Source organism: Diceros bicornis, chromosome 12, assembly GCF_020826845.1.
Source record: "Diceros bicornis minor isolate mBicDic1 chromosome 12, mDicBic1.mat.cur, whole genome shotgun sequence".
NCBI classification, from domain to species: Eukaryota; Metazoa; Chordata; class Mammalia; order Perissodactyla; family Rhinocerotidae; genus Diceros; species Diceros bicornis.
The window spans coordinates 15297061-15585418 of NC_080751.1; the positions used below are offsets into that span (position 1 = coordinate 15297061).

Here is a 288358-nt window from a genome sequence, read left to right on the forward strand (position 1 = left end):
CTGCTTTAAGTGGAGTCATACACTATTTGTCCTTTTATGTCTGGCTTATTTCATTTAGCCAATGTTTTCACGGTTCATCCATGTTGTAGCAGGTGTCAGAATGTCATTAACTTGTGAAGGCTCAATAATATTCCATGGTATGTATACACTACATTTTGCTTACCCATTCATCTGTTGATGGACATTTGGGTTGTTTCTACCTTTTGACAAGAGTTAATTTGTTTTTAAAACCGTCCAGGAAAAAGCAACATTTAAGCTAAAGTGAGGAGGTAGTGAATTTTTAATTGGGTGTCATTATGGGGAGGAGGTCATGAATAAGTTTTTTGCATGTATTGTAAACCAGGCCTTCTGAAAAAAATCAGTGTGACAATGCCCAGATTTGTACACTGGGGATAACCTAATTTAGATTTTGCGAAATATGAGGTTTGTTATAAGAATTTTATTTTAGGAACAACTATTGAGGAAATACAGACTTGTGAGCAGGCGGCAGACTGGGGTTTTAAAACTAGCAGCTGACTGGACACAGTGATGAGACATCTACTTCGGGCACTAGAGGAAATTAAACAGGGGCCCTGCCACTGTGGGCCAAGCCACCTAAAGCTAAGGTTAGAGAAGGACCATAGAGGAGAGCACAACCTAAATGTTCCTCTCTCCAGCCAACATCTTCCCTCCGGGGGAATCTTAACTCAGTGGGGCGTGAACCAGGGGAGAAGGGCAGCTGTTGCTTGAATCAGCTGCCCAATGAGGAAGAGAAGTGCACATGGGGAAAAGTGAGCACCCTCATGGCTTGTGGGTCTAGGAAACAGGAGGCCAGGTACCCTGATGGGGTGCTGGGAGGGAGCCCTGACCCTACCAGAAGCCCAGGGGCTCAGGGGAGCGAGGTTTGGCAGGAAGGTTGGCTCCAGTGGAGCTGTCACCATGGGGCATTCTGAGAGGTGGGAGGAGAAGAGGAGGTGGTTTGTTGTCTGTTGGGTGCAACATGGGGGGGCTCCCTTTCTCCCAACCACTGAAGACATGAGAGGATTCTCCTTGGAAGCACCAAGAGGCAGCCTGGAGCCTTGATAAAGATGTTGGGTAACCTGGGGATCTTTGAACTTGAACTGCAGTTGGATATGAGGTACGCCAGAGTGGGAACAGGAAGCTGAAGCTGTAGCCCACACCTGCCTGATGAGACAGAGACAGAAGGCTGAGCAGGACGACAAACCCGCTGGGCGCTCTATGCTGCCCGCCTACCACACATACTCCTTTTGTCTGGGGAGGTGATATAAGCCACCCGGTCTCTCCGACTGCTCCCCATGCAGCCTGCCCTTCATTTTCTTTCTCATTGCACACTTTCAAACTGCTACCTTGTTTTTCTTTTTCAAGTGTATTTTGTCCTCACTGTTGACAGTATGTAGTTTGTCTTTTGAATTATTTTAGCTTAACTTATTTTCTCTTAAGATTCCCAACCTGGTATTTTGTGTGTGTGTGTGAGGAAGATTAGCCCTGAGCTAACATCCGTTGCCAATCCTTCTCTTTTTGCTGAGGAAGATTGGCCCTGGGCTAACACCTGTGCCCATCTCCCGCTACCTTATATGGGACGCCACCACAGCATGGCTTGACAAGTGGTGCATCAGTGTGCGCCCGGGATCCAAACCTGCGAACAACGGGCCGCCGAAATGGAGCGCGCACACTTAACCGCTACACCACTGGGCTGGCCCCTGACCTGGTATTTTTATCTTCCTCCTTTTAAAAAATTTATTATGTTTACTACCTTAATTTATAAATTCCTGGTTTCATCATCCATTTTAAAAATTATTTTATTTCTTCTTAAAAATCAGGACTTTATAATTTTTTTTTTTTTTGTGAGGAAGATCAGCCCTGAGCTAACATCCATGCTAATCCTCCTCTTTTTGCTGAGGAAGACTGGCTCTGAGCTAACATCTATTGCCAATCCTCCTCCTTTTTTTTTTTCCCCAAAGCCTCAGTAGATAGTTGTATGTCATAGTTGCACATCCTTCTAGTTGCTGTATGTGGGATGCGGCCTCAGCATGGCCGGACAAGCAGTGCGTCGGTGCGCGCCCGGGATCTGAACGCGGGCCGCCAGTAGCGGAGCGGCGCACTTAACTGCTAAGCCACGGGGCCGACCCAGGCCTTTATAATTTTTAAAGTTCTCTTCTTTTGACATTTTAAATGTTTTAATTTAGGCTTTTCAATTCCAAGCTATATATTTTACAAATTTCTTGACGTTTGTGATTTTTATTTCTTATAAGTTATAATTCCTTTCACTATATTTCATTTATATTTTACTGTGGAAAATATACATAAAATTTGGCATTTTAACCATTTTTAATTGTACAATTCAGTAGCATTAAGTACATTCACAGTGTTGTATAACCACCATACATCTCCAGGACATTTTCGTCATTCCAGACAGAAACTCTATACCCATCAAACACTAACTCCCTATCCTCCCCTCCTTCAGCCCCTAATAACCATCATCCTCCTTTGTCTCCATGAATTTGCCTGTTCTAGGTACCTCATATAAATGGAATCACACAATATTTGTCTGTTTATTTCTTTTTTGCCCTTAACTTTTAATTACTGTTCTTAAACTTTTGTCTTTTGTCTCTTTGGATTTTTATCTATTTTATTTGCACCCTTAATTTAATTAAAATTGTTTTTATAACGGTGTTTTTTGCTTTGTCGTGCTGGTGAGGTCACTCCATGGGGAAGCTTGGCCTTCTCCTGTCCCCCAGTTCTCTTGAAAGTTCTCTTGTCTCCTTGGTGTCCTTCAGTAGATCTTCTATCCCATTCAAGACTGGCTTTCCAAAGAAGTCTCCCTGGATGACTCAAGACATAGATTCAAAACCCTTCCCAGGCATTTAACACCTTTGGGTTGCCTGGATGCCACCTCCTGATTTAAGCTGAGGGTTCCCGGTCTCGTCCCTTCCCTTTCACCAGCAGTATTTCTCTAACGCACATGGTGAGCGGAAGGTTTCATCCTGCTGTTATTCCTCCATATGTTCTGTTGCTGCTGGCTTCTGCTTAGGCTGCCCTCTAGCACCTGTGGACTAGGGTAAAACACAGGCTACCCCAATAAATTTGATTTCACATACACAATGGATAATTTTTTAGTATAAGTATGTCTCAAATATAGCATGGGACAGATTTACACCAAAAAATCATTTGTTCACCTAAAATTCAAATTTAACTGAGAGTCCTACATTTTTATTTGCTAAATCTGGCAGCCCTACTGTGGACACTACCCAGAATTCCAAACTCAATTCCAGTCCCCAGGCTGCCATCCTTCCAGGAGGAGGAGGTAAGGACTAGTCTCTTTTCCCTTTGCCTTTTCCTCCAGGCTCTACATAAAAATACACCAGACTGGGTTAATCTATGATAATTTATTAACCACAGGGCAAGGGCCACATCAGAAGGGAATCACAATGTAGGTGTACACGATTCCAGATCTAGGCAGGCCTTCCCCGCTTGGACAGTTTGATATGCATTCTCTGCCGTCAGAGAGGTTCGGTGGACGCACACTGGAGAAATCTAGAGGGTAAGCGTGGGGCCAACCCCAGCTACGGCCTTGGGGTTGGCCTGCACTCCGAGTCCCCCAGGACAGAGGATGCATGAGTGTTTTCTGAGGACAGACTTGGGACACGCATTCACATGCAAGAGGCTGGCATGGGACTTGCTTCAATTCTGCCCAAGAAGACTGAGTCTTGGTGGAGTGACTACTAGAAACCAGTTTTGGGGAGGAGTGGACAGAGGAAAACCTATTGCCTACATCACAGGAACTATAGTCCAATATTCCAGGTGGGGCCCTCAGAAGAACCCATGAAAGCACCAAGAGAGAAAGGCAACTTGAGAAAATGGACTGCCAGGGCCAGAGAGCATGAAGCCATGTTGCAGCCTCCACCCCCACCACACAGACACACACAGACGCACATACAACAGACGTGTGCACACGCAGAGGTGGGTCAGAAACCTCCATGAGCTGCTCAGGGAGGAGAGATATGTCAGCTCCCCCACATGGTGCACAGCGGGACCCAGCTGGGGAAGAGAGATTTTAACTCTAAATCAAGGTGGGAGTTTTGATTTAGGGACTGGGCACTTTCACTTGAGTGGAGGCTGGGTTTTCAATGAAAAGTGAGCATCACCAAATGTATGATCATCTAAAAGTGATCAGAACAGTCAAGGGATTACCTGAGTTCTCATCCTTAGCATAAGGGAAGGAATGCCCCCAACAGAGCAGGCTTAAAAAGGGCAGTGAGAGACAAAGTTGGGTCCTGATATTTATAGCAGTGCTGTTCAGAAGAGCTAGAAATTATGTATAACTAGTTATGAATGTTTGTTCAACAAACTTCTTACTGTAGGATTAGAAAATATTTGATACATATAAAATAATCTTACATAAATTATAATGCACAATAAAATGAATACCTGTGAACTAAAGAACTAGAAACGTGTCACTATTTTTGACGTGAAACTGTCTCTTCCCCAATCCCATCCCCCTCAAGACATAACCACTATTTTGAGGTTTAAAAAAAATCCATCTTTCCCTCCATCTATCATCCTAAAACCCCATGTCCATATGTGTCCCTAAGCAATATGTTGACCTTGGCATGGTTTTGAACTTTATAATGATGGTGTCACACAATGCATCCTTCTGTAGTCTGTTTTTTTCTACTCAATATTGTTTCTAAGATTCCTCAAGGTTTATGTGTGTGGCTGTTGTTCATTAATTTTCTTTTCTGTCTAGAATTCCACTGCATAAATATACAACTTTTCATTTATCCACTCTCTTGTCAAAGGACATCTGGGTTGTTTCCAGTTCTTTGCTATTATGAGGAATATTGCTGTGACCCTTCCAGGGGCTGACTGGCTGGGGTGCCCTTGTGTTCAGGGCACACACACAGGGTCACAGGGGTGTGGAGTGAATGCACACTCCCTCAAGCAGCACGTGAATTCCACTTGATCCACAAGCTTTCCTACACTCACAGTGTCTGACAAAAATTTTTGCCAATCCAGTGAGTGTAAAAAGGTATTTCTATTCTGCTAATAGTAAAGTCAAGAGATTTTTCCTATTTTTACAGGCCAGTTGCGTTTGTTCTTCAGTAAAATTGCCTGCTTGTGTTTTTATTTAGCCCATCTTTCTATAAACTGTCTTTTTAAAAAAATGACTCACAAGAGTTCTTTATATACTTTGGATACAAATCCTTTGTTGGTTACATGTGCTGCAATTATCTTCTCCCATTGTGTGCCTTGTATTTTCACTGTCTTTATGGTGTACTTTGATAAAATTTTTACATTTTATCAATTGAATCTATCAATCTTTTTCTTTATGGTTTGCTTTTTTTTGTGCCTTAAGACATTTTTCCTTATGTTCTTAGAGATACTCTCATATATTTACTTCTAAAAGTTTTGTTTTGCCACTGACATTTAAATCTTTAATATTTTTTAGTTTAGATTTCAATCAAAATTATTTAAGTACCTACCTATTGTAAAGAGTCCGAGTTCTATGGCTTGGTGATGGGAATGAGCAGCCCTTACACTTCTCCATGCGCACTCACCTCCACCTCCCTTATGAGCTCTGTGTGGCTGCTCCCGATTGTTCAGTTTCAGGCTGGTCTGCTGACCGCTGACCAGGAGGTGGAGGCCATGCCTCCACCATGCATACGCACCCTTCCCATTCCCAGCTTCCCAAAGTGGTTAGATCCCCGTTGGGGTACATCAATATTCTGTGTTTATTTTAAGCTAAGTTATATTGTAAAACTATGATATTACTTATCTTTTCTTGCAGGTTTTTGTTTTGTATTCTTTTCCTTGGAATTGATAATTATCTTTTGTTGGTTGTTGTTTAGTATTTTATGTATTTATCATCTATTCAACTCCAAACTCTATCAGATGTTTAAATATATCCTCATGACGTTCAGGTGTCTCTGGTAACTGAATAATTAGATCTCCCTGAAGTTTTCCCAGAGCCTCTGGCCTGCAGTCTGGACTGATCACCCTCTGGGTGCCATTCAACAAATTCTTGTTGAGCCAATGATGCACTACAGTGTGCTCGGCCCTGGCAAAACAAAGTGAACAAGGACATTATGATTTTTGCCTGCGTGGAGCTTACTATCTAACGAGATTCAGGAAGCAACGAGTTTTCCATTCCTAGTTATTTTCTGGGATCTGGAGTTGACTGCTGCCTATCATAAGATGGCACCAGGTGTATCTCCTGGGTATGAGAGGGCTGCTCCCAGTTTCCTCCCTGAGAAGCTCTCAGCCTCTAAGTTAGGGACTGACAGTGGCAACTACATATATACTTTCCCACCTTTTCTCAATTGGTCCCTGTCTCATGAAATGAAGCTAGAGTAGGAATTTTTTTAGTCCAGCCCCCGGTGCCCAATGGTCAGTTGAGGTTCTGGACTTAGATTCTGATGTTAGGCTGTATGGGGAGCAACGGTGAGGCTGGACAAACACTGTGATGAGAATGGGTCAGGGATTGTAGGAATATGTGATACTGGCCACACCTCTCTGGGGACATGCTGGACGCCAAAACCCCATGCAGAAGTCTAGAAATCTGGGCTGACCTCTGAAGAGGCTCTATTTTCTCTAAGTCGAGAGCAGAGTCTCAGATCTCACCTGTGCAACAATAAGACCACCCAGAGTGAAGGCACCAGAATAGGAGGAAAACAGGTCCAGGGACAAGAGAGTGAGAAACACACACACACATACAGAGAGAGGGAGGGAAAGAGGGAGAATTTACCCCAATGTCTAAGGAGGAGTTGGCTTGGGCTAGTGGGTATTTTCCAGCCAACTACGGCTCTCTGAAAAACAGGAGAGAAGCAGATAGGGCTAGAGTCCTATCCACCATAGACCAAGAAAATGAAGAGCCCACATCTATGTACCTTGTGACTGTAACCCCCTGAAAATATAGCCCAGTCAGATTTGGAAAGTGACCCAGCCTTGGAGGGTTTGTAGTTTCCTTTGATCAGGATCTTCACCTTGGAGAGTTGCAAGAGGGTGAGAACTGTGGAGATGAGCCAAGAGTGCCCCCTAGAGGCCAATAATTTAGTCTTAATTTTTTTAATACTATTCTGCCCCGACCCTCACCCCTACCAGCATTCATGAGTATTTAGTGAGAAACTGGGAAAGGCCAGTAAAAATAAAAATAACACTGTAGGTTAAAATCACCTAGCTCCCAATCAGGTAAAGATGAAGACCATGTCAACAGTTCAGCTTGGCCTAACTTTCTAACGACTGGCCAGCAATCAATTGGGACACAAAATGCATTGTGATTTATAGTTAGAACACTCTGCCTTCTTTATACTCTCCCTCACGCCACACTGCATGTGCCCATGGTCACTGGAGGCCTTTGAGGGGTTGGGCAGAAACAGAAGCTGCCTTCAGGGAAGAGGAGTGGCTGCGGAGGCTGGAGCCTAACCTCCAGGAGAAAAGAGGGCAGTGGGTTCTCAGGTTAGGTGTGAACTGGATCTAGAAAGAAGCCATTCAGGAGTGAATCCCCACGACAGGTCAGAACCAGGGGCAATGGTTCAGCCTGGGCCTGGGCTTCTTGCACCTGTGCAAGAACAAAAACCAAAGCAAAACAAGCAGCTCAAGGTCCTGCCAGGCATGGGGAAAAAAGCACTTTCAGAGTAAGGTCCTGGGGGTGGGGGCGTTGGGGGGTGTGGCGAGGGTGGGAGCAGAGCAGCCTCATGCCTACAGAAGTGGCAGCATGAGGTGGGGACACTGTGGCTTCTGCCAGGTGTGCAGCCTGGAGCATCCTGAGCTCTCAGGGGCAGAACAGATTCTGGGAGAGGCCCTAGGATTACCTGTGAGGCCAACGCTTAGGTTCTGCAGGCAGCACTCAGCCAAGGAAAACTGCATTGTGAGAACTCTTGACACTCCTCCCCCACGCCGGGCGTTCATTTCACACACCCGGGTTGACCCTGCAGGGGCTGGTGGCCTGGGAAATACTGTAATAATGTGAAGCAAGCCTGCAGATTTCCTGTTCACACTAACCTAGTGGAGATACTAATGGCTTCTCCCCAGGCGCCTGCACTGGCATTCTCAAGGAGGTGTGTTCTGGCTGGGGCTAGGAGGAGCTAGCTGCCAGCTGCCACCTGTGGCTTCTCAGGCCCTGAACCTAAATGCTCTGGGAAGGCGCCTACATGACACAGCCCTGGGCCTAAAGAGAATCATGCTCATCATTCCTAGGCAGACTCCATCCTGTCCTGGTTTCCTTGCAGACCCAAGTTTCCAGACAATTATCACTTTCTGTTTGTTTTCTGAATAATATCTTCTCACAAGACATGTAAATAGTCACACAGCATTTGAAAGCTGAAAGGGGAGTTAGACATACTAACCTTCTCATTTTACAGGTAAACTGGCCCAAAGTGCTTAAGTGCCCAGCCAGAAAGAGAAGAACTAGGAGTAGACTTCATGTACCATGGGTTCTGTTCTCTGAGCCTTCTTCATAGCCTCCTTCTGGGGTAGGAAGGGAGCCTCGGTGGCACCATTTGAAAGCTCTTAGCCGTGCTTGGTGGCAGGGCCTGCTCTTTGATATAGCCTTTCAGGAAGCCTTCTGGGGAGGCAACTGGCCCCTACTGCCCTGCTGGGGCTTTGCTGACTTAGAATGAGGCTGCTTAGCACCTTCTCCTCCTCAACTTTGGGCCTTAGCTGTAATTCCAGGCCACAGGATTAAGTGCTTTATGTACATTATCACATTTATTAACTCATGCTTTTCAGAAGTGCTTTTCCAGGTTATACACATTGATTCCATGTGTGATGCTAAATGGTCTGAGGCTTCAATCTTGAAAACGAGAGAGTGGGTGGGGGAAAGTCCACCAGAGGCTACTGGCCTTTCTTCCCAGCCTACAGAGCCAGCCCCTGAACCCAAGGTGCCTGTGTCTGCCAGGAGGCTCTGGGCATGCCCAATGAGTACCCAACCAGACACCCTCTCCACAAAGCCCACGGCAGCGCTCTTGCCACGTCACGCTGTGTTTCTAAAGAAAGCCCACATTTCCTTCCCACAGCCTATTTCCGCTGTTGATACCTTTGCACTGAGGCTCCCCACACACCTCAGGGAAGATATCGCACAGCTCCCTGTACATCTCCAGATGGGAAAGAAATGATCATCTGTTGCTTGCTTTACTATAAGTCAATCAGAAGTTATTTATTTCTAAAAGTATAAAAACACATATAAAAAGGGACTTATTCTCGGCCAGAATTAAGAGATAATGTCATCATAACAAACATCCCGGAGGGCAAAGCCACTGTGGTGAAAGTATTGCTCCCAAACCATGAATAATCTTAATCACCACTTTGCCTCAGACTCTTTAGAAGGCTACCACTTCTAAATTACACATGGACAACGAATTAAATTTTATTAAACCAGACTCATAAAAGTAAGGATTGTGCTTCTCCAGGTTGATAAAATATAATTCCAAGGCTCTGAGGAAAATAATCTTATGTCAGTCCCAGGGAACTTTTCTCCCCAGGAGTTGATTGGTTACTTTCTGTGGAAGAAAAGAAAGGCAGGAAAGAAGTCAGATACTCTGGCCATCAGGGGCAGACAGCCACTCCTTACCCCCCATGTGCCACTTAAAAGACCAGTGTGGTCTTGTTTATCTTCCTCAGCTACAGAAACTATGGTCATTATACAAAAAATACTTCCTGAAGTGTTTAGGAAAGATGATCTATATCACTATCTATTATTTCTATACAGATACAGATAATCTATAATCCTGACAGACTAACTCATCTATCGGTTCACAAACACACAAGCACAGTGAGAGGCCTGGCCTTCTGACGCTGACACCCCAGACAGGCCATGCGGAGCCACGGGCCTCCCCACCTGAGGGAGCCTGGCCCAAGCTCTGGGGTGTGCTCCAGAAGCAGTTCTCCAGTCCCACATCAGTCTGTGTGAACTGTCTTTTGGCTTCTGACTTTCAGAGTCCTCTGGGGTGAAGTGGGGGTGGGAAGAAAATGAGAACAGTGAAGGATGTGGACCTTCAGGCACAGCAGCCTATTTGGTTTCTCAAGGAATTAACTGGCAGCAAGTCCCCTGGCCTGTGAGGTTCTGGGACTTGCGGCACCGCTGATTCCACTGGGGCCATGGGGAGGAAAGAGTGGTTGCTTTGAGGCTCTGACTCCCCAAGTTACCAACTCTCAGGCTACACTTGGACATTTTCTAGTTTATTTTAAAAGTTCCAGAGGTATATGATTTACCCATAAGAGGCATAAAACTACCATTTGGGACTCTGGAATGAAAACGCAACAAATTTGATAGACTTGGACATTTCCACCATGACATCTAAACTGACTCCTAAGTATGAAATTTGGCTTCATTCCAAATGTATGCCTGGAAGATGCCTTCTTTAGATTTGCCTTTTTAGATTTGAAATCTAGTCACAGGTGCCTTTATCTTCCAAATTTTAGCAGTGGTCCAGTGCATTACAAGCTTAAGTTCACTCCCTAAATGTCACTAATTCAAACAGGTCAGATGTGTTTCTCTCAATTTCTCTTTCCCCTGATAAACCTGATCAATCCCGCTCTAGGACTGACTGACCTTTTTATATAGCTGGGCTCGCAGCCGGTATGACTTATATTCCGATCTCCTCTTTTCCTCTTCTCTCTTTTTCTGTACTTCTGGGAGCTGCTCATAAATCCTTAGAAATGGCACCAATGGAAAGGGAGAAAACAATGAGGTTATCAGACTACTACAGCAATGAGGTTATCAGCAGAGGCACATGATCTCTTTTCACCACATCTCCCTGTGAGGGGACTAAATGCCCCTCACAGACAAGCCCTGGGCCCCTGTTGTGTGCTCAGCTCCCTGTTAGACACTTAAACACAAAGAACCCCAGCCTGGGGTGCTCATGTCTGGAAGAGGAGACGGATAAATAAAAACATAATAAAATCCTGCATATAGTGGTTACTTCCAGCAAAGGAGTGAGACAAAGGGGTGGAGATGAACTGCTTTTCACTTCACATGCAAAAATGTATAGTTTCAATATAAGATAATGAACATGTATTACTACTATATTTTTAAACACAAGGGAAATAATGGGAAAGAGAAGTATATTAGTGGTTATAACTACAAAATGCTACACACAGTTACAGGAAAAGAAGAAACTTATTCTGACTGAAGGAGGTCAGGGAAGACGAGGGAGGAGATGAAACTTGAGGTGGGTCTTGAAGAATAGATAGGAGCAGAAAGGGGACAGGAGGAGAAGGGAGTACTGGTAAGAATGGAGTCTAAGCCTCACGGAGAGAAGTCTAGGGGAGCAGGTGGGAAGCAGATGGGGTGAAGGTGAGGTGGGCTGTGGAAGGTCTCGTAGGCATGTGAAAACCGTGGGCTCTGTCCTGTCAGGGATTGGGTGCCACTGATTTTAAGCACGGAGGAACACGATCAAACATGCATTTGATAAATACACTTTAATTGGAAATAATCTAAATTTCCAATAAAAGAACAGATTATGAAATATAATGAAATTATTACAAAGCATAAAAAAAGATGTTTCAAAGAATTTTTAATGATATGGGAAAATGTTCACAATAGTTGAGCAAAATAAAGCAGGCTACAAACCTGTATATACAGTATGATCAACAACTTGGGGGCAAAAAGGTGTGTGTTAATACAGGTCTCTGCAAAACCCTCACTCCTGCCAGAAACAGGACTAGTGTTAGTTATGTTTAGATGGAAGGATTATGATATTTATTTTCTTACTTCCACTTCTCTCTATATTTGCCAAAGTTTTCTATAATCTGTAAAAAAAATATCATTGAAAATGATGTAGAGGCTCTGTGGAAAATAGATTAGAGAAGATGAAGAGTAGAAGCAGGGAGAAGAGCAGTTCTCCATGAGTAGAGGCCAGCCCTCATCAAGGCAGTGAGGAGAGTGGGTTCCAGAGCAATCAAGAAGCCGAGTCTCCAGGACAAGCCAGCTGGCTGCATGTGCAGTCATGGGTAACATGGCTGGAGGTGATCAACCCCCAGCTTTCTAGCCAGGTGAGTGGGTGGCCCCAGCAAGTATGGGAGTGGAGAATGGGGAGTTCCATTTTGGACACAGTGAAGATGACTGCTAACTGAAAACACAAAAGTGAAGGTCAGGAGAGAGACCAAAGAGAAACAAACATGCATTTTTAAAGTCACTGTTGATGAAAACCACACTGAGATATCATCTCACACCTGTTAGAATGGCTACTATCCAAAAAAAAAAAAAAAAAAGCAAGAGAGATAACCAATGGTGGCAAGGATATGTATGGAGAAAAGGGAACCCTTGTGCACTGCTGGTAGGAATGTAAATTGGTGCAGCCTCTACAGAAAACAGCATGGAGGTTCCTCAAAAATTAAAAATAGAATTACCAAATGATCTGGCAATTCTACTTCTGGGTATACATCTGAAGGAAATGAAATTACTGTCTTGAATTGATATATGCACCCTTGTGTTCACTGCAGCATTATTCACAACAGTGAAGACACGGAAAGAACCTAAGTGTCCATCAATGGATGAATGGATAAAGAAAATGTGATATATGTGTATAGATAGATAGATAGAAATAGATATATAGATAGATAGATATAGATAAAGAAAATGTAATACACATACACACAAACACACACAATGGAATATTATTCAGCCATTAAAAAAAAAAAGGATATCCTGGGGCTGGCCCTGTGGCCTAGTGGTTAAGTTCGGCGCACATCGCTTTGGCGGCCCGGGTTTGGTTCATGGGCGCAGAACTCACCACTTGTCGGTGGCCATGCTGTGGCGGTGACCCACATACAAAATAGAGGAAGACTGGCACAGATGTTAGCTCAGGGCAAAGCTTCTTCAGCAAAAAAAAGGATATCCTTCCATTTGCAACAACATGGATGGACCTTCAGGGCATTACGCTAAGTGAAATAAGTCAGACAGAGAAGGACAAAACTGAATGATCTCACTTATATGTGGACTCTAAAAACATCAAACTCCTAGAAACAGAGAATAGAATGGTGGTTGCCAGGGGCTAAGGGATGGGGGGAATGAGATGTTGGTCAAAGGGCACAAACTTCCAGTTACAAAATGAATAAGTTCTGGGGATCTAAGTATAGGATGGTGACTCTAGTTAACAATACTGTGCTGTATACTTGAAATTTGCTAGGATAGAACTTTAATGTTCTCACCATAACAACAACAACGACAACAAAATGATAATCATGTGAGGAAAGGTGTTAACTAACCTTATTGTAGTAAACATTTTGCAACATATATGTGTATCAAATCATCACGTTGTGCACCTTAAACTTACGCAATGTTATATGTCAATTATATCTCAGTAAAGCTTGAAAAAAAAAAAGTCACCATTAAAGAAGGGATAACAAAAGCCACTGGAAAACAAGAGTTATCCAAAGGAGAACATGTGGCATGAAGAGAACATCTGCTTGGACCAGAAAGAGTGTATTATAGGGCTCGAAAGCTGGGAGCCAGGCTAATCAGAATAACCAGAAACTACACTTTGTAAATGGCTCCTTGAAAGCAATTATGACATTGTATTGCAGACAAAGACACTACATATTATTGGAACTGTCTGTCCATTGGCTTGTGGTCTGGAGTCAATTATCTTTCATCTCTGGTACCTAGTCCAGTATCCAGCACATACTCAAATATTTGCATTAATAAGTTAGTGAAACAACTTCTCTTGAAGGACACATTGGAAGAAATGTTTCCAGTTAAATGAGTCAAGTTGTCTCTTCTCCAAATCCTTTCTTCTCACCAAAAATCTTTAAACACCTTTGGTAGAGGTAGGTGATGAGAAAAGAGATGAATAACACAGAGATCCAGAGATACGAATCCTTCATACGATACAGTTGAAGGAGTAATGGATGGTGAGCCCACTGCCAGGCTCTGACCCCTGTTCTGGCCCTGACTTGTTGGGCTACTTCCTCTCTTTGGGTTGCAGTTTCCTAAAAACTAAGGGTGGACTAGATGATCTTTAAGATCCCTCAGATAGAAGTGGATGGCTTCCTTGAAAAGAGGCCATATCAGAAATAAAATTGAATAGAAGCACTCTAATGAAAATGCATCAGTTTAAAACCTGAGTTTCTTCCCAGAAGATGGGTACTTCATCCACTCCTACAACTATATTTATGTTTTAAAGCACTGATACCTTACAGAAGATGCCCTGCCTATCTTCCTGTAGGCAAGCTTCATAGTCCCCTATAGCAAGGAATCCTCTTGCTGAGGTGATAGTGTAATTAGCTGCCACACAATAAACACTGTGTAATTTCCCCTAACTAAATTTTGTGACAGTTAGAGTGAAGCAATACTTCTCAAATCTTTTGGACTTAGGACCCCTTTATACTCCTAAATATCGAGGGTAATTTTGGTCAATGTGGATTTTATCTATTGATACTTACTGCATTAGAAATTAAAACTAAACATTTTAGAAATACTTATTTCTTAATTCATTTAAAAATAATAAGCCTGGGGGCCGGCCAGGTGGCGCAAGCGGTTAAGTGCGCGTGCTCCACTGCGGCGGCGCGGGGTTCGCCGGTTTGGATCCTGGGCGCGCACCAACGCGCTGCTTGGCGAGCCATGCTGTGGCGGCATCCCATATAAAGCTGAGGAAGATGGGCAGGGATGTTAGCCCAGGGCCAGTCTTCCTCGGCAAAAAAAGAGGAGGATGGGCAGATGTTGGCTCAGGGGTGATCTCCTCACACACACACACACACACACACACACACACACACAAATAATAATAATAATAATAAGCCTGTTACATGCTAACATATAAACTAAATATGTTTTCCAAAACAATATTTTATTTTATTTATTTATTTTTTTGTGAGGAAGATCAGCCCTGAGCTAACATCCATGCTAATCCTCCTCTTTTTGCTGAGGAAGACTGGCCCTGAGCTAGCATCTATTGCCAAGCCTCCTCCTTCCCCCCGCCCCGCCAAAGCCCCAGTAGATAGCTGTATGTCATAGTTGTACATCCTTCTAGTTGCTGTATGTGGGACGCGGCCTCAGCATGGCCGGAGAAGCAGTGTGTCGGTGCGTGCCCGGGATCCGAACCCGGGCCGCCAGTAGCGGAGCGCGTGCACTTAACCGCTAAGCCACAGGGCCAGCCCCCAAAACAATATTTTAGTAAGAGTGGGACTATTTTACATATTTTGCAAATCTCTTTAACATTTAGTTTAATAGAAGACAGCTGGATTCTTTTCTCTGCTTCTGTATTAAATCTGTGGTTATATGTTGTTCTGGTTAAAGTACACACTTAAAAAAATCCAGTTTACACACATAGCTAGTTGGAAAAGAGAGGAGTATTTCAAGATTCTTTTCAAATAATTATTGATTTTCTTGATACTACACCAAAACTTGACAACTGGTAGTTTTAAAAAAATTAGTTGCAGGGTGGAATCTGAAACCATATCAGTGACCTGTTTCTACTCCATTACATAAACAGAGTACATCAGTCTACCTTGCACTTTGAACGGATATTCTATCCATGCCTGATTTTGTAACACCATACAATAGTCATTTGGAAAATCCTGGTCCAGTGAGTTATGCAGTTCTTCCAAATGCTGACATATTTACTTATATAATATGAAAAACATCACAGTTGTTAACGTCACTGATGATCTCATCGGAAAACTCTAAGTACTGGGAGGCAGTCAAGCTCATAATGGTTGACACAAGTTTTCTAGAATTCTATTCCTTGCTTGAAAGCTCAAAATTTCTCTTTGGCAATAAATACTGTCAGCTGTTTTCCCTGAAGTGACAGATTCACTTCTTCATTTTCAAGAAAATGTCTGTCATACACCCAAGTTGGAATAATCAGTTTATCTGTCATTCTTTCAAGTAAAAGCTGTGTTCCATGAAAAAGGCAGCTAGTTCAATTCGCTACACAAACCACGGTGTCAGTGCTTTTCCTTGAACCAATCACCTCTTCTGGAATGCAGCAGGAGTGCTTTACGTGTACTTCCATTAACTGCTGGTGTGTGGCTGTGAAGAATACAACGCCTCCTAGACCAGCACAGTTTGGTGCCACTGTCTCAAATGGTGCTAAGGTACCAGCAGTTTTACTCCTCCCCCCTTTACTTTTGCATCATCAGTGCAAATGCCAACACAGTGAAAAAGGCGCATAACGTCCTAGTCTTATTTTGAAATTCGTTTTGACCTGGCAAATCCCCTGCAAGGGTTTCAGCAACTTCCAGAGGTCCACGAACCACACTTTGAGAACCACTTGATTAAAGCATCCCTTTGAATTACCCATAAGGAAAGGGTTTACTCAATGGAGAGCAAAAGCAAGATTTCAAGAGCAATGCTTTAATTACCTAAGATAAATTGCTTTCAAGCACCATGCCGACTATAAAACTGTTCTTATTAAAGGAGGTCTCTAATGAAACCCTAAAAGGTAACCCTTATCTTAGTTATTCCATGGCATTCTCATGATCAATATATGCATATCTCTAATTAATTAATGAATAGCTAACGCATGCAAAGGCTCAAAATTTAAAAAGTATAAAAAGGTGAAAAATTAGTCTTTCTCCTACCTCTGTATCCTAGTCACTCAGTTCTTCTTCCCAAAGGCAACCACTATTACCAATTTTTTGGGTATCCTTCCAGAGAAATTCTATGCATATAAAAGTATATGCATGTATACCAGCACAAATACTTCTTTTTAAAGACTACAAATGTAGCAATGTACACATGCTTCTGAAACTTGATTTCTTTTTTAAGCTTAGCTTAATGTGTCTTGAAGAATATTCCATTATTTCTCACTGTACTGGATAAACTCCTAGAAATGAGATTGCCTAGATAAAGGGTAAGACCCCAAATAAATACTTAATTTTATTTCAAAATATTCTTTATTTATATTTAGGTTTCTAATAAAGATGAGCCTGACTAAGTCATGCAAATTAGTGGAGATTCTTTGTGTCTTTTGTGTATGAGTCATCCCCACCATGATCTGCTATCTATTTTTCTTTTCTTTTTTAGTGCCATAAGTGAGAAACTACTTTCACGACTAATTTTCTCATAATGTTTTAACTTGAGCCTAATGCTTTTCTAGGGGCAAGCCAGAGCTTCTGACCACTTGGTGGCCTGATTTATACTTTTATAATTACTCTTATTCTTTTGGCCTTACCGTTTAGACCTCTGAATCATTTCCTTCTTTCCAATAGGCCTGTTCTTCTCAGCAGCCAAGAAGCCTAAGCAAAAGAAAGGGTTTTCAGTGGATAGTGACTTAATAAGGAAGGGTGTGTTGCTCAAGCGCTGTGAGAGGGAGCTGCTAGGACTTTGTGCCCCTACTCTGAGCTGGCAGTGCTGGGTGGTGAGCAGTGGCCAAGGCCAGGGTTAGACTATGGTGACTGTCACAGCAGCCTAAGGCTCCCGAGGACACAAAATGCCGTGGCACAGACTAGACAGTGTGAACTGAAACACTGACCAGTTTATAGTAAGGCTGTGATGAAAGTGTTAGGTAGCACTTGATAGTTTTCACAGCTTTCATAGATTTTATTGAGATCTTACACCTAGCATAATTGTTAAGAGCACAGACTCTGGAGCCAGACCACCTGGGTTCAAATCCCAGCTTATTAGGTATGTAATCTCGGGCAAGGTACTTAATCTCTCTTTGCCTCAGTTTTCTCATCTGTAAAATAGGGATATTAATAGTATCTACCTCAGAGAGGTGTTGTAAGCATTAAACAAGAACAGTGTCTGGGCAAAACGTAAGGGCTACATAAGTGTTTTTATTCTTATTATTGCCACCCTATGAGGTAGGCAAGCCCGGAATCAGCCCCATCTTTAAGGGAAAAAACATGATACTTTTGGAACTAACTTGCTCACGGACACAGAGCTGGTTTATAAAAACACCACTCTCAATGCACACTCTCGTCTTTAAGATGCAGTGACAGGGCAAGAGTAACTGGCCTTATTTGGATCACAAAAGTGCTGAGAGCTAAATGGGGCAGGTCTGCTATCTAAGGAGATTGAGTCTCAGCAAGCAAAAAGTCCCTTTCTGTCCACGTAACTGGCCTGGAGTTGAGCAGTGCTCCCTAGCATGAAGCAGACCTGGCCCTCTCTACCCAGGAACAGGAAAGTGAACAGGTGGAGTGTACCTCTCTTAGGGAGCGGACGCATGGGGTCCCGGTAGCCCTGCCATTCTCTCACAGCGTTGAACAGTGCCTCCCGCTCACTCTGTAACATGTTCTGCAGCTTCCTCTCCTGGACTATTAACTTTAGGCGCTTTATCCTCTCCCTAGAGCGGGAGATGAAGTCAGGTCTATGAAGCTGAAGTGATTCCTGAGGAGGAGAAAAAGCCCCCGACCTCACATTAATGATGCAGTCTGTTCTCCAAGGGCCCAGAAAAACAGTACCTGCCCAACAGATTTGGAGAGCCTGGTTCTAAAGCACAGAAAATATCTAGAGGTGAAGAATAATCTAACAAGTCTCTGGGGGGGAGAGCTCCAGTAGGGAAATCAGAGGAATCAAAGAAACTCTTTTGGAATAAGCCAAGAACTAAGATTGCGGAAATTACAATTCTCCCAAATGTCAATGGGATAGAGCTCGGCCCGTTGTGCTATTTTAAATTTCCCTTCAAACAAATACATCATTAAATAACATTTCCTTTAGCTCCCAAGGTACATATAAAACAGAGACTTGGTGCCTTTTAAAGCCTGCGTCAAACAGGAATAGGAGTTATGTAAACGGAGGAACAAATGTGAGGTTGACACAAACATCAGGCTGCCAGAGCACTCCACATGCAGGTATCCACAAACCCAATGAGCAGCGTTACAACATCCTCCCTTCTATTGCCTTGTCGCCAGATACTGACGGTGATGCGTGATTTAGAATGGTTAATAGTAAGGCAGCCTTTGATTAATGACGAGAATGAGGACAGATGAACTGTGGAGGTGCTAGAAACGAGGGTCACGTGACCGTCCTTCAGACGGCCAAGTCACAGATTTAACTTCTTTGCATCTTGCCCTTTCTTCCCCCTTAAACACATGGCTAAAATTAACTCAACGTCATTGCACCTGTAGGGTTGCTCTCACAAATGGCCTCAGTGGATCTCTGCCCGGGCCTGCTGGTGACCCGTGGCTGGCCATGTGTTGTCTCTGCCAGTTCTGTTCCCGTAGTGGCTCCCTCCAGGGTTTGGTGCTGGTTATTGGTGCAAACCAGGAGACACCAGGGCCACGAAGCTTGGGCAGGTTTTCCTTCTTAGGACCAGACTTCACATTTTCCACAGGAACAAACCATGTAACTCCTATAGGAAATATTTTTAAGAAAGATTTTTCATTTTTCTCACCAGAGATGTGTGTAACATAGGCTCTCAGGGGACTCGGCTGCCAGAGGCCACCAGAATGCCCTGGAGACTGCTTAACTGCAGGCATGACTCTGTAATTGTAATTCTAGATACTGTGAAAATTTGCCAACTGGCGCTGGGGGGAGATGGGGTCAACACAGAGTCATTTAGAAACAAAGAATTTTAGCACTGCAAGAGACACGAAATTCACTGGTTTTTCTGCTACAGAACCGGGAATTAGAAACCAACCTTCACGGCAACTCTGCTTGTTCTTCCATAACCTTTTGTCCCCAAGATAATTGGTAAGGAGCCTTTTCTCTTCTACTTTTCCTTCTGACCAGGAAGTCACATCACTGTCCTCTTCTCTAGCCTCACTAGAACTTGGAGTTGGAAAAGTCATCCCAACATCTCGAGTGTGTTTTCTGACACCATTCACAATCTCCAAGTTACCTGAGGGGAAAGATCACAGATGTTTCTGGGAGCAGCCTTGAGACTCAGTTGGCAGGTATATTCAAGACAGTAATTGAAAACTTTTAAGCCTTCAAAAATGCAGGCTACTGCCTCCTCTGGGTGGGGTGGGGGGCTGTGAGGGAGAGAGAGGAAGAAAGAGAAGGAGGGCGGAGAGAGAGAGAGTGAGAGAGAGAGAAGGAGGGAGAAGAGGGAGAAAGAAAGAGGGTTTTTATTCCTAAGTCGGTTTAGATATTAGAGGGAAAGAACTACTAATATAGATTCAATGGGTAAAGGACTTGAGCTCTGATCCCAAGTGAGGAAGACAGTAAATGCTTATAGTCCTACTGCCAGTCACCCAGGTAAGGAAGAGGTTGATAGAGGTAAAGACAAGACTTGAGGGGGGAAAAAATCAAGGGGGAAGTTTATTTTTATTTTATAAAATCAAAAGATATAGAAAGGCATAAAGCGAAAAGCCTCCTTCCCACTCCTCTTCTCCACTTAGTTTATAACCCCATGATTCCACAGAATTTTTTGTGCACATTCAAGCAATTCTCTTCCTTTCTCTATTTTTTAAATACATGTAGTTGCATGCTATACACTGTTCTGTACCTTGCTTTTTCTTTTTAATTATATATCTTGGAGATCTTGCCATATTAGTAGAGAGAGAGCACCCTTATCCTAAGTAGGATTTCATTATATGAATGTACAATATTTTATTTTACTACTTGGCTATTGAAGGACATCTAAGTTGATTTTAATTTTCTGCTATAATAAACAATACTTCAATGGTTAATTCTGTACACTTGTTATTTTGCACATATGCACAGTATGTCTATAGGCTAAATTCCAAAAGTAAAAGTGCTGGATCAAAGTAATTTTGATAGAAACTGCCAGATTGCCTGTCATAGGGGTTGTACTCCCAACTCACACTCCCACTAGAACGTATGAGAGTACCTATTTCCTTACACTCTTGCCCACAAACTTGCTATCAAACTTAGATTTTTGCCAATCTGATAGGTGAAAAATGGCATCTGAGTAGTTTTAATCTTCATTTCTTTTATTATGTGAGGTTGAGTATCTTACATTTAAGAGCTACCTGTATTTCAATGGAAATGTTTAAATTCAAGTAATTTACCTGCTTGTATACCCTTGTTTAACATATGCACATGTTGCTTGTTGCAAAGGGTAGAGCTCGAGCTCCAGAAACTACTGGTAGAAGATGAAATAGAGTCAGAAGAAATCATATGGTTTGCCACCTGGAAAAACAAAAGAGACTCTGTTATCATTACCTGCAGTCAATGGCACAGTTACCCACAGGATAAGAAAACATACAAGTCACCAAGATCCCTTTCTTATCCAATTCAAATTGTTGAGATGAAGTTGCCAGGGAGCTTGTGACAATGTGAACATGCTACCACATAATTTGTAATAGGGAGGAGAATGCTGTTATTGTTGGATAAGGGCCTGAGCTGTTTCAAGAAGGTAAGACAAAAAGACTGCGTATGCTCCCAGGACTTGAAAAAACTCTGAAAAGGATGCTAGCCAAAGATTAGCCTGGTGGGTCTTCAGAATGAAATTCTGACTTGGCACCTGCATAAAATTTTGACGAGAGATGAAGAGCGCTGGGGATAAATAAAGAGAGTGATGAGCTACAGTGAGTGCTTTCCAATAAGTTCAGACTCAGACACTTAGACAAGTTTAAATATACAGAGAGCTGAAAGGCCCCATGAGAAGTCCTGAAAAAGCAGAGAATTGCAAAAAGCATCCAAGAGCCCCAAAGGCCTTTTTTTTTTTTTTTTTTGTGAGGAAGATCAGCCTGAGCTAACATCCATGCCAATCCTCCTCTTTTTGCTGAGGAAGACTGGCCCTGGGCTAACATCCGTGCCCATCTTCCACTACTTTATATGGGATGCCGCCTCAGCATGTCCTGACAAGCAGTGCCTCGGTGCGCGCCCGGGATCTGAACCGGCGAACCCTGGGCTGCCAGCAGCGGAGCACGCGCACTTAACCGCTACGCCATGGGGCTGGCCCCCACAAAGGCCTTTTTCGTTATGTTCAGAGCAAGTAGAGCAATGAAGGGCAAGTTCATGGATTGAAGTTGATGGTGGAATGTTAGTGGATGACAAAAAGATTATCAAAATAGAGTTGAACAAATATAGTATAAAACTGTATTGTTTAAACTTCCTTATCATAAATCTCCTGGGGGAGGGGCCAAACCCAGAACAATGAATTGGAATCTCTAGGGGAGGGGTCTGAGCATCTATATTGAATAAATGCCAGGTGATTGTCTACTTAAGCAAGTTTGGTAGAGGTGAATTGAAGTCCAAGTCAGGAAATGAAACGGAGAGTATCTGCTCCCCTGAACTAGATAAACTTTATTCCAGGGGCTTTGCAACAGAATCCTGGAGAAGAGGAACTTTGTTAGATGTCTGGGGACAGAAAATGTTTTTTTTTTTTTTTTTTTTGTGAGGAAGATCAGCCCTGAGCTAACATCCAATGCTAATCCTCCTCTTTTTTGCTGAGGAAGATTGGCTCTGGGCTAACATCCGTGCCCATCTTCCTCTACTTTATATGGGATGCCGCCACAGCATGGCTTGACAAGTGGTGCGTCAGTGCACGCCCAGGATCCGAACCGGTGAACCCCAGGCCACTGAAGCTGAGCGTGCGCATTTAACTGCTGCACCACTGGGCCAGCCCCCAGAAAATGTTTTAATTTTCAAAATTAAGCATTGCAAACTGGAGGGTTTAACGCTGATGACCTGTAAAATTCTAGAATGGATCAGCAATCTGATAGTTTGCAAGCATTTGGAAGTCAAAGACAAGATTAGCAAATTTCAGCCAGGGCTCAGTAAGGCAGGCAGAATAAGCCCTGCCAGGGTAGCCTTGTTTTTCCTAGTACATATGGCACTAACTGGCAGAGCAAAAAAATGTGTAGAGTACAACTAGATGTGAGTGACAAAACTTCTCATGACATCTTTGAGGGCAAGATGGAGTTACATGGGTTGAATGATAATATAAGTTGCTAGAACCATAACTAGTTGAACCACTCTTACCCAAATATTGTTATCAACACAGAGAGAGGCCTTTATGAGTGGTATATCTTACATTCGACAACAAATATTTACCAAGCACCTACTATGTGCTGGTCACTTGGTTTGCTCTGGCTATTCCTTCTTGACATTTTATATATCAATGTCTCAGAGATATGAAAAGCAGATTTCCCATATGATACACATCTGAGAGGGCCTAAACAGCTGTCAGAATCCCAAGTAATAACAGGAATGATGGGCTAAATCAAACAAGGGGTAATTGTAAAGCCCTATACATTAGGCTGAAGGAATGGCAGCAACTTGGTAGCAGGAGAAAAAGTTCTGGGTCTGGAGTCACCTAAGCCAGTCTCAGATCTTCTCTTTAGTGACTATCTCTACTTGAGCAAGCCATAATCTCTCTGTGCCAGGTCCCCCATCTAGAAAAGGGCACAGTTGCATTTCTGAAATTACAGAAGTGTTATAAAAAACAAATGATTTACATTGTAAATTGTAAAAAACTAATATAAAACTATCAGACTATTATGATGTTAAAAAACCCAAAATGTCTAAGTGCAGAAAGGGTGGTGAGAAGATGTGACTGACTGGCCAACATACTACACCTGCAGCTGCTGAGAAAAAAAAAGAGGAGAAAGTACTTTAGGTACTGAAACAGATTTGCAAGATAGATTATTAAGTACAAAAAGCAAAGTATGCTGCCATTTTTGTGAAAAAGGGTAGAAAACATGCAGGTATTTGCTTTTTTATGTATCAAATACTTGTGAAAGAAAAGAACCCAGATTGCAAAGGAAGAAGTAAAACTGTTTTTATTTGCAGATGACATGATCCTGTCTGAGAAAATGCTAAGGAATCTATAAAGAAGTACTAGCACTAGTAAATAAGTTTAGCCAGATTGCAGAATATAAGATCAATAGGATAAAAAATCAATTGTGTTTCTATTCTAGCAATGAGCAATCTGAAAATAAAATTAAGGGAACAATTCTATTCACGATAGCATCAAAAAGAATGAAATATTTAGGAATAAATCTAACAACAAAAGTGCAAGGCTTGCACACTGAAAACGATAAAACATTGGAGGGAAAAATTAAAGATTTAAATAAACAGTGAGACATTCCACGTATGTAATTTAAAAATGGGCAAAAGATTTGAATAGACATTTCACCAAAGAAGACCGAGTGGCCCAATAAGCACATGAAAATATGTTCAACATCAGTCATTAGTGAAATGCAAATTAAAATCACAAGGAGATACCACTTCACATCCACTGGGATGACTATAATAAAAAAGATGAACAATACTAAGTGTTGACAAGGAAGCAGAGAAACTAGCACCTTTAAATATTGCTGGTGGGACTGTAAAATGGTACAGCCACTTTGGAAAACACTGGCATTTTCTTAAAAATTAAACATAAAACTTAACATATGACCCAGCAATTCCACTCCCAGGTATATACCCTAAAGAAAACACATGGCCACACAAAAACTTTTACACAAATGTTCATAGCAGCATTATTCATATTATCCAAAAAATGAAACAATCCAAATGTCCAACAACTGGTAATTGGATAAACAAAATGTGCTGTTATCCATACAATGGAATACTAATCAGCAAGAAAAAGGAACTACGATGCATACTACAACGTGGATGAACCTTGAAAACATCATGCTAAGCAAAAGAAGCCAGATGCAAAAGACTACATATTATGATTCTATTACATGAAATGTCCAGAAAAGGCAGAAGGCAGATTAGTGGTTGTCTGGGGCTGAGAATGCAGATTGATTGCAAACAGGTACAAGGGCCCTTTTTGGAGTGACCAATGTTCTAAAATGGATGGTAGTGATGTTTGCACAACTCTATAAATTTATTAAAAATAATTGAATTGCACACTTAAAATGGATGAATTTTATGGTATGTAAATTATACTTCAATAAAGCTGTTTTAAAAAATCTCTGTAAAGATATGCAAAACTAGTAACATTGAGTAACTCTGGTAAAGAGAGCTGGGTGCCTGGGGAACAGGAGTGAGAAGGACACTCCTTATCAAATTCTCTTTTACACATTTTAAATTTTGTACCATGTGATTGTATTACCAGTTTAAGAAGTGAGAATAAACAAAACACAAACTTACAGGGAAGAGTGTGGCAATAAAAGTGTAATGGCTCTGGTGAGTTCAATAGGAGTAAAACATACGTTAGGCCATAGAAACATTCTAGCCACAGAAAGGAAGTGATAGATCTGCTCCGTCAATGTGCTCTCATCACCTGAGTCACAACAGGCTTAGTTCAAAAGGACATGTTTAGGGCCGGCCCCGTGGTTTAGCGGTTAAATGCACGTGCTCCGCTACTGGCGGCCCGGGTTCGGATCCCGGGCGCGCACCGAGACACCGCTTTTCCGGCCATGCTGACGCCACGTCCCACATACAGCAACTAGAAGGATGTGCAACTATGACATACAACTATCTACCGGGGCTTTGGCGGAAAAAATAAAAAAGGAGGAGGATTGGCAATACATGTTAGCTCAGAGCCGGTCTTCCTCCGCAAAAAGAGGAGGATTAGCATGGATGTTAGCTCAGGCCTGATCTTCCTCACAAAAATAAAATAAAAAAGGACATGTTTAAAAATAGGATATTGACAAACTTAGACCCAGGAAACTGCCAACTTAGGAAAGGGGAGTAGAAAGCATGACCCAGGAAGAATGGTTCAGAGTGAAGACCTGAGAGAAGAAAACACTTTAGGGAAGGAAGTGGGGACCTGAAAGATAGAAGAGTAGGCCTATTTTCTGTGCCTTCAGGGAGCAGAACTGGGAACAGAGCCAGGAAATCCAATGCAGGCAGATTTCGGATCTTTGTAAGTTAAAACCTCTGATAATGGGGGCTTAGACAAATGAAACGAGCTGCGCATGAGCAGCAGCAAGTGGTGGAGCTGTTGAAGCAAAGGCTGGAGTGCCTTGTGGCACAGATGCAGCAGAAGTGTGGACAGTCTCTTCCAAGCCTGAGTCTGCCGACCTCCTGCACTTCCAAAGTACACAACCAGTCACGCTATGCACCACTAAATGTGAAAAAACACACGTTTAACATTTGACTAAATCAGGAGCTTCGGTGTGTGTGTTACTGTTTCTAGTTCAAATCTTTTCTGATTAATTTCTGCCTACAAAAAGGTAAACATTTAAAAATAGAAAACAGTCTAAAAATAAATTCCCTCTCAACAAAATATATTTAGTTAGCCCTTCTAGGAGGGTGAAAATCAAAAGGATAAAAACGAGTGTTTTCAAGAATGTGGAAAAACTGGAATCCTCATACATTGCTGGTGGGAATGCAAAATGGTGACAATATTTTGGATACCAGTCTGGTAGTTCCTCAGATGGCTAAATGTAGTGTTACCATATGGTCCAGCATATATCCACTCCTAGGCATATGCCCAAAACAAATAAAAATATATGTCTACACAAAAACTTGTACAGGAATGTTCACAGCAGCTTTGTTAATAACAGCCAAAAAGTGGAAGAAATCCAAATGTCCATTAACTGATGCACAGATAAATAAAATATGTACATTCATACAATGGAATATTTGGCCATAAAAAGGAATGAATAATGCTACAGTATAGATGAACCTTGAAAACATTATTAAGTGAAAGAAGTCAGTCACAAAAGATCACATATTGTATGACTCCATTTATATGAAATGTCCAGACTAAGCACATCTATAGAGACAGAAAGTAGATTAGTAATCACAGATGGGGGCTGGGGCAGGGGTGGGAGGTTGGGAAAAATGAAGAGTGACTGCTAATGTGTTCAGGGCGTTTTGGGAGGTGTTGAAAATGCTTTAAAATTATATTGGGGTGACGGTTGCACAACTCTGTGAATATACTAAGACCCATTAAACTGTATATTTTAAATAGGCAAATTTTAGGGTATGTGAAAGATCCCAAGAAAGCTGTAAAAAGTGTTTATTCATGTGTGCAAACTGAAATACATGTAGATTATGAAGTCTTCTTTGGAGAAAAAAGCTTCCAATGCTCTGTGGTCCTGCATCTCCTGTGTTACTGAATCAGGGATACAAGAACAATGGAAGGTGACCAACAGCGTCATTTACATATAACAAAGGAATCATGCAATCATGCCATGTTGACTTCCACAGATTCACAATAATTACAATGCACAGGCCTGCACTGTGTCTGACAATTCGTGCTGAGGACCCACCATGGGACAGAACATCATTTTTGATGAACTCATTTACAGATGCTGCAGGTAAATCACAACAGTCCACTTCCCTTAGTCCATGAGAGAGCTGCAGGCATCTCCTCTAATGATCTCATCATCCCTCAGAGCCTGGGTGTGGAGTGGCCCACCTAGTTCTCTGCAATGGGGCTTACACATCAAGATTTAAGTGACTACGAGTCAGGTGACATTATCTGCTACCATGGTTTAAGCTTTCTGTCAGAGTCTCAGAAGGAGATACACGCTGGCTGGCTGCTTCTGTTTTAATTTCTATTATTATGAGAGCAAGCTCACCTGCTCACCTTTTCACACCGGGAAAAGAAAGTAAATGCCACCATCCCAGAGACGTTTAAGGCTTTTTATAGTACTTTTTAGTTTAATTAAAATCTAAGTGAGACTCATTCATTCATTTATTTTCTTTTTGTGAGGAAGATTAGCCCTGAACTAACATCCATGCCAATCCTCCTCTTTTTGCTGAGGAAGACTGGCCCTGGGCTAACATCTGTACCCATCTTCCTCCACTTTATGTGGGACACCAACATAGGATGGCCTGACAAGCGGTGCATCGGTGCGCGCCTGGGATCCCAACCCGGGCCGCCAGCAGCAGAGCGCGCACACTACGCCACTGGGCCGGCCCCTCATTCCCATATTTATTCATCGGAGACACCATCAGATAGACCCAGAAAAAATAGGTTTTCCATTAAAAAACTACTTTTTAGGTGGAAATTGAGTTTAGGAAAACAGCCAATATAGGAAAAATACTATGTTTTCTTACATGACCCTTTATGGCTATTCCTCATGTAGGATGATTGTTATTGCTGATCTTTTGCCAGCTAGGTGCCTACTGGGAGATGCTTTTCTTTCAGAGGAATGGGTTTACGTTAATTCATTTATAACCACTCAAATTTAGGACCAGAGATACACATTGATAAGACAGAGCCAAAATTAGAGATACAGTCTATGGCATCAAAAGACAGTCTTTTCTCGTGAAAAGTTTTTAGATATGTGCAGATCAAACCGGCACCTTTAGTTTCAATAATAAAACTTACTAACCAGTAAAGGGTGAAACAATCACAAAGCGTCTGTCCAAAAAATAACATTTTGACATAGATCTAATTCCTAGAGACAGGATTAAAGCTTACAAAAGCAGGGACTCAGGTGATAACCGTCTATTATTCACCTTTAAAAAATTAGAATTGGTCATTTATTTCTGTAAGAATGCTAGATGATACGAAAAGTCCTCCCTGATAAATTAGAAATGAATTGTGCCTGCATAATAGGTCCTGAGAACATTTCTTTTGGTACATGAATAAGTAAAGGAGCTGGAACAATTCTGGATGATGCCAAAATTCCAAGTATGGCCCCGAGACTGCATGGTTAAAATGTAATGGAAGAGTGGTCATTAGAACTGAGGTCAAAAAACTCTTAACAGGATAGTAGAGTTTCCCAGATAATGGCAGGGCTTGGGGCAGAACGAAAGAAAATGATCCAAGAGCTAAAGTCCTCAATCAATATATGGGAAAAACCAGAAGGTTAACAAACGATTATGAAAATCTTGTAGGGGGTTGTAGAGCTAGATGACATGGGTCCCAAAGGATTTTCTATCAGGTTTGGAAAATTATGGTCTGGAAGTGGCCCTCTCCTTTTTTTCTTTCTCTGCATTCTCTCAAATATCTCTCGTCTTGGCTTTAATACTTGTGAGGATTATGATCTCCTTTACATGGACGACTCTAAAATCTTTATCCCATAGACTAATGAGGTCAGATGTATCCATGCTTGTTATTTTCACTTGGATGTTCTGATCTCACTTCAAGTTTAATAAATGAAACTCCATATTTTGGTCAAAATTAGTTTCCTCTTCAAATTTATTTTGATAAGATATTCACATATTATTTCAGTTGTTTTGGGAAGAAATTTCAAAAGAACTATTAATTACGGCTATTAATTACTAAGTCCAATTGATTAAAGTCCAGCTTAACAAAAGAATATTTGATTTTTCTAATAAATTAATTTATGAATATCACTTTCATATTTAAAAACCTCTAACATTAGCTAAATATTTGGAAATAAAATTATACCTACACAAACAAAATAAATTCCATGTGGATTAGGATTTAAAGGCATTGCCTCCTACCCTAAAAAAAGTATTAAAAGAAAAACAGGAGAATTTTTTTTATAATCTTGAGGTTGGGAAGATCTTTCTTAACGTGGAACAAAGAAATAAAGAAGTTGAGTACATAACAATACTATTATAATATTAATATAATATAATTAATGCTTAAGAATTAATAGGAAAAAATCTTCAGAGAAAAATGGACAAAGGATATAAAAAGGTAATTCTCAAAATAAGAAACGTCAATAGCAATCCCTGAAACCTAATATTAAAAAAATGCAATTTAAAGCAATGAGTTTTTCCACACATCAGATTAGCAAATATTAAAAAGACTGATACTACCCACAGTTGGCAAAGGAATGAAGAAACACATACTCTCATACTTTTTGGTGGGAACATATAGTTGTACCAAAGTTCTGGAGGGCACATAGTTAGGGGTGGGGGCTTGTTGATTATTAAGTCTTTCAACTTCTGTTGTTAGTGACCTACTCAGGATTTAAAACTTCTTGGTCAATTTTCTTAGTTTATATTTTCCTAAAAAATCATCCAATTTAGATTTTAACACATATCAGCCTAATGTTGCACACCTTTTTCAAGAAAATCACCTCTTTGTGGTTATACCTTTCCATATGATTAATGTTGATATTCTTTTTCCCATGGTCAGAAAAATCAGAGATTTTGTCTATTTTTTTTTAAAGAATCAGATCTTGGTTATATTGATCAATTTGGAGGACTGATTTAATAATTTATATATTTTACATTTTATTAATTACTTCTTGCTTTTTTTGCTTAGTTTGTTAGTCTTTTTCCAGATTAGAATGCTTATTTCAATTATTTCCTAATTGAGCTTGTTCAATTAAAATATAATTTAAGGCTATATGTTTTCCTCTAACTATAGATTTAGTCACATTCCATAAGTTTTGGATGTGTGCTTTTACTGGTTTTAATGAAAAAAAGTCTATAATTTCAATTTTTACTTCTTCTATAACTCAAAAGTTCAGAATAGGGCCGGCCCGGTGGCGCAAGCGGTTGGGTGCGCGCGCTCCGCTGCGGCGGCCCGGGGTTCGCTGGTTCGGATCCCGGGCGCACACCGACGCACTGCTTGGCAAGCCATGCTGTAGCGGCGTCCCATATAAAGTGGAGGAAGATGGGCACAGATGTTAGCCCAGGGCCGTCTTCCTCAGCAAAAAAAGAGGAGGATTGGCGGATGTTAGCACAGGGCTGATCTCCTCACAAAAAAAAAAAAAAAAAAAAAAAAAAGTTCACAATGATGTTTTTAAATTTTTATCTATTAAATGAAAAAAATTATAGTTGTTAAATTCCAACTTTACTGTATTGTGGTTAGAGAATATGAGTTTTGTTATAAATCTCTGACTTTTGGGGTTTATCAACATTTTGCCTAACTGTACAATTAATTTTTGTATATAGTCCATGAGCATTTGGAATAGGAATGCTGTGGATGCTGTGTTTGGGGAATAAAGTTTTATATAGATATTTTAAATCAAGCCTGTTAATATTGCTATTAAAATCTTCCATATCTTTTCTTATCTGTTATATGTCGAAATCTGAGAAAAGCAATTAGAGCATCCCACTCTTGTACTTTTGTCACATTCTGTATTACAATTACGTCTGCTTGAATGAACAAATAAATGTACTCTGGCTGAAAGCACAAGTGTAATTTTGGAAGTTTCTAAAAGATTCTCTTTCCTCCCCTGGAAATTACAGAATGGGGATAGGGTAAATTCTCAAGATAAGTACCATTTAATTAAAAAAAACAAAAACAAAAAAACCCCCCCTATGTTCCCATGGTATAGAAACTTGTATTTTGAATCTTCCATCAAAACTAGAAAATACTGGCAGAAAGGTGGAAATATAGGAATTTTCATGCATTGCAGGTAGGAATATAGACTGGAAAGCAATTTGGTATTAATGTAGGAAATTAAATATACATATAGCTTATGATCCAAGAATTCCACTTCTGGGTATATATGCCAAAGATAGTCTCACACAGGTCCAGAGGGGATATGGACAAGGACATGCATTCCCATTGTTTTGTGGTGCTGGGAGTCGACAGCAACCTGGGTGTCCATAACAGGGAAAGTGCACAGGTAAACTGGTAGATGCACTCAATGGAGTAACATGCAATGATTAGAAACCTATATTAGATGTACATATAGCAAAGTAGATGGATCTTAAAAATACAATGCTTAGTGAACATAAGAAAAATAATGATACACATTTTACATGAATTGAAAACATATGCACACATAGAGAATACACATTTTGTATGAACTTTTGTAAGCCAAAAGATATGTACATAACAAGATCAGTTGCCTTTGGGAGGATGAAAATGAGGATGAGATATGGGGATAACACTTTAAAAAGATGAGATATGGGGATAACACTTTAAAAAGAGAGGCCAGGGGCCGGCCTGGTGGCACAGGTGGTTGAGTGCGTGTGCTCCGCTGCAGCGGCCCGGGGTTCGCCGGTTCCGATCCCGGGTGCGCACCGACGCACTGCTCGTCAAGCTATGCTGTGGCGGTGTCCCATATAAAGTGGAAGAAGATGGGCATGGATGTTAGCCCAGGGCCAGTCTTCCTCAGCAAAAAAGAGGAGGATTGGCAGATGTTAGCTCAGGGCCTGTCTTCCTCACCAAAAAAAAAAAAAAAAAAAAAGAGAGGCCATGAATCTAGGCACTTGAAGCTAAAAGGAAATTTTATTTTATCTTGGCATAGAAATTGTGTATAATACTTTTCTAATCCTGTTCTTTCACTCTGCTTCTAGAAGGATTTATTATGACTAGATTGGAGATTCAAACAGGCATTTTAGGCAGAAACTAGAACACAATGAAAAGTTGAGAATTCTCCTTTCCAGCTCATAACTAACGTTTTGTGTTTGTTTGATCAGTCTGGTTTACCTCACATTTTTATTAATGTCAAACAAAAACAACATTTATGCTTTCTTATTAGAAAATACATGTTTTGTAAAAAAATATTAAAACACATAGAAAATTATAAAGGAAAATTTATAATCCCATAATTTTAAGATAATCTGTTAATATTTAGTTTTGTTCCAGTCATATATATATATGTAAAAAATATAGCTTTATATCTTGTTTTTTTTATCTTTTATAGTATATTCTCTGAATATACTAAAAACCATTGGATTGTATACTTAAAAGAGTGAATTGTATGGTAAATGAATTTTATTTCAATAAAAAAAAACAATAGAGATTGACCAACACTGAGACATACCCTGGGAAAGTAAGTAAACTTAAATTTTAAAAAAATTGACAAGAATCCAGGAATAAAAAAACAGAACCCCATAGAGAAAAAAATATTAGAATTGCCTGTGACACAGAAATATCAAATGCTTGTGCCCACAAGAGGGAAGCAAAATTGACCGAGTTTTGAATTGAGGATTATTATCCCAAAGTTTTATATCCATCCAAGTTGTTGTTCTTATATAAAGGTAATACAAAGATAGTCTCAAATTTGTAAGAACTGAAGAGATGCTCACTCCTGAACAACTGTTTAAAAATCTAGCCAAACAACAGAACTATTTAAATTAACAAACTCATAATTGTTATATGAAAAGACTAATGGTAAATATTGACCCTTTATTTAAAAACATAACTAATATAGGGGCCGGCCTGGTGGCACAGCGGTTAAGTGCACGCACTCTGCTGCTGGTGGCCCAGGTTCAGATCCCGGGCGCGCACCGAGGCACCACTTGTCAGGTCATGCTGTGGTGGGGTCCCATATAAAGTGGAGGAAGATGGGCACAGATGTTAGCCCAGGGCCAGTCTTCCTCAGCAAAAAGAGGAGGATTGGCATGGATGTTAGCTCAGGGCTGTTCTTCCTCACAAAAAAAAAAAAAAAAAAAAATTACTAATATAAAATGGTGACTTTGCTTATAATACGAAAGTAAGTGTTATAGTCTTGAAAATAAAACTAGTCAATGCAGTAGTAATACTACCATAATGACCTGAGACAAAATTGACAAAATATAACAAATATTGGTAGGTTGGGGGAAGTATGTGTGTGGGTGGGTAGGTGGGACAAAGTAGGACAAATGCAACCAGTTTCTTAATTTTTCATATGCTGGACTCAATAGATCTTGTTTTATATCTGATGGTGACAGACTGAAAAAGTGGTTTAAGCATATTAGTTAATTAGATTACACTTTGATTAATTATATTTCTAAGTTATCAGAAAAACAACTCAAAGAAAATCATATAGCAATGAACAAAAAGATCGGAAACAGTAAAAAATCACTAAAAATGATAAGAAACCCTGAAGAACCAAAACAATATTGAAAAAAAAAAGAAAGTTAGAGGACTCACACTTCCTGATTTCAAAATGTATTACAGCAATACAGTAATGTAACACTCTGGTACTGGTATAAAGATAGAAAAATAGATCAATGGATTAGAATAGAGCCCAGAAATAAACCCTTGTGTATATGGTCAAATGATCTATGGTCAAAGGATCTTTGACCCTTGACAAGGTGCCAAGATCACTCAATGGGGAAAAGGCAGTCTCCTCAACAAATGGTGTTAAGAAAACTGGATATCCACATGCAAAACAATGAAGTAGGAGCCTTATATTACAGCACATACAAAAATTAACTCAAAATGAAGAGTTAATTCTAGGTTATTGTGAGAAGAACCTAGAAGGGTAGAGGAAAATTTCTTCCTCCTCTACAGTACTCACACAAAGCTAGATGGTACAGCCTACTACACACCTGGGCTTTTTGGTACTAATCTTATGGGACCACTGTGGTATACGTAGTCTGTTGTTGACTGTAATGTTGTTATGCGGCACATGACTGTACACCAATATTAAAAACTTTTGTGCATCAAAGGACATAATCAACAGAGTGAAAAGGCAACCCACTGACTGGTAGAAAAAACTTACAAATCATATGTATGATAAGGGGTTAACATCCAGAATATATAGAGAACTCCCACAACTCAATGACAAAAAAATAAATAACCCGATTCAAGAATGGGCAAAGGACTTGAATAGACATTTCTCCAAAGATGATATACAAATGGCCAACAAGCATATGAAAAGATGCTCAACATCACTAATCATCAGAGAAATGCAAATCAAACCATAATGAGATATCACTTCACCCATTAGGATGACTACTATGAAAAAACAAAATAACAAGTGTTGGCAAGGATGTGGAGAAATTAGAACCCTTGTGCACTGTTGGTGAGACTGTAAAATGGTGCAGCTGCTGTGGAAAAGTATGGCGGTTCCTCGAAAAATTAAAAATAGAATTACCATATGATTTAGCCATTCCATTTCTGGACATATATCCAAAAGAAATGAAAGCAAGGTCTTGAAGGGATATTTGCACAGCCATGTTCATAGCAGCACTATCCACAATAGCCAAGAGGTGGAAGCAACCCAAATGTCCAGCAACGGATGAAGGGATAAACAAAATATGTATATACATACAATAGAATATTATTCAAACTTAAAAAGGAAGAAAATACTGTCACATACTACAACATGGATAAACCTTGAGGACACTACACTAAGTGAAATAAGCCTGCTACTAAAAGACCAATACTGTATGATTCCACTTACATGACATCATCTAAATCTAAAGTAGTCAAATTCATAGAAACAGAAAGTAGAATGCTGGGGCTCGAGGCAGAGGGAAAGGGGGAGTTGTTTAATGGGTATAGAGTTTTCAGTGTTACAAGATGAAATAGTTCTGGAGATCTGTGTCACCACAATGTGAATATACTTAACACTACCGAATTGTACACTTAAAAATGGTTAAGATGATAAATTCTATGTCATGTGTTTTTTTGCCACAATAAAAGGTCACTTCCCTCAGTTTGAAATGGAAATTGTATAATAAACATTTACTTAATAAACATATTTGAACAGGGAAAATCAACAAGATAAAATTTAAAGCAAACATATTTGTTATAACTTTGAAATTAAGTGGAACAAATTCACCTCAAAGAAAGTCCCTCAAATTGGGGGGGGTGGGGGAGGGGGGGAAGAAGTTAAATTCAACTAGATGCTACCTACTTGAGCAAAAGTGACTCAGAAAAGCTAAAAGTAAAAGAATGGGAAAGAGAAACTGTGCAAATGCAATGTAAAAAAAAAAAAAACCTGTATTGGATTGAGTAGTATAAAAATCAAAACATATTAAACATGGAAAAATGAAACTTACTTTGTATGATTTATGATACAAGTCAGTGAATAAAAAAGTAGCATGAATTTTTATGTGCCAGGTATAAAATAAATATTTACATAAACCTTCAATCACCACAAAGATAAATCAACCTTCAAATACACTCCTTAAAGTCCTTAACAGATCAAGGAAACCAGTATTTGGGAAGAATATAATTAATAAAGGTGATTTACTAGATATAATTGGAATGTCATACTCTCTATGGACACTCTACCTTCTTTATAATACCCTTGAAGTACTTATTCATACATTAAGCCACAAAGAAAATTTTCATATATCCTTAAACAGAAATAGAGAACTGAGTACAATCTCTGATCACTATACATTAAAATTATAAATTAATATGTAGTGACAATAAAGCCAACCTTACGGAAATACAAAAAAGATTAATTCTCCCCTAAACTCCTCTTGGGTCAAACAGGAAATCCAAAGGTACAATTATACATCTAGAAAGTACTTCTAATAAAAATACCACAGGTCAAAATCTATTGCATATATACCACTTGGGGATCTGGAGTTGGGTACAGCATTGTTCCCATCCTTATAATACCACCACCATCAACAGTAACAACAACAACAACAACAAAAGTGTACCAAACTGTTAAGTTCATGACTTTTTTTGAAGCTGTCAGAAAGTTGAGGTCAGAGGTCAACCCTGGCCCAAAATCTAAGGAGATATTGCTTCCTGCAGGGAGATATAAGACGTGAGCACCAGATTACTTAAAGAAGATAAAACTGGACACCATTAAGAAGGCTGGAGACTGGATTAAGTGATAGAGGCCAAGTGTGCACTCCCAAGAGTGTGAAGCCCTTGGGGGCTACAGAAACTGGGGGAATCTACACCCTTTTGCTGGCTATTTCTCCACAAACTCCACCAGGAAAAACATCGAAGAGTTTTACAAAGTGTCTGTCATGGTGCAGACCTGGGAAAGGGGAACAGTAGTTGTTGTGGGAAGGGCACAAAACTCTACCGAGGAGGGATGTCAGCAAAACTGGTAGAAGAGGGACCTCCAGGGGCCTGTCCCTCCCCTAGAAACACCAAAAAACCTGGCAAAAACTGTAAAAATCAACCTTATCAGAACTCTGGAAGACAGTCAAAGGTTTATCGCAAGGAATTAAAAACTTAAGGAAGAGCAAGGCCACCTAAACAAGGTAGAAGAGCTTTGTGGCTTTTAACTTAGCCTTGCCTGCCTCAGCCCCCTTTCCCCAGCATGGTACTGAAGACAGCAGCCTGCATTCCCAGTGTGGGTATCTGCTTCCAAAGGAAGCACCGAGTATCCTGTTCCCAAGGAATTGTCTCTTTTGACCTGCCTGAGTATTCCCTCAAGAACTGACACAAGGAGCCTGCCTTTGTTTCATCAAACTTAGAACTCTCTCAGGGTACTTTAGAGGACAGAATTTCCTTGAAAACACTGAAAACCAAATGAAAAAGACATTATTGCATGGGGCAAAAAAATAACATTTGGGGCAAATAATAGGCATACTGAAAACCAGGGAGAAAAGTAGTGAGAATTTTGGCAAAATAGGGTTTTGAAAATATCCCATATACCCTGGGGAAACTAGAAAGTACACAGACAGGGCAGGATGCATGTGCAGAAAAGACCTGAGAACACCATAAGTTTCCACAACTGGCTGATCTTTAGGGTCAGTGCAAGCAGGAAATTTGGCTAAGGCAGAGTTGTACGCGCCTAGCCAAGCACTGGAGTCCCCAGTACACAATCTACAAAAACCTGGGGAACTTTTTTCCTTTCCTTTCCTTCTCTCCTTTCTTTTTGCTTTTTCTTTCTTGGCTCCAGGTATTTAAGGAAATCTGTCAAACTAGCTGACTACTGAGCTAAAGGAACGGGGACGTCAGAGACCAACAAAAGATACAGTCTGTACAAAAGTAGTTTAGAAAAGTCATGAAACATACCAACAACTTCAATCCACAACAGGCAGTAACAACAAACCCTAGGGAGGGGGGAGGAGAATTTGATTTCCAGAATTATCACATTATGATATTCAAAATGTCTAGTTTTTAACAAAAAATTGTAAGGCATCCAAAGAAATAAGAAAGTATGGGGCATTCACAGGAAAAAAAATTAATAAAAACTGCCCCACAGGAAGCACAGATATTGGACTTACTATACAAAGACTTTAAATCAAAAGTCTTAAATATGCTTAAAGAGCTAAAGGAAACCATAAACAAAAAACAAGGAGAACGATGTCTCACCAAACAGAGAATACCAATAAAAAAAAAAATAAGGAAACAAACAGAAATTATTAAGATGAAAAGTAAAATAACTGAAATGAAAAATTCACCAGAGCAGTTCAACAGCAGATTTGGGCAGAGATGAAGTAGTGAACCTGAAGATAGGTTAAATGAAATTATCCAGTCTGAGGGACAGAAAGAAAACAGAATGACGAAAAATGAACAGAGCCTAAGAGACTTTTAGGATACCATCAAGCTTACCAATATAGGCATGGTGGGAGCCCCAGAAGGAGAGGAGAGAGAGAAAGGGTCAGAAAGAATATCTGAGGAAATAATGGTTGGAAACTTCCCAAATTTGACAAAAGACACAAATGTAAAATCTAAGAAAATCAATGAATTCCTAGTAGGATAATCCAAGTCCACATCAAGACACTTAGTAATCAAACTGTCAAAAGCCAAAGATAGAGAGAATCTTGAAAGCAGTAAAAGCAAAGAGACATAACACAGAAGGGATCCTCAGTAAGATTAACTGCCAATTTCTCATAAGAAACCATAGAGGTCAACAGGCGGTAAGATGACATATTTAAAGTGATGTGAAAAACTGTGAAGAGAGAAATCTATATCTGGCAAAACTATCTTTCAACAATGAAGGTGAAATTAAGACATTCCCAGATAAACAAAAGTTGAGGGAATTCATTTCTAGAAGACTTTCCCTATAAGAAATTTTAATGGGACGCCTTTGGGCTGAAATGAAAGAACACTAGACAATAACTTGAAGCCACGTGAAGAAATACAGAACACTGGTAAAGGCAATTATATAGGTAAATATAAAAGTCAGTAATACTGTATTTCTGGTTTGTAACTCCTCTTTCTTTGCCTATAAGATTTAAAAGACAAATGTATAAAATAATAATTATAAATCTATGTTAATGGGTACAGAAAGTATAAAGATGTAATCTGAAACTACAACAATATACAGGGTGACAGGCGGAGATGTATAGAGGCAGTTTTTGCAAACTAGTGAAGCTAAGTTGTTACCATTTCACATTAGGATGGTATAAGCTTAAGATGTTAACTGTAATCCCCATGGTAACTACTAAGAAAATAACTAAAAAATATAAAGTAAAGGAAAAGAGAAGGGAATCAAAATGGTACATTACAAAAAGTCATTTAAACAAAAAAGAAGGAAGTAATGGAGAAATTGGGAAAGAAAAAAGATGTAAGACATAAACAAATAGCAAAATGGCCAAAGTAAATCCATTCCTATTAGTAATTACTTTAAATGTAAATGGATTAAATTCTCTAATTAAAAGACAGAGATGGCAGACTGGATTTTAAAAAACATGATCCACCTATACATGTTCTAAAAAAGACTCACTTTAGATCCAAAGATACAGTGTTTGAAAGTAAAAGGATGGACAACGATACTCCATGCAAATAGAAATCAAAAGGGAGCAGGGGTGGCTATACTAACATCAGACCAAAGAGATTTTAAGTTAAAAATTGTTACAAGAGACAAAAATAACTTAGAAGGGGAAGAGGATAGGGATGGAATAGGCTTAGACTAAGGAAATAAGAGGCAATCAGAAAATGGACTATCTCATCTACAAGATTTTTTACACAAACCTCATGGTAACCACTAAATAAATAATCAGAACAGAGACAGCAATGATAAGAGAAAAGTGTCATAGAGAACTACCAAACTGAATTGGCGGTCTGAAATACATGGGACGGAAAATAAGGGAAATACAGAACAACCGGAAAATGAGTGATACACTGGCAGCAGTAAGCCCTCATATATCAATAATCACTCGAAAAGTAAATGGATTGAATTCTCCAATCAAAAGACACACAATGGCGGGATGGATCAAAAAACAAGACTCAACAATATGCTACCTCCAGGAAATACATCTCAGCTCTAAAGACAACAGGCTCAGAGTGAAGGGATGGAAGACAATACTCCAAGCTAAAGGCAAACAAAAGAAAGCAGCTGTTGCCATACTTATATCAGACAAAGTAGAATTCAAGATAAAACAGGCAATGAGAGACAAAGAGCGGCAGTATATAATGATAAAAGGGACACTCCACCAAGAAGACATAACACTTATAAATATATATGCACCCAACACAAGAGCACCAACGAACATAAAGCAACTGTTAACAAACGTAAAAGGAGATATTAAAAACAACACAATAATAGTAGGAGACCTTAACACCCCACTTACATCAAGGGATAGACCATCCAGACAGAATGTCAACAAGGAAATAGTGGAACTAAATGAAAAACTAGACCAGAGGCACCTAATAGATATATACAGCACACTCCATCCCAAAACAGCAGAATACACATTCTTCTCAAGTGCACATGGAACATTCTTAAGCATAGACCATATGCTGGGAAACAAGGCAAGCTTCAATAAATTTAAGAAGACTGAAATCATATCAAGCATCTTTTGCGACAACAATGCTATGAAACTAGAAATCAACTACAAGAAAGAAGCTAGGAAAGTGACAAATATATGAAGACTAAACAACATGCTACTAAACAACCAATGGATCATTGAAGAAATTAAAGGAGGAACCGGCCCCGTGGCTTAGCGGTTAAGTGCGCGCGCTCCGCTACTGGCGGCCCGAGTTTGGATCCCGGGCGCGCACTGACGCACCACTTCTCCGGCCATGCTGAGGCCGTGTCTCACATACAGCAACTAGAAGGATGTGCAGCTATGCCATACAACTATCTACTGGGGTTTTGGGGGAAAAAATAAAAAAAAAATAAAAAAAAAAAAAGAAATTAAAGGAGAAATCAAAAAACATCTAGAGACAAATGAAAATGAAAATACACCATACCAACTCATATGGGATGCAGCAAAAGCGGTCCTAAGAAGGAAATTCATAGCAATACAGGCTCACCTTAACAAACAAGAAAAATCTCAAATAAACAATCTTTTACTACCCTAACAGAATTAGAAAAAGAAGAACAAACAAAGCCCAAAGTCAGCAGAAGGAAGAAAATAATAAAAATTCGAGCAGAAATAAATGAAATTGAAACCAAAAAACAAACAAACAAACAGTAGAAAGGATCAATGAAACTAAGAGCCGGTTCTTTGAGAAGATAAACAAAATCAACAAACCTTTAGCCAGACTCACTAAAAAGGAGAGAGAAGGCTCAAATAAATAAACTTAGAAATGAAAGAGGAGGGCCGGCTCTGTGGCTTAGCGGTTAAGTGCACGCGCTCCACTGCTGGCGGCCCGGGTTCAGATCCCGGGCGCACACCGATGCACCGCTTCTCTGGCCATGCTGAGGCCGCGTCCCACATACAGCAACTAGAAGGATGTGCAGCTATGACATACAACTATCCGCTGGAGCTTTGGAGGGAAAAAAATAAATAAATAAAATTAAAAAAAAGAAATGAAAGAGGAGAAATTATAATGGATACCACAGAAATACGAAGGATTATAAGATAATACTATGAAAAACTATATGCCAGCAAATTGGACAATCTAGAAGAAATGGATAAATTCTTAAGACTCATACAACCTCCCAAAACTGAATCAAGAAGAAATAGAGAATCTGAATAGACCAATCACAAATAAAGAGATTGAAACAGTAATCAAAAACCTCCCAAAAAATAAAACTCCAGGACCAGATGGCTTCTCTGGAGAATTCTAACAAACATTCAAAGAAGATTTAACACCCATCCTTCTCAAAGTATTCCAAAAATTTGAAGAAGACGGAATACTTCCTAACACACTTCACAAGACCAACATCACCCTGATCCCAAAGCCAGACAAGCACAACACAAAGAAGGAAAATTATAGGCCAATATCGCTGATGAACATAGATGCAAAAATCCTCAACAAAATATTGGCAAACCAAATACGGCAATACATTAAAAGGATCATACACCATGATCAAGTGGGATTTATACCAGGGACACAGGAATGGTTCAACATCTGCAAACCAATCAACGTGATACACCACATTAAAAAAATGAGGAATAAAAACCACATGATGCAGAGAAAGCATCTGACAAGATTCAACATCCATTTATGATAAAAACTCTCAATAAAATGGGTATAGAAGGAAAGTACCTCAACAAAAGAAAGGCCATATATGACAAACCCACAGCCAAAATCATACTCAATGGGGAAAAACCGAAAGCCATCCCTCTGAGAATAGGAACGAGACAAGGGTGCCTGCTCTCACCACTCCTATTCAACATAGTACTGGAGGTTGTGGCCAGAGCAATTAGGCAAGAAAAAGAAATAAAAGGAATCCAAATAGGCAATGATAAGTGAAACTCTCACTGTTTGCAGACGACATGATTTTATATATAGAAAACCCTAAAGAATCCATTGGAAAACTCTTAGAAATAATTAACAACTACAACAAAGTTGCAGGGTACAAAATCAACTTACAAAAATCAGTTGCATTTCTATACTCTAATAACAAACTAACAGAAAGAGAACTCAAGAATACAATCCCATTTACAATCACAACAAAAAGAATAAAATATCTAGGAATAAATTTAACCAAGGAGGTGAAACACCTATACAATGAAAACTATAAGACATTATTAAAAGAAATCGATGATGACATAAAGAAATGGAAAGATATTCCATGCACATAGATTGGAAGAATATAGTTAAAATGTTCATACTACCTAAAGCAATCTACAGATTCAATGCAATCCCAATCAGAATTCCAACGACATTCTTCACAGAAATAGAACAAAGAATCCTAAAATTCATATGGGGCAACAAAAGACCCCAAATAGCTAAAGCAATCCTGAGAAAAAAGAACAAAGCTGGAGGCATCACAATCCCTGACTTCGAAATATACTACAAAGCTATAGTAATCAAAACAGCATGGTACTGGTGAAAAACAGACACACACACATCAGGAACAGAAGTGAAAGCCCAGAAATAAAACCACACATCCACAAAAAGCTAATCTTTGACAAAGGAGCTAAGAACACACGAAGGAGAAAGGAAAGTCTCTTCAATAAATGGTGCTGGGAAAACTGGACAGCCACATGTAAAAGAATGAAAGTGACCATTATCTTTTGCCATACACAAAAATTAATTCAAAATGGATCAAAGACCTGAAGGTAAGATGTGAAACCATAAAACTCCTAGAAGAAAATATAGGCAGTACACTCTTTGACATCGGTCTTAGATGGATCTTTTTGAATACCATGTCTACTTGGACAAGGGAAACAAAAGAAAAAACAAACAAGTGGGACTTCATCTGACTAAAGAGCTTCTGCAAGGCAAAGGAAACCAGGAACAAAATGAAAAGACAACCCACCAACTGGGAGAAAATATATGCAAATCATATATCCAAAAAGGGGTTAATCTCCAAATATATAAAGAACTCACACAAAACTGAACAACAACAAAAAAAACAACCCAATCAAAAAACAGGCAGAGGATCTAAACAGACATTTTTCCAAAGAAGATATACAGATGGCCAAAAGGCACATGAAAAGATGTTCAAAACCACTAACCATCAGGGAAATGCAAATCAAAACTACACTAAGATATCACCTTACACCTGTTAGAATAGCTATAATCACAAGACAAAAAATAACAAGTGTTGGAGAGGATGTGGAGAGAAGGGAACCCTCATACACTGTTGGTGGGATTGCAAACTGGTGCTGCCACTATGGAAAACAATATGGAGATTTCTCAAAAAATTAAAAATAGAAATTGCATATGACCCAGCTATCCCACTACTGTGTATCTATCCAAAGAACTTGAAATCAACAATTCAAAGAGACTTATGCACCCCTATGTTAATTGCAGCATTATTCACAATAGCCAAGATGTAGAAGCAACCCAAATTCCCACTGACCAATGACTGGATAAAGAAGATGCGGTATATATACATACACACAATGGAATACTACTGAGCCATAAAAAAGACAAAATCGTTCCATTTGCAACAACATGAATGGACCTTGAGGGTATTATGTTAAGTGAAATAAGCCAGAGAAAGACACACACCATATGATTTTACTCAAATGTGGAAGATATAACAATTATGATCATATACACATTTGACAATAGAGTCTCAAAATATATAAAGCAAAAATGGACAGAATTGAATGGAGAAATAGACAGTTCCACATTAACAAGTGTAAACTTCCATACATCACTTTCAGTATAGATAGAAAAAGTAGACAAAAGACCAATAAAATAGAGGACTTGAACAACACTATAAACCAACTAGACCTAATAGACACATACAGAACACTCCAACCAAGAAGAGCAGAATACACAATTCTTCTCAAGTGCACATGGAAATTCTCCAGATGAGACCATATGCTAGGCCATAAAACAAGTCACAACAAATTTAAGAGAACTGAAATAATAGAAAGTATATTCTTTGGCCATAAGAGAATGAAATTAGAAATCAATAACAGCAAGAAATTTGTAAAATAAACAAATATGTGGTAATTAAACAAGTCTTAAACTATTAATGGTCAAAGAAGAAATTAAAAGGGAGAGCAGAAAATACTTAGAGATGAATGAAAGTGAAAACAAAACATACCATAACTTACGGGATGTAGTGAAGGCAGAGTTTAAAAGGAAATTTGTATCTGCAAAAGCAGTGCTCAGAGGAAAACTTATAGCTGTAAATACCGATGTTAAAAACGAAACAATAATTTCAAACCAATAATGTACCTTTAAACTATAAGGAATTAGAGAAAGAAGAGCAAACTAAACCTGAAGCAAGCAGAAGTAAATAATGAAGATTAGAGTGAAGATAAATGAAATAGAGACTAGAAAAACAACTGAGATAGAAAAATTCTTAGAAACACACAAAGTATAAAAACGGACTCAAGAAGAAATAGAAAATCTGAATAGACCTGCAACAAGAAGATTGAAGCAGTGATAAGATTTCCCTGGGGGAATTCTACAAAATATTTAGAGAGGAATTAACATCAGTCATTAATATCAATTCTTCTCAAACTCATCCAAAAAATAGAATATGAGGGAAAATGTTATAACTCATTCTATGAGGCCAGTATTACTCTGATACCAAAAGCAAAGATATCACAAGAAAACTACAGATCAATATCCCTTACAAATAGAGATGCAAAAGTCCTCTTCAAAATTTTAGCAAACTGAACCCAACAGCATATGGAAAGGATTATATATGATGACCAAATGGGATTTATCCCAGGAATTCAAGGTTGGTTCAACACACAGTTACCAATATACACCATATTAATAGAATAAAAGGGGGAAAAAAAAACCCAGATGGTCATCTCAATAGACGCCAAATCACCTGGCAAAAAACAAAATCCTTTCATGGTAAAAACGCTCATCAAAATAGGAAAAAAGGGAGCTTATTCAACATGATAAAGGTCATATATGAAAACCCACAGACAACATCATTTTCAGTGGTGAAAGGCTGAATGCTTTCCTTCTAAGATCATGAACAAGACAATGATGCCTGCTTTTGCCACTTCTATTTGACACACTACTGGAAGTTCTAGCCAGACCAATTAGGCAAGAAAAATAAAGGGCATCCAAATTGGAAAGGAGAAACTAAGACTATCATTAGTCACAGACGACATGATCTTATATGTAGAAAATCCTAAAGAATCCACAAGAAAACTGTTAGAATTAATAAATGAATTCTGTGAGGTTACAGGATATGAGTCAAACATGTGAAAATCAGTTGTGTATCTATACACTAGCAATAAACAGTCTAAAAATGAAATTAAGAAAACAACTGCACTTAAAATAGCAACAAAAATATTTACTAAAATTCATATGGACTCTCAAGGGACCCCAAGTAGCCAAAACAGTCTTGAAAAAGAAGAACAAAGTTGGAGGTCTTACACTTCCTGATTTCAAAATTTACTACTAACATACAGTAAACCCAAACAGTGTGGTACTGGCATAAAGAAAGACATATAGACCAATGGAACAGAATAGCAAGCCCAGAAATAAACCCTCACATATATGGTCAAATTATTTTTGACAAGGGTGCCAAACCATTCAACGGGGAAAAGACAAGTCTTTTTTCAACAAATGGTGCTGGAACAACCAGACACCTAGATGCAAAAGAATGAAGTTCGAGCCTTACCTTGCACCATATACAAAAATTACCTCAAAATGGATTAAAGACCTAAACATAAGATCTAAAACCATAAAACTCTTAGAAGAAAAGAAGAGAAAATCCTAACGACATTGGATTTAGCAATGATTTCCTGGCTATGACACCAAAAGCAGAGGGAAAAAAAAAAGCAAAAACAGACAAATTGGACTTCATCTAAATTAAAAACATCAGTGAATCCAAGGACACAATCAACAGAGTAAAAAGGCAACCCATGGAATGAGAGAGAATATTTGCAAATTATATATCTGATAAGAGGTTACTATCCAGAAAATATAAACTCCTATAACTCAACAAAAAAACAACCCAGTTAAAAAACAGGCAAAGGACTTGAACAGATATTTCTCCAAAGATGATATACAAATAACTAATAAGCACATAAAGATGCTCAACATCACTAATCATCAGGGAACAACAAACTAAAACCACAGCGAGACACCATTTCACACCCGTTAGGAAGGCTACTCTAAGAAAAGAACAGAAAATAACAAGTGTTGGCAAGAATGTAAATAAATTAGAACCCTTGTGCACTGTTTGTGGGACTGTAAAATGGTGCAGCTGCTGTGGAAAACAGTAGGGTGTTTCCTCAAATAACTAAAAATAGAATTGCCATATGATCCAGCCATTCCACTTCTAGATATATACTCCCCAAAATTGAAAGCAGGGTCTTGAACAGATATTTGTACACCCATATTCACAGCAGCATTATTCACAATAGTGAAAAGGTGGAAGTAACCCAAGTGTCTATTGATGGATAAATGGATAAGCAAAATGTGGTATACATATACAATGGAATACCGTTTAGCTTTAAAAAGGAAGAAAATACTTTTACATGTTCCAACGTGGATGAACCTTGAGAACATCATGCTAAGTGAAATAAGCCTGTTACTAAAAGATAAATACTGTATGATTTCACTTATATAAGGTACCTAGAGTCGTCAAACTCATAGGGACAGAAAGTAGAATGGCGGTTGCCAGGGGCTGAGCATAAGGTAGAATGGGAAGCTGTTGTTTGAGTGGGTATAGAGTTTCGGTTTCACAAGATGAAAAGAGTTCTAGAGATGGATGATTGTGATGTTTGCACAATAATATGAATGCACTTAATACACTAAACTGCACACTTAAAAATAGTTAAGATAATAAATTTTGTTATACGTATTTTACCAAAATTAAAAATAATAAAAAAAGAAAGAAAACAACAGAAGCAAATACTGAGGGAAAAATTTAACCAAGAAGGTATAAGACTTGTACACAGAAAACTACAAAACATCGCTGGAAGAAATTAAAGACCTAAATAAATTGAAAGCCATCCTGTATTCATGGATTGGAAGATTTAATATTGTAATGGCAATAAACCCCAAAGCAACCTACAGATTTAATGCAATTAATATCAAAATCCCAACAACCTTTTTGGTAGAAATTGAAAAGCTGATCCTAAAATTCTTATGGAGACACAAGGGACCTGAATAGCCAAAACAATCTTAAAAAAGAACAAAGTTGGAAGACTCACATTTCTCAATTTTAAAACTTACTACAAAGCCACAGTAACCAAAACAGTGTAGTAATGGCATATGGATAGGCATGTAGATCAAAGGAATAGAACTGAGAGCCCAGAAATAAGGCCTCATATATATAGTCAACTGATTTTTGACAAGGGTGCCAAGACCATTCAATGGGAAAGCATATTCTCTTCAACAACTGGTGCTGAGAAAATTGGATATCCACGTGGGAAACAATGATGTTTGACTCTTATCTCATACCACATACAAAAATTAACTCAATATACGTCAAAGACGCAAATGAAAGAGCTAAAAGTATAAAATTATTACAAGAAAATATAGGGACAAATCTTTATAACTTTGGATTTAGTAATGGTTTTTTAGACAGGATACCAAAAGCACAAACAACAAAATAAAAAACAGGTACACTGAGACTTGATCAAAAGTAAACTGCTGTGCACCAAAGGACGGTAATTTGTGAGTGAAAAGACAACCCAGAGAGTGGGAGCGAATATTTGCCAATTATCCATGTGATAAGGGCCTACAATACAAAAGATATAAGAACACTTACAACTCAAAAGCAAAAAGACAACCTAATTAAAAAGTGGGAAAAGACTAGGATATACATTTCTCCATAGAAGATATACAAATGGCTGACAAGCACATGAAAAGATGCTTAACGTTATTAGGGAAAGGGAAAGGCAAATCAAAACCACAATCAAAATGACAACGAATATGAGATACCTTTTCATACCCACTAGGATGGCAAAAAAAAAAGATAAGTGTTGGTGAATGTAGAGAAACTGGAACTCTCAGATATTTGCTGGTGAGAACGTAAAATAGTATAGCCACTGTGGGAAACTGTTTGGCAGTTCCTCAATAAGCTAAACATAGAATTACCGACATAACCCAGTATTTCCACTCCTAAGTATATACCCGAAAGAACTGCATACAGGTGTTCAAACAAAAACTTCTACACAAATGTTCATATCAGCTCTATACATAAAAGCCAAAAGGTGGAAACACCCCAAATGTCCATGAATGGATGAATGGATAAATAAAATGTAGTATATACATACAATGAAATATTATTCAACCATAAAAAGCAATGAAATACTGATACATGCTAGAATATTAACCTTAAAAACATTATGTTCAAGTGAAAGAAGCCTGACATAAAGGTCACATATTGTATGATTCCATTTATATGAAATAACCAGAATAGGTAAGTTCATAGAGACAGAGAATAGATTAGTGGTTGTCAGGGGCTGGTTAGAAGGGGGAACAGAGAGTGACTGCTTATTAAGTATAAGGTTTCCACTGGGGTGATGAAAAAGTTCTCAAACTAGATAGTGGTGATGGCTGTAAAACACTGTAAATATACTCAGTGCTACTGAAGTGTACATGTTAAAATTGTAAACTTTATGTTATGTGTATGTATTTTACCACACATACAAAAAATCCTCTACCTGGATCCTTTCCCCCTATTTCCTCTATGGGACAAAAAGCCTTAGTTTGTGCCATTCCCAATTCTTCACTTTAAAAAAAAAGTTATATTGTACTATTTATATATGTAATCACTGTCATTTAATACCTACCAAAATCTCAATTATTATTTATGCATTATGATATTAATAATATATTATTAACATCACAGAATTATTAATATTAGAATTAATATTTATGGTAAATTGTATGAATGTCTTGTGCCTCCTTTCTAGACTAGTGGTCTCCAGATTTTTTGATCATGTGGTCCTACTGACAAAATATTTTTGAGCACAAATTACCAAAGTAGGTATTTACTTATAAACTATATATTACTACTGTACTGATATATTATAAAACATATACAAAAATATAAATTTTAAAAGGTTGAGAAAAATGAATATAAATCTAATATTTTTCTTTCTTCTATATTCTAAAGAACTATTTTGTAAGCATTCCTCTTTGGAGAACACTTTTCTAGATACCCCAAATTTTATTCTTAGTTTGAGGTATTGGTTTGCATTTGTTCACACCTCGAGATTTGCCTTTACTGAACTCCCTAAACTAAGGCCATATTAGCCTTATGGGTGTTGTTACTGAACCTATCGTAAGGATATTGCTGGGGGCTCTGTTACACTGCGGTGCCTTCTTTAGGAGGACAGATGAGAGAAATTTCTCTTAGGTCTTAGTACCAGAAATATCTGTAATGCTTTTGAAAATTTGTTTTTATATTATAGACTCATGTAATTGATCACAAAATTCTAGCAACACCAACTGCTAGAAAACATAAAGTGAAATTTGTGACTCACTTCTAGCAACCATATTCACAAGGTATATTTATCTCCCCTCTGGCTTCAATGTGTTTTCCCATCACTCACAATTCTTTGTTATTTATTTTTTAAAATCATGTTGTAGCTCACCCCTCCCTGGCTTCAATTTAATTTTCTGTCATTCCAATTCTTCATTTACTTAAAAAAGATCATATTGTATTACTTATATATGTATGTGTGTATGTGCTGTATGTGCTTAAAAGCACCTCAGAATTTCTTGAAAGACAAGAAGGAATAAACAAACAAAAACCAAACAAATTTAAAAAAAAACAGGCAATGATGTGCAGAATGGAGGTCATTCTAAACTCGAAGCTCCCCTATGCCAGGGTTATACTTTGCAGATTCTGAAGAATTTAGCAGCAAAGCCCTTTATCCAAAGGGTAATTCGTAATGGGTGGTGATGAAAAGAATGACAACTCACAATAGCACTGTACCACACTTTCTCACTCTTTTCCAGTTGGTAAGAAATGTTATAGTGAGGAAAGGGCAATTGGTTTTTTTTCACCTGTGTGCAAAGCTTAATGAAAAAGTCCATGAAAAAGGCAGTCACATTGCCAGATGGAATTTGTAGCCATGTACCTGGAGGTGTTTCCTTCTGGTGTGCTCAGAAGTCATTAGGGGATGACCTGTATTCAAAACTTTCTTGTTCTTCCTACTTCGTTTCTCAAGGTATCTCCTCTGATGGTCAGTGATGCTGCTGTATAATTTAATTCGCCTGGGTGACAAACAAACTCTTTCATGGCCAAAAGCTTGGATCAATCGAGCAGTGTCAATGGTAGAAATAGAGCTGCTCCTCTCATGCAAAGTCACCTCTTTATCTGTTTGGGTCAATGTATCTGATTCCGCAGGAGAAGTGGTGGTAGAGAGGATGTTGGTGGCAGATTCTGTGAGCAGCTCACTCTCCTCTGAGACTCTAGAATCTGAAGTGTTGTTTATATAGTGAAAACTTGGCTGTTTTCTCAGAATATATTTATCAAATTTAATCTGTTCAATTTTAATCTGATTGGACCTCCTACCTTGATGAGTAGAAAGCACCTTGGTTTTTTTAAGATCTCCTGTGTTTTTATTGCATTTCTCTAGGCTTTTACACCGCTTCTTTTGCTGAAGCTTGTTTTTCTGCTGTTGCTGTCTACCACTCCATTCCTTAACATCTCGTTCCCCTCTGCTATCATCCTGTGTACTTTCCGAGGGCCACAGAGAATGTGTGATGGGACTCTGAAGAAGTTTAGCCAAACGATCAAGTCGCTCCACCAAGGATAGTTCTTTCCTGCCAGTGAACTCAGGAGGTTTCTGTTGCCTCTGTCGCTCCTGATACTTGTTCCACAGCTCATTTAAACTCACAGTGTGCTGAGTTGTTAGCTCTGGGGTCACCTTATGACCCCTTTTTGGATCATTAATTTGTTTGTCACAATTTGGATAATCTCTGGCCTGATTTTTAGTAGTAGGCATCACTTCTTTGTTTTCCAAGTTTACATTGATACTGAGGCTCTCTATTTTGGTATAATCCATCTTTGTCTTTTCTACATTTTGATAAGGAGGAGGAAGACAAGTGTATTCTCTTTGTTTGTCTGCATGATGCTGAAAGAAATCTTTCCAAGAATGCTTCATGAAAACACTCCTTCCTAAGGAATCATGGCAAAATTCTTGATCACTTGGTAGGTGCACTGGATGATGAAAGTAAAACTTGGCTGACTTGAAGACAGAATGGGTAGTATTTTCAAATTCTGAATGACGTCTGGACTCTGAAAAGGAGGAAAAAAGATTTTGAAGGACTTTCAAAATATGTGCATTCCCTTCAGAAAGAGTATTCACACTTAACTCTTTAGCTATAGAACAAAGACCAAAGGAAAGAATAGTTTATATAGTTTCAGAAAATTCACTGCCTGCACAAAGGATTCATCCCTTGTGCCTAGCGGCCAGACTGGCAGAGTAAAGTTTAAGAGACTCAGGGTCAAAGACCTGGATTCCGGGCTGGACTCTGCCACAGACTGGCTGTGTGACCTCAAGGAAGGCACTTTAGTTTTCCGGATTATAATAGCAGCTGCTGTGTATTCACTGCCTGCTATGTGTGGGGTGTTATGATATGTGTTCTATATCTGTTTATTTTTTTCCTTTTAATTCAATCTTGTTGATAAAACTGAAAGACAGGTATTGGTAACCTCATTTTCAGCTAAGAAACTTGAGACTTCATTTTCATCATCAGTAATTAAATGGATGGAATAAAGAAAGAAACAACTCTGAATGTTTCAGAGCTGTTTAAAATTCCTTTCTGTGAACCATCTTCACATTCTTCCCCAAATTTTTTTTATTGTGGTAAAATACAGCTAACATAAAATTTACCCTCTTCCATCTTCACTTTTTGACAGTCATTATTCTGTATCAAAACAGATATTTTTACATGTAATAATATCTTACAATCATAAACCTTAAGTAAAAAACACTAATATGGGATCACTACACATTTCTGGAGTTACAAGTCATGGGCAGAAACAAAGACGTATACATGCAACGAAGTAACACTTGTAACTCTGGGATCTTTTTCACCCACACTATAGATTATTGGCAATCACAGTTTTCATTATATACCCTGGGAATTCCTAAGGCAATTTCCCCAGAATACAGTGGGATATGTGGGATCTGCTTTCATCTCTCAAGTATAAAAGTTAGACTCTCAAACCTCCCAAGGAAACAACACCCAGGACCAGATGGCTTCACTGGGGAATTTCACCAAACATTTAAACACGAATTAATATGAAATCTTCTCAAATTCTTCCAAAAAAAGAAAAAGAAGGAACACTTCCAAACTCAATTTATGAAGCCAGCATTACCCTGATACCCAGACAAGGACATTACAAGAAAAGAAAATTACAAGCCAGTATCCTTCAAGAACACAGATGCGAAAATCCTCAACAAAATATCAGCAAACCAAATTCGACAATATTTTAAGGGATCATACACTATGATCAAATGGGATTTATTCCAGGGATACAAGGATGGTTCAACATCTGTAAATCAATCAATGTGACAGACCACATTAACAAACTATTAAAAATCATATGATCATCTCAACAGATGCAGAAAAAGCATTTGACAAAATTCAACATCTATTTATGATAAAAACTCTCAACTATAGACGGAATGTATCCCAACATAATAAAGGCCATATGTGACAAGCCCACAGCTAACATCACACTCAATGGTGAAAAGCTGCAAGTTTTTCTTCTAAGATCAGGAACAAGACAAGGATGCCCAGCTACACCACTTTTATTCAACATAGTATGGGAAGTCCTAGCCAGAGTAATGGGGCAAGAAAAAGAAACAAAAGCCATCCAAATCAGAAGAAGCAAAACTATTTCTATTTGCAGATGACATGATATTATACATAGAAAACTCTAAAGGCTCCACAAAAAAACTGTTAGAACTAATAAAAAAATTCAGTAAAGTTGCAGGATACAAAATCAATATACAAAAATCAGTTGCATTTCTATCCACTAATAATGAACTAACAGAAAGAGAAATTAAGAAAATAATCCATTTACAATTGCATCAAAAAGAATAAAATATCTAGGAATAAATTTAAATCTAGGAATAAATTGTACACTGTAAGACCTGTACACTCAAAACTATAAGACATTGTTGAAAGAAGCTGAAGAAGACACAAATAAATGGAAAGATATTCTGTGCTCATGGATTGGAAGAATTAATATTGTTAAAATGTCCATAATACTCAGTGTAATCCCTATCAAAATTACAATGGCATTTTTCACAGGAATAGAACAAACAATCATAAAATTTGTATGGAACCACAAAAGACTTCAAATAACCAAAGCAATCTAGAGAAAGAAGAACAAAGTTGGAGGCATCATGCTCCCTGATTTCAAACTATATATCACAAGCTATAGTAATCAAATCATTATGGTTATTGGCATAAAAACAGACACATAGATCAATGGTACCGAATAAAGAGCTCAGAAATAAACTCACGCAGAAAAGGTCAATTAATTTACAACAAAGGAGCCAAGAATATACAATGGTAGAGGATAGTCTCTTCAATAAATGGTATTGGGAAAACTGGACAGCCACATGCAAAAGAATGTAACTGGACCACTATCTTACACTATACACGAAAATTAACTCAAAATGGATTAAAGATTTGAACATAAGACCTAAAAGCATAAACTCCTGGAAGAAAACAAAGGTGGGTAAGTGCCTTGACATTGGTCTTAGCTATGATTTTTTGGGTTTGACACCAAAAGCAAAGGCAACAAAAGCAAAAATAAACAAGTGGGACTACATCAAACTAAAAAGCATCTGCATAGCAAAGGAAACCATCAACAAAATGAAAAGGCAACCTACCAAAAGGGATAAAATATTTGCAAATCATATATCTGATAAGGGATTAATATCCAAAATAGATACAGAACTTATACAACTCAATAGCAAAAACATAATCTGACTTAAAAATGGGAGAAGATCTGAATAGACATTTTTCCAAAGACATACAGATGGCCAACAGGTATATGAAAAGGTGCTCAACATCACTAATCATCAGAGAAATGCAAATCAAATCCACAATGAGATATCATCTCACACCTGTCAGAATGGCTATTATCAAAAAGATAAGAGAGTGTTGGTGAGGATGGGGAGAAAAGGGAACCTCTGCGCACTGCTGGTGGGAATGTAAATTGCTGCAGCCACTATGGAAAACGGTATGGAGGTCCCTCAAAAAAATAAAAATAGAATACCGTATGATTCAGCAATTCTATTTCTGTGTATTTATCCAAAGAAAACAAAAACACTAACTCAAAAGATATATGCATCCCTATGTTCACTGTGGTATTATTTACAGTAGCCAAGATATGGAAACAACCTAAGTGTCCATCTATGGACGAATGGATAAAGAAAATGTGCTGTGTGTGTATATATATATATACACACACACACACACAGACACACACAAGAATATTATTCAGCCATAAAAAGAAGGAAATCTTGCCATTTACAACAACATGGATGGACCTTGGGGGCATTATGCCAAGTGAAATAAGTCAGACAGAGAAAGACAAATACTGCATGATCTCACTTACACGTGGAATCTAAAAGAAAAACAAAACTGAGCTCATATATACAGAGAACAGATTGGTGGTTACCAGAGGTGGGGATGAAGGGTAGGCAGGTGAAGGCTGTCAAAAGCTACAAACTTCCAGTTATAAGATGACTAAGTCCTGTGGATGTAATATACGGCATGGTGACTATAGTTAACAATACTGTATTGTATATTTGAAAGTTGCTAAGAGAGTAAATCTTAAAAGTTCTCACCACAAGAAAAAAAAATTGTAACTATGTATGGTGATGGATGTTAACTACACTTATTGTGGTAATCACTTCACAATGTACACATATCAAATCATTATGTTGTACACCTAAAACGAATACAATGTTATATGTCAATTTCATCTCAACTTAAAAAAAGCTCTCTATAATTTTAGAATTATCTAGCAACGCTTAAAAATTGGAAGGTTTTGCTTAGTTTCTATAGGTATTTGAGATTGCAGCTATATAATTACAAATTGTATTAAGGGCTATGAAGGATAAAAACAAAGTGATGTAAAAATAACTAAAATGGGAAATGGTTGTTAGAGAAGGCTTCTTTGAAGAGGCTGAAAAGTGAAGTATAAATGAAAACTAAACCAAAAAAGACAACAGGTGAAGAACATTTTGGGCAGAGAGATCATCATGTAGGTAACCCTAATGCCACCCTCTGCCAATCCACCTGTAGCTGTAGCCTTTTCACATGCAGTAGCAGAACCATCCCTCCTTCTTTTAAAGGTGATGGTGCTCAGGGCAAGCTGCCCCAGGAAGCACCACTCTGGTATGCGGATTATTTCGAGCTGAAGACAATAAGGACTCAGAGAGCTCAGGAAAAATATTTGAGTTTCCCCTCCCAAACTGCCTAAAGAATTTAAAACCAAAAAATCTGTTTTAGGAAGGGGTTATTATCATGACTGCTATAAAAGATAATTTAGGATAGAGGTTACAATAGAAAAGGCACCAACAAGCCCATCTTATCGGGAGTCCTGTCTCTCTGGCTACATTCTTTGGATGGCCCTGCGAGGAGTTGTCAGACAATCATTTACAAGGGAAGTCTCCATTTGTAAAAGTATCTCCCTCTCTGTATTGAGAAAAAGGGGGGGTGAGCTCATTTCTAGTAACTTATCAATGTGGAAGATGAGGCCTTGGGGCTGTATAATAAACCTTACTCTTGTTTACTGTGCTTTAGTGGTAATCTCCTGTAACTGACTCCCCCACCCCCAAAATCCTCCTTTGTCATTGGCTGAAAAGGATATTTAAGACGAGAATTTCTGCTATTGTGTTGAGAAACGCAGTGTCCCTGCTTTCTCCCATGTATACATGTTATTAAACTTGGTATTATTTTCTCCTGCTAACCTGTCTTGTTGATTATTTGGCCAGCCAGAAGAACCTTAAGGGAAAGGGCAGAGGGAGATTCTCCCTCTTCCCCCGACAAAGGCAAGTCCCTGGCAAGTCCCTCCACTGATGCTCTGGAGCCCAACTCACCTTCCTTTCAAGATCTTTGTTCCTTTCCCTATCATATCCCTCTTATATCTCCAGGCTCTCTCTCTTTACTGGATCATTTCCAACATCTTGAAAGCATCATTTATTATAGCATATCTTTAAAGAACTCTTACATCCTCCTTCAGGTACTGACCCATTTCTTTGCTCCTCTTTACAGTCAAGCTTCTAAAGTGGAAAATATAATTTTCTTTTTCTTTACCTCTTTCCCTATCCCAATTCACTTTTCCAATCAGAGTACAGCCATAATACCATTGGACTAAAGCTGCTCTTGCTAAGATGATCAATGACCTCCACGTGTGGCCAATTACAGGGCTGTTCTCATTCTATATTCTCTTTCTAGGTGATCTCATCTCTCCCTGTGGCTTTTAGTACCATCTTTATGCTGTTAACTACTCTCAAATTTACATTTCAAGCTATGACTTGTCTTCTCTCTTGAGCTCCAGATACATATTCAACTACATACTTGATATACCCACTTGGATCCCACAGCCATCTCAAATGTTAAATGTCCCTAAATGAACTCTATACTAGCCTTCTCCAAACCTGTACCTCTCCCAATCTTCTCCATCTCTGTAAATGGCACATCACTCAAACCCAAACCAAAATCTGGGAGTTATTCTTGACACTTCCATCTCCCACACCTTCTTGCTCCTGCCATTAATCCCTCACCAAACAATCATAAATTTGTCTACTTCTCTCCATTTCCTCTCACAATCCTGTATGTCTCTAATAGGTCTCCTGTGCATTCTTGTCCTCTTCCAATCTATTCTTCAAATAGTGGTCGGAGTAATCTTTTAAAAATGTAAACTGGACCAGTCATTTTCTATTTAACAACTTTCACTGGCTTTCTCTTACACTTAGAACAAAACCCAAACTCCTTAACAAGGTGTACGAATACTATATAACTTTTCTACCTCACCATGCATCACTGTCCTACTTGATAATTATACTGCAATCATGCTGGTCTTTCCCCCCCCGCATCATCAAGTAGCATGAAGCAAAGGCATAAAAGCGAGACAGCACTGAGTAAATAAACAAACATCCAGTTTATATGGCTTATACAATTTATAAAGTAGAGGGAGTAGAGGAAAATAGGAAAGGGAGTAGGAAAGGTTATTTGGGACCAACAGAACAGAATACTCAGGGCCAAGAAATAAATCCACGCATATACAGTCAACTGATCTTCCACAAGGGTGCTTAGAACACAGAGCGGGGCAAAAACAGGTTCTTCAATAAATGGTGTTGGAAAAGTGGATGTCCACATGCAAAAGAAAGAAACGTACCTTTATCTTACACCATATACAAAAATCAACTCAAAATGGATTACAGACTCAAATGTAAGACCTGAAACTATAAAACTCCTAGAAGAAAACAAAGGGGAAAAGCTTCATGACATTGACCTTGGGAATGATTTCATGGATAGGACACCAAAAGTACGGCAACAAAAACAAAAATAAACAAGTGGGACTACATCACACTAAAAAGCTTCTACACAGTAAAGGAAAAAATCAACAAAGTCAAAGGGCAATCTATTGAATCAGAGAAAATATTTGCAAACCATATATCTGATAAAGGGTTAATCTCCAAAATATGTAAGGAATTCCTACAACTAAATAGTAAAATAACTAATGACCTGATTTAAAAATGGCAAAAGACTTGAATAGACATTTCCCCAAAGAAGACATATAAATGGCCAATAAGAAGATGAAAAAATGCTCAACATCACTAATCTTCAGGTAAATGCAGATCAAAACCACAATGAGATATCATCTCACACTTGTCAGAATGGCTATTATAAAAAAAAAAAGATAAGTATTGGTGAGAATGCAAAATGGTGTAGCTGCTATGGAAAACAGTATGGAGATTCCTCAAAAAATTAAAAATAGAACTACCATATGATCCAGCAATCCCAGTTACGGGCTTTTATCCAAAAGAATTGAAATCAGGATCTCAAAGGGATATAGCATTCCCATGTTCATTGCAGCATTATTCACAATAGCCAAGATGTGGAAACAACCTAAATATCCATTGACAGATGAATGGATAAAGAAAATGTGGTGTATATATATAAAAAGAAGGAAATTCTGCAATATGTGACATAATAGATGAACTCTGAGGACATTATGTTAAGTCAAATAAGCCAGTCACAGATCAATATTACATGATTCTACTTATATGAGATATCTAAAATAGTCAAATTCATAGAACCAAACAGTGGAATGGTGGTTGCCAGGGACAAGGGGAAGGGGAAATAGGGAGTTACTAATTAACAGACATGAAGTTTCAAACAAATAAGTTCTGGAGATCTGTTGTACAACATTGTACCTACAGTCAACAATAATATATTGTACACTTAAAATTTTGTTAAGAGGGTAGATCTCATGTTCAGTGTTCTTTCCACAATAAAACTGTTAAAAAAAAAAAAAAAGAAAAGAAAGAAGGTATTTGGGGCCAAATTCTGCGGAGCCTAGAACACTAAGTTAAGGACTTTAAATTTTATTCTTAACGATAATGAAGAGCCAGTTTACCATTTTGAGCAGAGAAGTAACATGATTATGGCTGTATTTCAGGAAGGACATCATGGCAACAGGATAAAAGAAGCAAAATTTCAAAGCGCCATGTAGAATACATTAAAAAATAAAGCAAGTAAAAGAATAAGGAAATAGATAATATTACTGTAAAATATATTTCTTTTCCAACCTCCAGTATTTTCAATCAACACAGTCCCACTGACTTAGGACTGAAGTAAAATATATAGTGAAGAGTAGAAAATGAGTAAGCTGAATTCCTTGAGTATAAAGGACTCTACAGAACAATGGAATTAGATAATCACCATTTCATGGCACTTCCTTAAGAGTAAAGGTCAAATTAGTTGAGGTGGTTATCTACTTCTGATAATGAAATTAATTTTACACACAGCATTTGCAAAACTCCCCACAAATATATCAAAGTACATTGAAAATATGATTCACTGTTTTTTAAAAAATTCAAGTTTAACATGTCCACTGTAAAGGCAGAGAATTTAAGGAGAAAAGTAAAGGTCTCCCTGCTATCCCTGAACCGCCCCCACTCTCCCTCTAGTTTCCAGCAATAACAACTATTAAGCAGGTTTTTATATATCCATTTAGATAAAATGCTGCCAAGCAGTGCAAAAATATTTGTTCAATGAAAGAAATATTTTATGCATATACATTTTATATTAACTGATTTGATGTACCATAATTTTACTAGATGTTTAGGTTGTTTCCAATTATTTACTCTGCTAAAGAATGTTGCAGTGAATATCCTTGTGTGTGTGTGTGTGTGTGTGTGTGTGTAATTTTATTTGTTTGGTACAACTTTATATGTATACTTGTAACTCCTCAGTGGAGTTAAGCGGAAATGCTGAGTGAAAAGGGACATTTATTTCAATTTTAGTCAGCGTCGAGAGTTTAGATCAACTACTAATTCCATAATATTGCTGCCTCAGCATTCATTTTGTGTGGCCAAGCTGCCTGCAGGGGCTTGAACTGACACTAGCCCCGCCCTTGAGTGCATGCCCTAGATAACAGTCTGCAGACTCACAAGGAAATGTAAGTGCCTGATATGGCGTCCCTAAACCACCCTGGTGATAAACAGTCTCCCCCACCTCCCAGGGCCTTTCCCTCGTACACCCCTTAGATAAGACCCCTGCCAAGCTTACCCAAATTCTGCTCTTTTTGGTTTCAATTGACCAATCCAGCCTTAGCCTGGGAACCCCAAAGCACTCCACGTGCAAACCCTACTAAAACCATGTGCCCCAGGTTCTGCTGCTCTCTCTGCCTGCACCCTGCCCTGACCTCCCCCTGTGGCTCCTACAAGCATGCCACGGACCTCATCCAGAACTTGTGAGGAATAAACTCTATTTCAATTTTCCTCGTGGTCTTTTGTTGAACCATTGGATACTCCAGGGCTCTACTTAACAACTGTTAATTTAACAAAGTCACAACAGTTGGATATTGCCAAATTGCCCTACACCTCAAAAAATGTTGCAACATATTTGCACTTCTAACACTGAATGTGTTTCCCCCATACACCCAACAATACTGAGGATCATCAAATCTTTCATCTGTGCTATTCTAATAGGTTTAAAAAAACCCTGTGGTTTTAGTATATTTCTTTAATTATTAAAAAGGTTAAGTATTGTTTCATATCTTTAATGGCCATTTATTTCTTTTACTATAAAATTCCTGTTCATGTCCTTTGTTTTTCTATTAGATTGTCTTTGATTTATAAAAAGCTCTTTGCACATTAAGAAAATTAGCCCCCTTTGCTCAAGTTTATCCATTTAAAATTGTTTTCCCACTTTCCATTTATAAATTGAATTTGCATATGGTATTTTCTACCATGCAGAAATTTAAATTGTAATATGTAGGCAAATTTATCAAATCTCTGCCTTTACGACTTCTAGGTTTTGTCACTTCATAAGAAAAGTAATAATAATCCATGCCTTCATCCAGAACTTTTATGATCTCTCTCTTTCACACTTAGACCTTTGAAATATATGGATTTTGGTTACAGGAGTAAGGTAGGGCCACCATTGAAATCTGTATCCCCACCCCCAAATGGCTAGCTAAGCATCTTGGCATGACTTGTGGAATAATTCATCTTTTCCAAACTGATCTGAAATGCCACCTTTATCATAGAGTAAATCCTCATTGTATTTAAGTTTATTTCCATTGATGTATCACTCAGTCTCTTTTAACTATTATTGCTGTATAATTCATTTTAATACCCTATACAGCCAAACCCTGTACCATCCCCATCATCTTTTTCAGACTTTTTCTGGTAAATCTTATATATTCTTCAAACCTTTTAGTTTGTAAAAAAATTCTTATCCTACCAAAAAGTTGCAAAAACAGTATAATGAACTTCCATATATTCTCTTAGATTCACCAAGTGTTAACATTTTGCTACACTGGCTTTATCTCTTTCACAACCTATAAGTATCTAAATATTATTAATATTTTACCTGAGCTATTAGAGAATAAGTTGTGGACATCACGTCCTTTCATTCCTATATGCCATATTATAAATGTGACCAAGGAACCAGGCAAGGAAATGGTTACTGAGGATCTGGTTAATACCATGCATAATTTGTCAAGTGTTTTTCAGACAAAAAGAAACTATGTGTTCTGTTTTGCAGAGAAATTACACCTTTGCAGAAAGACTCCAGCAAATTGTTCCAGCACCAGATGTCCTAAAGTTACCTTAACTCACTAGCATCTTAAATTCTCCTCCTCTGGGAGGGTCCAAACAGCCATTTTTAGATCATGTGATGTTATGTAATAACATGTATACATGCTACGCATGCACCTTAAAGGAACACAGTTGTTACAGTTGTTATGCAAATTAACCTTGACATCCTGCTTTCTTTTATATAAAGTCTCTACCGGCATTGAGCTTGGGGAGACACTACTTTGGGAGTTATCCCCAGTGCTCTTCATTGCTTGTGTAAGCAATAAACCTTTCTTCACCTACTTTGGCCTTGGTTGTGCTTTTTGGCTCTGCACTCACTAAGAGACAAACTCACTCAGTACAGTTACATAAATACCCTAATAAGACAGATATTCCCTTATATACCATGGTATAATTACAAAATACATTTAATTTAACATTGATATGATACTAATGTGTAGTCTATGTTCAAATTTCAGCAATTTTTCCAAAACTCCTTCACAATTTTTCCCCCTGGGCTAGAATCTAATCTAGGATCATGAGTACATTTAGTTGCCATGTCTCTTTAGACTCCTTCAAGTTAGAATAGTTCTTCAGCTTTTGTCCTTCATGACACTAACATTTTTGAAGAGAACAGACCAGTTATTTGCAGAATGTCCTTTAATTTGGGTTTGTCTGAGTTTCATTCTGATTAAATTCAAGTTATGCATTTTGACAAAAATTCTAAATGAGTAATGTGTCTTTTTAAGTGCATCACACCTGGAAGTACTTAATTTCACCTTGGCTCATTATTGGTGATGTTAACTTTGATTACTTGGTTAAGATGATGCCTAGAGTTCTCCACTGTAAAGGTTTTAACTGTTCCTCCCTATGTAATTAATGAGTAATGTGGAAAGATACTTTAAGGCTGTATAAACATCCTGCTCACCAATAAATCTGCACTCAATGGTTTTATTATCCACTGATGATTCTTGCTTAAATCTATTATTACTATCATGGTTATAATATGGCAATTTTCTAACTCTATTTTTCCTTCTACATTTAGTTGGCATTAGAGTGTAAAGAAGAGCTTCCCGTTTGCTTATCTATCTAACCAATCTATCTTATCTGTTTTAATATCAGTATGGATACATGAATTATTTATTCATTTATTTAATTTTAATTTTTTTTTAGGAAGATTGGCCCTGTGCTAACATCTGTTGCCAATCTTCCTCTTTTTCTTTTTTCTTCCCAAAGCCCCAATACATAGTTGTGTATCATAGCTATAGAGTTGTAGCTCTTCTATGTGGGACGCCACCTCAGCATGGCTTGATGAGCAGTGAGTAGGTCCGCACCTGGGATCCGAACCGGTGAACCCTGGGCTGCCAAAGCAGAACACGTGCACTTAACCGCTATGCCACCGGGCTGGCCCCTTCAGTGGGGATACACGAATTTTTTAAAATAAACATTTAATTTTAGAATAGTTTAGATTCACAGAAAAACTGTGAAGATAGTACAAATAGTTTCCCTATACTCCATACTCAGTTTCCCGTATTATTAACACCTTACATTAATATGGTACATTTATTACATTTAGTGAAGCAATAAGGACACATTATTATTAACCAAAGTCCATACTTTATCAGATTTCCTTAGTTTATACCTAATGCCCTTTTTCTGTTCCAGAATCTCATCTAGAATACCACATTGTATTTAGTCATTACGTCTCCTTAGGTTATTCTGGTCTGTGACAGTTCCTCAGACTTTTCTTGTTTTTTATGGCCCTAAAAGTTTTGAAAAGTACTGGTCAGGTATTTTGTAGAATGTCATTCATTTGGGTTTGTCTGATGTTTTTCTCCTGATTAGAATGGGGCTGAAGGTTTTGGGGAGGAAGACTTTAAAGTACCATTCTCATCATATATTAAGAGTACCTACCATCAGCACGACTTATTACTGTTGATGTTGACCTTGACTACCTGGCTGAAGTAGTGCTTGTTCTTCACTGTAAAGTTACTCTTTTTTTCCTTCCTATATTATACTCTTTGGAAGGAAGTTACTATGCACAACCCACTCTTAAAGAGTGGGGAGTTATGTTCCACCTTCTTAAGGCAGAGTATCTCCATTTGGAATTCTGCACGGATGAGTTGTCTATTTGCTCCTATTTATTTATTTATTCAATCATTTATTTATATCAGTATGTACTCATGGATATTTATACTTTGGTTATAATTCAAGACTACTATATTGCTCAAATTGCTGCAACTTTGATCATTGGGAGCTCTTTTACTTGGCTCTTGTGTTCCTTTGACATACTCCCCGTTATTGTGAGGTTTTTTCTTTACTTTCTAGCACTACGAGATGCTCCAGGCTCATCTTCTATATTTTTCTCTGTTCCATACTAGAATCAGCCATTTTTCCAAGGAGCTCTGGATATTTGTCTTTGAGGGTCTCATTTCTGCTTTTTGTTTTTTTAATGCTTTTTTCACTCATGATGCTTTCACTCATGAACTTGGCATTTAAGGGAATATTTTGAGGTCTGGGTTGAAATTTCTTAGAGAGATGTGCATTTGCTTCAGCCTAGCATATGGCTGGCACTACCAAGCTAGTGCCATTTTAAATAAAATTCTGGGCTAGAGGTTTTTCACAACACACATGTAGTTTACTGCACCAATAAATTGTACCAGTGCAAAATTCATGCCTGTAAACCTGTGTGAGAGTTGGATTGTGGTTACAAATTCTCAGGATAAATTTGCCACTATCTTCTCTCCCCAAACTCATTACCAAGGTTGAGACAGGCAGTTTCCTTGCTTGTCTCTTCTGCATGGATGTGTTTATTTCTCTTTTATTCTTATACTAAGACTGCAGCCTACTGGAGGTCTAGCTTTAAGCAGGAGTATCTTTTAACATTTTCCACTATGGGTGAGGCTTAAGTTTTATATTTTGTCCCCAACTTCATGTAGACATTAAATATAAAGCCCAGATCTACAGAAATAAGCTGAAACCCTTAGGGTGACAGTCTGCTTTAGTGCTTAATTACCTCTCAGGTTCCTGCTTCCACTCTATTTTTGGAATCTGAAGATGCTTTATTGTCATGTCAACTCTGTGATGAGATTAAAAACACAGTTTTGATATTTTTATCCAGCATTCTAGATATTTTCTTCAAGGGAGTTTTTCAGGATATCTAATCTACCATATTCCCATGAGCAGATACATAGAAAACAAAAAGTAATATGGCAGATGTAAATTCAACCATATCAATAATAACATTAAACGTGAATGGATTAAACAATTCAATCAAAAGGCAGAGATAGCTAGACTGGTTTAAAAACACGTGATCCAACTATATGCTGTCTACAAGAGACACACTTTAGATTCAAAGATGCAAATAGATTGAAAATACAAGGATGGAAAAACATATAGCACGCAAACAGAAACCATGAGAAATCTGGAGCAGCTATACCAATATCAGAAAAAACAGTTTCTAAAATAAAAAATGTTATACAGATAAAGAGGGATATTTCATAATGATACAAGGGTCATCCATGAGGAAAATATAAGAATTATAAACATATATCTTCCTGATAAGAGAGTATCAAAATACACGAAGCAAAAACTGACAGAAGTGAAGGGAGAAATAGACAAATCAACAATAAAAGGTGGAGATTTCAATACTCCATTTTTAATAATGGATAGAACAACTAGACAGAACATTAAGAAAGAAATAGAAGACTTAAACAACACTATAAAACCTAATAGATATCTACAGAACATTCTACCCAAAAACAGTGAAATACACATTCTTCTAAAGTGCATATGTAACATTGCCAGGACAGACCATATAACAAATCTCAACAAACTTAAAAGGATAGAAACATATGAAGTATGTTCTTCAACCACACTAGAATGAAATTAGAAATCAAAAGCAGAATAAAATTTGGAAAATACAAATATGTGGAAATTAAACAAAAAACATTTCTAAATAACATATGGGTTAAAGGAGAAATCAGAAAATGCTTTGTAATGAATGACAACAAACTTATGGGATGCAGCTGAAGCTTAGAGGGAATTTTATAGTTGTAAATGCCTATATCAAGAAAGAAAGATCTCAAGTAAAAAAACCTAAACTTCCAACTTAAGACATTGGAAAAAGAGCAAACTAAAACTAAAGTAAGCAGAAGAAAGAAAATCATGTAGATTAGAGTGTAAATTAATGAAATAGAGAATTAAAAAAAGAGAAAAGTAATTAAAACCAAAAGCTGGTTCTCTGAAAATATCCACAAAATTAACAAACTTTTAGCTAGATTGACCAAGAAAAAAATGAGAAGACTCACATGAAAAAGGAAAGACGGAACATTAGTACCAATTTATTAATAATAAATGTTTTATTTATTTACAGAAACAAAAAGATTACATATAAAGGAACACCATGAACTATGTATGCCAACATACTAAATAACTTAGATGAAATGGACAAATGTCATTTCTATAAAGCCACAAACTACTGAAACTGACTCAAGAAGTAATAGACAGAAGATGGCGGCGTAGGCAGATTCTGAACTCACCTCCTCCTGCAGACACAGCCAATTTACAACTACTCGTGGAAAAATTACCCCTGAGACAGAACTGAAAACTGGATAAGAGGAACTCCTGCAACAACGGACAATCCTAATTGAGATAGAAGAGGCAGAAACTCCCTTCTGGAGAGGAAAAACACCGCCTTCACAAGCTGCAGTGCCTCACAGCCACCTGGGAGCAGCCCAAAGGTACGCAGCCCTCCCTGGAGGAGCAGGACCCTGAGCTGGGGAGCGCCCCCGCTGTGGGCATTTTGTGGACCCAGCACGATCCAGATGAGTGGCATAATATCTGACTTTGCCTGCTACTAAAACATTGGGGAGTACCCCCAGAAAAGCTGGTTTACAAAGAAATTTAAAAAATTACCTACAAAGTAAAGTCCAGGCCCAGATGGTTTCACCCCTGAATTCTGTGAAACATTTAAAGAATTAATATTAATTTTTCATAAATTCTTTGTGAAAATAAAGAATATGGAATACTTCTCAGTTCACTTTATGAAGCCCGTGTTACCCTAATAATAAAACCCAACAAAGACATTACAAGAAAACTACAGACTAATATCTCCTATGAATGTGGACACAAAAATCCTCAACAAAATGCTAGCAAACTAAATTCAGCAACATATAAAAAGAATTATACACCATGACCAAGTGGGATTTACCCCACAAACACAAGGTTGGTTCAACATCCAAAAATCAACCTATATTAGAATGACAAACAAAACTCACTTGATCATCTCAAAAGACACAGAAAAAGCATTTGACAAAATCCAATGCTTTTTGATAAAAACACGCAACACACTAGGAATAGACAGGAACTCTGTCAATCTGATAAAGGACATCTATGAAAAACTCACACCTAAAATCATACACAATGATGAAAGACAGGATGTCTGTCCCCTATACAGGAACATACAAGGATATTTGCTCTTGCAACTTCTATTCAACATTTTACTAGAGGTGCTAGCCAGGGCAATTAGGAGAAAAAAAAAAAAAAGGCATGCAGATTGCAAAGGAAGAAGTAAAACTACATTTCACAGGTGACAAGATCTTGTACTTAGAAAATCCTAAGGAATACATTAAAAATCTATTAGAACTAATAAACGAGTTCAGCATGGTTGCAGAATACAAGATAAACATAAAACATCAATTGTATTACTACACACTTGCAATTAAGAAACTGAAAACAAAATTAAGGAAACCATTCTATTCACAATAGCATCAAAAAAATTAAAATATTTAGGAATAAATTTAACAAAAGAAGTGCAAAACTTCTACTCTGAAAACTACAAAACATTGTGGAAAGAAATTAAAGATCTATATAAAGGAAGAACATCCCATGTTCATGGATTGGAAGATTTAACACTGTTAAGAAGGCAATATTCCCCAAACTGATCACAGATTCAACACAATCCCTATCAAAATCCCAGCCAATTTCTTTGTGGAAGCTGCCAACCTGATTCCAAAATTCATATGGAATTGTAAGGGACCCAGAATAGCCAACAGAATCCTGAAAAATAAGACAAAGTTGGAGGACTTACACTTCCCAATTTCTAAACTTACTACAAAGCAAGAGTAATCAAGACAGTATGGCACTAACACAAGGATAGACATATAGATCAATGGAATGGAATTGAGAGTCCAGAAATAAACCCATATAACTGTGGCCAAATGATTTTCAATAAGGGTGCCACGCCCAGTGAATAAGGAAAGAACATTCTTTTCAAGAAATGGTGCTGGGACAACTGGATATCCACATGGAAAAAAATAAAGTTAGACACTTACCTCATATCATATACAAAAATTAACTCAAAATGGATCAAAGACCTAAATGTAAAGCTAAAACTATAAAACTCTTAGAAGAAAACATAAAGGTAAATCTTCATGACCTTGGATTTGGCAAAGGATTGCTAGATAGGATACCAAGAGCATGAGCAACAAAAGAAAAACTAGATAAATTATTCTTCATCAAAGTTAAAAACCTTTGCGCTTTAAAGAACACCATCAAGAAAGCGGAAAGATAATCCACAGAATGGGAGAAAATATTTGCAAATCAAAATTTTCATAAGGAATATGCATCTAGAATACATAAAGAACTCTTACAACTCAATAAAAAGAGAAATAACCTAAATAAAAACCGGGCCAGAATCTGAACAGACATTTCTCCAAGGAAGACATACAATTGGCTAATAAGCACACAAAAAGATGTTCAACATCATTATCATGAGGGAAATGCAAATCAAAAGCAAAATGAGATAGCAGTTCACACCCACTAGGATGGCTAAAATAAAAAAGTCAGATGGTAAGAAGTGTTGGTGAAGTTCTAGAGAAACTGGAATTTCTGCTAGTGGGAATTTAAAATGGTGCAGCCACTTTGGCAAACGGTCTGACAGTTCCTCAAATAATTAAACATAAAGTTATCACATGACCCCACAATTCCACTCCCAGGTATATCCGAGAGAAATTAAAATATATGTCCATACAAAAACTTGTACATGAACGTTTATAGAAAGGTTATGCATAACAGCCAAAAGGTAGAAACAATCCAAATGTCCATCAATGAATAAGTGGATAAACAAAATGTGGTCTAGACATTCAATGGAATATTATTCAGCCTTTAAATGAATAAAGTATTGATTTATGTTATAACTTGGATGAACCTGAAAACATTCTTAGTTACAAGAAGCCAGTCACAAAAGTCTATATATTGTATGATTCAATTTCCCAGAACAGGGAAATCTATAGAGACAAAGTAGATCAGTGGTTGATTTAGGACTGAGAGCAGGGTGATGAGGGGGTAAGGGGTGACAGCTAAAGCGTATAGGGTTTCTTTTTGTGTTGAAATGTTCTAAAATCAACTGTGTTGATGGTTACACATATCTGTGAATAGGGTAAAAACCATTTGACTGTACACTTTAAATGGGTGAATTGTATGATATGTGCATTATATATCAATGAAGCTGTCTGTAAAAATGTTCTATGGGAATTTGGAAAGGTTTTTTTAAAAAATTTTTTTATTTATACCTATCTATTAGATCAACCTCATTATTTGCATCATTCCCAGATGTTTTTTTAACTTTTTGTTTTTGTTTTTTTAATTTCATTCATATGATCTAAGTTCCCTACTGCTATTCCATATTGTCCATTTCTCCTCAAAGGTCCCCTAGGGTTTTCTGTTAGTTTATGGTCTGTTCTGCATTTTTTTTCCCCACAAGCAAATTTCCCTCTCCACTCCTAAGCATCTTTTGTCTAACAATATATCATGAGTTGTTTTCATACAATTCTATATATTCTTTTTTAAGGCAATATAAACTTCCTTATTGATGGTGCTCCCAGTTTTCATTTTATCTATTTTTTATGTTATTTCATGTTTAAAGATTTATGTTATAGCCTCATTGTGGACTGAAAATCAGTATAAATATATTTCTCCTTAATTACTGCAACACTTTTGGTGTAGAATTTAATCTCATCTATATTAATATCATGTCTCCAAATTCTTTTTTTTTTTTTTATAATTTTATTTATTTATTTTTTTCCCCCAAAGCCCCAGTAGATAGTTGTATGTCATAGTTGCACACCCTTCTAGTTGCTGTATGTGGGACACGGCCTCAGCATGGCTGGAGAAGTGGTGCGTCGGTGCGCGCCCGGGATCAAAACCGGGCCGCCAGCAGCGGAGCGCGTGCACTTAATCGCTAAGCCATGGGGCCGGCCCTCCAAATTTCTTTTTGATATGTCTCTAGTTTTCCTTTTACTTTCAACCTTTCTAAGTTGTTTTTTTTTTCTTTTTTCTTTCTTTTTAAATGTTTTGTTTTTTTTTTCCTGTGAGGAAGATCAGCCCTCAGCTAACATCCATGCCAATCCTCCTCTTCTTGCTGAGGAAGACCGGCTCTGAGCTAACATCTATTGCCAATCCTCCTCCTTTTTTTTCCCCAAAGCCCCAGTAGATAGCTGTATGTCACAGTTGCAGATCCTTCCAGTTGCTGTATGTGGGACGCTGCCCCAGCACGGCCGGAGAAGCGGTGAGTCGGTGCATGCCTGGGATCCGAACCTAGGCCGCCAGCAGCAGAGCGTGCTCACTTAACCGCTAAACCACAGGGCCGGCCCTCTAAGTTGTTTTATTTTCAATGTGTCTGCTATATAGCATGCAACTGAGTTTGTTTTATAACCTAATCTGAGAATTTTTTTTAATAGGTAAACTTATCCCATATATGTTTATTTATATAGTCTTATGCTCTCCACTCTCTCATTTTATGGTATTTTTTCTTTTGTTACAAATTTACTTTGTGTTCTTTTTTCTTCCCTCTATCCCTCTCTGCTACTCCTACCATTTCTCTAAATATTTTGGATATTTTATGGTTTGATTTTAACTCTTTTAGAAGTAACTTTTATAATATTAGTATTCTATACTTATGTATGTATTGTTTGATTTATCAACTTTAAAGATGAAATTAGTTCACTTATACTTCCTTTAACCTCCCTTTCCTCTGCCTGTCCCCTTGCTGATTTTCTCTCTGCTTTTTCTGCATGGATGTTTATATGATTTGTTCTCTTTCTTTGAAATTCAGTACTATCACCAACATATGTCTGGGTGTTGATTATTATATATGAATTTTTCCTAGGACTTGGTATGTCCTTTTAAATTGCAGGTTGAATTTCCTTATACATTTTATTATTTTTTTAATCTTCTTTAGAGACACCAACAGACATTGTGTTGGATTTTCACTGTCAGTCCTCAAATTATTATTTTTTCCAATTGCTTTCATCTCCTTTTTCTCTTAATTGGTACAATTTTTTCTCTTCAATTTTTTTTCTCATCTCCTATATCTCTCTTTACATCTCATTATTATCTCAACTTTTATTTATTTCATGTCTTCTATAATTATTCAGAGTGTAAAATATTTAGAAAAAATTTTCTTCTGTCTTTTAGAACGTACTTTTACAGAACATAATTCCATCCTTCTTTTCCAAGCTCTCTCTCCTACATTACCCATTGCACAGTTGCAATGTTCTACCTTTTCATCCTATACATTCTTTTTTTCTTTATTATGGTAAAAAACACATTGGTGGTGTAGCAGTTAAGATTTGATGCTCTTACCAGGGTGGCCCAGGTTTATTTTCTGGTCTGGGAACCAAACCACCCATCTTTCAGTTGTCATACTGTGGCAGCTGCATGTTGCTGTGACGCTGAAAGCTATGGTACCGGTATTTCAAATACCAGCAGGATGACCCAGCTGGTGGACAAGTTTCCATGGAGCTTCCAGACTAGGAAGAAGGACCTGGCCACCCACTTTTGAAAAAATTGGCCATGAAAACCCTACGAATAGCAACAGACCACTGCAAAAAGACTGGGCAAGGCTCAGCTCCGCTGTATACCAAGCTAGGAGTCGGAATCGACTTGACAACACTAAAAACAACAAAAAAACACATAACATTAAATTTACCATTTAAAGATTTTTTTTTTTTGGGGGGATGAGGAAGATTAGCCCTGAGCTAACATCTGTTCCCAATCCTCTTCTCTTTGCTGAGGAAGACTGGCCCTGGGCTGACATGCATGCCCACCTTTCTCTATTTTATATGTGGGACGCCTGCCACAGCATGGCTTGACAAGTGGTGTGTTGGTGCATGCGGGGATCCGAACCTGTGAACCCCGGGCCGCCACAGCAGAGCGCGCACACTTAACCACTATGCCACCGGGCCGGTCCCATCATCTTAACCATTTTTAAGCATACAGTTCAGTAGTGTTAAGTATGTTCACATTGTTGTACAACAGATCTCTAGAAAATCTTCACCTTGTAACACTGAAACTGTATACCCACTAAACACTAATTCTCCTTCCCCTCTTTCTCCAGCCCTTGGCGACCACTTTTCTAATTTATGTTTCCATGATTTCGACCACTTTAGATACTTCATATAAGTGGAATATACATTATTTGTCCTTTTGTGACTGGCTTATTTCACTTAGCACAATGTCCTTGAGGTTCATCTATGTTGTAGTATGTGACAAGATTTTCTTCTTTTTAAGGCTGCATGATATTCTATTGTATGTATATAACACATTTTCTTTATCTATTCATCTGTTGATTGACATTTTGGTTGTTTCCATATCTTGATTATTGTGAATAATGCTGAGATGAACATGAGTATGCAGATATCTTCTGAGATCCTGCTTTGAATTCTTTTGGATATATACTCAGAAGTGGGATTGCTGGATCATATGGTAATTCTATTTTTAATTTTTTGAGGAACTTTTATACTATTTTCCATAATGGCTGCATCATTTTATATTCCTGCCAACAGTGCACAAGGGTTCCAATTTCTCTGTATACTTGCCAACAATTATTTTGTTTCTTTTTCTTTTTCTTTTTTGGTGAGGAAGATTGGCCCTGAGCTAACATCTGTACCCATCTTCCTCTACTTTTTGTACATGTGATGCCGCCACAGCATGGCTTGATGAGTGGTATATAGGTCCACGCCCAGGATCCAAACATATGAATCCTGGGCTGCCGAAGCAGAGCACATGAACTTAACCACTACACCACTGGGCCAGCCCCTATTTTCTGTTCTTTTGACAGTGGCCATCCTAATGGGTGTGAAGTGGTATCTCATTGTGGTTTTGATTGCCTTTCTCTGATGATTAGTGACATTGAGCATCTTTTCATAAGCTTGTTGGACATTCATATATCTTCTTAGGAGAATTGTCTATTTAAGTGCTTTGCCCCTTTTTAAACTGGGTTTCTTTGTTATCGTTGAGTAACAGAAGTTCTATATATAATCTGGATATTAACCACTTATCATGATTTGCAAATATTTTCTCCCATTCCATAGGTTGCCTTTCCACTCTGTTGATTGTATCCTTTGATGCAGTTTTTAATTTTGATGTAGTATAATTTACTTATTTTTGCTTTTGCTGCTTGTGCTTTTTGTGTCATATCCAGGAAATCATTGCCAAATCCAATGTCATAAAGCTTTTCCCCTGTTTTCTACTAAGAGTTTTATAAATTTAGCTCTTAGGTTTAGATCTTTGATCTAATATTTGAGTTAATATTTGTATATAGTAAAAGGTGTGGTCTAACTCCATTCTTTTGAAAGTGGATATACAGTTTTCCAACACCATTTGTTGAAGAGACTGTTCTTTTCCCACTGTGTAGTCTTGGTACCCTTGTGGAAATCATTTATCTTATACATCTTATCTTATCTTGATCTAAGCAGCAGTACCTGGACTATTTTCAAAATACAATATGGATAGATCAGCTCCTTGACTCCTCTCTTTCCTTATCTGGGTACTGTTCTATCTTCCTCTAAGAAGAGGTAAAGTTTGATAGCTAGGTAGTAATGGCTTATGTCCTATATGCTTTCTTTTTGTGTTAGAAAAAGGGGGCCATGGGTAAACATAAATAGATTTGATCTTGGCTCTTTCTTACTGTAATTTTTTAAGTTTGTATTAAGGCTCTTTCCTTTGTTACAGACAAATGCCTTTAAACATTTAGGTTTTAGTTTTTTTAAAAAACTTTAGTTTTTAGATTTTCCCCTGTTTCAGTAGTGAGACATGATACTTAACTTCTAATACTATCACCTTAGGTATTTATTTGTAATCCTATTTCTAAGTTGCCAATGTCTTTTCCCAGAAATAATGATTATTTTACAAATCAATATGTACATCCACACAGACAAAGTAGCACTGAAGTGATTTGCATAAGAAAGCAAAAAAAAAAAAAAAGAAAAAAATGGATCTCTGTTTAAATTGTGAGGCTATATTCTCATCAGAATGAAATGGAACCACAAGACACAGGCGTGCATTCTCTCCCTCTCTCTCTCACACACACACAGACCAATCCCATTACCTGCAATGTTTATCTGCAAAGATTCTTTATCTTCTGACCAGGCTTCTTTAGGAACTTCCCTCTTACTAGGGATCTCCTCTTTCTGTTTAATGGCTTTAGTGCCTGGTAGGCTTTCAACCTTTGTGTCTTGTAGTTGAGCTGAGTGTTCTGCAGCAGCAGCATCACTGGAACCTTAGAGAGGGAAATTAACACAGTATCCAGACAGAAAGGTGACAAAAAATATTTTAAAATACCTCTCAAGCACATACTATGTAAAAGGCATTGTTACTGGTGTTGAAGAAAAAATAAAAAGATCAATCAGAAATGTGTTTCGAAACTGCTGATCTAAACTGGAGTTAAAAAAACATGTACAAGATAGATGTCATACAAAGTCCAAGAATTACACCATAAGAGAAAGACAGATAAAAACATATAAATACTCAAAGGAGAGGAATTACTTCCAGCTAGGAGGATCATGGAAGAACTCTGGAGTAAAGTAGCAACTGATTTGGGTGTTAGCAGACAGTTAAGCTAGGATACACATTGAGATGGAAAGAGAAAGGCATTTTAGGTAAAGGTGACTACAGAAGAAAAGAATGGAGTCAGGAAAGCAACTGAACATCTAAGAAATAGAGCAAGTATATGGTTTATTTTATTATAGAATTTATAAGGAAAAGAGGTAAAAACTAGCATTTGAAAAGTTGTTTGGGAGCCAATTCTACTGTTCTGAAAGACTATGCTAAGAGAGTTTAGATTTTAATCTTAAGGGCAATGAAAACTTTTTGATCAGGAGATTAACATGATCAAAATTGTTTCTGGAACATTCATTTAGCAACAGAAAACAGGGAGGTAAAATTTTGAAATGTTGTCCAGATACAACATAACTTTTGAAAAAAGCATTACACAAAACAAGAGAAGTGGCTAATTATGCTCCCAGAGCCTACCTGCTGTCCTCTGAAATCCACTTTCCTTTTCCTCTAAAATAGAATCCTAACTTAGATGGGCATATAGTTACCAGAATAAAGATTATATTTCCCAGCCTCCCTGGCAACACAGCTTGGTGTGACCATGTGACTAAGTCTGGTCAATAGGATGGAAGGGGAATGTACATGTAGCTTTTGAGAAGTATTTAAAGGAAGGAATATGCTTTTTTCCTTCCCTTTTTTCTTTCTCCTAGCTGGAATATGGGCCTGATGGCTACAGCCTGAGAATGGAGGCTAAAAATGTTGGAGCAACAGGGCAGAAAGAGCTTTGCTCCCTGATACTCTGGAGTACATCAATCCTAGATATCTACCTCTGGATTTTTACAAGAGAAATAATTTCCTGTCTTCTTTAAGCCAATGGTATTTTGTTTTTGTTTTCATTTCTCAGCACAAAAACTAATCCTAACTTCAACACAGGCGTTTTTAATCAGCACAGTCCCACTGAAGTAAATTAGCTGGATAGGTAGTTAGGAAGTAAGAAAGCTGAATCCCTAAAGAACAAAGTCTCATTTATGTACAACAATGGTATTAGAGAGCCAGCAACTCATGGCACTGAATTTTTTTATCAGCAGAGTTTTAAAAAGTCCATTATGGGGCTGGCCCTGTGGCTTAGCGGTTAAGTGCGTGCGCTCCGCTACTGGCGGCCCGGGTTCGGATCCCGGGCGCACCAACGCATGGCTTCTCCGGCCATGCTGAGGCCGTGTCCCACATACAGCAACTAGAAGGATGTGCAACTATGACATACAGCTATCTACTGGGGCTTTGGGGGAAAAAAAAAAGGAGGAGGATTGGCAATAGATGTTAGCTCAGAGCTGGTCTTCCTCAGCAAAAAGAGGAAGATTAGCATGGATGTTAGCTCAGGGTTGACCTTCCTCACACACACACAAAAAAAGTCCATTATGTAAATTTCTGGCAATGAGTTTTAATTTGTGTACTGTATTCACAAAGTTCTCCAGAAATGTCTCAAAGAGCTTTAAAAATGTTAATTTTACCTGCCACTGTATACCAAAAATTGCAGCTAATATCCTCCTTCACATATGAGCAAGATAGATGACTGACTAGAGCAAAAAGAGAATAGAGAATACTCTTCTGTTTATACTCATTTTAGAAGGCCAGAAGAAAATAATATGCAAATAATCCAGTTCAGCTACCTGCAGTGTCTTTCTGCAAAGATTCTTTTTCTTCAGGTCGGGCAGCCTCAGTCACTGCTCTTTTACTGTAGATCTCTTTTTTCTGATTTTTGTCTGAGAGGTTGTCATCCCCAGTGATGGGAACTTGAACTTGGGCATCTGGAAAAATGACATCATTTGATCCCACAAAGAAGGGAAAGATAAACACAATAGGCAAGTAACCCCCCAGTGCCCCGCCAAAAACAAAAACAAAACCCCAAACTTCATATTAGGAAAAAAGCACCTCTTAGGCCCCATCATGTAAAAGCTGTGATAGTTATGGTGAGTTTATAACATGAATTGGAAAGCTTTCTGTATTTTTCTGTGGACAGCAACGGTTTAAATAAAATACCACTTTAGATAAAAATCTGTTCTTTGCTGGTTTGATGCAGCAGTAAAAAAAAATGTCTCATCAGGTATCTTTTTTAAAGTAAAAAAATAGATTTGAACAACTCTTTAAAGTTCTTTGGCCTATTCAAAGTTTTTATCACTTATGAAGCCAATTTTGATATTTCATATAATTCTAGAAAAGCATCTATATCATCTAGATTTTATATATAATACTCATATAATTTTTAAAAATCTGAAGTTATATCCATCCTTTTAAGCTTGTCTAATACTTTCTATTTCCTTTCTGTTTTTCTTGGTCATACTTGCTAGAGATTTATCTATCTTACTGGTATTTTTTAATCAGCTCTTTTCTTTTTTATCATATAAGAAAACTCAGGTGCAAAACGGTACATTAGTAAATACATTAAAAATTACCAATACAACAACTAGGATAATGGTCATCAAACAGTTAATAATGGTTATATATTTTGACAACGGGTAGACAAGAGATTCATTTCCTATCTCTAAGTATGAATATTTTTCAACAAAGAAATCAGAAAGGCAATAGAGATTACTAAAAACATAACATAATGAACACCAATGTGTCTATCACAGAGCTTAAGAAATAAAGCGTTATGGACATGATTCCCTGTGTAAAGCCTCCATGATGCCATTCTCTCTTTTCAGTAGCAACCTTTATACTGAACTTTGAGTTTATCAATCTCAAGGATGTTTTTGAATTTTTTACTATATTGCATGTATTAATTAACAACGCACAGAATTGTTTTGCATGTCTTTAAACTTTACATAAAAGGTATAAACTCTTGTACCTTTAAGCAACAAGCCTTTTTCACTCAGTATTATGATTTGGGGACTTACTCATATTAAAATATGTGGCTCTAATTAACTGATTCTCAAGGTTATGTAGTATTCTATTGAATTAATCTATCAGTTCACCTGTTGATCCAACTTTAAGCTATTTCCAATTTTTTAATATTAAAAAGCATTACAGTGAACATTACTGTAAAATTTCTTTGCAGGTTGTGTGAGTTGCAAGTATCTTCTCTCAGTCTGTCTTGTCTTTTAATTATTTAGGATGTCTTTTGATGCACAAATATTTTCATTTTAATAATATCACATTTATTTTCTTTTTCCTTTATGGGCTGTGCTTTGTGTGTCTTGTTTAAGAAATCCTTCATTATCTCATGGTCATAAGAATAGTCATCTAAATTCTAAAAGCTTCAAGTCTTCCATTTACATTAATATGGATTACATTTTTGTTTAGTATGCAGTAGGAATCTTTGATTTTATTTTTTCCTACATATATAATCAGTGGCCCCAACACTACTGAATAGTTCATCCGTTCTCCATGGATTATTAATGCCATCTCTGTCATATATTAATTTTTCACATTGATGGGTATGTTTCTGGGTCACCATTCTGTTCCATTCTGAACTGGATTATTTACATATTATTTTTCTTTGCTTATTCCTTTGCAAATGATGTCTTAAATAAGCTACATACAAAATAAGTCGTAATGTCTGGTATGGCAAGTTCCCTTACCTTATTCTTTAAATATACTTTTGATTTCCCATAAAAATTTTAGAATCAGCCCGTCAAGTTCCATGAAAAATTCTACTGGAATTTTGAGCAGCAATGCATTGAATTTAGAAATTAATTTGGTGAGAATTGACATCTTTAATATATTATTAGTATTGTATATCACTCTAATATTTAGGTCTTCTTTAATATATTTCAATGAAGCTTTATAATTTTCTCTACAATAGTCTTGCATGTCCTTGGTTAGATTCATTTCTAAGTATCTTATTTTTTGTTTTTAAAAAAAAATATTTTTTTACTACGTAGCAGAAAACATGTACAAAAAAATGCATAAACATAGAGCTCGGTGAGTTGTCAAAAAGTGAACACGTACCCAGGTCAAAAATAAAATCTAGCTAGAAGCCTATATGCTCCTTCCTTCTTTCTTCCAATCTCCACTAGGCTGAGGGTAACACTAACCTGATTTTAAATACAACAAATTAGTTACGAATATTTATGAACGTTATATAAATGGAATAATATAGCACATACTCTTTTATGTCTTGCTTTCTTCTCTCACATTATATTTGTAAGATTCATTAAGTGCTGTAACATATATTTATCCTTCATTCATTCTCATTCTTGTTAGTGTTCACTAATGTTAATATGCCCCAATTTATCCATTCTACTGGAAAAATAATGGGCATCTGAGTAGTTTCCAGTTTGGAGCTATTACAAATACTGCTGTAAAAAATATTTGTGTGTGTCTCTTGGTGCTCGTGTACATCCTTTTCCGTTGAGTAGATAGTTAGAAGCAGAACTGGTAGGTTATAGGTTATGCTTGTGTGTAACTTAGGAGATAACAGCAAACTGCTTTCCAAAGTCACTTTACCAATTTACACTCTCACCAGCAGTGAATGAGTACTGCTTGCTCTACATTCTTACCAACATAGTATTATCTTTTTCATTTCTGCCATTCCAGTGGGTATGTAGAGATATCTTATTGTGGTTTTAATTTACATTTCCCTACTAATTAATTAAGTTGAATATTTTGCATATGTTCACAGGCTACTGGATATTATCTTTTATAAAGTACCTATTCAAGTCTTTTGCTCATTTTTTAATTGGGCTGACTACCTTTTTCATATTGATTTTTAAGAGTTCTTTTTATATTCTGGACATAAGTCCTTTGTGAGATGTATGTACTGCAAATATCTTCCCCACTCTGTGGCTTGCCTTTTACTCTCTTTTTTGGTGTTCATAATTAATACAATTTCTTAATTTAATGTGCCATGTTTGTCAATATTTTCCTGTACGGCCACTGTGGAGTATTTTGGGGGGAGGGGATCCAATTTAATGAATCTTTCCTATTCTAAAATTATGAAGACATATTCCTCTGTAGTTTCTTATATAGAAGATCGATCTATCTATCTATGTATCTATGTATCTATGTATCTATCTATCTATGCCTTTCATATTTAGATCTACAATGCATATGGAATTGATTTTGGTGTATAGTATGAGGTAGGGGGTCAACACTTTTTTACTTCTAATATGAACATCCAATTTACGTAGCATCATTTTACTGAAAAGATCATCCTTTCCCCCACTCTATTGCAGTGGTGCTTTTTCCATAAATCAGGTGTCCATATATGTGTGAATCTGTTTCTAGAATATTCTCTTCTATAGTCAGTCTGTTATCACACCGTCTTAGTTACTATGGCTTTATAATAAGTCTTGATGTCTGATAGTGTAAATCCTCTAGAGTTGTTCTTTTTCAAGATTGCCTTGGCTATACTTGGCATTCTGTATTTCCCTATCAATTTTACAATAAGCTTGCTAACTTCTGGGAAAAAAACCTGCTGGAATTTTCATTGGATTTTTCTTACTTTTTATTGTTTATATTTAAGGGTATAACTTTACCACTAAATATCACTTTGGCTATCTACTATAAATTTTGACATAATAACTTTGTTATTATTTAGTTTTAAATATGTTATAACTTCCAATATGACTTTAACTTCTGTGTTACTTAAAATTATATTTTTGAATTTTTGAATATATGGATGGTATATTAGCTTCCTAGGGCTGCCATAACAAATTACTGCAAACTGGGCAGCTTAAAACAAAATAAATTTATTCTCTCACACATCTGGAGGCTAGAAATCTTAAACCAAGGTGTCAGCAGGGCCATGCTCCCTCAAAACGCTCTGGGGGAAAATCCTCCCTTGTCTCTTCCCTCTTCTAATGACCCCTGGTGTTTCCTGGCTTGGGGCAGCATAACTCCAATCTCTGCTTCTGTCTTCACATGGCCTCCTCTCCTGTTTTTATAAGTACACCAGTCACTGGATTTAAGGCCCACCCTAATCCAGGATGATTTAATTTGGAGATCCTCAACTAAGTACATCTGCAAAGACTCTATTTCCAAATAAGGTCACATTCTGAAGTTCCGAGTGGACGCGAATTTTGGGGGTGCACTATTCAACCCATTACACATGGATTTTTGTTTCATTTTGTTATTTTATATTCTTATTGTTGAGTTCTAATTTGGCTACACTGTGGTCAGAGAAGCTGATCAGTTTGAAAATCAATACTTTGAAACAAACAATTTTATCAATTTTTCTCAGTGTTCTGTGTGTTTAAAAATTGCAAAGTTCTCTACAAAAAGTCAAACTTTTATAATTTGTTGGTCAAATCTTCTCTAACATTATTTTTATTTCCTGGTCTCTCAGTTTCCGACAGATATGTGTGTTCAATTTACCTATATAGTCCTGTCATTTTTCCTGCATATAAGTTTGAGTATATGCGAATAAGCTCATAATTTTATCTTGGGGTGCATTTGATCCTTTTGTTACTGTGAGGTAAACTGTTTTATCTAATATTAATATTTTTTGGCTTTGAATTCTATTTTGTCAATATTAACATCACTCACTAGCTTTTCTTTGGTTAATATTTGCCAAATATATCTTTTTCCATCTTTTTACTTTTGGGAGAGGTGACAAATAAATTGTAATTTAATCAAAGTAACATACACACATGGTTTTTATTTATTTATTTATTTATATATTTTTTCCGAGTTAACATCTGTTGCCAGTCTTCCTTTTTTTGCTGAGGAAGATTGGCTGAGAGCTAACATCTGTGCCCATCTTCCTCTATTTTTCTGTATGTTGGATGCCGCCTCAGCACAGCCGGATTAGCAGTGTGTAGGTTCACACCCAGGATCCGAACCTGCAGAGCAGACGAACTTAACCACTACGCCACCAGGCCGGCCCCCTACACATGGTTTTTAAAGTCAAACAGTTTCATGAGACTTATAACAGAAATTAGCAATTCCCTGACCCATCTCACTCAAATCCTCAGTTTTTAAATGCCACCAATTCCTTTAGCTGTTTCTTCTGGTATCGATATCCTTATTTCCAAATAACATGCTTTACATTGCCGTATCCTTTTTAGTTCCAGAAATTATCTATTGATTTCCATCTTTGATCAATGGATTTATTTTTTACAAAAACTCTCCTGTCACACACATACCCCCTCATCCAATCTTCTGAAAAGTTTTAGCCCTATATTAATATTCAGTGTTTATATGTTATGTAAATAGTTGCCACAGTGATTAAATCAATAATCAGTTAAATCAATATTTAGTGTTTATAGATGATTGTGTCGTGTTTCTATTATTTACAGTTAAGCCAACCAGTATATTTTGATCACATTTATTTTGTTTTACAAACTTTTGCTTTTCCTGAAGAGTTACTAATTGCCTTATTTTTGCATTTGCAAAGTTTCTATGTACCAATCCCTACTTTATCCTTATAGATGTAAAAAGAAGTGAAAACCTCTTCTAAATATAGTCTACTACATAAAGTATTCTACTAATTGACTTTTTTCTTGCAGTCCTCAATCTGAATTTGTTCTAGATCTTCTGTACCACTGTTGCAATGGGAATTCCTTTCCCCTCTCCCCTATGTTGGCCCCATTTCCTCAATCCTATGTTTTCCTTTTTTTAAAAAAATGTAAATCTACTCTCTTGTTTCAGTGAAATAATTTTCCCTCAGAATTTCAAGGCATTACTCCTTTGGTTCTAGCACCATGTACTGCTTTTGAAAAGCTTGATGTCAGTCTGATTTCTATTTCTTTATATGGGACCTGTTTTCTTTTTGGAAGCTTTAAGAATCTCTTTTCTTCCCAGCGCTTTGAAATTTCAAGGTCATGTGCCTTGGTGTGGATTTTTTATGTACATGACAGTTCCTTTTAATATAGAAATTCATATCCTTCAGTTCTGGGATTTATTCCTATACTAGTCCTTTGATTCCTTCTTTTCTATCTTCTCTGTTGTCTCTATGGAACACCTGATTTTTGATATTGAACCTTTTGGGCCAGTCTTGAATTTTCTTTTTTTTTTTTTGTGAGGAAGATCGGCCCTGAGCTAACATCTTCCAATCCTCCTCTTTTTGCTGAGGAAGACTGGCCCTGGGCTAACATCCATGCCCATCTTCCTCCACTTTATACAGGATGCCGCCACAGCATGGCTTGACAAACGGTGCATCAGTGCCTGCTCAGGATCCGAACCGGCGAACCCCAGGCCACCGCAGTGGAGCGCGCGCACTTAACCGCTTTTGCCACCGGGCTGGCCCCTTGAATTTTCTTTCCTTTCCCTTCTTTTTATGTTCTATTTTCTAAGAGATTTTATATTCCAATCCTTCCACTGAGATTTTTATTTCACATACTTTATGGGCTCATTTAGCTATTATGTATTGGGTTATTATTCGGTTTCCCTAGGCAGGCATCCTCACCTCTATCCTTTTTAATACTTTAAGACAGATTCTGAGGCTGGGCTTCTCTCAGGGTGAAATGACCACGTAGGATTAAGCCAGAAAGAGGGCTTTTCCTTAGAAGTAAAATTTGGTAACAATTTTTACAATATTATTACAATTTTACAATATTACAACGTAACGACAGTAACAGTAACAGTAGACCCCCATAACAGATGGAAGGTTATGGGGGTCCTTCAGGTAACAGAGCCTGACTTTATTTCAAACACGTGATAATTACCAAATGCAGCCCAGGGGTGAGTTTTAGATGGTGAGTTCTTTGTGCAGACTTCTGATGGAGTTCCCTTAGTCTATCACTTTGTTCTCTGCCAATTTTTCCATATCAACCCTCTCTTCAAGTGTCTGACAGTGGGATCACAGGGTTACCTATGTCTACCAAATTGCCACTAGCATGTAGTTAGTGGCATGAAGGTAAGGGATTCCCTAGGGCATGAGGGTTTTCATTTGTGAACTACATTTTGCAAAAATATTTTCCTTTTTATTTACTTGGCAACCTCAATGTTAGCTGGCAGATGTGCTTCTTTTCTCTCATTTCAAAAGGCATTCATAAGCAGACTTCAAAATGTTTTTCAGTACAATAAAAAGTTATCTGGAAGAATAAATATGTGTACTTTAGCAAGCAGCCTTTCATTCATTTTCCTCATAAAGGCATTAATGCTATCACATGAAGTTATTAACCCTATGCCAAAACTGGAACACAGAGCCACCCTATGTTTGAAAACTGCCCTGGGTTCAGTAGCACCTACTTGACTAATAGCTATGCACAGGAATAAAAAACTGTAAACGCAACAAAATGACACAGGCAATTATACATGTAGAATATTCAGTGGCTACAGGTATTTTCATTTACTAAATACTATCACATATCAACTAAAGAAGTACAATGTCAGGGATGCAGAGGAAAAAAAATCAAATGGATCCCTAAATATTAAAAACTTTTATAAAACAGTAGGGCCTATACCTGAGGATAAAGCTGAAAACTTGAATACCCAGAGTGACCAGACAGATAAGGTGAATGAATGAAGCAGATTGGGTCTGAGATTTGTGGGACTGAAGCAAACAGAATGTATGTCCTCTCTGCAGGGGACAGTCATGCCTCAGGGGCAGCTGATTACTGCAATGGAGGAATGAAAGCTGACTGCAACTAGATATTCTGATTTCTCAAGGGAAGTGCAAAATCTTATTTTGGCAGCAAAATAAAAAAAGAATTTTAAAACACTATCTGAGCCATATACCTTCTTGCAGAATCCAACCTATGAGAAATTAGTTTGCACCATCTGACAGATAAATTCATGAGGCAATTTAATCAAGATTTTCTGTGGATTTTAGTCTCTAAAACGTACTTGACTGGATATTATTTCATTTCAAAAGTTGCAACATATTTTATTTCCCATAGTGAAAATAAAGTTTACAGTTTTCAAAATCTGTGAAGTATTTCAAAAGATTTTATAAATATTTTACCTTCTTGTATATATCCAACAAAATAGCTAGGAGAAAAGCTTGGGTAACAAAGCAGAAAAAAGATAAAGACTTGACAATATTCTCATTTTGGATGAACAGAAAAAAGCCGCAAAATACACAAAGCCAATTTAGTTACCTGCATTATCTTTCTGAAAGGGTTTCTTCCCCACTGACAAGGATGTCTTAGTCACTGCCCTCTTACTGTAGATCCCCTCTTTATGTTTAATGTTAACAGATGTCAGGTCATCATCCCTTGTGCCTAGGACTTGAGCAGGGAAGTCTGGAGCAACGGCATCATTGGATCCTACAGAAAAATGGGAAAGTAGTATAATTAACACAAATATAGGCATGAAGTTGAAGAAAGATAAAAAATTTACCTCTTAAACCACTTCTATAAAAAAGGCACTACACTGGGAGTGTTGTAGGGTAATCAGAAGGAGATGTCAGTCAAACTGAAGCTGTCAGATATGTACAATAAACTGCAACAATACAAGGCGGAGAAGCAAATGATATGAGAAGACATAAAGCAGAATATCAGTTCAGAAGGGAGACAATTTCCAGCTCAGGAAGGTTTTCAGAGGAAGGAAAAAATAAATTTATCTTGGAAAATAAGTAGGCTTTTTGAAATATGGAGAGGAAGGAAGAAGGGCATTTTAGGCAGAGGTTACAGCATTAGCAAAGATAAGGAGGCAGGAAAGCAAAGAGTATATAAGAACAGCAGACACTTCTGTGGTCAGGCTGGATTACAGAATACATTAAAGAGGGTGGTGGGAGAAATTAAAAAATAATTGTTTGGGACAAAATTCAGCAGGGCATGGAATCCACCAAGTGAAAAAGTGTAAATTTTATTTTACATGAAATGCAACATCATTAAAGATTTTTTAATAAAGGGAAAATATAATCAGCTATGTTTTAGGAAGATTAATCTGACAATAATACAAGAGACAAAACATTGAAAGGAAAGTCTTACGTAATAAAGAAACAGAAGATTTGCAAAATAATTTTCTTTTAAAATATGTTTCAATATTCCTATATCCACTGATAGGAGAAGTTTATTCAAGCCACATAGAAGAGGCAAAAGAACATCTTTGGACTTATAAGAGTTCGTAGAGAATTATCTTCTACAAAAATGTTTTTTCTTTCTTATCTGGGATTCTGTACTTCGTGCACATTCTGAGCACCTAAAACGTATATGGCAATAAGAGCTGGGTAAGTATCAGTCTCATCAGTACAGTACAAATATAAATAAGCCATGAAGGACTTTTCAGGACAGACTGCAAGGATCCTACTAAGCCTTCTGAGTCATACGTACAGATTATATTGGTCTCCTCTCAGATTCTGTGGCACCCCGTTCTCTTATTTGCTCACTACCTCTCTGACAAATCTTTAGTATCCTTTCTTCTACCAAATCTCTCAATGCTGGAGTTCCTCAAGGGGTCAGAACTGGGCTCTCTTCTCTTCCCGGGTGAACTCATTGATTCCCAATGTATGGAACACTATCTATATGCTGAGGACTAACAAACACGTATCTCTAGCTGAAACCTTTCTTCTGAGCTTCAGATTCTAGCATTCAGGACACAGGTTGCCCTTACAGCATTTTTTGAAGAAATTAGCAAATGATGTCCCTTTCTCAATTAAAAGTATTTAAGTTGGGCCAGCCCTGGTGGCCTAGTGGTTGAGTTTGGCACACTCTGCTTTGGCCTCCCAGGTTTGAATCCTGGGCGCAGACCCACACCACTCGTCTATTAGTGGCCATGCTGTGGTGGTGGCCCACACACAAAATGTGGCAACAGATGTTAGCTCAGAGCAAATCTTGCTCAGCAAAAAAAAAAAAAAGAAAGAAATTTATTATACATTATGATACAACACAAACAACTGTACATGGGGGTCATTCTCCTCACAAATACTTTCAGATACCAGAATACACACATCACCAGCAGCATGCACATGCACACTCTTCACCACCACCCTTCGTTCTCCAAAAGAGGTGACTATGTCAGGTTCAGAGTCAGGTGGGAAACTATAATTAAGTCTCTGAGAGCAGCGGGTGGATGAGCAAGAGAATCAACCTCATTGAAGCTGAGAGGCAGTTCAAAAAGAGTGTAGCTGCCCACATGTGCACATGCCAGTGAGCGTGTGTGTACATATTATCCTGCATCTGTGCACAGCTGTAGGACGTGTAAGTGTGGATTTATGTTTAGAGCAGGAAGAGAGTTCACATTATTGCTTCAGAACTCTAATTGGAGATCTGGAGCCTTCATGCCGACCTGTGTGTTTTCATAAAAAACAGGATATGTTTATGAGGTGAATAGTGTCACCTCTACGTGGTACCCTTGAGTATAACCTGAACATTTATAAACTGACTCTGTCTACATTCAGCTGCAGATTTAACATCTCTACATGGATGTGGAACAGGAATCTCATTTTTTTTTATTGATGCTTTAATAGTTTATAACATTGTGAAATTTTGGGTTGTACATCTTTGTCCATCACCATATATATGTCTCCCTTCACCCCTTGTGCCCACACCCTACCCCCATTCCCCCTGGTAACCACAGTACAGTTTTCTCTGTTCATGTGTTGGTTTATGTTCCACATATGAGTGAGATCATACAGTGTTTGTCTTTCTCTATCTGGCTTATTTTGCTTAACATAATACCCTCCAGGCCCATCCATGGTGTTCCAAATGGGACGATTTTGTCTTTTTTTATGGCTGAGTAGTAGTCCATTGTATATATATACTACATCTTCTCGATCGAATCATCAGTCGAGAACATTTAGGTTGCTTCCACTTCTTGGCTATAGTGAATAATGCTGCAATGAACATAGGGGTGCATAAGCCTCTTTGGATTGTTGATTTCGGGTGCGTTGGATAGATTCCCAGTAATGGGATAGCTGGATCATAGGGTACTTCTATTTTTAATACTTTGAGGAATCTCCATACCGTTTTCCATAGAGGCTGCACCAGTTTGCATTCCCACCAGCTGTGTATGAGGGTTCCTGTTTCTCCACATCCTCTCCAACACTTGTTGTTTTTTGTCTTGGTGATTATAGCCATTCTAATGGGCATGAGGTGGTATCTTAGTGTTGTTTTGATTTGCATTTCCCTGGTGATTAACGATGTTGAACATCTTTTCATGTGCCTATTGGCCATCTGTATATCTTCTTTGGAGAAGTGTCTGTTCATTTCCTCTGCCCATTTTTTGATCGGGTTGTTTGTTTTTCTGATGTTCAGTTGTGTGAGTTCTTTATATGTTATGAAGATTAACCACTTATCAGATATATGTTTTGGAAATATTTTCTCCCAGCTGGTGGGTTTTCTGTTCATCTTGATTCTGCTTTCATTTGTCTTGTAGAAGCTCTTTAATCTGATAAAGTCCCACTTGTTTATTTTTTCTTTAGTTTCCCTAGTCTGGGTAGGCACGTCATCTGAAAAGATTCCTTTATGACCAATGTCAAACAGTGTGTTGTCTATATTTTCTTCAATGAGTTTTATAGTTTCAGGTCTCACCTTCAGGTCTTTGATCCATTTTGAGTTAATTTTTGTGAATGGCAATAGCGGATGGTCCTCTTTCGTTCTTTTGCATGTGGCTGTCCAGTTTTCCCAACACCATTTATTGAAGAGACTTTCCTTTCTCCATTGTATGTTCTTAGCTCCTTTGTCGAAAATTAGCTGTCCGTGTATGTGTGGTTTTATTTCTGGGCTTTCAATTCTGTTCCATTGATCTGTGTGTCTGTTTTTGTACCAGTACCATGCTGTTTTGATTACTATTGCTTTGTAGTATGTTTTCAAGTCAGGGATTGTGACACCTCCAGCTTTGTTCTTTTTTCTCAGGATTGCTTTAGCTATTCGGGGCCTTTTGTTGCCCCATATGAATTTTAGTATTCTTTTTTCTATTTCCGTGAAGAATGTCATTGGGATTCTGATTGGGATTGCATTGAATATGTAGATTGCTTTAGGTAATATAGACATTTTAACTATGTTTATTCTTTCAATCCATGTGCATGGGATGTCTTTCCATTTCTTTATGTCATCATCAATTTCTTTCAATAATGTCTTTTAGTTTTCATTGTATAGGTCTTTCACCTCCTTGGTAAGATTTATTCCTAGATATTTTATTCTTTTTGATGCAATTGTGAACAGTTATTATCTTTTTGAGCTCTCTTTCTGTTAGTTCATTATTAGCATACAGAAATGCAACTGATTTTTGTAGATTCACTTTGTACCCTGTGACTTTGCTATAGTTGTTGACTATTTCTAATAGTTTTCCAATGGATTCTTTAGGGTTTTCTATATAGAAAATCATGTCATCTGCAAATAGTGAGAGTTTCACTTCTTCGTTGCCTATTTGGATTCCTTTTATTCCTTTTTCTTGCCTAATTGCTCTGGCCAAAACCTCCAGTACGATGTTGAATACGAGTGGTGAGAGTGGGCAGCCCTGCCTAGTTCCTGTTCTCAGAGGAATGTCTTTCAGTCTTTCCCCGTTGAGTATGATGTTGGCTGTGGGTTTGTCATAAAGAGCCTTTATTATGTTGAGGTACTTTCGTTCTATACCCATTTTGTTGAGAGTTTTTATCATAAATGGATGTTGTATCTTGTCAAATGCCTTCTCTACATCTATTGAGATGACCATGTGGTTTTTATTCTTTGTTTTGTTGATGTGATGTATCACGTTGATTGATTTGCAGATGTTGAACCATCCCTGCGTCCCTGGTATAAATCCCACTTGATCATGGTGTATGATCTTTTTAATGTATTGCTGTATTCGGTTTGCCAATATTTTGTTGAGGATTTTTGCATCTACGTTCATCAGTGATATTGGCCTGTAATTTTCCTTCTTTGTATTGTCTTTGTCTGGCTTTGGTGTCAGGGTGATGTTGGCCTCGTAGAATGATTTAGGAAGTGTTCCATCTTCCTCTATTTTTTGGAATAGTTTGAGAAGGATGGGTATTAAATCTTCTTTGAATGTTTGGTAAAATTCACCAGAGAAGCCATCTGGTCCTGGACTTTTATTTTTTGGGAGGTTTTGGATTACTATTTCAATCTCTTTACTTGTGATTGGTCTATTCAGATTCTCCATTTCTTCTTGGTTCAGTTTTGGGAGGTTGTATGAGTCTAGGAATTTATCCATTTCTTCTAGATTGTCCAATTTGTTGGCATATAATTTCTCACAGTATTCTCTTATAATCCTTTGTATTTCTGTGGTATTCATTGTAATTTCTCCTTTTTCATTTCTTTTTTTGTTTGTTTATTTTTTTCCCCCAAAGCCCCAGTGGATAGTTGTATGTCATAGCTGCACATCCTTCTAGTTGCTGTATCTGGCCTCAGCATGGCCAGAGAAGCGGTGCGTCGGTGCGCGCCCGGGATCTGAATCCAGGCCGCCAGTAGTGGAGCGCGCGCACTTAACCGCTCAGCCACGGGGCCAGCCCCCCGTTTCATTTCTAATTTTATTTATTTGAGCCTTTTCTCTTTTTTTCTTAGTAAGTCTGGCTAAGGGTTTGTCAATTTTGTTTATCTTCTCATAGAACCAACTCTTTGTTTCATTAATCCTTTCTACTGTTTTTTTGGTCTCAATTTCATTTATTTATGCTCTGATTTTTATTATTTCTCTCCTTCTTCTGGCTTTGGGCTTTGTTTGTTCTTCTTTTTCTAGTTCTGTTAGGTGTAATTTAAGGTTGCTTATTTGGGCTTTTTCTTGTTTGTTAAGGTGGGCTTGTATTGCTATGAGTTTCCCTCTCAGGACCGCTTTATCATACCATATGATTCGGTATGGCATATTTTCATTTTTGTTTGTTTCCAGATAGTTTTAGATTTCACCTTTAATTTCATCAATGATCCACTGGTTGTTCAGTAGCATGTTGTTTACTCTCCACATTTTTGTCACTTCCCCAGTTTTTTTTTCGTGGTTGATTTCCAGTTTCATAGCATTATGGTCTGAAAAGATGCTTGTTGTGATTTCAATCTTCTTAAATTTATTGAGGCTTGCTTTGTTTCCCAACATATGGTCTATCCTTGAGAATGTTCCATGTGCACTTGAGAAGAATGTGTAGTCAGATGTTTTTGGATGGAGTGCTCTGTATATGTCTACTAGGTCCATCTCGTCCAGTTTTTCATTTAAGTCCACTATTTCTTTATTGACTTTTTGTCTAGATGATCTATCCATTGATGTAAGTGGGGTATTAAGATCCCCTACTATTATTGTGTTGTTGTTAATGTCTCCTTTTAGGTTTGTTAATAGTTGCTTTATGTATGTTGGTGCTCCTATGTTGGGTGCATGTATATTTATAAGTGATAAGCCTTCTTAGTAGAGTTTCCCTTTTATCATTATATATTTCCCTTCTTTGTTCTCTTCACCTGTTTTATCTTGAAGTCTACTTTGTTTGATATGAGTATGACAACATCTGCTTTCTTTTGTTTGCCATTAGCTTGGAGTGTTGTTTTCCATCCTTTCACTCTGAGCCTGTGCTTGTCTTTAGAGCTGAGATGTGTTTCCTGGAGGCAGCATATTGTTGGGTCTTGCTTTTTAATCCATCCTGCCACTCTGTATCTTTTGATTGGAGAGTTCAATCCATTTACATTTAGGGTAATTATTGATATATGAGGGCTTACTGTTGTCACTTATTTTTGTCACTTATTTTCCAGTTCTTTTGCAATTCCTTTGTTTCTTGCCTCATTTGTTTCGGACTACCAATTCAGTTTGGTTGTTCTGTCTTATGACTCTTCTACTTTTCTCTTTGTTTATCATATCTGGTTTTGTTTTGATTATTTAGTGGTTAACTTGAGGTTTGTATAAAAAATCTTGTGTATGAGATAGTCCATTATCTGATGGCCTCTTATTTCCTTATACTAAGTCAATTCAATCACTTTCCTCTTCCCCTTATAAGTTGTTCTTGTTATACCTTATTCTGTCTTGTGTTGTGGGTGTGTGTTTACAGTGATGAGGTTATTTTTATTTTTGGTGAATAACTTCCTTTGATCTTTGATTTTGGTATTTAAGTGGTTGCTAACCTATTCTGGTAAAGATCTACTATTTTTCTGAGTTTATCTACCTATTTTTCTCCTTGCTCCAAGCTTTGTATTCCCTTTCTCTTCTTTTTTTCAGGCGTGAGGGCCTTCTTGAGTATTTCCTGTAGTGGGGGTCTTGTGGCTATGAACTCCCTTAGCTTTTGTTTATCTAGGAAAGTTACTATTTCTCCATCATATTTCAACGAAATTTTTGCTGGATAGAGTATTCTTGGCTGAAAGTTTTTGTCTTTCAGTATTTTGAATATATCATTCCAGTCTCTCCTCGCCTGTAAAGTTTCTGTTGAGAAATCCGCTGAGAGCCTGATGGAGTTCCTTTGTACATTATTTTTTGTTTTTGTCTAGCTGCCCTTAATATTGTTTCTTTGTCATTGACTTTGGCCAGCCTTACCACTACATAAGACATGGAGTGGGCCTTTGCCTGCTGACGTATTTAGATGACCTATTGGCTTCACTTACTGGTGTTTCCTGTTCCTTCCCCAGATTTGGGAAGTTCTCAGCTATTATTTCCTTGAATAGGCTCTCTGTTCCTCTTTCTCTCTCTTCTCCCTCAGGAATACCTATAATTCTTATGTTACATTTCCTAATAGAGTCAGATGTTTCTTGGAGACTTTCTTCATTTTTTTTTAGTCTTAGTTCTTTCTCCTCTTCCATCTGGAGCATATCTGTATTCCTGTCCTCTATACTGCTAATTCTTTCCTCCATATTGTTAGCTCTGTCCTTTAAAGATTCCAGATTCTCCTTTATCTCCTCCATTGTGTTCTTCATCTCCATCAGTACCGATTGGTTTTTCTTTATGATTTCAATCTCTTTTGTGAAGAAACTCCTAATATCATTGAATTGTTTGTCTGTGTTATCTCATATTTCATTGAGTTTTTTTATTATAGCTATTTTGAAATCTTTGTTGTTCAGGTTATGTATTTCTGTGTCTTCAGGGTTGGTTTCTGGGTGCTTGTCATTTTCTTTCTGGTCTGGTGATTTTATGTACCTTTGCACTGTGGTTCCTGTATTGGCTTTATTTTCCCTCATCCTGGAAACATCCGGTTGTAATTTCCACCCACCGCCACCGTGTGGTGGTGAACGGCTGTGTAATCTGAGCCCCCTGCGCTCTGCTGCGGCTGTTCGCTGCGATCCGCCGGCAGCTTGGTCTGGTCTGGTCAGCTGAGCTGTAGTGTGCGGCTTATGGGGAGGCGGGGGGCTCTCTCCTTTGCCCGCTGGGTCCCTGGCGTGGGGGGCTTCTTGGTCGCCCCTCATTATCCACTCTCCTGGGGTGCTCAGATGTTGATGGTAGCCCTGTAGTTGTTCTGAATCCTCTGTGTGGGAGTTTCCCACTGGCTGACAGAGCCCGAAGAGCTACGGTTTCCCCACAGAGGGCTGCCCCTCCCCCATCTCTGGGAGCCACGCAGACCGGGGTCACTGATTTGATGGGGAGGGAGAGGAGTTCTCCTTACCTCTCCCCACTTCCTCCAGGGGCCTAGCATGTTCCTCTCTCAGATGTGCAGCAGCGTGGATCTTTCCGTCTTGCCTTGCACTGTCTAGCAGTCTGTTCTTGGTTTGTGACTGTTCCTTTTGTTGTATCTTATCAGGGGAAGAGTTTATGGGAAAGTTCACTCCGCCATGACGCTGACGTCACTCAGGAATCTCATTTTTAACATGTCCAAAGCAGATATTTCGATCATCTTCCCCAAATCTGCGTCTTCCTCAGACTTCTCCATCTCAGTAAATGGTACCTCTGTTCACCCAGTTGCTTACTTTAGAAAACTAGAAATTATTTTTTTCACCTCCTTCTCCCTCACTCTCCATATTCTATCATCAAGTCCTGGAGGAAATATTTCCTAAAAATAAGTTGACTGTGTCCACTTGTCTCCATCTCTATCACCATCACTCTAATCCTACATGCTATCATCTCTGATACTGACTACCGCCAAGAGCCTTCTAACTAACTGGTGTCCTCAGTTCGACTTCTTGACCCTCCCCACCTTGGCTCCCTACCTTCTCATCTACAAGCCATTCTCCATATAGCAGCCAGAATAAATTTACAAACGTAAATCAAACCACAGTTGCCTTCTAACACAAAATTCAAATGCTTTAATATGATTTACAAGACCTTGCAAGATCTTGGACCTACCTATCTTTAACCATATCTAGCCACCACTCTGCTCTACCCACATTGCCTTCTTCTCATTTGTCAAATACATCCAACCCTTTCCTGCTTCAGGAGCTCTGCTCATACTGTTCCCTCTGGCCAGAAGACTTTCATTCTCCACTCTTTGCCTGCCTAACTCACCTTTGTCCTCTAGATCTCAGCTCAAAAGTTTCTTTCTTGGAAAGGCCTTCACGAGCTCCTAAAACTAAATGGGGTCCTCTTATTATTCTCTTAGAATTCTTCTTTATTTTCTTAGCACATCATTTGTAATTATGTACTTATTTGTGGTCTATTTGTTTAATATCTGCCTCCCCACTTGAATATACACTCCATGATTGTAGGGGCCAAGGTTACATTGCACACTCCTATAAATGTAGAACTTAGCACAGTATCTGCCAGGAACACATTAGGAGCTTGAATACTTTTTGGATGAAGAAACAAATGAACATGAGCTGAAAGCTTTCTGTCACCTTAAAAAAAAAAAAAACTTGGGCATTGTAGGAAATTCAGAGAAGAATGCAAAAACAATTAAAAAAAAACAACCAACCAAACTTTGGTTATATATCTTTCTAAATGAATGTATACTGGGATCACAACATATATAGTTTCATATCTTTTTTTTTCACTCAAGTAAGATACATTTTAAATGGAATATAGAGTTTAAAGTCAGTATATAAGGTGAAAAACCATGCAGGGTCAAAATCACCCTTGAAGGTTCCTTAGGAAGGCACCACGTTGAAACTGACATTCTGTCTGCTCAATATATCAACCAGAGTCCACTTTTTTTTCCCTCCTGGCTTACAACAAATCACTCTGCCTGCATCTGAGCACCTGATGAAGTACCTGGCTTGTGTTTAGACACCACGTTGCACCAATAAGACACTTTAAACTGTAGAATGACACTCAAGGAAGCAAAATAAGATGCTTAAACTACAAAAGGCAAATGAGGACAATGAACTTTGAGAATGGAGATGTTCCACCTCTCATTTCAAATGCCCTTGGTAATATGCTCAGAGTGCACAAAAACACTTGCATTTTTAAAATTCTCTCTCCTTCTTTTGTTAAATATATGTAATTGAACTTGCTTAAGTTAAATGCATGTATGAGACAATGCCAATGTATGCTAAAATTATGTATCATAGCTAAAGACATTTCATTGTAATCCATTCATCTGAATGGTTTATGCTATCTTAAAGTTTCTTGTTTTCTGTTCTTGTTCTATATTATTTTGCTAATTTTGTACACAATAGTAATTTGGAAGATAGATATCTAGTCTTAAAATTCTATTACAGATTTTTGGTAACTCTTTTTTAGTATTTTTTTTATCATAACATATACATAAAATTTACCATTTTAACTTTTTTTTTTTTTTTTTTTTGGTGAGGGAGATTGGCCATGAACTAACCATCCGTTGCCAATCTTCTTCTTTTTGCTGACAAAGATTGGCCCTGAGCTAACATCTATGCCCATCTTCCTCTATTTTGCATATGGGATGCCACCACAGCATGGCTTGATGAGCAGTGCGTAGGTCCACGGCTGGGATGTGAACCTGCGACCCTGCGATGCCAAAGCGGACCACGTGAACTTAACCACCACACCACCAGGCCAGCCCCTTAACCATTTTTAAGTGTACAGTTCAGTGGCATTAAGTATATTCACGTTGTTGTGCAACCATCACACCATCCATCTCCAGAATTTATTCGTTTTCCCAAACTGAAACTCTGTACCTATTAAACAATGACTCCCTTTTCCTCCTCCTCTCAACCCTTGGTAATCACCATTCTACTTCGTCTCTGTGAATTTGACTACTCTAGGTACCTCATATAAGTGAAATCTTACAATATTTGTCCTTTTGTAACTGGCTTATTTCACTTAGTGAAGTGTCTTCAGGGTTCATTCACAGTGTAGCATGTGTCAGAATTTCACTGCTTTTTAAGGCTGAATAATAGTCCATTGTACATATATATCACATTTTGTTTATCTATTCATTGGCTGATAGACATTTACATTGTATCCACCTGTTGGCTATTGTGAATAATGCTGCTATAAACATTGGTGTACAAATATCTGTTCAAATCCCTGCTTTCAATTCTTTTGGACATATACTCAGAAGTGGAATTGCTGGATTATACAGTAATTCTATGTTTAATTTTTTGAGGAACCACTATACTGTTTTCCATAGTGGCTGCACCATTTTACATTCCCACCAGCAATACACAAGGGATCCAAATTCTCCATATCCCTGCTAACTCTCTTTCTGTTTTATAATAGCCATCCTAATGGGTATGAAGTGGCATCTCACTGTGGTTTTAAATTGTATTTCCTTCATAACTAATGATGTAGGGCATTTTTCATGTTCTTTTTGGCCATTTGTATATCTTTCTTGGAGAAATGTCTATTCAGATCCTATGTCCTTTTTAAAATTAGATCGTTTTGTTGTTGTCGTTGAGTTGTAAGAGTTCTTCTTATATTCTGGATATTAATCCCTTATCAGACATATGGTTTGAAAATGTTTTCTGCAATTCTGTGAGTTACCTTTTGTAGAGCCGTAGCCTACGTGCCCTATAGCAACCATGTGTCCCTCTGGCCCTCTTCTGGGCAGGAAGTCAACCATTTGGGATTTGTAATGATCCAGGGCCTGGCCAACCCGCATCTTAATTACCTCATTCAAAGCACATCACATCTTGAAGGAACATAGAGCCCTTCCACATGAGTTGCTGTTCCTGGGAATGCTGGTTGTACCAAGGAGAGTCCCTCCTGATAAGCACATAGCCTTTGTCCCCTGCCTATATAAGCAACCCCCTCTCTGCTCACGGTAGTGGGTGCACAACTCCAGCCAGCCAGCCGCTCCTGGACACTCCCCGTACGTAAGTCCCAATAAACCTATGTGTCTCGTACACCGTCTCCAGGTCTTTTCTTCAGTCTCTCCACAACCTATCCCACACTGCTTACACAACTGGGCATGTAGCCAGACACCTTTTTACTCTATTGATAGTGTTTTTTGATGCACAAAAGTTTTGAATTTTGATGAAGTCCAATTTATTTTTTCTTTTGTTGCCTGTGCTTTTGGTATCATATTAGAGTTTTATCAAAACTTCTTTAACCTATCTGATCACCAAGCCGTGAATAAAATGAAACCCTTTAGTCTCTTCTATTAAAGACAAAAAATACATTAAATTGATATTTCTTTTCATGCCTTTCATTCCAAAATTAACTTCTGGAACTTTTTTTCACCTTGTAACTAAATATTCTATTTAGATGAGTTATGTTAAACTGGCTTCAAAGTTTACCACTGGTCATTTAACAGTACTTCATTTCTCTTTCTTGAACTCTTCATTTTGATCCATCTCTTTAGCTTGGTGTGTCTTCAAGTGAATTTTTCCAGAAGGTACAGAGGTAGAATATATTTTCTAGCTCCCATATACTTGTGAAAATGTCTTTTCATTACCGTACTGCTTAATGAACATGCACTTGGGTCCATAAATTCTTTTTTTTTTTTTTTAATAATTTTATTTATTTTTTTTTTCCCCCAAAGCCCCAGTAGATAGTTGTATGTCATAGCTGCACATCCTTCTAGTTGCTGTATGTGGGACACGGCCTCAGCATAGCCGGAGAAGCAGTGCATTGGTGCGCGCCCGGGATCCGAACCTGGGCCGCCAGCAGCAGAGCATGCGCACCTAATCGCTAAGCCATGGGGCCGGCCCTATAAATTCTTGAATTATATAATTTTCCCAATAAATAGAGATTTTTTTCCCTTTATTTCTTACAGTAGTATTTTAAATAAATTTGGTATCATACTAAATTTTGCCCCCTTAACTATATAAGCTTTAAAAAAAAAAAAACCTTTTTGTGTGTGAGGAAGACTGGCCCTGAGCTAACATCTGTGCCAATCTTCCTCTATTTTTCTATGTGGGACACTGCCACAGCATGGCTTGATGAGTAGTGTGTAGGTCCAGGCCCGGGATCCAAACCCGCAAGCCCTGGGCCACCAAAGCGGAGTGTGCAAATGTAACCACTACACCTCCGGGCCAGCCCCACGTATTTTTTTTGAATTTGATAAGTGAACAATACATCAAAAATCTCAACATCACTCTTTTTTGGGGGGGGATAGAATGCAAATTTTGTCTGAATTTTTTTTTAATTGAGGTAACATTGGTTTACAACACTATATAAATTTCAGGTGTACATCATTATATTTTGGCTTTTGTATAAACTACATCGTGTTCACCACCAAAAGTCTAGTTGCCATCTGTCACCATACAATGTGCCCCTTTACACCTTTTTTCCTCCCCCTACCTCCTTTCCCCTCTGGTAACCACCAATCTATTCTCTGTATCTATGTGTTGTTGTTTTATCTCCCACATATGAGTAAAATCATTTGGTATTTGGCTTTCTCCATCTGAATTATTTCGCTTAGCCTAATACCCTCAAGGTCCATCCATGTTGTCGCATATGGCAAAATTTCATCTTTTTTATGGCTGAGCAGTACTTCATTGTATATATGTGTGTGTATATATATATATATATATATATATATATATATACACACACCACATCTTCTTTACCTATTCATCCATCAATGGGCACTTTGGTTATTTCCAAGTCTTGGCTATTGTAAACAATTCTGCAATGAACACAGGGGTGCATATATCTTTTCGAATTAGTGCTTTCATGTTCTTTGGATAAATACTCAGAAGTGGAATAGCTGGATCAAATGGTAGTTCAATTTTTATTTTTTTGAAGAATCTCAATACTGTTTTCCATAGTGACTGCACCAGTTTACATTCCCACCAGTTTTTTTTTAAGCTGTACATTTATAGGTTTTTTTCTTTTATTTTAACTCAAAATCTTATTCTAATATGTATCTCATTCTCTTTCTATTGATTTTTGTCTGAATTGTATGATAATTTTCAATCTGCATACTGTGTTCCCTACTTCAGGAAAGGGAAGTTTTCCTTACTTTTGTTCACATTGTTCTGCTTTATTCCTCAGCTACAAGATATACTTCTTAGTTTGGTTCCTCACATCTCTCATCTTTTTTCTCATCATTTGCATTTTGTTTTTCTTTTTCCTCTGTATTTTTGGAGACTTTCTCAAGTTTGTTCTCATCACCAATTCAATTTCCTTCATGTTAATTTTACCCTTTCTTGCCTGCAAAATATATTTTAAATCTGCTACCAAATATTTACATTTTCAGGCAGTCTTTTCTTCATTTGTTCATTCCTGCCTCTCCTTTTTCTTTTTTTAAATTGAGATATAATTTACATAACATAAATTCACCAATTTAAATAAATGTACAATTCAGTGATTTTTAGTATATTCACAACCAACACTGCTAATTCCAGAACATTTGTGTCACCCCGAAAAGAAACCCTATACATGTTAGCAATTACTCCCCATTTCCCCCTCCCCCACAGCCCCTAGCAACCACTAATCTACTTTCTGTCTATGTGGATTTGCTTATTCTAAACATTTCATATATATATATATAGTATGCAACCTTTTGCTACTGGCTTGAATTCTTTATTTCTCCCTTTAATAGTGTTAGGGTTTTTTTTCTTTTTAATTCTGTTTTTCTTAATATATTTGGGACAATGTTGTTAGGTGCATATACATTTACAATTGTTATATCTTCTTAATGGATTGACCCTTTTATCATTATAAAATGACCTTCTTTGCCTTTAGTAATAATTTTTGTTTTAAAGTCGATTTTAGGGGCTGGCCCCATGTCTTAGTGGTTGAGTGCGCGCACTCCGCTGCTGGCGGCCCGGGTTCGGATCCCGGGCGCGCACCAACACACCGCTTCTCTGGCTATGCTGAGGCCGCGTCCCACATACAGCAACTAGAAGGATGTGCAGCTATGACATACAACTATCTACTGGGGCTTTGGGGAAAAAAATAAAGGAAGAGGACTGGCAATAGATGTTAGTTCAGAGCCGGTCTTGCTCAGCAAAAAATAAAAAAATAAAGTCGATTTTATCTAACAATAGACACTCTAGCCCTCTTTGGTTACTGGTTATATGGCATACCCTTTTCCATCCTTTTACTTTCAACCAATTTATCTTTGACTCTAAAATGAGTCTTTTGTAGACAGCATATAGTTGGATCATGTCTTTTTATCTACTCTCCTAATCTCTACCTTTTTTTTTTATGAGGAAGATCGACCCTAAGATAACATCTGTTGCCAATCCTCCTCTCTTTGCTGAGGAAGATTAGCCCTGAGCGAACATCTGTGCCCACCTTCCTCTACTTTGTATATGTGACACCGCCACACAAGGCTTGACGAGCGGTGCGTAGGTCCGTGCCCGGGATCCGAACCGGGGAACACCAGGCCACCGAAGCGGAGTGCACCAATTTAAGCGCTACACCACCGGGCCAGCCCCTTTGCCTTTTTATTGGAGTATAATCCATTTACATATAATGTAGTTACCAATAATGTAGAATTTAGGTCTGCTATTTTCTATATGTCTTTTTTGTTTCTTGATTTCTCTACTAGTGCCTCTTTTGTGTTAAATAGATATTGACTAGTGTAGCATTATAATTCCTATGGTAACTCTTTTATTATATATTTTTGAGTTATTTTCTTAGTGGTCCTGGGAATTACCATTCACATCTTAATATAAATTAACAATCTATTTGAATTAATACCAATTTTAACAGTAGACAAAAACTTTTCTCCTATATAACTCTGTCTCTCCCTTCTTTATGCTGTTATTTTCACAAGTTACATCTCTATACATTTTGTGTCCAATAACACAGATTTATAATTATTGCTTTATGCATTTGTCTTTTAAGTCATATAGGAGAGAAAATGGAATTACAAACCAAATACATTTAAACTGTCTTTTGTATTTACCCATGTAGTTACCTTTACCAGAGCTCTTTATTTTTTCACGTAGATTCGAATTACTCTCTAGTGTCCATTCATTCCATCCTGAAGAATCCCTTTAGTATTTCCTGTAGGTCAGTTTGCTAGCAATGAACTCTGTTTTTGTCTATCTGACAATGTCTTAATTTCTTGGTTGACAGTGTTTTTCTTCCACATATTTGAACATGTCATTTCAATGCCTTCCAGCTACCGTGGTTTTCTGATGCAAAATCATCTATTAATCTTATTGAGGGTCCCTTGTACATGATGAGTAGGTTCTCTCTTGCTGCTTTCAATATTCTTTTTGTTTTTGTCTTTGGACAGTTTGATTATGACGTGTCTGGACATGGATCTCTGAGTTTATCCTGCTTGGACTTCCTTAAGCTTCTCAGATGTGCAGATTAACAGTCATCAAATTTGGGAAGTTTTTGGCCATTATTTCTCCAAATATTCTTTGAGTCCCTCTTCGTCTTCTGGAACTCCCATTATGTGTATAATAGTATGCTTTATGGAGTCCCATAGGACTCTGAGATTCTGTTTATTTTTCTTCATTCTTTTTTCTTTCTGTTTCCCACACTGGATAATCTCAATTGACCTAACTACAAGTTCAATGATTCTTTCTTCTGCCTGCTCAAATCTGATATTGAGCTACTCTAGTGAATTTTTAATTTTAGTTACTATACTTTTCAACTTCAGAATTTCTATTTGGTTTCTTTTTGTAATTTCTATCTCTTTATTGATATTCTCTATTTGGTAAGACACTGTTCTCAGACTTTTCCTTTAGTTCTTTAGACATGGTTTCATTTAGTTTTTGAACATATTTTAAATAGCTAATTTAAAGTCTTTGTTTAGTAAGTCCAAGGTCTGAGATTCCTCAGGGACAGTTTCTAAACTGCTATTTTGCCTGTGTATGGACCATATTTTTTTGTTTGTAATTTTCATATCTTGTAAAGTTTTGTTGAAAACTGGACATCTTTTTTTTTTTTCCAAGGAAGATCAGCCCTGAGCTAACATCCATGCCAATCCTCCTCTTTTTGCTGAGGAAGACCGGCTCTGAGCTAACCTCTATTGCCAATCCTCCTCCTTTTTCTCCCCAAAGCCCCAGTAGATAGTTGTACGTCATAGTTGCACATCCTTCTAGTTGCTGTATGTGGGACGCAGCCTCAGCATGGCTGGAGAAGCAGTGTGTCAGTGCGCGCCCGGGATCTGAACCTGGGCTGCCAGTAGCAGAGCACGCACACTTAACTGCTAAGCCACGGGGCCGGCCCCAACATCTTAAATAATATAATGTGGCAACCCTGGAAATCAGATTCTACTCCCTCCCCAGGGTTTCCTGTTATTGTTTTATGTTGTTTTTTAAGTGACTTTTCTGAACTAATTCTGTAAAGTCTATTAATATTTCTACTCAACTAGCTTAGTGGTCAGCTAAGGCCTAGACAGAGACATCCTTAAACACCTAGAACCAATAAATCTCTCTGTCTTAGCCGAGGGGCTATGTGCACATGGCAGGGCATGCCTTCAACACTGAACCAGGCAGTTGTCAACTCTGCCTTAGCCTTCCCTTTCTTCTTGCACAGAGCCTCAAGGGCAGCCAGAGATAAAGGGGAAGGCCTTCTCAGGTCTTTCTTGAGCATGCACACAGGCCTATGCATGTGTGTGGTCCTTGAGAGTACAAGGAACATGTCATGCTTTGAAAAGCATCTGTGGACATCTCATCTTCAGTTTTTCCTTTTAAGCTTTTGGTTAGTCTCTTGTTTGCCCCAACTGCTATTCATCACTTCAGGCAGTGTGACATCAAAACACTTGCCTGAAAACGTTTTTGACAAACACCACCCACCACCCCCCGCACATACACAGGCTTTTAACACTGGATAGCTCTGAGTGAGGTCAAATAAAGACAAGCATTGAGTGGAGTCTTCCAGGGAACTACCAGACAGGTCAAATATTGACAATTCTTTGGGAATGAAGTTTTGAAAGAGCTCCAGCTCTCTTCCACTCCCTCCAGACCTGGGAATGCAGGCTGACATTTTTAAAGGTTATCACTGAGCTCAGTGTGGGGATGGGACTAGGGCAAGGTCAAGTGCCACAAAGCTTACTGTTCATAACAAGATTCAGCCATTTTTATTGAATAAATGCTCACTGGGTTGCTACAAGCCTTTGGTTAATTTCCAGAGTTTTGGAAACATTTTCTGAAAAGTTTTGCCTATTTTTTTGTCGCTTTTATCAAGGGGCAAATTCTTGGAGGTCTTTAGTCCACCATTTTTTCTACTATAACTCCCCAACCTCTTTAAAAAATCCCAGCCAGTTCTCTCCCCCCATGGCTTTTACTCCTATTGACAGTGATTAATATATAAATATTTGTATGTCTATAATGAGCATTGGTATGAGTTATAAAATGGCTTACCAAAAAAAACAGACATGGTACCTCTCTTCACAGAGCTTGTCACCCAATATAAACAAAGTGTTGTTACTACTTAAAAATGTTATTAGACCTAATAAGTAAATTTCTAACATTTATCTCTTTCTTTGAGAGATTGTTACCTTTGCCTTGTTTGTATTTTCTTTTTAAGGATTTTATGAGTTCAATTGTTAACTCATTCTCAATTGAGGGGAAATCTTTTTGACCAAAATATTTGCCAATAATGGTGTATGACTTGCCCTTGGTCCCAAACTCTAATTGTATCTTTCTCATATCTATAGATGCACAACATATTAATAGACAAGAGCTATTAGAACAATTCCTGGGCTTTCATCTAGAGTAGCTCTACAGGCCTAAGAAAGGATTGTTTTCTATTCTCAACTCCCTCACTCTCAGAATAGATGGAGAACATGAGAAACTACAATCTCAAGTATATACAGCTATTAGATCTGTCTTATTGATGCATTCAGTACTTTATTTACAGGGACACTATTTCTCAGGATACAATGGACCATCAGTGAGTCATTTTTTTCCTCCCATTACTGTCCAATTTTTCTAAACGTTAATGTCTCCAACTAGATGGAAGAGTTAGGGATGTGAATGGATAGCAGGACATCGGAGGCCTCAAGAAGTATCGGGACACCAGATCAGTTTTCTATTGGTACAGACATTCTTCTGAACTAGGGGACTGCAAGTAAGAAAGGGACCAAAGATTTTCCCACCTACAATCAAGTGAGCTTGTTTTATTTCTGGGGTAGCCATTAAGTATGTTTTTAAAATCATAGCCTTGCAGGTAGTGGAAATTTCTTCCAGTTTCTGGTTATGGGCTTAATAATCAATCCTAACATTTGGTAAGATAAGCATTTTTGTGGTTCTTTTTTTCAGTGGCATCATAGTGGGAAATCAGGAACAGTTATACCAGGGGCTTTAACTCAGTTACCATTAGATACTAGTTTGGTCCCCTTCAAATTAACAAAAAAAATCTGCCTAAGACAAAGGATAACTTCTCCTTTCTGTGTAATTTCTACACATTCAAAGATGTCCATTCACAAATCATGAAGAAAACAATTTATATCTAAAAGGAACCAAGTCATCTTCTGTGGACCACTCAAAATTTTATCCCATTAATCAAAAACCCCACACTACACCAACTCAGTATCCTTATATTAAAATCCCTACAGCAAATATTTACTGAGTTCCTCCATGCTATTCATTTTCTAAATCTGCAGCTCCTCTGTGGTGATCTCATGGGTGCCGCAGGATATTTTAAAATTCTAGGGGAACAACAGTGATACCTGATATCTGGTGTACACTATACAAACTACTAACTAAGGTGGTAGTTTAAAGTTTCAACATTAGATAATGCTACATTCCTTTCAATGCTATTGTATGTCTGCAAAGCTGGATTTTTGAGCGTCAGTAATAAATGCAGGAAATGTGGGTGATTGTGTCCAATTTCATCTCAAAGTTTGAGAAGTTGCACAGTGACCTTACAGCTGCACATATCTCATAGTAAGTAACTGGTTATTTATGAACAAAATAAAATATTTTCCTTCAAAAACCAAAACCAAAAAGAAATACCTAATATTTTTGTTAAGTTGTTAGATCAAAACAGTAAGTATTTATGTTCTAATAACTTAGTAGCTGTTTCAAAAAATACTTCTCATATTTATATTTGTTCCACAGATGAGAAAAAACAATTACTGAAACATTAAGGGCACTGTGAACAGAGAAAACTTGGAAAAGTTTGTCCTAAACGGAGTCCACTAACCCAAACAATCCATCAAATATTTGTAAAATGTTCAAATGTACATAACACACGACTGAATAACTCATCTATCTGAACCAGAGATTGAGGCATGAAAAGCTCCATATTTCACTGAAAGATTAAATAGCACTGAGCCTTCATATGTCATTCCAGAATCAACCAGCCAATCCACAAAAAAAATCCAAAAACTAAATTTTGAATAATTTCTGCATAATACCTGAGTGTGAGCTCTCAACGGTGGTGTCTGATTTGGAATCCAGAGATGAAGGAATCTGTCTTAATTGTGGAACATAGTACATCTTCATACTACCAGAAGGCTTATATGGCAACAGTGACGGCTGGGCTAAGGAGATAAAGATCAGAATAATTAATAAGAAAACATTTATTAATTCATTGAACAATACTGAGTGCCTTTAATGTGCCAAGCAGTGTTCAAGATTCTTGGGATATATCAGTGAACTAAACAGAAAAGTATCTCTGCCTTCAAGAGGAACTAGCATTCTAGAGGAGGGAGATATACAGTAAACAATTAACATACTAAATAAGTAAATTATCTAGTGTTTTAATAAATTACAAGTGATATGAAAAAAACAACTGGAAAATGCTGAGGGAGATCAGGAGTACCGGGGAAACTGGGGCAGGATGCAGTTTAAACAGGGTGGTAGGGGTAGGTTTCATAGACGAGTTTTTAGCAATCTTTTCCATATATAGATGGCTCTAACTAAAAACACTTTATCCATTATCTTATATTGAACCCAAACGTGGTCATTGTTAACACCTACTACTGGTCTTATGGTCTTTCTTATTCTGCCCCCAGAGTTACAGAAAATAAGTCTAATTCTCTTCTATGTGACAGATCTTCAAAATAAAGTTTCCATTATAAAAGTATAAATTCTCAATATTAAGAAAATACATAAAAGTAAAAAAGACAAAGTCCTACCACTCAAAGATAACAATTATTAATATTTTACTATATTTCCTACATGTCTTTTCTGTTTCCTATTTGTTTACATAGTTGTCTGCATATAGTATGTATAATTTGGAATTCAGCTTTTCTACTTCACACTTACAATAAAATATTCATTTTATTTCCTATCTTCACATTTTTTTGGCTATACTACAGATTACATGTATTTGACCCTTCTCCCAATGTTAATTTAGGTTGAGTTAAATTTTCAACTATAAAGAATTCTATGAATAAAGATTTTCCTGTTTATAACATACCCATTCTCCCCTGCTGCCCCGTCTCAGGCAAATTCTCTGTTTACAGTGTGAAAAAGTACACCATTTATAAAGTTTGTTTCTTTTAAACACTAACTGCTAAAACTGCTTTCTAAAATGTCTGTGCCAATGTAATAATTTGATTATTATAGAGGATGAAATCTTTTTTTATATACTTGTTTTTCTTTCATGATGTGGTAGAATCTCTCGCTTTCTTTATTAATAACAGCTTCCTGATATTTAGTGGGCACACACTGCCTGTCTGTACCCTATATTTTCCAGTCTCCCTTGCAGCCACAAATGAACGTATGACTAAGTTTGGGCCCATGGGATGAGCGTGAGAATACTGTGTGCAATTTTCAGTCATCCCATTAAAATACTCCACTTCCCAGGGACCGGAGATCACGACAGCCTTAGCAGCCACTTTGGAACCAGAGATGGAAGTAAGACTGTAGAGATGCTTTAGCATCAGACACAGAACAGAGCTACCTGCTCTAGACCACTTACCTGTAATTTTAGAGTTTCTGTGATAAAATAGCTTATCCTGTACCCCAAAACATACTCAGTAAGTAATCAGTCAATTAATTTTAAATCCACTGGAGATGCCACTTACTACCTTTGTGACCTTGAAAAAAATAACTCTTTGCCTCAGTTTCCTCTCCTACAAAATGGGCATGATAATAATACCTAAGTCTGAGGGTTATTGTGAAAATTTAAACAAATTTTAAAAATTTAAAATGCATCAAACAGTAATTTTGACATGTGTTTAGAGGTAAAGTGTTGAGTTCTTCCAATCCCCTTCTCTCTGAATAAGTAATCAACTTACTCTAATAGCACTTATTATATAATCTCTATTTTTTTCCGCCGTGATACCTCCTTTATCACACATTAAATTCAAGTAAAACAATTCACCTTTGTGCTTTATATTCTATTCCATCAATATGTTTATAGATGTTTAGGCTAGTACTACACTTTAAATTTGGCTGCTGCTAAAATTTGTCCTCCCCATTACTCTTTTTTTTCCAAATTTTGTTATTCTTCCTGATAAACTTTAAGATCAATTAAACAAGTTCAAAAGAACAATCCCATTAGAATTTTGAGCAGAATTATGTTAGAGTATAAATTTATTTGGGGAAAAAAATGACATCTGTACAATATTCAGCCTTCCCATCCAGAAACATTCCATCCTTTCTCTTAATTTAGTCAACTGTTCTTTTCTATCTCTATACAAAGGATTAGTATTTCTTTCACATAGGTCCTTTAAAATTCTTGTTTAGGTTATTCCTGAGTATTTTATGTGGTTGTATCACTCATATGAATAGAATTTTGTAGCTAGCTATCATTTCTCCCAACTAAACATCTCCAGCTCCTTCAGTTTATTCTTACAGACCATGGGGTTTTCTCTCGGATCCTGTCACCACCTCTAGATGAACTCCCAGTTGCCCAGGTCTAGTTTATAAAAATTAAAATACTCTAGACAGAGTCTGATATGCCCAGAGTAGAATGAGGTCTCCTTCATTCTGGACACAATAATAACCTATTTATTACTTAGAATTATTTTACCATCCTTGACCACTCATTCATTCACTCTGATGACTTATTTTGACACTAAATTCCTTATTTTCAGTACCCTGCTTCCAACCAAGGAACTCACTTCACGGTGAAGGAAATGAGATAAAAGGCTGATGCCCAAAGGGATTCACTGTTCTCATCACAAGTCTTATCACCCACAACTATGCTAAACTTAAAAAAAAAAGTGCATGAGCGATTTACTGATAACTGTTACGGCACACACTGGTGGGCATCACTTTCTGAGGCTGGAATGCTAGCTTACAGAATATGGCATATGCTCAGAACCATATATGGCACTTGCCTATCCCACAGACAGAACACATGCATTCAGGAACAAAGGTAGAAGCCTTTTAAAAATCTTTTGCTTTCCATCTCTGTGACTCTGAGCTTTGTTAGATGGAAGATCTTAGAAATAAGAGAGGGACACTTCCACCAGGAGACAGGAGCCATTTAGTTATTTTACATTCTTTACATCACTGAAACAATACATGGAATAGGATGCCACAGTGTTAAATAAACTAAGATTGACTTTAAGTATTGGGGAGAAATGAGGTTGTCTTAAAAAAAGAAAGTCAATAGGAGTATGGCTAACACCTAGGGGACAACTTCACCATGCCTGGTAATAGAAATTAACAAAAAATTACCTTAAACCTATATGTGCAGGGCTAGTAAAGTCTCAGACTACTCAGGAATACTTGTACCACTCCATCAGGCAAAAACCCAGAAACATGAACAATAACAACAAAAACAAAAAACCCAGCCAATGAGAATCTGGCTGAAGTTAAAGGGAACAAAAAAATGTATAGAGGAGGAAAGAATTTAAACAACAGAAAAAATAGGCTGTAGCCTACACTTCTACTTGGTCACCGATGTAGTCATTATTGTTAGAATATTGATTTATTAATTCCTTCCTCCACTAGTATATATAAAGTTTGACCCTTATGGTTAAATTTACCATTTAGTTCAAAGGTTGCAGAAAATGAATAATAATAATTGGGCAGAATTACAATGGACCCAGAGCAAGAATGGCTATCATATGGAGAAAAAGAATTCTGAGACAGAGAAGTGGCTCTTTGAAATTCTCAACAACTTTATGCTTGGATGCAGCAGTCATAAGGTTACTTTGGATTGCCTGCCTTGGGGGAAGAAGCGACTACACAGCAAATAGTGGTTACTTCTGGGAAAGAAAGAAAGGACTGGAAAGGGGTAAAGAAGAAAAGTTCAAAGATAATATTTATTTCTTCAAAAAAATCTGAAAATAGAACCAAAAAATAAACACATAGAGCATATTATTCTGAATTTGTTAATCCAGAGTAGTGGGCACATAGTCATGTGTTTAACGTACTATTCTTTGTACTTTAAAATATTTTCATACCAAAAACAAAAAATCACAAAATTTTACTTTTGAATCTACAGTAGTAAAAATAATATTTTATTAGTAAACCAAATAATATTAATCTTTTAAAGCAGTCCTTTCTCCCAGGTACCTCTATGTAAAGATAAAACCATAAATTGTGGCATCTATGTAGACTGATCCATTTGATGTAAGTAGAGTTTAAAATACACTTTCACAGTTGGTTTCCCCCTCCTGTGCTTCTGCCACCACCATGAGAACAACATACTCCAGGGTAGCTATTGTCCCATTAGCCTGGGTTTCAGAACAAGGCATATGGAACAGACTCAAACCATTTCTGCAGCCTGGAGCCAAACTCCAATTGACCCACAAGCCTGTGAGTGAGAAAAGCAAATGTTTATTGTTATAAAGCACTGAGATTTCTGATGTTGTTTGTTATATGGTATCACTGTGGCAATAGGTAACTGACACATGAAGGTGTTTTTTGTGATATTTATTAAATTATACCTTTTGGGGGTATACTTTTATTTCACAATAAAAATGTTTAAGAAGTATAGCCATCTTAACATATAAATGTACTTATTTAAATTAAATTCAATGCAATTTAAATGCTGAACCAAGCAATCTTCTTTATATTTAGTCATATCCCATCTATACCTACAGATAGATAAGCTTTTTGCATAAGTAGGAAAACTTAAAATATATTTTGAATAGATTTGTGCAAACTATTAAACACTTTAAAATCAGTTAAATTTTTTTTTAATTTTTTATTTATTTATTTTTCCCCCCAAAGCCCAGTAGATAGTTGTACGTCATAGCTGCATATCCTTCTAGTTGCTGTACGTGGGACACGACCTCAGCATGGCCGGAGAAGCAGTGCGTCGGTGCACACCAGGGATCCGAACCCGGGCCACCAGCAGCGGAGCGCATGCACTTAACCGCTAAGCCACGGGGCCGGCCCTAAAATCAGTAATTTAAAGTTCCCACCGTAGGCCGGCCCCTTGGCTTAGCGGTTGGGTGCGCACGCTCCGCTGCTGGCGACCCGGGTTCGGATCCTGGCCGCACACTGACGCGCCACTTCTCTGGCCATGCTGAGGCTGCGTCCCACGTACAGCAACTATGAGGATGTGCAACTATGACATACAACTGTCTACTGGGGCTTTGGGGGAAAAATAAATAAATAAAATTTAAAAAATAAAAAAAATAAAGTTCCCACCGTGATTTGGGAGAAGAATGGGAACTTAATTGTTAATTTTCCTGTTATTGGTCTGAAAAAGAAAATAAGTTATTCTAATTTTGAATGTTATATAATATAAGCACTATCAAAATATCACTGTTACCATAGCATATGAACACACGAAATGTAGACCTTATGGTAGAGATTGCTAGCTGTTCCCCAAAATGTATTTCTTCTTCATCCTGGAAAACACAGCTAAACTATTCCTAGCCAGTGGAAAGTGATTTGGGCCACTCCCAGGCCTAGCCCATAACCTCCCACATGTGCTCCTCCATGCTTTTTTGTCCCTTCTAATTGACTATGATGGTGAATTCAAGGTAATCATGGGTTTTGTGCTTTAAAGACCACAGGGCCACAGTCAACCTGGGGCTCTGGTCATTGTTTTATGAGCGAGAATAGACTGGTATTGTGTTTGCACTACTACATATTTTTGCATCTATTTATTATAGTATGTAACATTTACTATAATACGAAATGCCAATAATTCACGTGCCCTCCTAAAATCAGACCTCTATAGGTTTTAAGTATTTATGAACTACTTGCATTCTTATTACAAGCATCATGAGCAGCATGAGTTCCACATATGTTGTTAACTCCACTAGAAATTAAGGTAAAAACATAACAAATCATATTCTCTTCAAAGCTATCTAAATAAAAGATAGATATAATCATGTGGATCCTAAGCTTAAAATTAAAATCATGTTTTCTTTTCTTTTTTCTTGTGAGGAAGATCAACCCTGAGCTAACATCCATGCCAATCCTCCTCTTTTTGCTGAGGAAGACTGGCCCTGGGCTAACATCCGTGCCCATCTTCCTCTACTTTATATGGGACGCCGCTACAGCATGTCCTGACAAAGCGGTGCGTCAGTGCATGCCCGGGATCCGAACCCGGGCCGCCAGCAGCAGAGCGCGCGCACTTAACCGCTACGCCACAGGGCCAGCCCCTAAAATCATGTTTTCTGACTAGAAAGACACAATCACAAATTTATGAAATAATTACATATAAAAGTTCATAATATGACCTAAAATACAATCACATTCTCTTACCATCTGTGCCATGAGAAACAGTAATCTGTTGGACTGAAGATGATGAAGCAAACTTGACAGGAACTTTGCCCAGCTTCTGGGCACTGGGGTCTGGAATTTCATGTCCTTGATCTTCAGCACTAATAAAAATCTCAGATGAAAATACAGCTTTTTCTGGACTTTCTGTTGTTATCTGAGTAACTGCATCAGATGATAATTTTCCAGAGAAGGCAGAAAATGGGGTCTTAATCTCCTCTGATGGTCTGAACAAAAAAGAGAAAGGACACAGCAGGTCATATCTTTGGCTTATCAAATACCATAATCTCTTTCCAAAAGTGGTTTCAAGTAATATTTCATAGAGACACATCAACCTCAAATGGTTAAGGTATTTCTGCAGTGCCCTTTGCTTTCTTAGATACTTATTACAATGCATTCATGCATGAGTTTGCTTTTATTTATTTAAAAATCTACTTTTAATTTACATTTAGAATGCTACTATATAATTTAGCTGGAGAAAGGGTACTTTTCAGTTGAAGCAAAAATATGTTCATTCATTTTTCTTAAATTACTAGAAGTCCACTATAAAGTAAGAGACTATGCTAAATGCATAGAGTGTACAAAGCTAAACAAGAAACAAAGCCTTCCCTCAAGGAGTTTATATGTCAATGGGAGAACCAGACGTTTTCAAGGTTGTAATTATGTACCAATGTCATAGAGAATTCTTATTAAAACAGAATGGAGTAAATAAACAATTGAATAAATAAATAATAGGAGAGAGGAAACAAATCTTGCTTATAGAAGAATTCCAAATGATATAAGTAGACACTCTCCACCCCAACCAAGGAGAAAAAGCTTAATCCCTCCCTCTCCACTTGAGTATGGGCTGGTCTTAGTGACTTGATTCCAAAGAATAGAGCATAAAAAGAGAGAAATAGTAAACTTACAGTGGAGAAACTTAGCAAACACACGTTATCCAAGTGATGAAGATTCCCATCACCAGTGATGTCAGGTGGATGTCACATACTCTCTACTATGATGTGATGAGAAAGGTACTTCGCTTCTGTGGTATTCTTTGCCAAAACCCATAACTCTAGTCTAATCATGAGAAAAACATCAGCCAAATCTAGATTGAAGGACATTCTACAAAATATCTGACCAGTGTTCCTCAAGACTGTCAAAAACACGAAAAACGAGGAAGGAATGAGGAACTGTCAAAGACCAGAGGAGACTAAGAAAATAGGACAACTAACTAAATGGAATGTGATATACTAGATTGGGTGTGGGAACAAAAAAAGGTCATTAATGGAAAAACTGGTGAAATCCAAATAAAGTCTGGAGCTAGGTTAATAGTAATGTACAAATGTTGGCTTCTTAATTTTGACAAATATACTATGCTAATGTAAGATGTTAATGATAGGAAAAACTGGGAGGGGGTATAGGGAACTTTATTATGTTTGTATCTTTTCTGCAAATCTAAAATTATTTGAAAATAAAAAAAGTTTATTTTTTAAAAATGAAGTAATATTGTATTATAATGGAGTAGTATCTGTAATATACCACAAAAACAGAAAAACTTTTGAATCTCTACCCTCTGCCTCCTACTCACTAATTGAAAAGAATGATTAGGAAAAAATAACAGGCCAATCTCCCTTACGAATATAGAAGCAAAAATCCTAAACAAAATGTTAGAAAATCAAATGTAGTGTGTGCGTGTGTGTGTGTGTGTGAGAGAGAGAGAGAGAGAGAGAGAGAGAGAGAGAGAGAGAGAGAGAGAGAGAGAGAGAGAGGGAGAGAGAGGGAGAGAGAGAGAGAGAGAGACTTCCTGCCAAGATGGTTTACTCCAGGAATGCAAGGTAAGTTTACATTCAAGAATCAACCAATGTGATTCACCACATCAGTAAAATAAAGGAGAAAACACATAGGACCATATCAATATAGTTGGATAAAGCATTTGATAAATTCAGTAATTATGTATGATAAAAACTCGTAGCAAAGGGAAACTACAAAAAACTTGCGAGAAACCCTCCCATTTATAGTGAAACGTGGAGAATGTTCACTGTGAGATTAGGGACAAAATAAGGATGGTAACCCTTACCATTTCTATTTAAAATTTTACTAAAGGTCTTATGATATTAGCAGTAAAGCAAGAAAAAGAAATAAGAGATATAAGGATAACAAAGAAAGAAATAATACTGTCACTTTTCATATTTGATAATAATTGGGTACACAGAAAATCCAAAACAGTCTACGGATAACTTATTAGAATATAACTTTTTAGAAAAGTTATTATATATGAAATCAAATTTTTAAAAATTCACTACATTTTTCAGTATCAGAAAAGTTATAAAATTAAAAGTTAAAAAATATGCCATATACAATATCATCAAAAACATCAAATGCCTAATAATAAGTATAATAAAAGATGTAAGAACTCTAAGTAGAAAACTATTAAATATATCGTAGAGAGAAATTAAAGGTGATCGAAATAGGACTTCCACTTCCAGTTAGGATGTAGTAGGTAGCCACAGGCCCTCACTCCTGCTGCAACAAGCAAACAAAATCGAATAAATTATAAAAATTATAGTTCAAAAAAATCTTAGAGCTATGAAAGTAATCAGGAAACAATACCAACTAATATGCTAGAGAGGGGCATTTTGGAGATTGTGGGCAGCGGCTTGGTGTAAGGAAGAGAACTCCACTGGGAAAGAGAAATCACCAGAGCTTTTGATGAACCCATGGGCTGGCATTATGGAGTGAAATGTAGCAGAATGCCAAGTTGACCTCCCCTCAGGACATTTCCTTAGTGGTATGGGAGTATGGGGGACCGAGCCAGAAAAGCAGAGTGAAATTTGCATAGTCATGGCACTTATAACAAACCAACTCACACTAGACAGACGGGCCTGTGACAAACATCAAGTCTCCTCAAGACATTTGCCAGATTTTGAACCTGCATAAGGCAGGAAGCTAAACAACTAATGCCTGAGGGAGAGAACTTTCAAAGGTGAAGAATCAGACAACTACCAGACTCACAATAAAAAACCCAGAAGTGCCATCCCCAAAGAAGGGGGCAGAGTCAGAAAAACCGTGAAATCACTTGTAATCTTTGAGTGCTTATGAGACAAATTTCCACTGAGAAATTGTAACTACAACAAGTACGTGACTGGTAGCCCCTTAGATTTGCCGTACTCTAAAGCTGCAAGGGCTGAGAGTCTAAAGAGCTGAATTCAAACATCTGAAAGACTGAACTGAATATCTCACTGTATTTAATTATTGAAGAATCAAAGACCTGTCAGTTTAAAGAAAAATCCAGGGAGGCCACAAATCGGGAAAAAATCATAGGTAGAATGAGTCAACTAAAGCTCCAACCCAGCTCTGACCTAATAAAGTTCCTGAAATGACTGAAGTGACCAGCCACTCTATCTGATTAACAGAGAAAAGGGCAAATCCTCTCATCAGCCTCTATGATTTTTTTTATTCGCAATGTCCAGCACACAATCAAAAACTACACAATTTATGAAGCAAGAAAAAGTGACTAAAAATTCAAAGAAAAAAACAGACAAAAAAATTGATTTACAGGGGAGTCAGATACTTGAGTTAGCACAGACAGACTTCAAAATGATTATTATGAAGGGGCCAGCCTGGCAGCACAGTGGTTAAGTTTACGCGCTCCGCTTTGGTGGCCCGGGGCTCACAGGTTCAGATCCCGGGCACGGACCTACGCACTGCTTATTAAGCCATGCTGTGGCAGGCGTCTCACATAGAAAGTAGAGGAAGATGGGCATGGATGTTAGCCCAGAGCCAGTCTTCCTCAATAAAAAGAGGAGGATTGGCAACAGATGTTAGTGCAGGGCTAATCTTCCTCACCACCCCCTACCCCCCCCCCCAAATTATAAAAAGGGGCCTGCCCAGTGGTGTAGCAGTTAAGTTTGTGCGCTCCACTTCAGTGGCCTGGGGTTAGCAAGTTCAATCCCGGGTGCGGACTGATGCACCACCTGTCAAACCACCGCTGTGGCGGCGTCCCATATAAAATAGAGGAAGACGGGCACGGATGCAAAAAGAGGAGGATTGGCAACGGATGTTAGCTCAGGGCTAATCTTCCTCACAGAAAAAAAAATGATTATTAATATATTAAAAGAGCAAAACACGGGGGATAACATAAAAATACAGAGAATCTCATTAGAAAATTATAATGTATTTTAAAAAATCAAATACAGATAAATAAAAAATAACTGATCCTCTGCAGACCTCAGGAAATACTAAAAGAAATTTTTTTAGGCTAAAGTAAAATGATCCAACAGTACAGAACTGCAGAAAAGATTAAGCAGCACTTAAAGTGTCTGTGTGTGTGTGTACTACATATATGCACATATACACACATACATACAACACACCTTTTTATGTACATATATTTATATGTTGTCCTATATTTCATATACATACATATACATATACAAAATGGAATAAACAAGCAACAATAATAGTGTTTTGTAGAGATCTATAAATACGGAGAACAGAAAATTATGACAACAAAAGCACAAATAGCAGGAGTGGGAAAATGGAGTTAAACTGTTGTAAGATTCTTTATTGCTCATAAAGAGGTAAGAATATTAATTTAAGGTAAATTGTAAAGTAAAGGAAGTATAATGTCTAGAATAACCACTAAAAGAATGATAGAAAAAAAAGAACAAAAAAATCCAATAGGGGAGATAACAGGAAATAAAAATAACATTAAAATAATAAAGAACAGAGAAGACAAATAGAAAACAAATGGCAAAATGGCAAAACTTAAAATCAACCATCTCAATTACATTAACTATATATATGAACTAAATATCTCAATTAAAAGACAAAGATTGACAAAAAAGAATAAGACTCAACTATATGTTATTCACAAGAGATACATTTTAACAAAAGGTCACAGATACATTCAAAGTAAAAGAATGGAAAAAGATATACCAAGCCAACACTAATCAAAAATAAGCTTTCCCTTCTCTTTACCTCCTCCTGCCTTTTTATTCTCCCCTTTCTTTACCATTCCCTTCCTGAACAATTAAATCTTAAAACCATTACATGGACAGAATAAGGTGGGCATCCACACGAGGTGGGGCAACAGTGGGCCAGAGTAAGGCGTGAGGAAGGTGCCCATGTAAAAGAGTAGCCTAGCAGAGGTTATCAGAATCCAAGCAGGGCAAGGAATGAATCTCTGTGGAGGTGTGGCCTGGTATGCAATATCACAGCCTGATCAGGGTGAGGAAGGTTTCCATGGAGAGGCAGTTCCAGCTCAGCACGTGGACTTAGAGCCCAAGCAGAATGAGGAGGTGTCTCTATAGTGGGGCAGCCTGACATGCAGTGGCAGAGCTGGAGCAGAGTACAGAAAAATATCTTCATAGAGAGGCAGCCTGAGATGGGAAGTCAGATCTCCTATAGGATGAGAAGGGCGTCATCTACGGGTTAGAGGTGGCCAAGTTTGGTAAGTCAGAGCTCAAGCAGGGTGAAAGGGGCATCTACCACATAGGGTGAGGAGAGGCACCTCACCTGAGATGTCAGAGCCAGGGTGAGGAGGGTGTCCAGGTAGGGTAGCCTGGCATCTTGAGTCAGATCCTAAACAGGAAGAGGGCACCCAAAGCAGAGGGGAGGCCCAATGTGAGATATCAAAAGCCTAAGCAGGATGAGGAAGATGCAGGATGAGGAGGATGTGAGGTGGTAGTTCAGCGTGGGGAGTTAGAGCCTAACTGGGGTGGGGAGGGTATCCACATGAATGTGGTGAGCATTCTGATGGGGGGAAGTCAGATACCAAGTTGGGGGGAAATTATCCACGTTGAGGGGTAGTCTAGTACAGAGTGTCAAAGCCAAGCAGAGTGAGATGCACATCCACACAAAAAGGTACTCTGAACAGAGTCAAAATCCAAGTAGTGAATGAGGGCCATCCTAGCTGGGTGGAGGATGGCAAGAGAGATGGGAGATTAGTTACACAATAGGAGATTGATCAAATAAATAAACATATAAAGCAAATAGGAAGTGAGGGTTCTCACTACTGGATAAGAAAGTTACAAATACAGAAAGAGAAAAAAAGTAGAATGAGACTCAATTAGAATTGCATATACTGGTGTGAGCTTGAGGTTTTAATATATACAGAGAGATACAGAAATAAATGTAAGTGAATGTGTGTATGTATATATGTGCATATATCCACTGAGAGGGCTGGGAGCAGCCCAATAGCAATGTGTACACCTAGTGCTCAAATCTTGGCTTCTAAATATCACTTTCCACTAAAAGAAACCAGGCTCCTTCGAGAAATGGCCAATTCCAGAGCTGGGAAAGGAGAAAAGTACAAGATGAGTCTGAAATATCTTGTTGTGCCAGAAAGCAAAGACATGCTCAAAAGATGACACAGACATGTAAAAAGGATACAGAAGCCAGCTTGAAGGGGCTGTCACTGGTCACCAAATCAGTGACATTTTGAGCATGAAAGCAAATTACAATAGTAACACTGAATACAATAAGAAAATATGATTTTGTATGATGTAAAATATTTGCAAATCTTACGTCCAACAAAGGACCTGTATCCAGAATAGATACAGACTCTCTAAATCCAACAGTAAAAAAAACCCAAACAATGCAATTACAAAATAGCAAAACAAGTTGAACACACACTTCACCAAAGAAAATACACAGATGGCAAATAAGCACACGAAAAAAATGTTCATCATCATTAGCCATTTAGGAAAACGAAAATTAGAATGACACTGAGATACCCCTATATACTTATTAGGATGGCTAAAATAAAAAATACCAACAGTACCAAATGCTGGCATGGATGTGGAGAAACTGCATCTCTCATACATTGCTAGTAGAAATATAAATGGTACAACCTCTCTGGAAAACAGTTATTTTCTTACAAAATAAACATATCCTTACCATACAACCCAACAATCACACTTCTGGGCACTTATCCTAGAGCAGAGTTTCTCAACCTTGGCACTACTAACATTGTGAACCAAAAAATTCTTTGTTGTGGGGGACTGTACTGTGTATTCTAGGATGTTCAGCAGCATCCCTGATGTCAACAGCAAAATTCTTTGCTAGTTGTGACAATCAAAAATGTCTTCAGATATGACCAAATGTACCCTGGGAGCCAAAATCAACCCTGGTTGAGAATCACTGTGCTAGAGAAATAAAAATTTAGGTTCACGTAAAAATAAATATATGAACATTCACAGCAGCTTTCCTAGTAATAGTCAAAAACTGGAAAAAATCCAAACGTCATTCAACAGGGGAATGGTTAAATAAACTGTGATACATCCATAAACAGAACACTACTTAGCAATAAAAAGAAATCAATTATTGATACACACAACAACTTGGATGGATCTCCAGGTTATTATGCTGAGTAAAAAGAGCTAATCTCAAAGGTTACATGCTATATGACTCCATTTATGTAACATTCTTGTCAACTTAGAAAAAAGAGGCAACTGCAAAACTAAAGGAGAGTGTTTATTTAGGGTCTTAGAATGGCAATTTGGGGAACATGGGCTCCAGCAGCAGCCAGAAAAGCGTCTCCCTAAAGAGTAAAAGTCAGGAGTTTTTTTTGTTTTTTTAGTTTTTTTTGTGAGGAGATCAGCTCTGAGCTAACATCCGATGCCAATCCTCCTCTTTTTTGCCAAGGAAGATTGGCCCTGGGCTAACATCCATGCCCATCTTCCTCTACTTTATATGGGATGCCACCACAGCATGGCCTAACAAGCAGTGCGTCGGTGTGCGCCGGGGATCCGAACCTGCGAACGCTGGGCCATCACAGCAGAGCGCGTGCACTTAATCGCTGTGCCACTAATGGTGGCACATTAACCGCTATGCCCCTTTTATTAGCAACTGTGTGCTATTAATAAAAACTCCTGGGGACGGCCCAGGAGTTTTTATTAGCAACAAGGAGCCCAGAACAATCACCTCAGTTGTTTGTTAGGGAGGGTAAACTTAAGTTACAGTTCATTAGCTTACTCAAGGACATCTTGTTGTTACTAGAAAAAGTATATTTTTGCATGGTCCTTCAGCAAGTCCGTGCTCAGCAAATAATTCCCTTTTGGCAAGTCAGTGAGGTCAGGACAGCTTCATATTTTTAACAAGATGGAGTTCAGGGTACAAAATGGAGTCACTGCTGTCAACTTGTTTCACATTCTCAAAATGACAAAATCATACAGTAGGAAAATAGATCATTTGCTTTGAGGGGCTAAAGAAGGCAAGGGGCAGAGGGGAGGGAGTGTGACTATAAAGGGGGAGGCCCAAGAGAATTCCTTTGTGGTAACAGAACACATCTGTGTATCGATTATGGTGGTGGTTATGTGCATCTATAATGTGATTAAATTTCATAGAATTATACATATATGCATTCAAAAAATTGAGTGCATGCAAAAACTGATGAAATTTGATTCAGGTCTGTAGTCTAGTTAATTGAACTGTGTCAATGTCAATTTGCTGGTTTTGATAATGCACTATAGTTATGTAAGAAATATATTACCAATGGGGGAGCTGAGTGATGGATACCTGGGACTTTCTGGACTAAATAATCTCTTGTGAGTCTGGGTATTTTTAAATAAAAAGTAAAAAAAAAAAAAAGATAGCAACAGATCATAACCCACTGAATGAAACAAGAAAGCATGATTCTGTACAGATATTAATAAACTAAAATTTTGCTGAGGAATGAGATATTTACATAATTTCAAAGTACCTCCCCACAAAATACTTAATTACAAAGGAGAAAAGAGTAACTTTCTAGTAGAGGAACCCAGCAGCCACAACCTTATTAAGTAATTAAAGTGATAACTGTCAGCAGTGGGACAAATAAAAATTGTGCCACACCTAATAAGACGTAATGAGAAGAATTCAGTGTCACTCCTGTAACATCACTCCTGTAACTCCTGTAACATACCTAACCTAAACCTAATCAGAATGAAACATCACAGAAGCCCAAATTGAAGGACATTCTACAAAGTAACTGGCCTGTAATCTTCAAAAGTGTCACGATCATTAAAGTCAAGGAAAGACTGAAGAACTGTTTGAGACTAAAGGAAATTAAAGAGTCACGCCAACTAAATACAACGTGATTTTGAACTACTTCCTTTTGTTATAAGAAAACTTAGTGGGACAACTGGAAAAACCTGAATAGTGCCTGTAATGCACTGATATTAACTTCCTGATTTTCACGGCTTTATTGTGGTTTTGTAGGATAATGTTCTTTTTATAGGAAATGATAGAATGATGGGGCAGCCGGTCAACTTACTTCCAAACGGCTAAGGAAAATAAAAAAGGTATTAACATGCTGTTCTCAGATGTTGATTAAACAAGTACACAGAAATTCAGTAAAAATGAATATTTCAACATAACAGTTGACCAACCAGACCAAATTGACATATACAGAATATTGCATGCAGCAACTGCAGGATACACACTCCTTTCATTGTAGATAGATCAAAGTAAAAATATACCATATCATAAAGCAATTTGAAAAACTTTAAATATACTGAAATCAGTCAGAATATAATCTCAACGACCATGATAGAATTAACTAGAAATAAACAATAATTAGAAAGTTCTCATATAACTGGAAATTAAGAAACACTCCCTACATATACATAGCCCATGGAACAAAGAAGAAATTGGAACAGAAATGAGAAAATATTCTGAACAAAGATGATGATAAAATAACTATGTAAAAACCAGTGTACATTAGATAAGAAAGCTAAAAATTAATTAAAATTAATGAATATGTAAAAAAATTAATATCTATTCTCAGAAAGGTAGAAAAAGACCACCAAGTTAAAACCCAAAACAAAAGGAAAAATAATAAAGATAAAAGGGAGCCAGCCCATGGCCTAGTGATTAAGTTCAGCATGCTCTGCTTCAGTGGCCTGGGTTCAGTTCCTGGGCGTGGACCTACACTACTTGTCAGCGGCCATGCTGCGGCAGTGACCCACATACAAAATAGAGGAAGACTGGCACAGATGTTAGCTCCGGGGGAATCCTTCTCAGCCAAAATAAAAAAAGAGAGAGAGATAAAAGCAGAAATCAATGAAATAGAAAATACACACTAGAGAATCAACAAAATCCAAACTGTTAAACCCCTAGCAAGAGTGACCAAACAAAAAAAAAAGAAAAAACAAAAATTACCAATATCATAAGAAAAGCTAATTTCACTAGAGATTCAGAAATTGAGTAGATAATAGGATATTATGAAAATAACTCATGTCAATAAATTTGGACAACTTAGCACAAATAGACAAAATTTCTTGAAAAACACTTTCAAAACTGATGCTGGAAAAAAAAGAAAATCCGCATAGTCATATCTATTAAAAATTGAACCTGTAATAAAAACTCCAGGCCAAGATGGCTTCACTGGTGAATTCTGCCAAATATCTAAGAAAGAAATAATACCAATCTTACACAAACTCTTTCAGAGTGTCCCAATATAATTATGAGGTTCAGCCCAATGCTCATACCTAAATCAGACAAAAATATTACAAGAAAAGAAAATTACAGGTGCATATCCCCCATGAACATAGACGTAAAAATCCTAAACAAAATATTAGGTCAATTTTATCTAACAACGAAGGATAAGATATAAATTAAGGATGCATGTGGTAATCTCTACAGCAACCACTGTAATAAGAGTCTGACTTCATTTTTGAGGTTTGACTATACTAACTTCTTTTAACTTCATCTTTGGCCCCACATCTGGCCAGATTGATAAGAAAACCTGAGCATGAGCGTCTCCCTCTTTGGCACCAGCAGAAAATTTAAACCTCCCACACACAGAACATTTTTCTCAGTTCTACTTTCTAGCCACTATAAGCCCAACCTACTCCCTCAGCTTTGCCCAAGCCAGCCTGGACCTGCTTGTGCCCACCCAGCTCTCCCCAAGAGTCCCTTATATGAGTAATAGACTTCCCCTGAAATTCTCTTGGTGTGAGGAGTGTCATAAGCCTAAATATCTGAACCAAATTTTGGGTGGGGTGTCTATCCCACTAAAAAATAAACAAAAATGTATATAAAAAAGCCAATAAGGACAATAAAATAGAATAATGAAAGATACATGATTAATACAAAAGAAGGCAGGAAAGAAGGAACAAAAACCAGATGGTACAAATAGAAAGCAAAATGTAATATGCTGGATTTAAATCAAATAATACCAACATAACACAAACTCTTTTAGAAAATGGAGAGGGAACATTTCCCAATTTTTTTTCAAAGCCAACATAACTCTGATATCAAAACAGGTCAAGATTATAGACCAATATTAGCAAACTGAATTCAGAAATAAATATAAAAAAGGACAATATATCATAATCAAGTGGGGTTTATCCCAGTAATGCAAGATAAATTTAACATTCAAAATCTAATCAATGTAATTCACCACATCATTAGGAAAAAGGAGAAAACACATATAATCATCTCAATAGAGCAGGAAAAGCATTTAACAAAATTCAACCCCCACTCATGATAAAAACTTACAGCAAACTAAGAACAGAAGAGGATATCCTTAATCCGATAAAGGGAATCTATTAAAAATCTACAGGTAATGTCAAACTTGATGAAACACTAAATCCACTCCCCTACCCTCTAAAGATGGGGAATAAGGCAAGACATCTGCTCTTACTACTTTTATTTGATATTATATTGAATACCGTAGCCAGTACACTAAGCAAGCAAAAGAAATAAAGGCATGAAGATTGGAAAGGAAGGAGTAAAACTGCTCTGTTTATTCCCTGGCAACATGATTGTCTACAAAGAACAGACAGTATATCTGGGGATCTCACTAAATTTAAACAAGGCATTCCCTAAATCTTAGGGGAGTTAACTGAACATAAAATAGAGGACAAATAGGTATGCCTCAACTTAACCACTGGGACTAGTGCCTTGCCTAAATTCCCTATGGTCATAGCACCCATTGCCCTAAATTATCCCATAGAGAGCAAGGAAGCTCTGACCCAATGAGTAAGAAATTAAAATTAATTTGTTGGCATTTGCAAATTGGCTTGACAACAGTATTTCTATATACAAGCAACAAATAACAAGAAAACACAAATTTTAAAACACCATATACGAAAAACATAAAATACTTAGGAATAAATTTAATGAAAGATACACAAGGACTACACACTGAAAATTACAACATGTTACTTAGAGGCATTAAATAAGTAAAAAAAAAAACAAACCATGTTCATGCATGGGAAGACTCAAATATATTATTAAGATATCAATACCAACCATTCTCAAGGATCAATAGATTCAATGCAATACCAAATAAAATCCCAGGAGGATTTTTTGGAGAAATTGAGAACCTGATTCTAAAATTTATATGGAAATGTAAAGAATTTAAAATAGCAAAAATAACGTTGAAAATAAAAACAAGGTTGGAGGACATAAACTGATTTCAAGAGACTTACTATAAAACTACAGTAATTAAGACAGCATGTTATTGGTGTAAAGATAGATAAACAGATCAAAAGAACAGAGGAGAAACTCTAAAAATAAACCTACACATAAAACACCAATTGATTTTTGACAAAAGTGCCAACTAAATTCAATAAGGAAATAATCATCATTGCAAAAATGGTGCTGGAATATCCACATGGAAGAAAATGATCCTCAACTGCATAAATTATAGCATATACAAAAATTAATTTGAAATAGATCACAGACTTAAAACATAAAGCTAAAACTATATTTCCAGATGAAAACACAGAAGAAAATTTTCACAACACTGGGTTAGGCAACATTTCCTAGACAAGACACGAAAAACATTAACCATGAAAGAAAAATTAACAAAGGGGATTTCATAAAAATTCAAACTTTCTCTTCTTCAAAAGATAACAGCAAGAAAATTAAGATCAAATCACACACTGTGAGAAAATATTCACAATACACAGAGGATTTGTATCTGGAATATATAAAAAATTCTTACAATAATGAGACAATCCAATGGACAAAAGTGAACAGACATTTCATAAATAAAGATATACAAATGGCCAAGAAGCACAGAAAAGATGCTCAGCATCATGAGTCATCAGGGAAATACAAATGAAAGCCACAATAATATACTATTTCACATCTACATTTAGAATGCCTAAAATTAAAAATAACTGGAAATACCAAGTGTTGCCAAGGATGTGGAGTAATTGAAACTTGCATATGCTGTTGATGGGAACAAAAAATTGTACATTTGGTTCCAGTTCTGGGTCATCATAACCCACCCTATCTCTCCCACCTAATGCAGCTATAAAACCTAGACAGACTACACAGAGTAGCTATTGGAAGACTCTGAAAAATAACAGAAGCCATTAAACCAACCACCATTAAAATGGTGATGAGTTTACTATTTTTACTTCCTTTGGCATCCTCTGGCTTGAACTCAATACAGTCTGAAACTCGAAGTGGGTATTAGCACAGACAGAAAGACCTCCAGGAGAAGTCCTCTATTCAGGCTTGAGAGTGGAAATAGTGTGAAAATCCCCCTTTTGCTTTTCTCTCGTGTAGCAATCTCAAGCACTCAGGCAATCTCATGGTAGTAGTGGTACAGCAGTAAAGGGGCCCTGAGGAGCTTAAAATTTTGAGGGAGGGAAATCTTCCTCTTCTACCAGAGGAGATGTGGTCTCAACAGTGTGGGGCGAACCATTGTTGATTTTTTTCTCCCTCTGTACTGAACCACTTGGCACTGACACAAAGTAGTCACAGGGTACATGGAAGAGAGGGGTAAAATAAGCCCCTGCTTTCTGTCCTAAGGACCGGAAAAGGAGAGCTCAAAGGGAAATCATAGAAAGGAAAGCAACTCCTTAATATGGTTTATAAACTCCTGGACTTATCCCTGGGCTATGCATGTGTGGATCTGAAGTTCAACAGCATACAGTAGTCCCCCTTGATCTGCGGGGGATACATTCCAAGATCCCCAGTGGATGCCTGAAACTGCAGATAGTACCAAACCCTATATATACTATGTTTTTTCCTATACATACATACCTATGATAAAGTTTGATTTATAAATTAGGCACAGTTAAAGGCTAATAACTAATAATAAAATAGAACAATTATAACAATATGCTGTAATAAAAGTTACCATAGATCTTAGCAATCTCAGCAATTTTTTTCTTTCCTTTAAGTTGGGAACTTTCATCTTTTCACTTAAAGGAAGCACTTTAAGGCTTCTCTTTGACATATCCAAAAAGCCAACATCACTACTCTTATGCTATTATTACTTGAACACAAGCACTATGATAAGACGACAGTTGATCTGATAACCAAGATGGCTACTAAGTGACTAAGAGGTGGGTATAGTACACAGTGTGGATACGCTGGACAGAGGGTTGATTCACGTCGTGGGTAGGATGGAGCGGGACGGCATGAGATTTCATCACAAATCTCAGAATGGCACACAATTTAAAATTTATGAATTGTTAAGAATACAATCCCGTTTACAATCACAACAAAAAGAATAAAATATCTAGGAATAAATTTAATCAGGGAGGTGAAAGACCTATATAATGAAAACTATAAGACGTTATTGAAAGAAATTGATGATGACATAAAGAAATGGAAAGATATTCCATGCACGTGGATTGGAAGAACAAACATAGTTAAAATGTCCATACTACCTAAAGCAATCTACAGATTCAATGCAACCCCAATCAGAATCCCAATGACATTCTTCACGGAAATAGAACAAAGAATCCGAAAATTCATATGGGGCAACACAAGACCCCGAATAGCTAAAGCAATCCTGAGAAAAAACAACAAAGCTGGAGGCATCACAATCCCTGACTTCAAAATATACTACAAAGCTATAGTAATCAAAACAGCATGGTACTGGTACAAAAACAGACACATAGATCAATGGAACAGAACTGAAAGCCCAGAAATAAAACCACACATCTACAAACAGCTAATCTTCGACAAAGGAGCTAAGAATATACAATGGAAAAAGTCTCCTCAATAGACGGTGTTGGGAAAACTGGACAGCCACATGCGAAAGAATGAAAGTAGACCATTATCTTTTGCCACACACAAAAATTAACTCAAAATGGATCAAAGACTTGAAGCTAAGACGTGAAACCATAAAACTCCTAGAAGAAAATACAGTCAGTACACTCTGACATCAGTCTTAGAAGGATCTTTTCGAATACCATATCTACTCGGACAAGGGAAACAAAAGAAAAAATAAACAAGTGGGACTTCATCAGACTAAAGAGCTTCTGCAAGGCAAAGGAAATGAGGAACAAAATGAAAAGACAACCCATCAACTGGGAGAAAATATCTGCAAATCCTATACCCATAATATATAAAGAACTCCCACAACTGAAAAACAAACAAGCAACCTGATCAAAAAATGGGCAGAGGATATGAACATTTTTCCAAAGAAGATATACAGATGGCCAATAGGCACATGAAAAGATGTTCAACATCACTAATCACCAGGGAAATGCAAATCAAAAGTACACTAAGAAATCACCTTACATCCGTTAGAATGGCTATAATCACAAGACAAAAAGAACAAATGTTGGAGAGGTTGTGGAGAAAAGGGAACCCTCATATACTGCTGGTGGGAATGCAAACTGGTGCAGCCACTATGGAGATTTCTCAAAAAATTAAAAATACAAATACCATATGATCCAGCTATCTCACGACTGGGAATGTATCCAAAGAACTTGAAATCAACAACTAAAGAGACTTATGCACCCCTACGTTCGTTGTAGCATTATTCACTATGGCCAAGAAGTGGAAGCAACCCAACTGCCCATCAACTGATGATTGGATAAAGCCATAAAAAAGATAAAATCATCCCATTCGCAACAACACGGATGGACCTTGAGGGTATTATGTTAAGCGAAATAAGCCAGACAGAGAAAGAAAAACACTGTATGATTTCACTCACATGTGGAACATAAACTAACACATAGACAGAGAGAACAGTTTAGTGGTTACCAGGGGGAAGGAGGTTGGGGGGTGGGCACAAGGGGTGAAGGGGCGCATTTATACGGTGACTGACAAATAATAATGTACAAGTGAAATTTCACAATGTTATAAACTATTATGACTTCAATTAAAAAAAAAAGTATGCATTGTTTATTTCTGTAATTTTCCATTTAATATTTTCAGGCCACGGCTGACTGTAGGTAACTGAAACTGCAGAAAGCAAAACCACGGATGAGGGGGGGACTACTGTACCTACATCTTGAGAACTGAAGTATGGGATGCCTACTGCCCAAGTCTCAGACTGGCCACTGGATACACACCTACAGATCAGATCTGAATAGCACTGCAAAAGCTTTGAAAGCTGAACTGACCTGGAACTACAGCCCACTGAAGGCTGGCTGGAATCTGTAACCTGAACCCAAATGGGTTGACTGCCTGATAAAACAAGAACATCATAATTCTCTATAGGATTTAAATGAGACCAGGTATCTCAACACTCTGAAATACAATGCAAAATTATTCAGTACATGAAGAGCCAGAAAAATCTCAAATCACAAAGAACAGACGATCCACTGATATCAATGCCGGGATGAAAGAAATGTTAGAATTATCTGACAAAAACTTTAAAGAAGCTATTATAAAATCCTCCAGCAAGTAAGGGTGGATGTCCTTGAAACAAATGGAAAGCCAAAGTCTCAGCAAAGAAATAGAACATATAGAGAAGAAATTACAGAAATTTTAGAACTACAAAATGATATGACAAGTAAAACACACACTGGACGAGCTCATGTGCAGAAGGAAATGGCAAAGAAAAGACTTAGTGAACTCCAAGATAGAGCAATAGAAATTATTTCATTTGAACAACAGAGGAAAAAAAAAGACTGAAAAAAAAATCAACAGGGTTTCAGGGACCTGTAAGATAATACCAAAATGTTTAACATTTGTGCCATCAGAGATGTAAAAGGAGAGGAAAAAGAGTGTGGTACAGAAAAAATATTTGAAGAAATAAGGGCTGAAAACTCCCCAAATTTGATGAAAGATATAAAAACATTGTTTCTGACTTATGGGGCATAATGATTCAAATAACTGTAGATTTCTCATCAGAAATCATGGAATTCTGAAAGAAGTAGAACATTTTTAAAGTGCAGAAAGAAAAGGACTGTCAACTCAATTCTATGAGCCACAAAAACATCAACTGGACTTCATCAAAATCAAAAACACTTGTCTGCGAAAGACCCTATTAAGAGGATGAAAAGACAAGTCATGTACACTGAGAAAATATTTGCAAATAACATATCCAGCAAAGGCCCATATCCAAAACGTATTAAGAACTCTCAAAACTCAGTAAGAAAACAAACAACCCTATTAAAAAAATCACTTCATCAAAGAGGATGGTAAAAAACCACAAAAGAAGAGAAGCCATTAGTGAAACACAAATGAGAACCATACTGAAATACCACTGTACACCTATAAAAATGGCTATAATATACTGACAATACCACATGTTGGCAAGGATGTAGAGTAACTGGAACACTCCATAAATTGCTAGTGGAAAAACAGTTTAGCATAGTTTAGTCTAAACAGTTGTTACAAAGTTTAACATACACATATATAATTCAGCAATCCCACTCCTGAGTATTTACCCTATAGCATCAAAAATTGGTACACAAATGTTTACAGAAGCTCTAACTGTAATCACCCCAAACTGGAAACAACCAAATTATCTTTCAAAGAGTGAATGCATGGATAAACAAACTGTGGTTATCTGTATAATGGAATTGTAATATAAAGGAATAATAAAAGCAATAATATTGCTTTTAATAAAGCAAAGTAAAAGACTACTGACTCACAAAACATGATGAATGAATCTTAAATGTGTTTTGCAAAGCAAAAGAAGCTAAACCCAAAAGGCTGTCACATATTTTATGATTTCATTTATATGACACTCTGGAAAGGCAAAACTAGAGGGAAGAAAATAGACCAAGAACTGCCAGGGGTCAGGAGAGGGACTGTCTATAAAGGGAAGGCATGTGGGAATTTTTGGATTGATGGAAATGCTTTGTATGTGGTTCACAACAAAAAAGTGGATTTTACAGTATGTAAAGTAAAAAAAAATTAACCAAGATGTTGGGGGTGAATGGAATGCAGGATGTGACAAATGAATCTAACTATATTATAAATGAATCATACTCACACAGAAGGGTCTAGGGAAGAAAGAAGCTGACCTAAGAAACATCAGCAAACAGCGTTTTGACTGGATACTATAATGGCAAATTCAAAAGATACTACACATAAACACTGTACTCTAGTTGGAGAACTTGCTTCTCACCTGGGTATGGGTTAAGAATTCTAAAACTACTTTATTTATATATTAGGGAAAATATATTATAGAGAGGAGAGCCAGGTTTATCACCATTGGAGAAAGAAGTTACAAAGAATGAAAGAAAACAGGCTAGAATCAACCCTGTCGTTCTGGATTAGTTGGAGGTATCAATACTGACTTCTGGTTTAAAAAAAAATACACACACACACACACACACACACACTAATAGAGATGGAAATAAATGTAGATGTAGGTATATGCACAAGTTAATATACATACATATAATTCTTAGCTTTATTCATTGAGAGGGGCTATAAGCAGTGACATCCTAGAAGCAATGAGCAAACCTGGCACTTATATCTTCGTTTCTAAATACTATTCTCCATTGTTGAAAGTGGGGTATTGAAGTCCCCTACTATTAGAGTACTGTTGTCTATTTCTCCCTTCAGATACGTCAGTATTTGCTTAATATATTTAGGTGCTCCAATGTTGGGTGTGTATATATTTACGATTGTTATGCCTTCTTGATGAATTGACCCCTTTATTATAATATAATAACCTTCTTTGTCTCTTGTTACTGTTTTTGTCTACAAAGTCCATTTTGTCTGATGTAAGTATAGCTACCCCTGCTCTCTTTTGGTTTCCACTTGTATGGAATAACTTCTTCCGTCCCTTCACTTTGAGCCTATGTGTCCTTAAAGCTGAAGTAAGTCTGCTGCAGGCAGTATATAGTTGAGTCTTGATTTTTTTTACATCCAGTCACTCTATGCTTTTTGATTGGAGAATTCAATTCATTTACATTTAGAGTAATTATTGATAGGTAAGGACTTACTATTAATTGTTTTCTGGTTGTTCTGTAGTTTTCTTGTTCCTTTCTTCTCTTGCTGCCTTCCTTTGTGAATTGGTGATTTTCCACTGTGATATGTTCTGATTCCCTTCTCTGTATCTTTTGTGAATCTACTATACATCTTCGCTTTACAGTTACCATGATGCTTACATAAAACACTTTATAGATATAACAATCTATTATCCATGATAACAACTTAACTTCAATCACACACAAAAACACTGACCTTTTAGTCCCTCTACTTTTACGTTTTTAAATACTCCACTTCCAATAACAAATAGATCATCCAGACAGGAAAATTAACAAGGAAACATTGGACTTGAATCATACTTTAGACCAAATGGACCTGACAGACTTATACAGAACATTCCATCTAACAGCAGCAAAATACACATTCTTTTCAAGCATGCATAGAACATTCTCCAGCACAGATCATGTGATAGGTCATAAAACAAATCTTAGTAAATTTAAGAAAACTGAAATCATGCCAAGTATCTTTTCCAAGTACAATGATATGAAACTAGAAATCAATACCAGGAGGAAAGCAGGAAATTTTATAAATATATGGAAATTAAACACCACAATCCTGAACAAAAAATGTGTCAAATTAAAAATGAAAAGGGAAAGCAAAAAATATCTTGAAACAAACAAAAATGGAAACACAACCTATCAAAACCTATGGGATGTGGCAAAAGCAGTTCTAAGAGGGAAGTTCATAGTGATAAATGACTATATTAAGAAAAAAGAAAGGTCTCATAAAAATAACCTAACTTTACACCTCAAGGAACTAGAAAAAGAAGAATAAACCAGCCTAAAGTTAGCAGAGGGAGGAAATAACAAAGATCAGAGCAGAAATAAATGAAAAAGAGACCAGAAAAACAACAGAAAAGATCAATGAAACTAAGATCTAATATTTCCAAAAGATAAACAAAATTAACAAATCTTTACTAGACTAAGAAAGAAAAAGAGAAGACTCAAATAAATAAAATGGGAAATGAAAGAGAAGACATTACAACTGATACCACATAAATACACAGGATCGTAAGAGACTCTTACAAACAATTATATGCCAAAAAATTGGATAACCCAGAAGAAATGAATAAATTCCTAGAAACATACAACTTACCAATCGTGAAGAAGTAGAAAATATGAACAGACCAATAATGAGTAAGGAGATTGAATCAGTAATCAAAAACCTCTCAACAAAGAAAAGTCCAAGACCAGATGGTTTCACCAGTGAATTCTACTAAACATTTAAAGAAGAACTAACACCAATCCTTCTCAAACTTGTCCAAAAACTGAAGAGGAAGGAACACTCCCAAACTCATTTTACAAGGCCAGCATTACCCTGATACCAAGCCAGATGAGGACACTGTAAGAAAACTACAGACCAATATCCCTGATGAATGTAGACACAAAAATTCTCAACAAAATATTAGCATACCAAATTCAACAGCACATTAAAAGAATCACGCACCATGATCCATTGGGATTTATCCCTGGGATGCAAGGATGGTTCAACATTTGCAAATCACTATCTCATATACCACACTAATAGAATGAAAGATAAAAATCATATGATTATCTCAATAGAAGCAGAAAAAGCATTTGACAAAACACAACATTCTTTCATAATAAAAATTTTCAACAAATTGGTTATAGAACATACTTCAACATAATAAAGGTCACGTATGACAAATCCTTAGTTAATATCATCCTCAATGGTGAAAGGTTGAAAGCTTTTCCCCTAAGATCAGAAACTAGATAAGGGCGCTCACTCTCACCGCTCTTATTCAACACAGTACTGGAAGTCCTAGCCAGAGCAATCAGGTAAGAAAAAGAAATAAAAGGCATCCAAATAAGAAAGGAAGAATTAAAATTGTCTTTGTTTGCAGATGAAATGATCTTGTATACAGAAAACCGTAAAGAGTCCACCAAAAAACTGTTAGAACCAATCAATGAATTCAGTAAAGTTGCAGATACAAAATCAACATACAAAAATCAGTTGTGTTTCTATACACTAACAACAAAATATTTGAAAAAGAAATAAATAAAACAATCCTATTCACAATAGCATCAAAACCAATAAAATACCTAGGAATTAATTTAACCAAGGAAGTGAAAGATCTGTACACTGAAAACTACAAGACTTTGATGAAAGAAATTGAGGAAGACACAAACAAATGGAAAGATATCCCTTGTTTGTGGACCAGAAGAATTAATATTGTTAAAATGTCCATACTACCCAAAGCCATCTATAGATTCAATGCAATCCTTATCAAAATTTCAATGGCATTTTTCATAGAAAGAGAAAAAACAATCCTAAAATTTGTATGGTGTCACAAGAGCTCCTGAATAGCCAAAGCAATTCTGAGAAAGAAGAACAAAAGACTGGAGGCATCACACTTTCTGATTTCAAACTATACCACTAAGCTATGGTAATCAATAAACAGTATGGTACCGGCATAAAAATAGACACAGAGACCAACGGAACAGAACAGAGAGCCCAGAAGTAAATCCCCGCATATACAGTCAACTAATATTTGACAAGGGAGCCAAGAGTATACAATGGGGAAAGGATAGTCTCTTCAATAAATAGTGCTGGGAAAACTGGATAACCACATGCAGAAAAATGAAATTGGACTCCTATCTTACACCACTCACAAAAATTAACTCAAAATGGATTAAAGACTTAAACATAAGTCTTAAAACTGTAAAACTCCTAGAAGAAAACATAGGGAAAAAACTCCTTGACATTGGTCTTAGCAATGATTTTTTGGATGTGACACCAAAAGCACAAGCAACAAAAGCAAAAATCAGTAAGTGGGACTACATCAAATCAAAATTCTTCTGTACAGCAAAAGAAACAATCAACAAAATGAAAAGGTAACCTGCAGAATGGGAGAAAATATTTGCAGACTATATATCTGATAAAGGATTAGTATCAAAAATATATAAAGAACTCATACAACTGAATAACAAAAAAACAAACAATCCAATCCAGTTCAAAAATGGGCAGAGGAAATGAACAGACATCTTTCCAAAGAAGACATACAAATGGGCAAGAGGTACATGAAAAGGTGCTCAACATTGCTAATCATCAGGGCAATACAAATCAAATCCACAATGAGATATCACCTCACACCTATTAGAATGGCTATTATCAAAAAGACAAGAGATAACAACTGTTTGCAAGACTGTGAAGAAAAGGGAACCCTTGTGCACTGTTGGTGGGAATGTAAATTAGGTATAGCCACTATGGAAAACAGCATGGAGGTTCCTCAAAAAATTAAAAAACAGAACTCTCATATCTAGCAATCTCATTTCTAGGTATACATCCAAAAGAAATGAAAATGGGATATTGAAGGGATATCTGCACTCTCATGTTTACCACAGCATTATTCACAGTAGCCAAGACACAAAAACACTCTAAGTGTCCATCAACAGATGAATGGATAAAGAAGATGTGGTATAATATACAAAAGAATATTATTCAGCCAATAGAAAGAAGGAAATCCTGTCATTTGCAGCAACATAGGTGGGCATCATGCTAAGTGAAATAAGTCAGATAGAGAACTACAAATACTGTATGATATCACTTATATGTGGAATTTAAAAAAGATGAACTCGTACAAACAGAGTAGAGTGGTGGTTGCCTGGGGATGGGGGAAACGGGGAGATATTGGTCAAAGGGTACAAATTTCCAATTACAAGATGAATAAGTTCTGGGATCTATGCACAGCATTGTGATGATAGTTAATAATATTGTATTATACACTTGAAAGTTGTTACGAGAGTAGATTTTAAATGTTCTCACCACGAAAAAGTAACATCATTATGTGACATGATGGAGGTGTTAGCTAATGCTATGGTGGTAACTGTTTTGCAATACAGAAGTATATATCAAATCAACACATTGTAAACTTGTAAACTTACACAATGTTATATGCCATTTATACCTCAATAAAGCTGGAAAAAAAAGAAAAAAGAAAAAAATCCTATTTTCCAAAAGAAAAGAAACAAGTGTTCTTTGGAGAAATAGTTGATTTCAGGGCTGGGGCAGGGTAAAGGAGCCAATATGAAAGTGTTCTCAATAGCCAAAACTGAAACAATTTTTGAGTAGTACTGGATTTATAATCCAAAGAATGAAATAAATGCCCCTGAGTCCATACTGGTATACACGAATAAGTAAAGAAATAAATAAATGGGGGAGGAACAACAGCTCTTGCTTATAGAAAAATTCCAATTAATAAATGTGGAAGAAATGATAGAAATTTTAAAACTCCATTAGAATACCAGAGTAATAATTGCTACAGGCAAAATCCACTGATGGATGCTAAAATCAGTGATCAAAGTTTAAGCACAAACAGAATATTTGCATAGTCTGTCAGTATCTCCCTCAAATATTTAATATTTACAAAGGAAAAACAGTCACTTTACAGTGGAGAATCCTGGTAGACACCACTTTAACCAAGTGATCAAGGTTAACATCACCAGTTATGCATATCAACATATAATGTGCTCCCTGATGAGAGGCATAAAGAACGCATAACTTCAATCTAATCTTGAGGCAACATCAGACAAAGCCAAATCCAAAGACTTTCTCCAAAATAACTAATCGATTCTCTTCAAAGTGTCAAAGTCATGAAAAACAAAAAAAAATTGAGAAACTACCACAGATTGGACAAGACTAAGGAGACAAGACAACTAAAATGCAAGGAGGGATCTTGTGTTAGATGTGAAACAGAAAAGGTTCATTTATGGAAAAACCAGATGAAATCCAAATCAGTTTATACTTTAGCTATAACTTTATACGAAGGATAATTTCTTAGTTTTAGCAAATGTTTTACGGTTATGATGTCATGATAAGATGTTAACATAAGGTGAAGCTTTGGTAAAGGGCATATTGGCAACCTCTAAGACATCTCCCAATGATTTCTGCTTCCTGATATTCATGCCCTTGTGTAATCCTTAACCCTTGAGGGTAGACTGGAAATAGTGATTCATTTCTATCAAACAGAATGTGGCAGAGTGGTGAGATTCACTCCAATAGGTTACAACAAGACTGTGGCTTTTGTCTTAGGCACCCTCTCTTGCTCTCTCTCTCACTCACTCTGAGGGAAGCTAAGCTGTCATATTTGAGCTGCTTTATGGAAGGAAGGAACTGATAAATAAATGACAAGCAATAGGATATACTGGACCACATGAGGAAGCCATTTGGTGTAAAACTAATTCAGCCTGACCTTGTTTTTCCAAAAGGGCCTGTGGCCTTTGAACATGCATTGTATACCTGCTTTAAGCAATTAACACGTCCCAAAGACAAGAACAAATGCCCTTAAGATAAGGATGCAACTTCCCCCACATTGGCATTTCTTTAAGGATAAGCATTTCTCCCTAGGCTAGGATTTGATTGCTGCACTCATCCTGTGACCATCCAACTCAAGACAACAGACCTGCTACCTGCCGTGTCCATCAATTGCTCTGACAGGGCAATCTCGTGACTATTGTAAAAGAGACATTGCAATCATACGTGATATATGCTCTTTGACGGTATATAACCGCTCTGTACACTCCACTTCTTTGGTGCCCTTCCTTCCTTGGGGAAGGAAGGCCCCAGGCTATATAGTCTTCAAATTTGGCTCATAATAAACTCATCCCAATTTTGATTTATAGATTGATTATGGATTAGCTGCGTTGACAGAACTGACATCTGGCCCACAGCCATGTGGGCCAGGAAGCACATCCTTTCAGTCAAGCCTTGAGATAAGACCACAGTCGCAACCAATACCTTGTTTGCAACCTAGTAAGAGACCCTGAGCCAGAAGCACCCAGCTAAGCTACACCTGGATTTCTGACCCACAGAAACTTTAGGATAATATTTATTGTTTTTTTTTTTTAATTATTTATTTATTTATTTATTTTTCCCCCAAAGCCCCAGTAGATAGTTGTATGTCATAGCTGCACATCCTTCTAGTTGCTGTATGTGGGACGTGGCCTCAGCACGGCCGGAGAAGCGGTGCGTCGGTGAGCGCCCGGGATCCGAACCCGGGCCGCCAGCCGCGGAGCGCGTGCACTTAACCGCTAAGCCATGGGGCCGGCCCTATTTATTGTTTTAAGCTGCTACATTTCAGAGTAATATGTTACATAGCAAGAGATAATACAGGAACTCTTTCCACTGTTTGTGCAACTCCTCTCTGCAAGTCTAAAATTATCTCACAATAGACAAGTTTAAAAATACTTAATACATATATACTTAACACTTGTTTTATGAATAGATATATGAATATATACACATATACCCACAGAAAAGTGTGTATGTGTATATATAGCTTGAATTATTTATGGACTCTGGAGTCAGACAAACCTAGGTTCAAATGCCACCTCCAACACTTAATGACCATGTTATCTTGGGCAAAACACTTAATTTCTCTAAGTATTAGGTTTTTAAAATCTATAAATTGAGGTAATAATATCTATCCTTGATGATGAAACTAAGTATAAAATGATATAAGCATCCACTACAATGCCTGGCATTTTGTACGTTCTGAACAAATGACATTATTCTTAGTTCATATTTATAATCATCTATTATTTTCTTCTCATTCAAGGAATTCAGCTCCAATAACTTGGCATTTTATCACTTTGAAGAGTTTAAGCATTGTATATAAACTTGTCAATGTTTTAATTTCTAAACATTTTTCAAAATAACTAGTATCGGTAATGATCTCTATAGCACCCTACCATTTATAACACTGAAACCAGAGAAGGACTTTGTTTTTTTTGCTCCAATCCAATTCTCAATTAGCAACCTGTAGAGCTATAAGAGACCTTTCAGCTTTCCAACCCTCTCCTTCCACCATCATCCACATATGAGTGCCAAAGATATTAAATGACTTGTCCAAGAGGATAGATGGTAGTAGAGCTGAAGTAGGATTCAAGATTCAGGGAGACAGTACCATGTGGTGAACAAGCTCTTGATTTGATAAAACAGACTGTATTTGAATGCCCATTCTGAAGCTACAAATAGCATTACTTGAGGCAATGCTGTTTGCTGACAAAGTAGCAATGTCAGTGTCTCAGTTTCCTAGACGGTAAATTATGATACCACCACCTACCTCATATGGTTATCATGAATATTAAACAAGATAACATATGTAAGTCTCTCATTGCCATGACTACCACATATGGATGTTGAATGAACATTTTTTCCCTTCCTCTCTTCCAAGCCCAGTGCTCTCCACCATGATATACTGCCTTCTCAACTATAAAGTGGAAATACTAAATACACAGAGTAATTCTGTTTAGCCATACTGGGAGACTCATTAACGTAAAATTGAATTAATGACAGTCTTAAAATTAGGCTGAATAATTTAAATCTAATGGATTTATCCCTGAACTGGGTTTCTCTTCCTACAACACACTGTGAAGTGAGGCGTCACATCAGGGAGCACATTATGTTACTATGCATTACTGGTGATGTTAACCTTGATAACTTGGCTAAAGTGATGTCTGCTGGGATTCTCCACTAGAAAGCTATCGTTTTTTCATTGTAAATACTAAATATTTGAGGAGAATCATGAAACGAAAACAGAGAGCGAGCAAGTGCGCGCACAAGCCAGCAAGCAGGACACCAAGCGCATGCATGCAGTCCCTCCCAAAGCCTGGTCTTCAATGAATCTCCAACACAATATATAAGGAATTAGTAAATCGTACCAAGGGATGATCAAGGATTCTTCTCAAAGTAATCCAGTGTTTTAAATACTTGATGGCAAGTCTTGTCAAAAGCCCTTTCAAAGTATAAATATGTTACTTTCAGATGTTCTCTTACTTATGTATTTATCCTTTGAAAGACTTCCAGCAGATCACTCAGATACAACCTCCCCTGAGAGAAATCATACTGCCTTTCCCCCAAGAACTTACATTTGCTTAAGTATTTTAAACCCTTTATCACAAATTCCATCAGCTTGCTTGTGATCACAATGAGACTCACCGATCTGCAGATACCGGAGTCCCTTCTGGATTGGAATATCCTTCCAAATCTGAAATGTTCACTTGTGTTTGCCTTGAGGTTACTATCTGGCTATTCTGAAAAGGTATGGTTTTCAAGTCCTCAGTAATAATATTACCATCTAGAAGAGACTGTACAACTTGGAAGTCCAGTGAAGATTTAGGTCCTAGAAAACCTAAAGGTTCTTGATCCTGTGCTACAGGTTTACTGGTCAATAATTTGGAGGTTGGTTCCAATGATCTTGAAGATATGGTTTGTAGGTCAGAGTTAAACTCACTATTCATCCTTGTTTTAGAAGCAGGATCCAACAAATGAAATCTTTTATCTAAGGTTCCACTATCCAACTTGGAAGGAGTCTTGGGACCAAGAGTTATACGAACACAAGAAAGTGCTTTTCTATTTGAAGGTGGAGTAGATGCAGATGTTACTAACGTACACTGATTTGGGGCTGATTGGGAAACCACATTATTGAACTTGGCTTCAACATTCATATTAGAAATGTGTGATTTAGGCTTATGTTGATTATTCTTTTCTACTACACAATTCTGACCTTGAGGAAGGGGGGAATCGTGTTTTCTCATGGGATCTACATCTAGGACTTTGCTTTGTTCAAAGAGCTGACGTTGTTCAAGAAAAATAGAAGAAGGAAGGTCTGAAGCTATATAATCCTGACCTTGAGGAAGAGGAGAGTGGTTTTCTCTCATCGGATGATCTACATGTGGGGCTTTGCTTTGCTCAAAGAGTTGTTTTTCAAGAAAAATACGACACGGAAGGTTTGGAGCTACATAATCCTGATGTTGAAGAGAGGGAGAATGGTGTTTTCTCACATGGTGATCTGCATGTGGGACTCTGCTTTGATCAAAGAGCTCTCGTTGTTCAAGAAAAATGTGCAAAGGAAGATCTGGAGTTCTATTTACAGTCTTCTCTTTTACTCCTAGTGTGGAACTTGGTCTGCCCATGCTAATGAGGGGATGGTTATCAGAAAAATGAACTTCCTTGAAATTGCTACGATTTGCACTGGTACTGGGCTCAGAATGACTGCCTCTAAAATCTGATCTCTCTAAGAGTTTTTCTTCTTGGTGAGAATGTTCAACAGATAATTTTTGGCTTTGCCTACTACTTTCTGCTAAAATAGTCACAGCTTTATCTGGTGAATGACTAATGATTTTAAATGATGAAGGGGAAGAGGTTTTCTGTTTTAGATCTCTAGGAGGATTTTGCTCTTCAGTGAAATGAGAATTAAATACCCCCACAGATGCTCCAGTACACTGGCTACCTTCAGTAACACCAACCTTAAGAACAGAGGAATCTGAAAAGCATTTAGAATGTTGGTGAGATGAAAAAGTGATGGAGGTAGTAAAGTTTTTCATGGGTTCTGGGGACACCATTTGTGATGAATTACAATCAATTTCTTCAGGTGGCACACAAGCAGGTTCTAATTCCGACAGCCAAGGGTTCATCTTTTCACGGAATGGCATTCGAAGTCCCCTGCTAATTTTGAAGTCATCAGCTGTAAAGTTTTGAAATGGGGAATGACTTTGTAACTGCAAGGAGTTCCAAACCTCGAAATGGGGGCTGTTCTGATTTAGTGATTTGGAAAGGTTGATGTGCCTGGTTCTCCACAATGATTGGCTCTGATGTCCTCTGATCATTTCTGAGGGATCAGCAGATCTGAAAACACAAGGATGGCTGTCCAGCTGTGGTTGTTCAGCAGTTAGAGTCCTGAAGCATCCTTTTTCATGGCTCTCAATAATAATGTGACTACATACGGCTTCTGGCTCGCATCCTATTCCCCGTGGACTCTGGAAACTCTAGAAGATATAAACAAGTTCTTACTTGAAGTAGTCCAAACAGTTATATAAAATCAGTTTTATATCCAGGCTATGATTTGACCATGAAGGCCATTTTGATCTTTTACAATAAAACAGGTAAGAACAACAAGAAAGAGACAGTTAACTATAGAATAAAATGGCTCTTGATAACTAAGACCATGCAGTTAATTTCTTCTAAAAAATTTTCACTAAAGTAACAAAAGCAAAGACTACTGTTGTCCACCAGTATTCTCACAGTTTTTCTTTTAGCAACAGAAGTCTCTCACTCCAACTTTAGCTGGTCACATGGCCACGAAGCTGGAGACATTTCCAGTTTCTATTGCAGCTAGGTGTGACCATACAACTAGGTTTAGGCCTATAGGATATGCGCAAAAACAGTAAGTACAACTTCTGCTTCCTGTCCTTAAAAAAATCAGGTTCTCGACCTCCATGTTCCCCTACTATCACCATCACTACCATCACCGTTACTCCTGCCAGCTGAAAACGGTGATGTTAGAACAACCTTGGAAGCCACGTGTAAGGACAGCTTGGCTGCCCCGTCAGCTTGGGTCCTTGGATGACCTCAAGGCGCAGAGCTCCCTTTCCTATCCTGGACTATCACATGAGAGAAAAATAAAACTCTACCTTATTTGAGCCATTGTATTTTTGGGTTTCTTTGTTACAGAAGCTTGGCCTACACCCTAGTATTTTACCACAAACAATAGGAAAAACAACTAGTACCTCTTCCTGGGGTATAGGATCAGTGCCTAAAGCTACCATTAGGATAAAATTTCTTAGAGATTTCTGTGTTTTATCTATAAAGTCATAACTTGGCATTCTACTTGATGATATAGCCACATTTGATTTCATATAAAAACATTTTAAATTATGCTTCCACTTCCCACATAAGAGAGTAGATGTATTTTTCCCTATTCCTCCTGCTAGGTACAACTAAAAATGCTGGACATCACATATAAAACAAACTTAAGAAGAAACTGAAAGAGGGGCCAGCCCGGTGGCGCAGGCGGTTAAGTGTGCGCGCTCCGCTGCGGCGGCCCGGGGTTCGCTGGTTCGGATCCCGGGCGCGCACCGAAGTACTGCTTGGTAAGCCATGCTGTGGCGGCGTCCCATATAAAGTGGAGGAAGATAGGCACTGATGTTAGCCCAGGGCCGTCTTCCTCAGCAAAAAAAAGAGGAGGATTGGCGGATGTTAGCTCAGGGCTGATCTCCTCACAAAAAAAAAAAAAAAAAAACTGAAAGATGTAGAGAAGAAGGTAGACTGGCTAGGGACCTTGGGACCTGAGGAATGACATGGTAAGTGAGATCCCTGGGGTTTCTCTTTACTTCATATATCCCAGACTTGGAGCTGAAGAAGCCAGCAACACAGGAACAAAGGGCACAGACAAAAGCTCTAAAAAAAACACCTGCTCTCATTATCTAAAAAAACACTAAAGGTGAAGTCTAGCAGGACAGAAAACTTTTAGACAATAACTGCTCTATTTCAGCCAAACACCACAGAAAAAAATTCACACCCACACAAGCAAAGGCCAAGTGAGGAGCCTAGACTTCTACCCTTGCAAAACTATACTGAGGCACCTCAACATCCAGGCCAACATGGTACTAGAGATGGCCAAGTAGGAGCCCAGGACTTATTTTCACCCCTGCTGGCTAGTAATGAGCTAATTCTTACGTGGTGTCAGTGGTGTCAGTGGAGACCACACGGGAAACTGGACTTTCATTCCCACTCAGAAATAATGAGGTGCCCCATTCTCTCCCAGCTACAGACTGGAAGAAAATATTTGCAAATTCCATATCCAATAAAAGACTTGTATCTAACATATAAAGAACTCTCAAAACTCAACAGTAAAAAAAAAAGACAATCCAATCAGAAAAATGGGCAATAAACATAGACATTTCACTGAATAGGATAGAGATGGGAAATAAGGGCATGAAAAGATGTTCAACACCATTAATCATTAAGGAAATGCAAATTGAAACCACAATAAGATATCACTCCATACCTATCAGAATGGCTAAAATAAAAAATAGAGACAACACCAAATGCTAGTAAGGCTGTGGAGTAACAGGATCACTCACACATTACTGGTGTGAATGTAAATGGTTCAACTACTCTGGAAAATGGCATGGCAGTTCTCAAAAAACTAAGCATACAACTACCATATGACCCAGCGATAGCACTTCTGTTCCCACAGAAACAAAGACTTATGTTCACCAAAAACCTGCACATGAATGTTTATAGCAGCTTTACCTGTAATAGCCAAAAACTGGAAAACAATCAAGATGTCCTTCAATAGGTGAATATTTAAACAAACTGCAGTATATCCATACCATGGAATACTACACAGCAAAAAAAGGAACAGACTAGTGATACACACAACAACCTGGATATTCTCCAGAGAATTATGCTGAGTGACAAAAGCCAATATTAAATGCGGCATATCATATGATTTCATTTATATAACACACTTGAAATGATAAAATTATAGAAATGAGACCAGACTAATGTTTGCCTGGGGTTAAGAGAGCGGTGGGGGCAAGAGAGAAGCAGATGTAGCTATTACAGGGCAACATAAGGGACCCTTGTGGCAATGTAAATGTTAAGTATCCCGACTGTATCAGTGTCAATATCCCGGTTGTGATATATTATTACAGATTTGCAAGATGTTACCATTGGTAGAAATCGGGTAAAGGGTAAAAGCAATCTTTCTGTATTATTTACTACTGCATGTAAATCTACAATTATTTCAAAATAAAACGTTGAATTTTTTTTAAAGCCAATAAATTAATTAAACACCACTGGATAAAACTAAAACTTTAAAAAAGCCATTTTTATTCCATGGTTTTTTTTGTGTGTGAGGAAGATTAGCCCTGAGCTAACATCAGTTGCTGATCCTCCTCTTTTTGCTGAGGAAGATTAGACCTGGGCTAACATCCGTGCCCATCATCCTCTACTTTATATGGGATGCCGCCACAGCATGGCTTGACAAGCGGTGCGTCAGTGCACGCCCGGGATCCGAACCTGCGAACCCCTGAAGCGGCGCACACACACTTAACCACTATGCCACTGGGCCAGCCCCTCCATGGCTTCTTATTACCCTGACACTATTTGACATACCACTGGGAAATGAATACTCCAATTTGAGAAACATAAACTTAGCTAGCCTCTTAAAACTGGGTATAAATAGATTTATACTCATTCCAAAAGATATTTCTTCCTTCTTTCCAACAATCCATATCTTACCCTTTTTTTTTAACATCCCTCACCTCTTCCCAGCTTTATAATAATCATAAACATCTTTTATACTAAATTTTCCATTTTGAAAATTCTTGTAGCTTTAGTTTTTGGCAAATAAATTTTAGTATATTCATATAACCTTTTCCAGATAAGCTATAAAAACTTTTTTTTTTTTTTTGTGAGGAAGATCAGCCCTGAGCTAACATCCATGTCAATCCTCCTCTTTTTGCTGAGGAAGACTGGCACTAGGCTAACATCCGTGCCCATCTTCCTCCACTTTATACGGGACGCTGCCACAGCATGGCTTGACAAGCGGTGCCTTGGTGCGCACCCGGAATCGAACTCAGGTTGCCTGCAGCAGAGCGCGCACACTTAATCGCTAGGCCACGAGGCTGGCCCTATAAAAACTTTTATTACATCCCAACAATGATTAACTAGCTATGTAACAGGCTCTCAAAAGCTACTGTTTAGCTGAACAAAATCCAACACTCTTTCATGATAAAATCACTCAGCAAACTACAAATGAAAGGGACTTTCTCAACCAGATAAAGGGCATCTATAAAAGATGCATAGCTAACATTACACTAAATGGTGAAAGACTAAATGCTTTTCCCTTAGGACAAGAACAAGACAAATACGTCCATTCTTCCACTTACATTCAACATCATCCTGGAGGTTCTAGCCAAAGCAAGCCAGAAAGCAATTAAAGAAATCCAGATTGGGGGCCGGCCCCTTGGCTTAGCGGTTAAGAGCGCGTGCTCCGCTACTGGCAGCCCGGGTTCGGATCCTGGGCGCGCACCGACACACCGCTTCTCCAGCCATGCTGAGGCCACGTCCCACATACAGCAACTAGAAGGATGTGCAACTATGACATACAACTATCTACTGGGGCTTTGGGGAAAAAAAAAAGGAGGAGGATTGGCAATAGATGTTAGCTCAGAGCCAGTCTTCCTCAGCAAAAAGAGGATTAGCATGGATGTTAGCTCAGGGCTGATCTTCCTCACAAAAAAATAAAGAAAGAAATAAAGAAATCCAGATTGGAAAGGAAGAAATAAAACTATCTCTATTTACAGATGACATGATCTTCTATATAGAAAATCCCAAGGAAACGACACAAAACCAACTAGGACTAATAAACAAGTTCAGCAAAGTTGCAGGATGTGAGCTCAATACACAAAAATCAACTGTATTTCAATACACAATGAACAATCCAAAAATGAAATTAAGAAAACAATTCCATTTACAATAGCATAAAAAAGAATAAAATGCTTACGAATATATTTACCAAATAAGACTAGTATACTATAAAACATTGTTGAAAGAAATCGTAGAAGGTCAAAATAAATCGAAAACTGGCCCAATGGACTGGAAGACTTAAATATTGTTTAGATGGCAATACCTCTCATACTGATCTACAGATTCAAGGCAATTCCTATCAAAATTCCAGCTTGTATTTTTTGCAAAAATTGACAAGCAGATCCTAAAATTCAGGTAGAAATTCAAGGGACCCATAGTAGTCAAACCAATCTTGAAAATGATGAACAAAGTTGGAGGACTCACTTTCTGATTTCAAAACTTACTACACAGCTACAGTAATCAAAACAGGGAGGGTGGTACTGGTACAAGGATAGACATATAGATAAAGGGAATAGAACTAACAGTACAGAAATAAATACGAACATTTATGGTGAATTGATCTTCGACAAAGAGGCCAAGAAAATTCATGGGAAAGACTTGTTTTTTCAATAAACAGTGCTGGGACAACTGAATATCCATGTGTAAAAGAATGAATTTGCACTCCACACATAAAAATTGCCTCTAAGAGGACAGGCAACAAAAGCAAAAATATATAAATTGGACATCAAAATTTAAAACTTCTGTACACCAAAGCACACAATCAACAGAGTAAAAAGGCAACCCACAAAATGGGAGAAAACATTTGCAAATCATGTATCTGATAAGGAGTTAATATCTAGAATATATTCACAACTCAAAACGAAAAATAAACAACCCAATTCAAAAGTAGGCAAAGGTCTTAAATAGACATTTCTTCAAAGAAGATATACAACTGGCCAACAAGTACATGAAAAGAGGCTCAACATCACTAATCATCAGGGAAATGGAAATCAAAACCACAAGAAGACATCACTTCACATGTGTAGGATAGCCGTTATCAAAAAAAACAGAAAATAACAAGTATTGGTAAGAATATGAAGAAATTAGAATCCTTGTGCACTGCTATGGGAACGTAAAACGGTGCAGCTGTTATGGAAAACAGTATGGCAATTCCACAAAAACTTCAAAATAGAATGACCATATGACCCAGCAATTCCACTTCTGGGTCTATACCTAAAAGATTAAAAGCAGGGTCTTGAGAAGATAATTGTATGCTCATGTTCACAGCAGCACTATTCACAACAGCCAAAAGGTGGAAGCAATTCAAGTGTCCACTGATGGATGAATGGATAAACAAAATGTGGTATAGACAGACAATGGAATATTATTCAGCCTTTGAAAAAAATAAAACTCTGACACGTGCCAGAACATGGACAAACCTTGAGGACATTATGCTAAGTGAAATAAGCCAGTCACAAAAAGACAAATACTGTACAATCCTACTTTTATAAGATACCTACAGGAGTCAAATTCATAGAGACAGAAATTAGAATAGTGGTTGCCAGAGACTGGGGAGAAGGGAAAATGGGGAGTTGTGGTTTGATGGATATATAGTTTTGGTTTTACGAACAGAAGAGTTGTAGAGATGGGCTGTACAACAATGTGAATATAGTTAACACTATTGAATTGCATACTTAAAAATGGCTGACGGTAAATTTTATGTCATGTATATTTTACCACAATTTTAAAAAATAAAAACAAAATTTTAATTGGCTCAAACGGGATCATAGACCTAAACATAATAACTAAAACTAAATCTGTTTGAAGAAAACCATAAATCTTTGTGACTCTGGTATATGCCATGATTTTTTTTTTTCTTTTTTTGAGGAAGATGAGCCCTGAGCTAACATCTGTTGCCAATCCTCCTCTTTTTGATAAGGGAGACTGGCCCTGGGCTAACATCCGTGCCCAACTTCCTCTACTTTATAAGTGGAACACCTGCCACAGCATGGCTTGATAAGCGGTGCATAGGTCCATGCCCGGGATCTGAACTCGGAAACCCCAGGCCATTGAAGTAGAGCGCATGAACTTAACCACTACGCCACCAGGCCGGCCCTGCCATGATCTCTTAATATGACACCAAAAGCACAAGCAATAAAGACGTATAAACTGGACTTCCTCAAAATTAAAAACTTGTGCTTCAAAGGTCACCATTAAGAAAGTGAAATGACAGCACACAGGAGAAAATATGTACAAATAAATATCTAATGCGAGTCTAATATTCAGAATAGGCAAAGAACTCCTACAATTCAACAGTAAAAAGATAATTTAAAAATGGGCAAAGGATTTGAATAGAGACATTTCTACAAAGAAGATAAACAAATGACAAGCATATGAAAAGACATTCAACGTCATTAATCATTAGGAAAATAAATCAAAACACAAGGAGATACTACTTCACACCCATCATAATAGCTATAATCAAAAAGAAAATAGCAAACATTGGAAAGGAGGTAGAGAAACTGGAACCCTCATACACTGCTGGTGGGAATGTAAAGTGATGCAGTTACTTTGGAAAATAGTTTAGCCGTTCCTGAAAATGTTAAACAAAGAGTTACCATATGTCCCAGCAATTCTACTCCCAGGTATATATCCAAGAAATATGAAAACATGTTCACTCAAAAACATTTACACTTACGTTCATAGCAGCACTATTCACAATAGCCAAAAAGTGGGGGAAAAAACAAATGTCTATCAACTGGTGAATGGATAAACAAAATATGATATATTCATACAATGGAATATTATTTGGCAACAAAAAGTAATAAAGTACTGATTCATGCTACTACACAACATGGATGAATCTTGAAAACATTATGCTAAGTAAAAGAAAGCAATTACAGGGGCCGGCCCGGTGGCGCAAGCGGTTAAGTGTGCGCGCTCCGCTGTGGTGGCCTGGGGTTTGCCAGTTCGGATCCCAGGCACACACCGACGCACCGCTTGGCAAGCCATGCTGTGGTGGTGTCCCATATAAAGTGGAGGAAGATGGGCACCGATGTTAGCCCCGGGCCAGTGTTCCTCAGCAAAAAAAGAGGAGGACTGGCAGATGTTAGCACAGGGCTGATCTTTCTCACAAAAAAAAAAAAAAAAAAAAAGCAATCACAAAAGATCACATATTAAATGACTCCCTTTATATGAAATGTCCAGAAAAGGAAAATCCATATGGAGAGAAAGTGGATTAGTGGTTGCCTAGAGCTAAGGGAACTGGGCAGGGGGCGGGGGCGGGCAGTGGAAATGTTCTAAAATTAGATTATTGTACAATTCTGTAAATAAAGTAAAAACCATTGAATTATGTACTTTAAATGGGTGAACTTTATAGTACAGTATGTAAATGGTATTGCAATAAAGCTGTTACAAAAGTACTGTTTAGCTGATATGTCCTTTACAAATTTCCAGAGACTATTTCTCAATTAAAATTTTCACTTAGAGCTATTTGATTTTTTTTTTTTAAAGATTTTATTTATTTTTATTTTTTCCCCCAAAGCCCCAGTAGATAGTTGTATGTCATAGCTGCACATCCTTCTAGTTGCTGTATGTGGGACATGGCCTCAGCATGGCCAGAGAAGCGGCGCGTCAGTGCAGGCCTGGGATCCGAACCCGGGCCGCCAGCAGCAGAGTGCGCACACTTAACCGCTAAGCCACGGGGCCGGCCCGATCTATTTGATTTTTATCAGATTCTATTATTCTCTCATTGCTCAGCTTAATATCACAAGTCACAGGCTTCGTATAACAAGCCAGAAAAGATATAAGAAATAGTTCTTCCCTGTCACATAAAACAAAACGCACACATATGCATGTGCGTGCAAACACAAAGCCACACACACAGTCCTCTAGCACTAAAAGCAAAAATTTACCCTCCACAAAGAAATGAAACACGGGCTACTATTTCACGCAAAACTTGCTTGAAAATCAATAAAGTTATGGAAACGAATGTTTTTAAAAATAAATAAGGGTTACTATAAGCTTGACTGTAAAATTCTAGAAAAATTTATAAATTACCACAGAATTACCTGGCAGGAATAATTCTGTAAGTTGTTCATAGTTTTATATTTTAGGACTTCAAAACAAACAAACAAACAAAAAAAACAGTTAAAGCAATTTCTACTTGTATTAGAACCAACAAGTGTTCTTTTTAAATGTTTTCTGGAATAACCTGAAAATCTGGCTATACATTTAAAATCAACCCCAACCCTACTAAGATGAGCAGAACTTCATTATTTATATTCAAAACAACTTAAATATACAACAGTAAGCCTAAGCAATACCATGTGTGTATATGTGTGTATAACAGAGCTTTAAAATATATTCTTTTGCAAGAATGTCTAATGGAGAAATGAACACAACATAAGCAAAAGACAGGACAGAGAATATAAAATATATTAATTAACTTATAAACAAATGTTTTATTGAAGCAAAATTCACAAAACATGAAATTAACCATTTTAATGTGTATAATTCAGTAGCATTTAGAATACCTCTGTCTAGTGTGTAATCATCACCTTTATCTAGTTCCAAAATATTTTTATCAACCCAAAAGGAAACCCATATCCATTACGCAGTCTCTACCCCTTTCCCTCTTTCCCTCAGCATTTGGCAACTACTACTTAGCTTTCTGTCTCTATGAATTTACCTATTCTGGATATTTTATATAAATGAAATGATATGTGACTTTTCATGTCTGGATTCTTTCACTTAGCATAATATTTTCAACATTCACCTATATTGTAGCATGTATCAGAAATTCATTCCTATTTTATTGCTGAATAATACTCAATTGTATTGGATATACCATACTTTATCTATTCATCAGTTGATGGACATTTAGCTGTTTCCACTTTTCAGCTTTTGTGAACAGCGCTGCTATGAAAACTTAGGTATAATTTTTTGTTGTAACATCTGTTTTTCAATTCTTTTAGGTATACACCTAGTACTGGAATTGCTGGGTCATACTATTATTTATTATTCCACATTATTATTATTGTTGTTATCCTATCCTTAACTATTTGAGGAACTACAGATCTGTCTTCCACAGCAGCTGTACTATTTTACATTCCCACCAAGGGTTGGAACCCCAAAACAAGGGTTCCAATTTCTCCATATCCTTGCCAAGACTTTTTATTTTCCATGTTTTAAATAAAGCTATCCTAGTAGGTTTGAAGTGGTTACTGTCTAGTTGCCTTTCATTTCACCTGAATGACTTCCTATAGCATTTCTTGCCTGAAAAACTCCAAGGTAATGTTTATCTGGTCTCAACTCCTATACATTTTGAAAGATAGTTTTGCCAGATATAGACTTCTTGGTTGGCAGTTTTCTCCTTCAGCACTTTAAATGCATTATCCCACTCCCTCTAGCCCTCCATGGTTTCTAAAGAGCACTTGACTGTTAGTCTTATTGAAGATCCCTTGTAAGTGATGAGTTGCTTCTCTATCGCTGCTTTTAAGATTTCCTGTCTTTGGTTTTCAACAATTCGACTATAATGTGTCTTGGTGTGGAACTCTTTCAGTTTATCCCGCTTGGAGTTCATTCAGCTTCTTCCATGTGTAGACGCACGTTTTCCATCAAATTTGGGAAGTTTTCAACAATTACTTCACCAAATATTATTTTTGTCCTTTTCTCTCTTTTCTGTCCCCCAGGACTTCCATTATACGTGTTGGTATGTTTGGTGGTATGTCATGGCTCTGTTAATTTTTCTTTATACTTTTCTCTTTCTGGACCTCGGACTTAGTAATTTCAATTGACATATCTTCAAGTTCACTGATTCCTTATTCTGCCTCCTCAAATCTGCTATTGAAACCTTTCAGTGGATTTTTCATTTCAGTTATTGTACTTTCATCTCCAGAATTTCATTCGGATCCTTTTTGTAATTTCTATCCCTTTTTTGATATCTCTGTTTGGTGAGACATCCTTTTCTTTGTTTTGTTTAATTCTCTGTCATAGGCTTTCTTTAGCTCTTTGAGAATATTTAAGTCAGTTGATTTAAAATCTTTTTCTAATAAGTATAATTCCTGGGCTTCCTCAGGGACAGTTTTTATTGATTACTTTTTCTTCCTGAGAATGGCCATACTTTGTTTCTTTAAGTGCTTCCTAATTTGTTGAAAATCGGACATATCAAATATTATAGTGTGGCAACTCTGGGTATCAGATTCTCTCCCCTATGTGGGGTTTGTTTTTGCTGCTTGTTGTGGGTTGTTGTTTGTCTGATACTTTTCTAAATTACTTTTGTAAAAAGTTTGTATTTTTTGTTGTGTGTGGCACTGAAGTCTGTGTTCTCTTCGCTTAATGGTCAGCTATTGTTTTGAAACACTTGCAGGCAAAAAAAAAAACAAGAAAAAAAACCTCTCTTAGCCTTTTCTGATTTTCTCTGTGTTGGGGTACTTCTTCAACACTAACGTCATTTACAACACTGCTTTAGCCTTCACTTCCACCTTGCGCAATGCAAAGCCTGAAAGGTCAGCCAGAGGTGAAAGCTTAGAGTCTTCTTCTCAGACCTTTTCTGAGAGTGAGTCCAGCTCTGGGCATGCACATGGCCTTCTCAATTCCCCAGTTTAAGCAAGATCTCTTAAAAGTCCTTATTCCCCTAAGTACCTCATAAGGTTTATATCGTGCCCTCTGTAACTACTAACCTGCAACAGGAGTGTGGTCTGTCATCTTCAAAGCTACTGTAGATTGGCGGATGGTAGGTGGGCATTTTAAGATGCTACAGCACTCTCTTACTGAAGTGTAACAACTCTTTACTTCAGTAATTGTTCCCCCTCTTTTTTTTTTTAAGTTCCGACTGGATTCCAGAGTTCTGAAAAAGTTGATTCTGACACATTTTGCTAGCCTATTAGGTGTTTATTGCAGGAACAGAGCCCTAGAGTTCCCTACTTCACCATTTCTGGTAACATCACTCACAAATGTTTTCTATGAATAAAAAGAGTATGACTGTTGATTATGCTGATTGCTAATTTCAAATACATATTCCTTATCATATTGAGGCATTGTTCTTCTAAAGAAATACTTTTGATTGGAAACATTATTATTTTATTTTTATTCCCACAATACCTTCTTGGAGTCTATCAAAACAACCGTGGTTTTCCTACTAATGTAAAACCATATGTTTATAAATGTCCTAATAATGAACTATCTGCTTTGCTAGATTAAGCCCTACCTGCTCATGATATGTTATTAAAAATATAATACTGAATATCAATTAGTAATATTTATTTTAAACATTTTTGCATCTGTATTTTCCACATAAGAGTCTTTCTTTTTTAATATATATTTTTTTATTGTGGTAAGAAGACTTAATATGAGCTCCGCCCTCTTGATAAAGGGTACATACAGTTTTTAATGTATAAGTTTTTAAGTGCGTAGTGGAGTATTACTAACTATAGGCACCATGTTGTGGGGTAGATCTCTAGATCTTGCATAACTGACACTATAAGCTGTTGAACCGCATTTCCCCATTTTTCCCTCCCCATAGCCCTAGCAACCACCATCTACTCGGTTTCTACGAGTTCAACTATTTTAGAAACCTCATGTAAGTAGAATCATGCAGTTGTACTTGTGTGACTGGCTTATTTCACTTAGCATAATGTCCTTCACATTCATCCATGTTGTCATATATGGCAGGATTTCCTTTATTTTTTAAGGTTGAATAATATTCCACTGCATGTATATACCACATTTTCTGTATCCACTCATCCATCAATAAACATAGCAACTACTGTGAATAACGCTCCAATGAACATAGGAATGCAGATATCAATGATCCTCATTTTAATTCTTTTGGATGTATACCCAGAAGAAGAATTGGTGGAGCATACAGTAATTCCATTTTTAGCTTTTTTTTTTTTTTTGTGAGGAAGATCAGCCCTGAGCTAACATCTGATGCCAATCCTCCTCTTTTGTCTGAGGAAGATTGGCCCTGAACTAACACCCATGCCTGTCTTCCTCTACTTTATGTGGGACGCCACCACAGCATGGCTTGACAAGCAGTGCGTTGGTGCACGCCCGGGATCCGAACCGGCGAACCCCGGGCTGCCACAGAACACGCACTTAACCGCTTGCGCCACTGGGCGGGCCCACCATTTTTAACTTTTTGAAGAACCTCCATACTGTTTTCTATAGCAGCTACACCATTTTACATTCCCTACAACAATGTATAAGGGTTCCAATTTCTCCACATCCTCTCCAATCCTTGTTATCTTTTGGTTTTTTGATAGTAGCCATCTTGATGAGTGTGAGATGACATCTCATTGTGGTTTTCATTTACATTTGACGATTAGTGATGGTGAGCATGTTTTCATGTACTTGTTGGACAGTTGCATATCTTCTTTAAAGAAATGTCTATTCAAGTCCTTTGCTCATTTTTTAAAGCAGGTTGGTGGGTTTGGGGGGATCTGTTTCTTTTGCTATTGTGGTGTAGGAGTTCCTTATGAATTTGTTTTTTTGTTTTTGTGAGGAAGATCAGCCCTGAGCTAACATCCGTGCTAATCTTCCTCTTTTTTTGCTGAGGAAGACCGGCTCTGAGCTAACATCTATTGCCAATCCTCCTCCGTTTTTTTCCCCAAAGCCCCAGTACAGAGTTGTATGTCATAGGTGCACATCCTTCTAGTTGCTGTATGTGGGACGAGGCCTCAGCGTGGCCGGAGAATCAGTGTGTCGGTGCACGCCCGGGATCCGAACCCCAGGACGCCAGCAGCGGAGCACACTCACTTAACCACTAAGCCATGGGGCCGGCCCCTCCTTATGTATTTTGGATATTAACCCAAGATATACGGTTTGCAAATACTTTCTTCCATTCCATAGTTTGCCTTTTCATTCTGTTGACTGTTTTCTTTGCTGTGCAGAAGCTTTTTAATTTGATGTAGTCCCAGTTGTCTATTTTTATTTTTGTTGTCTATGCTATAACTATAAGATGTTTTATGTAAGCCTCACGGGAGCCACAAACAAAATACCTACAGAAGATAGAGAAGAGGAAAAAAAGAAAGCAATCAAAACATATCCCTATAAAAAACTCAACAAATCACAAAGGAAGACAGCTAGAGAGGAAAAGAGGGACAAAAGAACTACAAAACAGACAGAAAACAATTAACAAAATGTCAGTAGTAAGACCTTCCCTATCAATAATTACTTAAAATGTAAATGGATTAAACTCCTCAATCAAACAACAGAGAGTGGCTAAATGAATGAATAAGCAAGATTCAACTGCATGCTGTCTACAACAGATTCACTTTAGATTTAAGGACACACCGAGGCTGAAAGTAAAGGGATGCAAAAAGATATTCCATGCAAATGGTAACCAAAAGAGCACAGGAGTGGCTATACTAATATCAGACAAAATAGAGTTTAAGTCAAAATTGTCACAAGAGACAAAGAAGGTCATTATACAATAATAAAAAGGTCAATTCATCGGGAAGAAATAACAATTATGAATATATATGCACCCAACATCCAAGCACCTAAATATATAAAGCAAATATTAAAAGAACTGAAGGGAGAAACAGCAATACAATAATAGTCAAAACTTCAATACCCCACTTTCAATAATGGATAGAACATCCAGACAGAAAATTCAATAAGGAATCAGTGGACTTGAACAACACTAGGTCCTAACAGACATATAAAGACAACTAAACCCAATGGGAACAATGTACACTTTCTTCTCAAGTGCACATGGAATATTCTCTAGGATAGATCACATGTGTGGTCAAATAACAAGTCTTAACAAATTCAAAAAAACTGATATCACACCAAGTATCTTTTCTGACCATGACGGAATGAAACTAGAACTCAATAACAGTAGGAAAACCACAAAATTCACAAATATGTGGAAATTAAACAACACACTCTTGAACAACCAATGAGTCAGGAAGAAAGCGAAAGGGAAATTAGAAAATATCTTGAGACAAACGATAATGAAAACACAACACACCAAAACTTATGGGATGCAGCAAAAGCAGTTCTAAGCGGGAAGTTTATAGTGATAATTGCCTATATTAAAAGAAAATAAAGATATCAAAAAAAAAAGGCTAACTTTATAACTCAAGGAACTAGAACAAGAACAAACTAAGCTCAAGTTAGCAGAAGGAAAGAACTAATAAAGTGTGAAGTATTCACCCCCATTATGTTGGGTAGGTTTACTACCAGCCCTCATAGGAACTGGATTAGGCACCACTGCAATAGGCACACAACAACAAATTATTAAAGCAAATACCAACCTGACAGCCACCCTGGCTGAACACATCGGGCTGTTACACCAACGCCTAGCCTTAATACAACAACATGATTCTGTAGCACAGATGGTTTTGGATAATCATTTAGCTTTAGATTACTTCTTGGCCAAGGAAGGAGGTGTATGCACTGTAAAGGGCACTACCTGCTGCATGTATATTAATAATTCTGGACAAATTTACAAAAGATGACCCAAAAGGTACAAGTATTTCATAAGGTAACCCAACTTTTTAATCAAATACCTACCTTAACCTTATCCATGGCCTTTATTTTCTTGGCTGGACCCGAACAAACGGGGGGGATGGTTACAGAAACGATTTTAAACTATCATTTGTCTATTGACATTGTGTATTGGTATTTTTGCTTTGCTCAAATGTTTCATGTGCCTGATGACCAAAACCCTGCCAGTGGCTTTTAATATCTCCACCATCCAGACAGTGCCCATGGTTTTCCCTAAAGACTACTGCCTAGGCATCACAGGGTCAATTGTGATGAGAAAACAGCTATTTTGAGGTGCTGCCTAGGCACTTTACAGTATGACAACCCTGTTCACACCCAGAGTCTGGACAGTTAGATAAGGACCTGAGCTTAGGATTCCCTCCACAAGCTCCCACTTCGCTTTTCCCAGGGCACCTTTTAAAATAACCGGAATTGAGCACTCGAAAAGTTAGTGATCTCCACCCCACCACCTTATAATAAGCGCTTGCCACCCTGCTCTCTATCTCCTGCTTGCTTGTGACCCTGGATGGAGGACTGCCCTTCCCCCAGCTCACTGCATCCCCCACCTCTGCTTCTGGAATCTTAAAGTAATAAATCTTGTGACTTTACTTCCTTTGTGTGAGTGCATTAAAACTGTACCTTCAATCTAAACAACCCTGGGGTTTTCACTTCCCCAAAGTGGGAGCTCAGATGCTGAGGGAGCTACCAGCTGACCCTGTGTGGGTAGCCTGTGCCTCCTCATTCAGAGGGTCACACACAGCATATTCTTAATTTAATACATACGGGCCCCACAACACAGCATACTAAAAAGCAAAAAAAACTATTTGAAGGACAGAGCAAGCATCAAAACTAGACATGGCAGGGATGTTGAAATTATCAGATGAGGAATTTAAAACAACTATGATTAATATGCTAAGGGTTCTAATGTATAAAGTGGACAGCATGCAAGAACATAAGGACAATGTAAACAGAGAGATGGAAATCCTGAGAAAGAACGAAAAAGAAATGCCAGAGATCAAAAACACTATAACAGAAATTAAGAATGCCTTTGATGGGCTTATTAGTAGATTGGATATGGCTGAGGCAAGAATCTTGAGCTTAGGGATATCTTAATAGAAACCTCCAAAACTTAAAAGCAAAGAGAACAAAGACCGAAAAAAAAACCAGAACACAACATCAAAAGACTACAAAAGGTGTAACATATGAGCAATGGGAATATCAGGAGAAGAAGGGAACAGAAGAAATATTTGAAACAACCAATGACTAAGAATTTCCCCCAAATTAACATCAGACACCAAACTACAGATCCAGGAAGTTTAGAGACCATCAAGCAGGACAAAGGCCGAAAAAACTACACCTAGGCATAACATTTGCAAATTACACAAAATCAAAGATAAAGAAAAAATCCTGAAAGAAGCCAAAGGTAAAAAACCTCCTTATCTATAGAGGAACAAAGAATTTCATCTGACTTCTCTTCAGAAGCCATGCATGCAAGAAGAGAATAGAGTGAAATATTTAAAGTGTTGAAAGAAAACCCCACCAACTCAGAATCCTATACCCTTTGAAATTATCCTGCAAACTGAAGGAGAAATAAAGACTTTCTCAGACAAATCTGATGGAATGTGTTGTCAGTAGACCTATCATGCAACAAATGTTAACAGAAGTACTTCAGAGAGGAGAACCATATAGGTCAGAAACTTGGATCTACATAAAGAAAAGAAGAGCATCAAAGAAGGAATAGTGAGGTTAAAAAAACCACTTTTTTTCTTATTCTTAACTGATCTAACAGATAATAGTTTGTTCAAAATATTGCTTATGCATGCATGTATGTATATATATAGTGTATATATATATGAAATGAATGACAGCAATGATACAAGGGACAGGAGGGAGGAATTAGGACTATTTCATTATTAGAAGGTACTCACACCACCTGTGAAGTGGTATAGTGTTATTACAAAGTAGACTTGAATTAATTGTAAATGTATGTTACAAACTCTAGGGAAACCACTAAAAAAAGTAAAAAAAAAAAAAAATACATATATATATATATATATATAACTGATATGCTAAGAAATGAGAGAAAATGTAATCAAATAAAATGCTCAATTAAAACCACAAAAGGCAGAAAAAGAGTGGAAGACAAAAAACAAGGGCAACGAATAGAAAACAGTAACGAAGATGGTAGATATTAACGCAACTATATCGGTAATCACTTTGAAAGCCAATGGCCTAAGCGCACTAATAAAAAGACAGATTGTCAGATTGGATAAAAAACAAGACCCAACTATATGTTATCTACAAGAAAGCCACTTTAAATATAAAGACACATATAGATTAAAAGTAAATACACAGAGAAAAATAGACCATGCTAATACTAATCAAATGAAAGCGGGAGTACTATATTATAATTTCAGACAGAACAGAGCTCAAAACATGGCAAGTTATCAGGGATAAAGAAGGGCAGTACATAATAAATGATAAAGGGGTCAACTGTAGGACATAATAATCCTAAATGTATATGTGCCTAGCGACAGAGTGTCAAATGACGTGAGGCAAAAACTCATAGAACTGCGAAGAGAAACAGGTGAATCTGCTATTATAGTTGGAGACTTCAACACTCTTCTATCAGAAATGAACAGATCCATCAGAGAGCAAAATCAGTAAGGACATAGTTGAGTTCAATGACACCATCAATTAACTGGATATAATGGACACAGAGACTACTTCAACCAAAACCAGCAGAATACACACCTTCTTCTCAAGGTCACATGGAACATTCACCCAGAGAGACCACATTCTGGGTGGTAAAACACACCTTAACAAATTTAAAGCCAGCTCTGGTGGTCTAGTGGTTAAAATTCAGCACTCTCACCACTGTGGCCCGGGGTTTATTTCCTGGTCAGAAAAACAAAGCACTCATCTGTCAATTGTCATACTGTGGCAGTTGCATGTTGCTGTGATGCTGAAAGCTATGCCACCAGGATTTCAAAATACCAGCAGGGTCGCTCATGGTGGACAGGTTACAGCGGAGGTTCTAGACTAAGACAGACTAGGAAGAAGGACCTAGCCACCCACTTCTGAACAAATTGGCCACGAAAACCCTATAAACAGCAGCAGAGCGTATGTCTGAATAGTGCTGAAAGGTGCGAGAACAGCGAAAAATGGAGGCAGGGTTCCCCTCTGCTGTACACAGGGTCATTAGGAGTCGAAATCAACTCGACAACACAAAAAACAAATTTAAAAGAATAGAAATCATACAATGGCCACTCTTAGACCATAATGAAATTAAACCAGGAATCGAACAAAGAAAAGTAACTGAAAAATACCAAAATATGTGGAAATTAAACAACACATCTCTAAATAAAACAAAGGAGAAATCTCAAGAGAAATTTAACAATATATTAATCTAGGGGCCGGCCTGGTGGCATAGTGGTTAAGTTTGCACACTCCGCTTTGGCGGCCTAGGATTCGTGGGTTCAGATCCTAGGTGCGGACCTACGCACTGCTCATCAAGACATGCTGCGGTGGCATCCCATATATAAATAGAGGAAGACTGGCACAGATGTTAGCTCAGCAACAATCTTCCTCAAGCAAATAAGAGGAGGACTGGCAACAAATGTTAGCTCAAGGACAATCTTCCTCACCAAAAAAAAAAAAAAAAAAAACCATATGTGTGTGTGGGTATGTATATATATATATCAATTTAAATGAAAACACAACTTATGAAAATTTGTGGGATGCAGTAAAAGCATACATAGAAGGAAATTATAGCATTGAATGCATATATTAGAAAAGAAGGTCTAAAATCAGTAACCCAAATTTCTACCTTAAGACACTAGGAAAAGAAGAGTAAATTAAGCAAAGTAAGCAGAAAAAGAAATAATAAGAATTAGAGCATAAATCAATGAAATTGAAAATAGGAAATCAATAGAGAAAATGAACAAAACCAAAAGCTGTTTCTTCAAAAAGATCAATAAAAGTGATTAGCCTCTGGTCAAGCAAACTAAGAAAAAAAAGAGGACACAAATTGCTAATATCATAAATGAAAGGGGACATCACTACAGATCCCACTGACATTAAAAGGATAATACAGGAATACTATCAACAACAATGTGCCCAAAATTTGATGATAATCTAGATGGAATGGTCCAATTCCTTAAAAGATACAATGTGCCAAAACTCACACAAGAAGAAAAAGACATTCCAAATAGGTATCTATCTATTAAAGAAACTGAATAGAAAATTAATAGCCTTCCAAAACAGAAAGCACTAGGCCCAGCCGGGTTCACTGGTAAATTCTACCAAACATTTAAGGAAGAAATTAACCAATTCCCTACAATCTCTTTCAGAGGATAGAAGCAGAAGGAATACTTTCTAATTCGTTCTATGAAACCAGAATTACCCAATACCACAAAGACATTACAAGAAAAAAAAAAAAAAAAAGACCAATATATAGACGCAAAAATCCTCAATAAAATATTAACAAATCAAAATCAACAAAGTATAAAAAGAATTATACACCACAACCAAATGAGATTTATCCCAGGTAAGCAAGGCTGGTTCATCATTCAAAAATCAATTAATGTAATCCATCATATCAACAGGCTATAAAAGAAAAATCACATGATTATATCAATAGATGCAGAAAAGGAATTTGACAAAATCCAACAGCCATTCATGATAAAAACCATGAGTAAACTAAGAATAGAGGAAAACGTCCTCAACTTGATAAAGCATATCTACAAAAAAACCTGCAACTAACATCATATTTCATGGTAAAAAACTAGATGCTTTCCCACAAAGATCAGGAACAAGTTAAGGATGTCCCGTCTCATCCATCCTTTTCAACATGATACTGGAATTCCTAGCTAATGCAATAAGACAAGTAAAGGAAATAACAAGTATACAGATTGGGAAGGAAGAAATAAAACTGTCATTGTTTGCAGATGACATGATTGTTTCCTCTATGTAGAAAATCTGAAAGAATCAAGAAAAAAACTGGAACTAATAAGCAATTATAGCAAGTTGCAGGACACAAGTTAATATACAAAAGTCAATTACTTTCCTATACACCAGCAATGAACAAGTGGAATTTGAAATTAAAAATACAATGTCATGTTTGTTAGCACCCCAAAAAATGAAATGCTTATGTATAATCTAACAAAATATGTACAAGATCTATATGAAGAAACCTACAAAATCCTGATGAAAGAAATCAAAGAAGAATTAAATAAATAGATATTCCATGTTCATGGACAGGAAGACTCAATAGTCAAGCCCTTGAGTTTCTCCCAACTTGACCTATAGATTCAAAGCAATTCCAATTACAACCTCAGCAAGTTATTTTGTGGATATTGACAAACTGATTCTAACATATGGAGAGGCAAAAGATCCAGAATAGTCAACACAATATGGAAGGAGAACAAAGTTGGAGACTGATACTACCCTACTTTGAGACCTACCATAAAGCTACAGTAATCAAGACGGTGCGGTATTGGCAAAAGAACAAATAGATGACTGTAACAGAACAGAGCCCAGAAATAGATCCACATAAACATAGTCAACTCATCTTTGACAAAGGAACAAAGGCAATATAATGGAGCAGAGACAGTCTTTTCAACAAGTGGTGCTGGAACAACTGGACATCAACATGAAGAAAATAAATCTAAACACAGACCTTAAACCCTTCACAAAAATCAACTCAAAACGGATCATAGACCTAAATGTAAAATGCAAAACTATAAAACTCCTAGAAGATAACAGTAGACAACCGAGATGACCTTGGATATGGTGAGGACCATATCTTTTTTAGATACAACACCAAAAGCACAATCCTTGAAATAAATAATTGATAAGCTGGACTCATTAAAATTAAAAACTTGTGTTCTGTGAAAGATAATGTCAAGAGAATGAGAAGACAAGCCACAGACTGGGAGAAAATATTGGCATAACATACATCTGATAAAGGACTATTATCTAAAATTACAAAGAACTCTTAAAAATCAACAATAAAAAAAAACAACCCAACTAAAAAAATGGGCCAAAGACATTAACAGATACCTCACCAAAGATACACAGCTGAAAAATAAGCATATGAAAAGATCCTCCCTATCACACATCATCAGGGAAATGCAAATTAAAACAAGACACCACTACACACCTTAGAATGGTCAAAATGCAGAACACTGACAATATCAAATGCTGATGAGGATGTGGAGGAACAGGAATTCTGACTCATTGGGAATGTGAAATGGTACAGCTACTTTGTAAGACAGGTTGGCAGTATCTTACAAAACTAAACTTACTCTTACCACACGATATAGCATTTGTGCTCCTTGATATTTACCCAAAGGAGCTGAAAACTTATGTCCACACAAAAACCTGCATCAGGATGTTTATAGCAACTTATTCATAATTGCCAAAACTTGGAAGCAACCAAGATGTCCTTCAGTAGGTAAACGGATAAACTGTGATATATCCAGACAATGGACTATTATTCAGTGCTAAAAATAAATGAACAATCAAGCCACGAAAATACATGGAGGAACCTTAAATGCATATTACTAATTGAGAGAAGCCAATTTGAAAAGGCCACATGCTGTATGATTCCAACTATATGCACTGTTGAAAAAGCCAAAGTATGGAGACAATAAAAAGATTAGCAGTTGCAGTCAGGGTGTGTGAGTAGTAGAACTGAAAAGATACAGTAGAGAGGAAATTTAGGGTGGTGAAAATATTCTGTATGATAGTATAATGATGGATATATGGCATTGTATGCTGTCCAAATCCAAAGAATTTATAACACCAGGAGTGAACCCTAATGTAAACTTTGGACTTTGGCTGATTATGATGTGTCAATGTAGGTTCATTAATTGTACAAATGTACCACTCTGGTAGAGGACGTTCATAATGGTGGAGGAAATGCAAGTGTTGGGCCAGGGGGCATTGGGGAAATCTCTTTATCTTCCTTGCAATTTTGCTGTGAATCTAAAACAACTCTAAAAACCAGTCTTAAAAAAAAAAGTTGATAGAATGTTAAAATAAACATTTGAATTTCTTCTACCATGATTCAAGAATTGTTGGTATAACATTTCCCCGTCAGCTTTATCTCTTTACACAGACATTGGGATATGACACTTCAATCCTAAATAATTCACCACTGCATCTCCTAAGAATAGTGTCATTCACCTATCATATAACTACAACATCAATATCACTCCCAGAAAATATTCTCTAATATTAACGAATAGGTCAGGTACCCTATCTTTGAAGTTAAATCTTTGATCAACAAGGATTTTCTGTCTTGTACATGTCCAATCTATTTAAGATTTGTTTATGTTTTCAGAAAATCAGCCATTTCATGAAAATTTTAAACCTAATGAGAAGAGGTGCACATTATATTCTCTTATGATTTCAAAATTTGTCAATGGTATGTTTATCACACTCTGTTTCATCTATAACATTGTATTTTTTTCCCTTGTAATCATCTAGTTAGCTAGAAGTTGCCTATTGATTTAGAATTTTTCCAAGATTCAAATCTAAGTTTTAATGTCTGAGTCTACTATTTTTCTGTTTTCTAGTTCATTAACTGATAATTTGATTTCATCATTTTCTTCTTACTACTTTCTTAGTTTGGCTTGTTTTATTTTTACTTTTAAGTTTGTTTTATGGTTTTCTTTATAAACTTAGAGCTATTGGTCCATATACCATGATGATTTAAATTATTGACTTCAATCTTTTCCTGTCTTCAGAGGTTACCAAACAGGGAAAGAGAGTAGGACCAGCCCGGTGGTGTAGTGGTTAAGTTTGTGCGTTCCACTTTGGTGGCCCGGGGTTCACAGGTTCGGATCCCAGGCACAGACTTACACATCGTTCATCAGGCCATGCTGTGGCGGCATCCCACATACAAAATAGAGGAAGATTGGCACAGATGTTAGCTCAGCAACAATCTTCCTCACCAAAAAAAAAAAGAAAGAAAAGTGATGATCTATTGTCTACTTGGCTTAAGTTGTACTTAAACATAAACATAAAAAAACATTTCTTTGACACAGAAAAACAAATAGCAAAACGACAAAAATAGGTCTCTCCTTATTGGTAATTACATTAAATGTAAATGGATTAAACTCTCCCATCAAAACACAGAGACTGGCAGAACGGGAAAGAAAAAAAAGACATGATCCAACTATATGCTGTCTCCAAGAGACTCAGTTTAAGGAACTATAAGGGGTTTTTCACCCACATGAATATTCAGAGGGACATTCAAAAGTTGTATGTGACAAGGGACAACTCTTCATTGTGTGAAACCGTAGTGTGTACATCTAATATCTCTGACATCTATCTACCACACCCCAGAAGCAACCCTCAATTACTGTGATGACCAAAACAACCCACAATAAATTTCCAAAATGTGCCTTTAGGAGGCATTTACTGTCCCTGATAAGAACTACTGCCCTCCACAATCTGGTTTTCTCTCTTTCAGTCTCTCTCCAACCACACTGGCCTCCTTACTACCCTTTAACACACCAGCACACTCTGACCTCAGGGACTTTGCACATGCTATTTCTGTCTGGAATGTTCTTTCCACTGATACCCAAATGGCTTACTCTCATATCTTCTTTAGATATTTGATCCAATATTTCCTTCTCAGGTCCTTCCTTGACCATTCTGCTTTATTTGTCTCCCAGCCATACCATCAATTGACATATTATATATTTTACTTACTTATTTAGTTGCTCTCTGTAACCTCTCACTTGAATGTAAGCTTCAAGAGGGAGGAATTTTTGTCTATTGTTTTCAGTGATATGTCCTCAGCAAATAGACCAGTGACTGGAACATATTAGGCATCATAAGCATTTGTGGATGAATGAATGAATAAATTTCCAACAGTAGGAGAATGATTAAATTGTTATATTCATATAATGGAACATTATATACCTATGTAAAATTGTGCTTTTAGAGAAGTTTTAAGGGGAAATGATCATATTTAAGTTAAAAAGAAGAATCCAAAAATATACACATAATCGTGGGCAATATGAGTTCACTAAGAACAAGTCATACTAGACCAACTATAGCTCATAATCACTCAGATAACAGATTGAACAAAGTCAAATATAAGTATAAAATTGTGGATTGAATGATAGCATGGTGAAGTACTTACCCCAGTTGTAAGGAAAATCTTATTCAAAAAGTTTTAGACTCTTTCCCCATAACCCTGTCTTAATAAAGATTTTTATCAATAATTTGGACACAAATTATTACTAAATATATAAATAGCACAAAGCTGGAAGGGATATTTAATATAACAGATGACCTAATTGAGATTCAAAATCATTCCAACAGGCTTGAACATTCATATGAAACCAATAAGAAGAAATACAGCAGAGTTAAAAAGAATTATACAGGCACAAGAAATGAGAATAGAAACCTGGACAGCAGTTAATGCTTTTTTTAAAAAATGGCATAGTATGATGTGACCACTAGAAATCACAGAATACATTAGCAAAAAGAGAATCACCAAATATACTTTACGCTGGTCAAATCACATGTGAAATTTTGTGCTTAATCAAATTCAGGACACCATATTTTCAGAAGAATACAAACTAGAGTCTATCCAAAGGAAGGCAATTTGATTGCTAGAGGGTCTGAAAACATCAATACATGAAGATTAAAGAAATAAGGAAATGCAGATTACTGGGGAAAATATGTACTTTTAAATAAAGGGTGCTAGCACAACTAAGTATCCATTTTATTATCTGTTAATTTTGTTTTTCACAAGCATATACATAAACCTAAAATCCAATCTAATTTATACTTTTAAAAAACTTTTCCAAAATTGAGATAAGCCAATGGAGATAAGCCAATTGAGATAAGGTGACACACAGGACTTCAATAATACTTGGTAACATTCTATTTCTCAGGCTGGATGGCTGATATACAGGAATAATTTTTACTTTTCTTTATTCTTTATATATATGCTTCACCTATATTCTTTTCTATGCAAGAAATAATTCACAATAGAAGGGAAATAAGTACTATTAAGAAGAAAGTCCTTTATACATAAGCTATTTTGGCTCTGTATTCTTAAGCAGAGAATATACATCTGAAAATAGCTGGACTTCATCTGCATCTCAAGATATCACCTTCAAGAGAAAATAAGAGTGACAACAATATACTGATAAAATGAGTGAACCCATTCTTATTTTTGTAAGGAGGTAATTTGTTTCAATAGATGGATTTGGAATTAATCAAATCCTACAGAATCTAATCCTTAAATCTTAACTTTGGAAGAATTAAGATGCCTAACACCTTAGCCAAAGACTATCAGTGACTCCACTGGAGTCATCAATGCCCAGGTAAGAGACAAATTCCACCACCCTTTCTTTCACATTTTCTCTCTTCACTTCTAGATTTTTTTTATACCGTGGACAAGTCAGCTGTTCTCCCATGACCAAACAACTTTGCTTTGATCTCTTCTACTTTTCTCCTGTCATCTTCATTTAATTCTGAAATGGAGTAGCCACACTCATGAGCCAAATTAAACTTCAGATTCCAGGCTGGAGAGAAAGCATAAAAACACTTGAGATAACACAATGCAAAAGTAATCATTTGTTGGTGATTATAAGAGCACAGAGATCATCAACATAAACAATTTTATGCCTACCACAAAGCTTAGCAAAAGGTGTGTGCTCTCAATTTTATGACAAACTATTAGTTCTTGAGATAGATCATTTCACTGAAAAGTCTGACTTTTAAAAACCATATTCTACACATATTTCTCCAATGAGGCTACTTTAATATGGTACTCAACCATTTTTATCTTAATCTTCCTTCCAATCAAGACAGTCCCTTTGCCTTTCCTATCAGCTCCTCCTACAGCTCCTGCTACAGTTACTGCCACTTCCACGAGAGCTGATGTTTAAAAATAATAAACAAAACTTGGAGTGTTTTTGAGACTCAAATATGCATGATAGAAGTAATGGTGTAGGCCATTAATTTCAAGGGAAGATTCCCAGGTAGGCCTGAATTGCTTACAAGTTGCTCTCCAAAATATATTCCCCATATGGCCTTAGTTTTTTTTTTATAATGGAATTCTATTAGACAATAATAGGATTAATAAATATTCTCTTTTAAACCCAAGTTTATTCTCTAACCCAACATTCTCTAACCAAAGTTTCAGTGTGAAATACCTTGATTAGTTTCGTCTCATGTCTAAGATCTTCTCCAAGAATTTTATTAGAAGTGGGGATAAGAAAGAAAATGTAGTTTTATGATACAGAATGATTTAGAGCAGAGCAAACTGGGGTTTTTTTTCTGTCTCCAAAACAAGGACACTATAATGGGAAGAAGGGAAACATGAGAACTTTAGGAGTTTGGAAACCCAAGCTATCTCCTTACTCTCCTTCAGACATCAGAACCTACTTTTCCTAAGACCCCAAACTCAGACTAGCACAACTAACACTGTGACTTCGCTATATTATTGGTTAAACGGGCTTATTCTGGATTGCCAGTGGAAAATGTAATCATTCTAACAATTCTACAAGAAAATAAATTTAGAACTCCAAAAAACTTAACTTTAACAAATTGTTAAACTATAATGTCTACAAGTTTGACCTGCATTTATAACAAATTATCTGTTCCTACCTCGTGCTCGTACCCGACATTCCTCTTCCTCTGCATTTCTGAGTATCTGTTTAGCATGATTCAAAGAGGATTCACACTTCAGAAGGTTTTTCACATGTGCAGCCAGTGAATCTACACTGCTACTACCCCCATCATCGCTCTCTGACACACCCTCTTCCTCTCTGCTATCTGTCATACTTGTCTTGGATGAAGCATATGGAAAGAAGTTTAGAAGAACATCAGAAACTGACTCCATGGAATTACTGTCCCATGAGCAGGAACTGGCATCACTACTTGAATCACTTCTAATAATAGTCATCATAGGGATAACAATTTTATTTCCAATGGTCCCACTACACCCTTCAGATTCAGATCTCATCACAGATTTGGCTGTTTTATACTGCCTAAGGGTTTTGTCTAATGCCACCTTGGCTTTGCTTTCTGCTTCCTGTAGAGGACTTCTAACTGTAGCTGAACTAATAAACTCCCGATTTTCAATGCTTCTCTGGCATTTCACATTCGTCTGTGTGCTAATATCCTTCTGTATGCACTTGTTGCTTGGGATTTCCTCTGCGAATGGCTGTCTCTGAGGTAAATCATCATTAGATTCATCAGTTGTGGGGGGTTCTTTGAAGCAAACCACCTTCTTAGATTGTATAAAGGAAATATCACTAACATCTCTGAAAGGGAGAAGGGGAGCAGGAAAATTGCATCGTTTCAGTGCTATATTTTCTGCCTCCATTAAAAGTGTCCGAATCTCTTTAAGACTTTTGGAACCATTGTCTGTGTCCCGGATTTCCTCAGAGCCAACATCTTCAAAACCCGAAGATTCTGGCTTACTTATTACAACTCTACCATCAGCCTGAGAATTTAAAGGCATACTGTTTGAGATAATACTGGAGTTAGAAGAATCCAAATTATCTATGAGCCTTTGAACATGGTCTGAAACAAGTTTGTGCTTCTCACTATGTGAATAAGTACCAGGAGAAACTGTTGATAACCCAGTAATCAGATCAGCTTGCCCAAGACCACTTGAGAACTTTAGGGCATCTTCAGTTAGATGTGTATCTGGCAAATCCTGATGAGAGAATATATCTGGTTTTTCTCTGTGTGAAAAGGAACTAGGAGGAGCTGTTGATGACACAGTTTTCTGGTCAGCTGGTCCAGGAATTGTTGAAACCTTCAGTGTATCTTCAGTTAGATGCTTGTCCAGCAATTCCTGCGGGTAGAAAATATTAGTTGTCTTTCTGTGTGAATAGGAACTAGAAAGAGGTATTGGTATTCCAGAATTCACATCAGTTTGTTCAGGGACAGTTGAAATCTTCAGAATATCTCCACTTTGATGTCTATCTGGCAACTTCTGTTTAAAGAAAATACTGGGCTTTACTCTCTGAGAATAAAAATTACGAAAAACTGTCAGTAAGGGAGTCTTCTGGTCGTCTGATCCAGTCACCGTTGAATTCTTGGGCTTCTCTATATGTGAGTAGGAACTCGGAGAAGCTGTTGGTAACTCAGTCTTCTGGTCATCCGGTAAAATCACAGATGAAATCGTGAGTTTCTCCTTATGTGAGTAAGAACTAGAAGGTCCTGTTGGTATCTCAGTCTTCTGGGCAGCTGGGCCAGGAAGAGCAAAAACTTTTAAAGCTTCTTCAGTAAGATGTGGCAATTCCTGCTGGTCAAAAATATTGGCCTTGTCGCTATGTGAGTAGGAACTAGAAGGGATTATTCGCGTCCCAGCCTTCTGGTCAGCTGGTCCAGAAACAGCTGAAACTTTCAAAGTTTCTTCAGTAATATCTGGTAACTCTTGCTGGTAAGAAATGACGAGCTTCTCTCCATGTGAGGAAGAAGTAGAGGTAACTGCTGATATCCCAGTCTTCTCCTCCACAGGTCCAGGAACCCCTAAAACTTTTAAAGCCTCTTGAGTAAGATCTGGCAACCTTTGCTGGTAAAAAATGATAGGCTTCTCTCCATATGAATAGGAGCTAGATAGTACTGTAGGTATCCCAGTCTTCTGGTCAGCTGGTCCAGGAACACCTGAAACTTTCAGAGCCTCTTCAGTTAGATGACTACCCGGCAGCTCCTGTTGGTAAGAAATACTAGGCTTCTCTCTGTGTGAGTAAGAAATAGAAGTTACTGCTGGTTTTCTGGTCTTCTGGTCACCTGGTCCAGGAACAGCTGAAACTTTCAGAGCCTCTTCAGTTAGATGACTATCTGGCAAGTCTTGTTGGTAGAAAATACTGGACTTCTCCCTATGTGAATAGGAACTAGAAGGTTCTGATGGTAACCCAGTCTTCTGGTCAGCTGGTCCAGGAACAGCTGAAACTTTCAGAGCCTCTTCAGCTATACAACTGTCTGTCAAGCCCTGTGGGTAGAAAATAATGGGCTTCTCTCTATGTGAGTAGGAACTAGAAGGCTCTGATGGCAACCCAGTCTTCTGGTCAGCTGGTCCAGAAACAGCTGAAACTTTCAGAGCCTCTTCAGCTATACAACTGTCTGTCAAGCCCTGTGGGTAGAAAATAATGGGCTTCTCTCTATGTGAGTAGGAACTAGAAGGCTCTGATGGCAACCCAGTCTTCTGGTCAGCTGGTCCAGGAACAGCTGAAACTTTCAGAGCCTTTTCAGCTATACGACTGTCTGTCAAGCCCTGTGGGTAGAAAATAATGGGCTTCTCTCTATGTGAGTAGGAACTAGAAGGCTCTGATGGCAACCCAGTCTTCTGGTCAGCTGGTCCAGCAACAGCAGAAATTTTCAGAGCCTCTTCAGGTGGATGACTGTCTGGCAATCCCTGTGGGTAAAAAATAAAGGGGTTCTCTCTATGTGAGTAAGAAGTAGAGGTTACTGTAGGTATCCTAGTCTTCTGGTCAGCTGGTCCAGAAACAGCTGAAACTTTCTGAGCCTCTTCAGTTAGATGACTGTCTGGCAATTCCTGTTGGTAGAAAACACTGGACTTCTCTCTCTCTGAGTAGAAACTAGAGGCTTCTGATGGTGACCCACTCTTTTTTTCAGCTGCTCCAGGAGCAACAACTGAAACTTTCAGAACCTCTTCAGGTACATTACTGCCTGGCAACGCCTGTTGGTAGAAAATACTGGGCTTCTCTCTAGGTGAGTAGGAACTAGAAGGTACCGTTACTACACCAGTCTTCTGGTCACCTGGTTTAGAAGCAGATGAAACTTTGAGAGCCTCTTCACTTAGATGACTATCTGGTAAGGCCTGCTGGGAGAAAATACTGGGCTTCTCTCCAAATGAGTAGGACCTAGAGGACCCTGTTGGTAATCCAGTGTTGGGGTCAGCTGGTCCAGGAACAGCTGAAACTTTTAGAGCCTCTTTAGTTAGATGACTATCTGGTAACTCCTGCTGGTAAAAAATAATGGGCTTCTCTGTGTGTGAGTAGGAACTAAAGGGTACTGTTTGTATCCCAGTGTTCTGGTCAATTTGTCCGGGAATAGCTGCAATTTTCTGAGCCTGCTCAGTTAGACAACTGTCTGGCAACTCCTGCTGATAGAAAATACTGGTCTTCCCTCTACAGGAGTAGGAAGTAGGGGGTGCTATTGGTATCCCAGTCTTCTGGTGAGCTGATCCAGGAACAGCTGGAACATTCTGAGCCGGTTCAGTTAGATGACTGCCTGGCAACTCCTGTTGGTATATACTGGGCTTTTCTCTATGTGAATAAGAAGTAGAGGTTACTGTTGGTGTCCCAGTCTTCTGCTCACCAAACCCAGGAACAGCTGAAACTTTCTGACCCTGTTCAGTTAGGTGACTGTCTGGCAACTCTTGTTGGTAAAAAATATGAGGCTTCTCTCCAGGTGAGTAAGAAGTAGAGGTTACTATTGGTGCCTCAGTCTTCTGCTCAGCAAATCCAGAAACAGCTGAAACTTTCTGAGCCCGTTCAGTTAGATGACTGTCTGGCAATGTCTGTTGATAGAAAATTCGGGGCTTCTCTCCAGGTGAGTAAGAAGTAGAGGTTACTGCTGGTGCCCCAGTCTTCTGCTCAGCAAATTCAGGAACAGTTGAAACTTTCTGAGCCTGTTCAGTTAGATGACTGTCAGGCAACTCCTGTTGATATATACTGGGCTTCTCTCTATGTGAATAAGAAGCAGAGGTTACTGTTCGTATCCCAGTCTTCTGCTCGGCAAATCCAGGAACAGTTGAAACTTTCTGAGCCTGTTCAGTTAGATGACTGTCTGGCAATGTCTGTTGATAGAAAATATGGGGCTTCTCTCCACGTAAATAAGAAGTAGAGGTTACTATTGGTGCCCCAGTCTTCTTCTGCTCAGCAAATCCAGAAACAGCTGAAACTTTCTGAGCCTGTTCAGTTAGATGACTGTCTGGCAACTCTTGTTGATAGAAAATACTGGGCTTCTCTCTATGTGAGTAAGAAGTAGAGGTTACTGCTGGTATCCCAGTCTTCTGGTCATCTGGTTCAGGAGAAGCTGAAACTTTCAGGGCTTCTTCAGTTAGATGACTGTCTGGCAAAGCTTGCTGGTAGAAAATACCAGGCTTCTCTCCAAGGGAGTAGAAACTTGAAGGTACTATTAGTATCCTACTCTTTTGATCAACTGGTCCAGGAACAACTGAAACTTTCAGAGCCTCTTCAGTTAGAGAACTGTCTGGCAACTGTTGCTGGGAGAAAATAACATGTTTCTCTACTGTTGTTTTCTTAGTCTTCTGGTCAGCAGATCCAGGAACAGCTGAAACTTTTAGAGCCTCTTCAGTTAGGTGACTGTCTGACAATGCCTGTTGGTAGAAAATACTGGGCTTCTCTCCCAGTGAGTAGGAACTGGGAGGGACTGTCGGTATGCCAGTCTTCTGGTCAGCAGGTCCAGCAACAACTGAAACTTTCAGAGCCTCTTCAGTTAGATGACTGTTTGGTAAGCCCTGTGGGTAGAAAATATTAGACTTCCCTCTTTCTGAGTAGGAACTAGAGGGTACTGTTGATATCGCAGTCTTCTGGTCAGCTAGTTCAGGAACAGTTAAAACTTTCAGAGTCTCTTCAGTTAGATGACTATCTGCCAATGCCTGTCGGTTGAGAGAATCAATATGTTGACCAACAGTATTCTCCTGAAAAGACCTTACAGCCAACTGAGGAAAGTCCTCAGGGGACAAGGATAAATGAGATCCAATGTCTGAATCTCCAGGAGTGGCAGCAATGCCTGGTGTCAAGCTGGATTGAGTAATTTCAGCTATGCCTCCTTTAGAAGTATCTCCTAAGAAAAAGAGATTTGTTCATATTGTTAGTATATATATACATAGATTTTGAATTAAAAAAAATATTCCTTTTATGCACTAAAAAAATAAAGCAAGCTTTCCTTCCTTGGGCCTTTATGCTTCTAGAAAGGAATCCTAAGGAAATAGTCATCAAAGGAGATAAATATTTACACACAACCATATTAATACAAAGCCATTTATAACAGCAAACTAATGTGGAAATAATTTAAATATTCAACAATAGAGTAATGGTTTAAAATAGCAGTATATCCATTTGATGGAATATTATGTGAATCTTAAAATTTGGATTTTTAAAGACTTTTCAATGTGATGGGAAAATGCTGTCTACTCTGAGATTTGATTTCACCCTACTTATAAGCTAATAAGTTAGCCTGTTATTGTGTCATGTATGCTAGCAGAAGACATGCGACTCCTCAATCAGAGACAAAATTCTTTATTGCATGGCAAAGCAAAGAATCATCACCTAATTTTCATAGGTTTCCCTTTCCCCCAAGTCCTACAAAGACAATGAAATATGGCCCAAATGAATGCTATGCATGCAGCGGGTTTAACTGACTCTCCTAATAAATGTACCCTGAATAAGATATATATTTTTAATTATATGAAACTGTGAAGACACTAAAGCTTACACTAAGGAGTTTGAACTTAATCTATATGGCAGGGAGGGTTGTTGACAGATTTGATAAGAACTGTACTGCAGAAATACAGATTCAAGACAGCTGGGAAGGGAATGCAAAAGTGTAAGCAACACTATCTAACAGAACTTTCTGCAACAATGGAAATGTTCTATATTTGTACCATCTAATACAGAAATTCTAATGAAAGTAGTGCTAAATGGCAGTGAAAAGTAAATGACTGTAATAGCAAGGAAAAGATTTGACAAGTAATGCATTCATTTGTTCATTCAAAAAATGAATGTTTACTATATGCCAGTCACTGTTCTAGATATAGGAAACAGAGCAATAAACAAAAAGACAAAGCTTACATTCTAATTCTGCCTCACAAAGCCTACATTCTAATAGGAGTAGGCAGACAATAAATAAATTGGTAAAACATAGGGTATGTCAGATGGTGGTAAGACGGTTGATATATACAACAAATATTACCTATATTTTACATATAGGGAAATTAAGTTTCAAAGATGACAACATAACAGTGCTTCTCAATGTGAAAATCTTGTTACCTTGCAGATTCTGATTGAGTAGGTCTGGGGTGGGATCTGAAATTCTGCATTTCTAATAAGTTCCCTGGTGATACGCAACACTATGAGTCCTGAGACCACATTTTGAGGAGTAAAGATATACAATTTTTCTAGAGTTGTACAGTGAGTAAGTGACAAAAATGAGCACTTTAACCTTTTAATTCTAACTCCAAATTCTGAACTCTTTTCACTACAAATGACTGGCATTCTAAACCCACTGGTGAGCTTCCAAAAAGTAGCTGAATATAGAATGAAATGGGTTCAGGAGTGAATTGTAAGGCAAAGAAGTAGAAGTATCAAGTATTAACTGTGGAAGAAAACTAAAAGAGAAAAAGAAGGATGTAACCTGCATAGTAACTTGAGAAGGAATATGGGTTATGAAAATTGTTCTGAGGAAAAAACAGGTTCAAGAAAATAATAAAACAAAGCAGATTAACAAACTGAACAACCAATGGATCAAAGAAGAAATCAAAAAAGAAATCAAAAAATTCCTTGAGACAAATGAAAATGGAAACACAAAGTACCAAAACTTATAAGATGCACCAAAAGCAGTTCTAAAAGGGAAGTTCACAGTGATAAATGCCTATATCAAGAAACAAGAAACATCTCAAATAAGCAATCTTAAACTACACCTAACAGAACCAGAAAAAGAAGAACAAAGCCCAAAGTCAGCAGAAGGAGGAAAATAATAAAAATTAGAGCAGAAATAAATGATATTGAAACTAAAAAAACAGTAGAAAGGATCAATGAAACTAAGAGCTGGTTCTCTGAGAAGATAAACAGAATTGACAAACCTTTAGCTAGACTCACTAAGAAAAAAAGATAGGAGGCTCAAATAAATAAAATTAGAAATGAAAGAGGAGAAATTACAACAAATACCACAGAAATACAAAGGATTATAAAAGACTACTATGAAAAACTATATATGCCAACAAATTGGACAATCTTGAAGATTGATTCCAAAAAGGAATCAAGAAGAAATAGAGAATCTGAACAGACCAATCACAAGTAAAGAGGTTGAAACAGTAATCAAAAACCTCCCCAAAAATAAAACTCCAGGACCAGATGGCTTCTCTGGAGAGCTCTACCATTCAAAGAAGATTTAATACGTATCCTTCTCAAACTATTCCAAACAACTGAAGAAGACAGAAAACTTCCTAACTCATTCTACTAGGCCAACATCACCCTGATCCCAAAGTCAGACAAGCACAACACAAAGAGGGAAAATTACAGGCCAATATTGCTGATGAACATAGATGCAAAAATCCACAACAAAATATTGGCAAATCGAATACAGCAATACATTAAAAGGATCATACACCATGATCAAATGGGATTTATAACAGGGACGCAGGGATGGTTCGACATCTGCAAATCAATCAGTGTGATCCACCACATTAAGAAAATTAGGAATAAAAACCACGTGATCACCTCAATAGGTGCAGAGAAAGCATCTGACAAGATCCAACATCCACTTATGATAAAAATTCTCAATAAAATGGGTATAGAAGGAAAGTACCTCGACATAACAAAGGCCATATATGACAAACCCATAGGCAACATCATACTCCATGGTGATAAACTAAAAGCCATCCCTCTGAGAACAGGAACAAGACAAGGGTGCCCACTCTCTGCCACTCCTATTCAACATAGTACTTGAGGGTTTGGCCAGAGCAATTAAGCAAGAAAAAGAAATAAAATGTATCCAAATTGGCAAGACAGAAGTGAAACTCTCACTGTTTGCCAACAACATGATTCTATAGTGAAAACTCTGAAGAATGCATCAGAAAACTATTAGAAATAATCAACAACTACAGCAAAGTTGCAGGGTACAAAATCAACTTACAAAAGTCAGTTGCATTTCTATACTCTAACAACAAACTAACAGAAAAAGAACTCGAGAATACAATCCCATTTACAATCGCAACAAAAAGAATAAAATATCTAGGAATAAATTTAACCAAGGAGGTGAAAGACCTATACAACGAAAACTACAAGACATTATTGAAAGAAATCAATGATGACACAAAGAAATGGAAAGATATTCCATGCTCATGGATCAGAAAAAGAAACATGGTTAAAATGACCATATTACCTAAAGCAATCTACAGATTCCACGCAATCCCAATCAGAATCCCAATGACATTCTTCACTGAAATAAAACAAAGAATCCTAAAATTCATATGGGGCAACAAGAGACCCTGAATAGCTAAAGCAATTCTGAGAAAAAGAACAAAGCTGGAGGCATCAGAATCCCTGACTTCAAAATATACTACAAAGATACAGTAATCAAAACAGCATGGTACTGGTACAAAAACAGACACGTAGATCAATAGAACAGAATTAAAAGCCCAGAAATAAAACCGCACCTCTATGCACAGCTAATCTTCAACAAAGGAGCCAAGAACATACAATGGAGAAAGGAAAGTCCCTTCAATAAATGGTGTTGGGGAAACTGGACAGCCACATGCAAAAGAATGGAAGTAGACCATTATCTTTTACCATATACAAATATTAACTCAAAATGGATTAAAGACTTGAAGGTAAGACACGAAGCCATAAAACTCCTAGAAGAAAATATAGGCAGTACATTCTTTGCCATTGACCTTAGAAGGATCTTTTCGAATACCATGTCTACTCAGACAAGGAAAACAAACAAACAAAATAAACAAATGGGACTACATCAGACGAAAGAGCTTCTGCAAGGCAAAGGAAAAGAGGAATAAAACAAAAAGACAACCCACCAACTGGGAGAAAATATTTGAAAATCATATATCTGACAAGGAGTTAACCTTGAAAATATATAAAGAACTCACAACTCAACAACAAAAAATCAAACAATCTGATCAAAAAATGGGCAGAGGATATGAAGAGACATTTTTCTATAGAAGATAGACAGATGGCCAATAGGCACATGAAAAAATGTTCAACATCACCAATCATCAGGGAAATGTAAATCAAAACTACAATGAGATATCACCTTACACCCATTAGAATGGCTATAATCACCAAGACAAAAAATAACAAATGTTGGAGAGGATGTGGAGAAAAGGGAACCCTCATACACTGCTGGTGGGAATGCAAACTGGTGCAGCCACTATGGAAAACAGTATGGAGACTTCTCAAAAAATTAAAAATAGAAATAACATACAACTCAGCTATCCCACTACTGGGTATCTATCCAAAGAACTTGAAATCAACAATTCAAAGAGACTTATGCACCCCTATGTTCACTGCAGCATTATTCACAATAGCCAAGACATGGAAGCAACCAAGTGCCCACCAACTGATGAATGGATAAAGAAGATGTGGTATATACATACAATGGAATACTACTCAGCCATAAAAAAGACAAAATCGTTCCATTTACAACATGGAAGGACTTTGAGGGTACTATGTTAAGCTAAATAAGCCAGACAGAGGGAGAAAAACACCACATGATTTCACTCATATGTGGAAGACAAACTAACACACGGACAAAGAGAACAGATTAGTGGATACCAGAGGGGAAAGGGGTTGGGGGTGGACATAAGGGGTAAGGGGCACATATATATGGTGACTAATAAATAATAATGTACAACTGAAACTTCACAATGTTATTAAACTATTATAACCTCAAAAGAAAAATGGGAAGGGTAAAAGGAACCAATTATACTTCACTCTCAATGGTAAAACTTGATACCAGTAGACAATTATAAATTATGTATGTATATTGTAATATCTAGAGCAACCACTAAGCAAACCATACAAACCAATATAGTCAAAATACTATCGATACATCAAAATGTTCACATAACCCATAGTAAGGCCAGAAAAGAGAAACAGGAACGAAGAGAGAACAAATAAAATGGCAGACTTTAAGGTCTAGTATATCAATAATTACTTTAAGTGTAAATTGTCTAAGTGCACAAACTAAAATACAGATATTAACAGAGTATTTTTAAAAAACACAATTATATGCTGTCTACAAGAAATTCACTTCAAACACAATGACATAAAAAAAGTAAAGCAAAAAGAAGGAAAAAGAAATGTACAAATAATTTATTTTAAAGTAGGAGAAGCTATAATATCAGATAAAGTGAACTTTGGAATGAAAAAAATTACTCAGGACAAAGAGTGTTATTACATAATGATAAAAGGATCAATCCACCAAGAAGACATAGCAATTCTATACGTGAATGCAACAAAATCCACCGTGACATGCTGAAGGCAGAAATGGAAATGGAACCTGAAAGGATAACTAAATCTAAATAACAATTTAAACAAAAGATCTGTTCCTTTTCTGTATTCTCTATTAGCTCCCCTTTCTCCTACTGTATTCTATAAGAGTCTGTCCTTGGCATTTTGCTTTTCTCTATACTCATAGTCCCTCAGAAAGCTTAACTATTCCTGTAGCACAATTTAATCATCAATTGTTGAGATCCTCCAAATTTACATTTCCCAGTTCCCACTTTTTCAACTGGAAGACAGTTGAAATGACAGTTGGAGGACACTCCAAACTGAAGGATCTCCTGAAAATCAAACTCAGTATGTCCAAAACCAAATTCAGTTCCCTACTTGCTAATGATGTCACCAATTCTCAATAATCCAGACTCAAATTTGTCATTGTATGTCCAATCTCTCCTGTACTCTGAACTTACATTTTGTTAAGTGTACTTATTTTACCCCACTTGTAAAGTAAGTTGACTCACACTTTGGACTCAATTTGAACCACAGCTCAGCAGTTGCTTTCTGCCCATTATGACACAGGACCCAGGGGGTTTGTCAATAAAAAATAAGGAATCAGGGCAGTTGATATCAAGGGCCCATTTCAATACAATATTTATTGAACACGGACATAAACAATTCTTTTATTCCCCTCCACTTCATCCCATTGGTGGAGGGATTCCTGCCTCACGGTTACAAAGATGGCCAAACACATGACACCTGACACTGGACAGATGAGACTGACAGAAGTTTATTAGTCATATTCCAGGGGAGGAGGACACTGGACCATACCTCCAGTGCAGTTTGCACTTGCAAACAGAATAAATAAGCAGGAAGGGTGGGAGGCAGGCTTTATAGTTGGAAGAGGATAAGGTGATCCTAGGTTCCCAGAGGTAGATATAATTGGCTTGTTTGAATAATTTCACAGGCTGGCAGGAAAGTGAAACCCATTAGGTTGAGGACCAGGCAGAGTGCAGCTGGTCTAGTTAATACGGGAACTAGCCAGGTGGGGACCCTTTCCCAGTAGGCCGAGAGCCTATCTGGTGAGAGGAAGAAAACTTGTGGTTAGGCCTTTTGAGGCCCAGCTGGTTTCATATGTCAAGGCAGAACATAATACTGAAACTTAATTCCAGGCCTTACACCACAATACTATCACTCAGGAGCTCAGGGTCTTATTGGGAAGAGTGAGATGTAACCAAATAATTAAAACGGTACAACTGGGTGTATCAATAAAAATAAAGCATACAGTAAAGAGGCAGAACAGAGAGGATGTTTTGGGAGAGGGGTTGTAAAAGAAGAACATAAGAACTGCCCTATCTCTACCAGGTCCCCACTTGTAGAGAAGATTTACCTCAGGCATAGCAGGCTGAGAATACTGGACTATAATCAACCCCACCCCAGCTCACTCATAGGGCAGAGGTTCCACTCCAGAAGAGGCAATCCACGAAGACCAGAGAATATCATCCTATCCAGTACCATTTTTGTAGAGAAGAGGTGTGTTACTTCAAGAGAAGTGGGCCACTGTCCCAGTCCCCAGCTCCACAGCAGTGTCACAAAGATTCTGCCCAGGAGGAGACGCAAGCTGTAAGAAAAGGTAGCTCCACACATCTCCATAAGTAGACTGACTTTATTTGGAATAGAGCATGGAAAGTTTCAAGCCTAAGGACACTGGAAAAAACAATGGCGATCTCGGTGGTGAGCAATTAAAAAGAAGCTGGTAGCTACATGATACCAATAAGCTAGACAAAGACAAGCTGGAAGTTGAAAAGAGACAACCAAGAAAAGAGACAACTAAGAGTTCTCCTGAGGTGAAAGGAGGCCTCAAAGACTGACCTAAAAAACTACCTCTAAAAAAGGGCCTGACATTAATTGGATCAGACTGTGGAGCAAATTATGCCTCAAGGCATTGTTGAAAACATACAGCAATCAGCTAGCCAGCATTAGTTGAGGCTAATAGGGGAAGTCAAGCAAGAAGCTTAATGGGGAAAGAAAAAAAAAGAGAACTGAGCTAAAACCATAGTCATGGAAGGGGCGAATGAAGGGGAAGCACAGGTCAGGGAGACTGACACATGCCAAAGGCTGTGCCTTCTTGTGAGGAAATTCAGAAGCTGCATATGGCAGGGGAAATAGAGTTTACTGAACTAGTTCAACCCAGTTACTAAATAACTAGACAAGCAAAATAACAGCAAACATTCCCAGCCTGGGGAGATGATCAGTATCCAGAGTTGCAACAATATATCATCTAAAATGTCCAGATAACAACAAAAAATTGTGAGACAGGCAAAGAGAAAGAAAAGTGTAACCCATTCACAGGGAAAAAAAGTAGGCAATAGAAACTGCCTTTAAGGGAGCCCACCTGTTGGACTTAGCCAACAAAACAGTCAAAGCAGTTGTTATAAATATGTTCAAAGAAGAAAAGGAAATCACACTTAAAAAAATTAAAGAAAGGTAATGGCAATGTCTCATCAAATAGAGAATAAATAGAACTTACAAAATAACCAAATGGAGGGGGCCAGCCTGGTGGCATAGTGGTTAAGTTCACGTGCTCCACTTTGGCAGCCCAGGGTTCACAATTTTGGATCCCAGGCTTGGACCTACGCACCGTTTATCAAGCCATGCTGTGGCAGACATCCCACATATAAAGTAGAGGAAGATGGGCATGGACGTTAGCCCAGAGCCAATCTTTCTCAGCAAAATGAGGAGGACTGACAGTGGATGTTAGCTCAGGGCTAATCTTCCTCACCAAAAAAAAAATATATATATATATAACCAAATGGAAATTCTAGAGTTGAAAAGGACAACTGAAATGAAAAATTTCCTAGAGGCTCAACAGGAAATAGGGGCAGATAGGAGAAAGAATCAGTGAACATGATGATAAATTGTTAGAGATTATGCAGTCTGAAGGACAGAGAAAAAAGAATAAAGAAAAATGAACAAAGCCTCAAAGAGCTGCAAGACAAGACCAAATGCACCAACATATGTATAATGGGGAATACCTGAGGCAGAAAACAGAAAGGAGTAGAAAACATACCCAAAGAAATAATGGCTGAAAATGTCCCAAATTTGATGAAAAACTAATCTACACGTTTGAGAAGCTTAACGAACTCAATGTAGGATAAACAAAGAGATCCACATCAACACATCCTCATCAAAATGTTGAAAGAGAAAAAGAATATATTGAAAGCAGGAAGAGAAAACAAATTACATACAAGGGAATGCTAAAAGATTAATAGCTGACTTCTTAGAAATAATAAAGGCCAGGGCCAGCCCAGTGACACAGTGGTTAAGTTCGCACGTTCCGCTTTGGCAGCCCAGGCCTCACAGGTTCAGATCTCGGGCACGGATCTACGCACCGCTCATCAAGCCATGCTGTGGTGGCATCCCATATGTAAAGTAGAGGAAGACTGGCACAGATGTTAGCTCGGGGCCAATCTCCCTCAAGCAAAAAGAGGAGGACTGGCAACAGATGTTAGCTCAGGGCCAATCTTCCTCACCAAAAAAGAAAAAAGAAAGAAAGAAAGAATAAAGGCCAGAAGACAGTGGGAAGGCATATTCAAAGTGCTGAAAGAAAGACTGTCAACCAAGAATTCTAAACCCAGCAAAGCTATTTCAAAAAGACAAAATAAAAATATTCCCAGATATACAAAAACTGAGAATTTGTTGGTAGCAGACCCACCTTACACGAAATACTAAAGGAAGTTCTTCAGGCTAAAAGCAAGTAATATCAGATAGTAATTTGAATTTACATAACAAAACAAATAGTGCTAGCAAAGATAATTATATAGGTTAATTATAGCATGTAGGTTACATATTAATTACATTATGTAGGTTAAAAGACAGCATACTTGCATACTTCTTTTCCTTTCTTCTCAACTTTAAAATTTAAATGCAATTATGATTTTAAAAGCAATTATACATAAAGTAGTATGTATATAACTATTATTGGGGCTATAACATACAGAAATGTAACATATTTGACAATAACATCAAAAGGAGGCAGGTGGGAGCAAAGCTGGAGTGGAGTAAGGAAATGACACTGGATGGTAACAAATCCACAGGAACAAATAAAGAGAACAAGAAATGGTAAATCAGAAGATTAATATAACAAGCTCTATAAATAAATACTTGCTTTCCTTACTTCTCTCAGCTTCTTTAAAATACATAAAATTATATAAATAATTATAACAAGGTAACAATATATTCTTGGGTTTGTAACACATATAGGTGTAATACTAATATGTAAAACAATAATAGCACACAAAAAAGAAGAAGGGATAGAGCTATACAGGAGTAACCTCTCTATCACACTAGAATTACATCAGTGTAAATCAGGAGTATATTCTAAGATAAATTTTGTAAGCCCTAGAGAAACCACTAAGAATATAACTTAAAAAATTAGCTAAAAAATCATTAAAGAAATTAAAATGTCACACTAGAAAATATTTACTTAATTAAGCAATAAGAAGCAGTAAAGGAGGACCATAAGCACAAACAACACATGAGACATATGGAAAACAAAAAATAAACCAGCAAATGTAAATCTATTCTTATTAATAATGACATCAAATGTGAATGGATTAAACAATCACATCAAAAGGCAAAGATTATCAGTGTGAATTAAAAGAAAAAAGATCCAACTATAAGCTGGTTATAAGAGATAAACACTTTAGATTTAAAAATATAAATAGGTTGAAAGTAAAGGAAGGAAAAAAGATATGCCACACAAGCAGCAACCATAAGCACTGAAGTGAGTGACCATACTGATATAAGACAAAATAACTTTAAAACAACAAAAGTTACTAGAAGTAAAAACAGGGACAATTTATAACAACAAAAAGGTCAATTCATCAGGAATATATAACAAGTATAAACATAAATGCACTTAATATCATAGTCTCAAAATATACAAAGCAAATCTGACAGAAAAGAAGGGAGAAACAGACAATTAAACAATAATAGTTGGAGACTTCAATACCCTACTTTCAAAAATGGAGAAAACAACTAGGCAGAAGATCAACAAGGATACAGAAGACTTCAACACTATAAGCCCACTAGAACTAAGACATGTATAGAACACACAACCTAACAACAGCAGAATGCGCATTCTTCTCAAATGCAAGCTGTACATTCTACAGGATAAACTATATACTAGGATATAAAACAAGCCTCAATAAAACTTAAAAGAACCGAAATCATTCAACGTATACATTCTCCAACAAAAATGAAATCAAATGAGATATCAATAACAGAAGAAAATTCTTGAATATGTGGAAATTAAACAACAAATTCGCAAATAACCAAGGGGTCAATGAAAAAAATTACAACGGAAATTAGGAAATATTTTAGGGGAATTAAAACAAAAACACAACAAACCAAAACTTAGAGCATGCAGCTAAAGTAGTGCTTAGAAATTTATCACTGTAAACACCTATATTAAAAAGAAAGATTTCAAATCAATAACCTAACCTTTCACCATAAGAAACAGTAAAAAATACAAATTAAAACTGAAGCATGTGGAAGAAAGGAAACAATAAAGACTATGGAAATAAATGACACAGAGATTTAAAAAGTAGAGAAAAACAGAATTTAGAAAAAGTAGAGAAACCAAAGTTTATTTCTTTGAAAAGATCAACAAATTGACAAAATTTAGCTAGACTCACCAAAAAAAAAACAGAGAGAGAAAGAAAATTCAAATTACTAAAATCAGGAATGAAAGAGGGGGCATTACTACCAATCTTACAAAATAAAAAGGAATATATGAGAATACCATGAACAGCTATATGACAACAAATTAGATAACCTAGCTGGAAAGGACAAATTGCATGAAAGACACAAATTATGAAAACTGGTTCATGAAAAATATAAAATCTAAATAGACTTACTTTTAGCAAGTAAAGAGACAAAATTAGTAATTTTAAAACTACAAAAAATAGGGGGCCGGCCCTATGGCGTAGCAGTTAAGTGCGCACGCTCTGCTGCTGGTGGCCCAGGTTCAGATCCCCGGCGCGCACTGATGCACTGCTTGTCAGGCCATGCTGTGGCAGCATCCCGTATAAAGTGGAGGAAGATGGGCTCAGATGCTAGCCCAAGGCCAGTCTTCCTCAGCCAAAAAAAAAAGAAGAGGAGGATTGGCATGGATGTTAGCTCAGGGCTGATCTTCCTCACACACACACACACAAAAAAAACATCTACAAAAAGTAGATCAGGCAGCTTCACAGTGAGTTCTATCCAAGAAAAACTAATACCAATCCTTTACAAACTCTTCCAAAAAGAAGAGGAGAGAATGCTTCCCAACTCATTACACTAGTTATTACCTTTGTACCAAAATCCAACAACAACAACAAAATCACAAGAAATCTACACACCAATATCTATTACAAACATAAACACAAAATTCCTCAAAAAATTACCAGCAAAAGGAATCCAACAACATACAAAAAGGACTATACACCATAACTGAGTGGCATATATATAACCAAGAATGCAAGGTTGGTTCAACATATGAAAATTAATTAATATGCAACATATTATTAGAATAAAGAATAAAACCCATAAGATCATCATTAAAGATGCAGAAAAAACATCTGATAAAATCTAACACTCTTACACAATAAATACGCTCTAAAAAGTACAAATAAAAGGGAATTTCCTCAACCTGATAAAAAACATCTACAAAAATCCCACATCTAATATCATACTTAATGATAAAAGACTTGATACATTCCCACAAGAACCAGGAAAAGACAAGAATGTCTGCTCTTTCCACTTCTATGCAACACTGTATTGGAGGTTTTCTAGTCAGGGCAGTTGGGAAAATGAAATATATCAAAGGCATCCATATTAAAAAGGAAGAAGTAAGACTATCTATAGGCATACCTCAGAGATATAGCAGGTTTGGTTCCAGACCACCAGAATAAAGGGAATATCGCAATAAAGCGAGTCACACAAATTTTTTGGGTTCCCAGTGCATATAAAAGTTATGTTTACATTATACTGTAGTCTATTAAGTGTGCAATAGCATATGTCTAAAAGAACAATGTACATACCTTAATTTAAAAATATTTTATTGCAAAAAAATGCTAACCATCATCTGGGCCTTTAGCGAGTCATAATCTTTTTGCTGGTGGAGGGTCTTGTAAAAAACACAATATCCATGAAATGCAATAAAGTGAAGCACAATAAAACAAGATATGCCTGTATTTGCAGATGACATGGTCTTGTATATTAAAATTATAAGAAATCCTCACCAAATTTATCAGAAATAATAAAGTTAAGCAAGGTTGTGGGCTACAAGATTAACATATAAAATTCAACTGTATTTCTGTACACTAGCAATGAATATTCCAAAAGTGAAATTAAGAAAACAATTTTTTACAATAACATGAAAAAGATTAAAATACTTAGAATTCATTTAACAAAGTGCAACACTTATACACTGAAAACTACAAAATATTGTTGAAAGAAATAAAGAAGACCTAAATAAATAGAAAGACATCCCATGTTTATAGATCAAAATGTTTAATATTATTAAGATGGCAATACTCCCAAAACGAATCTACAGATTCTACAGATTCAAGGCAATCTGATAGATGTTACAACATGGATTTTTGAAGACATTGTTCTAAGTGAAATAAGCCAGTCACAAAAAGACAAATACCGTATGATTCCACTTATATGAGGTACCTAGATTAGTCAAATTCAGAGACAAAAAGTAGACCTGTAGTTGAATAGAGGTAGCAGGGAATGGGGAGTTACTATTTAATAGGTACAGAGTTTCAGTTTTACAAGATGAAAGAGTTTTGTGGATAGATGGTGGCAATGTTTTGCACAACAATGTGAAATGTACTTAATGCTACTGAACTATATACTTAAAAATGGGTAAGATAGTAAGTTTTATATTATGTGTATTTTACCACTATTTAAAATATTAAATTTTTAAAAAGAAGAAAAGCATCTAAAGTGGATGTCATCAAAATTAAAAACTCTGTGCTGCAATCAATATCATCAAGTAAGTGAACAGACAACTTACAGAGTGGGAGAAAATTCTTGCAAATAATGTATCTGATAAGGGACTTGTATCCAAAATACATAAAGAACACTTGCAATTCAATAATAAAAAGATAAATAACCCAATGAAAAAGTGAGTGAGAATCTGAATAGACATTTCTTCAAAGAAGATATACAAATGGCTATAAACAAAAAAAAAGATGCTCAACATCATTAGCCAGTAGGGAAATGTAAATTAAAACCACAAGATACCACTTCACACCCACCAGAATGGCTACAATCAAAAAGACAGAAAATAACAAGTGTTGTTGAGGATGTGGAGAAATTGGAACCCTCATAATGCTGGTGGGTATTGTAATATGGTACACATTCTTTGGAAAACAGTTTAGCAGCTCTTCAAAATGTTAAACATTGTTACCATGAACCAGTAATTCTACTCCTAGATATACACCAAAGAGAAATGAAAATATATGTATTTACAAAAACATGTACATGAATGTTCATAGCAATATTATTCATAACAGCCAAAAAGTGGAAACAACCCAAACGTCCATCAACTGATGAATGGGTAAACAAAATGTGACATATCTACACAATCTACTATTATTTGGCAATAAAACGGAACGAGTACTGACTCATGTTATAACATATAAATCTTGAAAACATACTCAGTGAAAGAACCTAGTCACAAAAGATCACATATTGTATGATTTCATTTATACGAAAATGTCCAAAATAGGCAACTTTATAGACACAGTGGATTACGTGTGGGAGTGCTGAGGGAGGTGTGGAGAGGGGAGTGACCGCTAACAGTTACAGGGTTTCCTTGGGGGTATGAAAATGTTGTAAAATTAGAGTATAGTGATGTTTGCACAACTCAGTGAACTATACACTTTAAATAGATGAAGTGTATGGTATGCAAATTACATCTCAATAAAGCTATTTAAAAAAAAAGCTAATGACAGATGGTTTCAATTTTCATTCTAAATGTATCATACAGGGGCCGGCCTGGTGGCACAAGCAGTTAAGTGCGCACGCTCTGCTGTGGCAGCCCGGGGTTCGCCGGTTCGGATCCCGGGCACGCACTGACGCACCACTTGTTAAGCAATGCTGTGGTGGCATCCCATATAAAGTAGAGGAAGATGGGCATGGATGTTAGCCCAGGGCCAGTCCTCCTCAGCGAAAAAAAGAGGAGGATTGGCATCGGATATTAGCTCAGGGCTGGTCTTCCTCACAAAATAAATAAATAAATACATCATACAGACAGTTTCAATTTTCGTTCTAAATATATCATTTTTCCTTCCAAAGCTCTATCTTAGTTGGTTTTATGATATATCTGAACACTTTAAAACAAGGGATTTTTCTTGTCCAACACGTAAAAAGCTTAGAAGTCACTCCCATTCACACAAGAAAAGAGCTGAACAAACTGAAAATCAACAACTCTTCTTAGATCCATCAGAGAACTGAGTTCACAGGGTAAACCACCACCTGGAAAACTGGAGGGAGGCGAATACAGAGAATCAGAGACTATGCAGAGCAGAAGCCCCTGAAGCCAGGAACTGGTAGGAAAAATTAAACTGTAATTGACAAACTGCTAGAGGCTAAGCATGGACTCACTTCAGAGATAAAAACTCCTGGGACCCAGCCTTAGGGGAGATCCCACATTTTCATGAGCTTTACTTCCAGGAGCCCCACAAAGCTCTCAAGATGAAGATGGGACAAAAACACCCTCATATTTCTAGCAGGAGGAGGGGAAAAGTAGCTATTTTAGAAGAAGCCCAGAGCCCTCTGTTCTCCATAACAATAGACTGACCTCAAGGGAAACTACATTACCAGAGCCTGAGCTGGTTTTACCAGAGCCTAACCAACCTGGGAGAAGGAAAATACCCAGCTCCAGCCCCCTCTAGCCTTCCTGTTTCACCTAAGAAAGGGAAACATGCTGAGAAGCACTTGTATATATAAGAGTCCAGGGACACAAGCTCACTAGAAGATTGAGACCTAATCACAGGATTATAATGCAACCTCTCCTCTCCACACATTACCACTACATCAACAGGGCTCCTGTATAATAAGAGATTACAAACGAAAGAATACAAGCAAGGTTCAGACTCTATTTAAGAATGAGTCTCAAGGGAAACCACAAGACAACAGGAGAGATAAAAACAAGGACACAAGAGGAAATTTTAGTGTCTGACACCACAGTTACAGCAAACAGTCTAACTCCCAGCCACATAAACTTAAAACCTCACAACAAAGGCCTATTTACCTCAGTTATCTTTACCTAATACATCACGTCCAATGTTCAACAAAAAATTACAAGGCATGTTAAAAGGCAAAAAACAATCTGAAGAGACAAAGCAAGAAACAGAACCTGACTCAGATATGGCAAAGAGTTGAAATTACCAGACTAGGAATTTAAAATAACTATGATTAATAAGCTGAGAGCTCTAATGGAAAAAGTGGACAAAATGTAAGAACAGACGAGTAATGTAAGCCAAAAGATGAAAACTCTTAAGAAAGAATCAAAATGAAACAACAGAAATCAAATATACTATATATAACAAAAATGAAGGATGCCTTTGATGGGCTCATCAATAGGCTAAACATGCCAAGGAATGAATCAGAGAGCTTTAAGGTAGGTCAATAGAAACTTCCCAAACTGAAATGCAAAGAGAAAAAAACAGAACAGAATATCCAAGAACTTCAGGACAATTTCAAAGGATGTAATGGCAGGGGTGGGAGGTGGGAGAACAACACACTGCAATCTGAAAATTCTTTACCAAGCCATGCTATAACTTGTACAAGAGAGCCATAAAAAGACATTTTCAGATACAACGCCTTTCTCAAATCCTAGGGCAGTCCTCATCTCATCTCTGAGACCAGACCAGATGTGAGCTGGGACCCTCAGACAGTTCTGACATCGAAATTACTTCTGATAAAATTAGGATATTTGAGGCCAGTCATTTCAACCACGCTCATCACTGAAATCCCTGGTACAGACAAAAGGCAAATATTACCAGTCTCCTGTTGCCACATGTTATTCCTGCTCTGTTTTCTTACCTGAGTTCCTCTCTATTTATTCCCCCTTTCCCTTCTTTCCTCTGTGCTCTTTGAAACCATTCTATTTAATAAACAACCTTTCTCAAATTTTTCACTGAATACTTTCCAACTTTTTGCCTTAAAAGAAACTTGATTTTCGGGCGGGCCCCGTGGCGTAGCGGTTAAGTGTGCGCACTCCGCTACTGGCGGCCTGGGTTCCGATCTCGGGCGCGCACCAACACACCGCTTGTCCAGCCATGCTGGGGCGGCATCCCACATACAGCAACTAGAAGGATTTGCAACTATGACATACAACTATCTACTGGGGCTTTGGGGAGAAAAGGGGGAAAAAAAGGAGGAGGATTGGCAATAGATGTTAGCTCAGGGCTGGTCTTCCTCAGCAAAAAGAGGAGGATTAGCATGGATGTTAGCTCAGGGCTGATCTTCCTCACACACAAAAGAAAAATATTAAAAAAAAAAAAAAAAAAGAAACTTGATTTTCCCCTTGACAATACTACTGCCCTTGCAGCCCTCTCCCACATACCATGACTTTGGAAACAGGGAGAGATGGAAGTTGGCATTTAACTACTTTCCATCTTCCTCAAATAAACAAACAAACATACAAATAAAATGTCCTTTTGAGGCTTAGGCCACACACAGCTTCCATTTATCACTCCATTTATCACTCCATCCTCCATTTATCACTTTCTCCTTGCAACTCCCAGTTGCTCCCATTCATTTTTTGAAGACTTTAAGGTCTGGTTCACAGGCTTTCCCTAAACCCCAAATCCCACATTAATCAGAAAATATTTAAACATAGGTAACCAATCCAAGAAGCAAGCCTCAAAATCTCAACTTACTTTACCCCAGTGATCTTTATTCAACTCTCCTGTCCAATCCCAGGGCCATGCAATGGATCTAATCACCCTTCAATATGATCCCCATTTAAATGTACTAACTCAATCTGAGCAAAATCACGCATTCTTCTAGCTCTCTCAGTAACTTATACCCACCTCATCTATTCAACTTTATATAGAAACCTCTGTTCCCTCTGTTTTCTCCCAGACTAACAAGTCTTCTGGCTTCTCTTTTTTCCTATGCAGGCCGAAACCAAGAGCTGATCAACTCCTCTCACTGATTCCCTTCCACTGCTATCTTGCCACCACACTCACCCACTCAACAAATCCCTCAACCAAGGATCAATCCTGTAATTCATCTTCTCTATTCCTAAGTTTTAGTAGAGAAAAATTAGACATTCTATACAGCCTGACAACGTTATAAAATCATCTCCAACCTCAGCTGCCTTCTCAGAACTACCTGCCAATTCTTTTGCTAGTCTTTGGTCAGCTCCATCTCCTATTCACTCCAACATAAACTATGAACCTCCACCAAGCCACTCTCCTCAAACCCCCTAACCCACCTCTACCACTCCCCATCTCCCTCAGCAGATAATCTTGCTTTCTACCTCAAATTCCTCTCTACAAACTTATTTGCATCCACTCTTGTCCTCTTGTGCTCAATTAATTCCTTTCTCCCTTCAAGTCACAGAAAGGAATATAGAAACAAACTGACTCTAATATTAGATTCTTCCACGTAATTCAGTTCTAAACATTGTCATTAAAAATGCAATGAAAAATCAAACGGTTCATCTAATGAAAGATCTGAGGATTTATAAATATGCCTAATCTAAAGTTAACATTATTGCAGGAGTTCAAAAATAAAAAATTAGTTAGCCATAGCAAGATATTTTTAACAAGCTAGCCATAAGGACACTTACTATCTCCTTTTCTACATACCTGCTAAATGTTTGACAGTCTTTGGCACAGTGTCGGGAGATACCCTCAACATTCTGAGATCTGAAGAGCGATACTCCGACTCTCTGGTTGGCTCATGAGGAACAAATGGCAGCAATACAGATGAAAAAGACTGATTAATGGCCACATTAGAATGACCTACCTATGAAAAGAGATTAAAAAAATTAAGAAAATAACTCTAATTTTAGACTTCATCTGCTAAAAAACAAATCTCATTTTTATGAAAATGAATACTAAGCAGTTATACCAGTTACTTAAGATCATATTCTCAACCTTCCTAAATTCATATACAGGTCATATCTTGTTTGGTCAATTCCAAGAAGGCTCTACAAATTATTCTGAGGGTATGGAAGTCAGCCTGTATAGAATATTACAGACAGGAGGCCTAGAAGTGTTCTATTACTGAGAAGTTTGCTCCTTGTAATAGTATGATCATTGCAGGATTTGTTTTTTTTTTTGAGGAAGATTGGCCTTATGCTAACATCTGTTGCCAATCTTCCTCTTTTTTCTTTTTTTCCCTCCCCAAAGCCCCACTACATAGTTGTGTATCATAGTTGTAGAGTTGTAGCTCCTCTATGTGGGATGCTGCCTCATCATGGCTTGATGAGCAGTGAGTAGGTCCATGCCCAGGCTCCAAACCAGAGAACCCTGGGCCGCCGAAGCGGAACGCGCAAACTTAACCCCTATGCCACCAGGCCAGCTCCCCTGCAGGATTTGAACTATGATATTATTATTGACAAGCTCAAGGATTTCTTTTTAAGAAGGAGAGGTGTGTTGTGGAAAGGAAAGAGGAAAGGAGGGAAAAGAGAACAGGAATATTTTCCAAAAATCCACAATGTTTAGAAGAAAAATAAAAACATCAAAGAACTGTATTGGTGATCAGTTACCAAAAACCACAAGCCCTCAAATTTCTTGAAACAAAAGTATTGGGAAATATAAACTGTAGTGAAGTAAAATGCTTCACTAAAAGCAAAAGTTAAACGCTGAAAAAGAAGTTCCTCAAGTTTCATCAGATCCCAACAAGTCCTTGCAAACACAAAAAAATGAGAAACCATTATTGGTGATGTTAGTACATAAACACACACAACTTATCACCAAATTCACAGTGTATTCTCATATAAAAACATACTACTTTTTAGGTTTCTTTATTTTCCTAAAAAGATGATTCCAGTGATACCCTTGCACAAGGGAGTCTAAAAATGTACATAAGCGTGAATTTTTCTATCCTTTTTCATCAAAGTTTTTTCATCGTGTAGTAATGAACATTCTTAGGAAGCTGGCAGGGTGTGGAAATGAATATTCTACTTCTACTACCCATATAGGTTTCTCTAGACCAGGGGTTCTCAATTGGAGGAGATGTTGCACCCACCCATCTCTCCCACGAAGGAACATTTGGCCCCGCCTGGAAACATTTTTCACTGTCATAACTTTGTGGGGGGGATGCTGCTGGCATCTAGTGAGTAAAGGCCAAGGATATTGCTAAACATCCTAAAATGCACAGAACAGCTCCCACAACAAAGAATTATTAAACTGAAAATGACAATAGAGCAGAAAAACCCTGCTCTAAACATAGCACAAAATTCTCAGTTTTCAATTAACCCACTCCTAAAGGAGACTTTTTTGAAGTGCAGCTCATTAACATATATATCATATATATGATTGATAGATACTTGCGTGTGTTTAACAGCAGTTTTTCCCTAGAGCTTCCAAATGTAAGAAGAAAAATTTTCTATTCCAACCTTGACTTCAATAAAATTTCATTATATCAAAGATTAAAAATATACAGATATTAGAGTAGGTAATACACAAGAAAATGTACAATGTAAAAGATGAGAAGTATTTAAGAGATGAGCAGATTTTCATTACTAATTGAAAATGGGAGGAATCAGGAGGGAAAAAATCAAGATTGGTTTATCTCCCAGTTTTTAATCAATAATGAAGGAAGAATCAAAGACACCAAGAAACCAAGAAATGCTAACACCTCTATAAGAACTGAGAAAATCTACAATTTGTTTAGGAAAAAAATGAGTTATTTTGATACAGGCAAATTGAATTTGAGCTGATGGGAATGTTCACAAGAAAATGTCATGCAAGATAGCATATGGATCTACCTCAGGAGAAATGTTAGGGTCTAACAATAGAGGTGATAACCATACACACAGAGAAAATCATTTAAACCTTAAGAGGAAACTAGGTCTTTAGGGGGATGGAGGACCAACAAAACAAAAGAAAAGAGGGACCAGCCTGGTGGTGTAGTAGTTAAGTTCGTGCGCTCCGCTTTGGCAGCCCGGAGTGCGCGGGTTCAGGTCCCAGGCACGGACCTACACACTGCTTATCAAGCCATGCTGTGACGGCATCCTATATACAAAATAGAGGAAGATGGACACAGATGTTAGCTCAGGGCCAATCTTCCTCAGCAAAAAGAGGAGGATTGGCAACAGATGTTAGCTCAGGGCTAATCTTCCTCAGCAAAAACAAAAACAAAAACGAAATCTAAAGAGTGAACCTTAAATCATATTTAGAGTTACATGATCAAAATAAGGGATACTAAAACAGTATTTTATCACAGAGGCTAAAAGATGTAATATGCTGCGACCAGGGACAAGGAAAAAGAAAAAACAAAATAACAATGGAGAACAAGAGACCACTGGTGAGAGTCTAGTAAGTCTAGTTTCGGTAAAGTGAAGAGGACTAACAGCCAGGCACTATATAAGTGACATACCTTACTCCATTTAACATAATGTATGAGGTTGATTAGTACTACTCCTATTTCTTTGTGTAGATGAGGAAAATGATCCTCCAAAGTCATTTATTTGCCCAAGGCACGAGGCTAACAAATAACTGAACAGAGTTTTGACTCCAAATCTCCACAGTCTTTTCATAGTCCCAAGCTACATCATACATCAGTGGATACCCAAATAATCATTTAGAGAATGATAGGTAGGTATCAAAGTGAGACAAACAAGTATGAATGACTCTTCTGAGATACAGATGAGAATAAGGAAGAAACCAAGGAGTTTCAAACCCCCTGAGAGCAAGCTGAGCCACCCAGGAAGATTACTGCCATATCTGGCTCCTTGTTTCCCTAATACTGGCATTATGTAACTCCCAGATCATAGAATAGAGCTCAAAGTGAAGGACAATACAGGGAACAGCACCCTCCCTTGCCTGAAAAAATATGCTTAATGCTACAGTTAAGAGCAAATAAAATTTGGAGTAGTGGTCAGAGTTAATCTCAGCACATCACCATTAACTAAATATATATCTTCATTTCTTTAAATAAATTTTATCTATAAGAAAAGTTGATGCAAGTTATAAAAGTAGTACAATCAAAAAAATTAGAAACTTCTAAGTTTAAAATCGATCATATTTTGTTTCTCAATCTTATTGAAATTGACCTTGACAAATCTCCTTCAAAACCTTCACTCTTGCCAAAACAACGCAAAAATCTTGGCTTTGGTTTCAATGAAGAATAGTTAAACAAAGAAGCGATTTATGGTATAGTGGTTAAGTACACATAAGCTTAGTTTCAAATACTAGTTCCTCTACTTGCTAAATGATTGAGCAACTTCCTAAACTCTCTAAGTGTCAACTGCAAAATGGGGATAATAATAATCCCCAACAATCCTACCTGATAGGATTAACCAAAGGACTAAACAAATTGATGTACATAAGTAAAACTCTTAGCATAGTATTTAAGCACAGAGTATTAGCTATAATTTTCATCCCCATTATTATGAGATTGAAAATTAGAATTAAACAATGCTTACTTTAGAATGCTGAAGAAAATAAAACTAACCTAATGAAACCAGCAAACAGCCATTGATGATTAAGCAACTAGTAACTATGGGGGATTGGAATTTGCCAACTCAAAATATGTCTCTGCCTGAATGACATTTTGGCCCCCACTCCTACTAACTAACCAAAGGAGTTTGGGATGGGAGGCCTGCCCCCAGAATAGGCCATCACCATAGACATCTCGGGTATCTGGGTGGGTTCGTGCTAAGCCCATTCTTAGTTTTGGTTACCCTTTATGAGATACATTTAAATTTGAAAAGAAAATCTCCATCTGTAAAGGTATCTTCCTTCCTGTACCAGGAAGAAGGGGGGGATGGCCTTACCTAGAAACTTATCAGAATAGAAGATGAGGACTTAAATCTGCATGATAAACTTACCCATTGTTAACTGTGCTGTTTAGGTAATATGCTATCTGACTCACACGTTCCTATAGGTAACATTCCCCTGGAGTCAGGGTCACCATGGTAATGGATGTTTGAGCTATTTTTTCAGGAACTGAACCCCTTGTCCACTTCAGGCCAGATTGAGACCACCAACCGATCAACTGGGCCCTTCTGACAGCAAGAGGTTGGAACTCCACCCTCAGGGCATGCTAATGCTGCCATTCTGTGAACATCTGTCCTACACAGAGGCATGAAGGCAGACTACGCTTGCGCAGATCATCAATTACCTCATCTCTCCTCACCTCCAATCATTTCAGACCACCTTGCCCCATTCCCCATACATACCCCTGAGTCTCTATTTTCAGGAAGGTGAATTTGAGATTTGTTCTCTCGTTTTCCTCACTTGGCTGCCTTGTGATTAAACCCTCTCGCTCCGCAATCTTGTCGTCTTGGTGATTGGCTTTCTGGGCAGTGGGCAAAAACGGACCTGGTGCGGTAACACTAACAGTTCTCTATATCAAAAATTTCTATAAATTCACTAAATTATAAATAAGGAGGAAAAGTTCAATACCATATCTTTGTTCATTTTCTCTTCTTAATTGTCTGGAACTAAAGGTCTAAATATGGTTGCAACCTAAACTAATAGCTTTCCAATGAAATACTAACCTTACACATCAGAAAATAGGAAAAAGAAAGTAACATGAAGTACATGAACATATATTATCTAACTGTATTTAATGACTAACAGGCTATAAGGATATATTATAAAGAAGTGGGACCCAGGCTGGAGCTGACAGTATCAGATAAAAGAGGATGGGCAATGGGACCAGAGGAACATTAAAGCCAAGGGGTCCAAAGATCCAGGAAACTGAAGGCTTGTAATAAAGAAAGGGTGACACAGAATTTTATAACACCCCAACGTTACCATTTTCTAGTACACACACAGACTCAATGATAGTAACGATATAAAGAGAGAGAGGGAAGGAATGTATATATACATGGTATGTCGCTCATTTGGGAAGAGGGTAGTTAGTTCCCTTTGGGGACACTGACTAGTTTGGACATTAAGCACCTCAGTATCCTTCCTGGGAAAACACTGGTTCTTGTAACTTTCAAGATACCTCTGAAGTCAAATCTTTCAGGAGCCTCTAAACAGAAATACTTGAATACTTCCAGGGCCTATTCCAAGGCTTGTACATTGTAGGCCAGAAGGAAAAAAAAGCACAATTGAACGTCTCCATGAATGAGTCTAATCTTCACACTGTCCCAAAGGTTCTTGCTGGTACAACTTGGAGGAGTTAGGATGCCTCAAGATGAAAGGTCCGGGGGGCCGGCCCCGTGGCTTAGTGGTTAAGTGTGCGCGCTCCGCTGCCGGCGGCCTGGGTTCGGATCCCGGGTGCGCACTGACGCACCGCTCCTCCAGCCATGCTGAGGCTGCGTCCCACATACAGCAACTAGAAGGATGTGCAGCTATGACACACAACTATCTACTGGGGCTTTGGGGGAAAAATAAATAAATAAAATCTTTAAAAAAAAAAAAAAAAAAAAAAGAAAGGTCCGGGAGCTCCAAAGGATGGCGTTTTCCAAGACACTACAGAACTCACTAAGTCTTACAGTCTACGAAACACAAACATTTCTTTTATGCCAACCTCTAACAAATCAATGGAGCATATTTCTGGATATCAGATGACGACCAGATGACAAGTCACAAGTTGGTATTAGGAGGGATAAATGGCCCCTTTACTTTGTGGGAGATCAAGATTTGGCCACTCTGAAATCTCTCTCTTTACCTTGGTTGTTTTCTCTGAGGACATTTGACCTCCCCCACTAACTGCCTAAAGAATTTGACATGGTAGCTCCTTCCTGGAACAGATCTATCATGATGGCTGTAAAGATAACGTAGGGTAAATGTTACAATAGGAAAGGCACCAACAAGCCCCTCTTATCAGAAGTTCTGTCTCTCTGGCCACATTCTCTGGATGACCCTGCCAGGAGTTGCCAGACAATCATTTACATTTATAAGGGAAATCTCCATTTGTAAAGGTATCTCCCTCTCTGTTTGGAGAAGAGAGGGGGATGAGCTCATTTCTAGTGACTTATCAATGTGGAAGGTGAGGCCCTGAGCTACATAATAAACCTTACTCTTGTTTACTATGCTTTAGTGGTAATCTCCTGTAACTGACTCCCCCCACCGCCAAAATCCTCCTTTGTCATTGGCTGAAAAAGATATTTAAGACGAGAATTTCTGCTATTGTGTTGAGAAACGCAGTGTCCCTGCTTTCTCCCATGTATACATGTTATTAAACTTGGTATTATTTTCTCCTGCTAACCTGTCTTGTTGATTATTTGGCCAGCCAGAAGAACCTTAAGGGAAAGGGCAGAGGGAGATTCTCCCTCTTCCCCTGACAGTTTTGGCGAGCCAGCCAGGAGCCACACTGGCTGGCAAGTTGCCTTCTCTGGCTGGAAGACCTGCCTTCTCCCTGGACTACTGCAGATGATGAGATATGGGAACGCCTGACGAAAGCCGGCAAAAAGGTAAGACTTCTTACCATGTCAGCCTCCCGGAATCTCTATCTGCGGAGTCCGGCGGAAGGAAATGGTGAGAATTTTTTCTCTTTCTAAATTTAGATTGGCAGGAGAAAATATTTGGGAAACTAGTTTCTTGGGCTTTTAGTGACTCTTGGTTTAAATTTGGTAGAGTACTCTTGGTTATGATCTTGATCCCTTTTCCTCCCAGAGGTAGTCTCTGTTTTTCTCTTTTGTCTGTGTCTTTTGTCATAAGAAAGAAATACCATAGGGTAGGAAGCAGGCATAGGCCCTATAAGCCTGCTGTCCGGGCCAGCCCCACAGACTGGTGAGTTTGCGGGTCTCACCAGACCGGCGTCTACAAACTTTGCTGTGGGTTATTATGCACATGAAGTGAAGGCCATTGCCGAGGGCATCTTGGAAGCCAAAAAGGCCACAAATTTGGTGGGCGCGGGTCGAGCAGTTAAGAGCCATTAGGGCGCTCGCCACTTTCAGAAGACTCCCATGTCAGGATAAGTTGGGTCACGGAACGGGGTAGATGACACAGGTCCCCCGCCAACTGCAAGAAAATGTCCGTGCAACGACGAGGTACTCTGTAAAGCACACAGTCCCCAACCCCGCGGCACCTCCCCCTCTAGGTATTATTCTGGCTCCAAGAGACCTAAGGCGTGGCTAAAGCTGTCATTGTGCACAGAAAAAAAAAAAAAAAAAAAAACCGGATGAGGTTTTTCCTTCTGTCTTGTTCTGTGTCCTGAGAAAACTTGGCTTTGTGACCAGTGAGAATATTTTCCTTGGTCTCCACCATACGGAAGGTGCATTTACCGGGGTGCACGTTGGTGGCCAGTCGAGTAGACTGGGGTTCCGAACTGTCTCTTTGTCCGGCTGTGCCAAGCTCTCAGGGGAGTTTGTCATAAAAGGCCCAGTCCATAAGGGCTTTTGTCGTCTTTACCTTCGTTGCTTGTTAGTGCTGGAAAAATCCCATTCCAGTATCGCCTGCCCGGTGTCACAGATTAGCGGGTCTGTGACTGGAGGCGTCCCACACTATTGTGGGAGACCGGAGACACCGTTTTCACTACACCATCCTTACCGCCTGTGCAACGAAGGTCTTTACTTTCTCTGAATATCTTTGGGAGTAAATTCTGTGGATCACGGGGGCCACATCATCTGCGCCCTCACCAGGGACGCCTCTTGCGTCCATGGTAGATTTATTCTAAGCGTGGAAAGTTACCTCCGGGTCTTTCCTTAAAAAGGCTTATTGGTTCGAGTCACTATTGGAATAAATATACAAATGAAGATCCTACTCGTCAATGGCCAGACGACGGATCCTTTGAATTGGAAAAACTTCTAAATTGGGGGAAAAAAAAATGTTTTGAGAGCTCTCACATAATTATTTATTTGGTACCTAAAAAAAGGCCAAAAAAAAAGAAGGAAAAAAATTTGACTAGCCTTAAGACCTTGACTCAGGTTACAATTGAATTGAAAACATGTAAAAGTGTAAGTGTTGATAAGATTATAAAGGTTGGAATGTTTGAGCTAATTTTATATAAAGAGGTTACATCAACCTTGCCTGAGTATGTTTTAAAATGTTTGACTGGGAATGCTCCCCTGGTCCAAAATTATAAGACCAAGACCTATTGATAAAAATCTTAATGATAACTATGTTTAAAGGTATAAGAAGTGATGAAAATTGCATGAAATTTTCTAGGAAAAAACTGATGTTATTTCTATTACAGAACTGGTTAACAAAAATAGTAATTTAAATGATGGCTAATTTTATCTGAAGTCTTATGAAGTCTTATAGGCAATCTAAATAATTATTGGGAACAAGTAAATAGTTGTAAAAAAGATAAATGTTAGATGAACTTTAAACAATAATTATGTGTTATAGTAGTTACTGCTTCCAAACTCTTTTTGGTGACTTAAAGCTTTAGAGTTTTGCTAAATTTTATAAAAAAAAATTCACTGAGTATCATCATTTCCAAATAACATAAGATATTAGACATTGATTGCTAAATATACGTTTGTCTACTTTTGGCTTTTCATTACAAGAAAACTAAAAGATGTTTTGGGTCTATTGGTAAACATGTGTTTTATTAAAAGATTATACTATAAAGTAACATGTTTCTAAAAGTTATAGTGTTTATAAATTTTCCAAGCCACAAGATACTAATGTAAAAAAAAGTTTATAATTGTTTAGTTTTTACTTACAAATTGAGGTTTCTAAAGGTTAAAATTTCTAATTAATATATGTGATTAAAAATTAAGAAAAATTAAAAAAAATATGTCTGTACAAGGAAAATAAGATATATAAAGAAGGAACAAAGAACGGAAATATTTTGTTTGGTTGATTAAGAAAGATAAATTTGTCCTCAAGTACTAGAAGAGAAAAGAAAGACATGGGACAAATTCTAAATGTAAAAAGAAAGTTAGAAAAGGTTTGTAGAAGAGAAATTCTGGAAAAGGAGTTTTTACATGGTCAAGTTGGCTAAGATTGAAATGAATTTAATTAAATAAATGAGTTTTAATAGTAGAAGTAAGCTGGTGCAAAATTGAAATTTCTCATAAAAAGATAATTTGCTTAAACTTGATAAAGAGGTTAATAAAAGATTTTTCTTTACCTTTGAGTAAGTCTACCAAAAAAAAAAAAAAAACCTGTTAAAATAATTTCCTGTGTTCAAAAGACTGAGGTCTCTCTATTAAGGCTTTTTGGACTGTTAATGCTATGTTTGCTTTGACTTTTTATATTTTTGACAAGCTCCCCAAAATTCATATCTTAAATAAAGTCTTTTTTTTTCTTTGAGAATTTTCAAAGGGCCCTGGAACTTCTCAAAGAAATTTGCTCTCTTCCTATAAAAGAGAAGATACTAAACTTAGTAGGCTGATTCAGTATGTTAAATTACATAGAAAACATTGTCAGACAAGTGATGATAAGCCTGCTTAGGTGATATTATGTGGACAAATGTTATTGACATAGGTGTTTTAAAATTGTATAACATTACTGAAATTCTGATCTGTCCTGATTATCAGTCATAATTCTGGTTATCATTTTAAAATGTTGTACGTCACAAAATTAACCAAATTTCTCTGTCAGTTGCCATTTTGAGGTCTTGTTGTTTACAGACTCATTTCTTCGCTCTAATGCTTTTGCAAAATATGTTTCAACTTCAGAAAAATTCTTGGAAAGGACTCTGATATTTACACTAGAATACAGGTTTCTGACAAACTTTCTGATCATAAAACTGAACTTGGTAAGAAATTACAGAAATCTGATGGAGAAACTGACTTCATGAAACTGCTAACAAAGACTGGGATCGAGAATGGATTACACAGGACTGAATGAACTGATAAGGATGATTACAATTTTTATGATTTTTCATTTAAAGTATTGCTGAATTTTTAATGTTTTGTTTTTTCAAATTTAAGAAAAACTTTTTCTCTTTTCTCCTGAGCTAGCTATGACTTATAACAATTTAGTAAATGATATTTTTATAAGTAAAATTGAAATATTTATCTTTTTCTCTCTATCTGATCCCTCGAATTTAGAAACTCTTAGTAAGTGAGTATTGTTGTTTTCATGGCAATATAGTTATTTGCATAAGTTCAATAAGAATCTGTTCTCCTTATAACAGGACACAATTGGAAACACTGGTTATATTACCAAGGCTGTGACTAGAACATCATATTTGCGATATAACCATACAACTTTTGAAAAATGAAGATTAGACTTTATGGAATAAAGCCACGTGGAAATATTGGCCTGGTACCTTATGTTCCAAACAACACTTACCAGGATAAATAAAGAATGTCACTTATCTGGCAGGTACAAAGAACCTCGAAATATTTGGGGGGAACCTCAGAAGAGAAAAGTTCACCCAAATCTGTAGGTATTGCAGGCAAAGTCTGATGACAAAATCCTTGGCTTGGCTTTCCTAGCCTCAAGAGGCCTTTGAAGTTCAATCTGAGATTCCTTATAAAAAGTTTCAGCAAAGCAGATTTAAAAGAGCTTATATGATTAATTGCTATTCTTGCTATACTTACGTAAATAATTGGGCCAACTCTATTGGAACTAGACTTATTTTACAAACTAGTTAGTTTTAATTTGGCTATCTTAATAAAAATGAGGGTGATTTTAGAGAGAAAAATTATTTCAGTAAAAACTATAGTATACATTTGTGGATATTAGATCCTAGTTTTGTTGTCTTTTGAGGTTTTTGTTTTATATCTGTTGACTGGACTGGATCCTGATTTCTTCTAGTCTCCTGAAATATCTGGCTACAGATATCCAAACTAACGTTTTTGATTTTTACCATCATTTTCATTTGAAATCACTGAGAACTGAACCTGCCCTTTTTCCTGAAGCCTTACAAACTGAAGCTGATGGACTTGATATAAATTTGAGATGACCTGACGACACCATCTGAGACATTTTAAACTACAAAAGATGCTTTGACCCTGACATCTAAAATTCTTCTTCACTGGCTGTCCTCTAAACTCAAAAACTGCTTTACAACTTGCTCCAACCATTAACCTTGTTTTTCTTTTATAGAAATGCTTCTATTAAATACTTGATTGCTTGCTTCCACAATATAGGCGTAACCTTGAGAGCCCACCTGCATCACCACCTTCCAAAAGGAACTTAATTGAACTGATCTATTATCAGGACTAAGAAATGGGTTCAGTGAGATGAAACAATCTACCAACTCAGCTTCTGGACTATGAAACTTCTTTAAGTTTCAAAAGGACTGTGAAACTTTTAGTTTCAAAGGCGGGACTGTGGGAGATCAAGATTTGGCCACCCTGAAATCTCTCTCTTTACCTTGGTTGTTTTCTCTGAGGACATTTGACCTCCCCCACTAACTGCCTAAAGAATTTGACATGGTAGCTCCTTCCTGGAACAGATCTATCATGATGGCTGTAAAGATAACGTAGGGTAAATGTTACAATAGGAAAGGCACCAACAAGCCCCTCTTATCAGAAGTTCTGTCTCTCTGGCCACATTCTCTGGATGACCCTGCCAGGAGTTGCCAGACAATCATTTACATTTATAAGGGAAATCTCCATTTGTAAAGGTATCTCCCTCTCTGTTTGGAGAAGAGAGGGGGATGAGCTCATTTCTAGTGACTTATCAATGTGGAAGGTGAGGCCCTGAGCTACATAATAAACCTTACTCTTGTTTACTATGCTTTAGTGGTAATCTCCTGTAACTGACTCCCCCCACCGCCAAAATCCTCCTTTGTCATTGGCTGAAAAAGATATTTAAGACGAGAATTTCTGCTATTGTGTTGAGAAACGCAGTGTCCCTGCTTTCTCCCATGTATACATGTTATTAAACTTGGTATTATTTTCTCCTGCTAACCTGTCTTGTTGATTATTTGGCCAGCCAGAAGAACCTTAAGGGAAAGGGCAGAGGGAGATTCTCCCTCTTCCCCCGACAACTTTCATCCCCATTTTTCAACTAAAATACTTGTTTCCCTACCCCCTAAGAAATGTCAAATAGAAAAACTTACGGGCTCTTCAAAATTGCTCTCTTCCTTAGATGGTAGTTGTAAAGTAGATTGCCAGTGCAGGGAGCTGTCACAAATCTCAAGATCATCAAGCAAATTTTCTAAACCTGCCAGCTCAATGCACTCACCAGTCAAGTCACCTTGGTCATATATCTGGGAAGTAGTAAAAAGTAAAATAACAGCAAACAACAATACCATTTCCTGAAACAATACTAGAAAAGACCATGTTTCCCCCAACTATCATTTTATGATGTCTCACCTCTCTTTGTAGTTCAGCATCTCTTTTACTGCATACAAGAGCATTTTCATCTAGGCTACAGCATTCAGTATCATCATCCAGAGTACAGATGTCAGATTCAGCCTTCCCCTGCAGGCCCTCTACAAAATAGGAGTCATTTTGCATAATTGTATGTATAGTGAAACTGGGCTTGGCTCCTATAGGCCAAGGAATTTCACCTAGGCCTATATCAGCTTTCAGCAATGTTTCTTGGCTGACTGCAATTAATGATGCATCATTGGTCATTGGTAAAGCACCTATGACTTTGCATCACATGCCACCAAGTTTGCTGAAAAGCTGTTTCCTACAGTTGCAGATGGACCTACAATGACATTACTAAAGTTTACAATCTTACCCAAAATATAGTTTGAGGAATCTGCAACTTCTTCAAAGATTTGCTGCTTTAAATCTTGCAAAACCAACGAATCTGAAGTCGATATTTTCACTGGATAAATAATGTTTGAAGATCCTACCTTCTCTTCAAGGTCAAGAGCAGAAACAGACTTTATCTTCCCAAGGGGAAGAAATGGTTTATTGTCTATATTACACTGAAATAAAGCTGACTGTGTTTTGCAAAGACCAACAGCCTGGCTGTGAGATTTTTCATTTAAAGAAGCAGATGACTTAAGCTCTGGAATAAGAGAAAGTGGCTTAATGATCATTTCCTGAGGAACACTGGGGAGTGATTTTAAATTAGCATGCTGGTACAGGGAGCTATCATCATCATCTTTTTTATACAACAATGGTTTTGAAGCTGCTGGTTCAAACACTCCAGGAGTAGACTGATAGCGTGGATGACTAAGTTTATCAAAGAAAGACTCTTCATCATTATAACTTAATAGGGAAAGATGTGGATTTTTTGGTTCACTTTCTTGGCTGTCATTTGTTGAAGATTTATTGATGTCAGTTTGGATTTCATTCGCTGTACTCTCTTTCTTGGAAGGCTCAATAGAGGCAATAACTGCCTCAAAGGCTACATTTTCAGTAGCATCAACATTTTTCCCACCAAAAGCAGAAGCTGCCTTTTGGTTTCTTTCCTCTTGAAAATACAGTTGCTCTGACGTCTCATCCAAGTTGGATTTAGTAATCTGAAGAGGACCACCAGAAGCCTCCATCTTAGAGGTATCATGTCCCCTAGAGAGTATATGTGTTTCTGAAACTGTTACAGAATTTTCTGGAACTACAACATTCTCATTACACTGTATTTCTGAAGATCTGGGATGTCCCTCTGAAAATACTAAAGTATTTCTATCTTCCTTTAGTTCAAAACATTGAGATAATTCTTTCCCCAGACCTTTTTCATTTCTTTCACAACCCACTAAAGAATCCATCTTTTGTTTCACCTCATTCTCAGCTGGAGCCCTTAAACAAACACTCTCAAAATAATGACTATCAGACATCAAAGGAACCCCTTTTCTTCTTCTTTCCAACGAACAACGAAAGAAAGAATATGACATTTTATTATTAAAATGAGGAGCAACCTCCTGTGGAAAAGAAACACAGTCCTTAATGATTAGGCATGTTTCTGGATGGTGTGACGCTCCCTGTTCGCTCCATAGCATACCTGAAAAAGGGGCACCAAAACTGTCACTTTCCTTGGGGATTTTATTTTTATCAGTTGTGTCAGATGAATCTGAATAAGAATCATGGTCCTCACTGGCTAAATATTTTTCTGACTGCTGTAATACAGCTTCCTGTTTCCCATACTGCACATATGAACAAGAAGCTTCAAAACTGTCACTTCCTTTAGGAGTTATATATTCATCACTTGTATCAGACGAAGTTGAAAAAGAAACTTGATCTTTATCAGCTAAATTGGTTTCTGGCTCCTGTATAACTTCTTGTGTCTTCCATGACATATTTGAACAAAGAGCATCATAACCATCAGAGTCTTTGGGGGTTTTCAGTTCATCGACTGTATCAGATGAAATAGTCTCTTCTTCAGGCCCTTGTTCAGGAGGTAAAAAAGAGCGCTGAGATTCAACTGTACTACCTACAAGCGGGTGCTGAGATACACTAAAGCAACTGCTAACTAAGTCTGAAGCAACTTCTGAGGCTGCCTGGAATAAAGCTTCACTAACTTCCGACGGTCGAGAAAACCATTCAGTGTCTTCAGACTTACCAGGAATTCCCCTGAAAATATACAGTTAAAAATAAATAAATAAATAACACATTAAAAACATTTATTTCTTTAAATAGTAACATGAAAAAATACAAAACTGATATGTTACTGAAATTGAGGTTATTTGAAAAGTGTGTTGAAAAACAAAGTTCTAATTTCAAATTCTTTTAAGGTGACTAATGACTGAACAAAGCCAATTTTTTGTACATAGAAGGTGAACTACTATCCCATGACCTGATATTTTCCTAGGCTTCTCCTAAAACAATAGTGCCAAAAAAATACGAATATTTTCATATTGTCCAAAAACATGATTCTTTAAATGAAAAATTCAAACTTTATTTAAAATGTTTATTACCTACCATAATTTAATACTCATTTAATCTGCATTAATTCTTTTACTAGTCAATTATTATGCTCTTGAAAGCCACTTAAGAAGTGATCTACCCCTAAAACACAACAATAACCTAACCATTGGTTGACTATGTGTACAGAACACTTTTCATAGAAGTAATACATAACAGAAGGGCAGAGGTTTTTACTCTGTAAATATCTATAGTTTTTAATTTAAGGTGTCTTTTTTTTAGTACCAAAAGAGGAAAACTTATATTCTTGGATAATTCCAAATAAGTTTTGGAGAATTCCAGACTTGTCTCCCATTATGACTATTTTAAAGGGCATTAATTTGGAATAACTGTTAATTTGGATATGTCTGCTAGAAAAATCTCGTTACTTTATTTCATATTCACACCTCCTATAAGCCAGGGAGAGATAACTAGGCTCAGTCAATATCAACTGACTAAAATCAGAGTGCCAAACAAGTGAGTAACCATGAAATGAATGCTTTTTACAGAGTGGGGATGGGCTGTTGGGCAGCAAAAGGGGAGATTTATTAGGAGGAAAATCCAGTACGTCTTCTAAATTAAAATATGCCTGAAATGCTTGAATATATTAGAAATTATTTTTAAATAAGCTACAATCACCTGGCTCATTTTTACACATATAGTTACTATGCCAAATTACTATGCATCATGTCTCAACTTAGGGCCTTGTAACCTTCAGAGTGCATACTGAGAGTATCTAATTCCCACCCCAAAGTCTCACCTTGCCTAAAGTCATTAATATTAATAACAATTTAGAACAAGAAAAGAAAGAGGAGAAAGGTCATATGCAAATAAAAAAATAAATCATCCTACCTCAGAGGTGCAAAATCTAGTTCACTTTGGTGAAATAAGGAATCAGGGGTAAACTCTTGATCTTGTGTCAAACATGTCAGCAAAGGCAAATCAGGAGAACCAAAGCTGTCTTGTATGACTGCAAAGTTTCAAATATAAAAATGTTGGGAATGCTGAAAATTAATTGTTTAGCTTACCTAATACTTCAAAGGACCCAAATATGCTGCCATCTGAAAGTTTCTACAAGCATTAGAATGATAATATAACAACAGCAGCAGCAACTACCATTTACTGATAGCCTGACAAGGTCCAGGTACTGAACATACAATATTTCACCTAATCCTCATGACAACCTTGAAGGACAGGTAATATTATACCCATCTTATGGGTGAAGAAACATGATTACGAAACTTAAGTAATATTAAGTAATTTGTCCACATTCAAATAGCTTAACTGCCAGAGTAAGATCTGAACCTAAACATTCTAACAAGTGTTCTTAACCATTATGACTGGTTCTTTCCATCTTATATCAAAGTGCGGTCCACAGGCCCCTGGGCATCCCTAAAACACTCTCCGGAGATGCCTAGGGTCAAAATTAGATTCAAAATAATATTAAGATATCATTTGCCTTATTGCCTCTCAATCTCTCACAAGGGTACAGTGGAATTTTCCAGAAGCTACATCATGTATGATACAGCAACATATTGAATGCAGAAGCAGATATCGGAATCTACCTGTCTTCTATTATGTCAGGCATTACAGGGATTTTTTCTTTTTTTAAGTAAAACAATGCTACTCTTCTAAATATATTTGTGTTGGAAAATAGTTACTTTTCTAAAAAACTATGTAATTTATATTAACATGCAATTAATTTATTTTTAAGGAGTTAATAAATATTTTTTAAATTTCTAGTTCTAATTTCTAACATGCAAAAATACCAATAACCCACATAAACAAAAGCTCTTTGGAGTCCTCAGTAATTTTAAAGTGTGTAAAGAAATCCTGCGACCAAAAAGTTTGAGAATGTAAAGGAAAGAAAATTGCTGATGTAAAGAAAAGAAAATTCTTGTGGATTCCTAAATGCCAACTTAAATAATTCTTATTATGATGTGTTTAAATACTTACAAACTAGTTATAAACTCCTTATTCCTTATAGCATTTATACAACTACAAAACAAAAAATTAAATATCAATAGAAGCAAAACACTAAAATCAACAGCCAATTCTCCTACCCAATTCTATTTAATATTAACTGGATGCGTAATGTTTTGCTAAAACTAAATTTTCTTTCAACATGAACGTAACACTGTTGCTACAGTATACTTCCTTGATTTCAGAATGCCTATAATACTGCACACCTTCCCTATCATAACTGTCACGCTCTTGTTTTAATCTTTGGTCTATCTGCTTTCCACCCAGACTGTCAACTCCATATCTGCTTTATTCATAGCTGTCTCCTCAGTACCTAGTAAAGTACCTGCTACACTTAGTAGACACTCAAAACAGAATTATTTATTTACTGCATGAATTAATTAAAAATGAGAAACTGAAAGCTAACAATAACCTTTACCGCCAAGGACTAATTGGTATGGTTCCTCTTTGGCCTTGGCTTAGAGACTCAGTTTTAAACCTTCATAACAGAAGTCTTTCACCCGTCTAAGAATCATGAAGGTTTTTCAACAAAAACTCCACATTTCCTCACATTTGTACAACTGTTGATGGCTTGGATCACTCTTTTTTGAGATATCTAATAGTTCTGGCACCAGTCATCATCACCACATTTGCCACTGGTGAGACCAATACACGCCACAGTGACTGTATTCACACATAACAAAACAGCAATAATGAAATTTCCTCTGACCATCAGATCCAGGGATCTGCTCTAATAATTACAAGTGTTCTACTTTATCTATAGTAAATCTTCTATTAGAGAATTTTGCCTGACAATTTGCAGTGACATAAAGCTCATTTCTTTTTTTGTTGTTGTTATATAGCCTTTCCACTATTAAATGGCTTAATTAGAAAGTTCTTTCTTACATCAAGTTGAAAACAGCATCCCTATAAGTTATACAAGTTGAAAACAGCCTCCCTATAAGTTATACATTCTCATTTTAACGTCTAGACTAGGAATTGAGCAAACATTTTTCATAGAAGACCAGCTAGTAAATATTTTAAGCTTTGTTGGTCAACCATGGTCTCTGTCATATATACTTCTTTTTTTGTTTGTTCGTTTTTACAATCCTTTAAAAGTGCAAAAATCATTCTTAGCTCATGAACAGTACAAAACCAGGCCTTGGCCTGTGGCCTATAGTTTGCAGACCCCTGCTCTAGACCATTATAATACTCATCCCACGGTACTGTTATTTTCTGTTTACTGGACTGTCTTCCCAAAAGACAAGGTAGCTTTCATCCATATACAATACGCACTTAGATGGTTGTTAAATAAATGAATGAATGAAAAATAAGTTGCAGGGCTGGCCCAGTGGCGTAGCAGTTAAATTCACACGTTCCACTTCGGCGGCCGGGGTTCGCCAGTTCGGATCCTGGGCGCAGACCTACTCGCTGCTCATCAAGCCATGCTGAGGGGCATCCCACATAGAAGAGCTACAAATCTACAATTATGATACACAACTATGTCCCAGGGCTTTGGGGAGAAAAAAGAAAAAGAGGAAAATTGGCAATAGATATTAGCACAGGGCCAAGCTTTCTCAAAAAAAAAAAAAAAGAAAGAAAGAAAGAAAGAAAGAAAGAAAAAGAGGGGACCAGCCCGGTGGCGCAAGCGGTTAAGTGCGCGCACTCTGCTGTGGCGGTCCAGGGTTCGCCGGTTCGGATTCCAGGTACGCACCGATGCACTGCTTGGCGAGCCATGCTGTGGCAGCGTCCCATATAAAGAAGAGGAAGATGGGCATGGATGTTAGCCCAGGGACAGTCTTCCTCAGCAAAAAAAATAGGAGGATTGGCAGATGTTAGCACAGGGCTGATCTCCTCACAAAAAACAAAAAACAAAAGAAAGAAAAAGAAGTCACTTCCTCTTTAGCACAACAGCTCTTCAAATACTATAGCAAAGTTTTCTTTCATCTATTATAATCATTTCCTCCCACAAAGGAATTCTAATGTTATCAACATCTTCCTTAAAATTTGAAACCAAAATTTACTTTGATGATCCACATCATAGAATACATTGGCACTAATATCTTGATTTGGATAGCTTTAGCTTATGTTTGAAAAGAATTTGTTGAATTAACTCCTATTCATGCTCCTTTACAAAACTGACAAGACAACTTCATGACTGAATCTCATTCCCCTGACAAAGGCTAATTCTTTTTTTTTTTTTTGTGAGGAAGATCAGCACTGAGCTAACATCCATGCTAATCCTCCTCCTTTTTTGTTGAGGAAGACCAGCTCTGAGCTAACATCTATTGCCAATCTTCCTCCTTTTTTTTCCCCAAAGCCCGAGTAGATAGTTGTATGTCATAGTTGCACAACCTTCTAGTTGCTGTATGTGGGACATGGCCTCAGCATGGCCAGAGAAGCAGTGCATCGGTGCGCGCCCGGGATCTGAACCCGGGGCCGCCAATAGCGGAGCGTGAGCACTTAACCGCTAAGCCACGGGGCCAGCCCACAAAGGCTAATTCTAAAAAAGGTGGTTGTTGCATTTTTTCCAATTTTTGGGGAAAAAAAAATCTGAAGAAAACAGGACAAACAAAATAATATTGGTCTGAATTATGATTTAGGCATGAGAAAAAAATGAAACTACCACATTGGTTAAGCATTCTTCTATATTTGCAATGATCCAAAGTAGTAGTAACAGCACAATTCTATCTATGTGAAAGGTACTTAAAGTTTACCATTGGTAAAGAGCTAATAAATCAGTTCCATATGAAACAGAGAAAACCAGTAAGATCTACCTCAGACAAGTCATTTAACCTCTTTATCTCAATTTTTGGATCTGAAAACTGAGCATAATAACATATGCCTTAACTAATTCTCAGACACTAGTGAGGTAAGCATGGATATTTGTTTTTTGTTTGTTTTTTAAGGATCACGCAGTCTCTACTGCTGAGAGAAGTAGATGAAGGATAATATATGGTTTACCCCAAGAAAAACTCCACAAATTCAGGACTGAGGAGGCACACCCACTAGAGGAAGCTATCACCTTTCTGCCTTCAGTGAGCAATAGGGCATGAGAAAATGAGAGGCAACTGTACATTTAACATAACTAGACTAGCTAGCCAGCATGGAAAATGAATATTAAGCTAATACCTTTGAATACGGCTCTACAGAGCTCCTCAACTCAAGAAACGGTTTTTTCTGGGGTTTTTTTTTTTTTTTTTTTTGGTGAGGAAGATTGGCCCTGAGCTAACATCTGTTGCCAATCTTTCTCTTTTTTCCTTGAGGAAGATTGTCACTGACCTAACATCCATAACAATCTTCCTCTATTTTGCATGTGGGACGCTGCCACAGCATGGCTTGATGAGCAGTGTGTAGGGCCATGCCTGGGATCCAAACCTGTGAACTCCGGCCCGCCAAAGCAGAGCACACAAACTTAACCACTACGCCACCAGGCTGACCCTCAAGAAAGGATTTAGATGCAGGACTTGCAGTTCCTAAAAGTATTTTACAAATGTGAGGTATTACTACTAGTTAAAAATAAAGAGGCACTACCTAGCAATGGAGAACATAGATCTCTGTTGGGTTCCTTTACTTGACTTTCTGATTGGGTCAATATACCTTCCTCCAGAGAGGAGAAGTCTGTCACTTCAGTCCCTTCCTCCTTCACATTAAACCTGGTCTGGGTTGTATCCAAGATGTGAGAAGAGTCCATTTCTTGAGGAAGACAATGCCAAGATTCTGTTCCCTAAAACAATAATTTTGAAGGAAAACATGTTAAGTCATGAACTGAGTTACCATACATATTAACATTTAGATTAACACGTCCACTCACACAGCATACAGCTTCCTATTTGATGACATTCTCATCAAAGTCTGGAAAAAGGAAAGCTTTCTATGTTTTTCACAATATTAACTACATTTTGGATCTCTTCTCATTACTACCCATCTTTTAATGTATTGAATCACTGGCATTTCTACTCTTCCTTAACAGTTAGTTCAATAAATTTGGTCCTAAATGATGAAATCTTACAATTTGATTTTAAAAAACAAAAAAATTTTCCAAACCTAAAGCTACAATATCCTCTACATGTGACCACTTTACTAAATTCTTAAAGTTATACTAGTTTCTAGTGGACTCTTGGCTCCTCTCTTTTATATATTACCATATCATCCATGGACTAGTGATACATTTGTCTCTTTCAAATGTTTACTCTTACTTCAGTGGCATGACTCAGAGCAAAGCTTCTCAAAATATCTCTGGGAAGGGTGAGTTTTCCTACTTTCAATTCATCACAGACTGATATTTTATTAAAATACTAATAAAAATTAATAAGTAAATAAAAACAATAAACTAGTAAAAATAACTAGAAAAATGAAATTTAAAATATATAAAACATAAGCCCAAATATCTGATTCCTAGTTCTAAAATAACATAAAATTACTGCCAAATTACTATAAAAGTTTTTAAACACTTCCTCTCAATTCTTGTACTTCTCTCTTGACAGACCAGTAATAAGCAATTCATGGACTGGCACCAATCCACAGACCACACTAAGAAGCAAAGTTGAATTAAATACTAATGATAACCAGTTTTATAGGCATTTCCCTTTTAAATTTAGTATTGGTTAATAATTAAGAATATTCTTCCTATCATGTTATGAAAGTATTCTTTTATTTTCATATTTAATTAATTTATTAGGAATGAGCACTAAATCTGATCAAACTACATTACAGCATCTTTTTTTCCCAATTAAATCTGATAAAGTATAGCAATAAATTTCTTTATATTGCAACATCTTCACATTTCTTACTTGATAGCTATAGATCACACTTTTAATCATATTTGCTAACGTAGTCTTTAACATCTTCACTCATATACAGTCATAATAAGATTAATCAGTATTTCTTTGTGTGTGTCTAAGGAAGATCAGCCCTGTGCTAACAACATCTGCCAATCGTCCTCTTTTTTTTTGCTGAGGAAGACTGGCCCCGGGCTAACAACCGTGCCCATCTTCCTCCACTTTATATGGGATGCCGCCACAGCATGGCTTGCCAAGCGGTGCGTCGGTGCGCACTTGGCATCCTAACCAGCGAACCCCGGGCCGCCGCAGCAGAGCGCACACTTAACCGCTTGCGCCACCAGGCCAGCCCCAATTAATCAGTATTTTAGAATGGCTTGCTTTGTTTTTTAACCTTGTTCAAAGTTGTTCTATATTTATTTTATACAAGGAAATTCAATTTTCCTTAAAAATATAAAAGATTTCACCAGTGAATGCATTATGTCTAGAAACCTTTTTGATAGCTCGTACTTTGTAACATTCTCAATTTCCTTAGTAGTACCAATCCACCCCTATAAGCTTTGATAGGTTTATATTAAGGCTATTTCATTAAGGTTTTTTTTCTTGACTGGATTTGCTAGGAATGTATCCATTTTTTCTGCCTCGAACTTAACAATTTTATTATATTTTCTAACTTAATTACGTCTGTTTTTCTCTTTACCATGCTTCCTCTACTTGTAGTTTTTCATTCTTTATCTAAAATCTTTGGTTAAATAACGAATCAATTTCATTTTACATTTATCTATTTATTTAAATAAAAAGATGACGGGCCGGCCCCGTGGCTTAGCGGTTGAGTGCGCGCGCTCCACTGCCGGCGGCCTGGGTTCGGATCCCGGGCGCACACCGACGCACCGCTTGTTGGGCCACGCTGAGGCCGCGTCCCACATACAGCAACTAGAAGGATGTGCAGCTGTGATATACAACTATCTACTGGGGCTTTGGGGGGAAAATAAATAAATAAAATTAAAAAAAAAATAAAAAGATGAGATGACATTGCATTGATTGCAACCTACATGCTTAAATACATAATGTATTGATTTTCATTATCTGTAAATAGTCTATTACTGGACTCTTATTTCTTGACAAACTCAAATGTTTTTTAAGAGAATACAGATTTTTATTTCATTTCCAAATGACCCAGAATCCATAAAAAGATATATTACAATTCAGAAAGATTTTCACAAACATTTTCAAACAAGACTTCTGTCTTTGAAGAGTCATTTCCAGTGTTTAAAATTCATTAACCAAGTGCTGTCTCATAAGTCAAAAAAAGAAAGATACACAACTATCTACTACCTAATTACCAGTTATATAAATATACACAGAGAAAAAAAATTTGAGAGAAGTTAATACTATTCATCTATGGCTTGTGGGGTTATGGAACAGTAGACCTTCACCATTCCAAAATATCTCAGTCCCTTCTATGCTGGATAAATTAGTCAAATCCATAGCATCAAATTGCTATTGAAAACATGCTTTTTACATTTTTAATACTTGAAAATAAAAGGAATATGAGAATGATTAATTTTAAATTTTTTCTTTTGAGAGCACTCCATTCTGTAGGGGATAGTGGGCCATGAAGGGTCTTAAAGCAGGGGAATTCCAGTCATTTTGTAACTCTCAGTACAGCAAAATCTCTAGGCCCTGACTCATTTCTCAGCCCCCTTGACCATGGTTTGAGCTGGTCTCATGGTTTATTCCTCACTACTGATGAAAGACGTATCCTTTTGCTCTCCTACCTATCCTCTGACCTCCACAGATCACTTACTCTACTCTAGCTCCTCAACTGCAATAATTCTTTAACCTCATGAAGACAACTATCCTATCACATATACGCTTTTCACAATTCCTTTCTTATCTGTATATCCCTCTCTATCATTCTGAGAGTTCATCGTCATCCTTATAATCACTGCCTTGCAAACATTTTTAACTTTCTTGCCCTTTTCTCCCATTACCCTATTTGCCCAGCAAAAGCTCAGTTCTTGTTGAAACTTCTCGTCTGAATCCAAGCAGCAGCACACTGCTAAAGAAAACACACACCCAGATGGGTTTTCCTTTAAAATGATGATATTAAACCTCAAGAGCACTCAGCATTGCCTGGAAATCCTACTATATTTTCCTGGTGAGTTGACTCACTAAAATGACTACTTTATATCTTCTCTCCTCAGAACTACTGAACTCTCCTTCCTTCTTTTCAACTGATGACCTCATCTCCTACTTCAATAAGAGAATAGCAGGAGAGGAACTTTTTATCTTCCTACCACCAGATCTACAATCCCATTATCTACCCAGATTTTCATCTTGTGACTTAAAAAAAAAAAAAAAGTCTGTCTACTTATCAAAGAACTTCCCATCTCATTCCATTTTTTTTAATGATTTCCTTCTTATATGTGATTCTCCCACTTTCCTTCACCCATTTTCCCTCTCTACTGGATCAATCCTCTCCCCATGCAAACATACTCTTATAATTTCCCATTATAAAATATAATTTTTAAAAATCTCTGTTCAACATTCTTTTCTTTCTGCATATTTTGTTGCTATGTTTCTATCACACGATTCTTTGCGTTACATTTTTTTCTTTTGAGGAAGATTGGCCCTGTGCTAACATCTATTGCCAATCTTCCTCTTTTTCTTTTTTCTCCCCAGTACATAGTTGTATATCATAGTTGTAGAGTTATAGCTCTTCTATGTGGAATGCCGCCTCAGCACGGCTTGACGAGTGGTGAGTAGCTACGCGCCCAGGATCCAAACCAGCGAACCCTGGGCTACCGAAGCAGAACGCACGAACTTAACTGCTACACCACCAGGCCAGGCCGCATTACACTTTTTTAATCAATATAAAAAGACTCTCAAATCTCTAAATATTTTGACAGATGTGAGAGGGGATGACAAATAAGCAGCTGAATAAATATAAACAAATTTTGAGGGAGAAGTAAAGTAAAAAAATTTTAAGGGAGATATAAATTTGCGATTTTTAAGTATACAGATACCATTAAAGCCCTGAATCTAGACAAGAACCAAAACATTCCAACATTTCAAGCAGAAGTCAAAAACTCAAATGTATATAGGGGCAAGGAGGTAACAGAAATGAGTAAATCTGCCTGGAATTAGAGAGTATTGGGACCTGTGGCCAACTAAGCACTGCATGCACACTTTAAAGTGTTCTAATTTTATTTTATTTTTTTCCCCCAAAGCCCCCGTAGATAGTTGTATGTCATAGCTGCACATCCCTCTAGTTGCTGTATGTGAGATGCGGCCTCAGCATGGCGGGAGAAGCGGTGCGTTGGTGCGCACCCGGGATCCGAACCCGGGCCGCCAGCAGCAGAGCGCAGGCACTTAACCGCTAAGCCATGGGGCTGGCCCTAAAGTGCTTCTATTTCAAAATTTTTAAAACATTGTGCCAAAATTTTCTTTTTCTGCAAACCACATTTGGGCCACATTCAGGTCCACAGCTTATGATCTTTGATTTTGAGGTTTAACAGGGGAAAATAAAGCAGCAAAGGAAACTGAGAGAGAATAGCCAGAGGAGAAAGAAAACCAGAAGAAGCCAAGAAAGAAAATAATTTTAAGAAGTTATGCAATGGTTAGTGGTGTCAAACACTATTTATTGCTCCTAAAATGAGGACAGAAAAGTGTTCACTGTATTCAGCTACATAAACGTTGTTGGTGACACTTGTTTTCAGAGTTGAGGTCAGAACACAAAGTAGATCAAGTAGAAGAATAAGTAGATCCTAGCCAGTGATATAACGCATATATATTTAAAAAAAATACAGTTGATATGACTGTCTACATGGAAAGTCCTATAGAATCTACAAAAGAGCTAGTACTAGAACTAGTAAATGAGACTAGCAAGGTCATAGGACACAAGGTCAATACAAAAAGTCAGTTGTATTTCTCTATACTTATGATGAACAATAGGAAATTGAAATTTTTAAAAATACCAGTAAGTCTAACACAAACATTGTCGTGTTTGGTACACCAAAGACAACAAAACATTGATGAAGAAATTAAAGACCTAAATAAAAGTGAAAAAACTGTTGTGTCTGTGGATTAGAGAACTCAACATTGTTTAGATGTCAATTCTCTCCAAATTGATTTATAGACTCAAGGCAATCTTAACCAAAATTGCAGCAAGGTTTTTAAACAGAAATTGAAAAGATGATTCTAAAATTTATATAGAAATTCAAAGAATCTAGCATAAATATAACCATTTTTAAAAAGAGGAACAAAGTGGGAGAACTCACCCTACCTGATTTCAAGGCAGTACAGTAATTATGAGTTGTAGTATTGGCGTGAGGAGAGAGACATAAATCAATGAAATGAATAGTCCAGAAATAGATCCACACACATATGGTCAATCTATTTTTGATAAAGAAGCCAAGAAATTCACTGGAGAAAAAGATAGTATTTTCAGCAAATGGTTTTGGAATAACAATTAGATATTTATTTATATGTAAGAAAATGGAGCTAGACCCTTACTTCACACCATATACCAAAACTAACTCAAAATGGATCATATATAAACATGAAACCTAAAACTATAAAACTTCAGACACAGTGGTTCTCACTGGGAAAGATTTTAACACCCCCACTTCCCTCAACCATGAGACATTTGGCAATGTTTAGAGACGTTTTTGATGGTTACAACATGGTGAAATATTACTGGTATCTAGTGGGCAGAGGCCAAGGATGCCACTAAACATGTTACGATACACAGGACAGCCCCACACAATAAAGAATTATCTGGCCCAATATGTCAAAAGCATCAAGCTTGAGAAATCCTGTTCAAGAAAAAAACATAGGAGAAAATCGTTGTAACCTAGGGTTAGGCCAAAATTTCTCCCATGGGACACAAGAAGTTCAAGCCACAAAAAAACAAAATCAATAAAACAACTTCATCAAAATTACAACTTCTGCTCTTCAAAAGACAGATAAGAGAATTCCAAGAAATAGCATAGACTGGGAGAAAATATTTGCAAAACACATATTTGATAAAGTACTTGCATCCAGAATAAAGAACTCTCAACACTCAACAAATGGAACAAATCAGCCATAAAAAATGGAGGAGAGATTTAAACAGATCCTTCACTAAAGAAGAAACATGGATGATATATTGTACAAAAAGATGTACATCATCATTAGTCATTAGGAAAATGCATATTAAAACCATAATGAAACACCATAATACACCTATATGGCTAAAATTAAAAAAGAAAACTGACAATATCAAGAGCTGACAGGGATGCAAAGCAACTAGAACTCTCATACATGTGGGGAATGCAAAATGGTACAGGCACTTTGGAAAACACTTTGGCACTTTCTTATAATGTTAACCATACAATTAACCGTTATCAACCAACAACCCCATTCCTAGGTATTTACCCAAGAGAAATGAAATCATTTGTCCACCTAAAAACCTGTACATGAGTGGAATACTACTCAGCAATAAAAAAATTTAGAAAAAACAAATCACTGATTCATGCAACAACATGAATGAATCTCAAAAGCATGTACTAAGCGAAAGAAGCCAGATTCAAAAGTCTACACACTACACTTCTGAAAGGCTATAGGGACAGAAATCAGATCAGTTGTTGCCAGGGACTAAGGATGGGGGAGATGACTGACTACAAAGAGGCACAAGTAAATTTTTGGGGGATGATGGCAATCTCGTATATCTCAAATGTGGTAGTGGTTATATGACTGTATATATTTGTCAAAGTTGACCAAACTGTACACCTAAAAGAGTGAATTTTGCTGTATTTAAATTATATCTAAATAAACCTGACTCTAAAAAAATGAGGGTACACTATCAGGAAATGGAGACAGAAAATGTAGACGACTCTTGAAAATTTTACTTGACAGGGAGTAGAATATTAAATGGGGCAGTAGCTGGAGGGGAACAAAGGATGAGACATTTGTACTCAAGTTGCTGGAGATGACAAGGTCTACACTGTGACCATGGATGAGTAATCAAGTATGGGTAGGAGAAGGCTGGGAGGAGGAGTGGAGGAAAAGATCTCTGCAGGTTAGATTAAATATCTGAGAGTTTCAGGCATTGGATGGGTAATGCAAACTGAAGTGCAAGAAACTAAAAGAGGACAGTGTAGCAAGTGCTATAGTTTGCAATGACTAAAGAGAGGTAACTCAGACGACAGCAACAAGGATGAATGAGCAGAGCAACTAGAAGGAGAAAAGAGGAGAGAGAATTAGAACGTGGCATAATGTTCCAGCTATTCTGAGGAACATAGGCATAAAGGCAGAAATAAAGAGCTACAGAAATAAAGAGCTATGGTTTATACTTTATAAGACAGGGATAAAAGGAAGACATCTATTTTTGGACTGTGCTCTAGCATAAACATGACCTCAGAGAATATTAAATTATTTAGGGATATATCCTTGTATTTGCTTGCTAGGGCTGCCATAACAAATTACACAAACTGGGGGCTTAAAACAACAGAAATTTATTTTCTCACAACAATTCTGGAGGCTAGAAGTCTGAAATCAAGGTGTTGCCAGGGCCATGCTCCATCTAAAGCCTCTAGCGGAGGATCCTTCCTAACCTCTTCTACCTTCTAGTAGCCCTAGGCATTCCTTGGCTTGTGGCAGCATACGTCCAATCCCTGCCTCTGACTTCACATGCTGACTTCTTCACGTGTGTTTCTCTCTTCACATGGTGCTCTCCTCTCACAAAAATACCAGTCATATTGGGTTAAGGATCCACCCTACTCCAGTATGATCTCATCTTAACCCAAATAATTATATCTGCACTCACTCTATTTCCAAATAAGGTCACATTCTGAGGTACTGGGGATTAGGACTTCACATCATTTTGGGGGACACAATTAAACCCATAACAAAATCCCCTTTCCATTTAATGACTCCAAAGTACTGTGCGTTTTCTCATCAGGGTTTCTCTTGACCCCTTTTCCTTAGTGACTGCAAATCTCCTTCCTCCATATCTTGCACCTAATGGATAATGACTGCAATTTAGAGGAAATTAAAGATACTAGTTCAGAGGGAGAAGGTCAAATACCGTATGATTTCCTTCATTAAGTAGTAGATAATAACAACAATAAACAAACACATGGGGACAGAGAGTGGATTGGTGGTTACCAGAGGGGAAGAGGGGAGGGAGGAGGGTGAAAGGGATAATTCGGCACATGTGTGTGGTGATGGGTTGTAATTAGTATTTTGGTGGTGAACATGATGTAGTCCATGCAGAAATAGAAGTACAATGATGTACACCTGAAATTTTTACAATGTTATAAACCAATGTTACTGCAATAAACAAAAAATTTAAAAAAAAATAAAATAAAATAAAGATACTAGAAGAAATCTTATATGAAAACAATATATCCCAATGGATTAAATGCAGAAGCAGACAGGAGAATTCAGTTGTGATGGTTAATTTTATGCATCAACTTGGCTGGGCCACGGGTTGCCCACATATTTGGTTAAACATTATTCTGGGTGTGTCTGTGAATGTGTGTCTGGATGAGATTAACATCTGATCCACAGACTGAGTAAAGCACACTGCCCTTCCCAATGTGGGCAGGTCTCATCCAATCCATTAAAGGCCTGAACAGAACAAAAAGCTGAACAGGAGAGAATTCTCTCTTTCTGCCTGATGGTCTTCTCCTGCCTTTGGACTTAGACCCATAGTAAAATTTACACCATCAGCTGACCTGGTCCCTGGGCATTGAGACTTGACTAGAACTTACATCATCAGTTCTTCTGGCTCTCAAGCCTTTGGATTCAGACTGGAACTACACTAACAGCTCTCCTGGGGGTCCACGTTGAAGATCTTGGGAATTCTCAGCCTCCATAATCACATGAGCCAATTCTCTAATATATATATGTAGTCATGTGTTGCTTAACAACAGGGATACGTTCTGAGAAAAATGTCATGAAGCAATTTCATCATTGTGCAAACATCATAGAGTGTACTTACACAAACTAGATGGTATAACCTACTACACATCTAGGCTATATGGTACTGATCTTATGGGACCACCGTCGTATATGCAGTCTGTCGTTGACCAAAACATTGTTATGCAGCACATGACTGTATATTTGTTTGTATGTATGTATGTATGTATATGTCTCCTACTGGTTCTATTTTTCTGGAGAACCCTATCTAATACACCAACTGTCTTCTATCAAGCCTGACATTAAAGAGATATGCAAAAATGTAAAACAATGGCACTCTTCCAACTAATATTTTTGTTTTGAAAAATAGTAATTTTTCATTTTAAAACATTATTTACAGTGACGTCAGCATCATGGCGGAGTGAGCTTTCCCATGAACTCTTCTCCCATAAGATACAACAAAAGCAACAGTTACAGACCAACAACGGAATCCCAGACAGTGAAAAGCTAGATCGGAAAGATCCACACTGCCGCACATCTGAGAGGGGAAGGTGCTGGGCCCTGGAGGAAGCGGGAAGACGTAAGGAGAACTCCTCTCCCTCCCTGTCAGATCAGCAATTCCAGTATGCGCGGCTCCCAGAGAGGGGGGAGGGGTGGCCCTCGGCAGGGAAACCATAGCTCTTCCGGCTCTCTCAGCTGGTGGGAAACGTACACACAGAGGACTCAGAAGAGCCACAGGGCTACCATCAACATCTGAGCACCCCAGAGAGCAGATAACCAGGGGCAAACGAGAAGCCCCCAACGCCAGGGACCCAGAGGGCAAAAGAGAGAGCCCTCACCATCCCGGCAAACCGGACCCTGCAGCTCAGCCGACCAGACCAGACCAAGCGATCGGACCCGTGGATCTCAGAAGAAAAACCACGGCAGAGCACAGGGGGCTTAGATTACACAGCTCTTTACCACCACACAGTGGCGGTGGGTGGAAATTGCAACCAGAGATTTCCAGGATGAGGAAAAACAAAGCCAACACAGGAACCACAATGCAAAGATACATGAAATCACCAGACCAGAAGGAAAATGACAAGCACCCAGAAACCAACCCTGAAGACACAGAAACCCATAATCTAAACAACAGAGATTTCAAAATAGCTATCATAAAAACAATCAACGAAATACGAGACAACACAGACAAACAATTCAATGAGATTAGGAGTTTCTTCACAAAAGAGATTGAAATCATAAAGAAAAACCAATCAGTGCTGATGGAGATGAAGAACACAATGGAGAAGACAAAGGAGAATCTGGAATCTTTAAAGAACAGAGCTGACAATATGGAGAAAAGAATTAGCATTTTAGAGGATAGGAATACAGATATGCTCCAGATGAAAAAGGAGAGAGAACTAAGACTAAAAGGAAATGAAGAAAGTCTCCGAGAAATATCTGACTTATTAGGAAATGTAACATAAGAATTATAGGTATTCCTGAGGGAGAAGAGAGGGAAAGGGGAACAGACGGCCTATTCAAGGAAATAATAGCTAAGAATTTCCCAAGTCTGGGGAAGGAGCAGGAAATACCAGTAAGCGAAGCCAACAGGTCACCTATATATATCAACAGGCAAAGGCCCTCTCCATGACACCTAGTGGTAAGGATAGCCAGAGACAATGACAAAGAAACAATATTAAGGGCAGCTAGACAAAAACAAAAAATAACGTACAAAGGAACTCCCATCAGGCTCTCAGCGGATTTCTCAACAGAAACTTTACAGGAGAGACTGGAATGATATATTCAAAATACTTAAAGACAAAAACTTTCAGCCAAGAATACTCTATCCAGCAAAAATATCCTTCAAATATGATGGAGAAATAGTAACTCTCCCAGATGAACAAAAGCTAAGGGAGTTCATGGCCACGAGACCCCCACTACAAGAAATAATCAAGAAGGCCCTCAGCCCTGAAAAAAAGAAGAGAAAGGGAATACAAAGCTTGGAGCAAGGAGAAAAATAGGTAGATAAACTCAGAAAAATAGTAGATCTATACTGGAATAGGTTAGTAACCACTTAAATAAGAAAATCAAAGATCAAAGGAAGGAATTCACCAAAAATAAATTTAACCTCATCACTATAAACACACAGCCACAACACAAGATAGAATAAAGTATAACAAGAACGACTTAGAAGGGGAAGAGGAAAGTGATTGAATTGACTTAGTATAAGGAAAAAGGAGACCATCAGATAATGGAATATCTCATACACAAGATTTTTTACACAAACCTCAAGGTAACCACTAAACAAATAATCAAAACAAAACCACATATGATAAACAAAGAGAAAACTAGAAGAGTCATAAGACAGAACAACCAAACTGAATTGGCAGTCCGAAACAAATGGGAAAAGAAACAAAGGAAACGCAAAAGAACCAGAAAATAAGTGACAAAACAGCAACATTAAGCCCTCATATATCAATAATTACCCTAAATGTAAATGGATTGAACTCTCCAATCAAAAGATACAGAGTAGCAGGATGGATTAAAAAGCGAGACCCAACAATATGCTGCCTCCAGGAAACACATCTCAGCACTAAAGACAAGCACAGGCTCAGAATGAAAGGATGGAAGACAATACTCCAAGCTAATGGCAAACAAAAGAAAGCAGGTGTTGCCATACTCATATCAGACAAAGTACGCTTCAAGATAAAACAGGTTAAGAAAGACAAAGAAGGGAAATACATAATGATAAAAGGGACACTCCACCAAGAAGACATATCACTTATAAATATATATGCACCCAACATAGGAGCACCAATGTACATAAAACAACTATTAACAAACCTAAAAGGAGAAATCAACAACAACACAATAATAGTAGGGGATCTTAACACCCCACTTACAGCAATGGATAGATCATCCAGACAAAAAGTTAATAAAGAAATATTAGACTTAAATGAAAAACTGGACGAGATGGACCTAGTAGACATATACAGAGCACTCCATCCAAAAACAGCTGACTACACATTCTTCTCAAGCGCGCATGGAACATTCTCTAGGATAGACCATATGTTGGGAAACAAAGCAAGCCTCAATAAATTTAAGAAGATTGAAATCATAACAAGCATCTTTTCAGACCATAAGGCTATGAAACTGGAAATGAACCAGGAAAAAAAACTGGGAAACTGACAAAAATGTGGAGATTAAACAACATGCTACTGAACAACCAATGGATCATTGATGAAATTAAAGGAGAAATCAAAAACTATCCGGAAACAAATGAAAATGATAACATGCCATATCAAACCATATGGGATGCAGCAAAAGCGGTCCTGAGAGGGAAACTCATAGTGATACAAGCCCACCTTAACAAACAAGAAAAAGCCCTAATAGGCAACCTTAAATTACACCTAACAGAACTAGAAAAAGAAGAACAAACAAAGCCCAAAGCCAGCAGAAGGAGAAAAATAATAAAAATCAGAGCAGAAATAAATGATATTGAGACCAAAAAAACAGTAGAAAGGATTAATGAAACAAAGAGTTGGTTCTTCGAGAAGATAAAGAAAATCGACAAACCCTTAGCCAGGCTTACTAAGAAAAAAAGAGAAAAGGTTCAAGTAAATAAAATTAGAAATGAAAGAGGAAAAATTACAACAGATACCACAGACATACAGAGGATTATAAGAGAATACTATGAGAAATTATATGCCAACAAATTGGACAATCTAGAAGAAATGGATAAATTCTTAGACTCATACAACCTCCCAAAACTGAACCAAGAAGAAATGGAGAATCTGAATAGACCAATCACAAGTAAAGAGATTGAAATAGTAATCAAAAACCTCCCAAAAAATAAAAGTCCAGGACCAGATGGCTTCTCTGGTGAATTTTACCAAACATTCAAAGAAGATTTAATACCCATCCTTCTCAAACTATTCCAAAAAATAGAGGAAGATGGAACACTTCCTAAATCATTCTACGAGGTCAACATCACCCTGACACCAAAGCCAGACAAAGACAGTACAAAGAAGGAAAATTACAGGCCAATATCACTGATGAACGTAGATGCAAAAATCCTCAACAAAATATTGGCAAACCGAATACAGCAATACATTAAAAAGATCATACACTATGATCAAGTGGGATTTATACCAGGAACGCAGGGATGGTTCAACATCCGCAAATCAATCAACGTGATACATCACATCAACAAAACAAAGAATAAAAACCACATGGTCATCTCAATAGATGCAGAGAAGGCATTTGACAAGATACAACATCCATTTATGATAAAAACTCTCAAGGAAATGGGAATAGAAGGAAAGTACCTCAACATAATAAAGGCTATTTATGACAAACCCACAGCCAACATCATACTCAACGGGGAAAGACTGAAAGACATTCCTCTGAGAACAGGAACGAGGCAGGGCTGCCCACTCTCAGCACTCCTGTTCAACACAGTACTGGAGGTTTTGGCCAGAGCAATTAGGCAAGAAAAAGGAATAAAAGGAATCCAAATAGGTAACAAAGAAGTGAAACTCTCACTATTTGCAGATGACATGATTTCATATATAGAAAACCCTAAAGAATCCGTTGGAAAACTATTAGAAATAATCAACAACTACATCAAAGTCACAGGGTACAAAATCAATCTACAAAAATCAGTTGCATTTCTGTATGTTAATAATGAACCAACAGAAAGAGAGCTCAAAAAGATAATACCATTTACAATTGCATCAAAAAGAATAAAATACCTAGGAATAAATCTTACCAAGGAAGTGAATGACCTATACAATGAGAACTACAAGACATTATTGAAAGAAATCGATGATGACATAAAGAAATGGAAAGATATCTCATGCACATGGATTGGAAGAATAAACATAGTTAAAATGTCTATACTACCTAAAGCAATCTACAGATTCAATGCAATCCCAATCAGAATCCCAAAGACATTCTTCACAGAAATAGAAAAAAGAATACTAAAATTTATATGGGGCAACAAAAGAACCCAAATAGCTAAAGCAATCCTAAGAAAAAAGAACAAAGCAGGAGGCGTCACAATCCCTGACTTCAAAACATACTACAAAGCAATAGTAATCAAAACAGCATGGTACTGGTACAAAAACAGACACACAGATCAATGGAACAGAACTGAAAGCCCAGAAATAAAACCACACATATACAGACAGCTAATTTTCAACAAAGGTGCTAAGAACATACAATGGAGAAAGGAAAGTCTCTTCAATAAATGGTGTTGGGAAAACTGGACAGCCACATGCAAAAGAATAAAAGTGGACCATCTGCTATCGCCATTCACAAAAATTAACTCAAAATGGATCAAAGACCTGAAGGTGAGACCTGAAACTATAAAACTCATAGAAGAAAATATAGGCAACACACTGTTTGACATTGGTCATAAAGGAATCTTTTCGGATGACGTGCCTACCCAGACTAGGGAAACTAAAGAAAAAATAAACAAGTGGGACTTTATCAGATTAAAGAGCTTGTATAAGACAAACGAAACCGGAATCAAGATGAACAGACAACCCCCCAGCTGGGAGAGAATATTTGCAAAACATACATCTGACAAGGGGTTGATCTCCATAATATATAAAGAACTCACACAACTGAACAACAAAAAAACAAACAACCCGATCAAAAAATGGGCAGAGGAAATGAACAGACACTTCTCCAAAGAAGATACACAGATGGGCAATAGGCACATGAAAAGATGTTCAACATCACTAATCATCAGGGAAATGCTAATCAAAACAACACTAAGATATCACCTCATGCCTGTTAGAATGGCTATAATCACCAAGACAAAAAACAACAAGTGTTGGAGAGGATGTGGAGAAACAGGAACCCTCATACACAGCTGGTGGGAATGCAAACTGGTGCAGCCTCTATGGAAAACAGTATGGAGATTCCTCAAAGAATTAAAAATAGAGATGCCCTATGACCCAGCCATCCCACTACTGGAATCTATCCAACAAACCTGAAATCAACAATCCAAAGAGGCTTATGCACCCCTATGTTCATTGCAGCATTATTCACCATAGCCAAGAAGTGGAAGCAACCTAAGTGTCCCTCGACTGATGACTGGATTAAGAAAATGTAGTATATACATATAATGGAATACTACTTAGCCATAAGAAAAGACAAAATCGTCCCATTTGCAACAACATGTATGGGCCTGGAGGGTATTATGTTAAGTGAAGTAAGCCAGAAGGAGAAAGACAAACACTGTATGATCTCACTCATATGTGGAATATAAACAAACACATGGACAGAGAAAACTGTATTGTGGTTACCAGGGGCAATGGGAGTGGGGGGTGGGCAAAAGGGGTGAAGGGAGTCATATATATGGTGATGGACAAACAAAAATGTACAATCCAAAATTTCACAATGCTAAAAAAACTATTAAAACATCAATAAAAAAAATACATTATTTATGTTAATATGTAATGGGTTTGTTATTTTAAAATAAATATTTTGTAAATGTTTTAATTACTAGTAAGCCAAATATCAATATAGATAACCCATATAAGTAAAAGCTCTTTAAAATACTTTTGAAAAATGTAAAGGAGTCCTGAGACAGAAAAAAAAAGTGAACTGCTGTTCTATATAATGAAGGTTGCCAAAGATCTATTAGAAAAAACGAATATTAAAGTAATTCTCCTCTTTCCATTCTTCACAGCTAAATCAGAATTTCTCATGCTGCTTATGAAAAGAAAGTTTGCCAGTAACACAAGTCATAACTGACCATCCTCAGAACCAAAAGAGACCACATTAGTATCAGAAATCTGTGTTCTACTATTGTCTTGATATAATGGCTGTTGCCAAACATGAGAGGTCAATGGAACAACCTGAAAATCAAAAGCAGATTTAAATAAAGTAGTAACACAATCACTATGATTAAACAATGATAAACAAAATCAAACATTTAGATTATATTCTCAGTTTATAAAGCACTTTCACATACATAATAACATTTCAACTTCACAACCACTGTCCAAATTATTGTCCACTTAAAAATAAGGAAACAGAGACTTAAGGTTACCCATTTAGGACTCAACACACTTTCCAATAAACCACAGCAGTTCCTTAATCTCCTATACCCCCTAAAAGTAAAAGAAGCAAGCAGAAACAAGCAAGTTATCTGTTTTAAAATCTTACTGCTTGAGGCACCTAAGAAATTAACCCTAATAATAAGAACTAAAATCATCACATAGCATGGACAATGGGAACAAAAGTAGGCTCATTTTGTGAAATCAGGGATTGAAGCAGGGTTCTCCCACCTGTGAAAGAAGGCAATAAAAGCTGTGACTGCTGCCCAAGGCTGAAGCAATGCAAATGGAAAAGATTAGAGGCATCAAACAAAAATGACCTACGTCAAGTCACAGGCTGCTTCAGGGACTGGTTCTTGAGATTTTTCCCCAATATCCCTGGAAAATAAGGACCCAAAGCTTCCAATATAAGACCTCCTTCTAAAGAAGCAGCCACACGGGGCAAGACAGAGACAACCACAAAAACAGGAGCTAGGGAAAGGTACACCAAAACACAAAACAAAACAACACTCCTGATGAAAATGAGATTACAAACTGTACTTTCAAAAGATTTTAAAATAAGAATATGTCAGATCCTCAAAGAGATAAAGACACAATATTCATAAAAAAAGAAGAGGTAAAAGTAAGACAGGTAGTAATGAGTAAAGAAAAGATGAATGCTAACAAAATATTAATAACCACAAATGTTGAAAGAGCCTCTGAAGAAAACCCAAAGTCATTAGACTTTTTCCAGAATTAAAACACTGTTACTACACTAACAAAACATTTTTACATAGCACTTACAACAATGTGCTTTTGGTCACAGAAAGGCCAGCTTAATTTGAAGTCTATTCAATAACTAAAAGACTTCTAAGGTATCAACTCTTCCAAAAGGTTTTTCAAAAGGTAGAGCACCAAGAAGCACACCCACCTTGCTTCAATGGCAATTTTTAAGGGATAAAGAATAAAAAGCAAAGAAAGCAGTTTTGTAAATTCATTTTGGCAATCTGAAATACCCAAATATATAAGAATACAGCCAATGTTTTGGCACAGTTTGTCTTCTTTGAGCCCTCCAGGAAAGAAGAATGCCAAATAAATGTTCAAAATGGCTATTCATTGCAGCTAAATAATGCTGGATGTGGAGCATGGGGTCTTGCCTTTGAAAATAGCTAATTCACAACAGCTTACAAAAACGAATTCAATTCATTAGAATATTTGTAGAAAACTAATGATACAATATTAAGAAACTAGCACTTTGACAACTAACGCAATGTGTGAGAAAAAGAACACTCTCCCTCACTTTTATCAGTTCAAAGAAAACCCAAAGGTTAAAATTAAATGTTAAAAGAAAAGTTCTTATTAAAAAACCCATTTCCCAGAACTTATTTTTTTTTCAGAACTTCTTATTTTTATTACCTACCTGACTGTTTAGACTTCGTCAAAGAAACTAATTTCTAATACAGTCCCATATGTTTGATCAGCTTTCCCACAGTTGCTTCTGGATAGTGGTATAAACCAAATACATGAAGCAGGATTCTTAAGATGAATGCTTCAAAACTAAGCAGTTGTCATCAGCAACTCTCTGATCTGAGATTAAATGTCTTATCATATAAATTAACAGTTTTAAAGAGTCCTTCTCTGAGTCAGTCTTTAATATTCAAAGTTAGTGGTCTTCCAACTATATGCTGTCTGTGAGAAAAACACTTTAGATCTAAGGACAAGGGGGCTGAAAATGAAAGGCTGGAAAAAGATATTTCATGCAAATGGTAACCAAAAGAGCACAGGAGTGGCTATATTAACATCAGACAAAATAGATTTTAAATCAAAAACTGTTATAAGAGACAAAGAAGGACATTTTATAATGAAAAAAAGGTCAATTCACCAAGAAGATATAGCAATTATAAGTATTTATGCACCCAATCTCAAAGCCCCTAAATTAAGGAGACAACTTTGAAAGAATTGAAGGGAAAAATACATAGCAACACAATAATATTAAGAGACTTCAATACCCCACTTTCAATAATGGATAGAACTATCAGACAAAAGAACAATAAGGAAATAGAGGAACTGAACAACACTACAGACCAATTGGACCTAACACACATATACAGAACATTCCACTCAACAACAGCAGAATACACATTCTCAAGTACACATGGACATTGGGCCACAAAACAAGCCTTAACAAATTCAAGAAGATTAAAATCATACTCAGAATCTTTTCCAATCACAACGGAATGAAACTAAAAAACAATAGCATAAGAATAACTGGAAATTCCACAAACATGTGGAAATTAAACACTACACTATTAGAAAACCCATGGGTCAAACAAGAAGTCACAAAGGAAATTAGAAAATACTTTGACACAAATGAAATTGAAAGCACAAAATACCAAAACTTATGAGATGCAGTGAAAGCAGTGCTAAGAGGAAAGTTTAAAGCTGTAAATGCGTACATTAAAAAAAAGCAAGATCTCAAATCAACAACCTAACTGATACCTCAAGGAACTAGAAGAACAAACTAAACCTAAAGCAGGCAGATGGAAAAAAATAATAAAGATTAGAGTACTGATAAACAAAATAGTGAACAGGAATAAAAAAATTAATGAAACTAAAAGTTGTTTTAAGAGATCAACAAAATTGAAAACCACTTAGCTAGACTGATTAAGAAAAAAAAGAAGATTCAAAAATAAAATTAGTAATGAAAGAGGGAATATTACAACCAATGCCACAGAAAAAAGAAGAGAATACTATGAACAACTGTACACCAATAAATTGGATAGCCAAGAAGAAACACAAAAATTCCTAGAAACACACAACTTACCAAGACTGAATCATGAAGAAACAGAAAATCTGAACAAACCAATAACTAGCAAGGAGATTGAATCAGTAATCAAAAACCTCCCAATAGAGAAAAGCCAGGGACCAGAGGGCTTCACTGCAGAATTATACCAAACATTTAAAGAATTAACACCAATCTTCCTGAAACTCTTCCCAAAAACTGGAGAGGAGAGAACACTTCTAACTCATTCTATGAGGTCTGCATTACTCTGATACAAAATAGCTAGATGAAAACACTAAAAGAAAAGATAACTACAGACCAATATCCCTGATGAATACTGATGCAAAAATTCTCAACAAAATACTAGCACACAGAATTCACAGCACATTAAAAGGATTATACACCACGATCAAGTGGGATTTATCCCTGGAATGCAAGGATGGTTCAACATATAAACTCAATCAGTGTAATACCTTGCATTAACAGAATGAAGGACAAAACCACATGATCATCTCAATTGATACAGAAAAAGCATTTGACAATATTCAACACTCTTTCATTATAAAAACACTCAACAAACTAGGAATAGAAGGAAACTATATCAACATAATAAAGGCCATTTATGAAAGCGCACAACTAACAACATACTCAATGGTAAACAACTGAAAGTTTTTCCTCTAAGATCAGGAACAAGGCAAGAATGCCCACTCTTGCCACTTCTATTCAACACAGTACTGGAAGTCCTAGCCAGAGCAATTAGGCAAGAAAAATAAAAAGCATCCAAATTAGAAAGGAAGGAAGAAGTAAAATTATCTCTATTCACAGATGACATGATCTCATGTGTAGAAAACTCTAAATATTCCACATGCATATGAGTTGTGTTAGAACTTGAATTCAGCAAAGTTGCAAGATACAAAATCAACATGCAAAAATCAGTTGCATTTCCATACACTAACAATAAACAACTCAAAAAGGAAATTACAAAAACACCTCTATTTGCAATAGCATTAGAAAGGATAAAATACTTAGGAATAAACTTGACTAAGAAGGCAAAAGACTTGTACACTGTAAGCTACAAAATATTACTAAAAAAATTTTTTTAAAAAGCAAATAAATGGAAAGGCATGCCATGTTCAGGGACTGGCAGACGTAATATTAAGATGTCCATACTATCCAAATAATCTAAAGATCCAATGTAATCTCTATCAAAATCCCAGTGGCATTTTTTTGTAGAAATAGAAAAAACTATCCTAAAATTCATATGGAATCTCAAGGGACCCCAAATAGCCAAGACAATTTCGAAAAAGAATAGTCAGAGGACTCACACTACCTGATTTTTAAGTATATTAAAAAGCTACAGTAATTACATGAGTGTAGTACAGACATAAAGACAGACAAATAGACCAATGAAGTAGAATAGAGAGCCCAGAAATAAACTCTCACATATATGGACAAATGATTTAGGACAAGGGTGCCAAAACCACTCAATGGGAAAAGGTCAGTCTTTTCAACAAATGGTGCTGGGAAAACTGGATATCCACATGCAAAAGAATGAAATTAGACCCTTACCTAACACCATATACAAAAATTAACTCAAAATGGATCAAAGATCTAAATAGAAGACCTAAAACTATAAAACTCTTACAAAACTGATAATTAGATAAACAAAATGTGGTATATACATACAATGGAATATTATTCAGCTTTAAAAAGGAAGGTAATCTGGTCACAGGCTACAACACGGATGAACCCTGAGGACATTAAACTAAGCGAAATAAGCCAGTCACAAATAACAAATACTGTATGATTCCACTTAAATGAGGTACCAGAAAAGCAAATTCATAGAAACACAAAGTAGAATGGTGGTTGCCAGGGGCTGGGGTGAGGTGGAATGGAGAGTTGTTGTTTAATGGGTATAGAGTTTCAGTTTTGTGAGATGAAAAGAGTTCTGGAGATTGTTTGCACAACAATGTTAATGTATTTAACATTATTAAGGTGTACACCTAAAAATGGTTAAGATGGTAAATTTTATGTTATACTATGTTACCACAATTAAAATTTTAAAAAAATTTTTAGGGGCCGGCCTGGTGGCATAGCAGTTAAGTTCGCGCACTCCACTTCAGCGGCCCAGGATTCAGACCGCGGGCACAGACTGACGTACTGCTTGTCAAGCCATGCTGTGGTGGCGTCCCATATAAAGTAGAGGAAGATGGACACGGATGTTAGCCCAGGGCCAATCTTCCTCAGCAAAAAGAGGAGGATTGGCAACGGATGTTAGCTCAGGGCTAATCTCCCTCACATAAAAAAAAAATTTTTAATCTGCAGATAAACCAATATGAAAATTTGTTGATAATGAATCTGTCTTACAAGAAATACTAAAGGAAGTTCTTTAGGATAAAAGCAAGTGACACCACAGAGTAATTCAAATTTATGCAAAATAACAGAGTGCCAATCAAAGCAATTTTGCAGGTAATTGCAAAAGAGAGTATAACTGCATATTTCTTCTGCTTTCTTCACTGATTTAAAAAGCAACTGTATGAACCACATGATCATCTCAATAGACGCAGAGAAGGCATTTGACAAGATACAACATCCATTTATGATAAAAACTCTCAATAAAATGGGAATAGAAGGAAAGTACCTCAACATAATAAAGGCCATATACGACAAACCCACAGCTAACATCATACTCAACGGGGAAAGACTGAAAGCCATTCCTCTGAGAACAGGAACGAGGCAGGGCTGCCCACTCTCAGCACTCCTGTTCAACATAGTACTGGAGGTTTTGGCCAGAGCAATTAGGCAAGAAAAAGGAATAAAAGGAATCCAAAAAGGTAACGAAGAAGTGAAACTCTCACTATTTGCAGATGACATGATTGTATATATAGAAAACCCTAAAGAATCTGTTGGAAAACTGTTAGAAACAATCAACAACTACAGCAAAGTTGCAGGGTACAAAATCAATCTACAAAAATCAGTTGCATTTCTATATGCTAATAATGAACTAACAGAAAGAGAGCTCAAAAAGATAATACCATTTACAATTGCATCAAAAAGAATAAAATACCTAGGAATAAATCTTACCAAGGAGGTGAAGGACCTATACAATGAGAACTACAAGACATTATTGAGGGAAATCAACGATGACATAAAGAAATGGAAAGATATCCCATGCACGTGGATTGGAAGAATAAACATAGTTAAAATGTCTATATTACCTAAAGCAATCTACAGATTCAATGCAATCCCAATCAGAATCCCAATGACATTCTTCACAGAAATAGAAAAAAGAATACTAAAATTTATATGGGGCAACAAAAGACCCCGAATAGCTAAAGAAATCCTAAAGAAAAAGAACAAAGCAGGAGGCATCACAATTCCTGACTTCAAAACATACTACAAAGCAATAGTAATCAAAACAGCATGGTACTGGTACAAAAACAGGCACACAGATCAATGGAACAGAATTGAAAGCCCAGAAATAAAACCACACATATACGGACAGCTAATTTTCGACAAAGGTGCTAAGGACATGCAATGGAGAAAGGAAAGTCTCTTCAATAAATGGTGTTGGGAAAACTGGACATCCACATGCAAAAGAATGAAAGTGGACCATGTGCTATCGCCATTCACAAAAATTAACTCAAAATGGATCAAAGACCTGAAGGTGAGACCTGAAACTATAAAACTCATAGAAGAAAATATAGGCAACACACTATTTGACATTGGGTTTAAAGGAATCTTTTCGGATGACATGCCTACCCAGACTAGGGAAACTAAAGAAAAAATAAACAAGTGGGACTTTATCAGACTAAAGAGCTTTTATAAGACAAATGAAATCAGAATCAAGATGAACAAACAACCAACCAGCTGGGAGAGAATATTTGCAAAACATACATCTGACAAGGGGTTGATCTCCATAATATATAAAGAACTCACACAATTGAACAACAAAAAAACAAACAACCCGATCAAAAAATGGGCAGAGGAAATGAACAGACACTTCTCCAAGGAAGATATACAGATGGCCAATAGGCACATGAAAAGATGCTCAACATCACTAATCATCAGGGAAATGCAAATCAAAACGACACTAAGATACCACCTCACGCCCGTTAGAATGGCTATAATCACCAAGACAAAAAACAACAAATGTTGGAGAGGATGTGGAGAAACAGGAACCCTCATACACAGCTGGTGGGAATGCAAATTGGTGCAGCCTCTATGGAAAACGGTATGGAGATTCCTCAAAGAATTAAAAATAGAGATGCCCTATGATCCAGCCATCCCACTACTGGGAATCTATCCAACGCACCTGAAATCAACAATCCAAAGAGGCTTATGCACCCCTATGTTCATTGCAGCATTATTCACCATAGCCAAGAAGTGGAAGCAACCTAAGTGTCCCTCGACTGACGATTGGATTAAGAAAATGTGGTATATATATACAATGGAATTCTACTCAGCCATAAAAAAAGACAAAATCGTCCCATTTGCAACAACATGGATGGGCCTGGAGCGTATTATGTTAAGTGAAATAAGCCAGAAAGAGAAAGACAAACACTGTATGATCTCACTCATATGTGGAATATAAACAAACACATGGACAGAGAAAACTGGACTGTGGTTACCCGGGAAGTGGGGGTGGGGGGTGGGGGGTGGGCACAAGGGGTGAAGGGAGTCATATATGGGGTGAAGGACAAACAAAAATGTACAACCCAAAATCTCACAATGTTAGAAACCATTAAAATATCAATAAAAATGTAAAAAAAAAAAAAAAAAAAAAAAAAAAAAAAAAGAAATCACAAAGAGACTTTTCAAATATTTTGAAATGATAACAAAAACACTACATACCAAAACTAATGGAATGCAGCTAAAGCAGTGCTCAGACGGAAATTTATAGCCATAAATGTATATATTACAAATACAATCAGAGCTGCATAATAACATTTCAGTCAATGATGGACTGCATTTATAATGACGGTCCCATAACATTAGTACCACATAGGGCCGGCCCCGTGGCTTAGCAGTTAAGTGCGCGCGCTCCGCTACTGGTGGCCCGGGTTCGGATCCCAGGCACGCACGGACGCACTGCTTCTCCGGTCACGCTGAGGCCACGTCCCACATACAGCAACTAGAAGGATGTGCAACTATGACATACAACTATCTACTGGGGCTTTGGGGAAAAAAAGGAGGAGGATTGGCAATAGACATTAGCTCAGAGCCGGTCTTCCTCAGCGAAAGGAGGAGGATTAGCATGGATGTTAGCTCAAGGCTGATCTTCCTCACAAAAAAAAAAAGAAAAAATTAAAAAAAAATAAGATTAGTACCATGTAGCCTAGGTGTATAGTAGGCTATACCATCTAGGTTTGTGTACGTATACTCTATGATGTTTGCACAACGAGATCACCTAACGATGCATTCCTCAGAACATACCCCCGTTATTAAGCGATGCATAACTGTAGAATAAAGATCTCGACCAACAGCCTACCCCTGCACCTTAAACTAGAAAAGAAAAAACTAAACCCAAAAAAAGCAGAAGGAAGGAAATAAGACTAAAATGGAAATCAATGAAATAGAGAATAGTGGAAATCAATGAAAACAAAAGTTGGGTCTGAAAATATCACCCAAATTGAAAAACTTTTAGCTAGACTCACCAAGAAAAAAAGAGAGTACTCATATTACTAAAATCATAAATTAAAGAGAGGACTTCACTACCAATCTTACAGAAATACAAAGAACTAGAAGAGAATACTATGAAAACTGTGTCAAGAAATCTGATAACTTAGAGGAAATGGACAAATACCTAGAAAACACAAACTAATAGAACTGACTCAAGAAGGAATAGAAAATCTGAATAGACCTATAGCAAGAAAAGAGAGGAAATTAGTAATTAAAATACTTCCCAAAAGAAAAGCTGAGACCCATATGGTGTAATCTAACAGCCAAAGAATTATTAATGCCAATCCTTCATAAACTTCCAAAAACAGAAGGAACACTTTCAACTCATTTTATGATGCCAATCTTACCCTGATACTAAACCAAACAAAAACAACAAAAGAAAACTATAGATCAATACCTTGGGAATATACATGCAAAAATTCTAAAAAAAAACTAGCAAATTAGTATATATATATGTTCCTACATCCAGCAACATAAGAAATATTTATACACCATGATGAAGTAAATTATCCCCAGAATGCGCACTTGACTTAACAACGTAATATGAATTAACGTAATACACCAATTAATAGAAAAATTTGACAAAACCCAATACCCCTTTCATGATTAAAAACACTCAACAAACTAGGAATAGAAGGAAACTTCATCAATCTGATAAGGACATCTATGAAAAACCCACAACTAACATACTTTTAGTGAAAGGCTCGATGCTTTCCCCCTAAAAATAGGAATAAAACAAGGATATCCACTCTCACCGCTTCTATTCAGCATTACACTGGGGGTTCTAGCCAAGGAAATTAGGCAAGAAAAAATAAATAAAGGGCATCCAGATAGCAAAAGAAGAATGAAACTATATGTATTCACATTTGACATGGTCTTACATATAGAAAATCCTAGGGAGTACACCAAAAATCTATTAGAACTAATAAACAAGTTCAGCAAAGTTACTGGATTCAAGATTAAGATACAAAAATCAATTGTCTTTTTATACACTTACAATGAACAATCCAAAAATGAAATTAAAAAAAAATTCCACTTACATAGCACCAAAAAGAATAAAATATGTAGAATAATTTAAGAAAAGAAGTGCAAAACTTATACTCTGAAAACTACAAAACATTCTTAAACAAATTTACAGGAGATCTAAATAAATGGAAAGATATCCCATGTTCATTTATGTAACCAATTGCATTTTGTCTGCCTTCCTCTCTAGACTGTGAACACTAGAAAGGCAGAGATAAAAATTGTTTAGGTTCACCAAGGTTCCTTAGCATCCAGCACAATGTGTGGCCCATAGTGAATGCTCAACATATGCTCAATGAATTAAGCACTGGACTATTTACCAGGCAAAACAACTATTGCTCTTCAATAATCAATAGTCTACAGCATCAATGTCCAATAGAATTTTCTGCGATGATGGAACTATTCTATATCTGCACTGTTCAATAGAGCAGCCACTAGTCAAGTGTGGCTACTGAGCACTTGAAACGTGGTTAGTACAACAGAGACACTAAGTTTTGAATTTTATTTAATTTTAACTAATTAAGATGTAAAGAGCCACACATGGCTAGTTACTACTATACTGAACAGCACAGGTCTATATAGCCTTTTCTCTGTCTTTTCAACTGCTGTACTTTGCACAGTTTACATCTTGTCTAAGGAGCATTCCTAGACAATAAACCCTAGGCTTTTTTTTTGTCCCCACAATGTACCTTGCACAGATTAAAAACTTAATAAATGTCTGAAGACTTGATATACGAATTGGATAGGAAACCTTTTTTTCTCCCTGAAAAGCAATCAATTAAATGCAGTTATTTTCAAAACGATTTTCAGGAGCCAACCATAAAATCAGCTCTTTCTCAACTGTGTATTACCCTGTGCTTTCTCATTTTCCAGACTGTCTGGAACTGCAGCATAAACGTCCTGCATATCTAAGCCCCTCCTACCGGCTGGGGACCCCTTTATTGCTACAAACAAGGGTCCGGAGAAGCACAGCCGGCGAGGAGCCTCTTGAGACTGACTAATCATGCGGTGTACACAATCCACACTACTCCCTCAGGGGGAGCCCTGCAAACTAATCTCCTAATTGTCTCCCCAACAAGATAGTTCCTGGGCAACCACTCTCTCCACTCCGACACCGCCCTTTTCCCCTCCTTCAGGGCACGACAAGCCCCACCTCCTCCCTAAAAGAGTTTCTTAACGACACACACTGGGAATACTGGCTCCTCTGAACATCTGGTGTCATTCAAAAGGCCCGGGACCCACCGAGGCGAGGAAACAAGAGAAGTCTTTGTGAGAAAGAACGGGATACTTGGAGTAGTCAGAACCTGGGCAAGCATCGGGGCCCAGGAGGCGAGATGGCTCCTACAAGCCTTTAAAAGCGCGCTTATTATTCGTCAGGCGCCGTGACAGGCAGCGAACAGGAGGCAGCCGCGGCAGAGAGCAGGCAGAGCGCCCGGGACGACACGTCACCCTGCCCCGACCGCGGTCCACACCTCTCCCCGGCCCAGCTCACCTCCTCCGAGCCGGTCCGCTCTCCCTCCAGGTAGCAGTGCCTCGGAAGCGACGGCGGAGGCAAAGTCCTGCGGGGGCGCGCCTGCAGCCAGGCCTTGGCCTCCTCGTCGTCCTCGTCGTCAGTACTCTCCCGAGGCTGACGCTCGTAGTTCAAGTCCGCGTCCAGCTCCCGTCCCTCCTCTTCCTCCATCTCCTCCACTACGTCCGCTTCGTCCTGGTCCAAAGTCTCCGCCTGCTCCGCCTCCTCCTCCACCTCCTCCTCCAGCTCGCTGGGCCAGGGCAGGTCCTCAGGCTCCATATTGGTGTCCGGCTCGGGGAAGCTGAGGAGGAGGGGCAGAAGGGAGGGCGGAGGGCGGGGAGGAGAAGTGAGCCGACTGGCGGTTACGGCCGCGCGCAGGCGCAAAGACCGCTTCGCGCCCCGCGCCTCGCCGCGCCGACGGGGCGGGGCCGGCAGTGAGCGCGCGCGTTGCTAGGGACGCCCCGCCGAGGGCGGGCGGGAAGGCGGAGTAGGGGGCTGGCGACGGGAGAAGCCACCGCGTCGACCCCGTCACCAGGTGGGATTCTGCTCACAGTACTGTAAGGTCACAATAAACTCGGACTGGACTGGGCTCCTCTCAGAGAAGGGGATAATTTGGTCCTCGGCCAGACCGGGCCATAACTAAATTTTGCCCGTGCACCGAGGGGAGATGAGACGCTAGGACTAAACCCATGATAACCAAACTTGCAAATTATAAATTTTAAAGGTTGAGAGGCCTACTGTGTGACACACTGTATGGTGGGCGCTTGAACCAGTGGAAAAGTGTCACACTGGTATCAGAAAGATGGGAGTTTGAATCTTGGCATCTTCACTTAGAGGGGTGTAACTGAGCCTCCGTAAAATGAGGATAATAGGCCATCGCATAGGACAGTTGTGATAATTAAAGGAGATAACCAATGTGAAGGACTTAGCGGTAGGTATTATTCGTTAATTATTGTATGGTAACTCATTAAATGCTTACAGTTCTGTGAAACAAGTATTCTTACCATTTCATTTTTGAAGACTCTTAAGGCTCAGAAAAATAACTTGCCCCAAGTCTCTTACCTAGTAAGTGGCTGGCTGAGTCAATGCCATCCCAGGTCTTCTGTAAGTCCAATAATTGCCCTGGCCCAGACCTATCGGCTAATAAAAGATAAAAGAACAAATATTTATACTTATAGTACATGTTTTTGGGTTAGTCAATGACTTGAAATGTTTTAGAAACAGATTTCCTGACCACTTCAGGAACCCCTATGAAATGAATGGCAAATTAAAGAATCTTGAGATGCTTTACTATTACCTAAGGAGATAGCCATAATTAAAGTGGAGTCCAGCAAAAATTCTTCATGGTATTACCCCACAATAGCAGAGATAAATTGGCAATGATGTTGAACCAACATTGGTGGGGTAATTTTAGGGGTATTGCCTAGGATGACTACATTCTCCAGCATGTGGGAACTGGTCTGACACTAATAACTAAGCTTCAGTGTTCTTATGAGCTGGCCTGGCATTCACAGCTATGCCATGATATTTTCCTATTGAGCATAAGCAATCTCACAGAACACCGACATCACACAAGGTCACTCTGTGACTGTGATGAAGGGAGACAAAAAATAAGACCACCTCTGGGGCTGGCCTGGTGGCGTAGTGGTTAAGTTCGCTAGCTCCACTTCGGTGGCCTGGGGTTCACAGGTTCAGATCCTGGGCATGGACCTATGCACCAGTCATCAAGCCATGCTGTGGTGGCATCCCATGTATGAAAAAGTAGAGGACGATTGGCACAGATGTTACCTCAGCAACAGTCTTCCTCAAGCAAAAAGAGGATTGGCAATAGATGTTGGCTCAGGGCCGATCTTCATCACCAAAAAAAAATAAAATAAAAAACAAGACCACCTTATAATCTTGTCTAAACACAAACAAAAACAGTGTTACTGTGCCAAACATAAACATACTAAACATCTCCCTCTTCCAACTAATTTGAGCAACTGCTGCTTCTTTGCCAATTATAGGTCTATCATCACTCTATTCTTCCCTTCTTCTAGATAAGATTCGTTAAGATACTCAGTCATAGAATTACCCCCTCGTCCTGACATCATTTAGTTCAGAGTAAAGCCTTGCCTCTTTGAACCTTCCCCAAAATCACTAACACAAGCCCAAATCCTGTAAGTTCTAACAACATCCTCTTATTGAGATACTTATTGAGATACATGATTCCCCACGTGTGTTCTCCCTTGTTGCAAGGGGTGGATAATAAGTCCAACTTTGTTGAACTATAGGTGTATTCCCAGTGATCATTGGCTGGAGAGCACTGACATAATTAAGCTAAAGGAATTATGTAAGTTCTATGCCAGTTTTAAACTTACTGTGTATGGGTGCATTCCCAATTACTAGAATTCTGGTTTGTGCTCTGAGGCACAATACCTCCTGATCAAAGATTTATTGAGTGCTTTCTAGGTTCAAGGCACTGTGCTAGGAAACAGAAATGCCGCCCCCAGCACCTGTCTCTCTATGGCCAAGAGAACGCCCCTGTTGATGCTTCCTTCTAGTAATAGTAGTAGCAGCAGGTGTTGAAGATGGTGCTGCAACAAGAAGACAGGACAGGAGCTGGGGGTTCTTATTCCCTGAGAGCACAGAAAAATCTGGCCACCCACTGTAGTAAGATTAAACCCCTTATCATTCAGACTCTTCCTGTTCCGTGTATTCTCCATATTGTTTCCCTGCTGTTACCCCTTTGGGGAGTTCAGCTTTCACCCAAAATGGAATTCAGACATTCCTGTTTCTCTGGGAAGGAAGAAGCTAGGCAAGATGCACTCAACGCAGGAACAGAGAGCTTTACTCCTCAGAAGAGAGTGGTGATTCTGAGCACGCTGTGCCTCCTTAGCCCTCAGCTCCATCTTCCATTATAGCCACCTTAGACTCAGTTTTAAGGTCTTGTAGGGGAGATATATATAAGAGCGAAGTTTTGGAGTTATCAGAAACCCCACACACACACACTTCTACCACCCATAACACATTGTAATGACTCCGGCACTGGCTAAGAGTGCTGTGCAAATGTTGTTTATAGACAAATACATAGATACATAGATGTATAATAAGTTTACGTTGCATACTGCCTGAGATTCTGACAAAGGGTCCTAGCTAAAAATGTTAAACATAAATTAGGGACTGATATTGCCCTCAGAAGAAAAAATTACCATTCTCTGTAATAGCTGTCTGTCAAGGCAGGAGCCCAAAGGATGGGAAAAGGTGGGTGGAGACCTCTGGGGAGGATGGCACCCACCCATACACCTTGAACAGAGGGTCCTACAGCTGAGACTTATGGTTCAGGTTCCTGGCTATCACTTCCTATAGCAGGACTACAGCTGAATGAGTTCATAAAAAATTGGGCTCAGGCAACTCAAAATGGTACAGATTCCCACACCACAAGTCTGATGTGCCCATAGGCCTGAGGGGCTGCTCAGACTAGACCTTCCCACTCGTGGGGGCATGCCTACTCCTTCCTTCATCTAGGAAGGATGTGAAAGAGGGAGCAAGGGCATCATGTCCTCCTTTCCCCCACTATATCCATTGTTTTTGCCTCATCATCCTCCTCCTCCTTTCTTCTTCTCCCTCTTCTTTTCTGGATAAACAGAGGTGAGCGGAGCAAAAAGCTTTCTATTATAGAGGAAAGAAATCTTAATTGGGTTTTGGAGGTTCAATAGTAAGGCAAAGGCCAGAAGGATTCAGTAAAAAGTGAAGAAACTGATTCACTATAACCATAAATCACTGGAATACATGCAAACTACTACAAAATCTTTGCATTTGCTAACCCCCCAGATACCCCCATTGCTCACTCTTTTACTTTATTAAGGTTTCTGATCAAATGTCAGAGGTCTTCTCTGATCACCTAGTCTAAGATAGCATCCCTACCCTTAGCACCTCCGTCCTTCTCCAACCCATCACTCTTCTTTAGTTTTCTTTATACATCTAACATTAGCTAACATTATGTATGTTTGTCTATTTTCTGTCTGTACTCACTGGAATATAAGCTTCATGAAAGCAAGGACCTTTTTTCACAACTTTAACACCTGGAATTATGCCTGCCATATAGTTGCCCTCAATATTTATCCAATGAATGATTAAATGGATGCTATTTTTGGTACTCCTCTTGCAAAAAAGAATTTAAATGGAAAAAGAGGCATTCTCTCCCATTTTACCATAGATGTCCAGAAAATCAGGGCACCATGAGGGCTTTAAGACTTTGGTGATAGTACCCCGAGAAGCCCAAGGTAGCTTGGATGCCCACTGAAGACCATAGGGCCTATCAGGCAAGAGCAGAAGCAATTTTAGAGTCTACTGGAAGAATTAGTGTTCCAGAGATGAAACAACCCAGGAGAAACTGCAGCCATGATCAGATGAGGCCAGTGTGACTGGGAGAGACTGTCCACTCATGGAGTGGCAACAGTGCCCAGCACCCATCACATGACAGCTAGCTGGGCTTCTTGGGGAAGGTATGTACAACAGACTGAAAACTCCCAGAAATACCTGGAGGCAGGGCTGACATTCATCTGGTGTGGACAGGTACAGCTATACACGTTGTTAAAATATTGAGATACTTCTATATTCATTGGTAATCAGCCAGTGCCCCAAGTACACTTTCCCTCTCCACCCCCATTACCTTCTGCTGCCCCAGACTTACCTCCCTGAGATCCAAAAACTAAAAGGTTAATGCCTGTTACAGCTTGAGCCTCTGGTTTGATTGGTCTATGCCCTTGCCATTCCAGTTGTTAAATATTTTTAATATCACCACTACCTGGAGGCAAAGGGGGAGATGAGGCACTATTTGAAGAAGGAACAGAACCAATGAATTGGGAAATTACTATTACCTTGGACTTCCTTGAAGCCAGAGGCTGGTGAAGTTTTTAGTTTGTAAAAATATTATGAATTTTCAGCTTGCCAGAGCTGTGCTAAGGGAAACCCAGGGAAAGAGTCTCTGATGACCCTTGAGCTAGAACATTCGAAACAAGTGGACCAGCATGGCAATGACAGGAGTCGTCAAACTGAGCCCACTGCCTGTGAAAGAGGAAATTCAGGGGGCTACTTGGAACTGCAGGGTCAGCTGGCTTTCTCCCACCAAAAGACTCTCTTCTCAAACCCAAGCCTGTGAAGGTTCAGGCTTTTCTTTTAAAATGGGAAAAGAGTATGCATAGGCAGATTACCCCAGATCATCAGTTTACAGCACAGCCAATCAAGTTACATCCCTCTTTAGCTACCTTTCAGCCCTAAGGCTATACCTTGTCACATTGGCAGCTCTGGATCAGCCCCAAGTCTCCAATGGCATTTACTCAACAAATATTTATTTTTTATTTTTTTATTTTATTATTTTTTTGTGAGGAAGATCAGCCCTGAGCTAACATCCATGCCAATCCTCTTTTTTTTTTGCTGAGGGAGACCGGCCCTAAGCTAACATCTATTGCCAATCCTCCTCCTTTTTTTCTCCCCTTTTTCTCCCCAAAGCCCCAGTAGATAGTTGTATGTTCAGTTGCACATCCTTCTAGTTGCTGTATGTGGGACGCGGCCTCAGCATGGCCGGACAAGTGGTGCGTTGGTGCGCACCCGGGGTCCGAACCCGGGCCACCAGTAGCGGTGCGCATGCTTAACCACTAAGCCACGGGGCCGGCCCCCTCAACAAATATTTATTGACCAGCTACTAAATGCCAGTCACTTTGCCAGATGCTAAAGCAACAGAGATTGAATGACACTTTCCCTGCCTTCGGAGGATTTACAATCTATGGAGAGACATAGACAGACTTGCCCCTTAGAAATCAATGTCCAGTCTTGCTTGCATTTGATTTCCAAAACATCACCCTGGAGGCAACCATGGGGATACTTTTCATGAAGCCAGTAATACAATTATGAATTAAGGAACTTCGGTAATCCTTGTAATAGAGTTAACTGTACTGTACACTTAAAAATTTGCTAGGAGGGTAGATTTCATGTTATGTATTTTTTACCACAATTTTTTTCAAAGGTCACTTTAATAGCTATTGCTCTCTATGGTGTATGAACCAAAGCTGGGACTGGTCCATATGGCTGAGCCATTACTCTCATTGCATCCTCCTGCTACGATTCCATACAATGACTTTCTTCAAAGATGACTCTTAATGAAGGTATAAAGTTAGGTGTAAGCGAGGAAGTAATTAGATCTTCTATCAGCTGGTGGCAAGCTATCCCAGTGTCTACAACTGAAATATTTAAGCCTGTTCAGCAGCTTCCACATTCCAAGTGGACAGTTTGAAAGACAAACTGATGTCACTTGAGTCAGCCTCCCAGACAACAAACTGGAATCATCCTTCAAACACATCATCCTTTAAAGAAATGGTTGTATCCCTAAGTTACACCAATGTTTCCCTATATTTTTTCACCCATTCTTCTTAGAAACAAAACCACATGGTAATGTGGAGGAGGGCCCTGGTAGAGAAAAGGAGATCAGTAAGGAAGTTACAACAGTACTTCAGATGACGACTGACAGAACACAGATAGTGGCCTAGAGACAGAGAGGAGAGAACGGACGCAAAAGCTACAGAGGGGGTGATATCAGTAGGACCTGGTGACTGGATGTTGGGAAGAAAGATGGAAAGGAAAGAATGTGATAAATCCCTGGTTTTGGTTTGGGCAACCAAGCTGATGATGGAACTATAGAAGTAGGAACATGTAGGTCTGAAGTGAAAGGTCATGAGTTCAATTTGGAGTATATTGAGTTTTAGATGCCTGAGAGATATCCAGGTAAGGATGTTCAGTTAACAGTTGTATATACAAATCTGGGCCTCAGGGAAGAGGAAGGTGTGGGTTGCTGACCATGAGCATATAGATATTAGAGGAAGTCATAACTCAGTGTAAAACAGATGTGTGCCAAGGATGGAACCCTAAATAATACACACATGCCAAAAGAGGAAGGGGGGAACACAGACTGGAGAAGGGACTGCCAGAGCGATAGGAAAAGAACACAAAAACAGTGGTGTTATAGAATAGGGGAAATCAAATAGTTTCAAGGTGGGAGAGGTCAACAGCATCGAATGCAGCAGAAAGATAAAATAAGGAATCAAAAGTGTCTACTGAATTTGGCATTAAGAAATTATTGCACAAGAATTGCACAAGAATTATTTTGATGGAATATTGAGAGCAAACTCCAGATGCAGCAGTTGAGAAGAGACTGGGGGTGAGGAAAACAAGACATTGAGTATAGAAAGGAGGAGTTTGGCCATGAAAGAAAAGGAAAGTGATAAGGTTGTATAGCTAGAGCAGGGAAGGAACCATGGAAGTTTTTTTTTTTTTTTTTAATATGGAAGACACTTGAGTATATCAGTGTGCTGAGAAGATTGTCCCAAAGGAAGGAAAGACATTGAAGCTAGAAACTAAAAAAGGAGAAAATTGATGAAAGCAAAGAAGATGATGGGTGATTCAGGTGGAGAGATTACCTTCAGACAGGAGAAGTTTGTGGCTTTTTCATAGAGGAGAGAAAAGATAGGTGCCAATAAAGATCCTTTGCTCAGGCGAGTGGGGCAAGAAGTTGGTTGAATTCATGTTTCCTGGGTTTTATTCATGTTAAAGTGTTGCCCACAGACCACCTTCACCGGTATTACCTGAGGTATATATTTTTTGAAGAATCCCAGCTCCCATTACCCAGATAATAAGATTCAGGAAGTCTGGGTTGGTGCCCAGGAATCTGATCTTTAAACCACCCCCAAGTAATGCTGACGCACAGTAATGGTTGAGAACTACTCCTTTCTTTTCCCTGTAAAATATCAAGGACAATACAGTGCTTTCCCACCCATTACAGAAAGTCATCCCTCTCCCTGCCACCTAGCAGCTAGGGCATGGATGTGTAACCTAGATTCACACGTTTGGATGCTGCCACCTGTGACTTTGACTCTTATGGGGTACAGCAGAACAATTCAGAACTTTACTACTCAAAGCATAGTCTGGAGACCAGTAGCATCACCTGAGAGCTTGTTAGAAACGCAGAATCTCAGGCCCCACACAGACCTACTAAATCTGCATTTTAACAATATCCCCAGCTGATCCATAGGCACATTAAAGTTTGAAAAGCACTGGCTTAGAACATATTCATAGCGGCAGAGATGAGAGTTCAACAGTAGCAACAGCCAATGGAAGAAGCAGAGATATCCTTGCCAGCTGGTGCTTTTGGCATGACCTTAGTCATGAGTCTTGCTCCCCAGCCTTCCTTGGTTCTTGCCTTTCTTGGTCAGCTATTCCTACTAAATGCTGTGTAACAAACAAATCACAAAATCTCAGTGACCTATAATAAAAAGCACCGTTTCTTGCTTATGCACCAGCTGGTTGCCCGGGGATATCTGTTTCAGGCTGCAGTATTTGAGTTGATTGGGGTGACTTTACTCTATGAGACTTTCATTATTCTGGGACCAGCAGGTTACCCAAAGAATTCTCCTTGCATGTTGGAGGTAGGAAGCTCTGAGAGGTGAGTGGAAACACAAATGCCTCTCAAGGCCACAAACACACTGTCATTTCCTTCCACATTTCATTGGCCAAAGCAAATCACATGGGCCAATCTAACATCATATTTTTCCCATGGAGGTTGATGGAGGAGAGGGAATAAATATTTACTGGATGATAAGTCTAACATACAATACCATCCCTTTTCCAAACCTGGTTTCCAGCTTTCCCACTGGTTCTAGGAGCCCTACAATATCCTTCTAATAGGTTCCTTTTCTGCTGAAGCTAGCCAGGGTCAGCTTCTGTTACCTAAAGCCAAAAGCCCTCATTGATCCACAGGAGGAAGTCTAAGCCAAATGGGGGAGAAGGTGAAGCTCCGAGATGCAGCTGTCAGACTTGGACAACAAGCACTCAGAGACTAAGTACACAAAATACTAGAGTTTAAAAGGTCCAAGTTGTAGCTACAGGAGTGAGTTCCTGAAACAGGTCTCCCCATGTGGTCAATAAAAACGGCGAGGATAGAGAGAGAAGCTGAATTAGAAGGTGGGTCAGATGCCACATTCTCCCTGCACACTATTCAGATAAGGGACAAGGAAGGCCATATGGACATGAAAGGGACAGGAGGGAAGGGAAGACTAAGGTTTTTTGAGTGCCAGGCACTATGATGAGTATTTTATAGTAATTGCCTCCTCTAATCTTCACAACAATTCACCAAAGCATTTTAGAGGTGAGGAAATCAAGGCTCAGATAAGTTAATTTGCCCAATATGACCCAGCCAGTAAGAGGGGGTGCAATGTGGCTTCAAATCCAGTCTGACTACACAGTCTGTGCTCCTTCCTGTTGAACCATACAGAGTAGAAGCTTCCAGTGGGGCAGTAGGAGCAGGTACAGCCCAAGTCCTAGCCCTGTTGTAAGCGGAACATGGGAAACTGTCAACCTGCCCTGCAGAGGCTGCAACGACAGCTGCGTCCTCAGGAGCAAGCTGGTGCCAGTGAAGGGCGGGATGAGGTGAGAGGCTGTGGGGGTAGAGAAGGTTGTCTGCAGTTGCAGGACAGTTTTGGAGGCAGGAGGTCAGCAGTGGGGGAGAAGACTTGCAGAAATATGCAGATGAAATCTCTGCAGCAAGAGGAAATGGAAGGAGTTTACATTTTTGGATGTGGCTGAAAATGAAGAAACTTAGAGGCATGGAACTAGTTTCCATCATAGACCATTCTCTACAGGGGAACAAGAGTGATCTAGTTAAATTATTAATCTGAGCATTTTATGTTTCTATTTAAAACCTCACAAGGGCTTTCACCCTCACTCAGAATGAAATCCAAAGTCCTAACCATGGCCTGCAAGAGCCTACATGATCTGGCTCCTACCCAGATACTTCCAGATCTAAACTCCTACCCATCCCTCTTGCTCTCCCCACTCCAGCCACATTGCCCTCCTCACTGTTCCACAATACGCAAAGCCTACTGCCACCTCAGAGCCCTTGCCCCTGCTGTTCCCACTGCCGGGAACACACATCCACAGAGTCTTTGCTCACTTTATCAGCGAGGCTTTCTCTAATAACCCAATACACCCACGCCTTACCCATGCTTTATTTTTCTTCTTAGCGCTTATCACCATCCAACATTTGTTTTTTTATTGTCTGTCTCCCCCTACTAGGATGCAAGCCCCATGAGAGAGAGATTTTGTCTGTTTTGCATGCCTGTGCGTAAAACAATGTTGGCATATAAGGAGGTGCTTGGTAAACATTGTCTAATGAAATGAATGCAGATTGAATTGAATTGGCTGGTCAAAAGATTCTGAATAGAACTTCAGAATAAATTTGGTTCCACTGGAGCTGATAAACATGTCTGCCTACTAGGGAACCTTTAATTTCCTTTCCCAGCTGGCTCCTGGGGCATTAGGTGGGCAGAAAGTGAAGTATATCTCCAGGTGCTTGAGTGGGTGGAGGAGAAGCTGATTATAACCTGCAGTTGACTCCTGGGGGCAAACTCTCCCTTAGCATGAGTCATATCCACTGACGTCTAAGTTAATCCATTAATAGCTTCATTTTTATAATGCCTTTATAATTAGAAAAAAAAATTATAAAATATGTGACATGTAGAGAGAAATTTTGTTTTATATATGTATATGTGTATGTGTGTCTCTCTGTGCATGTATATATATAATAAATTTCGTATATGATAAACCAGTAAGGACAACATAAAATATGCAGTAAGTTTCTATTCCTCTGAGTACAAAATTACTGTCTCAACTCACTGATCCCCTTGAGGATTGCTACCATATTACTGGTTCACAGTTGGATGCTGTTGTCAGCAATTGGGTCCTCAACAGCAGTGGTAGCCAGATCAGATTTAGTCAAGGGAAGTCCATTTTGTTGAGTTCATATATAGTATCCATCTCTGCCTCTAGGACCGCTTTGTTAAGGTACCCCTGTGAGCATGCTCTGGAGTATATTCCACACATCTGCTACCCAGTTCCATAGAACTTTGCTGTTTCTCCACTGGGTTCCATGAGCTATTAGTTTCCTCTCCTCCAATATTAATTGGAGTTTCACTGCCTTTTGCCTTATCTTGGCCTGATGATCAATTCCAAATATCCCATATTTCTTCAAGGGCCTTTTGCTTAGGATACACTCTCAGCTACCAATTTCTGTTCCAATTGGTATTTTAAGGTTATAAGCAATAGAAATGACTCTGGTCAACTTAATTAAAAAGGAAATTTATTGGAAAGATGCAGTCTAGCTCACATACTGTGTGAATCAGAACTACCCAGTCAATTCACAGAATTATGAAAGGTAATAAATTGTTGTTTTAAACCCTTCAATTTTGAGGTGGTTTGTTACATAGCATGAGATAACCAAACCATCCACCCTATATAAAATAGAACATGCAAGGAAAATTAAAAGGTATAGCTCTAAATAGGTATTTAACCACATATATATAATTACATATGCATATGCATAATGTGAGGAAAAATAAGATGGCTCCTAGAGTCCTCATTTCTGCAACTGGGCACAAGTTACAGAACACTACTGTAATATTATAATGTCTATTTCATGTTCAGCCTGCATCTCAGCCAGCGGGCTTTTTTACCCTTGGGGTGGCCCAAACCACCATTTCTGAGGAGTCCTACCCATATAGGGTTACTGTCATCTTCTATTAACTTTTATTACGGGATATGTCATTCTTAGGAAGTGTTCCAGAGGATCGCTTTGTTCCAGACATATTCTTCTCTCACTCAATTTTGGAGCAGCGTTCCTATTTCACTTTGATAATAGTATTTCCCTTTGATAATCCGCAGCCAAACAGTAATCTCCTTTTTGTCCTGTTAATCCAGGTGCATAAGGAGCATAAAATGGCCAGGTGACAGTTTCAGCTTTCAGTTTAGTGGAACCTGTGTTTTGTCCAATGGTGGAAACATTAATTCCTTGGGTACTAAGACCTCTAAACCAATAGAGCCAAAAATTGAAGGAACAAGAAGCAAACATTTTTCAAGTAGGTCATTGGATGTAATGTTGAAAAGTAACATTACCACTTTCACCCCTTTGGTTCTTAGATCCATGTATTCTAAGCATAGGAGAAAGAGCACTGTATATTAGTTACTTGTTCAGAGCCTGTAGAGTACCCACCCCCCTCCGCTGGCTTTCCCAGTTGTCTCTCAGCTGGTTCAGTAACTGTGTCTTAATTGACCACTTAATCATTCTATCAGCTCAGCTGTTTCTGGGTGATGAGGTACATGACAAGACCACCAATTTCTGTATGTACCAGCCCATGGCCTTACTTCTGTCTTAGCCAGAAACTATGTTGTGCAGAATACCATAGGAATAAAGTATTATTCCAGGAATAAAGTGTCCAGTAATTTCAAGGATGGTTTTCATAGCAGAAGCATGATGAGTAAGAAAGAAAAATCCATATTTAGAATAAATGTCTGTTCTAGTATGGGCAATACACTGGCAGGGATCCAATAAAATAAATCTGCCATAAGGTGGCTGGCTGGTCTGCTCAGGTTATGTTACCATATTAGGTGCTCACCACTGGTTTTTTTTCTTTCTTTCCCAAGCTTTATTGAGATATAATTGACATATAACATTGTGTGAGTTTAAGGTATATGACATGATGATTTGATACATGTATATATTGTAAAATGATTACCACAATAAGGTTAGTTAACACAACTATCGCCTCACATAATTACCATTTTTGTGTAGATAGATAGATAGATAGATAGATAGAGATATAGAAATATAACATTTTCTTTATCCACTCATCCATCAATGGACACTTAGGTTGTTTCCATGTCTTGGCTATTGTGAATAATGCTGCAATAAAAATGGGGGTGCAGATATCTCTTCAAGATACAGTCATGTGTAACTTAACAACGGAGATGCCTTCTATGTGTCGTTAGGAGATTTCATTGTGTGAAGATCATAGAGTGTACTTACACAAACCTCGTTGGTATAACCTACTACACACCTAGGCTATAGAGTACTAATCTTTTTTTATTAATTTATTTTTATTGAGGTAACATAGATTTACAACATTGTATAGGTTTTGGGTATACAACATTATGATTTGACATCTATATATACCACAACATGCTCACCACCAAACGTGTAGTTTCTATCTGTCACTACAGAATTGACCCCCTTTACTCATTTCGCCCTCTCCCAACTCTCCTTCCCTTCTGGTAATGACCAATCTGCTGTCTGCTTCTTTGAGTTTGTTTTTGTTTTGTTTGTTCCTTGTTTTGTTTTTTATCTTCCACATATGAGTGAAATCTTATGGTATTTTTCTTTCTCCTTCTGACTTATTTCACTTAGCATAATACTCTCAAGTTCCACCCATGTTGTCACAAATGGCAAGATTTCATCTTTTTTATTGAATAGTATTCCATTGTGTATATATACCACATCTTCTTTATCCAATCATCTGTTGATGGGCACTTGAGTTGTTTCCCAGTTTTGGCTATTGTTAATAATGCTGCAACAAATGTAGGGGTGCATATATCTTTTTGAATTAGTGTTTTCATATTCTTCAGCTATATACCCAGAAGTGCAATAGCTGGATCATATGGTAGTTCTATTCTTTTTTTTTTTTTTTTGCTGTGGAAGATTTGTCCTGAGCTAACATCTGTTGCCAATCTTTCTCTTTTTGCATGAGGAAGATTCGCACTTAGCTAATATCTGGGCCAGTATTCCTCTATTTTGTATGTGGGTCGCTGCCACAGCATGGCTGGCGATGAGTGGTGTAGGTCCACACCTGGGAACTGAATCCAGGTCACCGAAGCAGAGCACGCTGAACTTAACTACTAGGCAGGGGGCCGGCCCCCTGGTAGTTCTATTCTTAATTTTTTGAGAAATCTCCACACCATTTTCCATAATGGCTGCCAATTTACATTCCCACCAACAGTGTATGAGGGCTCCCTTTTCTCCACATCCTCTCCAACACATAACTTGTTATTTCTTGTCTTTTTGATAATAGCCATGTATGAGTTCTTTACATATTTTGGATATTAACCCCTTATTGGATATATGATTTGCAAATATATTCTCCAATTTGGTCAGTTGTCTTTTCATTTTGTTGATGGTTTCCTGCTATGCAGAAGCTTTTTAGTTTGATGTAGTCCCATTTGCTTATTTTTTATTTTGCTTCCGGGGCCTGAGGAGACATATCCAAAAAGACACTGCTAAGACTGACGTCAAAGATCATACTGCCTATGTTTCCTTTTAGGAGTTTTATGGTTTCAGGTCTTATATTCAAGTCTTTAATCCATTTGGAGTTAATTTTTGGAAATGGTGTAAGACAGTGGTCCAGTTTCGTTTTTTTCTTGTGGCTGTCCAGTTTTCCCAGCACCATTTATTGAAGAGACTTTTGTTTTTCCATTATATGTTCTTGGCTTCTTTGTAGAAAATTAGCTGTCCATAAATGTGTGGGTTTATTTCTGGGCTCTCAGTTCTGTTCTGTTGATCTGTGTCTGTTTTTCTGCCGATACCATACTGTTTTGGCTACTACAGCTTTGTAGTATAGTTTAAAATCAGGGAGTGTGATACCTCTGGCTTTGTCCTTTTTTCTCAGGATTGTTTTGGCTATTAAAGGTCTTTTTAACATATAAATTTTAGGATCTTTTATTCTATATCTGTGAAAAATGCCATTGGGATTTTGATGGGGATGGCATTGAACCTTTAGATTGCTTTAGGTAATATGGACATTTTAATAATGTTAATTCTTCCAATCTATGTACATGGAATATCTTTCCATTTCTTTGTGTCTTCTTCAGTTTCTTTCAGTAATGTCTTATAGTCTTCAGTGTACAGTTCTTTTACCTCCTTGGTTAAATTTATTCCTAAGTATTTTATTCTTTTTGTTTCAATTGTAAATGGGATTTCTTTAACATTTTTCTTTCTGATAGTTCATTGTTAGTGTATAGAAATGCAATAGATTTTTGTATATTGATTTTGTACGCTGCAACTTTACTATATTCATTTATTATTTCTAATAGTTTTTTGGTGGAGTCTTTAGGTTTTTCTATATATAAAATGATGTCATCTGCAACTAGTGACGGCTTTACTTCTTCGTTTCTAATTTGGATGCTTGTTATTTTTCTTGCCTAATTTCTCTGGTTAGAACTTCCAATACTATGTTCAATAAAAGTGGCAAGAGTGGGCATCCTTGTCTGTTTGCTGTTCTTAGAGGAAAAGCTTTCAGTTTTTCACTGTTGAGTATGATGTTAGCTGTGGGTTTGTCATATATCTCCTTTGTTATGTTGAGGTACTTTCCTTATACACCCATTTTATTGAGAGTTTTTGTCATGAATAGATGTCGAATCTTGTCAAATGCTTTTTCTGCATCTATTGAGAGGATCATATGATTTGTATCCTTTAATGTGTTAATGTGGTGTATCACATTGATTTGTGGATGTCAAACCATCCTTACATCTCTGGAATAAATCCCGTTTGATCATGGTGCATGATCCTTTTAATGTTTTGTTGTATTTGCTTTGCTAATATTTTGCTGGGAATTTTTGCATCTATGTTCATCAGAGATATTGGCCTGTAATTTTCTTTTTTTGTGTTGTCCTTGTCTGGTTTTGGTATCAGAGTAATGTGGACCTCATAAAATGAGTTAGGAAGCTTCCCCTCCTCTTCAATGTTTTGGAAGAGTTTGAGAAGGATGGGTATTAAATATTCTTTGAATGTTTGGTAGAATTAACCAGTGAAGCCATCTGGTCCTGGACTTTGTTTTGGGGGAGGTTTGTGATTACTGTTTCAATCTCCTTACTAGTGATTGTTCTATTCAGATTTTCTATTTCTTCATGGTTCATTTGGAAGGTTGTATGATTCTAAGAATTTATCCATGTCTTCTAGATTTTCTAATTTGCTGGTGTATAGCTGTTGTAGTAGTCTCTTATGATCCTTTGTATTTCTGTGGTATCCTTTGTAACTTCTCTTTTGTTTCTGATTTTATTTATTTGAGCCTTTTCTCTTTTTTTCTTAGTGAGTCTAGCTAAAGGTTTGTCAGTTTTGTTTATTTTTTCAAAGAACCAGCTCTTACTTTCATTGATCTTTTCTATTGTCTTTTTAGTCTCTCATAAGGTACTAATCTTATGAGACCATCATTGTATATGCAGTGTATCATTGACTGAAATGTTGTTATGCAGCACATGACTGTAGTAATTTCATTTCCTTCAGGTATATACCCAGAAGTGGGATTTCTGGATCATATGGTAGTTCTATTTTTAATTTTTTGAGGAACCTCTATACCATTTTCCATAGTGGTGTACCAATTTACCTTCCCATCAATAGTGCACAAGGTTTCCCTTTTCTCACCTTCCTCGCCAGCAGTTGTTATCTGACCATTGGTTTTTGCTGCTGGCCACTCAGCACTGGTGAAAGCTAGGTTGGCCTTGATGGTGAAGCTCCATAGTATTGAGCCCATGCTTAGCCTCCATTCCTGCTGCCATGGCCACTCAGTTCGTGAACTCATTGTACAAAATGGGTACAGAGGCTGACTGAAATTCAGAGTAGATTATCTTGTCTGCTCAATTATTGAAAGCCTCATCCACTGTGGAGCTCTTCTGGTGAGCATTCATATGGCACACAAATATCCTCACGTTCTGAGACCGTACGTCTTTCCCAGACCTCCTTGTCCCCAGTCTTCTAGTTCTATTCCTCTTAAGTCTCTTGTCTGTCTGGCCAGACAGTTAATCACTGCTTATTAATTGACGTACATTCATGCTTCTCCTTCTAGGCAAGGAGGAAACAGAATGTACCAATATAAGTTCTGCCCACCAGGCACATTTCCCTTCATCACTGGTCCTTAAGGGCCGCCCTAAATGGGAATGTAATGCTGCTGTGTTCATTGCTAGCTACTGATAGTATATCGTCTGGTGCCAGCTATAAACTAGCTTGTGATTTTACTCTTCAGTCAACTGGTCACAAGGTATTCCCTAAGAGGCCAAAGGTGTGGGCTGAGGGATAGTTTGATGTGCTATGGAAATAGAGAACTAGGTGAATTACTTTGAAATATATCAGGGGCCGGCCCGGTGGTGCAGCGGTTAAGTGCGCACGCTCCACTTCGGCGTTCAGGGGTTCGCAGGTTTGGATCCCGGGCGCACACGAATGCACTGCTTGTCAAGCCATGCTGTGGCGGTGTCCCACATATAAAAAATGTAGAGGAAGACGGGCAAAGATGTTAGCCCAGGGCCAATATTCCTCAGCAAAAAGAGGAGGGCTGGCATTTGATGTTAGCTCAGGGCTAGTCTTCCTCACAAAAAAAAAAAAGAAATACATCAAAAAAAGAAAAAGATGAATTGGTGGATACATAGACGAATGGGCAGAAGATAATGTACAATAAAACAAATATAGCAAGATGTTAATTGTAGAATCTAGGTGGTAGGTATATGGATGCTCACTGTACAAGTCTTTCAATTCTTCTGTATGTTTGAAAATTTTTATAAAATGTTTAAAAACAATAGGTTCACTGGGAATATTGACCCCTATTCATTCAACTGAATTGTACCTCCCAGAGCTGTTAGAGACAATTTTGTACATATTACTCCTGCTTGATGATGAAGTGCTGCTAGGCAGATCCTACTTCAGGGCATGGTAGATTGAATGACACACAGTTCATGATGATAATTCAGCTCTCATGGTAATTTGGTGTACTACAGTCAGGTATTTAATCTATCGGCCTCTAGCAAGCTATAGTCTCAAAATGAAAATAGTGATTTTCCCAGTAGGATTTTGTTTTGCTCCAAAATCCTAAGGGGCTACACTATGATTCTTCTATCTAGACTTTTTACAAGCTTTACACAACATCTCAATCTGCCACAAATACTTTAAGCGTCACTGGATACTTTGGGTCATAAGGGCTGGATGCCAGAGCAGCTTAGACAAGCTGAAGCATTCTCCTATTCTGGACTCGACTCAAATCAAGTAACCCTTCCAGGTTACTTAGTCAATGGGTTGGAGCACAAGTTACTCAGTAAATGTGGTATATGTTGCCTCAAAAATCCAGAATGATCTGCTATATATTATACCTTTTTCTTAAAGGTAGGGATGCAAGACGGTTTTTATTTTGCAACTTATTTTTCATTTTGAAGGTGACCTCTCAACATTCACCAGGCCACTGGATTCTCAGACACTTCCTTGAGGTGACACCTTGGAATTTTTGTGGGATTTCCAGCCATTCTCTAGTATGTATATATCTTATCAGGGAATTGAGGATGCCTGCTACTTCCTGCTCTCTAGCCCTATCAGAATGAATATCGTCGACGTATTCGATCAAAGCAATATCCAGTAGGATGATGAGAGAGTCATGTCCATAAAGACCAAATTATGACCCAATGCTGAACCTGAAATAGCTCTGAGCCAGCAATTATACCACTGACCTTCCAGATGAAAGCAACTGCCTCTCCTGTTCTCTGCTTATTGGGAGATAGAAAAAAAAGGCAATTTCAAGATCAATAGCAGCCTACCAGGTACCAGGGGCCATGTAGATTTTTCTCCAGTAAAGGGATCACATTTGAATCAGCAACTACAATTGAAGTTATCACCTGATTAAGCTTATAGTAATCCAACAAAATTATCCAAGATACACATCAAATGGGGGAATGAAATGGAGATGTGATAAGAATCACCCCTTATAAATATTTTAAGTCTTTGATGGTGCCTAGTCACTGAAATTCCCCCAAGGGATGTGATATTGTCTTTAGTTTATAATTTTGGTAGGGAAGGGAATCTCCAAGAACTTCCATTTGGTCCTTTCTACCACAATAGACATGATTTCAGGGGGCAGAAGACAATGTATATTTTTCTACCAGTAGCTGAATATCTCCACTCCAACTATAAACTCAAGAACTAGGAAAATAAACACAACATAGATTTGAAGACCCATTGGGCCACTATGAGAAGAATGGTAGCCAAAACTTCATCACCTAGCTCTCATAAGCCCCACCCTGACTGATGGACCACAGGAGAATTCAGGTTTCTTAGGGATTAACTTTGGTTTGGAGCCAGTAACTAATAATTGCTGAGCGGTCTGGGTATTTCTCTTTCCCCAGGCTCAGTTACCACGGTAAATAGGCATGAGTCCCTCTGGGGAAGACTAGGAAAAAGAGTTACTCTCTCTGTCTAAGTTATCACAGGGTTTTTCCTTAAGGGTTCCTGATCTCTCCTTCATTCAAGGGGTTCTGGGACATTGGACTGATTCAGAAATGGAAAAAGAGTAAGAGGCCATGACTCTTCATTGTGATGGCTTATGTCAGGACTCTTTGTACACCTGAAGTTTTTTTTTTTCCAGTTATAGAGTTTAATTAGAACCTTAGTGGGCTGTCTCTTTTGGCTCTGAATACCTGCGTTATGCTTTAACAAAGTTTCCTATGGGTCAGACTATTCTGAATATCACTCTAGCCCTGCTGCCTATTATGGTAGCCACGCTCACCTTTCTCTGTTGTTTAAGTGCCACTCTATGGCCACTGCCACTCTGGGATATGATTATCTCCACTGACATCAAGGAATGCATTTCAATAACAGAATACTCGCCTTATCCCCAGCCTACAGAAGACAGTTACTGTGGTTACTTTTAAAGATATAGGGCTCTTCTCACCCATGTATTTTTCTATGCCATAATGAAGGGAATGTCCTCTGAGCCTTTTTGAGTGATTCAATTAGGAAAGGGGTGAGTGAGTGATAAATCCACATTTAATAAATCCACTCCAAAATTCCAAAATACCAAAGTCTTTGGATTTCTCTCTATGATACCAAAGAGTTTCTGCTATCACAACTCCTGTAGCATAAGCCACACCAGGTTTCAATCAACCAACCAAGCAGTTAGATCCTCTAAAATTAAATAAATTTAGGCCAATGTACAATTGTGTCCCTAATCTCTTGAACTCCATGTCCACATATATTATCCATGTCTTGTTGAGATAAATTAGCAAAATCTTGCAATTCTTTTGCTAAGTAACATTTGACTTTGTAATTGGTCCCCTGGGACATGGGACAATATGACTCTACTTATATGTCTGGATATAATGAGAGGGGATAGGAGGGGTATGAGGAAAACTGGCACTCACTTGCAAGGAAACTATCTCAGGTGAGGCCATAAGAAAGTCTTCAGCGAGGGCAGGAATAGGCATATCAGACAAAGGGAGGGAGGGGGCTTCTTCTGCTTTCAAGAGAGTCTCAGTGGGGTTTGAGGTACTTGGTATCATCCAGATCCTCCCATTTCCCCATTCCAATTCTCATGGTACTGTCCTTTCCCAATTGATGACCTAAATTCTACCTAAAAGATCAGACAAGACTATGGGTTCAACCTGTGTTGATCCAGCAACCCACTCAGCCATGGGAGACTACACCAGGAGATTCTTTTAGGGCAGCCATAGGACCTTCTTGGTTCTCTAACCATGCCTTGAAACAAGAATTTAAAACACGAAGACTTTCATTTTCTTTCTTTAAGCACAGTTAGAAATAGCCAGCTCAAGCCACAGCCCTTTTTATTCCTTATGCCCTTCACATGATCTATCACAGCAGCCACTTTGATCACTAAGGCATTGTCTTCAATAGGTACTTCACTCCAAGTAACTACACATGATAGTTGAAGTAATTGTTCACCACTGTGTACCATGCACCATGCCAGCAACCCATTCTCTGATGTTAAACAGATCATCACAGCTTTCAACTCCAACCAGGTCAGATAACCAATCCCACCTTCCCATTTCACTGAGGTAGTATTGCCTGCAATCACAGCTGGTATTGGTCAGGGTTATTGGTTTTAGCCAACAGAATCTAGTCTAGCATATTTTAATAGAGAGACTTATTACAGAATATTGTCTTAAGAATTTCCATGAAATTTTGAGTGATAATGCAGCCAGGGAGAAACATTCAACCTCACCGTGGAAGGTCCCAATGGAAACCCCTCTGCTGCCACTACCTTTTATAGACATGTATGAGGCTGGGGACAAAACAGTAGGAGGAAACTCCAACACAGCTTCCCCCAAAAGAATCAAATGCTTCTACCACATGATCTGTATGGCCACTTCTCACATAGCTCACTTCTAGCATCTAATCCCACACAGGTGTATTTACTCGGATGAACTAATTGGGGTCTGGGATTTTGTTTTAGCTTCCCATCCTCACTTCTATGGGAAAGCATGCTAGAAGGGGGATGCAATGGATATTGAATGACCCAATCTTCATTCCTGCAACAATCAGAAACACTTTTTGCCCAGTAAATATACTCCTGAGAGTCCATCTCGTGGAACCAATAGCACTCCCATGTAGGGATCTGTATAAGGGTGTCTATTACAGATGCGTTTGTAGCAGTAAAAATCCATAAACAAAGGGAAGGCCCAATACTAAGAACATGGTTGAATTCATTACAGTCCATGCACATCTCTGAAGGCTATTATTAAAAAGAAGGAAATAGAGCTCTACGAGGTCGACTTAGAGAGATTTCCTCAGGATGCTGTTGATTGAGAAAAGCAAGATGAAGAACAATGTATATATGATCTTGTTTTTGTTAAAAAAATTAAAATAAAACCATATATAATGCATATATGATTATATGAATATTATAAAAACTATAGAAAAATATACACTAGGTTTAGAATATGGGTTATCTGAGGAGATAGGGGTGATATATGTATGAAGGAAGGGAGGACTATACCAAGGGGGGAGGAAGAAAGAAAGAAGACTACATTTATATATATTTATTTTATTTTTAATTTTTTATTTATTGCAGTAACATTGGTGTATAACATTGTATAAATTTCAGGTGTACATCATTATACTTCTATTTCTGCATAGATTACATCATGTTCACCACCCAAATACCAATCACAACCCATCACCACACACATGTGCCGAATTATCCCTTTCACCCTCCTCCCTCCCCCCTTCCCCTCTGGTAACCACCAATCCACTCTCTGTCCCCATGTGTTTGTTTATTGTTGTTATTATCTACTACTTAATGAAGGAAATCATACGGTATTTGACCTTCTCCCTCTGACTTACTTCGCTTTGCATAATACCCTCAATGTCCATCCATGTTGTCACAAATGGCTGGATTTCATCGTTTCTTATGGCTGAGTAGTATTCCATTGTGTATATATGCCACATCTTGAAAGAAGACTACATTTAAAAAATATGTGATGGAGGGGCCAGCCAGGTGGCGTAGTGGTTAAGTTCATGCACACCGCTTTGGAGGCCCTGGGTTCACAGGTTCGGATCCCCTATGCACCATTTATCAAGCCGTGCTGTGGCAGGCATTGCACATATAAAGTAGAGGAAGATGGGTACAGATGTTAGCCCAGGGCCAATCTTCCTCAGCAAAAAGAGGAGGATTGGCCACAGCTGTTAGCTCAGGGCTAATCTTCCTCACCAAAAAAAAAAATTACATGATGGATTCCAGGAAGGTGGCAATGGCAGCATCAGCATAGTTTTCAGTTTCTACAAACCTCCACATAACAACAGCAGAACAACTAGACAGCAAAAGCAAAGCACATGGAAAATATTTACAACTAGGGTTTCCAGATTTAGCAAATAAAAATACAGGATGCCCAGTTAAATTTGAATTTTAGATAAACAATGAATAACTTTTTAGTATGAGTATGTCCCATATATTGCATGGAAATAGAAAGGCTGGACCTAAATGGGGTGGGGTGGGGGAGACAGTGCTAGAAAATCCCAGAAAGCAAACCACCGTATTTTTTAACACTACACAAAAATAACAGAAGGGGGAGCTCTATGAAATTAGAAAAGCTTTCCTGAACTCCATCTTCTTTTTCAGTCCAAAAATAAGAAACAGAATAGTATCAAGGTCAAATCCCACACGAAATTATTATAAGAAAAAAGAGAGCAGAATAACATCCACAAACATAAGGAAAGCATGCCCAAAAGACATGCCCATAAAACAGATCAAAGTAGTAACCTGCTATTTCAAAATGAACATCGTTAAGAAAATGCTAGAAAACACAAAAAAAACTACATAAATCAGAATTAGAAAAACTCAGAAATTAGGTGACAGAACTCAAGAAAGAATAAGAATCAAAAGGAGAAAATCATTTCATAAATGAAGACTATATTAGAAAGAATACCAGAACAAGTAAATGCAACAGATGATACTGAAGAGAAATAAAGTGAAAAAGAGGAAAAATTTTTAAATCAAAAAGAAACAAAGAGAGAGAAAGGTAAAGGAGATCAAACACACAGGTAATAGGAATTCCTAAAGGAAAAAACCAAAGCAAAGGCTTAGAACAAATGCTACATCTATAAATTAAAAATGAAAGAAAATAAACAACAAAAAAACTTTCCTAAAAATAAAAAAGATTTGAAACTGCATATTGAAAGAACATACCACCTAGTGGAGATTATTGACCCAGAACAACCAATACCACAACATATTCTATTAAAATTATTGGACTTTAAAAAAAAAAAAAAATTCTCTAGACATCTAGAAAAAAGAGCAGGTAACTTTTAAGGAAAAGAAAATTAGATTATCATCAGAATTTTTGATGACAATGCTTTATGCCAGAAAAAAAGAGAAAAGAAAGAAAGTGTAAAACAAGATTTTATATCCCTCAAAATAACTTTCAGATATAAAGGACACAGACAAACTATTATCAACAGATGAAAACCAGGGAATATAATTCTCATGAGCCCTTCCTGAGAAATCTATCAGAAAAAGGGCTTCAGACCACCAAAATAAATAGAGACATTGACATAAGGACAGGTGTTGGGCATTCAATATATAATTACCTGTAGAACTACGAATAAATGAGAGCTAAGACAGTATTATGTATAATGGGTATGTACTCTGACAGTGTAAATATGGTACGACCATCTTCTTTATTTTTACTTTTTAAAAACAGCTTTGAGATATAATTCACATGCCATATAGTTTACCTGTTTAAAGTGTAAAATGTAATGGCTTTTAGAATATTTACAGAATTGTGCATCCATCACCGCAATCAAATTTAGAACATTTTCATTATCCCAAAAAGAAATCCCATACTCCTTAGCTATCACTTCCTAAACTTCCCACCCAAATCCCCCAGCCCTGGGCAACCACTAATCTGCTTTCTGATTCTATAGATTTGCAATCATACAATATGTGATCCTTTGTGACTGGCTACTTTCACTTAGCTTAATGTTTTCAAGGCTTATCCTTGTAGTGTGTGTCGGTATTTCATTTCATTTTTATGGCTGAATAATATCCCATCGTATGTATATATTGTGTTTTGTTTATCCATTCATCAGCTGATAGACATGCAGTTTTTGTCTACCATTTGGCTAGTATGAATAATGCTGCTATAAATGTTTGTATACAAGTTTTTGTATGGACACTTTTTTTGTGTTTTCATTTCTCTTGGGTAGATTCCTAGGAGAGGAATTGCTGGATCATATGATAACTCCATGTTTAACTGTTTGAAGAGGTGCCAGACTATTTTTCAAAGTTGCACCATTTTATATTCCCACCAGCAATGTATGAGGGTTCCAATTTCTCCACATCCTTTTGGATAACAGCCATCTGAGTAGGTGTGAAGTGACATCTCATTGTGGTTTTTGTTTACGTTTCTCTGATGGCTAATGATGCTGAAGATTTTTTCATGTTCGTATTGTCCATTTGCACATCTTCTTTGGAGAAATGTCTATCCATATGCAATGTCTATTTTTAAAGTGGATTATTTGTCTTTTTATTATTAGGTTGTAGTAGTTCTTTATTAATTCTAGATACAAGTCCCTTCTCAGATATATGGTTTTACAAATGCTTTTTCCCATTCCGCAGGTTTTCATTTGTTTGATGATGTCCTTTGAAGCACAAAAGTTTTTAATTTTGATGACGTCCAGTTTATTTTTTCTTTGTTGCTTCTGTTCTTGATATCATATCTAAGAAACTGTTGCCTAGTCAGAGGTCACGAAGATTTGCCCCTATATTTTCTTCTAAGAGTTGTATCGTTTTAGCTCTTACATTTTGGTCTTTGATCCATGTTGAGTTAATTTTTTTCTATGGTGTAAAGTAGGGTTCCAACTTCACTCTTTTGCATGTGGGTATCCAGTTGTCCTGGTAATACAACTATTTTTTTAAATGGTAAGAGAGAACAGAGAAAGCATATGCAAATTTTTAAGTGTTTTCAGCAATTATATTGGTGCTAGTATTAGAATTGTTATTCTGACCCTCTTATATGTGTGATATGGGATAAAACAAATGAGTAATTTGTCGTTTCTTGTCCTTGAGAATCAGGATTCTCAACATAAAAGAAAAAAGGCAGTCATAATAGAGAAGAAGTTAAGTAAAAGTTCTACAGCTTCAACTGGAATTATAAATATTAATATGAACTCATGAATTATTTAGCTCTGTCCACTGAAAAAGCCTAAAAACAATGAGCAACTATGTAGCAATGAGCATCCTTTAGCACCCAAATTGTGGCCTTGAAATATCATTTCTCCCTAAAAGAAATCAGGACTTCTGAAGAAATGGCTGATCCCAAGTCTGGGGCAAGAAATGTACAAGATGGACCTGGAGCATCTTGTAATACCAGATTGCAAGGAAGCCACTAAAGACTACTAGGATTATGTCTAAAGGGCTCAGGAGCCAACTCGAGGAGGCTCCTGCTGGCCATAGGACTATTTGAGCTTCAATGATGATAATAATTGCAATGGTTTGAAACTCATCAAATATGTCTAAATCTAAAAGTTCATAATGATACTTTTATAAACAGGAACTGGTCACCTTCAGAGGATGATAAGGAACCAATTTATTATCTTGAAACTGGTAAATAAAAGGAATAAATATAACATTTTCCTGCCTTTTCTATATGAACTTTGCTACTGTATACCAAAACAAGGGATGAGGGAGAGAGGGTTTTTATAAAAGTATTCCAACTAAAAAATGAAACAGATACGGACAGCTAATTTTCGACAAAGGTGCTAAGGACATGCAATGGAGAAAGGAAAGTCTCTTCAATAAATGGTGTTGGGAAAACTGGACATCCACATGCAAAAGAATGAAAGTGGACCATGTGCTATCGCCATACACAAAAATTAACTCAAAATGGATCAAAGACCTGAAGGTGAGACCTGAAACTATAAAACTCATAGAAGAAAATATAGGCAACACACTATTTGACATTGGGTTTAAAGGAATCTTTTCGGATGACATGCCTACCCAGACTAGGGAAACTAAAGAAAAAATAAACAAGTGGGACTTTATCAGACTAAAGAGCTTTTATAAGACAAATGAAATCAGAATCAAGATGAACAAACAACCAACCAGCTGGGAGAGAATATTTGCAAAACATACATCTGACAAGGGGTTGATCTCCATAATATATAAAGAACTCACACAATTGAACAACAAAAAAACAAACAACCCGATCAAAAAATGGGCAGAGGAAATGAACAGACACTTCTCCAAGGAAGATATACAGATGGCCAATAGGCACATGAAAAGATGCTCAACATCACTAATCATCAGGGAAATGCAAATCAAAACAACACTAAGATACCACCTCACGCCCGTTAGAATGGCTATAATCACCAAGACAAAAAACAACAAATGTTGGAGAGGATGTGGAGAAACAGGAAGCCTCATACACAGCTGGTGGGAATGCAAATTGGTGCAGCCTCTATGGAAAACGGTATGGAGATTCCTCAAAGAATTAAAAATAGAGATGCCCTATGATCCAGCCATCCCACTACTGGGAATCTATCCAACGCACCTGAAATCAACAATCCAAAGAGGCTTATGCACCCCTATGTTCATTGCAGCATTATTCACCATAGCCAAGAAGTGGAAGCAACCTAAGTGTCCCTCGACTGACGATTGGATTAAGAAAATGTGGTATATATATACAATGGAATACTACTCAGCCATAAAAAAAGACAAAATCGTCCCATTTGCAACAACATGGATGGGCCTGGAGCGTATTATGTTAAGTGAAATAAGCCAGAAAGAGAAAGACAAACACTGTATGATCTCACTCATATGTGGAATATAAACAAACACATGGACAGAGAAAACTGGACTGTGGTTACCCGGGAAGTGGGGGTGGGGGGTGGGCACAAGGGGTGAAGGGAGTCATATATGGGGTGAAGGACAAACAAAAATGTACAACCCAAAATCTCACAATGTTAGAAACCATTAAAATATCAATAAAAATGTAAAAAAAAAAAAAAAAAAAAAATTTGAAAAAAAAAAAAAAAAAAAAAAATGAAACAGAAATGATAGCATCAGAATATCTACACTTGGCAACCCCCTAGTGAATGATAGACACAAGGCATTATGCATCTGTTAAGATCACAAAAAATGACAACCAATGTGCCTCCCATAGTCTTGACATATAAAACTTACAGTTTTGCCAAGAGAATGAACCTGTATCTGATCTATCCTCTGGATCAGCTATTTGCAGGAAATACAGAGGACAGAGGAACACACTGAACTGCGCCACGAATACTCAAACAACAAAATCCAGACCAGGAGATTCTACAGGTCAAAAGGCCTGTGAGCAAGAGAAAGGATGGAGGAAGAACCTACAGATTAAAGATACTTACATGATATATTTTTTAAATGACCAAGAGTAAATGATAGCATCTAGGAATGCACATTTGGGTGACAAAAAACTATAAAAGGAAAAATGCAAGGAAGTGGTACTATAAAAGTCAGGATGGTGGTTACTTATGGGAGGAAGGGGTGTGTGATTGGGATGGGGTACATGGAAGGGGCTTCTGGAACGGCTGGCAAAGTTCTATTCCTTTAATTTGGATGGTATTCACTTTAAAATAATTCATTAAGCCAAGTTTTTTATTTGTGTGGTGTTCTACAATGAGGTTTTACTTTATAACAAAAATATGTTTTTAAAAATTTTCTATACCTCAGTCACACCCCAGAACAGTTAAATCAAGTTTTCTGGAGGCGAGACTCAGGCATCAGTATTCTTTAAAGCTCCCTGGTGATTCCAAAGTGCACCGAAATTTGAGAACCAGTGTGTATGAGGAATGGCATTTCACCTTGCTTAATATCAAGGGCCTGGGTTCTAGTCCTCACACAGTCACCAGTACAGCTGTGTGACCTGAAACAAGGGTTGTTAACCTCTCTGGACCACAATAGCACATATGTTACATAGTGAAAACAGTTTACCTACCCAAAGTTGGGCCTGGACAGGTTGATTTTTGAAGGCCCTCTGAGTTCTAGAATCTGATCATCTAAATAAATAGAAATAGAAATTGTATTAGAACAGTTAATTCTTTAAAATTAATAGTATTTTTTACTATTGTAGTATTAATTATAATACAAATTACAATAATACTATTATAGTATTAATTGTATAAAACTTTTAACAATTGTATATATGATATGACCACATATGCATCCATATGCAAAGTTTATGTGTGTATGTAGGTTGTTTAGAGTTCTGGCATAAAAAAATTCACCATATATGGCTGAATGCAGAGATTTAATGAAGAAGCTATACACGGAGGTGTGGGCAGGATTACTGTACTCACAGACTCACAACAGTGAGAAGCTGTTATCCCCCACCAAGCCTGAAGAACAAGAGGAGGAAATGTGTTACTGGAGCCCAACAAGATCTGGAGCTATGGAGGAGCCACCCAATAGGAGCTGTAGTTAGAAAGACCCAGCCACTCACAATGAATCCATTCATTTGTATGGCTGTGTAGATAACTATACCACAATGTATTAGTCTATTCTACTGTTGATGGACATTTGGGTTGCAGATTTTTGTTCTCATAAATAATGTTGCTAAGAATATTCTTGGACATGATTCTTGGTGAACATATGCACACATTTCTGTTGGATATATATGTAGGAGTGGAATTGCTGGGTCATAGCATATATGAATCTTCAGCATGTATTGCCAAACTATTTTTCTAAGTGCATAAACCAATTTACGTTCTTGCTAACAGTATATAAGAATTCCTCTTGCTCCACAGTCTCATCAACACTTTATGAAAAAGAAAGACAAAATGGGGGGACCTATACAATAAGATATAAACATTTAATATAAAACTATAGTATTTGAGACAGTGTAGTCTGGGTGAAAAGATAGTTAAATAAACCAATGGAGAAGAATAGAGAGTCCAGAAACAGTCCCACACATATTTGGACACTCAGTTAATGACAAAGGTAACATTGCAGAGCGTAGAAAAAAGATAGTCTTTTCAGTAGATGGTATTGAGTCAATGGAATATACCTACCAAAAAAATGAAACTTGACCCCACCTACACATACCCAAGAATTAATTCCAGGTTGATTGCAGATCTAAATGTGAAAGATGAAACAATAAAAATTTAGAAGAAAGCATGGGAGAATATCTTCATGATCTTGGGGTAGGCAAAAATTTCTTAAACAGGACACAAAAAGCACTTGGCTAAGAAGGAAAAGACTAATAAATTGGATTCCATTAAGATTAGGGACTCTGACTCACCAAAGGACATCATAAAGGGTACAACAGTGTAAGCCATATACTGGCAAAAATATTTATAACACATTGTCTTAGTCAATTCGGGCTGCTATGACAAAAATACCATAGACTGGAGGGCTTAAACAACAATCACTTATTTGTCACAGTTCTGGAGAGTGGGAAGTCCAAGGTCAAGACACCTGCAGACTTGGTGTACGATAAGGGTCCACTTCCTGGTTCATACACAGCCATCTTCTTGCTGTATCCTCACATAGCAGAAGGGGCAAGAGAGCTCTCTGGGATCTCTTTTATAAGGGCACTAAACCCATTAGTCACCTAATCACCTCCCAGAGGCCTCACCTCATAATACCTTCACATTGGAGATTAGGGAGGAACATAAACATTCAGGCCATAAGACACATGTAACTGACAAAGGGTTCTTATCCAGATTACAGAAAGAACACTTAGAATGAAAAAGATAGCAACCTGGACCAGCCCAGTGGCGTAGCAGTTACGTTCACGTGCTCTGCTTCTGCAGCCTGGGGTTCACTGGTTCTGATCCTGGGCGTGGACCTACTTACTGCTCATCAAGCCATGCTGAGGTGGCATCCCATATAGAAGAGCTACCACCCTACAACTGTGATACACAACTATGTACTGGGGCTTTGGGGAGAAAAAAGAAAAAGAAAAAGAGGAAGATTGGCAATAGATGTTAGTGCACGGCCAATCTTCCTCAAAAAAAAAAAAGAAAAGAAAAAGCAACCCAATGGAAAAATGATCAAGAGACTTGAATGGGCACTTCGCAAAAGAGAATATTCAAATGGTCAATAAACATTAAAAAGGGCACAACCTCTTCAAAATAAAATGATGAGATATTGCTTTACATCCACCAGCATGGCTAAAATGAAAATGACTGACAATATAGTGTTGGATAGAATATGGAGCAATGGGAACTCTCACACATTACTGGTGGGAGTATAAATTGATACAATCCCTTTGGAAGTGAAAATAAATTGAAAGTTGAAAATATACTATGACTCAGCAATTCTACTCCTTACTCCTATCCTCCAGAAATGTATACACATGTGCTCCAAAAGACATGTAGAAGAATGGGTTCATGAACAATATTTTCCTTAATAGACAAGAATGGAAACAATCCAAATGTCCATTAACAATAAAATGGATAAATTAAAATAAAATGGATAAATAAATTATGGTATACTCATGCAATGAAATAGTGTACAGCAATGAAGATGAAGAAACCAATGCTACAACTACGTGAATCAATCTCACACTTATAATGTTGGGTGAAAGAAGCCATACACAAAATAATACATATTGTAGGATTCCATGAATATAAAGAGCAAAAACAGGCAATAATAATCTATAGTGCTAGAAATCAAAATAGTGGTTAAGATCGGGGAAGAGGGTAAGGGTAGTGATTGGGAAAGGCACTAGCAGGACCTCTGAGATGCTGGTATTGTTCTACTTGAACTGGGAGGTGTTGCCTGGGTATATTTATTTTTTGATGGTTTATCAAACTATGCCCTTATAATTTCTGCATTTTTGTATGTATGTTATACTTCAATTAAAATTTCATTCATGAAAAATATGTATATACAAGAATTTTCATCATTGCATTGTCCATACTGTCGTGGGATTCATCAGTTTTGATATTAGTTTAAAAAATTGAGGTACATCCATGAAATGAAATGAAATACTTTGTTGTCATTTAAAATAATGTCTATGGAAAACTTTCAGAATATTTTGCTAAGTGGAAAAAAGCAAGTTACAAAATAGTATATTCAGTGCAAGGCCATTTGTTTTAAAAAATGTATATGATATGTATTTCGTCTGTGTATGTGTGTCTGTTCAAATAAATTAACTGAAAAGATTCACTCCAAAATATTAATAATGGTTGTCTCTAAGTGACGTGATTACAGGGTGTTTTTTTTTCCTTTCTGAATTCTTTGATTTTTCTACAATAAACATGTTCTACTTACGTTTAAAAAAGAGAAAATCTGTTCAGAGCTTTGTTGGCATTCCATTAAATATTCTTTTATATATTCCCTGATTCTATCAAAGTAATCCTTTATTCTCCCCGTGGTATCTGAATCAGGTAGAATGGCAAAATCAATCTACTACATAAAACATTCAGCTAAAAATCTGAAATGGCTTCAATTCCCATCTTTCCTGTTGTGTGATCTTGTTTCTCCCATCTGATCTCTTTGAACCTAATATTCCCTTCCCGGCGTCCTGCTAGAACTTAGATTTAAAATCATTCTGTTTCTCTGTATATTTTCTCAGAGTTTGGATTTCTTTTTCCTGTCTACGGGAGACACAGACACAAAATCTCCAGACACAAACCAAGATAGGTGACATTTTTAAAAAGTAATAATAGTCAAATTAGACCCCATATATGAAGTGCCTACTATTTGTCAGACACAGTGCTAAATGCTTAACATTAATTAATCCTCACAACCGTAAGAAGTAGGTGTCTTTATACCTATTTTACAGATGAAGAAACTGAAGCTCAAATAGGTTAAGCAACTTGGCCAAGGTCACCTGGTTAGTATGTGGCAAAGCCAAGATTCAAAAGCAGGAAAGGCCCACGGAGGAGGGTGGACCAGTAAAACTGTCCAGGAGACTCATGTAATAAGCACCTTGGCTGTACAAATCTTCAGCACCCAAGGGTCCCTCCCTATGGAAATCAGATATTGGGACAATAAGGGTGAAACTGTCAGGAATGAATCATTGGGAGAAACTGGCAGTCTCCAGGAGTCTCTGGTCGTCTTTGACACTGGAAGCCCCACTCCACATCAAAAGCCTCTTTTTCGGTAAGCGTGCCCACTTCTTGGCTGGACAGAATGAGATCCTAGAAACTCTACCTTGAACCACCAGATTCCCACTTCCCTGGGTTGGTCTGGAGGAAGCACTTAGCAGGCAGTGAGGACTGCCTAGAATACATAATTACTGTGATATCAGTTTTGGTGAATGTATTAGGCTATCATCCAGAGTACTATGGACATTCAAGATGCTGACCATTAAGTGCCAGAAAATATCCAAGGATTTGCCAAAACATTTAGGCATATGGCAAAGCCAAAATAGCCAAGGCCACCTTCCAATCATTGCTTTCTCAGCTATGAGGTGGAAGTACCCCCAGAGATGTAACCATATAAATGAGGACATTTTAATTGGGGGTGGAGAGCTAGGAGTCAGAGGTAGTGGTTCTGAAACTTGAGCCTGCATCAGAAGCACCTGGAGGGCTTATTAAAACAGTTTGCTGGACTCCATCCCCAGAGTTTCTGATTCAGCAGATCTGGGGTGGAGTCCAATAATTTGCATTTTAACAAGTTCCCTGGTGATGCTGAGGCAGCTGGTCCAAGGCCACACTTTGAGAACCATCGGCCTAGGGAACTGGTACAACAGATCACAGCTGTATAGATTTTTTAGATTGTAATGGCAGCCCTTTCCTTCATGGCCAGAGTGAGGAGGGAGATTTTAAGGGTACTAAGCTGGTTCAGACAGGGCAGAGGAAAGCCAAGACAGTGTGGTATCATAGAAAGCAAGTAACAGGAGAATTTCAAAGAAGAATAAAGTGAGAAGTCACATAAGACAAGGAAAGGCAACGGTCCATTGGATTTGGCATCCTGGAGGTCACTGGTGACCTGAGGGAGAAGAGTTTCACTGGAGTGGTGGGGACAGAAGCATAGGTGCAGTGGGTTTTGAGTGAAGTAACTGGCAACAGTACTTGTAGATGACTTTCAAGTAGCCTGGTTGTGGAATAATGGAGAGTTATAGGATAGTACCCAGAGAGGATCTGACTTGAGCAAGTGCTGAAGGAGAAGCCCTGTGAGTGAAGAAGAGGTTGAAGATATGGGAGAGAGAGGAGCTGGTCAGTGAACAAGTTCTTAAGAAGGTGAGAGGGATTCCAAGCCTAGTGGAGTTAGACACTCTTTCACTGAGGCAGGAGGGAAGGAGACAGGACAGATCAAGAGAGAGTTTAGGTGTGGGTAGTTGGGAAAGAAGTTGTGAGAGTTCTTGCCGGATGTCCTCAGTTTTCACACTGGAATAGGCAAGTCTTTAGCTGAGAGGGAAAAAATGGGAGAAAGGATTTGAGGAAAAAGCAGAAAGGTTAGATTAACTGCTGGAGAGATGGCAAAAGGCATAACTTCTGACACATAGAAGGATTAATGAATGGGTATGAGGGCCCAAATGAAATTGGAGACTATGCTTGGAAGCTGCTCTTGTGTACATTTCTTCAGCAGCACTCAGCGGAGCAATAGAAAACTTGGATACACTGAGGCTTGGGGTTCTGTAGCTCAAGTACACTGGTGGGACAAAGGTCAAGAAGGTCTAGGGAAATGGAAAGGATAAAGGGGAGGATTCTGTGGCACAGACTCAATAGGAAATAAGTGATGGTATGAGGGTGCTGATTTCATTGGGAGAAAATGAAGTGGATAAGCAACCCAGGGTCAGATTGCAGCCAAAATGGGAATATAGTGGAAACACATCACAGAAGGGACCAGATTCTAAAGCCAGCACTTGAGGCATAAATTTCATGAGGTCAAATTTACCTTTGGAAATGCCTTAAATTATCTTTAAAATATAGTTTGCACTGACATCCTGACATATTGTTTTTTCAGTATGAGCCACACAGCCAGCATTCACCTAGAACTCTGTCTGTGGTTGAGCAGCATATGAAGTAGTTGGCGTGTATTGGGGGCCATATTGACAAAAAGAGGGAGTGCTCTTTAAACACTAGACTCACAGTGAGGGCAGCAAGAGGCTCTCACAATCAGAGGTACAGGGAACTGGGCCAACCTGTGAAACAGCAGAGCCACGTCTTCACCTTGTCCTCACTCCTCAGCTGACACACATGGAAAGGAAAGGCAGTGAAGCAACTGTGCTATTTAAATTGTTCTTTCTTTTTCTCATTTTTCCCCCAGCCTGTAGAACCAAACTTAAATTAGTTAAAAACATGAATGATGTGATTCCACTATTTTAGGAAAAAGAAAATGATTGAGCTTAAATAATTGGAGGCTGTGGTCTGTGTGCATCAGGAGAGTTTAAGACTTCAAGTGTTCAAATGGTTGATAAAGCCAAAGGACAAATATCCAAATAGCTACTATGATCAATCAATGTGCTGCCTCCAAAAATCTCAGTTTCAAGCATCTGGCCCTCTGACCACCACCCACCCTTCCAGTTTGCTAATTCTAGTACCCCCACTTTAGGCAATTCTTTGACCTGTTGAGACCTCCAATCCAGTGACTCTACCCTTTTCTCATTCTCCCTTCCCCTTCTCTTACTATCCTCTGTACATGCACTCCTTCTAATGGTCCTTCACTACACAGGCTCGTTTGCAGACAACATTAATTCCTTGACCCTCTCTTCTTCCACTGCACTTGCCTGTCAAATATCTGCCTACTCATGTACCTGAGGAGTTGAACATTATCATTCAACCTGTTTCTCCCCAGTGTTTCTGGTCTTACTATTTGGACTGGTTCACTTTAAATTCATGATTGCATATCTAAAGTGGGATTGCAAATCCATACTGCCTGGCAATCTTACATTTCTCTACTGAGATGGATGTGCTTCTCCTAAGGGAATCTGTTTTAAAGCTTCTCCCGTCTCCTCAAACCTCCAACATCCTTTCCACCCTCTTTCTCAGCTGAAGAACTCACGTCAAATGTCACTAATCACTGTGACACCCAGATCAGAACAGTATCGCCTTTCCACCACCGGATCTGCCGCCTGCTATCTGTATCCATGCATTGTCTTCCTTCCTCTCACAGAGGATGGATCCCCCAACCCTATCTAAATTCAACCTTTCCATTGATGCTTTGGATTCCATTTCCTGCAACTACTCCCTTGTTCTCTTCCATCATTAATTTCTCCTTCTCTACTGAATTATTTCCCTTGGTTTTGTAAAATGTCCTAGGATCTCCTATCATTGAAAAACCCACCCTTGTTCCTACATCTTCCTCCAGCTATTGTTCCATTCTCGGTCTCTCTTCACAGCAAAACTTCTCAATTTGCTTATACTCACCAGCCCTTCACCTTCTATTCCCTCCTCATCCCTCTTACATCTGGCTCTTATTTCATTCCACTGAAACTGATTTTATCAAGGTCACCAGTGACCTCCAAATCCAATAGACACTTCTCTATCTTCATCTTATTCAACCTCTTACAACATTCAACACAGATAATCATTCCTTCCTTCTTGATTATCAAGACACTACAGTCTCTTGGTTTCCGTACAACCTCTCTGGCTACTTTTTCTCTGTCCTTTGATTGCTCCTCTTCCTCTGTTGAATAGCTAAATGTTAGTATACTCTAAGGCTCAATCCAGGCCCTCTTCTCTTTTCTCTATATTTTCTGTAGAGAGCTCATCCAGTTTCATGACTTTAAATGATGTCTTCTGATGATTCCCAAAATTATATTATAGTTCTGGCTCTCCTTTAGGCTTATATATCTAATTGCCTGCTTGACATCTCACTTGGATATCTTAATAGGAGGATAAAATTTAACAGGGCTAAAACAGAACTTTTGATTCCATACCGTGTCTCCAACCTGTTTCTCCCCAGTGTTTTCTGTCTCCAAAAATGTACCACCGTCCAGGATGTACTCATTTTCTATTGCTACATATTATCACAAACTTAGTGGCTTAAAACAACACGTTTATTACCACACAGTTTCTGTAGCTCAGAAGTCTGGGCACAACTTAGCTGGGTTTTCTGCCTCAGGGCCTCATCAGGGTACAATCCAGGTATCAGCTGAGGCCATAGTCTCATTAGAGGCTTCACTGGGGAAGGATCCACTGCCAAGCTCCCTTAGGTTGTTGGAAGAATTTATTTCCTTGCAGCTGCAGAACTGAGGGCTTCAGTTTCTTTCTGGAGGCTACCCTCAGGTCCAAGAGGCTACCCACAGTTCCTTGCCATGTGGGCATCTCCAACACAGCCACTTATTTCACAGAGCTTGCTTCTTCTAAGCCAGTGGGCAGTGTGTGTTTGTGGGGGGGTGTCTCTTCGTGTAAGTCAACTAGCAAGATGGAATATTCTATAATATAATGTAGTAGCAAGTGTGATAGTCCCATTATCTTTGCCATATTCTATTGGTTAGAAGCAAATCATACATCCTGCCTACATTCAAGGGAAAGGATTACAAAAAGTGTAGACACCAGGAGGCGGAAATCATGGGAGCCACGTTAGAGTCTGTCCACCACATGGAGCGGGTTGTAGCTATTCCTTTTTGTCTCCCCGATGTCTGACTAGTAACTGTCAATCAAATACACACACACACACTCACATATATTTCCCAAAGAAAAATACTAATTTCTTGGAGATAGCACAATCTAAATTTATATTTCAGAAGACAAAATTTTTCCTTAGTGCCACATAAATTTAATGACAGCCCCTAGCCCAAGAGTACCTGAAATTACGCAAAACAATGTGAGTTCCTCTTACTTATCTTACTCCTCAACCTTTCTTCACTCCCTTCAAACAACTAGTGTTCTGGGCCCAAGATCAGGCCCCTTATTAAACTGCATACTTCCTAATAACTACTGCTTAGCCACACAAAGAACTGTCTTTAGAATTGCCCTTTCTCTTAACCCTCAACCAAATTAAATTATTAGGCAAGGTTTATACTCCCTCTGCTCTCTGACCATGAAAGAGAGGGTGGGAAAGGGTGTTTCCTCTTTGAATTACATAACCAATTCTCTCTTGATTGATGTTTTAAATAGTTTTTATTTCTTTTTCTAAATGTGTACTCTGTCAAAAGTGTTTTGCTATTTCAATCTTTCTCAAACTGGTTTTGGAAGTAGGTGAATTGTAAGGAATCAACTACAAATAAACAAATATCTAACTTCCCTGAGTCTTAGATGCTCAGGCTGAGTAAGAACTGAAATGAGATCCTGATGGGGTTGATCAATAGTGAAAATCAATGGATTCAGACCTCAGTGGTTAAGAATTGCTGGACTAGGGGCCGCCCCATGGCTTAGCGGTTAAGTGCGCGTGCTCCGCTGCTGGTGGACCGGGTTTGGATCCCGGGCGCGCACCGTGCACCGCTTGTCCAGCCGTGCTGAGGTGGCGTCCCACATACAGCAAGTAGAAGGATGTGCAACCATGACATACAACTATCTACTGGGGCTTTGGGGGGAAAAAAAAAAGGAGGAGGATTGGCAATAGATGTTAGCTCAGGGCTGGTCTTCCTCAGCAAAAAGAGGAGGATTGGCATGGATGTTAGCTCAGGGCTGATCTTCCTCACCAAAAAAAAAAAAAAAAAAAAGAGAATTGCTGGACTGGGTTACTAGAGTGAGAGCACTGTAAGGATAAGAGGTGGTGGTTAAAGAAAGGGATGCTTGGAATCAAGATATCGGAGGTATGCAGAAATCAATGGTGACAGATGTGTAGACATTTATCCTTTGAGCTGTCATTGGTTAGTAACTTTTATCGTTCTTCCAGCAAAGGAAGTTTCCCAAAGCCTGCTCAGTTCACTTTTGGCTTTACTGATTATCTTCATCTTGTTCCAGATACTCTGGTGACCAAGGCAAACTTTCTCTGCGATGGGTGCATCAAAGGAAAGTGTCTTCAAAGAAAGTATTGATGGGGGCTCTGTGGGTCTTCCTGGCTAACCTTTCTGAGAGGGAAGAATTTGAATACAAGCCTTATGGTCAACAAGTCGCTTTTCTGCTAGGCACTATGCAACTTCCCACTTTCCACACATCAGCTCTGTTGCAGTGCTGGCACTAAAGTTTAGGACCGATATCACGGTTTTATAGGCACCTCTCACTGGGTCCCTTAGACAATTCAGGAGAAAGTTCCTGGAGGAAAATTAGAGCTCTAATTATGGATCAACCTGCTGAGATAATGTTTGCAGGCACACTTCTCCATGATTAAATCAGAGGCACACCATGAAAAGGAGATATTTCTGTTCCTGCCTTTTTGAAAGTGGCTTTTCTGTCAGTAAATTATCTGTCCCAATAGATCCTCTTTGAGTTCAGTAAAACTGCATCACGAGGAGTTTTTTTATTTGAAAATTACTCAGCTTAAGAGAAGACAAAAATGAAGTTATGTTACTAATTGTAATCATGCTAATAAAGTTTGCATTTCCTCAGCAAGCATAGGCATAGCAGCTAACAGCCTCTGGAACACAAGATTTTTCTCTCCAAAATCTACTCCTCTTACCACTGAACAATCACACCCCTTCCCTTAGTTCTGAGACCTCTACAGTATGGATTCACTTGCCCCATTACTTCTTTGAAAGTAATGATTTATTTTTATAAAAATGAATTAATTTTCCTTATTTTTAAATCTAAGTGATATATAAAGGCAACAAATCACCCCAAATTGCACACATTTAGTGAACATCATTCTAGATACATTTCCATGCGTATCTGTAGGTTTTTAATAACAGTTTTATGGATATATAATACACAGGCCATATAATTCACCCTTTCAAAGTGTACAAATTCAGTCATTTTTAGTATTTTAACAGAATTGTGCAATCTTCACCACTATCTAATTTTAGAATATTTTCATCACCCCAAAAAGAAACCCAACACCCTTTAGCGGCAGCTTCCCATTTCCCTCTATCCCCAGCCCGTGGCAATCATTAATCTACTTTCTGTCTCTATAGATTTGCCTATTCTGGACATACATAAATGGAATTATGCAAATGTGCTCTTTTGTGACTTGCTTCTTTTCACTTGGCATAATGTTTTCAAGGTTCATCCGTGTTATAGCATGTATCAATACTTCATTCCTTTTTGTTGCCAAGCAATATTCAAGTGTATAGATACACCACATTTTGTTTACCCATTCATCAGCTGATGGACATTTGGGCTGTTTCCACTTTTTGCTGTCATGAACAGTTTGTTGTTAGTGCCACCGAGGGGATTCCAGCTCCTACTGACCCTGTGCACAGCAGAGCGGAACCCTGTCTGGTCTTTTTGCACCATCCTCTCACCTTCCAGCGCCATATCAGACAGTGCTCTGCTGCTATTCATAGGGTTTTCATGGCCAATTTTTTGCAGAAGTGGGTGGTCAGGTCCTTCTTCCTAGTTTGTCTTAGCCTGGAAGCTCCGCTGAAACCTGTCCACCATGGGTGACCCTGCTGGTATTTGAAATCCCCGTGGCATAGCTTTCAGCATCACAGCAACACGCAGCTGCCACAGTACGACAACCAACAGGCGGGTGGTGTGGTTCCCTGACTGGGAAACGAACCCGGACCTGACAATGAGAGCACCAAATTTTAACCACCAGACCCCCAGGGCTGGCTGCAGAGTGAGACGACTAAGCCACAAATTATGCTATTACTCTCTAGAATGTTCATGTTGGTCTATACCAGGGGTCAGCAAACTACAGTCCATGCGTCAAATTCATCCAGCCACTTTTTCTTTGTAAATAAAGTTACTGGAACACATCTGTGAGTTTATGTACAGTCTGAGGCTGCTTTTGTGCTACAACGGCAGAGCTGAGTAGTTCAGACAGACATCATCTGGCCTGTAAAGCCAAAAATATTTGCTATCTGTTCCTTTACAGAAAATAGTCTGTATGATATCGATTCTATAGAACTTTTTAAGGCTTCATTTGTTGTCTAATATACGGTAAATTTTTGTAAATATTACATGTGTACTGAAAAAGAGTATGTTCTCTGTTTAGTGAGAGTTCAATATATATTTAGCAGCTGGATATTATTAATGGTGTTCAGATTTTCTACATCTCTGCTCATTTTTTGTTTGCCGATCTATCAACCTGTAGTTAAAATCTCCGATGATAACTGACAATCTATTTCTCTCAGTGTTCTGTCAGTTGTTATTTTATGTATTTTGAGGCTATGTTGCTACATATATATTCACAATGGCTATATGTCCTTGTTCTGTGATTCCTTTTCCCAGCATATAATGATCCTCTTTGTCTCTTATTATTGTTTTTGCCCAGGAATCTATTTCATCAGATAGAAAGATTGCTACCCAACTTTCTTTGTGTTCTTATCTTTTTCTATTCTTTAATTTTCAACCTATCATTTTACTTTGGTTGCAATGTGGCATGTACATAACACATTGTTGGATCTTGTTTTCTTTTATTTTTTATCTTATTTGAGAGGTTCTAGATTTTAATTGATGAATTTTACTCATTTATATTTATTGAACTTTCTGGGATTTATTTTATATTTTCTATGTACTGTACTTCACTTTTGTTTCATTTTTCTCCCTTCCTGTTTTCCACTGGATAGATAAAAATGAATGGATAAAACTGGATAGATAAAACATACTTTTATGTCTCTCATAACCATGACCAACTTGATATTGTCTAGAAAATTTGTTCCAGGTTGTTATAGATATTTTTTTTCTCTTTTTTTCCTTGGTCATTACGGTTTTAGACAGTGATAACATTTGCTATGTTATTTAATCGCTCTTAGGTGTCCCACGTATCTGGCAGCATCCTCTTGGTTTATTTCTCTTCTTATTTGAACACTTCTCTCCTAAGAGCATTTCCAAAGTGTCCTCTATGTGGTAACCTTCTAAGGCCTTTTGTGCCTGAGAATATCTTTATTATAGTTTCATATTTAGATTATAACCATGGATGCATAAAAAATTCTGGAATTTAAGTTATTTTATTCAATACTCTAGAATTATTACTCCATTGACTTAATGGGAGTATGACTCATTTTTCTGTGGGAAAAATGATGTCAGTGTTGGTCTTGTTTCTTTGTAGGTCATCTACTCTTTGTCTTTGATGTTTTCTGGAAGATATTAGAATTTTCTCTTTCTGATTATGTTCTTAAATTTCACTATAAAGTGTATAAATGTGATTTTTTTTTTTTTTACCTGCTTGCCTTGACATGTAATTAGACTTTTTGATTCTGGGAACTTCATCATCATTATTATTTCAAATGCATCTTTCCAATAATTTTATTCTTCTCTTGTTCTGAGACTCCTGCTGTCTAGATGTTAACATTTCTACTTCTATTCTTCATATGTTTTAGCTTGTTTTTTTTTTTTTGAGGAAAAGTGGCCCTGCACTAACATCTGTTGCCAATCTTGCTCTTTTTTCCTTTTTTTCCCCCCAAAGCCCCAGTACATAGTTGTGTAGCATAGTTGTAGAGTTGTAGCTCTTCTGTATGGGACGCTGCCTCAGCATGGGTTGATGAGCAGTGAGTAGGTCCACGCCCAGGATCTGAACTGGTGAACCCTGGGCCACTGAAGCAGAATGTGCTAACTTAGCTGCTACACCACCAGGCCAGCCCCTTAGTTTGTATTTTTGTATGTTACATTTCCTGCTACCTTATGGGAGAATTTCTTAATGTGATCTTCTGACTCACTAATTTGTTCTTTGGCTGAATCCATCCCGCTATTTATCCCGTTTATATATATATTCCATGTATTATTTCAACTATTTTGTTTTTGATATCTAATATTTTGATTTTGTTCTTTTTAATGACTTCTTTTTCTTTATTCATATTATTAAATAACCTCTTTTGTTTTTCTCAGTCTTCCTTTCCTCATCTCTTCTCCCTCTCTCCTTGAGAATAATAACTTTATCGTCATTAAAAATAATGACTGCACTGCAACTTTTTAAGTGCTATAAGACAGTGAAGAAAGAATCATAAAAGCCTCAAGGAAAATAAACATGACATTTTATTCCAAGCCAAACTGTCATTCAAGCACACAGGCAACAGATAAACAACTTCAAACATAAAAGAATTCTGAGAATTCCTATAAGTTCAAATGGAGTTTTCTATGAGAGGATAAACTCAGGCCTCCCAAGAGAGGACTGGGAAAGCTGCAACAGAAGAACTGGCTGAGCGCATTGGATGGATGTCACTGTAGACCAAGAAAAATACATGCAGTGACTATGGTGGAGGAACAGATTAGAAAGGATCTAGAAATGATACAACTGACAAAAATTCAGATAGGAGGGGGCACAAAGTTTGATAAGGTATAAACACATTGTGGCATAAATGTGTTTCTTCATCTTTATAGCTTGGGCCACAAAGTTGCCAAGTCAAGTGAGAGAAGTATATTTAGCAATACAAAGTTTAATTCTAAGAAAACAAAATTATCAATTGAAATTAGGTGGGGGAAGAAGGGGTGTAGAGGAAAGGAGAAGGAAGTAGAAATATTCTAATTTTACCGTTGCTCATAGTGGGGAATTAATAGACTCTATCTAAAGAAACAGAAGATTAAGATAGTTACATAAATATCAAAAAGCCAAGAAATAACAAGTGTGGGTGAGGATGTGGAGAAAAGACAACCCTTGTGCACTGTTGGTGGGAATGTAAATTGGTGCAGCCACTATGGAAAACAGTATAGAGGTTCCTCAAAAGATTAAAATAGAACTACCATATGATCCTCAAAAAATTTAAAATAGAACTACCATATGATCCAGAAATTCCACTTCTGGGTATTTATCCAAAAGAAATGAAAACACTCTCTCAAAAAGATATCTGCACCCCTATCCATGTTAATTGCAGCATTATTCACAATAGCGAAGACATGGAAACAACCTAAGTGTCCATCGACAGATGACTGGATAAAGAAAATGTGGTATGAACAGGCAATGGAATATTATTCAACCGTAAAAAAGAAAAAATCCTGCCACTTGCGGCAACATGGGTGGACCTTGAGGGCATTATGCTGAATGAAGTAAGTCAGACAGAAAGGGACTAATATGTATGATCTCACTTATATATGGATTGTAAAAAAAACTGAACTCATAGACACAGAAAACAGATTGATGGTTGCCAGAGGTGGGGGTGGGGGTGGGGGATGGGCGAAATGGGTGAAGGGGGTCAAAAGTTACAAACTTCTAGTTATAAGATAAATAAGTCCTGGGGATGTGATGTACAGCATGGTGACTATGGTTAACAACACTATATTGTGTTTGCGAAAGCTGCTGAGACTAGATGTTAAAAGTTCTCATCACAAGGAAAAAAATTTGTAACTATGTATGGTGATGGATGTTAACTAAACTTATTCTGATGATCATTTCACAATATATACATATATCAAATCATGATATTATACACCTAAAACTAATACAATGTTATATGTCAATTATATCTCAATAAAAAAGGATAGATAAAATTACAAAGCTAATAACTAAAATAAAAAATTTAAATTTCCAAATGATTAGAAGAAACAAAGCAAACAACTGGAGAAATCTGAATAAGATGGATGGTTGTATCAATGACAATATCCTGGTTGTGATGTTGTACTGGAGTTTTGCAAAACGTTACCATCAGGGAAAACTGGGTAAAGGGTACACGAGATTTCTCTGTATTATTTCTTACAAGTGCATGTGAACCTACAGTTATCGTAATTAAAATTGCAATGAGAAAGAAAACAAAGCAAACAGATTGAAATATTTTTAAAGCTAAAAAATAGACAGTAAAAAACCAAAATATTACTGAAACAAAGCAAAATATATCATATTTATTAATGTAAATGAGCACAATTTAGGTATTAAGACAAAAAGACTTTCAGATTGGCTCACAAAGCAAAAGCCAACTATATGCTATAATCTAGAGAGGCACCTAAAACAAATTAGCACTCTTATACTTCTTCTCGAATTCCCTGATTTGAGTACATGTTATTTGATTTTCCATTGTCAAGGTTTATGACATATACATTTCATTCTATAACCTTGGTTCCTTTAGTGTTTATTCCTAGCTGTATGTTTAAGTTGGTATTGCAAATAACACTTCCCAATATCATTTCTAGTTCTTTACTTTGATTCTCTTCTTGATTCTATTTTTATCATTAGCATATTTTTTCAAGAAAGGCTTATATAACAACAGCAACAACAAGAATGATAGCAGCGCAAAACCTTTTAATATTGGTTCAGCCCTCACTGTATGCTAAGAACTCAGCATACTTTAAATTATCTTATTTGGCCCTCAAAACAGTCTATGTCTTGAAACTATTATTATCTCTATTTTATAGTTCTTTATTCCTTAAATACAGTAATTTTGCTCTCTTCTAGCTTCTGTATCAAAAATTGCATATCTACCCCCTCAAGTATTTATTTTTAAGAATGTAGAAGTTTATTTTACTAAGGATGATGACTGCATTTGAACTTAGCAAACAAAAGACCTCAGCATCCTTAGAGGGCAGTGGGGGATTGAAAATAGTGGCAAAATTTTGTTCTACCACATTTGGGAGTTCCATAAAATAAACCCCAGAAATTTGACTTCAGGGACTCTCTCCCCAGTTTACTGAAGAGTAAAAGGAGAGGTTGAGGAAGTAGCTCAGGGTGGGAGCAAGGTGTTCCTTACATGGGTAGGATGTAAGTGTAGCCAAAGGAAGAATCATACCAGAACTTTAAAGTACTCAAGGCCGTGTGAGAAATCAACAAGAAGGATTGCTTTATCTGAAGTTACAATTCTGAAAGAAAATGCTGAAAAAATATTGTTTTAAAAGTTATTGGTTATTGGAATCATCCCCAAATCCTGGAGGGTATATACTTCCCCAATTGTGGTAGTGAAGAAAAAGGGACAAAGTTCATACGTGTGAATTACTACATTCTAATTAATTGCATATTTCTGTATCGCTTCTAGAGTATTTGAAGATTGAATAATTACCTTCCCCTTTTCCTTTCCTTTAAAATACTAGTTATGGCAAATTTCTCCCTCTTACTTATTTCCACCTCTCACTATTGTAAGTGGGTGTGTAGGTGGTAGTTAAATTTATCATTCATTCCATAGGTCACAGAATATTGGAATTATGACAGATTAGATGAGGAATGGGCATCACCTGGAAATTGCAATCTCCAAGATTAACTAATGGCTCTGAAAATGGAAGCAGTAGAGTGTGGTGGTTAAGAATAATGGATTTGGGGACCACATGCTTGGGTTCAAATGCCGGCTCTGCCATACAACCTGTGTGTCCTTGACAGGATTAAATGAATTAATACAATATAAAGTACTCAGAAAAATGCCTGGCACACACTATGTGCTCAAGAAAAAAATTTAATGGTCCCATGCTTTCATCTCAAGGTGCTGAACATGACTTCGTATTGGTTCCCAGGGAGCATTTCATGTTATCCAATTAGTGGTGTGTAGCAGACATTTAAATATACTATTATACTGCCTCCAAAATTCAAGGGTATCCTTGAAACATTGGTCTTCTTAGTGCTGAGGCAACTTGCCTTTCATTTTGATGGAATATCCCAACATACCTCAGATCTCTGCACACTCCACCCATCCAAGAATTTCTCTAAAATGGAAGACTTCTGTATTTTCACAGGATTATCCTTTCGCTTTGCTCCCTTCACACAAATCTTAACAAAATACCCAGTGTACTTGAGGCTTTTAGTTCTCCAGAGCCTTTGGTATGACATCATCAGTCTTGCAAAGCATGCTGTCCTTTGAGATGGAGATGGAGTCAGGGACACTGCAGAGTTCCAGAGAGTTCCACTGCAGAGTTTGCTTGTCGGGGCTCCCAGGCTCTGTTCCTGACTCATCAGCCACCTGACTTTGTGAAATTGAGCAAGGTTGGTATGTGGAGGGGGGACAAAACAAAGGATAGGGAAAGACCTGGAATGGGTGGAGAGTCATAACCATATGGGATATCCAATGGTGGCAAAGAAGGACAGGTCTTGGATGACAGCTGCAGCACAAATAGGGTCCATGCTGTACTTAAAAATGAGCGCTCCCAGCAGATTGAATCTGTTTTCATTCTGTTTTAAAAAGTGGCAATGGGGATGGGGGTGGTAAGGAACAACCAAACAGACTAAAAAAGAAACCATCTTATTCCCTTTTTTATGCAGCTTCTGGAACCCACTCAAGTGGTAAGACAACATATTCCAAGGAAGAGAAATGCTTTTCATTACTTGGCAGTAAGCTGGATTGGCGATTTATTAGCATCTATTTCAACATCCCAGGCATCTCATGTAAGGACAGGAGAGGCTGATCAACATTTACGGAGACACACTTAAGAACTTCCATACATTTGTGTTTCCTGTACACAGCACTGACAATCCGGAGATATAATGACGATTTTGAAATCTGGGTTTAGGAATTCCTTTGAAATTGGTCCAGGCTTGTCAGTGCCTGTGAGAAGCATATGGCTGAAGGCAGCAGTGATAATAAAAACCCAAGGAGGCACAGCTCAATCACTCAGATGCTTTCTTCCCCCCTTGCTGCCTTTGCTGTCTGTCCATTATATGCTCCCCGGGCCATTGGCAGGAAATCTGTAAATGTCAATGTGAGGAGTTTCTGGCGCATTATTATAGTGGGCAACGTTATTGTTTTTTTTCTCCTTTAAAAAATATTTTGGCAAGATACCTGAGACTCAGGAATGGGCCGCCAAATCTCAGTAGGATTCCAGATGGTTGAGATTCCGGCTCCTAATGCCCTGATGTCTCCCCCTCCCTCCTCTCTTAGATATTTTCATTTGTGTTCTCCTCAGAGAAAAATATTTTTATGTCAACCAGCCTCAATAGTGGTCATTATTTAACATTTCTGGATTAACCTTGAGGTGAATGAGCTGGATCACATATATTTGTGAAGTTCAGCCTTCATCTCACCCCTTTCCACACTCCTCTTGGCCCTTTCAGCATCCTCCTTCCCTCCCACTCCCACTGAGGTGTCCTGGGCAGACCTGACCTACTAATGCTCCCTCTTTCTTCCCCCATTTAACTGGCTGGTCCCTAATAGGTGCTGAAGCTTTCACAGGGTGATGTGTGAGCTTCTCTGTGATCCCCTCAACCTCTGCAATCTGGGTGACTGCCCTCCTCTGGGCTCCTGTAGCACCCCATGTTGTCCCCTATTGTAGGAATATAATGTAGTAGTTACACAGGGAGACTTTAGTCAAAACGCTTGGTGCAGCTCCTGGCTCTGCTTCTTGCTATCCATGTAAACTTGGGCAAGCTACTTAACATCTCTAAGCCTCAGCTCCCTCATCTGGAAACTGGGAATACTAAAATTACCTTGGAATTACTGTGAGGACTAAACAAGATAAAGCACGTAATGTGGTTGGAAGAATACCTATACACAGTAATTGTTCCATGAACACTTAGCTATTGTCATTGTTATTATTATAGAACTGTATTTCTGGGGGCTGGCGCGGTGGCATAGTGGTTAAGTTAGCGCACTCCACTTTGGCAGCCTGGGGTTCGCAGGTTCAGATCCCAGGTGTGGACCTACACACCGCTCATCCAACCATGCTGTGGTGGCGTCCCACGTACAAAAAAGAGAGGAAGACTGGAATGGATGTTAGCTCAGGGACAATCTTCCTGAAGCAAAAAGAGAAGGATTGGCAACAGATGTTAGCTCAGGGCCAACCTTCCTCATCAAAAACAAAAAGAAAGAAAGAAAGAAGAACTGCATTTCACCTATTGGGTGGGTGTCTGTCCCCTATTCTGAATTGTAAGTTGACTATATCTTCATCATCTCTGATTCCCAACTCTTACACAGTAGGTATCAATATATTCTTCTTAGAGGGTATTTGTATGTTTAAGTGGGGCTGTTTGAAGGATTGTGCCCTAAATAAGAGGTGTCCTTTAATAGCGGAAACCTCAGTTATGTGTAAGGCAGGGGTATTTACTACTACTTCACTTATTGTCCATTTTTGCCCCAAAGGAGGGAATATCACACGATTAGTCCTTTCTGAGGGAGAAGGAGTTGCTCAAAGCCTAGGACATTCCTGAGCGGTGTTTTACCGGTGGGCAGAGTGACTGTATTTTGTAACAGGTGAGAGTTTGGGCTCCACTCTTTCTTTCACTCCTTGCCTCTATGCAGTGACCAGAGCAGGTTTGGCCATCCTCTGGTCAACTCCCCTGTTCTATCTCCTCTGCCTGGACCTGTGAAAGGGAAGGGAGAGGATAGGCTCCGCAGGCTCAATTATCCTCAGTGCAGAAGAGAGGGCATGGGAAGCCCCTCCTAGACTTTCAGAACCAAAATTCGTGCTCCAGCCCAGAGAAGCCCTGCTTCTGGTAGGTGACATCTACTTGTGCACTGTTAATAATGTGATGCTGTGTTTCCCACTTCTGTGTATGGCCGAGGGGACTCCGAAATGGATGAAGGACATGTGCCATGATCCAGACACTAAAATCCCACCCCAAATTGAAACGGGGGTTATGTGGGATAGACCTCACCATCCTCACAAATGTTTCAAGAGTACATGCCCCATGCAGGGACCACGGAAAACATGGCAACACTAATCCAGACCCTCTTGAGACATTCCGAGAGGGTTCTTGAGATGGACCAGAGCAGAGGAGTTTTTCATGTTACTCTCTACCCTTCTGTTCTGATTGAATCATTTATGAGGAGCCTATATGGCTTCTACAGTAATAAGGAGGTGATGGAAAGAAGACAGAGGCATTAGCCTGGCTTGGCAGCAGTGAAGAGGAGCCAGGCAGGGAAACCACCTTTTCCTTCCTTCTCTTTTGAGTCCTACTTCAAATCTCCTTCTTTCCACATTCTGCTTCTCTATCTTCTCCCCATTCTGAGCTACTCTATCTTCTCCCCAGCACTTTCTCCATTTGTGAGTAAATAGCCCTTGGCTGGAAGTTAGGTGACCTGGTTTCTGCCCCTAACTCACCAGCCATGGGACCCTGAATCCTTAACATCTCCAAAAGTCAATTTCTATCTGGAAAGTAAATATAAATACTTAGCTTTTAGGAGACTGTCAGGTTCTGGCCAGATAATATATATAAAAGCTCTTTACAAAATACACAGTGCTATAAACAATGTCCCTGCAGAGTTGGGAAACTCTTGAAACACTTAGCCCAACCCCAAATCCCACATGGTCCAAAACCTACATAGCCCAACCCCAAAGAGCCAAGAGAAGAACAGAGCTAAAGAGTCAAAGACAGTAAGCACATGCAAGTCTCAGGCAATGAGACTGGAATTCCAGGCTGGGGACAGGGAAAAGCAGGTTTAGTCCCCAACTACTTCATGCTGTGATCCCAAGTAAATCTCAGAACCTAGACTCCTATGACTTAGACTGAGAAGAAGTCTTGATGCTTATTTATTCCTGCCCCCTTGTTCTATAGTTGCAGAAATTAAGGCTCAGACGGTCTAGCAACCTCTCCTGGTTCTCAGTCCATTGCTCTTCGTGCTACACATACCTCTGTAAAATGAGCCTTCAATTCTGAGCTATTGTGATTTGATAAAATTGTGACTCAAAGAAACTAAGTGAATTTCCCAGGGTTAGAAATCTTGGTGGCTGTAGACCCAGAAGAGGAGCCTGATCTCCTCCTGCCTGGTCCAGAGGCAGTGCTCCTGGTTCTCACTGGGACACAAATGGAAAATCCAAATTCTAGTCCCCACATCACCAGCTGAGCCCACACCTACAAGGTGTTCAGGCTTGATAGGGGCTCTTTTGCTAAAAGCCACGACTTTTGAGTAAGTCATTTCTGTGGGGGAGAATCTATCTGCATATAACCCCTTAATTTCCATTTCTTTTTTCAGCCCTTTCTTAGCCCAAGTTTTCTAGCAAAAAGAACCAGAGGCAAAGCTTATGTGCTAGTGCTTTGTTGAGAGAGTCAAGCCCAGGGCAGCAAGAGTAAGGGAAAATGAGAAGTGAGGCAGGGAAGGAGGGGAAGCAAACCAAGTTGGTACACTAGCAAGCTGGCCTAGCTTCACAAGAAAATAGGGCTGGTTGCTCAGCCATGCAGGATATCTTCCAGGTAGGCCCTAAGGAACAACCCTGCCTCAAAGGAAGGCAGGGGGAAGAAAGGAAAGAGATGAGGACCCAGAAATCTGTTTTACTAAGCCCTTCAGGAGATTCTATCCACATTTGAGTTTGAGAACCACTGCTCTACAGAAGTAGCCACTCACCCATGGACAAAACCTCCATAAGCTTCAGTCACATTAAGAGCTGAAAACCACAGAGGCAGCTGAAAACCTGTCCCTGGGGTCATGGAATTGAAACCAACTGCAGGAAAAGTCCTTCCTCCCCAACGAACCACCACTACCAGAGTACAAGACAAGAAGTCACACATCCCGGCCCATCAAATCTTCGCCATATGAATATTTTGTTCTTCCACATCCACTCTTGGGTTCTTTCTTAATGTTTCTGGCCAAGGTACCAGATGCTTAAGTTTCTGGAACTGCATATTCCCAAACTGAAGTCCCACCCAAGAGGTAAGGCCCCTCCCCATATAAAACTTATGTCACGAGGGAGAGCATTGAAGAGCACATGACCTTTCTGCTGGCAGCTGACTCCCAAGAGGAAAAAAAGTTGGAGCTAAGACAAGCACACTCAGGTTTTTCTACCTAGCTTCATTGATTAGAGAAGTCATTTCATTTTCCTTGGAGAAAGGATGGGAATTACACTAATGGATGTCCCTGCTCATGGAAGGAAAAAGCAGGCATGGAGAAGAAGCATTCCCCCCAAAGCTAAGGATGGTGGAGAAGAAAGATAAAAGGAGCCTGTGTCTTTGATGGTATCATATAGTTGTCACACCAGCCCTGAGACCTCCTGCCTCCAGACTTCCTAATATGCAAGTATTTGTTCGGGTTGAATTGTGTACTCCAGAAAAAGATATGTTGGAGTCCTAACTCCCTGTACCTCAGATTGTGACCTTCTTTGGGTCTTTACAGAGGTAATCAAGTTAAAACGAGGTCATCAGGGTGAGCCCTAATCTAGTATGTCAGCCGTCCTTATAAAAAGGGAAAATTTGGACACAGAGACAGACACGTGCACAGAGGGAAGACAATGCGAAGAGACACAGGGAGAAGATGGCGATCTACAAGCCAAAGAATCCCTGCGGCTACCAGAAGCTAGGAGAGAAGCCTGAACGGATCCTTACCTAGTCTTTCAGAGGGAGTATGGCCCTGCCGACACCTCGATCTCAGATTCCTGGCCTCCAGAACTGGGAGACGATAAATTTCTGTTGTT

The 288358-nt window shown here is 37.9% G+C and overlaps 1 protein-coding gene across 8 annotated transcripts; it reads right to left on the reverse strand.

Moving 5' to 3' along the window:
• Positions 1–9348: 9348 nt before the first annotated feature.
• ALMS1 (ALMS1 centrosome and basal body associated protein) lies at positions 9349–237432 on the reverse strand. Of its 8 annotated transcripts, XM_058550937.1 has the most exons (24): positions 237121–237432; positions 209953–210145; positions 205309–205426; positions 202349–204126; positions 201976–202094; positions 201720–201869; positions 189488–189647; positions 166033–171216; positions 164812–164945; positions 137692–139520; positions 110596–110837; positions 104382–104507; positions 84076–84243; positions 75760–75897; positions 73647–73817; positions 50482–51207; positions 50045–50385; positions 20860–20980; positions 19524–19724; positions 19006–19235; positions 18088–18271; positions 17115–17178; positions 10550–10649; positions 9349–9497 (listed from the first exon to the last, which is right to left on the reverse strand). In XM_058550937.1, the coding sequence occupies exons 1-24, from the start codon at positions 237415–237417 to the stop codon at positions 9453–9455; spliced, it is 12819 nt and encodes a 4272-aa protein (XP_058406920.1). In that variant the 5' UTR covers positions 237418–237432; the 3' UTR covers positions 9349–9452. The 8 variants fall into 8 exon arrangements, 7 of the variants coding, with proteins under 7 accessions (XP_058406920.1, XP_058406919.1, XP_058406922.1 ...); XM_058550936.1 differs by having other exon boundaries at positions 50045–51207; positions 210019–210145; XM_058550939.1 differs by having other exon boundaries at positions 50045–51207; positions 203558–204126.
• Between the last annotated feature and the right edge of the window lie 50926 nt (positions 237433–288358).

Bases quoted from the DNA above. Each gene is read 5' to 3' on its own strand.
- ALMS1 (XM_058550934.1), bottom strand. From the start codon at position 237,417: ATGGAGCCTGAGGACCTGCCCTGGCCCAGCGAGCTGGAGGAGGAGGTG. The intron at 73,818-75,759 runs GTAGCTGAACTG...TCCCTCTCTAAG, and splicing joins TTTGCAGAAAGACACTGCAG to GTTCCAGTGATGCTGCTGCT. The intron at 10,650-17,114 runs GTAAGGCCAAAA...GCCATTTCTAAG, and splicing joins ATGATTCAGAGGTCTAAACG to GATTTATGAGCAGCTCCCAG.